Source organism: Mus musculus, chromosome 11 (genome assembly GCF_000001635.26).
Source record: "Mus musculus strain C57BL/6J chromosome 11, GRCm38.p6 C57BL/6J".
Taxonomy (NCBI): Eukaryota; Metazoa; Chordata; class Mammalia; order Rodentia; family Muridae; genus Mus; species Mus musculus.
Window position 1 is genome coordinate 49,738,144 of NC_000077.6, and position 243,793 is coordinate 49,981,936.

General features: G+C 45.9%; 3 protein-coding genes and 1 long non-coding RNA gene across 16 annotated transcripts; 3 read left to right on the forward strand and 1 right to left on the reverse strand.

The window, feature by feature from the left end:
* Positions 1–51,292: 51,292 nt before the first annotated feature.
* Gm36507 lies at positions 51,293–108,154 on the reverse strand. 2 transcript variants are annotated; one of them, XR_388617.3, is made up of 5 exons: positions 88,582–88,666; positions 85,568–87,079; positions 56,486–57,239; positions 54,695–54,838; positions 51,293–51,338 (listed from the first exon to the last, which is right to left on the reverse strand). It is a non-coding gene; the product is annotated as a predicted gene, 36507 (long non-coding RNA). The 2 variants fall into 2 exon arrangements; XR_003949545.1 differs by lacking the exons at positions 51,293–51,338; positions 54,695–54,838 and adding an exon at positions 108,072–108,154 and having other exon boundaries at positions 56,095–57,239; positions 88,582–88,785.
* On the forward strand, positions 56,012–100,477 carry Gfpt2 (glutamine fructose-6-phosphate transaminase 2). The gene is made up of 19 exons (NM_013529.3): positions 56,012–56,100; positions 66,809–66,916; positions 69,552–69,650; positions 70,891–71,016; positions 72,821–72,879; positions 73,527–73,661; positions 77,137–77,198; positions 80,437–80,516; positions 80,994–81,111; positions 85,069–85,232; positions 85,591–85,686; positions 85,798–85,895; positions 86,189–86,309; positions 88,601–88,758; positions 88,988–89,102; positions 91,597–91,724; positions 94,718–94,885; positions 97,469–97,630; positions 99,578–100,477. The coding sequence occupies exons 1-19, from the start codon at positions 56,094–56,096 to the stop codon at positions 99,620–99,622; spliced, it is 2,049 nt and encodes a 682-aa protein (NP_038557.1). The 5' UTR covers positions 56,012–56,093; the 3' UTR covers positions 99,623–100,477.
* Positions 108,155–108,584: 430 nt separating the features above from the next.
* Positions 108,585–148,278, forward strand: Mapk9 (mitogen-activated protein kinase 9). 8 transcript variants are annotated; one of them, XM_030246023.1, is made up of 13 exons: positions 108,585–108,832; positions 116,070–116,239; positions 116,594–116,834; positions 125,401–125,530; positions 128,840–128,898; positions 131,029–131,167; positions 134,591–134,756; positions 135,693–135,764; positions 140,088–140,270; positions 141,559–141,683; positions 143,076–143,139; positions 143,988–144,056; positions 144,999–148,278. In XM_030246023.1, exons 3-13 carry the CDS (start codon positions 116,791–116,793, stop codon positions 145,013–145,015), a joined length of 1,068 nt encoding a protein of 355 aa, XP_030101883.1. In that variant the 5' UTR covers positions 108,585–108,832; positions 116,070–116,239; positions 116,594–116,790; the 3' UTR covers positions 145,016–148,278. The 8 variants fall into 8 exon arrangements, with proteins under 8 accessions (XP_030101883.1, XP_017170052.1, XP_030101882.1 ...); XM_017314563.2 differs by having other exon boundaries at positions 108,588–108,832; positions 145,004–148,278; XM_030246022.1 differs by lacking the exon at positions 135,693–135,764 and adding an exon at positions 136,121–136,192 and having other exon boundaries at positions 108,588–108,832.
* Positions 148,279–163,025: 14,747 nt separating this feature from the next.
* Rasgef1c (RasGEF domain family, member 1C) lies at positions 163,026–242,080 on the forward strand. Of its 5 annotated transcripts, XM_030246405.1 has the most exons (15): positions 163,686–163,824; positions 166,732–166,850; positions 218,891–219,073; positions 219,220–219,342; positions 220,457–220,594; positions 222,255–222,455; positions 223,011–223,085; positions 229,194–229,283; positions 231,353–231,455; positions 231,901–231,980; positions 232,063–232,158; positions 233,226–233,321; positions 237,484–237,607; positions 240,265–240,337; positions 241,352–242,080. In XM_030246405.1, exons 3-15 carry the CDS (start codon positions 218,897–218,899, stop codon positions 241,374–241,376), a joined length of 1,401 nt encoding a protein of 466 aa, XP_030102265.1. In that variant the 5' UTR covers positions 163,686–163,824; positions 166,732–166,850; positions 218,891–218,896; the 3' UTR covers positions 241,377–242,080. The 5 variants fall into 5 exon arrangements, with proteins under 5 accessions (XP_030102264.1, XP_006534441.2, XP_030102265.1 ...); XM_030246404.1 differs by lacking the exons at positions 163,686–163,824; positions 166,732–166,850 and adding an exon at positions 163,026–163,362; NM_029004.1 differs by lacking the exon at positions 166,732–166,850 and having other exon boundaries at positions 163,692–163,824.
* The last annotated feature ends 1,713 nt before the right edge of the window (positions 242,081–243,793 follow it).

Below are 243,793 nucleotides of genomic sequence, written 5' to 3' on the forward strand. Positions count from 1 at the left end.
TGCTTTATTGCTTTATTTAAGAAGCTGTGGAGAAACAGAAAGTGGAAAGAGAGTGTTGGCCTGACCTTAGCCACAACCATCTTTATTCATGGCAAGAGGCCACCTTTGCCACCCATGTACGCAGATGGCCAAAAATGCCTACATAAGAAGATGGGACTTCTGCAGTGCACACAGGAATCTGGGAGCTGTGGTCTTTCAGCAGGAAACTCTCTCTCTCTCTCTCTCTCTCTCTCTCTCTTGTTTGAGACAGGATCTTTCACTGGGAAAGTAGCTTCAGCAGTCAAATATTTGTCTAGCACCAGGCACATGAGGCTGGACTCTGGAAAAACCATTCAGCCCAGAAGTGCTCATCCCAGTATATCTGGTTTTAAATTTCAGATTGAGAATTGAACTTTACCTACGTTCAACAGAAAGGCAAAAATCCTACGCAAAGCACACCAAGAACAGCCGTCTCTGTACCTATCCTCGGGCCTGTCCAGTTGATCCTTCCACATTAACCTTCATAGTGCTGAATACCATGCTTGTGCCATTACTTCTTGGTGGCTTCCTTTGGAGCCTTATTTCTTTTGTTTCCACAATTCCAAATGCATAAAATTTCAGCTCTTTTCTCTTGGTCCCTAACCCTCACAGCCATTCTCAGTTTTCCTGTCATTTGGATTAGATTGTTATTCAGGAGTAATGCCATTGTGGCGATGTAAATTACATTCGCAGCTGAACCAGTGTTGCTGTAATTACATCCCCCTCCCCCCACAGAACAGCTTTGTGTTTGCCCTGGAGGTTGCGACTGGCATCCATTTCTCCACATATTTATCACTAACTTTATCATCAAACTCTTCCCCCACTTAGATAAATTGCTTCGGATTCTGTGAAAAGACATTTAGATGCATTTGCAGCTTTAACTGATCTTTCTCCCAGCGTTTAAGATCTGCTTCAATCTTGTGATTGCCCAAGAACCAGATACCTGTCATTCAAAAGCCAGTGTTTGGAAGGGCGAGAGATATGGCTCAGCAGTAGTGGTCAAGAGGACTGGCTACGCTTCCGGAGGGCCTGGGCTCTCTTCCCAGCACCCATATGGTGACTCACTACCATCTGTTACTTCAGTTCCAGGAAATCCAATGCCCTCTTCTGGCCTCCTCAAGCACTGTCTGCATGTGATGCACCTACTTACACGCAGGCAAACACGCGTCTTTGTAAAACAATAAATAAATAGATCTTTCTTCAAAACCAATACTTGGGAGTTGATGGAAAAGAAATCAGATTAGTTCAAGGGTCATTCTTGGAAGGCACAAGAACAATCATCTTCATAACTATATCTTGGAGGATTCAAGTACATAATTGGGCTTCTGTGGAGAAGGTAAGGATGCATAGCAACCATCAGGAAGGCATCAGGCTACGTGCTGAGCAGGCGCTGCACCCTGTAGAACAGCGATTCTCAATCTGTGGAGAGTTGGATGACCTATTTACCCAGAGTGCCTATCAGCTATCCTGCATATCAAATATTTACATTACAATTCACAACAGTAGCAAAATTACAGATATGAAGTAGCAACGAAGTAGTTTTATGGTAAGTGCTCACTTCAACACGAGGAACTGCATTAAAGGGTCACACAGCATTAGGAAGGGTGAGAACCACTGATCTAGAATGTGTCTCTACTTCCCCCCCCCCCACCTTCAAAATTGACCTTGACCTTCTGAGGCTAGTTACAACCACATTACTCTTCTGCAGGTTAAACATAGCAATTAAAGTACTTAGTGTTAGATGACTCACAGAATTAAAGAATGAAAAGACACTATTGTGCAGTCGTTCTTATCTGAAGACCTATGGGTCTAAAGGAAGGGTATTTAGCAGTTGACATCTTAATCATTTGGGTGTGGTAAAAAGAGGAAGCAAATCTGCCAAGGGCGGCTGCTTGGAAGGCAACCACTGACTGCAGACTGAGTTCAGCTTCCATCCATGAGCCGTCTTCCTGCTTAGGTTTACTTCTGCTTAGATTCAGTCCTGGATCTCACAGAGCCTTCTTCATGATTCTCTTCCTCATATTATAAGCACAATACAAATTAGTTTTTAGAAACTAGAGTCACACGAGATAATTACTTTGGAAGTATGCATTCTGAAAATGTGTAATCCAGACTCTAACACGATTGTTGGTTCTGTTGAATGTCAGCATTCAAGCTGGAAGTGTTTTCGCCCCATCCTTCTGAGATGCTATTGAGCAATCCAAAACAATCTAGTGGATGATAGCTTTAAAAGAACTTTTTTCCTTCTCTCTAAGTAGGACCTTATACAATACACTCTGTTTATTTGCAGTGCTGAAGTTTTACGCTGTTATGCTATGGTATTGCTGTATCTCTATCCCTTGAGCAAAGTCCTTGTTGTAAAGGGTGAACTTTTTACTCTGGAAAACTCGTTGACTTACCTATTTCGCTTTACCTCCCCTGTTCTACTGTTCCTTAAATACCTCTATTCTTCAAACATCAGCTCTCTGGGGTTGCATTACACATTTTTAGGTTTTTAATTTTTGTCTTAATATTTTTCCTCCTTATATTTCTATCTATTCACCGAGCTTCGTATTTCTGGGATTATATTTCTATTTTCTAAAGCAATTTTTCCCTGAATTTTTTTTAAATAAAAATTTTTGTCCTTAGAACACAGATGTTCTATCTCCCTTAGGGTATGAATAATAAACACCTTTGTGTGTGTGTGTGTGTGTGTGTGTGTGTGTGTGTGTGTGTATGTGTGTGTGTATGTGTGTGAGTGTGTGTGTGTGTGTGTGTGTGAGAGAGAGAGAAAGTGTGTGTGTGTATGTGTGTGTGTGAGAGTGTGTGTGTGTGAGTGTGTGTGTGTATGTATGTGTGTGTGTGTGAGAGTGTGTGAGTGTGTGAGTGTGTGTGTGTGTGTGTGTGTGAGAGAGAGAGAAAGTGTGTGTGTGTATGTGTGTGTGTGAGAGTGTGTGTGTGTGAGTGTGTGTGTGTATGTATGTGTGTGTGTGTGAGAGTGTGTGAGTGTGTGAGTGTGTGTGTGTGTGTGTGTCTGTGCAAGCCTTTCCACTCCAAGTTACTGGTTTATTTGCTTTTATGCTTCTTAGTTTTAGTCTCTGGACTTAACATAGAAAGCTTTCCTCCAATTCACAATCTTTTATATGTTATTTGTTTTTTGTTTTTTGTTTTTGTTTTTGCTTTTTGAGACAGGGTTTCTCTGTGTAGCCCTGACTGACTTGGAACTCACTCTGTAGATGATGCTGTCCTCCAAATTACAGAGATACGCCTGCCTCTGCTTCTTGGGTGATGGGATTAAAGGTGTGCACTAACACGCCTGGCCCTCAAGATACTTCTTAACTGTTCATTCACATTTAATGAAGAAAAGTAAGGAAGTGGGAAGATTTTAAAGATCCATTCAGGACAGAAAAAATAAATATTAGATTTTACCTTCCTATTTTAGGCAACAGCATTATAGAAATTATATGTGTGGTGGTTTAAATATGCTTGGCCCATGATTAGTGGCACTACTGGGAGGTGTGGTCTTTTGGAAGAAGTGTGTCAAGTGTGTAGGTGGGCTTTGAGGACTTCTATGCTCAGGCTCCACCCAGTGAGGAAAGAGCCTCCTCCTACCTGCTTGCAGGAGAAACAGTCTTCTCCTGGCTGCCTTTGGATCTAGATGTAGAACTCTGACTCCACCAGCACCATGTCTGCCTGCACACTGCCGGGCTTCTCACCCTGGTGACAATGGACTGAACCTCTGAAACTGTAAGTCAGCCCCAATTAAATGTTTTCTTTTATAAGAGTTGCCTTGGCCACAGTGTCTCTTCTCAACAATAAAACCCTAATGAAGTCAATACAAATACCACAGAGATTATTTCAAGACACGGAAAACATGTGCTATAAATGCTACTACATTCATCTCAGCTCTCAGACCAGAACTTTCCAAACAACAAATTGTTGCTGAGATAGAAAATATTGGTCTTGTTAGGAGAGGAAATGGAGATTGGAGTCTAGATCTGCTACAATAGGTGAAAGCTTCAAGGCAAAGTAACTACTTCTTTCATGTGATAAAGTAAATGCCCCTTGTCACATGCCCTCGCTGCCATGACATTCTGCCTCACCAAACATCAGAATCAATGGGCTGGGCTGAACGTCCGAAACTGAGAGCTGGAACAAGTCCTATCTCTTTCTGACGTAAATGACTTCTGCTAGGTGTTCGTGTTAAGGCAAAGTGGACTCATCGCTATGATTAAGCCTGACCATGTGATACTTAAGCCTTCGGAGCTGGATGCGGGGAGGGATTTGGAAGAGTTTGGAGATGGAGGCTAAAGAAAGCCTTGAGTACCGGAAATTCAGCTTAATGAGCAACACCAGCAGGAGCCCCCAAAGCCACAATGCCAATAGGAGTACAGAGTTAAAACTGGGGTCTGTGTGTTTTATATGGGAGCAGAGACTCTGCCAGGGACTGAAATAAAAGCCTTCAAGCTATGTCCTGGTAAAGAACCTGTTTGCATTTTCTCCATTCTGAGGATCTGTGGAAGGCAAAAGTTTGGAGGTATGAAAGTAACTAAACTGATGCAGGAAGTATCAAAGGAGCCCAGGATGCAGGCGGTGGCTTCACTATGGCTAGATACCTTTAGCCGTGTTTACACTGAGGATTATGAGCAAAAATAGAGCCGAGAGACTTGAAAAACTTGCAGTTTGATCATACTAGTCTAAAGTTGGGGCGGGGGTGGTGGTGGTGGGGAGAAGGCATGGCTTTGGAAGAGATTAGAATTAGAAAGAAGCCAACTGCTTTGTATCAGGACAATAGAAAAAGAGATGCCTCTTAGGCATCTCAGGAATAAATCAGACCCCATCCATTGTGACCTGAAGGATATGAGACCCCCTCCAAAATACTTTCTTTTCAGAAGAACGGGACTCCAGGGTTTGCATAGGACCACCTACAAACTCCCTAGAGCCCATTTCACCACTCCCAGACACATACGGATTCCCTGGAATTCAATTCAGCTTTACCATGCCCAGTCACCCAGACACTCAGAAGCCAGGGCAGTCATGGTCCAGGGAACCTGAATACTATGATTCAAGGTGGTAGAGGACCTTCTCATTATCCATATAATATCCATTTGCAAGCACACAAAGGCAAGAATTTCAGAATTTCCAATGAAAGTCAGAAGGTGAGAATCCCTTCAGGCAACTCCTGAGAGAGCTTTGTTGAAAATTTCAAAGGTAAAACCAAAGCCTCAATGGAGGTTGAAGCAGGAGGACCACTTTGAGTTCAAGGTCAGCCTGGGATACAATGTAAGTTCCTATCTCAGATATTCAAGAAAGAGGAGGAGGGGGAAGAGGAGGAAGAGGGGAGAAAGGGAAGAACAAAATCTTTCAGAACTTCCAGAAGTCCAACTTCACCACCCAAGTCACACCAGGTAATATTCAAAAGCCACTGTAGACATTTCCACTGAAGCCTACTTGCTTGCAGCCTTAACAGTAGAGCCCCTAGCTCTAACCTTTTCTCAAAGTTCAAAAGTGGCCCCAAGTCTCTATCCCCTCTCTCCTGCTTTTCAGAGGCCAGCCCTACTGTCTCCAAAGATTCAGCTCTTCTCACCCCTCCAGGCTTGCCACTGGCGGGGGTCCCAGGCACACATGCCTCCGCTTGGCTATAATCACAGAACGCAAACTTCCCAGCTTGTAGCTCAGGCTCCCAAGTTGCAACACAGACCTCAGAACTTTGCTGTCTAATGCCATCAAGCCAAAACACGTAACTCACGGAGCCACTCCCATGCAGAGAGGATTTCGGCCTCCCACCCTTGTCTTTCAAATTAAGTCAGAGTACATTCCCAGAAGTCCACTTCTTGAACTAGAAGATATGAATATTTTTATGGTTCGCACTGCTTATTGGCAAATTATTTTTCTGCGTGCATATATGATCTCATTATCAATAGTGGAACACACTGGCTTCATGATAGTATTGCTGGCATTTACTCTTATCACTAAACTTTGGAAACTTTTGCAAGTAAGTATATTCTTTATTTTTAGAAATAAGAGTTGCTCACACAGCATACTTATACTTTGGACTAATTGAAAAGCCACGAGTAAATACACACACCAAATAACTAAAGTTTTAGTCTACCTTCATGGCTCTCTCCAACAATCAGATTTTATTTCACCCCTACATACTCCATATGGACATTCCCCCATAGCATCACCATGCCATGATGACAGTAAATGATGAAGAAATCTTTGGCACTTTGCAAGAGCCATTTCCCAATCATGACCCAGATAAGAGCCCTCTCTCTGTATCTTGTTCACACAGAATCCAAAGCAAGGACTACACATCATATTGGATGTTCCACTTTTTAATCCTCTTTCCCTTCCCCTCTCCTGCTTTGGACTTGCTGTATTAACTGAGAGCCAGTGTTTTTAGACAGCATTCCTCCTCCCCAGTTTGTCTGGCCTGTGTTAGGCATCCTTTAACTGGATTCTCCATCTCCTCTTTATCCACAAAATCAGAAGTCAACTGTAAAGCAAGCTCACTGGATTCAGGCCTAAGACTTTCAGCATAAAAGCTCTGAGATGGGCTAGGGAGGTGGTTCAGTGGGTAAAGTGCTTGCTGTGTTAAGCATGAAGACCAGAATTTGATCCCTAGCATCCACAGAAGAGCCAGGCGTGGTAGCACATATTTCTAATCTCAGCTCTGGGGGTCCAGAGGCAGGGGGGTCTTGAGATCCTGTTAGCCAGGAGTCTAGTCAAGGAACTCTAGATCCAATGAGAGACCCTGACTCAAAAAACCAGGGGGAAAGCTACTGAGAAAGATAGTCAACATCAACCCCTGAACTCTACACATGTAGACATAGGTGAACTCACCTACATATACCTGTACATACATAGACACATACACACACACACATACTTCAGAGGTGGGGCCAAGAGCTTCCTATCAGTTGTCCACATTTGGAACATGCCATATGGATGCTTCTCTGTTGGATATACTAACATTGATGTCCTGCAAGGTAAACACCACCACCAACAGCTTCAATTGGCTTGGTGCCTGGCATTCAGCAGTCAGTAAGACTCCTTTCATTGGGTTGTTGCCACAGGAGACAGTGGCAAGTGGCTTATTCATTTGTGAATTCTTTCCAGTTGAAGACTAATATGGACAGAAAGGAAAACTACTTATTGAGTACCTACTAAGGGTACAACAGTGTTTGGGGCTTTCCCCTGCTTTGTCACACAGTCAGACATCACATAATGATGTATGGTCAATGATGAACACATAAATGATGACTGTCTTATAGGATGGTGATGTAGCTGAAAATTCCCTTTCCCTAGGGAGATGACATGGCAGCCCTCATAACATGGGAACACCATCCATGTGTCTGGGGTGCTGCTGCAGCACAAAAATGTATTATGTTGCCAGTCACGTAAAAGTACAGCACATAGGGACCAATGAGATATCTCAGTGGTAAAGATACTTGCTGCCAAGTTCAACAGCCTATGTCCAATCCATGAGACCCACACAGTGGAAGGGAAGGACTGACTCCTGCAAGTTATGCTCTGATCTTTATGCATGCCATGAAATGAGTGCCCCATCACCAAGTAAATACATGTAAAAAAATTTAAAGCATGGAACATGCAACTACGCAGTTCATAATAATAATGATAATGCATCTCTCTACGTGGGGGTTAGCATCGTTCATGAGGACACCACCATCAGAACCTAATTACCTCTCAGAGGTTATCACCTCCTTAATACCATCTCCCTGGGAACTAAATTTCAAAGTAGGGGAGTAAGGCAAAGTGCCAACGTTCACTGTGCCCACAGCAGACTGGAGCTGCAGAATCTCACTCAGAACTCTCAGTGGAAGGCAGACCACACAAGGCTGGCTGTTTGTGCTGAGAAACACTGCAGCCACACGCTGACATATGCTTCACTCAATAATGCAAGTGCATGGTGGGAAACATTGAGCTGAGAATCAACACGGACAGATTCTGCTACTCATGATGCTTAATTAAGCAGAAACTCCTCATGCATGCCAAAGTTAGCATAGTGCAGAGAAAAAGTCTTCAGGGAGAGACAACAAGAAGTCCAATCAGTTGTTCTCTGGGGCTAGGAACATGGGATCCAGAAAAATATATTCATCGGTTTGAGTATTTCAAATTACCTCAGCAATAGGTAGTCAGCTCTATGGTAATAGTGACTTGTACATCTACAGATTCACTCAACTGCAGACTGAAAAACTAGGAGGGGTTAACAATAAAAATAACGATGGAGATGTACTAAATAATAGACATAAAAGCAGTACAGTACAGCAACGATTTGCGTAGCATTCACATTACATTAGGTACTACAAGGAAAGTAGAGAAATAGCATTCAGGGGAATGTGCATAGGGTATATAGGGATACCACATCATTTTATATATGGGATTTGAGCACTTGTAGATATGGTATTTGGAGGGCATTAGAAGCAATGCCCCATTGATAGCAATGGATGGTTGCCTATGAGTAGAAATCTACTCATGGGAATCCGTGGCAGCTGCTGTCGTTATCTCAGGCTGGATATTTCCAAGGCTCAGTGCCATTCCAGGTAAAGAGGGAGGCTGGCCTGTAGGGACCTCTGAAACCAACCCATGGTTGCTATACTAAGCACTGAAGAATGCCAGAGGTGACATACAGAAGAACTCCAACACTGGCAGCAGGCTCTCATGAATAGGCTGGGACTGTTGTGTGCATTCTTTCTCTGATCTCCTAGAAAGAGAGGTGTGGTCAAGCAGAGAAGTCAGGAGTTAGACTCTGGGTGAGTGTGTGCTGAGGATTCAGCACTGTCCTGTCTGACTCATAGCTGTGGTTAGATGTAGTCTGAGTGTGTCCCTGTTCCCCAGATGTTCACAGGCTGACACCTTTGCTCCCAGTGTGGTGGTGGTGAAGTGATAAAACCTTTCAGTGAGGCTTTGTACAAAGTCATAGATCATGGAGGCATCTACCTCTGAAGAACGCAAGATTGAATTTGTAAATGGAATTACTTCTCACAAAAATGGGTTGCTATATAGGAGGTTTTGTCTTTCTTATTGGTGTCCTGTTTTACAGAGTGGTCTCTCCCTGCCTCAAACACTTCCACTGTAATGTCCATCATTTGTAGACAGATAGACTCCAGCATCATCATGCTCTTTATCACCAACATGCTGACCTAAGTAAACCCCCTTTTGTGTAAAGTATTCAGCTTTGGGGCTCTGTTGCCCAAGTTCAGGACATGTTTAGTGCTGTGATAAAGACAAGACCTTCCTCCTCTCTCCAGAGACACCCCCCAGGGCCGAGCCCCATGTGGCATTTATTCATCAATGCAGCAAGAATCTTTCCAGTTCAGCCTCAGATTTCACAGGACCTCAACCCTAGAGCACATTCTGCTGGCTGCCATTATTGTCATCATGAACACTGCCCCCTCCTCCTTCCCCCTCCTCCTCCTCCTCTTCTTCCTTCTTTTCTTCTCCTCCTCCATCTCCATCTCCTCCTCCCTCTCCCCCCTCCATCTTCAATATTACCAGGACAAGGATGATGATGCTACCCCTGCTGCCCGAATATTTTGATTTCTATCCTCACTCTGTGAGTAATGTCTACATTCCATCATGACATATTAAGAAATAGAGGCTCACCCTGGGATTAGAGCCTTTTATAATTTCATGTGGCTCTGAGACCTTAGGTCCCTGTATGTACATTATTCCTTTTGTCTGTCTGGGATGTTGTCTCAGTCAGTGCTCTTTTGTTGTGATGAGACACCATGACCACAGCAACTCCTATAAAAGGAAGCCCTTAATTGGGGCTTGCTTAAAGTTTCAGAGGTTTAGTCCATTATCATCATGGTGGAGAGCCTGGTGGCATGCAGGCAAACGTGGTGCTAGAGAAGTAGTTAAGGGTTCTACATCCAGACTGGCAGGCAGCAGGAAGAAGAGAATCACTGGGCCTGACTTGGGCCCTTGAAACCTCAAAGCCCACCCACAGTGACACATTTCCTTCAATAAGGCCACACCTACCTTGTAAGCTTTGATTTTCCAAATACTACTTTTTTTTCTTCTCTCTTTTTTTTTTCCAAGGCCGGGTTTCTCTGTGTTGCCCTTGCTGTCCTGGAACTCACTCTGTAGACCTGGCTGGCCTCGAACTCAGAAGTCTACCTGCCTCTGCCTCCCAAGTGCTGGGATTAAAGTGCCACTGCCCGGCAAATACTACTTTTAATAAGTGTTCTTAAATGCTTAAACATTCCCTCTAGCCTACCACTCACCAGAGGTAGTGGGGGAAAAAGGTTATTAAGATAGGGGGGAAGAGGACCTGTTTAGAAACAATTCTTTGGAGTAAATCCATTCTATTTTGTCAGGATATATACTAGCAGTCCATTTCAGTAGTATTAGGAAAGCAAACATGAATCAACAGTGGTAACATGACCCAGCAGAAACAGTCAGGCCTCTACCAACTTGGCACAAGTCAGCAGGAATGACCATGACCAGCATGGATACCAGGAGAAGTTCTCTGCCCTGCCTCTCTCACAAAAGTGAAGATCAGCAAAGACAAAGATAAAAGACCAAGAAGCATTGGCCCATTAAGTACTATTTTTACTCCCTCCAAACATCATGTGTCCTTCCATTGATGAAGTAGAAACCTCTGTTTTCTTTGGAAAGTCAGTTGTGTTGGATGGTGTTTTGCTGGGGCAGGCACATTATATTTTGCATAGTTGAGAAATCCTGTAAAGAACAGTTCTTACACTGATTTATGTATTCTTTTTTTTTTTTTTTTAGATTTATTTATTATTATATGTAAGTACACTGTAGCTGTCTTCAGACACACCAGAAGAGGGAGTCAGATCTTGTTACAGATGGTTGTGAGCCACCATGTGGTTGCTGGGATTTGAACTCTGGACCTTCGGAAGAGCAGTCGGGTGCTCTTACCCACTGAGCCATCTCACCAGCCCCTGATTTATGTATTCTTGACTGTCTATTGAACTCATGTTTTCAGAGTTGTTTCCCACAGCCTTAAGGGCTGCCTGGAACGTCATAGTGTCACCATATTGCTGAGGATCACCAGACACATTCTCAATTCCCAGAATCGTGCAGTTTATGATAATCATGGAGTCATTGACCTTGGCAGGGAAGCATCTCCCATTAACTTCCTGGGTTTCTAACTAGAATACTGAGGCTGTGGTTTTTGTGAATGGTCATGTACTTCCTATAATTGTGTCTGCTTTGAAACCTACTAAGGAGACAGTAGAGAAAGCATAAGATATGGGGAAACCCCATATGCTTCTGAGCTGACAGTTCCTTTGGTTAGCTAGATTCCCATCATGCCCTGCTAACACTTCTGCCATTTACTTCTGATTCAGTCTCCCCTCTCAGGACATCCTGCATTTGCTGATTAGTGGCTGCTTTACCCTTGTCTCTGCCTAGGAAACTTGGGTATGAAGAAAGTCCTGTAGTTTGCTTCATGGAAGTGATTGACATATGATTTGCTTCTGAAATATACAACACAGACACCAAAACACTATTAAGAGGGTAAAAAGGCAACTCATAGAATAAGAGGAAATAGTCACCAAACATATGTCTGATAAAGGATTCATATGAATACTATAATAAAGCAAGTCCAACACAGAACCAAAGACTACCCTGGTTAAAAAATGAAAGGTGGCCTTGAGTATACATTTCTCCCCAAGACATATATAAATGGTCAAAAGGGCACAATAGACAAGCAGCATCACTAAACATTAGAGAAATGACAATGAGATCCACCATGAAATCCAACACCTTGCCTACAATAGAAAATAAAATAAGAAATGTTAACAAGGATGTGGGAAAATTGGAACCCTTATGTACTGTTGGTGGGAAGAAGAAATGCCATAGCCATTGTGGAAAAACAGAAGGGAGTTCCCAAAAACTCTCAAAATTGAAGCAACACACAAGTCTGCTTTCAGATATATACCCAGAAGAATAAAAAAACAGGATCTTGAGATATTTTTACATCCATAGTCACAGCAGCATTGTTTACAATTGCCGAAAGGGGGGATACCACCCCAAGTGTCTTTGGATGGATGGATGGATGGATGGATGGATGGATGGATGGAGAATTTAAATGTGGTACACACTGTCATCACTTCCTGCTTCCTCCTGCCTCCCAGCCCAGAGCTCACCTTCATGCCCCAAAGCCTTCTTTAAGACTTGCCCAGTACAATCTCACATTCTGTAAAGTCCCTGGCCTGTATATTCACTTTCCCTTGATGTAGCCCACTCTTGACTGTGAGTGTGATCCTGGGGATCCTTTGGTTGATGGCTTTGACAATATCAGATCTCTCTTCCTTTTCCTTTCCTATTATTTTAACCCTTCTCCTCCTCATCTTTCTTCTCCTTTTCCTCCCTTTTTCCCCCTATCTTTCCTCTTCCTCTTTCTTCTTTTTCAGTGCCAATCAAACCCAAGGTCCCACTTATGCTTTGGAAAGAATTCCTCTGGGTCCTTGCCCCTGAACAAGACCTTAATTCACTCCTTATTAAACAACATTTACTGTCTGATCCAGGTTTCAGGCCCCGTGATTTTCAAAAGGGAGGTGTGTCTGTCCGGTCAAATCTCATAGCTTCTTAGGTCCTCCTGTCCCTGAGAGATCTGGGCTCCTGCTGAAGGATGTACCCACGTCCATCCATTTTCTGTTGTCATAACAGAATGGCCTAAAGAAAGAAGAAGTTCATTCATCTCACGGTTCTGAAGGCTGGATGTTAAAAATGAGGCAGTCATATCTGGTGAGGGTCACTTGCTGCATGGTATCATAGTGGGAAGGGGAAGGGTGGGCATGGAAGAGAGAAAACAACAAGGGGTAGCCTCACCTCAGAACCTGTAAGATCATCTGTCCCTCTTACTGCCTATTACCTCAGAAGGCTCCTGCCATCTCTAAAGGCCCATACAGCGGGAAATCACCTTTCAACATGAATCAAAATCATAGACAAGCTTCACCTCTCTGAGGAGGCTGCCCCACGGAATTGGCCAACTGCATGTGTAAATTCATGGCTTCACCTATTCAAGACTTTGTCCTGACGAGGGATGCTCTGATGAGAGGTTGGCTCTGAAGCATCTCAGGGGAATGAATGCTAAATTTAGTAAGGGAAGACTAGAGTCAAAACTCACCATTGGTCACAGACAAGAATGAGGTCAATGGGTGGGCAACGAGGAAAGGCTGAATTCACAGGGCTGCTAACTGTGGTCACCATTGCTGAGGCTAAACTCATGGTACGCAAGATGCTTTTGAGATTTCCCCCTCACCCTCTGTTTTGGGAAGGAGGGGGCCTTGAGACCAGACTCCAGTTTGATAATTTACTAAAGGAGCTCCAATGACTTAATGCCAGGTTACACTCAAGGCTGAAATTTAATATGGAAAAAGGTATGGGGAGAAGCAGAAAGGTTTGTGTTAGAAGAAAGATTAAGCATATGAACCAATCCCTATTTAGACTGGTGTTACCCAGGTCACATCAGCTCTGTAGAAGTGATCCTGATGAGATGCCTTCACCCAGGGAAGCCACTCAAGTCTCAGGATCTACAAGCTCCAATGAGGGCTTCTCATAGGCACAGAATGCTGTGGGACCCCTTGGGACCCCACCAGGGAAAACAGATATATGGAGTATCTTAATGCTTGCACAGCTCGATCCTGGCAAGTCCCAAGAAAACAGCATTTAGCAGTGGCCTTCTTGACCTGGGTGTACACAAAACATCACTTATCAGAAATTAGTGTCATAGTCTCCAAAATTGGCTGTGGTACAGTCCTGGCTCTGGGCTCCCAGGGAAATGGACAAGGGTTGAGCAACCACATAGAATATCTTAACTCTCTCCTCACAGCATTCCAGCCAGTCTCCACATGAAGATTACCAGTTCATTCACAAAGTTACAGAATCTGTGCCTGAGGCAGTGAGAAGAGGGGATGTTGTAGCAATCAAAAGGAAGGAGTTACTGGCAGTCGTGGCTCATACCGTTAATCCCAGCACTTGGGAGGCAGAGGCAGGCAGATCTCTGAGTTCAAGGCCAGAAAGAGTTTCCAGAGCACCCAGAGCTACATTGAAAAACAAAACAAAACAAAACACCCTGTCTTGGAGAAAGAAAGAGAGGGGGGGAGGGAGGGAGGGAAGGAGGGAGGGAGGGAGGAAGGAAGGAAGGAAGGAAGGAAGGAAAGAAGGAAAGAAAAAAGGAGTCTAGAGCTAGAGAGATGACTCAAAAGATTAAAAATACTTGTTGCCCTTGTAGAGGACCTGGGTTCAACTCTCAGAACCCACATGGAGGCTCACAACCATTTGTAATTCCATTTTAACGGGATCCAAAGGTCTCTTCTACCTCTGCAGGTACACACATGGTACACAGATGTATGTACATGCAATCAAAGTGTTCATACACATTAAATAAATAAATGAATCTGAAAAAATTAAAGAATTATTTATTTGAGTATACTGTAGCTGTCTTCAGATACACCAGAAGAAGGCATTAGATCCCATTACAGATGGTTGCAGGCCACTATGTGATTGCTGAGGATTGAACTTGGGACCTCTGGAAGAGCAGTTAGTGCTCTAAACAGCTGAGCCATCTCTCCAACCCTGCTGAAGAGAATTTTAAAGCAAGTTCAAAGGTAGGGAAGTCTTGATCTGGGAATGGTACTGCTCTTAATGCCAGAATTGCTGTGGGAAGTTTCAGTCCATGTACAGGGTAAATTTAAAAGTAGCAGCTTCCATCCAGTCCTAAATGGGATGTCTTTATTAAACACTATCCCTCAAGGCCCAGGAATCTTTGTGAAAGAGAAAGATTGTAAGAGCCAGAGGTAGTGAAAAACTCAAAGAAAAACATGTGTGTCTTCCTGATACACATATGAACTCACAAAGAGTGACACCATGAACAAGGCATGTGCTGGTTCAAACAAGATAAAAATCCCACTGCTGAGACGGGGAGGGGGACACAGCTCTACCCTTAACCAGTAGGCTGTATGAGACTGATTGCTGTGCATGTAACAATTCTTGATTCTCTAGTGCTTTTCTGCAAGCATGGGCACCTCATGTCCTTCTACAGTCACCTTGACTCCAAGTCAATTGCCCCAATCCCCCTCCCCCACAGCCCCTCCTCAGTGTATCAGTTGGGACCTGGAGAAGTGACTGTAGCGGCCTCCTTAAGACATTGTCACACCGTGAGTCTCAGCTTGTCTGCCTGCCACCTCTAATGAGGTCTATTGGGTAACTCTGGAGCTGGGTGGAGAGTGATGAGGAGAGACACCCAGACATTTGGTCAGTGCCACATCTGTATATCCCCAGGATAACCCAGGATAATCCTAGGATAACCCCAGGCCTCATGAATCAGTTCTTGCTTGCCCAAGTATCCTTTGTGTGGGGGTGCAGTGGGGTGGGGTGGCTCTGAGGTCCTGGCTGAGGCTTTAGAAGCCCCTTCCTAAGTATCTGTTGAGGATATGACTCTGTGAGGTCCTCTTCTTAGCTTCACTACAGGGTCGCCCGCAGCAAACCTTCAGCTGTGCACTTGACCCAGGGTGGAGAGACAGAAGGTGTTGAATCTGTCCTTGCTTCCTGTTGGCAGTCGTGGCAGCCTCTGGGCCTCAGGACCCTTGTGTTTATATCAAGTGCCACATTTTACTAAAGAGCAGAGGACACAGAGGGTCACTGGGGCCCATCTCAGCCCTTAGGTATGTTTGTTTGAACTGGTCCTCACAGAACATTCTGAACTGTAGTCAACATTTTAATGTCAGAAAGGTTTTAAAGAAGGAGGGGAAACAGCACTGTGGTCCAGTGACATGTGATCCAGAGTTTGACAATTCCACTGTGGCTGGGTGGTGGCCATCCCTTCAGACAAGGATCTCCCCAGCTGCTCACAATCGCTGCAACTGCTTGCTTCTCCAGCAGGGAGCTGTGTCTGCATCTTACTAGCTTCATGGTAGGGGTTGGACCACAGCTATGACCATGCCACCAATGAGCTGGATCAGATAGAGACATCCCTAACACACACACACACACACACACACACACACACACACACACACACACATGTCTGACTGTGCGCACATGCATGGTTCCTGTCAAGGCTCTGGGCTATGTCCCAGCCTTGGCCTCAAGTATGTGTTGACTACAATTCTTTATGGAAAAAGTCACTCTCCCTTACCCACCAACCATGAACATAGCACAGGAGGTGAGGACATGGAGGCAGGGGTGGCGGAAGCCCCTAGTGGGGGTTATCCCATTAGCCCCCTTTCTCCTCCTTAATACCCAAACTGAGAACCTGAAGCCAGCATTCAAGGCCTGACTCCAGACATTGAAGGTAATTCCCCACCTTGTCTGAAGTTTATGGTCAGAGTTGGGAGTACTCAGAAAGTATAGACATGGGAGGATGAGTGATAAGAAGCCTGGAGGGGGTTGGAAAGATGGTTTAGCAGTTAAGAGCACTGGTTGTTCTTCCAAAGGACTCAGATTCAATTCTCAGCACCCACAGGCAGCTCAAAACTGTCTGTAACTCCAGTTCCAGGGGACCAGATACCTTCACACAGATATACCTGCAGGCAAAACACCAACGTACATAAATAAAAATAAAAAACTTGGAAATAGGAATTCTGGATACCCAGAGAGCCAGGATTATGTGAAGTCGGCCCATCATCTCTCTCAGCCAGAACTTTGTAGCTTGGAAGTGGAGAGAAAGCAGAAAGGTATCCATCATTGGAAACTTTCAGGGTGGGGCCATCCCTGTCACCCCACACACTGAGCCTGCAATTCCTGAATTTAAAAGGAAGAAAACAGAAGCAGACAGGTCGACACTGACTGGGTCCCAGCTGTCTAGCCCTTGCAGTTGGCTGTCTGTCAGGTGGCTCTTCTGTCCTCTATGCCTGAGATCTTTTCCCTTATCTTTTTTGGTAAGCTCCTTCAAGACACAGTGGAAAAATCCGTTCGTTTCCAAAGCTTCCTTCTCCTCTTTCTGCCGGACATTCAGAGATCTGCTGGGGCTTCCCCCTTTTCCTTCCTGGCCACACGGGATAAGCAGTAATGGAATATTCCTCCATGAGGCCCCATGATCAGGGAACAAAGACCACTCCTTGCACTCTCAACACTCAAAGCAAGGAAAGCTCCCAGAGACGCCCAGCACACTTCTGACCTGTGTTTCATGGGTGTACAAACTGCATGTTCTTCCCTAGAGGCCCATGTGCCTGTGTGGTCAAGAAAGCCAGCTCTGACGTGTGAGAATCATGTACATCAGGCCCAGGGGACGGGAGGGGTCTGTCTGACCTCAGAGGGGAGTGTGGGGACACATGAAGTCATGCTTGTTTACGTCGCCTGTCATTTCCTCCCTGCTGAGCCACACAACTTTCCTTACCCCTCGGCCAGCCTCTGATTTATTCCCTGGCGTCATACACACTTTCAGTTTTGCTGCCCGTGGGGATGGCAAGGTCAGAACTGTTTGTCTGCAATAGGGGATAATGAATGTTAGCAAAGTTTGGCTTAGGGAATGCAAGACCCTCCCAGCAGCTGTCTAGTTCAAGCCTGGTGCAAGCTGGGAGATATCCCAGCCACATCACAACATCTGTGCAACGGGGACAGATTCACAGAGAGTCCATACCTGGGAAGCTCCTTGAGGGACAGAGGAGTGAGGGGGTCACCTGCCTCTATGGAGGACCCAGCAGTGTGGTTATTATCCTGGGCCTGTGGGCACCCACTTCCTGGCCCCACTTGTTCTGCTATGTCTGTAGCTGGTTGGCAGGAGACATAACTTTCCCCTGTGCAGGACTGGGGATGACTCCTCTTTGAGGCCCCTGCCCAAGGCCTCGTGGAAGCAGTATTGAAGCTAGGGATGAAAGGGTCTTTCTAAGTTGGCTTTCCCAGACCGCACTATTTACAGGCCTTGTTCACAGGAGCCGGAGAAGTGAATCTGAAGTAAGGGATGGCAGAGGGGCCTCAGAGAAAGGAGACGGGCAGGCCGTGAGCTCAGACATGGGGTCAGCAGGTGGAGGGAAGCACTGGTAAGAATGGTGTGGGGTGGCACACAGAGGCAGGTGAATCTCCATGAGTTCCAGGACAGCCTGGTCTACAGAGTGAGTTCCAGGACAGCCAGGACTACACAGAGAAACCCTGCCTTGAACCCCTCCCCCAAAAGGGGAGGTCTGAGGGGAGATGGGCTGTCAGGAAGGAGAAGCATGGGGGCAGAGTGAAGCAAGAAGGCCCTCGAGTTCCCTGTTGAAGGTAGAAGGGAGCCCAGTTCTAATTTGTTTCTTCCAGTACTGGTCCCTGGGGCAAAATGCCCTCCAAGGCTACACTGTGGGAGGAATGGAGGATCTCACAGAGCAGGGGTCCGAGCAGTATGTAAAGCTACTCAAAAGCACGGATGTTCACAAAGGTCGGCCAAGCAACTGTGTGCTGGGATATATGAACTGCACAGTTAAATATGAACAGGAACACAGATGCACACAGACACACGTGTGTAAGCGCTGTCCCATTCGGTAGGCATGTAGCCACTGCATGTTTCCCTGGAAGTCTGTCAGGCCCTCCTCAAGAACATACTCTTCTACCTGCAATGTCAGAGACTGGATCTGTCCATTCACTGGCTCTTGTGTTTTTTTTCTTCTTGAGGAGAGGTAGTTTGCATGGAGTAAAAGTCCCAAGTCCATTTCTAGTACACTTACTCTTAGGCCCATGTAACCTCTGCCCAGATTAAACCAAGAAAATATTTGGGGGCTGGAGAGGGTGGCTCAGTGATTAAGAACACTTGTTATGCCAGGCGTAGTGGCACACGCCTTTAATCCCAGCACTCAGGAGGCAGGGGCAGGCAGATTTCTGAGTTCGAGGCCAGCCTGGTCTACAAAGTGAGTTCCAGGACAGCCAGGGCTACACAGAGAAACCCTGTCTCGGAAAAAAAAAAAAAAAAAAAAAGGACTCTTGTTCCCAAACTCCCATAGTAGCTCACAACCATCTGTAACTGCAGTTCCAAGAGATCCAGCCCCTCTTCTGGCATCCAGGGGAAACAGGCACACACAGTACACACACATACAGGCAGGCAAAACATTCATTCACATAAAATAAAAATAAATCTTTAAAACATAATAAAGTTAGCAATTCTAACAAGAATGTAGTGACCTGTCATCATGATTTTGATTTGCATTTTCCTTATGATGATTTTCCCCAAATTTTTTTATTGGAGAGTGTGTTTTGTTTTCTTTTTGATGAGTAGGCTTTTTGTGGGATATGTGTGTGTGTGTGTGTGTGTGTGTGTGTGTGTATGTGTGTGTGTGTGTGTGTGTATGTGTATCCTAGATTCTAGTCACCTGTCAGTCTATAAGAAATTTCTCCCGGTATGTGACTTACTTTGTTACATTTAAAATATTGTCTATGAGTAAGCAAAAGTACTTTTTACCCAGGCTAGCCTCAATCTCTAGATCCTCCTGCCTCATCCTCCCCAGGAACTGTAGGCACACACCACCACACCAAGCTCCTGAAAAGTATTTTGAAATGAACCGCAGATTTAAATGGGAAAGAGAAACCAGCACTACTTCTAGAAGAAGAAAAGAATGTCTTTTCAGCTCAGAGTAGAACAAGGCATCTTTCATTAATGTTTAAAGCTTGCAAAGATCCTTGAGTGAAACAGAAAGTGTGGTGTCATCCACGAAACAACTCAGAGACGACTACAATAAAATTAAACTTTGGACTCTTGCTTATGCTATTTTAAGACCCGCTTTGGTCTCTTTACTTTCCTGGGTTCTTGTTGTTTTACTATTATTTTAGAATTTAAATCAATCTGATTTAACCCATTCTAACCCAACACAACCAGATCCAACTGTTAACTCCTTGTGAAAAGTTCACATGAACCTACACATGGTACTGAGCCTGATCGCACATCATGGATATCTGTACAGACTCTTGTCCATTTCTTACATACATGGGATATAATTTGACCCAGCTTGTGTACTTGTCCCCATCACTCTCTCTCATCTCCTCCATTCTCTAAAACAAATCCTCATAAGCCTTCCTCTTATTTACATGCATCATGTCCTGTCTTCTTTTTCTAATGATCTACTAAATTTAATTAGGACATCTTGCATGAGTCTGGGTGTGGGGCTATTTACTGGAGTATGGGCAACTTACCAGTGGCCACATCATTGCAGAAAAATGACTCACTTTCCACCAGTAGCCGTCAGCTGCCAACCGCTCCTCCAGTGAGAGGTGGGACCTCTGAGGCCCACCCCCATCCATGGTGGACTATTGAGAAACTTGGCCTTGGGCAGCTGCGGTGAATTTATTCTGTCTTTACAGCACTTCACAGCCTTCTTTCCCATCCCATCTTCATACATCCCTTTCTGTCCCCTCTTCCTTGATGTTTCCTGAGCCCTGGAAGAGTTGACATAAGTGTCCTGTTTAGCACTGAGCACTCAACGGTAACTTAGTTTCAGCATTTTGGCCAATTATGAGTGTCTTCGTCAACCAATGTTCTCTGCAAAAACAAGCATCCCCAGCGAAGGTTGAGGGCAACTCGAAATTATTAGTACAATTCTAAATATTTATAAGGTAATTTGACAAACTGTCTATTTAGAAAAACAATAGTTATGGCCTCCCTAGTTGGGGACTTTTTAACTTTTTCTTTTGTTTTATGTGTATGAGTGTTTTAACGGCCTGTAGCCTGTCTGTGTGCCCTGTTTGTGCCTATGGATGCCAGGTGGTATCTTCAGCAATGAGGTCTTAACGTCTAGTTTTAATGGGCATCCAAGAGCAATGACAATAGCCTGTGTTGTTTTGGGACCTCTGGGACCTCCACGGCCAATAATCCATAAGGAAGTATCCCACACCAGCAGTTTGGATTCTTCCTAATAATATGTCTCATCTTCAACTCTCTCAATCACTAGATATAAATTCTCTGTGTGTGGTGTATACATATATTTGCATGTATGTGCAGATACATGTGCCTGTGTGTGCACACGTGGAGGCCAGAAGTCACTGTCTCCTGTATTGCTCTCTACCTTATCTTTTGAGACAGAGTCTCTCACTGAACCTTGAGCTCATCATTTTAGCTAGACTGACTGGACAACAATCCCGTGACCCACCTGTCTCTGCCTCTCCCAGCCCCAGTGATGCAATAGCAGACCTAGACTGCTGTGTTCATCTTTTACTTGGGTTATGGGAATCTGAACTCAGGTCCTCATGCTTGCATAAGATACTGTATAGTTTTATGTCAGGTTGACACAAGCTAAAGTCATCTGAGAAGAGGGTGCCTCAATTAATAGAATGCCGTGAGATTGGGCTGTAGGCAAGCCTGTAGGGCATTTTCTTAGTGATGGATGGATGAATGGATGGATGGATGGATGGATGGATGAGGGCTCAGCTCATTGTGAGTGGTGCCATCCCTGGTTGGGTGGTTCTAGTTTCTGTAAGAAAGCAGGCTGAGCAAGCTGTGGAGAACAAGCCAGTAAGCAGCACGTCTCTGTGGCCTCTGTATCAGCTCCTGCCTGCAGGTTCCTGCCCTGTTTGAGTTCCTGCCCTAGCTTCCTTCAATGCTGTACTATGGTATAGAAGTATACACTGAATATGTTGTGTTTTATAAAAAGGAAAGGAAGCCAGGGATATGTTTGGTAGAGGTGCTACGGTATGGTGAGGTGGAAGGGACACCTCTACGGGCCCCTGCTGAGAAATCCTTTGCCCCTGAGGTGCCAGACACTTGTCGGGTATAATATAGAATAAAGTTTATTTAGGGCATGGGGAGGGGAGATGAGAAGGGAGGAGGGAGAGAGAGAGAGAGAGAGAGAGAGAGAGAGAGAGCATGAACATGTGGAGAGGGGGAAGGGTAATGGGGAGAAAAGGGTCAGAGAGCCAAGAAGGTAAGAGAGCAAGAGAGCAGGGGTGTGAGGAGGAGGTAGACAGCCCCTTTTACAGTGAGTCAGGCATAACTGGCTATTGCCAGATAACTATGGGGCAGAGCCTAGAAGAAATGCTAACATTGTAAATCCTTTCTTCCTCAGTTTGCTTTTTGGTCATGGTGTTTCATCACAGGAATAGAAACCTGATCCAAGGCACATAAACACTGTACCTACTGGACAGTCTCCCCAGCCCTGTGTACATAGTCTTAATGCAAATTTTGAAATGGACCAGTCTGATGACCTCTTCAATATCTCAGTTGCCCTAGGCAGGAAATCAGCCTTATCCCATCACTAAGCATAACACATCTTTACCATGTCTAAGAAGAGACTCCAGCTACCACTATTTTCTGTGGGAAGTAGAGATTGGGGCCAACATACCCATTGCAGTTCTGTAGTGTGTTGAATGCTAGGTCTCTCCATTCCATCCCTGCCCCCCAACAGAAGTCCACCTGAAATCTCAGAATGTGGTTTTTTGGTTTGTTTGTTTGTTTGTTTGTTTGTTTCCTTTTTTGCCACTCAAATGAAAGAACTTGAAATTATCCTGAATTAGTAATGGAAGTAACTACAGAAGGTAGAAGACACAGAGGGGAGAAGGCCATATGAAGAGGGAATCAGAGACTTCGACAGTGTGTTCACAAGCAAAAGAAAGTCAGAGTTATTCTCAGCCACCAGAAACAAGGAGAGATATGAGATGATGCTCTCTCTCTCTCTCTCTCTCTCTCTCTCTCTCTCTCTCTCTCTCTCTCTCCCCGCCTCCGTAGAAGAAACTAAACTATTGATGCTGAATTTCAGAAACTTGGTCTTCAGAAGGATTAGAGAGTAGAATTTTCCTATTTAAGCCACCTAGTTTGTGGTCGTTTTCTTATGGCAGCCACATGAAACTAGGGAGATCTATACTAATAGCTGACACTATAAACTTAGGGACAGTTCCATCTAAGTTTAAGGGCTATACTTCAATGGGACAGGCAGAAAGTGCCCCTCTCCCAACATCTTTCCTCCCTACTATGGCGTTTGTCTGTTTGAGGCCTTCACAATCACCAGATGGGTTCCTGAACTTCAGTGGGATCAAGCCTTGTACTGAGGGGGTCTCTGTATGTCGGAGATGGAACAGCTCTGCTTCTTTGCTACTCTGTAGAGAGCTCTTCCATCTCCTGCAGAGTTGGAGAGCTGTGAGATATCCAAATGTTAATTCCTCCTCTGGCTGAGAGCATCTGGGATCTTCCTGTTGACTCCTTGAGGGAAGTCATAGCTGCTGGGCTGGCAAGGCCTCTCTGGCTGGATGCAAAAGACATCTGCCTCTCTCTTCCAGCAATCCAATGGTTCACGGGAAGAGCGTGCATCTCACAGTGCCAGACTGTAAATGCAAGCCGTTCCCAACATGCTGTTCTCATTAATCCCTCCAATCACTTCAATAAAGTCCTTATACACTTTGTGTATGGTGTGTATGATGTGTTTGCATGTATGTGTGTATGAGTGCCGGTATGAGCACCATACCGTGGTGCAAGTGCATCATGGCATGTGTGTGGAGTACAGAGGATAAATTCAAATCCTCATCTTCTACTTTATTTGAGACAGGGTTTCTTGTTCCACTGTGTTAGCTTGGCAAGCTGGCTTGTGAAATTCTAAGGATTCTCCTATCTCCTTCTACCTCACTGTTGGGAGTACTGTGTTTCCAGGTGTGAGGCACCTCGCCTGGTGCTGTGGGCTCTGGGGATTTGAACTTGAGTCCTCACACTTACATGGTAAGTGCTTTACCTACTGAGTCATCTCTCCAGTCCTGCTATAAACATTTAAATTCTTTTGTTCAGCTTTATTTCTTCCTTCTTCTCTTCTCTTTTCCCTTATCCCCTCCTGGAAGCCAAACCACTTTAAGCTTAAATTTTAATTTATGGGGAAATGTCATTTTTAATGACATTATGCTTTGCTATCCAAGATTGTGACTTTTTTCAATATGTTCTGGATCTTTCTGTTCAATTTCAGTTTTCTTGAAAAGGTTTGATAGCTTTCTATTTCCAGTCATGTACAAGACCCCTGGGTTTGATCCCCAACTGCTGAAAATAAATCATATTTCACCCTTAAGTTCTCTTATCAATTTTTGCAGTGTATTTCAAAAAGATGCCTGTGAATTTCTGTATGTACAGCAATTTCATTAGCAAATCAAAACAAATTGTCTGCTCGTTTCAAACAATTAACAACTGCTTTATTTATGTGGGGGTAGGGTGAGACTAGGTCTCCTGTAGCTCAGGCTGGCACTGAAGTTACTATGTATCTGAAGACAGCCTTGAACTCTAGTCCTTCCACCTCCAACTTCCAAATGCTGACATCAAAGGTGAGTGACATCGTGCCCAGCTAAAAATACTCTCTTTTATTGGCCTGTTTCTTCTGTTATTTGTTTGTTTGTTTTCTAACAGGGTCTCTCTACATAGCCAAGGATTGCCTTGAACTTGTTATCCTCTGCCTTCAGTCTCCCTGGTGCTTGGATTTCAGATGTGCAACCACCACACCTACTCTTGCACACATTCTTTAGCAAGCACATTTGGAGTTTGTGAATACAGAAAACATCCACATCTTGCCAATAATTTTAATGGAATCTAGTTAAGTCTATCAGTGATTAGCATATTAGTTTCTCGGCTCTTCACTGGTTAATACTATCAAAGAGATGTGTAGTAATAGAATCATCATATGTGGGTAAAAGACTTTGGGGACCAGTTCTACTTTTTGTAGTCCCAAAGAGACTAACTTTGAAAGATCAGAGGCAAGCCAGCAGTGGTAGCATACATCTTTAATCCCAGCGCTCAGGAGGCAGAGGTAGCTGAATCTCTGTGAGTTCAAGGCCAGCCTGCTCTACAGAGCAAGTTCCAAGACAGCTGTACACAGAGAAACTCTATCTTGGGAAAACAAGAAGGAAAAGGTAAAAAGGAAAAGGAAAAATCAGAGGTAAGAGTGTTAGGGTTTCTGCACCTTCACCAATCAAGGCCAAGGAATGGCAGAGATCACACCACACAACATATCTCATGCAAGAGATTTATTGTGGTGGGGTTGGGCACCTCTGGCAGAGGCAAGAGACAGAGAGACAGACAGACAGACAGACAGAGCAAGGGACAGAGATGAGGGAATGGGCTGTGATGGTGGGAACCTTTTAAAGGGTTCAAGTGTCTCATTTGTCCGCTGCCTTTTCTGTGTCTGCTGGCACAGAGTCACTGAAGGCCAGCTGGGGGAGCACCTGGCTCTGGAATCTGGGTGGTTCCTAATAAAGGGTTCCAGTCACAAGGCCTGCATGAATCCATGAAGACCCTACCTTGAGGCTTAATTGGCTTGCAAGAGGAGCCCTGACTCCAGGAGTATTGGGGTTTGGGGGGTGTGTACCATCACAGACATAGCCATTTGGCCCAAGGACCATGGACACAGAGTTACCAAGAGGAGATCTGAGGAGGAGTAAGGGGGGGGCATCCCCTACAGGAGGTATATACTGAGGGAGGCAGATGAGATGAGATGCAGGGCAATGCAAGCCACAGTGCCCAAGGATGGCCACAAGGAACACTAGATAGTATTAATGAGGGAGCCAAAGGCAACCCCTGCAGCTCAGCAGACACAACTGCATCTTCCTTACAGGAGCCTGTGTCTCCAGTGTCTTCTCAAGGCTGGTAGCTCTCTCCACTCCCTGCTTCCCCAGCCTGGCCTCCTATTGCTCTGCCTTGTCCAGCTGAGCTCCATGCTGTGTCTGGAAGTCATTAATGAACAGCAGGGGCCTCTGGCTGTCTGCACAGCCAGTTAAACCCTGGGGTGAGGGCATGAAAGGATTCACAGTCCTACCCCAGAGAAACAGTGAGCTGGGGTGAGGGTTGGGGTGTCCTGGAGGCTTGAGAGGGAGAACAGGAAAATGAGTAAATGTGTGGGTTTGAGGGGCTGCAGATCTTTTCACAGAAGGAAGGGAATAGTGTTGGTCTGAGCTGGCTAGTCAGCAGAGGCGAGGGATCCTGCAGGCCCCCTGCCTACAACTCTGCATCCTTGCAAAGGAGAACCTCCACCGAGGTCCATGGTGGACCTTGGGTGATGAAGATCTTTGCCTTTCTGGGACCCTCCTCCAATCTGAACAAACAACTCAGAAGTGTTGGAGCAGGTGACTGAGAATAGACCACAGGCTAGGGCAGCCAGAGAAGAGAAGGCCAGAGGGTCAAGTCACATGAGAGTGCCCACGTGGGCATGCAGAGCTGGAGCCTTGGAGGGAGAGAGGAACAAACCTCACACTCCCTTCCTCCTCCAAGAATACTATTGCTTGGACTGAGGGAGCTTTGACATGGGGTGCGAGTTGTGGCCCCTGCCACAGTAGAGACCTAGCCTGGAGGGGTCTGCCTTCACTGCCAGGGTTACTATTAATGTTAGCCCATTTTACGGACAGGAAAGTGTGGTTAAGAAGACAAGGTTATGTGTGCAAGGTCACATAGATCAGAACTGCAGCTGTTTGGACCTGTCAACTTCAAGGTCCCCAAGCCCTGGGAAGAGCCCTAAAGGGAAAGTAGTATTAAAATGTGCTCCCAAAAACCAGAGCCCCCACCAAACTCCTGGGCTGCCAAGCAAACCATTTTTACTCCAGAAGAAGTGAGGGTCCCTCCCTCCTGCCCACTTCCCCTCCCTGACAACCTCCGCCCCCCCCCTCCGTCCCCCCCCTGCTCCCAGGGTGCTGGCTGAGTTCTCTAGCACATTCTTGGCTGCCCCTTGTTCCAGGCTCCCCAGGGGCAGATCTTTCCGGTCCCTTCCTGTTCCAGCTCACCAGCACTGGCTGCAGACTCACAGTTGAAAGGGCCAGGTGCTCAAACTTGGAGCTTGGCTGAACAAGGTTTCTGTTCTTTCTCTGAGAGCTGGGGGCTGGGCTGGGAGATCTCCTCACCAGTGAGAGGAGGGGCTTAACTTAGCCAAAGCCTTCAGCAGCAGAAAAAGCCCGCGATTCTCAGAAGAGGGGCCTTCTCCATTTCAGAACTCAGTGTTCCAAGTTGGAAACTAGTTTCTGTGTTCATCGTAGAATTTTGGCAAGGACTAGGTGCGGTTTCGCAGGATGGAGGGGCTTCCAAGTGTCACCAAGAAGTGTCTCCTGGACTCTGTGAGCTTCCTCCCCAGTTTATAGATTCTGTACCAAGGATAGACACCAGGGATCAGGGCCAAGGATAGACACCAGGGATCAGGGCCCCTCCAAAGTCACTTTCTGAGAAAGATCTTTTTGAATTATCTGGTGAATGTCTTCCTTGCTGCATTTTGGGTTTCTTGCTTGCTTTGTTGTTGTTGTTTGGTTACAATAAAAATAATTTTACTTTAAAAATGCAAAAGAAAAATGTCACTGTTGGATTATTTGGAGTTTATTGAAATTGGAATTCAGAGAAACTATTCAGGAACTTTGTTTAAAAGTAACTTTCTCTCTCTCTCTCTCTCTCTCTCTCTCTCTCTCTCTCTGTGTGTGTGTGTGTGTGTGTGTGTGTGTGTGTGTGTGTGTGTGTGCACCTGTGCACCTGCTTGTCTGTATGTGCACCATTTGCTTGCCATACCTGTGGAAGCCAGAGGAAGATGGCAGATCCATTGGAACTGAAGTTACAGGCAACTGTGAGCCACTCAGTGTGGGTGCTGGGAACCCAACCAAGGCCCTTTCCCAGAGCAGCAAGTGTTCTTAACTGCTGAGCCACCTCTGCAGCCCTTCAGTCTTAATGTATAAAGAGACTGAGTTGGCTTTTCTTTGTCTCTGTGTCTGTGGTGTGTGTTGTGCTCCTGTGTATAGACACGAAAGCCAGAGGTTGCTGGTGGTGGTTCACTCTTTGCTTTATCTTTTGAGACCAGGTTCCCCACTGAACCAAGATATCACCAAGTTAGGCAGACTCATACTCCAGCCACAATGATCCTCCTATCTCTGCCCTTCCCTTACACTGTGCACAGTGCTGGGATTACAGGCAGGCAACCAAGCCCAACTGTTTATATGGGGCTAGGGATCCAAAGCCAGGTCCCCAGGCTTTACACAAGTCCTCTTTCACACCGAGGACCTCCCACCCTGGGAAATGTCTATTCTGCTTGTGATTTTTGTTGGTTACAGTCTAAAAACAGGCAGTTCATCGCCTTGAGTCTCTGATAAAGCAGCTTATCATGATGGAACACAACTGTCCACCTAGTAAACAGGAAGCAAAGAGACAGGAAGTGCTGGGATCTGAAGAGTGTGCTAGAGACCTCTCACTAGGTTCCACCACCTCCCAGTGGTACCATGCGGGAGGCAAAGGATGTCAAACCCGCACCTTTGGGGGATGGATGCTCTTTTATAGCAGAACCTTGGGCATCCCTGGCCTGATACCTTTTTCCTACCTCATTTCATCCTGCACTTCAAATGCATGCATGCACTCAGTGGTCACTGTATGTTTTCTGAGCACCTCTCACATAGCACATACATATACACAAAATCTCTATCCTTCCGGATGTGAGCGTCAATAGTGATGCCAGCTTGACAGGCTCTAGAACCACCTAGGAGACAAGCCTCCCGGGATGCCCGTGAGGAGCTGTTTAGTTTAAGTTAATGGAGGTGGCATCATTCTGTTGTCTGGAGCCCCAAATTGAAGCTCAAGGAGAAAGCAGACTGCACACTGGCATTCGCCTCGCTCTGCTTCCTAACTACATACAAGGTGGCTGGCTGCCTCCGGCTTCCAGTGCCATCCCTTCCCTGCACCTCAGACTCTGAGCCAGAAATATACTGTGTCAGCTGCTTTGTCACAGCTGCGAAACAGTAACTCGTACAATGAGTTGTCCTTTTAGTAAGAGGGGCAGACAAGAAGAGACGGTGTTTACATAGCCACAGTCTCAGGACAGCCTACAGATGCCAGGCACTGAGAGAGGATGAGAAGGCTTCTCCCCAGAGCCCTCAGAGGGAGCACAATCAAACGTCTGGCCACCAGAATTGTGGGAGGATGAATGTGTGGAGCTCTGAGTCACCTGTGTTTGTAGGGACTTGTTACTGTGGCCACAGGAAGATGAGGCACCTCTGTAAAGGGCTGGGGTGAAAGCAGAGGCAGCCCTAGGGAGCACACTGATGCAGAGTCACCAGATGAATCCTGAATCGACCGGACACACCTATCTATCACCACTGCTACTTCACATTTGCTTGCCACTTGGGGTTTCAAAGAAGTCTCTCTGTTCTCATTTTAAATAACCTTATGTTTTGAACTATACCATTACATCACTAAGTTAAATGCAAAGCTAGATTAACTTTCCACAAATAGAAGGTAACCATAAAAATAAATTCAATAAAAGCAGACTTGCTATTACCTTCTAGAAACATACCTGAATGCCTGTCAAGGGCTCCTGGGTCGGTGGCCTCCATGTTTCTCTAAAAGCTTCAGACAGGGCTAGCTAGTGTCAGAGGAGTCAAAGGCAAGTTACCATGTGAGGAAATGTCTGTCAGCACGTGACTCTGTATCCCTACATCCCCTGTCTTAGTAACTTTTCTTACTGCTGTGACAAGATACCAGACAAACACAACCTAAGAAAGGGATTATTTTTGGCTCACAGTTTGAAGGGATCTAATTCATCATGGTGGCAGGAGATTTGGTGGTGTGGTGGTTTGAATAGAGATGGTCCCCATAGACTCATGTGTTTGAATGCTTGGGCCATGGGGAGTGGCACTATTAGGAGGTATGGCCTCATTAGAGGAAGTGTGTCACTGTGAGGGCAGGCTTTGAGGTCCCCTATGCTCATGCTACACCCAGTCTACCTTCAGATCAAGATGTAGAATTCTCGGGCTGGTGAGATGGCTCAGTGGGTAAGAGCACCCGACTGCTCTTCCGAAGGTCCGAAGTTCAAATCCCAGCAACCACATGGTGGCTCACAACCATCCATAACGAGATCTGACGCCCTCTTCTGGAGTGTCTGAAGACAGCTACAGTGTACTTACATATAATAAATAAATAAATCTTTTAAAAAAAAAAAAAAAAAAAGTAGAATTCTCAGCTCCTTCTCCGGCACCATGTCTGCCTGCATGTCACCATGCTTTCTGCCATGACAGTATGGGCAAAACCTTTGAAACTGTAAGCCAGCCCCAAATTACATCTTTTCCTTTGTAAGAGTTGCCATGGTCATGTTGTCTCTTCACAGCAGTAAAACCCAAGACGTGTGCCTTGTGACACTGCATCCACTATTAGCAGGCAGAGAGAGATGTACTGGTGCTCAACTCACTTCCTTCTCCCACTCTCTGCTTATGTAATTCAGGACAGCCCATAGGTTGTGGTGCCCACATTGAGGATGGATCTTCCCTCCCCAGTTGAACCTCTAAAAACACAGGCATACCCAGGGGTGTGTCATCTAGGTGCTTCTAAACTAGTTAAGGTGACAATGACAGTAAACCATCACACCCACTAATGTCAGTTTTGTTCTCATATTACAGCCCACACTTGGACCAACATGTCACTCACAACTCATGCCCCCGCCCCCCGCCCCCAATCTCTGGCTAGCCCAATCAGAATGCCTATACATGATACCCGTGCAGGATGGAGATGAGAGTTTTCTTTTTTAGTTTGTTTGTTTCTTTGTTTTTGTTTTTTGTTTTGTTTTGTTTTTTAAATCCACGTTAACTTTTTAAAAAAGATTTATTTTATTTATATGAGTATACTGTAGCTATCTTCAGACACACCAGAAGAGGACATCAGATCCCATTACAGATACTTGTGAGTCACCATGTGGTTGCTGGGAATTGAACTCAAGACCTCTGGAAGAGCAGTCAGAGCTCTTAACCACTGAGCCATCTCTGTTTTGTGTTTTTTTTTTTTTTTTCAAGACAGGGTTTCTCTGTGTAGCCCTGTCTGTCCTGGAACTCACTCTGTAGACCAGGTTGACCTCGAACTCAGAAATCTGCCTGCCCCTGCCTCACAAGTGCTGGGATTAAAGGTGTGTGCCACCACTGCCCGGCGAGAGCTTTCTTGATAGCGTGGTATAGGGTGCAAGGAATTGGCAAAGGGCCATCTCACAGGAGGAGCTTGAGGAAGAGGAGACAGAGGACCAGGCTAGGTGCCCATGAAAGGAGTCCCTGTGAGAAATGGCTTAAATTGGTGGGAGCTTTCTTGTGATGAGCTCTAGAAGTTTTGAATGTTTTCAGGGTGGTGCAAAGAACACAAATAGTAGGTTATAATTGAGTTTTTTGTTCTACGTGATTTTAACCCAAGTGCACTTGATTTTGAGATGCACTTTTGGGGATGGGGTTGAGACAGGGTTTCTCTGTGTATCCTGGCTGTCCTTGAAATCTCTCTCTGTAGACCAGGCTAGCCTCAAACTCAGTGATCTTCCTACCTCTGCTTCCCGAGTGCTGGGAGTAAAGGCGTGCCCCAGCACACTGGACATAGCCAAACTATAAGGTGGCCTAGAGTACACCACTTCTGCATCTATCGGCTCAGCCAACCGTGGAGAAAAATACTTAAAACAAAGCAAAACAAACAAAAACTTGCCCAGAGCTGGGGTGGCTAAGGGTTTGGATTGCTCTTGAAGAGGATCCAAGTTCAATTCCCAGCACTGGTGCTGATGAGCTCACAAGTACCCAGCTCCAGAGGGATCTAACACTTTCTTCTGGCTTTGAAGCCACACCTGGAATTAGGTGAACATACCCATATGCAGACACACACACACACACACACACACACACACACACACACACACACACACATTTATAAAACTACGCATTGAACTTGTGTGGACTTTTTTTTCCTTGCCATTACTTCCTAAACAATATATATTATCAGAATTTTTATTGTATCATTTCCTTTGTTCTAGGTAACCTAAAATGACTTCATGTACAGTAAAGAAACACACCAATCATGTGCAAATGCAACATTGTTTTAATAAGAGGCTTGGGTATCCTTCAATTTTGAATCTATGCAGGGCAGTCCTGAAACCAAGGCCCCACAGGACAGATGCCCGTGCTGTGTCTCCAAGGGATACCTGTGGTTAAACTCCAGGGAACATGAACAAATCTCCTTGCATCAAAACAGCACAAAGCTGTAGGATATGCACATTTCAAGGCAGGAATTCAGAAGCACATAGCAAACATCAAGTGGCTTTAGTTTGCCTTGAGGAATGACTACGGCACCCTTTCCAATTAAAATAACAAAAGAAATTATTTCTCAATTGATCATATTTGAATGTTCCCAGGGACCTTGTTGGCTGAAGATAGCTTTAAGCAACACACAGATTTCACATATGTGGCTAGGTGGATGCGAACCATGGAACATCTAGCACGTGTCAATGCCATTGTTACTCAAATGATCACTGCTGTTAGCGTAAGATAAGTATAGGCACACAGTGAGGCATTAGAGCACAAAGTAGCTGAGATACTTGATGGGCTAGCATCTCAACCAACCAAGGGCAAGGCAAGGTTAGATGGAGTTAGGATGCAGGAAATAATTCTAAAAAAGAAAACAAAACCTGTCAGCAAAGTCACCAAAAATGGGAATCGAATCCCTTTTCTTTATAATTGCAAAATAACAAAAATTATGACTTTAATACAGACTGTAAGAACCTTTCCCATGTTATTCAGAGTGGCAGTTTAAATTTTGTAAGTTGATTTCTTTCTTTCTTTCTCTCTCTCTCTCTCTCTTTCTTTCTTTCTTTCTTTCTTTCTTTCTTTCTCCCTTTCTTCCTTTCTTTCTTCCTTTCTTTTCAAGACTGGGTTTCTCTGTGTAGCCCTGGCTGTCCTTGGAACTCACTTTGTAGACCAGGCTGGCCTCGAACTCAGAAATCCATCTGCCTCTGCCTCCCAAGTGCTGGGATTAATGGTGTGCGCCACCACTGCCCGTAAGTTGATTTCTTACATTAAACCTTCCACTAGAAGCTTCAGATAGGCGTTGACTGAGAGTGAGGCCTTCACTTTTGAAAGTGAAACCTCAGATACTGCACTGGAAGAAGTTTTTAAAAAAAGATTTATCTGTTTATGTATATGAGCGTTCTGTCTTCCTGTGTGTCTGCATGACAGAAGAGGGCATCAGATACTGTTATAGACGATCATGAGCCACCATGTGGTTGCTGGGAGTTGAACTCAGAACCTCTGGGAGAACAGCCAGTGCTCTTAACCACTGAGCCATCTCTCCAGCCCTTGAGAAAGTTTTTAGATGACCAGCATCCACTAAAAGTTTAAGCAGTGGACTAGAAATGTGCCTGGTAACAAGAGGAAGTGAACAGAGGGGATGTGAATGCAGGTAGCATCCAAGAACTCCCTGCCAACCTGCAAGATGGCTTCATCACTGCACCAGGAGCTGCAGCTAGCTCACCAATGGCAGGCAGTGCAACCTGGGGAACCCCCGAGAGCCCCAGGAAGCTCTATTCAGGTGAACCATGGAAGCTGATGTTCAGCACAGAAAAAAAAATGTCAGAGAGAGTCAGAGTGAGATTACTGATCAGACTCAATTTCCATTGTTAGAGAAGGGAGGGATGTCCCCAAGCCGCTCCAAATGTCACTTGTGGCCTTGAAGCCACTTAATCTGCAAGTCAGCTTAGACAGGAGGGAAAGTATATGCCGGTATACTTTGTTTTCTTATCCACACAATTCTTTCCTTGGAGATAAGATACTTAGGCATGCTCTGCAGGCTTGCAACTAGAGAAGGCAACATCAATAGACTAAACCACTGCTTTCAAAATTGTTACTTAGAAACTGGTGACAAAGGATTGTGATTGGGGCTCAGTTCAATAGCCATTCTTTTAGTGTGTGTGTGTGTGTGTGTGCGTGTGTGTGTGTGTGTGTGTGTGTGTGTGCCAGAAGAGGGTTGGTGCTGGGAACCAAACTTGGATTTTCTGTAAGAGCAACCAGTAATAGCCCTGGATGGCTGTCCTGGACTCACTTTGTAGGCCAGACTGGCCTCAAACTCACAGAGATCTGCCTGCCTCTGCCTTATGAGAGCTGGCATTAAAGGTGTTACCACCATGCCCAGTACATTATCTATTCTTAATTTGATTTCTGATGCCTCAAACAAGAAAGTACAGTTCTTTTTCAGATGGCATGGCTAGTTACATCAAAATTCCTAGGCATCAGCCAAGAAGTGATAGATGATCAGAACCAGGAAGGTAGAGAGGGTCTCTTCCTTTCTCTGCTTAGTCCCTTCTTCTCCCTAATTCCCGTCTGTCTCAGTACCAGTCACTGGGGAGCAGGGGGGTACATAAGGCTGAAGAGCAACTCTGGAGACTGAGTAGAAGGTTTGCAGAATAACAAAAACAATTAACTAGTCAGAGTAGCTGGACTCATTAAACATGCCAAGCGCAGAGAGAGGAGACCCTGAGACATGAACTAGGGACAGAGAGAAACAAATGACACTGAGAACTCTTGAGTTCTCAGAGTCCCCGACAACAGTTCCCTTTGGCTCAGGGAACTGGCATCCCCTGTAAGAGAGCCCTTCAGTGACGATTCCTGTGCACAGCTGTTGTGGTGGTTAGAATGAGGGAAGTGTCCTGTAGGCTCGTGTGTTTGAACACTTGGTCTCCAGCTGGTGGCACTGTTAGCGGGAGGTTATGAAATGTTTGGGGTGTGAACCTGCCAGAGGCAGGCTTTGAGACTTTATGACCTCACCCCACTCCTACTTTGCAAAGGGTGGGAACTCACCTGGACACTTGTTTGGTGTTCCAGACCCTTCTCTACCCTTCTATATTCCAGGAGTCTGACCCATGTGGACCCCATCAAGGGATTTTTTTTTAAACTTCCGTTTGGGTTTAGTCAGAGGATATTGAGCACAAAACCAGGAGAGGGAGGTGAGTAAGAGCCCTGTATCTTAGCACCAAAGGCCTCAGTTTCTATCAGACAGCCTCCATGCAGACCATCATCTCTCAGAGTTCAAACACTTGGAGCAGGAATGACTTTTGGCCCTAGAGAATGGCTTGTGCATTCCCTGTGACTTCCCATATCTACATGAAAGGTCTTTTAATGAAAATCTTGAAACCACCCCTATATCCAGGTGACATCCATATTCAGGGGGCTTTGAACGATGCAAAAAAAAAATAGCTTTACAAATTCCCCCCCCCCACACACACCATGGTCAAGTTTAATTTGGAGTGCAAGCCCTATTCTAACAGGATTGGGTTTTATTTCAGTAAATTTCTTGGGATCTCTATAAAGTCAGAGTTACACACACACACACACACACACACACACACACACAAGACAGTGTCCACGTCCAAACTTTCTCTGGAGCCATATGTAAGCAGAATAACCATATTACAGATTTGTGGGAAGAGCTTTCCTTTTACAGCTGCCATCTTGGCACAGGTAAAGTGTCCTGCTTCGCTCCTAGAAGTCCCAGCGTTTAGAAGGCTTTAGATGGGTCTGGGAAGAACATACTTGTTCTTTGTCCCTACTTCTCAGCTATATTGCTACTTGTTTAATTTTGCCCAAGAATGCAATCCTCAGTCTCTGAAGCATTCCTCCCCCTCCTTCCCCTCCCCTCCTCTCCCCTTCCTCCTCCTCTCTTTTCCTGACCGTAAAGCCTACTTCACTCTGTCCTGTCAGCTGCTCATGCTACCTCCTCAGGTCTAGTAGCTGGGACACCATGAGAGAGTGAAGAGAGAAGGGCAAAACTCTGCCTGCAAGGGTTTGGCTTGTTTAGTATTTCAGGTGTGTTCCTTGTGCTTGCTGTTGCTCCCCCTACTGCTGTCCCTGCTGCTGATTCTTAATGCTGCTCATCCTTGCTGCTGGTTCTGGTTGCTGGTGGTTCCTCCTGCTGCTTTTGCTATTGCTGGATTGCTGGATTGCTGGATTGCTGGATTGCTGGATTGCTGGATTGCTGGAATTCTAGATTGGTGGTTAGAGATATCCTGATGTCAGAGACAGGACTTGCTCTCAAGGAACCCAACATCCCTAATCAGCAGGAAGTAGTCTAAAGAGGTCTGTCTATAACTCCTTTCCCCTCTAACTTTCTTTCTCTCCTACCTAGTGTTTCAGGGTTGGAAAGGATTAGGGTGGAATAAGGGTCAGAAGGGTGGAAGGTATAAGAACCCAATAAAGTAACAAAAGAAACAAAAACCAAACCAAACTAAACAAACAAATAAAACCCAAAATACAAAAAAAAAAACGCAAAAACAAAACAAAACAAAAAACATCAACAAAGCAGACATCATCTGTGAGATAAAGACCTTTCACAGAGTGCTTCAGAAAGCATCCATGTGCACAAAGTTCTAGAGAAAAGTTTGGCAACATGTTGCAAAGATATTAAAATATATATATTCAGGTATAACATTATTCCAGAGACAATGAACAACTGGGCAAATACCTGCTTACCTGGTGCTGTTTTCAGGTAAACTTCAGGAAGAGCCAACCCCATTCAGTAGGGGATTTGTTGGTCCCATGAAGAATGAGTCCCACAAGAAAATTCCCTGTGGCTCTGAGATGCCAGGTGATGGTACTGGCTATAGAGTGAAGTAGAAGAGGGTCACAAAGATGCTACTGTGCTACATAATCAGCATCACTTTTGTGTTTTATATTTAACAGATCTACGTAGATATCACCCACTCACCCACTGAAAATGTATGAAATAGGAAGTGTTGGTTAAAGGACACAAAACCCCACTGAGACAGGACAATGAAACCATGCCGAACGAGCACACGGCCCGACAGCTACAGTCATACTTGAAATGTGCCAAGAGAATATATCTTTAAAAATCCCAAACTGGCCTGGCAGTGGTGGCACATGCCTTTAATCCCAGCACTTGAGAGGCAAAGGCAGGCGGATTTCTGAGTTCGAGGCCAGCCTGGTCTACAGAGTGAGTTCCAGGACAGCCAGGGCCACACAGAGAAACCCTTTCTCAAAAAAAACCAAAAACCAACCAAACAACCAAACACCCCAAACTGGGGGGAAAAAAAGCTACCTTGGTAATAAACCTAGAGCAGGAAGAACCAACGACTCTTTCCTCCGAGAGTACAAATTTTCCCATGCCATGATCTCAGCCTGTGGACTGAGATGCTCTGGACCCTTTTGTGAGTCTGTTGTTCAGCAATAATAACTGACAATAGACCAGCATCCAGACACACTGCTCTGTAGCCTGGCACAGCCATGTGCATGGACGGGATTATAGCAGGCAGCTGCTTTGCTGGCAGGGATGCTCACCCAGTCCTCTCTTCCACGGACACTAAATTCACAGGCAGGTCATAGTGACTGCACATGGGATGCAGGAGATGTGGTCTCATGTGACTTTATGCCTGGTTGTTTCCAGTCCTTGGTTTCCTGAAGATGACGTAGACTATGACACTATGTTCCCTAAATCCTTGTGAGTGGGAGCCCTCAAGTTCTCATTGTGTTGGACTTCTGTGTATGCTTTTCTACTGTGAGCTTTCTGCAGAGCACTTGACTCTGTCTGGCTCTTTCTCCCCCCCCCCTCCTCCCCTTCCCTTCCCCCTCCTTCCTCCTCCTCCTCTTCTCCTTCTCCTTCTCCTTCTCCTTCTCCTTCTCCTTCTCCTTCTCCTTCTCCTTCTCCTTCTCCTTCTCCTTCTCCTTCTCCTTCTCCTTCTCCTTCTCCTTCTCCTTCTTCTTCCAAGTTTCCGTGCTCACAGTCTGACAATCTGTGGCCTCAAGCAGCACTGGCTGTGAGTCTCTGCTCATCGATGGGCAGGAACACTTCAAACTAGCTTGAGCAAAAAGGAAAGGAAATGTATTTATTCCAGGGGGCTGAGCACTATCTTCATGATGCTAGTCACCTCTCATGCCCACCGCCATCTGTTTAATCTGCCTTTGGGGGCTTGAGCTGGTGCCCTCTCTAGATGGCAAGGGGGTCTTTACACAGTGAGCTCAAGTTCCCCTGCCCTGGGTTTGCTCTGGAGTCTGAGAACCAGAGTTCATGCTGGAATTGCCTGGAATAAGAGGTCAAAGGGTCTTCAGAGGGGAAGGGGGAGGGGGAAGGGGGAAGTGGGGAGAGGGAGGGAGAAGGGGGAGAGGGGAGGGGGAGGAGGGGGAAGGGGGAAGAAGGGGGAAGGGGCTGGTGGTTCCAGTACACAGAATCCTCGATATTCACCAACTGTCTGAGGATCGCAGGTGGTTGAGGTCAGGGGAAGCTGCCGAGGAGGGAGCATGATCCTCCCCATTCCTCGTTCCTCCCATTTCCTCGACAGTCAGTGCCTGGGGGAAGCAAAGGCATGTGTAGTAATGCCAAGACAAGAATGAGGCCCTGTTCAGGAAGCTTCTTCCAGCCAAGGCGAGGACTCACTTATTCCTGGAGTAGATCCTGGGATAATCTTGTACTATGGCTTGAGCTACTGCCGCAAGGCCATGATACATTGATCTCTATGTGTGCCCTTGGTTCATGGTCAAACTGGAAGGCACGTATCAAACTTACTATGCCAAGTCCAACAGGTAATAAGGAGTAGGTGGGAAGAGCCACTCAGTGTGCCTAGAAAAAGAGTCACATGTGGTTCCTCTCATAGCATGCGATCAAAAGAAAACACTTAACAGTGTAAGTGGAAAAGACATTTATTCTCTTCTGGTTCCAGGCATTGCAGGAGCTGAGAGTTACCGTGCAGACATGGCCAAGTCCAAGAACCACACCACACACAACTAGTCCCACAGATGGCACAAAAATGGCATCAAGAAACCCCGGTCACAAAGATAAGAATCTCTTCAGGGAGTTGACCTCCAAGTTCCTGAGGAGCATGCGCTTTGCCAAGGAGCACAACAAGAAAGGCCTGAAGAAGATGCAGGCCTATAACGCAAAGGCTGTGAGAGCATGCGCAGAGGCCCCCAGCAGCAAACTCAGCCGTCTGACTTTCATCGCTCACCCCAAGCTTGGGAAGCGGATTCGAAGTTACATGGCCAAGGGTCATAGGCTCTGCCAACCAAAGCCCAAGGTTCAAACCAAGGCAGAGGCTGCAGCTCCAGCTCGGGCTCCCGAAGGTGCCGGGCCCCTGTGAAGTCCGATAGAAAAGGCTCCTGCCAGCGTGAAGACAGACGGACTGCTGGGACACACCTACCTACACACTATTTGCAGATGACCAGTGTCCTGTGCTGTTTTTACAAATAAACTTGAGGCAAGATCAAAAAAAGAAAGAAAAAAAAAAGAAAAAAGAATGAAAGAAAGAAAAAGAGAGAGAGAGAGAGAGACTTATCCACACAACTGAAAATTTCAGTGTTGGCGTAGGTACAGCTGTATCCGGGTGTTTACTCTCACCCCCTGTTGACTTCCGGTCAGCTTTCTTGAGCGTATGGCCTTTGGCAGTTCCAAGCTCACATCCTCCTCCTTGAGTCACTCCTGTGAACTGCAGAGGATTCTTCCCTGGACTTCTTTGGATGGCCCAGGGACTCATGTGCGGAGTCTAACGCAGCACGTGACACGATTGGTGTGTGTTATAGAGTCGCTGTGGAATGGGGTAGAGTGGAGAATGTTGGAGGTGCTATTACCAGACCAGACCCAGCACATGGCTAATGGGCTGTAAAAGCGTTTTCCTCATCACAACTGGATAGATGTTTCCTAATTCAGTGAAGCAGGGAGGGAATGTATCTGACCAGGCAGGGGGAGGCAGAAGAAAGGCAAACAGATGTGAGAATCTGGGCCTATAGGAATTAGAACCTTAGCTTGAGTTAAGATTGCCAGCACAGTAGCCTGGGTGTTGGGACTGGGAACAGGGCAGGCCTAAACTTCCCACTCTCTGTTTTCAGAGGCTCAGCGGAAGTCTTTTGTATAAAAAATAAAAATAAAAAAATTAATTATTTGTCATGTATATGTGTGTGTGAATGTATTGTGAGTGTGTGTGCTGATGTGTGTGTATGTATGTGTGAGTGTATGTGTGTGAGTGTGTTCCATGTGTGTGTATGTGTGTGACTGTGAGTATGTGTGTGTGTGAGTGTGTGTGCGCATGTGCGTGCGAGTGCATGCACACTGGTGCCCACAGAGGTCAGAAGGAAGTATCAGATCTGAAGGCAGAGTTTTAGGCTGCCGTGAGTACTGGGATGCAAATTAGAGTCCTCTGGAAGAGCAGTACATACTCTTAACTTCTGAGCTATTTCTCTGCCCCCATAAAGAGGTTAGGCAGAAGTGGCATGGTGAGAATGTCATTTTTTGGAAGATTTCAGGGTTGGGTGGATGGGCTTCAGTGCAGATGTGGGGTGGAAGGGAAGTGAGTCAGGGGAGCCCTAGCAAGTAACCCAAACAGGCCTTTGTGGGTAAGAAAAGCAGAGACTGAACTCAGTGGTCCCAGCCCTAGGGGCCAACAGGAAAGCTATTTGCTGGACTTCAGCATATGGAATGGCAGCAGGGTACAGTTTGCTTAGGAAGGGAAATGTTTCTGCTGCAATGACAAAGACCATGATCAAAGTAACTTAGGGAGAAAAGGGTGAGGTAAGCCTCTGCTTCAGTTCCTGCTTCCAGGTTCCTGCCCTGCTTGAGTTCTGCCCTGACTTTCCTCACTGATGGAGGCCATGTAGGAGTGCTGCTTGCTAGCTTAGGGCTTGCTCCCCACGTCTTGCTCAGCCTGATTTCTTATAGCACCCAGGACTCTCTGATCAGGGGTGGCACCAGGCACAGGGAATAAGGCCCTTCCACATCAATCAACCAAGAAAACACCCCACAGACTCTTTTCAGTCAGCCGTGGTTCTAAAGCTCCGGCAAGGGCCCGCCAGAGATAGAGGTAAGCCATCAGACAGAAGTTTGAAGTGGTGAAGGGCAAGTGCTGAAGAAGCCATGGCAGGAGGCTTGATCCGATCAGGCTGGCTGGCTTTGGACCCTGGGCAACAGCTGTTAGTTTCCAGAGCCTTGATTTCTCTGTCTGTAAAGTAGGACCGAGAACATCTGGCTCCCGGCCTTCGACAGGGCAGATGGGAACCCTGCAAGCACAGATGTTTAGAGGACAGCAGAGGCAGGCTCCTGTCCCACAGGAGTGAGACAAAAAGAGGGCCCGAGACCTGTAGCTAGGGAAGGAGCAATAGCCATCAATGGAGAAGGGATGACTACCTCTGATGCTGTAAGTGAGCTAACTGGTGGGTGGGGCTGGAGCCAGGGCAGAGAGCTTCATGGCGGGGCTCCGCTTTAGGGGTCATTGCCAAGGACAGCATGGAGCCACCCTGTTGGCAGCATCCAGAGCCTTAATTATTTTCTCCCAAAACCACAGATTGAAACGAAATGGTCACTGGCCTCGGGACGGGTGTTGGCCAGATGGCTTTTCTGTCACACATCCTAGCTGAGAGAGACTTTTGGAGGTTGTCTTGGCATTGTCACATGAAGAAAATGATCCTTGTGTGTTTGTTTGAGAAGCATGTGTGACAGAGACCTTGGCTGTGGGGACCGGAAGGCCCTTCTGCACACCAACATGCCCATAGATGGGAATGGAACCTATAAATGTGTTCCCTGGCCTCCGTACAAACCATGGCACTCTCGTACTTACAGCCATATACGTGTGAATGTGTGTGCACACACCCATACACACACACTAATAATAATTATAATGATAAACCAGCAATCTAACGATAGCTAAAGCAACAACAGGAATCAGCAGCAGGGGGACCTGAAGCTTCCCAGGTCCTCTTGGGGCTCTCCCCTCTCAAAAGTCGGAGGTATGCTTGCCACTGCCATGGCTAGATGCTGTTTGTACCCCGATTTAAACAAATAAGCCATAACCATATGCTCTGTATGGCTAGGGACTCACCTCAGTGGAAGGGCTCCTGTTGTTTGTTTTGTTTTACTTTTTGCTTTTGTTTTTCAAGACAGGCTCTCATCATGTAGCCAAGGCTGTCATGGAGCTCCTGTGTAGCTCAGGCTAGCACTGTACTCCTGCCTCTGCCTCTGCCTCTGCCTCTGCCTCTGCCTCTGCCTCTGCCTCTGCCTCTGCCTCTGCCTCTGCCTCTGCCTCTGCCTCTGCCTCTGCCTCTGCCTCTGCCTCTGCCTCTGCCTCTGCCTCTGCCTCTGCCTCTGCCTCTGCCTCTGCCTCTGCCTCTGCCTCTGCCTCTGTGTGCCAGGATTGCAGGCAAGAGCTACCACACCCAGCTAGAACTCTTGTCTAACATGTGTAAGACAGATCTGATCTCTAGGACCAGAAAAAAAATAACAAAAGGATATTTTGGAGATAATGGAAGTGTTTGGGAATATTAAAGTAGTATTATGCCCACAAGAATCTTCATTTGTAAATCCACATGGTGAATTAATCATCTTAGAATTTGTTCCAGAAAAAAAAAGTGGGGGAGGGGGTGGTCAGTAAAACAAGTTGATTAAATATTGATGATGGCTGACTACGGGAGACGAGTAATGAGGGTAATTCAGGCTATTCTGGTACACATTTGAGTTTTTTTCCTAACAAAAAATAGATGCCTGCATATCTGCTATCACTGAGAAACATGTTCTAAAGATAATATTGTTGAGGAAAGGGAGTTGAGGTACACAAGCTGGGTTTCTATTTTTAAGAGGAGGTTTTTGTAGAGGGGTAAAGTTATTTCAGGACATGAGCAAAACTTGAGGAGTCAGCAGAACACGGCCACTGTGTTGATTGCTCATGTGACTCAAGGCTGAGAGTCAGAGACCTGAATCTACAGAGGAAACCAAGGGTGCCATCTCCAGGAAAACAGGTACAGAGGTGCCCCCCTGGCTTTAGCCACACCAGAAGACACCATTTCTGCATGCTTAGACACAGACAGGCCTTTCTTCCTGAACCAGCTGGGTTCACCCAACCATGTCAGTAAACACAGCCAAGAGGCTACAATAGAGACAGAGAAGGACTCTAGGCAGGCTCTGGGGGTCAGGTCATGATCTTGGGTTAGGCTACCTCTTGCTTGAGATGTCTGCTTTATTGCCCTGTCTGTATGGCTCACCCTTTTCTTCTGACTGATGGAGCAAAGGGTTCTGAGTCGCAAACCTAACTTGCTGTCCCTGCTCCAGGCTCAAAGATTTACAGCTACAGGCCACTATGGACCTGGGTAACTTGGCAGAGACATTGATATAGTTTCTATGTGATTTTCTGCTAAAGATTTGCATGTTGGAAGTTTGGGTCTCAACGAGGTAATGTAAGGAGAACCTGGCAGCTGAGGTGGTTCAGTGGGTAAAAGAGTTTTTGTTTGTGTTTTTTTTTTAACATAACTAATGATAAGAGAGAGTAATGTAAGATCTAAGAGAGGTAGAGTCTTGTGGGAAGTCATTAGGTCATTGAAAAGTCTTCAAAATAAAGATGTCATCATAGTTAGATGGACCACTCCCTGATTGCTGGCTTCTTGTATCACAAGATAACATTCATACCATTATGCTAGCATCCATTATAATGAGATCCCCCCTACAAGGCCTCCCCAGAAACCAAGGCCGTGCTGCTTGACTTTCAGCCTAACTGTAAGTTATTTAGTTACAAAATATTCTATGAGCCTGTTTTCTTTGTACATTAATCAGCCCCCACTATTTTGTTTTAGCAACAGAAAGCAGACTAATACAGGCAATTCACCTTCAGATTGAGGGCCCGCCTCTATTCCCTACCCCTATCTCCCCCCAACCCACCCTTACCTATACCATTCTAAGATGAAATGTATAGGAGAACACTGGTTCAGCTACTTGTGGAGATAGGCAGAAACCTGGATGGTAAGAGCAGCCAACATCAAGTTCCAAAGGGGATGAGAATACCTTGAGCACAAGCCCCTCTGTGGACATGGCCAGGTTCATTGCCAGAGACAATTGTCACCCTTGGGGGAGAGCTAGGATTGTCAGTTCTTCTCAGTGGTCATGACAGACTAGAAGTTCAGTGCATAGTTTTGGGATCTTATTCTGAGCTTAGTTTTTTAAAAAAAACGTAAGGAAGAGTCTGATGTGCTAATACACACCTGGTATCCCAGCACTCAAGTGATGCAGGCAGGAGGACCACAGGAGTTCAAGGTCATCCTCTGCTGCATACTGGGTTTGAAACCCTGTCTCTTAAAAAAAAGAAAAAAAAAAGGAATTCAAGGAAACAGAAGAGCAGCAATGTCACCAAGAATCTCACACTTGACTCCTTTTGGCTCCATGGGATCACTTTGGCTCTTGTGATCTCTATCTAAAGAATTCAGATAAGACAGACAGAGCTTATCTCAGCAGATAGGAGGAGCTTATTGCTGAGTGTGGTACTTACTCCAGGGTTGAGAGTAGACAACAGCCAAAGAGACCTTTATCCTTATCTACACTTCTTGCGAGACTCTTCCTGTGGAGACACAAACAAATGTCTTTTCATCCCAGATAGAGTGACACAAAGACACAGTCCACCCTATCTTCGCTTGGCTTACCAGTGAGTTCTTTGGGGGCTACTTACAGGGGTGACTTGAAAACAGCTGTATCACTGAAACGCAGCATGGCTGAGCCCTGTGAAGGCTGCGTGTCCCTGCAGCTCCCCGCACGACTTGCTGGCAGTTGTACCACAGGGTCTCCTCTCCTCAGTTGCTTGTGACTTGCATCACAGTGGGGATAGTCCTTGTGAATTTCTTTCAGAGCTTCCAGAACTTTGTAAGGTACAGAAAACTGAGTCTCATGAGACTCCTTCCTCTGTCAGGAGGAATTGTTTCCATTCAGAGGAAGGAGCGAACTGCTTAGCAGTGTATCTCGATGGCAGAACACTTGACCAGTGTGTTTGAAGACCTAAATTCAGTCCCCAGTAAAACACTAAAACACACACACACACACACACACACACACACACACACACACACACACACACAAAATGTTCTAAAGCCATCTAGATATGGGGTAGGAGGGACACTGGTTGGGAGAAGTAGCTACTTAGTATTATCCTAGGGCAGATTTTACATTATTTCTAAAATCTCTAGAAAGCAGTTTTTTCTGGGAGCTTTATGTTAGGTCTGGTAGACCAGTCTATATGTTTTGATTTCTACAGGGTGAGAGGTGGGGGTTGTATGTCTTCATTCTTCATCAGAAAGCCTCCTACTATATAGTAATCTTTAAGGTTTAGGGCTCCTGGGTCCAGGTTTAGATAGTTATCAATTAATGACATTCTAGGCAGTCTAGGATGTCACCTCACCTCTCAGGGCTGGGGACATGTGTGACCAGTCATAATTAGCCTTAAAGCTCCAGCCCTTTGGTTTTAGAAGCTGTTGTTTACCAGGGGAGGACCCAGCTCTTATGTCCCCTAATCCTGTTACTACCTAGCGAGCTACCCAACAATACCAGGGGCTCCTGGCGTCAGGTAGCTGTTACAGTGATTGTTCCTGTTTACTTAGGGCTAAGAGGTTGCTCAACTGCTCAAAGCAGAAAAGCCCTAGACAAACTCAGATAGCTCATTCACCTCAATTACTCCCTAGGCCAGTGTGGTGGCTTGAACAGGAATGGCCCCCATAGATGCTAGTGTTTGAATGCTTGGCCCATGGGGGGGGGGGTAGCATTATCAGGAGGTGTGGCCTTGTTGGAGGAACTGTGTCACTGGTGGGCTTTGAGGTCTCATATATGCTCAAGTCTGGCCAGTGTGACACAGTCTTTTCCTCGTTGCCTGTGGATCAAGATATAGAACTCTCAGCTCTTCCAGTACCATGCCTACCTGGGTGCTGCCATGCTTCCCACCATGATGATAATGGACTAAACCTCCAAAACTGTAGGACAGCCCCAGTGAAATGGTTTCCTTTATGAAAGTTGCTGTGGTCATGGTGTCTCTTCACAATGAAATCCTAGCTAAGATACAGGTTAACTGAAAAGAATATGCAAGGTTAGGAGGATGGTCATCTGGGGGTTGGGGATGTAGCTTAGTGGCAGTGTACTTCTTTCTCTACCATGCATGAGGGTTCAATCCCAGGGAGTGCAAAGAAGAGGGTCTCGATAAATGTGTTGATTTCACTTCTGTCTTCTAACACTTCAGTCTACTACTAGCCATGGCTAACCAAAAGCCAGAAAGCATGCCGGATGAGATGCTTTCACTGGGCACAGAGCAGGGTGGCTGGGTGTGGTGCTTAAAGGTAGACTGCAAGCAGGGCAAACGTGCAGTACACAGGCAAAATATGGTGAAGAGATTTAAAAGCGGGTCCTTCAGAAGATGGAAACTGAAGATGAAGGCCTGCCTTAGTCATTAGCCCCTAACCCGCCTCGAACACCCTAGAGGCTCCAGTGAGTGACCTGAACTGTTCAAGGCACCTCCTATATGCAATCATGGCACCCTCCCCAAAGGATGCATTCTGAGAAGCCTTGAGGTCCACAATGGACCTGTGAGCAAGGTTGTTATAACCTCCAAAGGGCACATACTTCTTCCTGGCAAAAGTATGTAGATCTGGTCCTTGGGGTTTGGGGGGTGTCAACAATGTCCTTTGTGCAGAGACCTTGCCCTATCTCTGAGTTGCTTCTGGGGTGTCCTGGAGGACTCTGGAAGGCAGGCCTTTCATGAACCCTTCTGGCTTTCTGATCCTAGTTCTCTGAGCATCTCACTGTGTATTTGAACCCTTTACCCAACGCTAACAGCAGTAGGAGTCTTTAGTTGGCTTTTTAAAGAGTATTGTAGTGTGTGTGTGTGTGTGTGTGTGTGTGTGTGTGTGTGTGTGTGTGTGTGTGTATCATGGTAAGAATGTGGAGATCAGAATGTCTTACAGCTGCCCTTGGCCTTGGCTTTGACTGTTCAACAAGCTTAGAGTTTCCCTCATTTTTTTTATCATCATCATCGTCATCATCAATCATTATCTTCCTCCTCTTCTTCCTCTCCTCCTCCTCTTCATTTTGTTTTGTTTTGTTTTGTTTTTGACAGGGTCCAACACTATGGAGCTCTGGCTGGCCTGGAACTTGGTATGTAAACTAGGCTGTCTTAGAATTCATAGTGAAATCCACTTATTTCTGCCACCTGAGTGCCGGGACTCCCATGGTCTTCCTATTTTAAAAGAATTGTGTAGAATCAGCAGCAACAAGCTGTTTATCTAATGCATCCTCTCTGGTTCTGATGGGTCATTGCCCCACACTTGAAGCCTTAGGGTGAACTCCTCACCACAGTCCAGGCTACTGGGATCCCTTCCTTTCTGGGATCCAAACAAAGGGAGCTCTGTTGGAGCAGGCAGACCACTGACTAACCAGCTACAACTGTGTCCCCTTGCCGCTCTTCAGAGCACCTACACTTCTGGGTTTTCCTGTGGCATCCTAGATCAGCTCAGCAAACAGATATACTCCCAGGAGCCTCTCTGATGCCTTCAGGAAAATCCTGTTTGTAGAGTAAATAAGTTAATGGGACATGAAATATTTACCTTGAAATATTAAACATGGGTCTCATTCCCCTCTCTATACCCTCTTTGCTCACTAGCCAGAATCAACATTGTATCTTTTTTTTTTTTTTTTTTTTTTTTGGTACTTAGAAGAGTCTAAAATGGGGCTTATGATCCCTGTCTCCACAGTCCCTACTACTCTCTATTGCCTCCTCTCTTCTTTATGCCTTCCTTGTTTATAGCATTTGCTTCAACTCTGGAGGCATTTAGTTCTGATAAGGTGTAGGATACCATCAATCACACAACACTTACTTTCTGTGACACTCACCCCCACCCCACCCCGCATCCCCTCCCCTCATTCCATTCCTTAGCTGAATTCCTTCCTGGCTTAGAAGCTTCAGTTAGAAGGTAAACTCGGATATACTCTTTTGAGCTCCCACTCTCTCTAAAGCTTTTCTGCCCCTTTCTCCCTCCCTCTCCTGTACATAGGTTTCTGTATATGCTTGCTCAGAGCGTCCCAGCGTGGTAAATGGGATGAGTTTCTCTCTTCCCCCTTGCTGTCACTCAGGAAAGACGCAGTGTGGAGAATATTTGTGAGATAAACTAATGACCTCTAGGTGTGAGGCTTCCTTTGCTTCTGCAGAGTTTCTGTTTGGGAATTTTGTTTGTTTAGTTGGTTTTTTTCTTTTTTGTTTTGTTTGTTTGTTGTTTGTTTGTTTGTTTGTTTCTGAGACAACTGAAACAGTTGGGGTGGAATGAGCTCAGGCAGTACCAGATAATGGAGAGAAGGGGGGAATAAAAGACCGTCACCAGCTGTCCTTGTCTGTAAAGTTACTACAACAAAACACCACAGGAGGCTTACAATCAGTAGAATCTAGTTTTTCAACGTTCTGGAGATGAGGAAGTCCAAAAATCAAGGCACTGGCAGATTCTGTGTCTGGATCATTTGGCTCTTTGTATGGATGTCTTCACATGGAGGAAGGGGAGAGGCAGCTTTTGGGATCTCTTTTTTGGCTTTCATTTTAAAGACATAGTCTTATGTGACTCTGGCTGGCCTCGAACTCTCTACATAGACCAGGTTGGCTTTGAACTCATAGAGCACTCTGTCTACCAAGTGCTGGAATTAAAGGCAGATGCTGCCATGTTCATCCTTGGGATCTCTTCTCTGTGGATAGCACTCCTTTATCATCTTCCTCCTGACCTGGCCATGAAGCTTCCTATCACCATTGGCTATACTACGGGGACGCTGACATTCAGATTAGAGAGAGCAGTGGTCCCCTGGCCTTGGCCACAGGTTGATGGGAACTACACACTTGGTGTGCACCAGGTACTCTCACATCACCTGTTTCACAGAACTGGTTAGTGCAGCATCAAATTTCCACTCTGTCTCGGCCAGGCATAGCAAGACCAGCTCTGGGAGCATTAGAAGCATATGGGGTGTCCCAGTGTTCCTGTGCCAGACCCCAGCTCTGCAGCATGACTGAAATCCCTTGAGTCAGACCATTTTGTTTAGACAACAGCAGTATGTGCCTCAAGGGTGCAAAAATTGACGGGAGGGAACCCTTGGAAATTCTGAATCCCAGGCTGGGAAGATGGCTTGGTCTCTAAAGTGCTTGTTATACAAACACGAGGACCTGAGTTCAGGCCCCCAGTATGCGCACCCTGATGTGACTGGGGTCGGGGGGAACACACTTTTAATCCCAGAGGCACTCAGGAGGCAGAGGCAGTGGATCTCTGAGTTCAAGGCCAGCCTGGTCTACAAAGTGAGTTTCAGTGCAGCCAGGGCTACACAGAGAAACCTGTCTTGAAAAAGGTTTCTTGAAAGAAGTAAGCTACAGTCTGATGCAGCAGAACACACCTGTGATCCCAGCACTGGGAAGACAGGCGGGAGACTTGCTGGCCAACAAAACTAGCTGCGTGGATGAGTTCCAGTCTCAACAGAAAAACTTGTATCTGAGTTTGCTTCTCAGTTGCTGCCATAAAACACTGACGGAAAGCAACTTGAGAGGAAATGGTTCATGTTGTCTTATAGCTCACAGTCAATCACTGAAGGAAGCCAGGGCAGGAGCTTAAGGAGGGAACTAAAGCAGAGCCCACAGAGAAATGCTGCTTACTGGCTTGTTCAGCTTGCTTTCTTATGTTGACCAGGACTACATACCCAGGGATGGAACTGCCCACAGTGGGCTGGGCTTTCCCACATCTATCAGCAATCAAGCAAATGCCCCGTAGACATGCTCACAGGCCAATCGGATGGAGGAAATTTGTAAATTTAGATCCCTTCACCTATGTTTGTCTAGATTTAAGTCAATGTGACAAAACTATGATGCCTTTTCTCAAAAAGAAAGGAAGAAAGAGAGAGAGAGAGAGAGAGAGAGAGAAAAGAAGGAAGCAAATGAAAGTTAGAAAGTACTTGAGGAAGACAATCTGTCCTCCCGTGACCTCCACATGTCTTCTTTCCCACAAACCTTTGCCTTTTTCCCCCTTTCTTTCAAGACATTTTTGTTGAGTCTGGTGGTGCATACCTTTAGTCCCATCACTGAGAGGTAGAGGCTGGTGGGTCTCCATGAGTTCAGGGCCAGCCTGGTCTACAAAGTGAGGTCTAGGACATCTAGCTAGAGCTAGTAAAACACTGTCTCTAAAAAACTTTTATTTGTACAAGTGTTTTGCCCTATGTGTAGGCATTGCCTGTAGAGGTCAGAAGAGGGTATGTTATTAGCCAGCATGTGATTGCTAGCAATCAAACCTGGATTCTCTAGAACAGTGGTTCTCAGCCTGTAGGTCTCAACCCTTTGGTGGTTGACCGACCCGTTCATAGGGGTCACCTAAGACCATTGAAAAACACAGATATTTACACTATGATTCAAAGCACTAGCAAACTTCAGTAGCAACAAAAATAATTTTATGGTTGGAGGGTCACCACAGCATATGAGGATCTGTATTAAACGGTTGCAGCATTAGGAAGGCTGAGAATCACTGCTGTAGAACAGTCAGTGCTCAGCCATTGTCTCAACCCCAAGGCTCTTATACTTCAGAAGGATTCTGGCCACCGTTTCCTGCCCAGCTCCTTATCATGAGCTTTTCCTGCCCTGTTCACCCCGTGTTAACATGTGTTGATAGAATACTTGAGAAACAGCTTAAGGGGGGAAAGACTTATTTTAGCCCACAGTTTTAGAGGTCTCAGCCCATCATAGCAGGGACAGTGTAGAAGGACAGAGAAGCCCAGATCATGGCTGCCAGGAAGCAGAGCAGAAAGGGAAGGGACCAGGAATAACCTTCAAGGGAAGCATCCAGTGACCTGTTTCCTCTTTCTAGGCCCCACATCCCAGAGGTTCCAGAATGTTCCAAATAGTACCATCATCTGTGGACAAGATATTCACTACATAAGCCTGTGAGGAAATTTCACATTCAAAACACAGCATCCCACCCTTAGCCTCCAAAAACTCATCACCATATCATGATGTGAAATGCATAGAGTGTATCCTAAAGAGTCTTAGTAACTCAAAAGTCTTTTCAGACTCATCAGTGCCTTTTCTATCGCTGTGGTAAAAACACTGTGACCAAGGAAACTTACTTATAAAAGAAAGTTGTTGAAAGAGTTCACTGTTCTAGAGGGTTAGAGTCCATGGTGGCAGAAGCAAAGACTTGGGCAGTATTGAGAAGCAGAGAGCTCACACCTCAAAATACAAGCATAAAGTAGCAGGCACACTGAGGGTGGAGGGAGGCTTCTGAAACCTCAAAACTGGCCCCAGTGACACACTTCCTCCAACAAGACTCTACCTCCTAATCTTTCCCAAACAATTCTGCCACCTGGGGACTCAGTGTTCAGTCAATAAGGGCCATTCTCATTCAAACCACCATAACAGAGTTCTAATATTTTCCTAGTGTTAGGGACTAAAGTCTTTTCTGAGACATAAGGAAAACTCTTAGTTGTGAGTCCCTACAAAATAAGAAAAGTTATGTTTATTCTGTGCCCTTATATCTTGGGTAGGTATTTCCACTACTGGAGAAGAAATAGGAAAACAACAAGAATATCAGACTAGCCTAGCAGGGTGAATATTGAATTCTATAGACCATGTAGAGTACATGCTAGTATGATATGGGCGCCAATGGACTCTGGGCGCATAATCATTTTTAATCTGGATGGTCTCTCTCTTGGGCTGGCCCCACTAGTTTCCACAGCTTACCTCTGCAGATAGATATTCTATACTTCTGGAGTCTTTCCCTTCCTGGAGTCTCTGTGGATGCTTAGGTTTCACCTTCACAGCTTTATGCACTATCTTCTCAGGGAGACCTGCAGGCATCTTGACCCTGCCACACAAATCCTGTCCTCTTGGGCTTTCTTTGAAATTGGTGTGGAAGCCTCTGTGATCTGATAACTCTGGGATTCTAAACACCTACAAAAAGAAGGCCAGCCATTAGCTTGAGTAGAGAGTTTTGGACCATGACTACCACAGCCTTTGAATGCCCAGGCAGATGTACCCAGTGAAATGAAGCCCAGGGAAACAACTTTGTGGACATCCCCGTGTGAGCTGAGTATCCCAAGGCCCATCCTGCTCAAGTGAAAGTCTTCAAATGAGCCTGCACTAAACGAGGTCTGGCCGATTCCTGAGACACTCTGTTGGCCTTCTTCTGTTGTCCCAAAGCAAAGCAATCAGCTTTTATTGATGTTAATCTTTTCAGAAATGATGTCTTGCATAGTCCCAACTTTATGCTGCTGTTCTGACTAAGCTGCAGGTTTTCTTGGTTTGTTGGTTTGCTTGCTTTCAACTTTCTGCTCTGCACTTTGCTCCTAATGTGCACTGTAAACCTGTCTGAAAGCAGCCAGCGGTAGTCGTGCCACAGCTTGAGTGGTCAAGAAATTTTACAACCGATTAGCCTTTAAACTCTACTTCCCACAAAGTCTCAGGACATGGGTGAGGGGCCTCTTATCCAGTTTCCAGTAGAATCCTCACTTCCACCTGAAGCCTCATGAGTACTGTCTTCTCTGTCCCTATTACTCTCACCACTCTGGTATTCTGAGCACCCATCAGAATATCCCATCAAGCTCTGCTTTTGGCATCCTAGGGTTTCACTGAACTTTTTTTTTTTTTTTTGACTCTTCCTGAAAACCAGTTCTAAAAGCTTCCAAACCATGTGGTAATGCCACAGGAACAGCTCCACCTCCCAGATACCAGTTTTCTATATTGATGAGACTGCCTATTGCTGTAACATATTGACTGAGTGAAGCAGCATAAGAGAAGACATTTTAATTTCAATCCACAGTGGAAAAGATGTTGTGGAGCAAAGCAGCTTACATTTTAGAAGCCAAGAAGCAGAATAGAAAAAAGACAAGGTCCCACTTCTAAAGTTTCCAGAACCCCCCCCCCCCAAACAGTATTGATAGCCAGAGACCAAGCATTAAACACATAGGTCTGTAGGGAAATCTCCTATTTAAGCCATTATACAGCCCTGCAGAAGGAGAGGTTATATGACAGGCCTCCTGTGCTATACCCAAGTTTCTATTCCTTGATGCTTCCCCCTCATATCTAGCTGAGGGCTAGGGAGATAGCCTGAGGTAGAGAACTCCATCCAAGTCTCCACACATGGGACTTGGCCTATACACCTAGGATCCTACCTGTTACCTGCCTTGAACCTTACTCACAGGTCTCCCTTGGATCTCCCTTCATACACACCCCATACCTCTTTATCTAACAAGAGGTTTTCAGCTGCAAATCTCAGTATCCCTCACCCTGAACTCCTGAGGAGTTCTGCTTAAATCCAGGAAGCCCTATGCTGGGTTGGGCTAGGTGTCTAGACAACTGGATTCAAGTGGTGTTTCTGTATTGGGAGGATTAAAAGGATATTAAGGAGAAGACATATCTCAGATTGCCCTGTTGATAGCCCAACTCACAGAGCTGAGGCTGAGAGAAACTTGGCAGTGAAGTCCCTTATGATAACATGCTAAATGGTGAAAATCCAGGGCCCCAAAAGAGTTGCTATGTCATGGACAAATTGGGCACCATGGTCAGACTCCAGCAATAGCATCCCAGGGAAGGCAGATGAGCAGAGCCTGTGCCTGGGAGATGGCAGATTCACATACCATGTCAGGAGGATAGCTGTGGAGCTTCACTGGGCTATTCAGGTAGAATGGCCATGGGCCAGAGAGGAGCAGAGAGTAAATCTCCCAACTACAGAGAGGGTTGAGACACGTGTATAGGTGAAGAAGCCAATACATGCCTCACCTTCTTGGCCAGTGGGGTCAAAGTGTCCCTGAAAAGTGGTGCTAGAATCACCCATAGACAGCATGTTAGTACTGGACATCCAGGGCCCCCAGGCCAGGTACAGCAGCCTGCTCTGAATGGGTAGACAGGGTTCTGCCTATGGGTATACAGGCTCACCCTCCTCTAAAGAGAGGTACAAGCCATGCTGAGAGAGGTTCTGATGCTCCTTTCCACTGCTTCTGTCCTCCAAAAGGGTCCATACCTGAACTCCCACAGCTAAATCCTCATCGATGGTTTGACTCTTTGGGGATTTCTTGCATACATTGGAGCAGGTCCCTGACTAGGATGAGGACATGAAAGTTACCTCCAACAAGGACCTAATGGACTAGGGCTGTCGCTCCCTACCTGAGCATTCCACCGAACCTCTCTCTGGTCAGAGTACTTGTAGGGTGAAGGTGTCAGGGCTGCACTTAGTCTCACATGACAGAAGCGACTGCAGTGGGTAGTCAAGTAAAGATAGGAATTTATTAAGTTTTCTCTCACAGAACGCCATAGGCTAGGTGATTCCTAAGTAATAAATCCTTATAGCCTTGTGGTTTTTAGAGGCTAGGAGGTCGGTAAGTGAGGGGTGGTGTCTGGCATGGATCTTCCTGTCATATTATCCTACAGGAAGATAACCTCGATCTAGAGGATGTGAGAGGCTATACTCAAAGGTCCGTGCACTCTTTTAATTAGCATTAATTTGTTGGTGGAGGTGCAGCCTTCGTAGCCCAATCGATTTTCAGAGGTCCTGCCTGGTAATAGTAGATCATTGAAAATTGTATCACACAGCACTTGCTTTGGGGACATGTTTAAACCACAGAGCTGTGATTATGAAAAAAATCCATGAACAGTCAGGGCTCTGGAAATGTGTAACTTTGTCCATCTAAGGATCCAATTTACTCTGGCTCGTTCCACTCTTAGACACCCTCTATCTCATCCCAAATGTGATCACTAACTCCCCAAACTATCCCCCATACAGCTGTACCAAGAGAATCTGTTCTTTTCTGTTTCCTCTATGTCTCCAAATGCAGGAGGTTGTTGAGCATGGTCACATAAAATCCCTGACCAATCCTAGAGCCAGGTGAGTCCAGTGGCTATGACTCTTCCAAAGGCTCCCAGGCCTACTGGTCCCAAAAGCAAAGGATGCCTCCAGGGGTCATAGCAGTCACCCCTGCCACTTTTCATATGGAGACACAAAATTACAATAAAAGTGGAGGACAGATATGCACTATGCAAGGACACGGGGATCCTGGTATTTTGGTGCCAGTAGAAGGCCTGTTTCTTGTCCCCTTCTGTGGAGTTCTGCCCAGCCCAGGGCCTTCTCTACAGAGATGTCAGATGTCCAATTTCCTATGTGACCACCAGCTTAGTGTCTGCCCCACCCATTGTTTTGTAAGAGCCAGGAGGCTGGATCTGTCTTCATTCATTAAGTTCCTATCACCAGGAGAGATGTGAAGTGCAGATTTGGGAATGAATGATGAATGGGTAAATGAATGAATGAGTGTCACCTTGCGTCGCTGAGGTGAAGGAGCAGTGCTGCTCCTGAGTCAGCTTTAGGCATCAGATGATTCAGCCCAACCTTCTCAGTCAGTACCATCGAATTTCAAACTCCTCAGTGGGCACAACACCTCCATTCCCAGGGAGCTGCAAAGCTACGGAAAAAAAAAAAAACAAAACAAAAAAAAAACGCCAAACACAAGACTTACGCTAGTTTTTCTCTTTAAAAACTATAATTGGGGAATACCATTGATTTAGATTTCAACAATTTATTTATTTATTTAAGTTAAACCATGCACACACAGATGGCTTCAAAGTGAGCAAATATTGGGCCAGGTCTTTTCTCAGGAGATGAGGGGGCTGGAGAACAGAGAGGAGAGGAGGAGACAGCCGGGAACTAGGGCGGGGGAAAGCCAGCCTCGTGACTCATCCGTCGCAGGGTCGAACCAAGGCTCCAGGTCACTGTGGGGCGGTGGAGCCCCTGGCTTGGATGCAGGCTCACGGCTTGCCAGACGGGTCTGCCAGCGCATCTCCATTATGGGGCGGTTTCCGGGGCGGCCCAGCTTTCCTTTAGACCTGGGGGATGCCTACCCCCTGCACCTCTCAGGTCCGGGCTCTGGCACATCTTGGTCAATATCTTATATCTTAATAAGGAGCTTCAATTTTCTCCCTTTTTCAGCCAAGCCCAGTTTGCTCCTGGCAGGCTTGGAAGAAGTTCACAAGCCTAGTGTGTGCTACTTTTTCTTGCTCTGAAAGAAGTTTGGAATAGTGAGTGGGGCATGTTGCAAGAATAGGAGTCCACTCTGTGTGTGTGTGTGTGTGTGTGTGTGTGTGTGTGTGTGTGTGTGAGAGAGAGAGAGAGAGAGAGACAGAGAGAGAGACAGAGAGACAGAGAGAGAGACAGAGAGACAGAGAGAGAAAGGCAGAGAGGGAGACAGAGACAGAGAGAGACAGATTGGTTGTACTCTGTGTCTACACAGTCTGTCTGGCCTTAACCTCAGGAGGATCTGAGAGGTACATTTTATTATTATCACATTTTACAAATGAAGAAACTGAGGCACGGAGCGATCTGTCCCCCTTGCTAAAGTTTCACGTCTAATATGACTGACTCAAAATTCCAACTCAAGGTGTTTACCACCGATTGGGCTTCCTCCCTCCCCTTACAGTAGAGACTGGAGCTTGGGAGCCGCCCCTCACCCCTTACCCTGAGTCTTGGGGGCCCCCCGCTGTTGTCACGACAACCAGAAACCAATAAGGAGCAAGCAGGCGGCAGGAGGCTCCGCCCCAGCCCCACCCCTCTCGGAGGGCTACTGGCTGGCTATAAGGGCAGGAGACCGAGCGGCGGGAGCCTGAGCCAGGGAGCGCGAGGCGCAGCGAGTCGTCTGAGCGTCTGGAGCGATCGGAGCCACCATGTGCGGTGAGTGCACAGCGGCCTTCTCCCTCAGAGCCTAGGCCAGAGAGCCAGGCACAGGGGACCTGCTAGGGGCGGCGATTGTGGGGCTTTCATTAGCCAGGCCTTCCTTCCCCGCGCGCGGACCCAGAGTGACGTCTCGGGGACATGGGGGCGTGGGGAGGAGGACGACTAAACTCCGTGTAAGAGGAACCAAGCCAGGACCTCACAGAGCAGGGGCAACGAGGCAGGTCCCAGAAAAGGAGCCCCGCAACACAGAGGTGTCTCCACCAGGAGGGTGCTTCCTTCACTTGGCCCACAAAGGCCGCCACGAGCAACCTCATCATTCCGGGCTCGGAGTGGTGGTCCAGAGTCCCAGTTTGCCGCGCCCACCGAGGACAGGAGACCTCACCTGTGCGGTGTCAGCAGCCCGCCCCGGGGCGTCCCAAACAGCTCCTGGTGCGCTCAGAAAGGTTTGCCCATCTTGCTTGCGACTCAAAAAGAATCTCCTGTCCCTAGAAGGGTGGGAACTGTGGAAAAGCTTTGCTGGAACGAGCTCTTGGCGACAGGATAGATAGTGACTTCCCCGGAGCCTTGGCCCAAAGCTAGGAGCGGGAGCCCTGGACCGGATAGCTGCGCAGCCCGGAGCGACGCCGAGGTGTCCAGCCGGGTTTTGAGAGCAGAAGGGAGGCGGCCGCCCTGGGCGCACATCTGCAATTCCTTACCCTCCTGGCTGGCTGGGCCGCCTCCGCTGGCTGGCTGGCCGGGGAAAGCCGGGAACTTCTGGGACAAAAGGTCACTGTGCGCTTTTTTTTTTCCTGCCTTGAGTAGGATTCAGTTACCCACTCCAGCCCCCTGCGGCTGGAGAACCTGGTGGAACTTTTGAAGCCATGAAAGGCGCCTCTCTGACTTTGCTGAAGGCTTGTGGGGTGGGGTGTGCCAGTGGGTGAGTCCAAAGCCAAGGTCTGTACAGGCCTTGTTTCATGAGCCAGGAGACCAGGAGAAAGGAACCACAGAGCAAGGATTAGGCAGGAACCATGGGGACGCAGCCTCATCCAGAGAGAGCCGGGGTCAGTTTAAAATCCTGGATCCTCAGACAGAATCTTAGGACTCCTGGGCATCCTTTGGCAACGTGTGTGAAAGGTTGCTTCAGGCGTTTCTGGACACTGAAATGAAACAAATGTATAAGTTTTGTCAGATTCAACCCGCCCCCCGCCCGCCCCCCCCCCCCGTTTGAGTTCTTGTAGATCTTTAGCCACCGGTGGCTTTAGAACCAGACTTTAGCAAGAGACCTGAAACTACTTGAGCTCCAGGGCTTTCCTTGCTGAGCCTCTCAGATGGCCCTGCATCTCCACCATCAACCACCTCAGCTTCCCACCCTGTTTCCTCCTGGCGTCTGCCTTTCTTCTGTGTCTTTCCAAGCTCTGGAGAACTGTCTCCTCCAACCCTTTGGAAGAGATGGGGTTTGGGTTATAACCAACCCGTCTCCTTTCTAGACTTTGGTATTGATTTGTGACTGAGTATGAGAAGTGCTTTGAGGTCACCAAAGAATGTCTAGGATGCAGTAGAAGTCTTGGCCCAGCTGTGCGCCTATTCAGAACCAGAATCAAAGGAGCCAGATGAGCTAGGCGAGGTTAACTCCTCAAACTTCAGGGTTTTTTTTTTTTTTGAAGCCGTCCTTGCTGATGTCTGACCCAGCCAGCTGCCTGGAATTGAGCATACTGGTCTGGGTGCTCTTGGACTTCGTGTTCTGCACTGGATACTGGCTTTCCTTTTATGGTCGTTTTCACTTGCAATTTAGTGACTTTTACAGAAAAAAAAATGATAATGATCGTGTTTTTGGCACAAGGGTACAACAAATATTGAATCAGTTTCACTCTACATTTGGGGGAAACTGAGCCCCAGGGAGGCCTGTCTGAATAGGAACCTTAAGGTCATTTCAATGTCCTGGGCCATGTCTGCTGCTTTCATTCAAAGCAGCCTCAGGTTTCAGGGATCAAGACCAAAGGCCTTATGGGATGGTAAGCTGATGAGATATGACATCCAATGATGTCTCCATCCACAGAAAGCTGGGGCCCAACAGGAACCAACCCTCAAAGAGAACAGATGTGCTTTAGTGTACCAAGAGTTAAGCTGACCCTTAAATGTTGTCTTAGCTTCCTTTCCTGTTGCTGAGAGAAAACATCCTGGCAGAAGCAACTTAAGAGAGAAAGGACTTGTCCCAAGTTACAGTCCATCATTGTGTGGGAATCCAGGTTGCAGGAATGTGAGGGACCCAGGTAGATTAAGTCCAGGCGAGAGCAGAGAACAGGAGTGAACGCATGCAGCACTTAGCAATCCGCCTTCCCTAGCGACCTGCCTTCTTCCATTCAACCTAGCACACAACCCACAAAATGGCCCCATCTATATTTAAGGTGAGCCTTTCTATCTAAACTAATACAAGTCAAAATATCTACTACAAGCATGCCCACAGGCCAACTTAAATCCACCTTCATTGAGACTCGCTTCCCAGGTGATTCTAGAAAGAGCCACTATTAAGCCAACCCTCGTAGGTACCCACGTGCAGTTTTATTGACATCAGAGTTCCCTGCATTCTGTTGACTTCCTGCCAATAGGAAGGTTACTGTGTTCTTTCTCCCTGCCCCCTTTGTGGTCTTCCTTTCCTTCCTGCTTTTATTCTTCATGAAATCGCAAATGATTGCCTGTGGAGAGGTTCTATGTTTTCTATGCTCTGAGGTTCTAAAGGGCATGTGGCTGTGCCACTCATTACTTCTAAGAAGGGACAGGTGAAGAAAATGGCCATTCTGTAAGCCAGTCACTCTCCAGCAACAAGATCATCTCAGCTGGCAAATGCTGCTACACAAAAGATACCTCAGACATAGGCTACACCCTGGCAGTACCAGGCTGAACCAGGCAGACAGACAGCTTTTTGTTCAACGCATAGGGTTTAAATATTTTTTTTAGTTATCAGATTTCAAAATTAGGAGAGTTCATATACATTTTTCTTTAATCTTAAAAAGGATTCAAAGATGAGCAACCTTGAGTCCGTATTTCTGAGGAGCATTCTGGTGGTCTTTTAGGTGATGGACACTGGCTCTTTCTTGGATGTCTCACTCATTGAAACATCACAGAGCTACCTGTTGACTCCCAGAAGTTTGGGACCGCATAGAGAGACTGAGAGCTAATGGGCAAGAGGAATGAGAGAGGCCTGCGGTAGGGCCTCCAGGTTTAAGTGTGAGCTCTGCAGAGAGAGGAGCTCACAGGCCTGCCTGGCTAGGGGCACAGCATCACGCCATTCTTGTGGTCACATGACCCCCTCCTCTTCCATGGCCAGGCTCCCCTTCTTTAAAGGACACTTGTGATGGTTCTTTGGATTCTTGGATTATCTGAAACAGTTTGAGCCCCTTGAGCCCCTTTGCTCTCATCCGTATAGACTTTCCTCACATAAAGCAAAACCTCTACAGAGTCTTTTCAAATATTTAGAATCCTGGCTGCTCAAGTCTTGCCCTTGAGGGCCCAATTCAGAGATTCATAAACGGGCTTCCTGAACCCCCATACACCCAAGCACCCTGGTCCTAGCACTCTCAGACTAGACCCATCACTGTCAGAAGGCGAGTGAAAGATCATTTGAATACCTCCAGCTTCATGGACATAGTGCCACATTCCTAGTTGGACCAAATAGACTTCCTCATTTATTTAATAGTTAGTTGCTGGGCCATATGGTAAGGCATTCACAGCATCTCTTGCCCTTCACATGGTACACACTCCGCCTGTTTATTAGGTCTCTAGGAGAAGCAGCCATGGGTTTTATTTCTCCAGATTTGTCCAGAATTGCACACATACATGTGTGCATGCACACACACAGAGTCTGCTTGTATGTTGCAGCCTTTGGGGGAGAATCGTCCACTGTATAAAGAGGAATTGCCTTTTATCTCAGCTGGAGAGCACGTCTTCTGTGTCAATTGCTTAGTGTCCATTCAGGGAGATCAGAAGACTTCTGACAAAATCAAATCATCTAGAACACATCTCTTTCTTGTGTCATTTCAGAGTTTGTAGCTTCAGAAGGAAGCAATATCTTTTGAGAATTGGAGTTGCTGAAAACATAGACAGACTCTGGGAGCTGGAGTTTCAGGCAGTTGTGAACCACCTGACCATGGGTATTGGGAATGGAACTTGGTTCTCTACTAGAGCAGTATTCACTCTTACCCACTGGAGCCATCTCTTGAGCTCCTGGTTTGTTAGCTTCCATTGTATACGTACTCTCACCATAGACAGTTTCAGGAGAGGGTCACGGGAAGTCCCTGAATGAGTAATTGGGAAAAGAGAGCACCCAGCTGGTTCCTGGAAGCCACCAGGGGCAATCACAGCACACCTACACACATTGGACTGATGTTGGCACTCATGGGAACTGAGCTTGAGACATTCGGAAGAACAGTATACACCCTTAACCACTGAGCCATTTCTCCAGCCCTGTGGTAGAGCATTTGAATTCAGCAGTTTTTCACAGAGCAGGATCCCCTCCATGCTGGCTGTCCCCTTCTCTGTGCCTTCCTACCTTGCACTCCGTGTATCCTTGTGCTGCCTTACCCAGCCCTCTCTTACCCCAGCTACTCTAGGGACTGCAGGTAGATTCTAAGTGTTCAGTGCTGGCCAGAGGAAGTCGATTCCCTGACCTGATCACTGTCATTATCTGTCACTTGGAGACTGAACTCATGAACTCTGAACCTGTCAGCATGACTTCTGTGGAGCCTGAGTCCCTGAGTGATCTCTTAAGCCTGTGCAGAGGGGAGATGAGTTCTAATAAGCAGACCTAGCTCTGCCTGGCTAGGTGTGGCATGTGGCTGTGTCAGGCTCAGTTCCGAGGCCACTTGCCTTTGGTTATCTCTGGTCGCTTCTTTATTCACGCATGCATTCATCCAACAGCTGTTTATTGTGTACCCGACGTACGCCTTATGTGGTTGGGACTCTAACAGATAAGACAATGTAGATGTGGTCCCTGCTCTTATGAAGACTATATGTAGTAGGCAGTCAAACAAAAGGGCAGGAAGCTAATATAGGAAATGATTAGTTTTGTAGCCTCTAAGGTGGGAGCTAGAGAACTCAGTAAATCTTGGGGGGACCCTGCCAGCTGATCCAGAATGAATACATGCCGCTTTTGTAAAGAGTCAGCCTGGGAGATGAGGACTGCCCCCAATCCCCCACAGGCTAAGAGGAAGCATGGCCTTACTCTCAGCCCTTAGTCCCTCTGCTTGAAAGTCACAGCTCTGGGACCCCTACACCTCTGACCTCCTTTGTCCCACTCTGTAAGGCTCATCCGTACATCTCACTGATGTATAACAGTGACAAGGCCTGGTGGGCAGAGATATGTTTGTTTATGGGCTGAATTAAACTTGGCCCAAATCACAGCCAGATCCCACATTTGGCTTAACCATCATTTTCCCAGGCAGAGAGGGTCCAGAAAAAGAAGTGAAATGGTAGTATTTCCGTTATCCTGACTTTGACAGTCACTTCTTAAGGACTGGTCATGGACGGTAGGCATGCACACATTTGCATCAATGGCATCCTTGGTGTGAGAGCACCTTGGCTATGTGACAGGCAGTGTTGTGCGGGCTTTCCGAAGGAACCGTTGTAACTACTGTGTTAAGTAGATGCTGCCACCACTGCTGTTTCACAGATATAATCAGGTTACCAAGGTTCACTGACTCGTCAAGGCCACATAGAAGCCCAGGACTGGGATGGAATCAGGGATGGGCATCTGGCCCTGGCTGTGGGCTTCAGACTTCATCTTTTGAGTTTCTCGTTGTCACAGATCCAGTAAATGACAGGGCGAGGATGGCATGACCCTAAGCCTGTTCTTTTGTGGATCTGGTGGGGAGATGTGTCTCGGTCTTTCCTAACTCTCCCGTGGCTACTGTTCTTCCATGTAACCACAGCCTGAGAGCCAGTAAGTCAGACTGGCTCAGCTCAGGAGGTAGAGAGGCAGGAAGGGGGTGGGACACTGGCAACTGAGACCTCAAGGGAAGGGCATGTGACATGGGCGACTCAAGGGAAGGCTTGGGACAACCCAAAGTAGCATCTGAGAGTTGAGCAGGGGTTTGGCCAGAAACCCCAGTTGTCTCTGTCACTGGATCTCCCCTTGAGAGACTCAGCCTTCCTTATGGGCATGACTGTTCCCACAGGAAATCAGGATTAACCAGGTCTGTGGCTTCCCAAACAGTTCAAGCTTGTCAATCCTTGGCCAGGATGTCCCCTTTATAATGATGACACAGGAGATTTTTTTTCTTTTTTATGTTTAACTTACACTTACACTTGTTTTGTTTATTTTGTGTGCATTGTATGTGTATGCATACGGACACGTTTGTGCCATGGCCCTCGTGTCGAGGTCAGTTCTCTTCTTTCACCACGTGAGCTCCAAGGACTAAACTCAGGTCATCAGGCTTGGTGGCCAGCACCTTTACAAGGGGAACCATCTTGCTGGCCTTAGAGATTGTCATACTAGATATTTTCTAGGGTTGAGACCGTAGCTCAGTGGTGGAGTGCTCGTGGCCCTGTGTGAGGGGTGGGAGAGAGGAAAGCAAGGGACAGTATAGGGACATGTGGACAGGTCATGTGTGATTCCACCCTTTTATCCAACAGGGTCTTGAGCACTTCTGAGTTGTGGTGGTATTCCAGGGATATCTAAATCCATTCTCTGAACCCATTACAGACATCGAGGGAAGACCTCTCTGCACAGTTTCCCATTACTCCCTGCATGATTTGTTCCTGTTCTAAAAACTGCTCTTTTCCTTTTACCCATCCTGGAGATTTGATTACTGAAAGCCGTGTCCTGTTCTCTGTGGAGGAGCTCTGTCTGCCCACGTCTGCTTGCTCTGTGCACCTGCAGCTGTCTTTACTCAGCTCCAGCCAAACACCAGGCTGTCTCTAGTCTGTGGGGGTCCCAGACCAGCCTGAGCTGCTAACCTTTTATGAGTACACATGCACGTCTGCGAAGGTGTCTGTTGGGTGTGTTTCTAGAACTGCAATAGCTCTTCACCACGGCACGAGCTCGCTTTTCACTTCAGGCAAACAGCAAAATGCCTCGCAGAGAGGTTGCATGAATTTAAATGCTCCCTGCCAGACTGATCTGTGTTTAAAAACTGCATTTCATCGTCGCTTTCTTTTGCCGATAGGATGGTGGATTCCAAGAGGGGAATTTTGACCTGAGAAATTCCTGGGAAAGCAGCTGTCTTATGATTTTTTTAAAAAGCAATGTGATTGACAGTTAGCAGTATCTATTCTATTTTATGTATTTCAGTTCAGTTTTGTGCGAACCCAAGTGGCCAGGAAAGTTAGCTGTGCAGGGAGAGGGGTGGCACTTTGTTAATGAAAGAAGTCACTCAATAGATATTTCATGATGAAAATGAGAAGATTTATGTTTCTTGTGCAAAGACCTCGCGAACCCTCCTTGGCAGCTCGCTTCACAGCAGTCAACTCCCAAACTGTTTCAACTGCCTGCCAAACTCCTGGCTGGGTGTCAACACAGCTGGTGGTCCCAAGGAAAAGGACATTTTAATATCTAACCAGGAGGTTCTAATATATCCCTTCTTCCAAGCTGTTGTGGATCTCAATGCCATGCAAAGGCATGTGTGCTAAGATGCATGATCAGAAGTGGAATGTAGCTGGAAGAAGAGAATTTTCAGGCAAGGATGGGAGAGCTGAACCCAGAGGCTTCTTGCCCCAAAGAATCCAGATTTCAAGGTTTTTTTTTTTGTTGTTGTTGTTGTTTTTCAGAATTAGAGAATATCAAAATTCATAATATCTTGTATTCCACCCAGTATTAGCTAAGTAGCATGTGGAAAAATAAGACCCGTGACAGGAAGAAAAAGCAATCAATCAAAACTGATACAGACAAATACTTGATGGATTGCATTTTATATGATCTAAACATTTTTACTGGTGTACATTCGTTGTACATGTTAGGTCCCCGAAGATAATTTCCTTAGACTATATCATTTATTTAGATTACATTAATTATGACCCCTGTAACACACCGTTCTGTTTAAAATATTTTCAGAGCTGGGCATGGGGACACATGCCTTTAATCTCATCACTCCAGGGGCTGAGAGGATGGCTTAGTAGGCATGAGGACCTGAGTTTGAGCCTTCAAGCTGGGTATGTCTGTGTGTGTGCCCATGACCCCAGCACTGAGAAGTGGGGACAGATGGATCCTGAGAGCTCTCTGGCTTGCCCCCCTAGCTATATGGTGAGCTTCCAGAATCCCTGTCTCAATGCAATTAAAATAGAGAGCAATAGAAGAAGATATCCAGGTCCTGTTCTAGCTTCTGCATGCTCCCCCACCACACACACACACACACACACACACACACACACCCCTGAAGCTGTGTCTTGCCTATTAGCTAAACTCTTACCAGCCCTGTGACTGTAAATGCATCGTCTGAAGTGACAACAGAAGAGGCACACATTTCTTTTTCCTTCTTCACAGTTTCCCAGATAGAAGATTCCTTTTTATCATCCATCTTAGCAATCTCCACCTATGATTTTTTTCTCCTCTTATTGGATAAGAACTATCACAGTTTCATTGAAAAGGAAGGATGTAAGAGCACCTCTCGGGACTGTCATTTGCTGTTATTACTACTCTTGTCCTTGGGGCCATTTTTAAATAAGACAGACATTAGTTACCCTCAACTGCAACACTGGAACACCAGTCATCACCTGAGCCTGTGCTGCTCTGTAGCTGCTCTGGTACTGAGATCCTCTGATCTCATTCTGATAATGCAGACAGCTTCCGGGTGGGTGGGTAGTTATAGAGCATGGATCTCTGAACAATGGGATGGTGCACATGCTGGCTGTGAGCCTATTTCCTCATGTTAGAGCAGTGCACGATTTCAAACTTATGAATTACTTATTGATCAAAAATTTCTAGTTATTACTTTTAGGTCGAAGGCTGGAAGATGGTATCTAAAACCTCAGAATTCAAATTTTCAGATAGGGAAGACTTACTGAGTGGCTTCCTCTTATATGACGATCCCAGGTAATTTCATGCTCCTCTATTGACTGGAATTGTAGCCATCCAACCCAGGGAACTTTCTCATTGTTCACTGAGAAGTTAGTATGAGCAAAGGCTCACCTAAGCATAGACTGTGGCAGTGACTGTACAATCCAAATAAGACTAAAAACCTTGGAAATGGACTTCTTGTTTGTTCTTTTTCGAGACAGGGTTTCACTGTGTAGCCCTGGCTGTCCTGGAACTCACTCTGTAGACCAGGTTGGCCTCAAACTCAGAAATCTGCCTGCCTCTGCCTCCCAAGTTCTGGGATTAAAGGTGTGAGCCACCACTGCTCGGAGGACATGTATTTTTAAAATGTGATAATTTAGTACATTAATATCTCAAGAAAGCTATTGAAATTTTCATTTTGGTGCTGAAAGAAAACTATCTTTAGAAAAATAAGCAATGTAAAAAAAAAACACACCCAAGAGCCAGATGTGTTTTTGTTTGAAGCGTGGGACAGAAAGTCTGAGCTGCTAGGGAGGGACCCAGACTACATGTAAACCCCTTATCCTCAGCCTCGAGCTCTCCCCCACCCTGAACTCAACAAGGAAAACAAAAATGGCCAAGTGTGAAAACCATCCTTGGCCACTTTAAAAAGAAAATCATCTGAGGCTGCTCAGAAAGCACACGGCACGTGTGTTTTCAAATTATGTGTGTATGTGCCTGCCTTTGCCTCTGTGTGCCTGTGCCTCTATGTGCACATGCACATGAGTGTAGTTTCCCTGGAGACCAGAAGGCGGCATCACATCCCCTTGGAGCTGGAGTTAGCAGAAGCAAATTGTTGTATGTGACGTGATGTGGCTGCTGGGATGGGTGATCCCTAAAAAAGACCTAAAGTAGGGATCTTCATCTTTCCACCATGGAGAAAAGGCACAAGTGAAACAAATATATCAAATAAAATAAAGCCAAACTGAGTCATCTTGGCTTGCCAGCCTACTTTAACAAGAGATGGGTCTATTCTGGCTCTTGTAAAAGACGACTTTTACATTTAATCTTTGCAGCAGGAGATCAGCAGAGTGCTTGCCTGGAATGCACGAAGCCCTGGCTTTTTTTGGGGGGAGGGGGGTCAACTTGACATACGATGAATCATTTGGGAAGTGGGGATACTAATTGAGATGATGTCCACATCAGATTGGGCAGAGAGATAAATCCATGCCTGGTCTTTCCAAGAAGCAGACAGACATGAATGACAGATGACATGCAAAATCATACCTTCCTGCGGGTATGAGCCTCAGCCAATGAGGAAAGAGGAGGAAGGACCTGCAACCAGGGCACTAACGATTGTTCTTTGTACTGCTGAGCACACCCTTGGTTGGTCTTCCTAGTCTCTGTTGGTGGCACCCAGCTTTGCAAAGGCTTAAATACATTGCTCAGGTTTGTTGGTTTCTCATATCTGCCAACGAATGGCAGAGAAGTCCTCTGCTGTGAAACAGTAAGGTCAAGGGTTGTGACACAGGGTTCGCGTGAGCTTTTGCCACAGAGAGAACGGCTGACAGAACACAACTCTTCTAGAGGACTTGAGGGATAGCCAGCTTTTCCTCTGCGAGCAATCTGGGGGCTGAGACTTTGTCTGGTGGTGGGTTTTGTTATTGTTGGTTTTTTGTTTTGTTTTGGTTTTTTGTTGTTTCATTTCTGGAGAGGACATTGGTTTTTCCTTAAGATGACATTTAATTTTTCTTTGGGCAGGAATCTTTGCCTACATGAATTACAGAGTTCCCAAGACAAGGAAAGAGATTTTCGAAACCCTTATCAGGGGTCTGCAGCGGCTGGAGTACCGGGGCTATGACTCTGCGGGTGAGTCTCTGAGCCACCCCACGATGGATGCTTCTCTCATATTCTTTGTAGAGGGTTCTTTTACAGCCTGGGCGCTTCCCTGACACTTTTTAACATTCTTTTATTGATGTAACTGATCATTTCCTGCTGAAGGACTATGATTCCCAGCTTCCCTTGCGGACTATGGAAGTCATTTTTGCCTCTTTAAAGTGCCACTTCCAATCTTCTGTAGGCATTTGGGCATCTGTACACTGACATAAGTTCCTCCTTGCCATGAATTAACATGGTCCTGCAGAAGGTCAGATCAGGCCTCTTTCTTTCCCATTTCATCTCTCTACAGCTGCCTTTAATCATAGAACAATAACCACGCTTGCTCATCAAAGAAGTTTCAAAACTGTAGAAAAATCGAGAAAACATTGGCTTTTTTTTTTAACTGTAGAAAAGAAAACACAAGGGTTAGAAAGAAAACTCTCTAGCAAAATCTCTATCAGGTACAGCTTCATCAACATTGACCAAAGGCACAAAGTTTCAATTGTGCAAGATGAACGAGTCCTAAAGATCCCAGGGCAGCTCAGAGTGGATAGTTAACAATACACGTTTGAAATGTGGACGCACACAGTAGTATTCATGGAGGGAAGGGGTCCGTAGGGAACTTGGGTGAAGGAGAAGTTGAGGGCTTGGATTTTTGGGTATTTCCACTGTTAGTTCCCTATCTCAAAGACCAGTAAGTTGGATACATTAAATATATATGTAGCTTTCAGCCTGCCCAACATACCTCAATAAAGTCCCCTCCAGCAGTTCCTAGTTGCTGTTGTGCCTTGATGCCATCTGGTTTGAGAATGGAGGGAGTTTTTATAAATAGATTTACTCCTAACCATCACCTTGCAATTTTGTAACATGTAGCTAGTTAGGATGTTAAAGTTTTGAGCTAGTTTTGCTGGATGGGGTGGGGGTGGGAGAGAAGGAGATGATGGCACACGCCTCCGGAAGCAGACAGGAGGATCTCCTAGTTCAAGATTTACAGAGCCAGGTCAAATAGGGCTACACACCCTGTCTTGAAAACAATATGATTGAATCCAGGGCCTTCTACACATTGCTCGGTGTCACATCCTCAGCCCTGTGGGTTTGCAGTGTTCCCTCATTATTCTTAGCGTTTTTACTTTCCAAAGCCCCTCCTAAAAGATCTTTCTAATTCACTTCCCAGTCCTCATGGGATGGGAGTGTCAGGGTTCTCTCCTCCACTGGCAAAAAACGTTTAATGAAGTATTGCAGAGCCAAGGAGCTAGCTAGGTGGCCTGTCCTTGCATTTTCTTAGCAGAAGGCAAATCCAGAAAGGGTTTACAGGCATGCAAATGGAGGGAGAAGGTAGCGAGGAGGTTACAATGCAGAGAGCACAGCAGGCTAAGTGCCTTTGAATAGTCTCTTGCCTGTAATGGCTGTTGTGGCAGCCCATCCCTGGCAGCCAAGCCCCTTGGTCCCTGCGCACAAATCTCTGTTACTTTGAAATTGATACTTTAGGGGTTTGTCTTTCAAAGTAAATATCCTGAAAACTAGATTGTTGAGATATGGTAATGGCTGATGGTGTGTGTGTGTCTTAGTATGTATGAAATCTTGGGTTAGATTTCCCCAAATGCACCTACTGCAACAAACCATACCTTGTGGCCGTAATCCTAGGAGGTATATTCAGTTACTGGTAAGGGTGACCAAGATACCAATGCTCTGGGATGCTCTAGCCCCTTCTATAAAATTGCACAACATTTGCATCTGATCTACTTGCATCTCCTCACAGATAGATACATTTTATCATCCTTAGATTATTTATTTATACCTAATGCAATGTAAATGTGATGTGAGTATTTCTTACAATGCTTTGTTTCTGAGATAACAACAAGAAAAAAATCTGCCCGTGTTCAGTACAGGTGGAATTTCTTTGTTGGAGAGTATACATGTGTTTGAGCACACCTGTGTATCTGTGATGGCACGTATGCATGTGTGCATGGAGGTCAGAGGTCCATTTAATTTTTTAAGAGAATGTTTTTCATTGACTTGGAACTGGTAGTTTGGGAAATGGCCTGTGGGTTCCCAGGACCCAACTGTCTCTACCTCTGTAACCTTGGAATTACAAGCATGCAGCAAGCACCATGCCTGGCTTTATTATTATTATTATTATTATTATTATTATTATTATTACAAGCATGCAGCAAGCACCATGCCTGGCTTTATTATTATTATTATTATTATTGTTGTTGTTGTTGTTGTTGTTATTATTATTATTATTATTATTATTATTATTAATGTGTATTCTGGAGATTGAACTCAGGTCCAACTGATCTATCGCCTTAGCCCCTATGTTATTTTTCAAGACTTTTGATAATCTGTCTCTTGGTTGGTCATGGATACGAAGCCTCAGAAAAAGATAGCAAATTGCACCTTTTGGTGACAAAAATTCAACATGAAAAATAATGTTTATGTTCTCAATTTTATAGTTCTAAAATAAGAACTGCTCTCCAGTGATGGCGGTGTGAACAGTGGTTGCTGGTTTGGGGTAGTAAAATTGAAGGGAATTGAAGGGAATTGAAAATATGGGGCTCTTTTTCAGTATTTCTGTGGGTCATGCTGGTTCAGGGATCAGAACTCAGTGTTCTCTGTAAACTAGGGGTTGCCATTGATGGGAATAACCACGAAGTCAAAGAAAGACACATCCATCTTGTGAAGAAAAGGGGGAAAGTAAAGGCTCTGGATGAAGAACTTTACAGTAAGTAGAAAATGAAGGACTTTACAGTAAGTAGAAAATGAAGGACTTTACAGTAAGTAGAAAATAGTCTGTGTCAGAGTGATGCCTGGCGCATAGACCCTTGAAAATACATTATTGCCAACAGCATTCAAGACTGAAAAAGTGGTAATGCATCTATATTTGGATGATTATAAGGAGTGTTAGGGCCAAGTTGTAAGACTGTCTCATGAAATGTAGGAGGTTTTATTTTAAGCAGTTACACGTGGACATGAAAACCTATTTTAATAGTTACGTCTTTATTTTAATCATTCTGGCATACAACATTGCTTTTCTATTTATATTAGAGATGCAGCACTTTCTTTCCTAAGTCAACTTATTTTGATTAGGAAATAAGGGTGAGGTATGTGGCCCAAGCCTGGAATCCCAGCACTTGGGAGGCTGAGACAGGAATATTGCTACCAGTTTGAGGCCAGTTTGGTTTATGTAGTGAGTTCCAGGACCACATAGCAATAATCCGGCTCAAAAGGGGGAAAAGGGTTCAGTTACTGATAAACACTATGTAAAACTTAACATTGATAGTACCCAGATGCTGTGGATCCCTGGGCTGCCATGTGTGTGACTGACATTAAAGATGGGCCATTAGTGAAGATGGTGTCTATTAAAATGGAACCACCTTGCCATAGTGGTGGCCTGCCAATGCTTTCTTTTTCCCTCTTGAGACAGGGTTTCTCTGTGTAGCTCTGGCTGTCCTAGAACTTACTATAGACCAGGCTGGCCTTGAACTCAGAGACCCACCTGTCTCTGTTTTCCCAGAGCTGGAATTAAATACGTGTGTGTGCCACTTCCACCTGGCTACCAATGCTTGTTTTTAAAGGTACAGACAGTATCTGGGGAGATGTCTTTGTTTGCCACACAAGCCTGAGAGCCAGAGTTCAATTCCCAGCACCTCTGTAAATGTCAGGCAGGCGTGACATTAATTCCCGCTGTCAAAAGGCAGAGACAGAGGATCCGCCAAGCAAACGGACTAGCCAGACTGGTCACTGTAGATGAGCTCTGAGTTTAACACAAGACCATGCCTCATGAATAAGGCAGCCAATGAACAGGAAAAACACCCAGCATCAACCTTGAGCCTCCACACACATGCATACATATGAAACTGTGCATGTATACACCACATGGACACATGCATGTAAACACACATGCACACAAACATACATGCACAGCACACACCAACACAGCAACTGCTTTTCTTTCTGTTTAGAGCAAGATAGCATGGACTTGAAGGTGGAGTTTGAGACACACTTCGGCATTGCCCACACACGTTGGGCCACCCACGGGGTTCCCAATGCTGTCAACAGTCACCCGCAGCGTTCGGACAAAGACAATGGTAAGTAGAGCCTGTTAAGGATGTTTCTACCTCTCCCTGAATGACCTGTCAGAGATGATCCTGGCCAGAGTGCCTCCCATGCCTACCTACCTCAAGCTGAACTTTTTCCCTCTGCCCAGTCCTCCTGATACAATCTAAGCATCTCCCCGGTGGGCCACATGGCGAGGCCCATTCGGTCCAACACTTGATCCCCTGGGTACTGTTGACCTAGGTATGCACAGGAAATGATGGCATTTTACCATAAGGGCTACTGGCTCTTTGGAATTCATTCCAAGAGTGGAGGATAGCAGTGCATTAGTTCATTTTCCATCACTGTAACAAAATACTTGAAGCTGAGTAGTTTACAAAGAAAGGATTATTTAGGTCGTAGTTCTAGGGGCAGAAAGTTCATGATCAGGAAGTGCATCTGTAACAACTCAGGATCCCATGGAAACTCTTATTAGTGTCTTCCGGAAGCACGTCTCCAGTAACCTCCCAGTATACTTCATCTCCTAGAGGTCCTAGCACTTGTCAATCACCACTCTGAGAATCCAGCGTCATGAACTGTGCTTTTGAAGGCTACATTCAACCCATAGCAGACACTAGGAGACAAGCAAAATACTCTAGAAGGCTAGGACCATAAAGAGCACCCAGAGCACCTTTTCCATGCAGCAGAGTTCATCTTCCTCTCCCACAAAGAGTGGTTCTGGGAGGCAGAGCCTCGAGGATCCCTCAAGCTCACTGGCCAGCCAGGCCAGCCAAGTCAGTGAACTCTAGGTTCTGTGAGGGACCCTGGCTCAAAAAACTAAGGTAGAGGGGCCTGCCAGATGCATCAGCTTGCAAAAGTTCCCACTGTGAAATTCCGATGAGCCAAGTTGAAGCCCTGGAACATACATAAGGGTGGGAGGGAGAACCAACTCCAGATGGTTGTCCCCAATTTTCACACATGTGTCATGGCATGCACACATGCACCCCCAACACACACACACACACACACACACACACACACACACACACACACATCTATAAACTTCCAGTTTGTGACTCCCCTTTAAGAACTAAAGCTTAGTGCAGGAGAGATGAGTCGGCAGCTCAGAGCAAGAGCAGCAGCCACTCCTCCAGAGGACCCAGGTTCAATCCCCAGCACCTGCATAGCTGCTCAGAACTGGCTGATTCTAGTTCCAGGGCATCTGATGTTCTCTTTTGGCTTCCAGAGGCCCCAGGCATGCATGTGGTCCACAGATAGGCACGCAGGAAAAATACCCATACACACAAAATAAAATGATTTATTTAAAAAGGAGAAAGTACTAAAGACGGTTGGGAATGTCTGGAAATATTTGTGGATAATGAGACATAAATAATTGTGGAAGCTGGAAGCCTTTTTAATATCCAGTGGCAGAGTTCTATGCACGGTCAGGTGCTGGGTGCTCATCACTGACAGGTAAGACCAAGTCACGGGAAACATCAGTCTTAAGCCCTGCAAATGGAACCCGCTTACCACCCGTCTCAGGGAAGAGTTTCCAGTTTTCTTTTTCTTTTTTTTTTTTTAAAGATTTATTTATTTATTATATGTAAGTACACTGTAGCTGTCCTCAGATACTCCAGAAGAGGGCATCAGATTGCATTAAGGATGGTTGTGAGCTACCATGTGGTTGCTGGGATTTGAACTCTGGACCTTCGGAAGAAAGCAGTCAGGTGCTCTTACCCACTGAGCCATCTCACCAGCCCCGAGTTTCCAGCTTTCATTCCTGTAGTGTCTAGCCTGAACTTCCTTGCAGTTCATTTTGAACGCTCATTCCTCTTCTCCCGCAAACTCTCCTTGCAGAATTTGTTGTCATCCACAACGGGATCATCACTAATTACAAGGATCTAAGGAAGTTTCTGGTAAGGGGCTTTCCCTCGGGCAAACCCAGTCTGATTCAGCCCCGATCATCCCCCTGACACTTTCACCTAGCCTGTTTCCCCTCAGTGACAAGCACAGGAACTGAGTGAGACGCACACTGGGCCGTGTCACAGTCCCTAGTGTGAGCCTTAGCCTCAGCTCAGCCACTGTGCGCAGACCTTGTCCGGGAGATAGCAGGGCGTTAGTGTTTATCTTGAGGGCTGCTGTGGTTTTACAGAATCAAAATAACATGTGCTAGGTTTCACAGAGTAGCTTGTGCTATGTGACACACTGACTCTGACACCATGCGGACCGTGGGGTGGGGAGGCGGATGGTGAGTGTCTGCAATATGGTGTGACTTGGGATGTGAGTGAGTCAACATATTTTATCATCATTGCTGCTGTGTTGCAATGTCCAGATTAACAGTGAAGACAGACTCCTGAGGAGGGATGGTCTCTGGGAATAAGAGGGTGACTCAGAGGTGTTTGGCTGCTGGGTTCTGGCAGACATTTCTTGTCCCTTCCCAGTTTTGCTTATTTCCCTTCAAGTTATGCCTTAAGTCATATCTTAAGGGACTAGAGGGAGTTGGCCCCACCAGCATTGCACAATGACCAAAATCTGTCACCCTGCGTATAACCCCTTATTCCAGGAAAGCAAAGGCTACGAGTTTGAGTCAGAAACAGACACGGAGACCATCGCCAAGCTGATTAAATATGTATTTGACAACAGAGAGACTGAGGACATAACGTTTTCCACATTGGTCGAAAGAGTCATTCAGCAGTTGGTGAGTTATGGGTCCCATCTGTCTAAACACACCTTTATTTTTCATAAGCACTTGTACAAATTTGCACAAGGTCCTGAGGGTGGAAGATAGTTCGTCCATAGCATGTACTTATGATGTTACATTCCTGTGGAATCTGGAGAAAGCCCAGCTTGGGGTCTGAGTATTAAACAAAACGTTTACTTCATTTTAGCCCCACTGAGATGGTGGCTGGCCTTCTAATCTATGATTTTTTTTACAACGTGGGTTGTGCGCATGTGCGAACTTATCTGTTGCGGTTCATGGTTTCCTGTCTAAAGTTGAATCGTATGCATTGTTATGTGCTAAGCAGACGAATTTGACTGATATTGCAGACTTGGAATTGTAGTCTCTCTTTCTTGTCAGTAAAACAGTCAAGGGAAGAAATGTCCACAATTGATTACAGAATGGAAATGGTAAAGGAAGGAGAGGAAGGGAGGGAGGGAGGGAGGGAGGGAGGTGGATGTTCATTTATGAGTACACAGGAATAGATTTCTGAGTTATGCAAAGAGTGCATAGAGACAGCTGTGGGACAAGAGATGTTCTTAGTTCCCAAAGAAGACTGTGGTTTTAAGAGAGAGGGGACCAGAGCACAGGGAACTGTTGAAGGGAGTGGCCCAGCACAGTCAGCAAGAGAAACTAGTGGCACATGGAACAGTTAGATTCCAGAACAGCTACTCTCAAAGATGAATAGACACAGGGGTGTGGGGGTGGAGTCATCCAGGGGAACAGGCATGGGGGCTTAGAGGCTTGTCTGAGGAGGAAAACCGCTCTTAGAGGAGGCAGAGCAGGAGGCCTGTGTGAGATGGGAGGCAGCAAAGAGGCATCCATACATCTCAGAGCCCATCCCCAACGAACCATGGCACCCAAGGCCACGGATCCTGGAAATAGTGTTCAAGGCCCAGAATCTGGGACACACTGGATCAGAGACTGCTGTGGTTTTAGATATGCCAGCCTTCAGTGAACACTTTCAGAGTGAATCTACTGCCAAAACCCTTTGATCTATGCCATCCTCTTTTGGGGGGGTGTCCATAATTTAGAGGACAAATTTCTAAATCATAGCATCTTCTACAGTGTCATACCTTGGTATGGAATACCAAGTACCAATTCCAATCTGGTTCCAAGATCCTCACTAGATACATGAGTCAAGTTTCACATAAACTGTCATAGTATTTGTATGTAATGTGTGCCCATCCCCATGTGTGTTTTAATCATTTCTAGATTGTTTATCATACCTAGTACAATGGAACCATGTAGATAGTTGTTATGCTACATTGAATACTCCAGGGACCAGTGACAAGAACAAGTCTGTGCATGTTCACTGTCTTAGTTAGGGTTTTACTGCTGTGAACAGACACCATGACCAAGGCAACTCTTATAGGGACAACATTTAATTGGGGCTGGCTTACAGGTTCAGAGGTTCAGTCCATTGTCATCAAGGTGGGAACATGGCAGCATCCAGGCAGGCATGGTGCAGGAGGAGCTGAGAGTTCTACATCTTCATCTAAAAGCTGCTACCAGAATACTGGCTTCCAGGCAGCTAGGATGAGGGTCTTAAAGCCACAGGGACACACCTACTCCAACAAGACCACACCTACTCCAACAGGACCACACCCTCTAATAGTGCCACTCCCTGGGCTGAGCATATACAAACTTTCACACTCATTCTAAATGTTCCACTCTAGACTAGATGCACAGCCCAGACCAGTAACAATGGGACAAGTTTCCAGAACTTTTTTTTCCTTGTCTTTCTGATGCTGGAAAGCAAATCCGGAATCTCACACATGCTCTGCAAGCTCTCCCTCACTGAGCCACGCCCATATCGGCATCTATAGGTATGGAGGGTCAGTAGTACATAATGTACAGTATCCTGAATTTGTAAGGTATGGTAAACAGATGAGGTATTGCCACACAGTGTTTTCATCTTTAGTGTTTGTTTTGTGTTTGCTTCATTGCCATCCTAAGGATTGAACCCAGGGCCTGGCAGCACTCTGTGACTGAGCTACAACCCTTGCACTCTATAATTTTGAATTTTAGAAATCTCTTCCCCATAATGTTACCTTTAGATTTTTTGATTTTTTTTCTTACCCAAAGCAATATGGAACTCTTTTTGACAGAGAGTAGGAAACATATTTCTGTTCTATCCTTCATTGCTATTATAAATTCAGCTAAGCAGGGATACTATCATGACACCCAAGATCTGCCTAAAGCCCCTTCTTCCTAGACAACTTAACAACCCATTGAGACCCTGTGACATTAACCCTAGAACTCACTAATTCTGTGACTTAGTCCATGAATTGGCTGTACCACCCTGGCTGCCCAGACTCTGAATTCCACCTAGTATTTCAAAGTCTGAGAATTTCACATGGAGATCCAGATTCATAACTTGTTGTACACAAGTGAGATCTTCCAAGGCCATGGCAAATTAGTTAGGTTGGTCAAGGGATAATTTTGTATGAAGAATTTCATACAATGAAAAAATGACATTTGGGGAGCTGGAGATAAGAGTGGTTAAGATTGCTTACTGATCTTACAGAGGATCCGGGTTCAGTTTCCAGCACCCATGTTGAGGCTCACAATTGCCTGTCACTGCAGTTCCAAAAAACTCTGTCGCCCTCTTAAGGCCTCCGCCCTCTTAAGGCCTCTATGGACACTGCACACACATAGTACACATAAAGTCATGTAGGCAAATACACATGCATATCTCAGAAAAGGAATTTTTTTGCAGTCCTGAATGAGGAAAGCTACAGTCTAGCTCTAACTTTGCACAAATAGCAAAGTGAGGCACAGGGGGCAAGTAGCAGTCACAGCCATAGAACTGATAAAAGAATTAACAATATGAGAAGAGGATTAACCGTTGAATTATCTAGTTCTCCTGAGTGATCTAAAGTCCGGGCACCATTCTAAGCACTTACAATGCTTTAGAATTGAACCTCAAAGTCATACAGATAGAATTGCTGTCCCCTCGATCACAGATAAGGAAAACGAGGCTTGAAGGTCATTGAAATGATTGCCCAACTAAAGGAAGGGATAGATCCAGAACTGGATCCCAGTTTGAGCTCTGCTGATTAACCCCTTTGACTGCTCAGCTGATCCCTGCACAGGTCCCTTTTAGAGGCTCAGTGCAGGGTGTCTCCACCCTGGTTCTCACTCTCTGTGGTTCCAGCTGTACCACTCCAACCTGGGGCATCTCTAACAGGAGTTCCTGGGGAGCCTGGACAAGCCACTGTGGCTTATGATGTTCACAGTGAAATTCATAAGGGCTAGACCTTGGCACTTAAGCACGATGCCATCTGTCTGGCTTCCCCTCTGACCACAATCATCTTCCATAAGCTGCCCCTGCAATCCATACCTGCCATAAAGAGAGGCTGGAATGACCTGCCTGGGCCAGTGGTCTGCAGTGGCTTGGCTAGTCAGGGTAAGGCACAGTCCTTTAAGACCTTTGTTGCTGTGTTTTCAGGAAGGCGCCTTTGCACTGGTTTTCAAGAGTATTCACTACCCGGGAGAAGCTGTCGCCACGAGGTAAGGCTCTGATGGAAGCCCAGCTCTGAGGGGCCTTGGTGCTCTGTGGCTGCTGATTTTATGCTAAAGGCACAAAGAAACCATTTGGAATATATACGTGGCCCCAAGAGACCTAGGCTGAGTGAGTGAGACTGTCCCTTGACAACTGTCACTATTATCTACCCAGAAAGTCAGATGAATTAATCATTATCCCTCCATCCCCAGGACCAGGTCTAATTTGACATTTGAAATATAATTTCATAAAATCATAGAATAGAATTATAAAATACCAGTTGGTCTCTATCAAATCTCGAAGCTCCCTTCAAAATCTCATAAGGTGATATTTCTGTTTAAAATGAATGCGCCGTGAGGAAGCAATAAAGTTTGATTATTCTAAATTGGCAGTAACGGATGGTTGGAGCACCCAGGCCAACCCTTGGGACATCTCAGGAGGTTTCTGTGTCTTAAAGGAGACGTGGTCTGAACACTAAGATCTGGGAGCCACTTACTCAGAAACCCAGTTAGCTTTAAACTCAATTATAATGCTTAAACTGTCACTAGTGGGGGTGGGGAGACAATTTGAGCTACCTCCTCCTCACTGGACCCAGGACAAGGTCTCCGATTAGTTTTAGACAAAACAAAATATTATAAAAAATAGTCAAAGCACTTCCAAAGCACCTTTTTCTTAGTCCTTCTGAACTTTGTCCCTCATCTCGAGAATGAGAAGAGGGGTGTACGTACAGCCCGAGTGGTCTTCATAAAATGTGTTCAGCATTTTCTTCTCGATAGTTAGTTAGACATCTTGGAGGAGAACAGCACCTTAGTGTGAGCTACAGAAGCCCTGTCTCTAGCTCCAGGCAGTGTAAAGTGTGATGTCTACGGATTCTGTTATCAGTGGTCAAACAAGGTCAGTGGAAAATTCCAGAAACTGACAATTCATAAGTTTAAGCTAACTTTTTGTTGTGATGTGCTGTTATAATTTTTTTTAATTTTGCTGTTAGTCTCTTAAATTGTCATAAGTGTGAATGTATATGAAGACCTTGTGTGTGTTGGCTTCACTATAGGCTTACACTGGAGGCTCTGTGTGTGTGTGTGTGTGTGTGTGTGTGTGTGTGTGTGTGTGTGTGTGCTTGCTTGTCTGTGGTGTGTGTATTTGTGCCAGTGTATGTGTGAGGGTGCATGTGTGCAGTTGTCTTCTCTTATGTGTGTGAGTGTTTTGCTTGCACGTATGTATGTGTACCATGTGTGTGCCTGCTATTCACAGAGGTCAGAAGAGGGAATTAGATCTCCTAGAACTGGAGTTATGGTTAGTCATAGGGGTTCTGGGAACTAAACTCAGGTCCTATGCATGATCAGTAAGTGCTGTCAACCACAGAGCCATCATCCCAGCCCCATCACCTTCATTTTTGAGACAAGTTGTCATTGAATCTGGAGCTCCCCCATTCAGCTAGGCTGTAGGCTGGTTGGCCAATGAATTCCGAGGAGCCACCTGTCTTGTCTTCTGGTCTTCCTGCCTTTTCTCCCCCACCCACACACCCCTGCTGGGGTCACAGACATACGCACTACCTGTTGTGTATAGCTTTTAAGATTGGTTTTGGGGAGTCCAGTCTCAGGTCTTCAAAGCACTTGGACAGTTGAGCCATCTCCCTAGCTCTCATTTGGAGGTGGTAAGACCGTACCGTGCATGGACAGAGGGCAGTGAGAAACTACTGTCCTGGAATGTTGCATGCCTGGCTTCTAAGATACAGAGATCTAAATAGTGTGGATAATAAAAGTGATCTGCTTGTTGTTTGATGTAAGTGCTATATAATCTATAAGATAAAGCAAACAAAAAAATTGCATTTTGAAAGTAAGATGTCATTAAAGCCATGACATAATACCTCCAATATGATTACCAAAAGCAATAGTAACCAGGGAAGTGCTTTGCTGAAGATTCTATCCCAAGGTACTCAGAGCCCAGTGCTGGTGAAAGAGGAGCACAAAGGAAGGAGGCTTTTGTCACTACTGTCATCCCCTGAAGACAGTTCTTCGTAAAATCACTGTTCCCTTCATGACGAAACCCACTTTTGTACAGGTCAAAGATTCTAAGTTTCCCTTAGTGGAGTACCACTCAGTCCAAAGTTAGACCCTGCCTTTTGTAGCCCACAAAATAGAGTGTATTCTTTCCTTGGTATCTCTGGAGTTCTCAAACTAGACCCTGTCCAAGATACTGAGATCCTTGGACACTTGAGTTTCTTGTGTAAAATAGCATAGAGTGGTATTTGAGCATGACTTATATATTCCATCATATCTAGATTGCTTTTGATACCTAATACAATGGAAATATCTTGTAAATAGTTGTCATATGTATTCCTTAGGGAATGACAGGCAGAACTCTGTACAAATTGAGTACAAATGCAATTTCTTACATGTGTGTGGGTGTGTGGTGCATATGTGTGCATGTGTGTGTATGTGTTATTACTAGGCATTGAACCTCACATCTTGCACACACAAGGCAAACACTGTGTAACTGAGCTAGATCCTAAGCCCTGTTTTATTTTGCTTTACCTATTTTTGTTGAGACATGATCTTGCTGAGTTGTTCAGGCTGACCCTGAACTTATTCTGTAGCCCAAATAGGAACATGCAATCCTTCTTTCTCAGCCTCCCCAGGTTATAGGCCTGAGGGTTATAGGCCTGTGCCACCAACCTTGGCTCTTAGGAGTGTTTTCTATCTGCATTTTCAATTGCTGGTTGAATCTGTAAATGTCAACTGCATACACAAAACTCAGCTAGTCTGTTTCATGGAAGCAAAAGCTGAGCTCTGCAAAAGGAGGCACAAGACAGGGTTCCTCAGGCAAATTTAGGGTAGCAAACACTCCTGATGTGGGAGTTGACACACAGTAGGTGAAAGCTATGGTATTGAAACCTAGAGTGCTTCCCCTGATGGTAAATACCCAGCCTCTGAGACCTACCCATGTGGGTTCGCTGCTTGTGGGGATTTAGAGAACCAGGAGCCCAGAGTCTTATAATAGTGGGGAAAAGCATGCTACCAGGCTAATCAGTTAGATAGTTGGATGGCAACAGGTAAGTGAGCTGACATCTGCATGCCAGCCTATTGGTCCCTGCTCCAAAACCAGAGGATGTGGTCTCAAGGTCAAGGTGTCCCTTCTGTGTGACCTAAACTTTCCCTGCTTTAGGGAAAAGACTGGATTTGGAGGGTACATCTGGCCTGGGGTCTCAAAGGTGAGGGATCTCTTGATATCTTCTTCTTCTTACAGGAGAGGCAGCCCCTTGCTCATCGGGGTACGAAGCAAATACAAACTCTCCACAGAGCAGATCCCCGTCTTATATCCGACATGTGAGTTTCCTGAGGACATCACCAGTCGGCTACAGGGTAGCTGTCCCCTTGCAGCAGACTCTGCTTGGAGGCAGACATACCACCACCACCCACAACACTCTTATCTTGAACCCAGCTGCCTCGTGGCTCCAGGTTTCAATGTCCATGCCATAGAGACTTAGCTCCATCTTTTTAAAAAGCCTCTCATCGTGAATATTCTGAGACCTGCACAGAAATAGAGAGCAGCTGGCGAGCATGGCATCCATGCCCTGATTTGAGTTCCTTTGGTTTGTTTTCATTTGCATTGCTTGCCCACTGTAGACATTTAAATGCTCTCTCAGCTCAGCTGAGCTATTTGGGAAGCTTTTGCGTGATTTGGCTGGCACAGCCGTAGCTAAAAATTGCAGATTGCTCCCACACAATATTCAGAAGAAGAAAGCGGGTTCCTTGCCACGTGTTATGCAAATAGGGCAGCCTACCCGTTCTTTTGTTTACTAGGCAATATCGAGAATGTGAAGAATATCTGCAAGACTAGGATGAAGAGACTGGACAGCTCCACCTGCCTGCACGCTGTGGGCGATAAAGCTGTGGAATTCTTCTTTGCTTCTGATGCAAGGTAGCTAAACATTTCCATTGTTTTCCTGGAATTAAAGAATAACTGTCTGAACCCTGTGTGTGTGTGTGTGTGTGTGTGTGTGTGTGTGCGTGTGTGCGCGTGCGCACACTTAGAGCATGAATGTAGAACACAGGACAATTTGCAGACATTGCTTCTCTTCTTCTACTGCGTGGGGCCTAGGGACTGACTAAACTTAGGTTGTCAGGCTTGGTGGCAAGCACCACCAAGCCATCTCACCCGCCTAAGTACATACATTTTAGAGACCTGCAGGCATAGGAAGAGAATAATTCAGGTAGGGGAAGAGAGGGGAACAGAGAAGGGGGAGTGAGCGAAAACTAGAACACTATTGTTGGAAACAGATTTGATAACCTGTGAGTGGTGTCTGGGCATTAGAACTTGCTGAAGTTTTTATTTCAAAGAAATGCTGGAAACCACTGAGCTCTTAGCTAGTGACACATGAAAGATGTTTCTGAAATTAGAAAAGGCATGAGAGCCTGAAGGAAGATGGAATGGTGTTCGAAGGCCATATAATTATACACTTTGAAAGCCAGCTGACACGCTGTGAGAACTAGTGCTGGCAGCTTTCCGGAGAATAAAGACATGGGAATCTTTTGCCCATGCAGCAGTCATTGACCCGACCCACCGTCAGCTGCTGAGGCAGGGACCCCGCCTACCTTATTCCTTCTAGAAGCTTCTCAAATGACTAAGCACTGCAGAGCCTTAGCTAACATTTGGTGAACAAGACAAAAAACAAGACTATTCACTACAGTGTCGGCAACCACATTTTAAGAAAAATCTCTCAGAATAAATTCAGTACAAATAAACCCAAATCAGAAAACTATACATGATTATAACAAGATGCAAGAATAGATTTGAAGAGAGATTCCATATTCTTTGGTAGAAAAACTTAACATTGCTGAAAAAAAATGGAATAAAGTGATTTCATTTTGAGACAGTCTCCTCATTCTGTAGCTCAAACTGGTCTCAAACTCATGGCAATCCTCCTGCCTCACCCCCTCAAATGATAACAGATATGAATTACCATGCCAGCTTTAGAATTTGATTTCAAATTAGCAGTAAAGAATTGTTTTTAAGGGAGGTGAGAGATGGCTCAGTGGTTAAGAGTATTGACTGCTCTTTCAGAGCTCTTGAGTTCAATTCTCAGCAACCACATGGTGGCTCACGACCATCTGTGATGGGATCCAAGAGTAAATGCCCTCTTCTGGCATATCCAAAGAGAGTGGCAGTATGCTCACATACATAAAATAGATAAATCCAAGAAGAAGAGAAGGAGGAGAAAGGGGAGAAGGAAGAAGAGGAAGAGGCGGAGAGGAGTTCCAGCACAGGCAGGCAGTTCTATGAGTTCAAGGCCAGCCTAGTCTGCAGAGCAAGTTCCAGGACAGTCAGGCTAACCTGTCTCTAAAAACAGAACGACAAAACAAAATCTTGATTCTCCCCCAATTAATCTATGTATATAATGCTGTGGTTGAAATCCTTCTGTTTTTATAGATTTTTTTTTGGAACTTAAAATAATGGTTCTAAGGCTGGGCTGATGGTTCAATTGCTGAAGTGTTTGCTTTGCAAGTGTAAGGACCAGAGTTTGACCTCCTAGAACTCCCATAAGAAAGGTGACCTTGGTGGCATGCTCCTAGTGCTGGAGAGACTGAGACAGACACATCCCCTAGGCTCACTACCTAACCAAACTGGCTTACTTGCAGACTCTCACATCAATTTGAGACCCTGTCTCAAAAACAAACCAAACTAAAACCAACAACAAAGCAAAAAAGCCAAGGTGGGGGCTCAGGGAGAGTGAGCCAGCCCTTTCCTGGAAGAACCTGTACTCAATGTAAATAAAGCCAGGTGTGGCTGTTTGGGTACCTGTAACCCCAGCAGTGGGAGGGTGGGGGCAGGAGGATCCTTGGGGCTTGCTGGCTACCAGCCTAGCTCCGGGTTCTGTGAGAGCCCACTCTCAAGGGGATAAGGTTCAGACCGATAGAGCAGGACACCCAGACTTTATATGTGCTCAGGAATGTGCACTTGAACACACAAATGCACATACAACTTACACACATATACAAAAGGTAGGTGGCACCTGAACTGTGGTTACCCAAGGCTGTCCTCTGGTTTCCATTCTCTCTCTCTCTCTCTCTCTCTCTCTCTCTCTCTCTCTCTCTCTCTCGTTTAGCTTATGGTTCTGGAGATGGGGAAGCCCAAGGGCATACCACTGGCATCTGGTGAAGGTGTCACAAGACATTTCATTTTTATAGCAATGCCTGTTCCGTGATAACCTCTGAATTCATGAATGGTCCCGTCATCTGATCAACCCCACCTGCAAATAATGTCACCACATGAATTTTGGGTATACTGATATACACAGAAAACAAAAACCCTCCAAAGACCTGAAGACAAATGTAGATCTCTTGGGGCAAGAGCAGCAAGTTCTATTATAGACCCAGTGCCCTGCTCCAGCCTGGGTAAAGGTACAGTGGCCAGCTCCTGTTTTACAGAGTAGGAACCCGGGGCAGAGTTCAGAGAGGTTATTTAAGTATTCTTGGGGCCTAGGACTAATACAAGATAAAGGTGAGCTGAATCCTGAACTAAGGGTCCTAATGGCTGTTAATAGATTACTATTTGTTTTTGTAGGGTAAGATCATGATTGCATTTAAACACATAAAAAAAATTTCCCTCTAGGATCTGACCAGACTCCTGTCTTCTCAGAGCCATAGAACTGAAGTATCTCTTTAAGTCTGTGTTTTTCTCCAAAGGTGTGTGTGTGTCTGTGTCTGTGTGTTTGTGTGTGTGTGTGTGTGTGTGTTTGTGTGTGTGTGTGTGTGTGTGTATGTGTGTGTGTGTGTGTGAGAGAGAGAGAGAGAGAGAGAGAGAGGGAGAAGAGGGGAGGAGAGGGGGAGGGCTGGGTTATGTCTGATAAGTTTTGCACTATTTTGGATTTTGCTTGCATTTCCCAGCTTCCTAGGTGTTGTTTATTTAACATAATGTACACTAGCACTGGTAAGTGTTCTAGTTTCATTTGGGGGCTGTGACAAATACCTTGACTAAAAGCAACTTAGGGAAGGAAAAAGTTTATTTCATTTTGTACTTCTAGGTCACCACCTATCAATGAAGAAAGTTAGGGCAGGAAGTCAAAGCAGGAGCTTCAAGCATAAACCATGAAGAAATACTGCTTGGTGGCTCACTTGCCAACTCATGATTAGCTAGCTTAGCAGTCCCAGGACTACCTGCCCAGGGTTTGGTGCTGCTCACAGTGGGGTGAGCCTCCTCTATCTACTAACATTCATAGACACACCCACAGCCAATCTGATGTGGGCAATCCCTCAGTGAGGTCTCCCTCCCTTCGCAGGTGACTCTAGGCTGTGCCAAATTGAGAGTTAAATCCCTCTGGGACAACAAGTAACTAGAAGCTAGAGTTTACCCAGGTTTGATATTTGGTTAGACTACATAGGTGGCGGGTCCTTCTATCAGAAAGTGCACACCATTCCACCATTTCTCCTTTTGTGTTTAGAGGTTTAAGTCCTACCATCCCTACTCATCGACTGAAGATTCTCTCAGCTTTCACCTCTTGGGTGCAACAGCCATTTATGATCCTTGATTAGAGCTAGTCATAATTAGGAGTTTATAAGGTGATTGTTCTATCATGTGTTCTGTATTACTTAGATTCTATTATATAAACAGAAGCTTGTCTTTATAAACCCTATAGTTTTAAAAGCCAAGTGTTGAGTGGGTGAGATGGCTCAGTGGGTACAGGCCCTTGTAGCCAAGATGATCCTCAGACCCACACGATTAAAGGAGAGAGCTGACTCCTGTAAATTACCCTTTGACCTTCACACTCCTCCTCCCCCCCACACACATGAGCACATGAATAAATATCAATCTTAAAATGTTTAAAGCAAGAGTGGAACGTGATCTTCGATTTTTTTTCCTTCTTCTTCCTCCTTCCAGTGCCATCATAGAACACACCAACCGGGTCATCTTCTTAGAAGATGATGATATCGCTGCAGTGGCTGATGGGAAACTCTCCATTCACCGAGTCAAGCGCTCAGCTACTGATGACCCCTCCCGAGCCATCCAGACCTTGCAGATGGAACTGCAGCAAATAATGAAAGGCAGGTGTCCTCCAAGAGTCCCTGTATAGTTGCCTTGGAGAATAGAATATCTCGGGGGCCAGAGATGGAAGGGTTCCTGACTCCCAAAACTTGCAGGGTCTGATGTGTAAATTGGAGATTGTCACTGTGTCTGACCCACTTTCATCTGACTTGTTCCCATAACACCAGACAAGAAGACACCTACAGACACTCTTTAAAACCTTTGGGGTGGGGGGCTTTATGGATACTATTATAACTATGGCATGGCAACATCTTGGCAAAAAGTTACAAAGTTTCACCAGGCATTTCCTGCTTCAGGAAAGCTCTGAAAATGTATCTAAATGAAAGGCGCTTACCTTGTTGATGTTTCTCTGACCAGGTAACTTCAGCGCATTTATGCAGAAGGAGATCTTCGAGCAGCCAGAATCAGTTTTTAATACCATGAGAGGTCGGGTGAATTTTGAGACCAACACAGGTAATCACCATACCCAGTAAGAAGTCCTTGTCTGTGCCCTCCTCCACTGAATGCAGTCAAATGTATTGTGTCATATGTATTCACATTAATTCCCTGCCTCGTGTCTTGCAGTGCTCCTGGGTGGCTTGAAGGACCATTTGAAAGAGATCCGACGATGCCGAAGGCTCATTGTGATTGGCTGTGGAACCAGCTACCATGCCGCTGTGGCTGTAAGTGCAGTATACCAGACCTTGGGTAGTCCTGGGAAATTACCAGCAGTCAAGACGAAAATGCTGGTCGTGATGCTGTCGTGCCCTTGAACTTGAACAGCACCTTGTTCTCCTCCCCATGAACCAGCTTGAGAAGTATACTGAGCCCTTTCTTCTAACAGGATGGCCTGCTGAAGTTCCCACACTACTGGGACAGCCAGGCACTGTGTTACAAACTACCCTTAGACGCCTAGGTGTCCTGTGTCCCTACCAGGCCTATCACTGACTTCAGTCTCCATTCTATTTGGCTTCAGACACGGCAAGTCTTAGAGGAACTGACCGAGCTGCCTGTGATGGTTGAACTTGCCAGTGACTTTCTGGACAGGAACACACCTGTGTTCAGGGATGACGTTTGCTTTTTCATAAGCCAATCAGGTAAGGGAGATGGGCAGCATGGCTGGATTTTCATTGGCTCATCTCCAAACCCTCTTCTCCGTACACCACCCTCTCTCTTCTTCCAGTGAATCCTCTGTGCATCGGCTATGTGACACACATGTTCCCATGCACTGGGTCATTTAAACCCCCAAAGCGTTGGTTACTGGCAACACTATTTGATGTTGTGTGACTTTCTCTGGGGAAGTGTGACCAAACATGTTTTCACCCCACATAGGTACCAGTGACAGACCAAAGAAAAGATTCCACCCAAGGCTAGCTTTTGAGCTCATGAGGTTCCTGAGGATACTCACAGAAGCATGGAAGACTTAAAGGAGCTACCTAGCCCTTCCCCAGCATGGCTAATGCTGCACACAGGGAGTTTCCTCCGTGCCTTAGGAGAAGCTGGCCTGGTCTAAGAGTCTCTGCCCTTTGGCTTCCCCTGCCATTCTAAGCCTCTTAGCACTTCCAAGAACACTTGCCTACATGCTCCTAAATGTTTTCTGTACTTAATTTAGAGGAGAAAAAAAAAATATCAATTCTACTGCTGGGTTGAGAGTCCTATCTTTATAGTCAGCTGGTGGTGGGCTGTGTCCAAGCCCTCTAGGCCAGCTATGTGCAGTGCCCACACTGTCCAGCAGGGGGTAGCATGGAGCGATGTGGTTCTGGTCAAGGGAGGAGTACTTTGCCATAGCTGAGTGAGCCTTTCCCAGATGTCATCTTCACACCAGGTGAAGGCGTGCTCCAGCTGAGCCATGGCCACAGAGTTGCCCCTAGAGATTTAAGAAGGATTTTGAAATGTTTCAATTTTGGTGAATTCCAGAGCTTTGTAAAAATAGGAACATCCATGTAATGAAATATCTACCCTTAGAAATTACCAGCCAAGTCAACCTTGGGTCAGCCATGTGTGCGGTTCACCTGTCTCTGCCTCTGGATCCTAGGGAAGCTGATGTCAACATCATGTCATCTGTCTCCACAGATAATTCAGAGTGTGAGACAACTGAAAATTGACCATACAATTCTAATATCGGGGTGAGGGGGATTTTAATATTGCTTCACCTTGAATTTTTAATACCATTTCCATTTGATGACAAACTGAGGAAAAACTAGTGCAGACACACTCACCATCCTACTGAATAAACTGCCTTTGGGTTGACCTTCCCCTCAGAGCCTAAATGTAGCTCCTGAATGGGTAGGGAAAGTAAAATAAAATAAAGAAGGAAAAATGGGTAGGTTTCATATGAAAACATTATAGGGGCAGTCTGCTAGCCATAATCTGTTTTTTGTTGGGTGTTGTTGTTGTTTTATTAAAGATTTATTTATTTTATATACGTGAGTACACTGTTGCAGCCTTCAGACACACACCAGAAGAGGGCATCAGATCCCATCAGAGCCACCATGTGGTTGCTGGGAATTGAACTCAGAACCTCTGGAAGAGCAGTGCGCTTAAGCGCTGAGCCATCTCTTCATCTGGGCTTTAAAGTGAGATTTAAGTAAACAAGCTACCAAAGTCAGAGATAGAGGCTGACACAGGTAATACCATTCTTCTCCTTTCCACCTGCCTCTCTAACTGATGCTTAGAGTCATCCAGAAGTCTAAAGAGAAAAAGGCAGGGGGAATCAGACCACTTGGAAGCACTTGGTGACACCAGTTTTAGGGGACAGGTCAGGAACTAAGCACAACCAAGGGCATTGGCCATCTGGTTGGAAATTCACCAGATTTCATTTCACGGCCGGCCGGCCTCATATCGCTTTGAGTTTCTTTAAAATTGACAAACAGGGAGTTGGTGCTGGCTTCTGCATAAACCTGTTGGTGTGACCTAATTACAAAAAAATATGTGAGTCCACACTGGGAGGTTGCAAGAAATATTTCCTTCAAATAGATTCTATTTGAGAAGCACCATGTGGCCAGTCTTGCTTTTAGAGGTTTAAACCTCAGCAAATTGTACCCAGCAGCTGCACAGCCTGGATGGGGATATGTTTGTGTTTCTCTGAACTCCTCAGCCTAAAGGGACTAAAGGGACTAAAGGGAAATGAGGACTGAACCCCCGTCCCCCCACGGAGTTGACATGAGGATTCAAGGAAACAGGGGCTAAGAAAGTGCTTGCTATATAAATAGTAAGGAGATTCGGTCTAAGAAACAACAGGAAAGATGCTGAACCAGGCTTTCTTCCCAAAGGCTGGACTGGACTTTGAATTTCCAAGTGGGATGAGAAGGGGTGAATGAGAATGAAGGGAGGAGGGGAGAAGAGGGTGCTTGTAACAGCGGCACTTACAGCATCGCTCGTGTTGCAGGTGAGACTGCAGACACGCTCCTGGCGCTGCGATACTGTAAGGATCGAGGTGCGCTGACCGTGGGCATCACCAACACCGTGGGTAGCTCCATCTCCCGGGAGACTGACTGTGGCGTCCACATCAACGCAGGGCCCGAGATTGGGGTGGCCAGCACCAAGGTACGAGTTGTGTTCTTCAGGGAGGACCTGGGTGGTGGCATGAAGATATGGGTACCCTTGCAATTGTACCTGGCTCTTCTCCACCTCCTCCTCCCTTCTCTTCCTCTCCTCATCTCTTCATTTTGTCATTATATCTTTTTCCTATCTTTTTTTCCTGATGTTCGGTTCTCCTATCTCTTTAAACACTTTGACACAGCTGTCTAAAGTCCCCCTCCTCCTTTGTCCTCAGGCGTACACCAGCCAGTTCATCTCTCTGGTGATGTTTGGTTTGATGATGTCTGAAGATCGAATTTCTCTACAGAACAGGAGACAAGAGATCATCCGTGGCCTCAGATCTTTACCGGGTGAGTCCCAGAATGTGGCGTTTTTTATTTTCAAATCCATTGAGCTCCTCTGGGTCATTCTCTTTCTCCTCTCTATGTAAGGATGCTGTTAATTACTCCCCTCCAGACTCAATGGTAAATCCTAGTCCACAACCCCCCTCCAAACCTGCCCAGCAAATCTTTCTAGGCCAAGATTTAAAGCCTCTGTTGTCAGCAGAGCTCCTCGACCTTTGCATCTGACCTCATCTGGCTCCCTCCTTTCCCGGTTGCCTCAGTGCCTATGTAGCAAGCCGATCTGGCTTCAGTGGCGGATGTTTACCTTAAAACAAACAAAGTTAGTTAAGCTCTTCAAAGGGAACAAACAACAGGGCTTTTTGCCAATAATAATAAAGGTCAACTTTCCAATCATTTAGAATGTCACTAACTTAACCAATTTCCAAATTGGAAGTTTTTTGGGTTTTGTTTTGTTTTGTTTTGTTTTTAACTAAGAAGTTGGCGATTTTAAAGAGGTGATTTTTGTAACTAAATGTGTCCATGTTTAGATTTGTCTAGCTCTGGACCTTTGCAAGGTGTTATCAAATTGAGTGAAAGGGCATTTAAGTGCAAATCAGGTCAAAAAGTAGAGAAACTTTCATGTTTGAGATTCCATACTTGCAACTCCCGGTTTCAAGAAACTATTGCTTCTTGACTGATGCAGAATCTAAGAACATTCTCAACTATTTGAAGACATCTAAAACCTTTTCCTTTTCCAAATATAAATCTTTGTAAGGCTTGGTTACATATTAAATAATAATGACAAAAATCACAATAGGTTAAATGTAGAAGCAGATATGGTATCAACTCTTTTACTAAGAAGTCAGATTCTAAAAAATACATAAAGATTTTGGGCTGATTAGACCACTCAATAGGTAAAGAAAGACACTTCCTGCCCAGTCTAAAGCCACAGTTTGGTCCCCCAAACCCGTGATATAAGAACTGATTCCCGTAAGTTATTCTCCAACTGGCACACGCTTGACATTACACACGTGCGTGCACTCACACATATAAATAATTACAATTTTTTTTTCTTAATTTTCTTTTTATCCCCCTTCCAACCCCCATTGTTTTAATTTGAGACAGCGTTTCTCTGTGTAACAGCCCTGGCTGTCCCGGAATTCACTTTGTAGACCAGGCTAGCCTCAAACTCACAGAGTGCTGGGATGTAGTAATTTTTTAAAGAAATAAGTCCAACAGTACTGAAAGGACCAGAATCAGCACAAACACTCCAAGACCAAGTTCTCAGCACAGAGGAGATTTATTTGTCCCAGAAGGGCAAAGATGCAGGGAATAAGAGACAAAGACAGGAGATACAAGATGAGGGAGAAGGGGAAAGGAACAAGGAAGAAGGAGAAGGGATATTTGCCCTGAGGAACAAAGGACTGCCTCTGGGTGGAAAGGAGACAGACTTGGCCTACAGGGAAAAGGCAGTTTATAAAGGGAAAAATGGGAATTCCCCAATGTTAGGATGAGTAGATTTCTTTTGATGGGGCATGTGAATCAGGGTGGCCGAAGGGGACTTTTGATTGTCGGACTTCATTCAGTACTCTGATAGCTGGGCTGTGGTGGTCAGCCTCAGGGGAAGGAATTGGCTACATAAGGGCATGGAGAGGAATGGGAAGAAGGGCAAGGATTGTCAGAGCCACACGCGTTTGCTGTGCTTCGGCCTGAAAGAGCCATTCAACAACAATCTTCTCACACTTCTATTTTTTTCAGAAATATATCATTATAAGTTTATTATTATTATTGCAATGAATGAATCATCACTTGAAAAGAAGTTTTTAATTAGTGTTCTTTTTTTTTCTTTTTGGGGTGGGGGGGAGACAGGGTTTCACTATGTAACTCTGGCTGTCCTGGAACTCACTAGGTACACCAGGCTGGCCTCGAACTCAGAGATTCACCTGTCTCTGCCTCTTGTGTGCTGGGATTAAAGGCATGTGCTGCCATGCCTGGCTGATTAGTGTTGTTTTCAAATCCAATAAATATTGAGAGCTATAACTCATTAGAACATAGGCTCTTGAGGATAACAAAAATTTGTAAGAGTGTAAGGGAGTCCTGGGACCAGGAAGTTGGATCCCAACCGGTCTGACTTGCCCTGACTTTGCCTTGGGGCCGAGCCCAGGGCAAGGAACTGAGGAGTTCATTTGGAATTTCAGTCCTATGTCTTCTTAGGGGGTGATTTCATCTCGATGGCTCTTGGTTTATTTCCTGTAACATGGAGCTGGAAATGAGAGCTCATAGCCTATCTTATAGATGTTCACAGGCATACTCACATAAACAGGAACTGCCGAGCTGACAAGTTCCTGGACAGTGTCCCAATTATGACAGACCTAAGTTAAAAGCCTGTCTAAATAATGCATGGAAGCAGTCTCGTGAGCAGCCTAAGTTTCTAAACCTTGTTATAGCCGGGGAGTTGCCTTCTGACTATTTGGAAGTCAGAATGACTCGGTTCTGTCCCTTCTCTCTTTGCATTGCTTAGAGCTGATCAAAGAAGTGCTGTCCCTGGATGAGAAGATCCATGACTTGGCCCTGGAGCTCTACACACAAAGGTCTCTCCTCGTGATGGGACGGGGATATAACTATGCCACATGTCTGGAAGGTGCCTTGGTGAGTCCCTCTCTGCCCAGCCTCCATCTCCAGTAGCTGACTGCACAGTCTCCCAGGGCAACACAGGACAGGCTTAGGAGATCCTGAAAGAAGCCAGTGGGAAAGAGGACAGGGCAAAGAGCATTGGAAGGTAGAGGTTTGTAAACCCACTAGACTCCTTCATGAGCCCGTGTTGGGTGTTGACTCTTACTCTGGGGTCACAAAAATGGGTGAAGGAGGTATCTGTCCCCAGGGAGCCCTCAGCCTAATGGGGAAAAGGGGACAAGGCATTATTGGGTGAAGCTCCTTGAAATGTCTGGCATATGACAATTTATTTGTTTAAAAAAAATCTGGTATGTGCTTTATAATCCCAACACTGGGTAGTTAGAGGCAGGAGCATCTCTGGGGCTCACTGGTCAGCCAGTTTGGTTAATTTGGGGAGTACCAGGTTCCAGTGAAAGACCATGTCTCAAAAATGGATGACTCTTGAGGAATGACACCGAGGTGCGCGCATACTCTCTCTCTCTCTCTCTCTCTCTCTCTCTCTCTCTCACTCACTCACAATGACACCTCTCTCTTGAGGAATAACACCTCTCTCTCTCTCTCTCTCTCTCTCTCTCTCTCTCTCTCTCTCTCAGAATAACACCACACACACACACACACACACACACACACACGGGCATGGGCACGCTTGGACAATTACACACAAAGATTGCATAGGGGCACTGAGCCAAATTCAGATCCATTACCACAAGCAACCTATGAGGGAAGAATTTTAGTAGCTGAAAATTCCAACATCTCTATAGATCTTCCTTGTGACCAACAAACTTCCAAAGGGGGCAGAGCTTGTATGGCCACAGCAATGAGCGATTTTTTTTTTCAATGATGACTAGTCATTTTATTCCCTGACAACATATTCCCAGTGTGAGAGAAGCTGATGGGGCTGAGGCGAGGTGTTAGAAGTGTAAGGCTGGCACGGCTGAGTCTAGCCTGGCACACTGCTCACCGTTAGTGTGCTGTTTATAGATCAGAATGCTCATGCAGGGCAAGGGGATCCCATATTCCAGCGAGACAGCACTGGGAACCATAACAGGACTACCAAGCATCCTGGCTCCTCTCCTTATCAAACCCCGTCAAGATGTGAGCAAAGACATCCAGGGAATATTGCAGGTGGTTGTAGTTGAGAGTAAACTGACCACAAGTGCCAACTTTCACCATATGCATTGTATGCATGTTAATTCTTCCCTCGTGTCACTGGCTCATTGTAAAAGCTAAGAACCAAGGCTACTGATGAACCTCAGATACAGGGATACACACAGAGATCAAGGTGTCTGGGACTGGATAGGGTGTTTCCCTGTTGTCTCTGACCATGTCACTCTTCCAGAACCTTTTGTTCAGAGACCTAGAGGCTTTTCCAGGCAGCCTTTTGTATTTTTACTGGAGGCTTCCTTACAGTGGTTTAATTGATTTGGTCATTGGCCTCTGAGGATGAACCTAGCCTTGAGCCAGAATCCACTATGCAAGGATGTGTGAGATCGAAAAGCCCAACCCTCTACACCTGCTTGGCTCTAGATAGTACAGACCTATCCCGTAGCTAACATTAGCAAGGAAAGACACCTCTCACTTTGAACATTGTAAGACTAGGAACTATGTGCTAAGAAGTAGAAGGGACAGACACTAAGCCTGTGAGTCAGTTACTTTCCTCCTTGCCAAGGCAAAATACCTGATAGAAGCACCGTGAAGAAGAGAGGGGCTTGTTTGGGCTCTCAGTATGAGGGTGCAGTCCATCTCAGTAGAGAGGGCAGAGGTGGATGCTGGTCTTCAGCTTACTTTCTGCTTTTTACTCTGTCCAGGACCCCAGCCTTTGGAACAACTTCACCCATACTTAGGGCAGGTCTTCTTTGTGAACCCAATCTAAAAACTGTCTCACACACATGCCCAGGAGGTTGTGTGTGTGTGTGTGTGTGTGTGTGTGTGTGTGTGTGTGTGTGTGTGTAATTTTAAATCCCACCAAGTTGACTATAAAGATCAGCATTGGTTCATTTTACATCAGTCAGTCCCCGCACTGTGAACTCAGCTCACTTGCAAGAGTCTGACTCCTGCCTGAGGAACAGAGGGCCAGGCGTACAGGGGCACAGAAGAGGCACAGACTGGGCAGGGTGAACTTTCAGCCTCTTGACAGTTCTGCTCTCTGGCTGTGGGGGTCAGCTGCGGCAGCCGAGCGTTGCTGATGAAAGATTCACATTCAACCGTGTCTCCAAGTTGGTCTTTGAGGGAAGAAAGGAGTGTTTAGGGCTGCTGCTGGCACAAGTCAATGGCCCCTGTGTGGTCACTTGGAGGCCAGCACTCCAGCTGTCTGTGGTCTCCAAGGAGGAGCCTCGCTCCTCACGGGGTGTGCCTGACCCAAATAACTAACTAGCTCTAGACACGTGGAGGAATATTTTCTTTAACGTTCTCATCAGTGCATTGGTGAAGACTTCGTGGCGAATGAGCGAAAGTGTATGTACCTGAACGAGGGGGAAAATATCAAATAATAGCCCACAGTATGGGGATTTACTAGATAGGTCAATCTAAGCAACTGTTTTAGATGTGACTAAGGATCTAAAATTGGGAGAATGGTTAACCAGCTAATTGAACAAGGACATATCTAAGCAGAATACAATGCCACCATTATCTATGGTAACCAGGAAGACCATGTGACTTGCAAAGGGGTTGGATGGGTGGCTGTGCACTGGACTGAAGAGAGCTGTCACCACTGTTGGGCCTGGGGGCTGCAAGGTTACTATCTGGGTTTGTTCATGCTCTGGTCAGCAGCCCATCCTCTCTCCTGGCCCGGAGCATCCCTGGCTGCTGTTGACCCATCTATATATGCCCCTGTCTGCCCTGAGACCTTCAGCTCTTACCCTCTGAGTACCCCCTCTCCCAGTTTCCTTCTGTCCCTCTGTCTCTCTGTCTTCTCTGTTGCAGCCCCCACCTCCCCAGCATGACACTGATCCCAACTTGTGTCTCCCTAGAAAATTAAGGAGATAACCTACATGCATTCAGAAGGTATCCTAGCCGGAGAGCTGAAGCACGGGCCCCTTGCTCTCGTCGACAAGCAGATGCCAGTCATCATGGTCATCATGAAGGATCCTTGCTTTGCCAAGTGCCAGAATGCCCTGCAGCAGGTCACTGCCCGCCAGGTGAGGGCTCTCCAAGAGACTGATGTCCCTGCTCTCCTGTTCCATACCACACGTGCCCATCTCAGCCAGGGCCGTCATCCCTGGCTGCTGTCTGTGGGTGTGACCACACTCTGTCCTGTCCCCTTCTGTTTACATTTATCTTTTAATGTGGAGGAGGGGCAGGTATGTGCCATGGCAGATGCGTGGAGGTCAGAGGACAACTTGCAGGAGTGAGTTCTCTCCTCTTACTTATCATGTGGGTTCTGGGGCTGGACGTCAGGTCTTCAGGCTTGTTGGCAGAGATATATCCACTAAGTCATCTCACTGGCCTATTGGGTCCTTTTGAATACCATGCAAATTTGACAGGGAACTAGTGAGCCTGAGGTCATATCCTCTAGCTCCTTAGTGAGAGCCAGTGACCAGTCTCTCTGAGCTGCCCCGACCCTAGGGCTGGAGACAGAGGAGGTGCTTCTAAGGCAGCATCCTGGGGGAGGAGTTTCCTCCAGGGTTGCTGTAATATAATTTTAATGCTAACTTTGCAGAGTTAAATCTGTCCTCAGAGAGTAAGTACACATTTCTTCCTAAGACTGACCCACATATTAGGAACTAAGGAGCATCCGTGCCTCAGACTGGTTGCAAATTTGGAGGCTCCCGAACCCCTCATGTTCAGAACTCTCTGGAACAACTCACAGAACCTAGGAGAGTGCCGTGTCTACTATTAAAGTATTACAGTGGATTCACATTAGGGCCTGCCCCAGAGGACAGAGCCATAGTGCGAAGTTCAAGATGTCCTTACAGTGAGTGCCCCTCCAGGTACATTGATGTCTGTCACCAGAGAGCTCCCTTGAGTTCCTTCAAGGTTTTCTTTTCTTTTTCTTTTTTCCCCCCCGAGACAGAGTTTCTCTATATAGCCTTGGTTGTCTTGGAACTCACTCTGTAGACCAGGCTGGCCTCGAACTCAGAAATCCGCCTGTCTCTGCCTCCCAAGTGCTGGGATTAAAGGTGTGCGCCACCACTGCCCAGCAAGACTTTCTTTGTGTTTTCATTACAAAGACACGATGACTAAATCATTGACCATGTGATAGAACTTGCTCTACAACCCTGCTTCTGTTCTTGGTGACTCAAAGCTTCAACTTTCTTTTTTTTGTTGTTGTTGGTTTTTGGTTTTTGTTTTGTTTTGTTTTTGTTTTTGTTTTTTTCTGAGACAGGGTTTCTCTGTATAGCCTTGGCCTTCCTGGAGCTCACTCTGTAGGCCAGAACTCAGGCCTTGAACTCAGAAATTCGCCTGCCTCTGCCTCCCAAGTGCTGGGATTAAAGGTGTGTGCCACCACTGCCCGGCTTAAGCTTCAACTTTCTAATCACAGTTTATCTATCGAACATAGTCAGTCCCCCATCCTGAGACTGCGTTATCTCGTTAGCAATAAACTCAAGTACAGCTCAAGGGGTCCAGTGTGAACAATGACACTTCTAATCCCTCAAAGTCCAAAGGTAGGTTAACTCTCTCCCAGGAACTAACCAGCCAGATCAATTATTCTCTGGCCTCATGGAGATAGGAGGGCAGAGACCACTTAGATTCATGAAGTCACAGTTAGACGAATTTCAGGAAGGTGCTTAAGCCAGCCACTGCCACATAGATCTCAGCGCTGTGGTTAGAGAGCTAGTATAAAGTATAAAGTTGTGTCGTTTCCTACTGAAATCCCTCTCAAAGCTTCCCATCAGACTATAGTGACCTCTCTCCCATTCTGCATAATGGAACCGCTGAGTTCCAGGTATTCTACCTGCCCTAATCCTCATTCATGCCAAGCTCAATAGCTTCATTAACCAATGTAAAGAGCTACCTGGCTCTTTATACATAGCCAAGGCTGGCTTGAACTTGCTATGTAGACCAGGCTTGCTTGGCTCTGCCCTCCCAAACTTTCCTAGTTACTTCTCAGTTGTTAAAAGCCTTGATAAAAGCAATTTAAGGATCTATTTGGGTTCATGGTTCAAGGATATAGCCCGTCAGGGTAGCAGGAGTTTGAGGAAGCAGGTAATCAGACTGATATTCTGGTCCTCAGTTTACCTTCTCCTTTCTATGCAGTCTAGGATCCAAGCCAAGGGAATGGTGCCGCCCACTTTCAGAATGTGTTGTCCCATCTCAATTGACATAAACTAGATAATCCCACACAGATGTGCTTGGAGACCTGTCTCCTAGGTGATTCTAGATCTGGTCAAGTTGACAGTCAGTGTTAACAGCATATAAACCTTATCACTTTCACTGTTTCATTGCCCCCGTGGCATTTACCCAGAATTCACCTTTGCTCATGATTCTATTTTCATGGATTGTGAAGAGTTAGGAGTAGGTCAGGTCAAGGCATTTGTGAAGCTGGTCAACAAATGGATGCAGAATGATGGTGCAAGGTGCAGTCACCTGACCAGGAGAGGGGAAGAAAGACACCAAGAAGCACACCTGTCCTTTACACGTGGCATACACATGACCTCACTGATAATGTCACCACGATAGCAGTGCTGACTCCAGAAAATTCCAGAAGCTATACTCGGTGCAGGAGAGGGTTTGCTTCTTTCAGAAACACGGTACTTTATGATCCCCTTTCTCTGCTTTAGGGTCGCCCAATCATACTGTGTTCCAAGGATGACACCGAGAGCTCCAAGTTTGCATATAAAACCATTGAACTTCCCCACACAGTGGACTGTCTCCAGGGTATCCTGAGCGTGATTCCACTCCAGCTTCTGTCCTTCCACCTGGCTGTCCTCCGAGGTTATGATGTAAGTCTAAAGTTTGCATAAGCACAGCAAAGGGTTGAAACAGAAAGCTAAAGGTTCTTTCTTACCGATGCATTGTAGTTTTTTAAGGAGTTTGTACATAGTTATGGGCTCAGGGTACCATTTCAATGCACAGATATGTCGTTGTGCTGTTTGTAATGGACAAGTTGCTTTTTTTGTTTTTTTTTTTTAAACACTTATTTGGATTAAAATGCTTATTGGAGCAATGATATCATTTAAAGTAACTTTCATTTTAAGGTTGTTTAGGTTCCCTAAGAGCTGGCAAAACAAACAAACAAACAAATAAATAATAAATAAATAAATTCTCAAGGCAGGTGTGGTGAAACACACTTAGAAGCCAGCATTCAGGGGCTGAGGCAGGCAAATTACACATGTGAGGCAGCCTGTGCTACAAAGAGAGACCCAGATACAAACAAACAAACAAACAAACAAACACTACTGTTATCAAAGTTAAGATTCTGTTTCTTCCTTGTATTGTTATACTAAATTTTTTTTCATCTTTATGAACGTGTTAGGTGCAACGTTCAATTGTTGTATAGTATTCCTTTAAAATCTTTTTATTTTTACATTTTTACTTATATGCCTGTACTTGTATCTATGCAGCTCTATGCTACACATACATAGTTTCCCCCAGAAGCCCCTGGGGGTCGGATTAGTTCAGATCCCCCTGGCACTAATGTTGTAGGTGGTTGTGAGCCAGTGCTGTGGGTGTTGGGAGTCTAGCTCAGATACTCAGGTAGAGCAAAGCACTCTTACTGAGACAGCTCTGGGGCCGCCGCCATTCCAAGCTCTTAACATGGTTTTACTGAATAGTTACTAACGAGGCTGCTGTTTCCAATTTTTCATTTGTATGAATAACATCACAGTGAACAAGTTTGAAGGCACATCATTGTCCCACATTTAAGATCTATCACTGTGGAGAAAATGATTTGACATTTGGAGACTGCTAACATCCAGATGACACCTCAGAAAAGAAATGATTTATCTCACCAACAAATGTGTAAGAAAAAATTCACTGTGCTAAAACAAACAAACAAACAAAAAAACAAGCACAAAACAAAACAAAACTATGCTACAATTTTATTTTGAGAAGCTTATAAAACTATAACAATCTGAAGAACACTATCCCAGACACACCTAAGTGTATATCATCCGAATTCGTACCTGATAACTTTTTGTTGTATTTGTTTCAGTTTTTTCTTAACATATAAATAAAACATCTTCTTGCAGATCAGTGAAAACCCACTCTCTTACCCATTTCCAATCATATTTCCTTCCCAGTCTGTACTCTAAATAACAGTCTTGTGAAATTCATGTACATTCCTCCAAAAACATGATTTTTTTTCATTAATTAATTTTTCTGGCGCTGGTGTTCAAACAAAGGTCTTAAACATGTGCTATGCAGACACTCTGTGAGTTACACCCCAATCCTAATGTTTGTTTGTTCTTTTCATTTTCTTTTTATGATGCTTTGTTCTTTGGTTTGGCTTGGTTTTTCAAGACAGGGTTTCTCTGTATACACCCTGGGCTGTCCTGGCTCTCTAGACCAGGCTGGCCTCAAACCTCACATAGACCAGGCTGGCCTCAAACCTCACAGAGGTCCATCTGCTTCTGCCTCCTGAGTGCTGGGATTAAAGGTGTGCTCCACCTCCACTCATCGAAGCTTTATTCTTAATTGTATATATGTCTGTGTGGTTTTGTGTACATGAGTACCTGAGTGCAGAAACAGCATGGTACTGGCACCTGTGAGATACTCAACAAATTGCTATGTGGTAGAGGCTGGCCTTGAACTTCTAATCCTCCGGCTGTCCAGGTTTGTATCTCTCTGTGCCTGCTTTATGGGGTGCTGGAGATGGAACCCATGGCTCTGCATGCTAAGCAAGGACCTCATGTGAGCATCATCCTTTACCCTCCTGTCTTTCTTTTTAGGTTGACTTCCCCAGAAACCTAGCCAAGTCTGTCACTGTGGAATGAGAACAGGACTTCTATCACAAGACTGTCGTCACCTGCAGTCTGATTCAAGACCTGAACCAACTGCCAAGATGCCACACGGGAAAGGAAGTGGGCCTCCGTGGGCCCCTCATGCTTCCAGTAGAGCTTGACAGCTTTGACGTGCCTTGTACCCAAAGTGCTTTGCTTACAGCAAATGCTGTTTCTCTGTGTCCTGACGTCACTGAGAAGGGATTGTTTACACATGGGGATCAGAGCAGACTTTCCACTACTGTGCAATAGAGATACCGCTCTCTTCAGAGTAACTGTGAACCTTTTTTTAACCAACACTAGCTAGTTTTAAAAGTCGAAATATTTATAATGACGATTGTATAGCTTTTAAGTTATTTTTCTAATGTGTGGCTTTCTGTAGCCATGGTAACGCCCTAGCCCATGCCTCTGGACTACCCAGAGTGCTGTCTCTGGACACACTCGTGCAGGTGTCATTCATCTCGGTTTGGGGCACTGGCATGAGCCCTTTGTCTCCTTTCTCTTTGTTCTCCCTCCACAAGCTGCTCCTGATTCCTGTCCCCTGAAATCAACGCGTCCCCTCTCCCCTCTCCCTATGTTTCCTTTGAGCCCAGTTAAAGTCTCTCCTCCTTTCAATATTCTCAGATGGACTCAAATTCCTTAGCTCTCTGACTTCTGCTTAATCAGATTATGGTTTTTTTCTTAAGCCCAGGCAGCACTTTGGTCCCGGCTCCCTGTTCATAGTAAACCAGCCTGAGATGCCCCACACAAGAGGGCGGTTTCGTGGGGCTGCCCTGCTCTATTTAAAAGCGTGCACAATCAATGTACTATGCAATTTTACAATAAAGACAGTGCAACTTTTTTTTTCCGACTTGTTTGAATTTAGTTAACCTCCTTTTCCTTACATCTGAGGGTCTGAGCAGTGTCTGGAGGGGGCATTCTCATCGTTAGTGATGCAGTTTAGATAGCAGTTGGATGTGTCTCTCCCCTCCACCTCCCCCCATGGTTCATTAGTGTGTTGAATTTAATCCTCGTTGGGAGGTATTTTCCATTGCTCTAGAGGCTGAGAAATCCAAGATCAAGACACTAGCTGTTTTGATATGTGGGAGAGTTTGCTTTTTTTGTCCCTACCAGAAAGCCTTTGTACTTTCTCACTGTGGAAGAGGCAAGTGAGCTCCTAGAGCTTCTTTTAAAAAGCACGGATTCCACCAGGTGTGGTGGCACATGCACAGATCTCTGAGTTCAAGGCCAACCTGGCCTACAAAATGCATTCTAGAACAGCTAGACCTACATAGAAAAACCCTGTCTTGAAAACCAACCCCCCCTCCCACTCCCCCCCCCCACTCCCCTCCCCCCCCACCAAAAGGCACTGGTTCCCATCCGTTCTGTAAAGGCCTGACTATTGTGTATATGCATGTTTGTATGTGTGTGGGAGCATATGCCTGTACAGTGGTTGACCCTGGGTGTCTTTCTGAATTGCTCTGCACTTGGCTGAGGTGGGATTTCCTCTCTGAGCCCACAGTTGGCTGGTTTGGCTAGTGTAGTTGGCTAGTATGTCCCATCTCTCCTTCCTTAGTGCCGGGATCGCAGGCAGATCACCACACCATCCTGGCTTCTATATGGGTGCTCTGTATCCAAAGGTTGGCTCTCCATACTTGCTCAGCAAGTGCTGGACCCACTGTGTCACCTCCACAGCCCAGATCCCACTTTCATTACCATCACATGGGGGCTAGGGATATAAACAGATTGGGGGAGAAATACAAATCCAATAGACCATGGCGAGAGGTGATTTGGGGGAACCTAATAGATCAAGAAACTATTGCTTATACTTTGATGAAGGTTTACCCAATAAGGAATTTTAAGTCAGAAAAAAAAATTAGAACTGTCCATTCTCTTGTTCTTTGTGTTGTTATTAAGTCCAGAAATCTCCCTAATATGTCTTTGTCGGTGACTTTTTTATTCTCTTTTGGCTTCTTCTGTCCTCAGATACTGCAGTGTTATATAGCCTTGAGTCTCTTTGATAGATGTTAACCTCGGTCAAGATATGCGCACCCTTTAGGTTTGGGAGAGTATTTAATTTTAGGTGTATGCACGCATGTATATGTGTGCACCTCTTGCATACTTGGTGCCTGTGATGTCCCGAAGAGGGTATCAGATCCCCTGTAACTGGAGTTAAAGACGGTTATGTGTGTGGGTACAGGGAATCAAACCCAAGTCCTCTGGAAGAGGATGCAGCACTCTTAACCACTGAGCCATCTCTGCAGCCCCAGAGTTCTAAGAAATCTTGAATTATGTTGTTACAGAGTTCTGTTTCCTCTCCTCTGGCCTCTCTGAACTAAAAATGCCTGCATCAGAGCTTGAAGCTATTTGATGGGCTGAGTCTAAGCACTCTCCCGTATCAACAATCTTGTCTTTTAGTTCAACTAGTTAGGAAATGTGTTCAATCTTCTCTCCCTAACTGTCTCTACTACCCTATCCACAACCAACCTATCCACTAGGAATGTATGCCTATGTATTAAGGAACATAGGTAGGATTTTGTAGAACACCCACCAGTTCATTGTCTGAGTTTTCCTCATGGTTAGGATGGGTTTATGGCCCTGGGGGAGAAAGAGAAATATTCTCATCACCTCCCTTCAAGGATACACACCACTAACACCACGAACCATGTCAGTGTTTTGTTTCTGTTTTGTTTCCTTTCATAATATTTCATTTTCCAAGTGTTATTCCCCTTCCCGATTTCCCCTCCACAAACCCCCCATCCCCAGCTTCCTTGCTTCTTCTTCTTCTTTTTTTTTTAAACTTAGCTGATTGTTTTTGCTTGATATTTTCTTTATTTACATTTCAAATGTTTTCCCCTTTCCAGGTCTCCCCTTCAGAAACCCCCTACATCATTGCCCCCTCCCCTGCCTCTATGATGGTGCCCCCCCCCACCAACTCCCATCCTCCCTCCCTGGCATTCCCCTACACTGGGGGAGTTATGTCATTGTTAACTGTCGGTGTTAACCTTGGTCTGAGATTAATCCACCTGAGGCAGTCAGTGCCAGATTTTGCCCTCTGCCAAGGTTCTGTGTCAGGTGCTATTTGCTGAGAGTCTAACTAAGCCTGATGGGAGCTGTTTGAGTTGGCCTCTGCACTTCTGACACACCCCCAACATTCTGGGTCTGTCTGTGTATCTTGTAAGTACTTCCTGATTCATATCACAGTAAACTCCAGATCCTCCTTGTACATTTCCTGACCTACTGGATCTCTAGTGACTTCTGGTTCCTTCAGTCAGAGAACACAAAGACTAGTCTTAGAAACACAAAGATCTGTGCTCTTTCTGTTACTGGGGTGTGATTACCTGTAGGCTACCTCACCTGAGAGCAAGGTCATGTATGAATATGCAGACTAGCTTCTGAAGGGCTGCTCTTGTCTCAAGGGTGCGATATATTTTCAGTCCCTCTAAAGCCAAAAATAATATTTTTTTTTTCTTTTGGAATTTATCTTCTGCTGAGTCTCTGTGTAGTAAGACTCAGTTTTCTGTTTGCCCGTATTAATCTTTTTTCCATATGACCTTGGACTGTCTTATCCAGGTTCAAGGCCAGTTGATCACAAGTTCTGCGTATATATCTGTTAACATGGGCATTCACTGCTAGAAAACCCTTGGTGATGTGGAGTGTCATAATGTCAATGTGTTCAGAGAGCTTGATAGACTTTCAAAAAAACCTATCTGGTCTTTAGGCTGGAAATTAAGGCTCAGCCAGAGGCTGGCACTCTGGAAGATGCCTAGAAAAAGGCCCACTGAGGGCCACAACATTCAGTTTCCAGTTATACAGTCCTGATCATCTACCTCCATTCAGCACAAGCCCCCCATGTCACCTCTACACCCTCCAGATATCAGAGAATATGTCCCTTCATTACCACCACTTCCAGCTAGTTCAGTCCACTCTCTTCAGGTGGTATCAGGTGAGCCTGGGTCTAACGAAGTTGACTGGCATGTATGTAGAAACTACAAGAAAGGCTCATCACTGAGTCTTGGAGTTTTCAAGACAGAGGGTCCTTGCTCTTGAATGCTGGAGCAACAGCACGGACAGGTAGCAGGCACCCCAAGGCAAGAGAGAGAGAGAGAGAGAAAGAGAGAGAGAGAGAGAGAGAGAGAGAGAGAGAGAGAGAGAGACCCAGAGAAGAACAAGATGTGATGAGAGTAAACCCCTGACTTCTCCAGCCCTGGCTCCTGAGCAAGCTGGTTCCCTGAGGCTGGCTCCATCCTTTTCACCACAGTGCACAGCACAAGAACTTCCCAGAGCAAGTCTTCCTGTGGGTCTGATGCAATGTGAGTGGCCCCAGGGCTATCGTGAGGTAAGAAGAGGTAAAAGGTTATTTCAGCTGTGGTGTTTAGAGGTGAGGCCTTACAGAAATGATCAGGATCAGATGTCATTAGGATTAGGGTAGGCTTCTGGAGGTTTTATGAGGAAAACCACCAGACATTCACACATATACACAGTTCACAGACTTTGTCTCAACTGCCCAGAGACTTTGCCAGCAAGAAAGCCATAACTGGATAAGATTTCTCAACCCTGTACTTCCAACCACACACCAAAACAAACCTCTTTGTGTGTGTGTGCCTGTGTGTGTGTATTTATGTGAGTTTGTGTTTGTGTATGTGTGCGTTTGTGTAGCTTGTGTGTGTGTGTGTGTGCTCGCGATCTTCAGATGCCATGCATTTTGTATTTTTGAGACAAAGTCTTTTGTTGGGACCTCAGGATCACAATTAAGGTAGATTGGCTGGCCACTGAACCACAAATTTGCCTGTCTCTGCCTCCTTAGGTCTTAGAAGCACATGTCTAACTTTTAAAATGGGGGTCTAGAGGACTAAGCTCTGGTCTGTCTTTGAATTATCACTCACTCCCCTTCCCTTTTTCCTTTTACTTGCTGTTGTTGGGGTTTCTAGTTCAGTTTTGTCTTATGGTCCTGGGGTCTGCACCAGAGCCTTTCACCTGCTATGTGCTGCTCATTCTTATCATTGTGGTAAAGAAGCTGACAGGAACAAATGAGGAGAGAGTTTCCTTTGGACGTGGGTTCAGAGACTCACTCCATCCTGGCAGGGAGGACGGATAGGGAGGAGCAGGGCAGTGCACATCACAGCTGTTAGGAAGCAGAGAGAGGGAACGCCCACACTGTGGCTTACCCTGCCTTTCCTCATTTACTCCATGGGGCCCCAACCTATTTAGTAGCATGCACACTCAGGGTGGGTGCTCTCCCCTTAGCTAGTCTCTGGCAACAGCTCCAGAGCCCCAGAGCCACATCTGGATGTGCATTTTACCAACTTCCCACTCAGGTCTCAATCTCTTGACATTCATGATAGAAATGAACCATTACTGTAGGCAAGTGCTCTACTACTGAGCTAAGTCCTTGATCCTGGCTCTCTTTATAAAGTGGCCTGCCTCTGATATTTCATGTAAACACACACACACACACACACACACAGAGAGAGAGAGAGAGAGAGAGAGAGAGAGAGAGAGAGAGAGAGAAACACAGAGAGAGACAGAGAGACAGACAATACTTGTCCCCATTGGTTTATGTCCAGTTGTTTTCCTCTACAGAACACATTGGATTCTTCAGTTAGATTCCTCAGCAGTGGTAGCAGTAGGGGAGAAGAGAAGAAATGTTTGAAAAGAGTAGAAACGGAGAACAGGGAGACAGAGCAGCATCCCCAACAGGCAAGAATTGCTGTCTTTACTACTTCCTACAGAATTAGGCCCAGAGGAGCTAATCCCTTGCCCAAGGGAGTATTGCTGATAAGTAGAATTCAATTGGAACACAGACCAAGGAAGAGCTTGCATAGAAGCAGGCCTCTGACAAATTCTTGTTATCCTAGCACCCCAAGCCCAGGACTCATGCCTCCTGATGCTTGCGTGGTATGTACAGTGGACTTTCAGCTCAATCCAAAATTGCTGTACTATTTTGCAAAATATACCCACCAGCCGAGCATGAGTTCCACCTGCTTCATGTCACCGTCAACACTTGATATTAAGTTTTAGTGCATGATTCCTACTGGTTATGTAGTGATAGCTCATTGCAGATTGATTTATATCCCCCTACAGTCTTGAAGCAATTTAAAAATCAATTCTTTCCTCTTGGCACCTGCTACCATAGATAGCCCCAACCCATGCTTCAGTTTCTCAAAATGGCCTTTGCTGTAGCTCTCAACTGGTCTTGTCGTCTTAGCCCGCCATTCTTCAAATCTTACAAGTCTTAGTGAGCTTTCTAAAATGCACGTTGAATCACATCACTTAGCTCCTTGCTTACCACCCGTAACGGCTGCCCTTTACCTTACAGCCAGATTTCCAGCCTATCATGCTGCAAAGACAGATAGGTAAGGGCCACAGGAAGAATAGGGTGAAGGAAAACTGGGGCTTTACCTGTAGGGGTATCTTCCACCCAGTTTCTCAGGACCACAGCCCTTTGTGAAGAGAACCCAACAATGGAGTTGTTGCTTTTGTTTTGGAATCCCTTTCAGTTTTAAATGATGAAGAGGTGGCACAAAAGCAACCATTTACCCATTTGTCTAAATAAGGCAGAGCAATAAACAAGGCGGCCTATGTGCCCATCAGCCCATGGTCACCAACGCCACTCTGTCCCCAAAGGCCGCATCACTCCAATCTCCTTACCTACCACTCCTGCCAGTACAGGTGGCTGTGGTTCTGTGGACACAGCACACATGCCCCTCCCCGTTCTGAGTCCCTCCTCCTTCTGAGCACTTGGCCCAAATGTGTTTCAAAGTCTCAGACCCAGCCCTTTGCTTTGTTTTCCAGCCTCGGTAAGAACTTCCTTCTGCCAAAAGTTCTTCCACTGTTCCTCCCAGCCCGGCCACTGTGACCAGGCGTCAGTGTCCATGTATGGAGCCCACGACACAACACACTGTTGGCGGGATCTTTGCACTTAGAGGCTTCGCCCAGGATTCTGTGCACTCATTCAAAGCACGGACTCCCGCCATTCCACCCCACCCTGTCATTTCACCTCAGTATGTTCACCATTATTTTGAAAAAAAAAAGAACAAAGAGCAGCGTCTGTAGAAAAAAACAGAATCTGAATGGGAAACTTACTGGGTAAACATACCCATGATGATTTGTGGTTACTTACTTTGCATTGAGTTGGCTATAACACCAGTCTTGGATGTCTAGGGATTCTAATCTGAGGGGAAGCACTCATTAGTGTTCTTCAGGGAAACTGCAACAATGGTAGCCAGGCTGTGCTGGTTTTTAATAATGCCAACTGCTGGCTCTGTTTTCTTTGGAGCTTCTAAAGCAGTGACGGGAAGAGCCGAGGTGAGGACAGGTGTGGACAGAAGCTCACAAAAAGAACCTTTCTCAAAGCAGCACACTCAGGAACTAGGAGAATTTTGAGCAGGAATAAACCATACTCCCCCTGGTGGCCAGCATGGGGGTGGCCAAAGGAGGACTCTGCTAGTTGGGCTTGGTCAACTCGATTTAGTCCTATCTGGGAAGAGAGACTTTTAACTGAGACAATGCCTCCCTAAGATTGGTCTGTAATAAAGTTTGTGGGGACATTTTCTTCACAAATGATTGATGTGGGAGGGCCTAGCACACTGGAGGCAGTTCCATCCCTGACCTAGTGAGCTGCGTTCCCCCACTTCCTCTGCTTTGGTTCCTGCCTTGAGTTTCCTACTTCCTTTAACGATGGAGTGTGACCTCAGAGTTCTAATCCAAAATAAACCCTCTCCTCCCCGAAGTGCTTTCTGGTCATTGTGCCTTGTCACACCAATATAAAAGCAGAATAGGACAGAGACACTGTGATTGTCTGGATCCCCTTCTCGACCCTACTGCTCCTCTGAGCCTCCACCACCCTAGTTCAGTGCTTGAAACCAGAGTCACAGCTCTCTTCAAATTCTGCGGAGATTCATGGGGCCTCCTAGTCTCTTGATCTTCCTATACGCAGAGTCCTTCTCCCTGGCTCCTCCTTGGCATCTTGTGACTACAGCTCTACCACCATAGACACCACTTGTCAACTACTGTCTCCATTTTTCCAATCCCTTATTGACCAGTCCTCAGCCTAACCTGTTCGTAGCTTCCCTCAGTGTGTTCAACGTCCCTGTCTCACTTGCAGCCTCTCTATCAAAACACAGAGTAGTCAGAATCCCAAATTCTGAGTTTTCCAAACATCTGATTCACCTCAGACCTTCTGGAACCTACTTGAGAGCCAGAGGTCTGCAGAAGCGTCAACAAAAGCAGCAGTGTTAAAGACCCACTGTCTAGAAGCCCTTCAGCACTGGACGGACACCCTCCTCACCCCTCTACACCAAAGCAGAAACTTGTCTCTTATAAGAGGCCTCTTTAGGCTATACCCGTCACTGACTCATCAGGGTCATGGTCACCGTCTCCCCAACCCCCACCTTCTGGACATCTGGCCGCACCCCTGTTATGATCCCATTCAGTGTGGCATCTGCCTTAGTGAAAAACAAACCCCAAGGCCCCGCGGCTTGTCCTGGTTCTTCCTCCGGGGCCGTTGTACTCCAGGTTCCCAGGCTTCAAGTCCTTGATCATGCCCAGAACTCTTGTCTAACCCGGCTGTCTTTAGTCCTTTTCCAAGTCGCCTCTCCATTTGCACCTGCTACAACCGAGGCCTGACAATGGCTCCTACACTGTAGTCGCAAAGTCACGCCTCGCCCCTCCCCGGCTCTGGCTCCCCTTGGCCCACCCTCTCCGGCGCATGCGGGTCTCCTGGCCCTGGAGGGCGGGCTCAGGAGACGGTCCTAGCTTGACCTGGATCCCTAACTCTGTGCACACTGGCGGACGCTCTTCCAGCAAGCAGACGGTCAGACGGCGAGCCGCCTAGGGGGCGCCACTCTGCACTAGGGCATCCAGAGCGCGCCACTGGCCCCGCCCACACCCAGCCTCCAGCCACGCCCGTACTGCCCAGCCTTGCCCACCCCCAGTCTCAATTGGTCCCGCCTGTCTGGATATCCTAGTTCTGATTGGCTGGCCTAAGAATCCGTCAGACTGAGCGCCGCGGCGGCGGCGGCGGCGGTGGCAGCAGCGGAGCAGAAGGGAACCGGACCGGAAGGGTCGCAGCGCCCCGCGCCCCTCACACCCACTGCGACGGCGACGGGGCGGAGCAGAGCGGGGCGGGGCGACCGGGTCCAGGTCGTGGAGCTGGGTGCCGCCAGAACGCATCGCCGCCAGCGTGCCCTCCCTCTGCCTCCGGCGCGGCGGCGCGGAGCCGAGGTGAGCCGGGCGGGCGGCTAGGCCTGGCGGGGCTGCTCGGGCCACGCAGGGCCTGGGGTGCGGGGCTCAGGGGGTGGACTGCTCGGTACTGCCCGGCTATCCACGGTTCCGCGGTCGTTCTCTCCCGCCTGGTGTGTGCAGCCCCAGGGCTGCAGGCCGGCTGTCTGGCCGGGCCCCAGCAGACCTGCCCGCAGGGATCTGTGGGCGCCTTTCCTCCAGCTGTGAGGCACGTCGCTGCACCCCGCTGCATGCCCTGGAGCCTGAGCTCTGGTCCCCGCGACCTTGGCGGTGACTGCGACCCTCACTGGCCCTCTGCTTTCCCCTCGGGAGTAATGGTAGAATGTCTAGGGTTTGGTCGGGGTTGTTAACGGGCAGTGTAACTGTCTCAAAGCGTTAGGGCAGAGAAGCCTAAGGCGCACATTTGAGAGCATCTGAGTGGGTAAATAAATGCTCCCTTGCTGATGTGAGTGTCGTAGGAACTCCCCCTCATCCGCTTAGAGTCCTCCCCCACTTCTGCCCCCCCTCCCGAGCCTTGTCATTCATCTTCAGTGCCCAGCAAAGCCAGAGTGGGCCCTGCCCACCTCCTCCGCCACTCCTTCCCCTCTTAACAGAAGCAGATCTCTGCTCTCCTATCCTAAGCTCACCTGCCTTGGGCATGCCAAAATCATTTATTTACCTCAGGACCTTTGCACTTCGATTTCTCTATGTTCAGAGTTGTCTATAAGATTTTTACCCAGCTGTCTTCTCTCACATCGCTTCCTCCTGTGGTTCAGTGTCTTGTTATAGGCGAGGCCTACCTAGCTTGACCACCCTTTTCCCTCGCTTAGTCATTCTCGCTCATCAGTTTCTTTAATTTTCCATCCAGTACCTACTCTGGATTGATGCTATCTGATTTATTGCCCCGTCCTTTTTGTATAGCATGGTGAGTACAGGTAGTTGTTTCATCTGTAAAGTCAGATCAGTGAATGAACAGTAAGACCATCCCTGCCTATTATTATCTCTGCTTTGTCCATTTTGTTGGTGACTTTAACTTGTGAAACTTGTAAGCAAACAGACGCTGATTCTCACTTTGTGAAATATTTTCATGTTTTTAATCTCTTTCTAGTAGCTGTCAGAACAATTTGTGATAAAAAAAATACGTTTTGGTAAGAGTTTTGCTCTGGCTTCCTTCCACACATTCAGGAGTTATCTACTGGATTCTGTATTATCTAGGTCATGCTTTCTGCTGGGCTCTGGGGACACAAAGGAGATAGCAACAGGGTACCGTCCCCCAGAGAGTCCAGGAGCCCCATAGAGCAGACTGGCATGCACACAGTTCTAGGACAGGATATGACACCAGCTATAGTGAAGGGTCTGTGCCCTAGAAATGGAGGGTGTGGGGTGGGGGTGCTGGAGGGCCTTGAGCAGGGACAGACAGAAAGTGAAAGGGCAAGATCAACAAGGAACTCTGCTCAGTCTGGAGCCAAGAATCAGCCCTCCAGGGCAAGTGTGGGGCTTTATGGGGTGCTGGAGACCCCAGAGCTCCAGAACTTGGTTCAGCAATTTTTGTAAAAGCCAGGATTCCAAGTTTGTATCTGGACTCTGATATGTCAGTGTTGGCAATAGCTAATTAAAACTAGCTATTTGGTGCCAAGCCAAAATGCGGACCTCATGCAGCACTGCTAACCTCCTGAGCAGGCAGTGTGGGAGGGAGAAGCATGGAGGAGCAGGAACTGTAGCCTGAGGCCAGAGGAGCTAGGCCCTGTTCCCCAGATACCAGCCAGGCACTCATTTGAGTGTGGCTGGCACACTGGGTTCCACAGAGGAAGAAACGGAGGCTCAGTGCTTCAGCAGTTTGCTTCAGCGCAGGCAGCCAGTGAGAACTCGAACCCAGATTGCCCTCAATCTAAGGTTCTCAGCTCTATTTGTGTTTGGTTTTCGATTTGTTCTGGAAGAACAATAGCCAATCTATAAATGTTTCTCTCCTCCCTTTCAGAAGAGTCCTGCATAGTTAAAAATAATTGTCGTTTTTGGGGCATAATCTCTGGAGAGCTTTGGTTTTCCTGAGGTTTTAATTTGCAGGGTCTCGGGACTTTATAATTACTTGTTAACGGATACTTTGCTGTGTCCTTTATGAATGGTCAAAGGTATACTTGGATTTGTCAGTTTCAAATGGAAAAATAAGTCTTAACCTTCTGTACAAATCAAAATGCCAAACAAAGTAATTATTAATGAGTTACTAATTTTTAAAAGCTTATAAGATAAAACAAAAATCTGATCTTAAAAGAAAACTATAAACTTGTCAGTAGGCTGCTATATTTGTCTACATACAAAGTTATCTTTCACACCTGGCTAAGAAGGTGGCAATTTTATTAAAAAATAATTATTAATGGTTTATACTTGACCTCTGTGTGAATTGATTTCAATAGCAGTCTGTTAGTTGTTTATGATGGGGACTTTCAAATTTGTTAAAAAAAAATAAACAGCCTAGTATCAGTGTCTACAGGTTTCAACTCTGACAGTCTTGTTCCATCCCTGACCTTAGATCCTTGACATCCCATTGTTCTGTCCATGAACTTTTTAGTCTATGTCCCTAAAAGACAGGGCCTCTCTTAAACTTTTAAAAGCAGTAATTCTTTCATAGCATCAAGTAACCAGTCAAAACTCAAATTCCTAGGTGTCTTGTGTATCTTACAGTTTCTGTAATCACTTGAAAGTAGAGTCAAGTTTTTGTTGTGATTATTGGTCTTTTCAGTTCTCTGTTTGTTTTTATGTTTTATTTTATGGTGTTTGTTTTGTGGGTTGTTTGTTTGTTTTTTTTTCTTTCAGATATGACTTCATACTCATTATGAGTGAATGGCCCAGGCTGGCCTCAAATCCATGGCAATCCTCCTGTTTCAGCTTCCCATGTGCTAGAATTATAGTCAAAAGGCACCACACTCAGCTAGATGTCTTCAGTGTGTTGCTTTTCCTGCTTCTCTTCTGTTTTCCTTGTAGTTCACTTGTAGAAGCAGCTGGTGGTTCTGGAGTGTCTCCATGGTTGGGTTTTACAGATGCCATCTCTGCAGTATGATATAGAGTTTCTGTCTCCTGAGACATACGAGGTGAATCTAGGTGACACCCACTGAGATTGAGGGTGGACTCAAGCCATGGTGCCTTCTCAGCTGAGCCGGACTCACAGCTAGAGGCGTCCTGAAGTTCTGTGCTCATCAATGTCTTACAGATGAGGGTAGCTGCTTGGCACTGGATAAGTAACTGTTCCACAAGGAACCTGGCTTGAGACCTGACCTTAACCTTCCATACTGCCTTCCCACACTTATCCTTTTACTAAGCTTTGCTTTAAACTGACAATGCCTGGGCTGAACAATGGGCCAGGGTTCAGAAATTAGCCAGGTACAGCCTCTACCACTGAGGAGCTTGGAGCAGAGCTTTCTACACAGAATGGAAGGAGAGCTTGGTGCTGTTTAAAGGGATAGGCCGAGTAAGGAACCTTGCATGAAAAGTAGGTCCTTGAAGAGTAGAAGGGACAGGGACATCAGCTAAGGCAGATGGAGCCGCTGAGCAGAAGTCTGCAGGTGTGTCTGGTATCCAAGAGCGGGCCAGAGGGCTTGCTGTCTGCCCTTGTGCTAAGGACGGCTCATCAAGCTCTCAGAGTCACTGATGAAAGCATTCAGACAGGAAAAGGGTGGAATCGCTGTGTATTTTCACCAGATCTCCTTTTAAAATTTCTTATTGTGGAACAGTTACAGATCTTCAAGAAGCTGCGAAATCCCGTCTATTTTTTACCCAGTTTTCTCCATCGATTGTATATTTATATAACTCCAGTACAGAATCATAACAGGAAGTTAGGCATTGCTACAGTATGTGTACAATTCAGTATCGTTTTCTCATGTGCAGATTCCTGAACCACCATTGCCACCACAGGATACGGAAACCTATTACCATCCCCACGGTCTCCCCTACTGCCCCTTTGTAGCTGCCTAACTCACCAGCTTCCACTAAGCATATTCCCTGGCTATGCAGTGGCAAATAGGATTCCATGCTTCTGCCTAACAATCCCTTAGAACAGTTGCTCTTACTACATCTTCTACCTATGGTTAGTTGAATTTAAAGACTTGAGAATCCATGAATATGGAGAGCTACCAAATCAGTGCTGCGGCTTTTTTCAGTGCTGACTAATATTCCACAGTCTAGGTATGTAGCCATGGATATTTGTGCTATTTCTAGTTTTGATCTGTCACAGAACTGTTCTGAGCATCTGTGGCTGGTCCTTATGTGGGCAGATAGCTCTCAGCTAAGGGGCTTGGTACCTGAAAACAGGGCTAGCAGGGAAAAATTTGCCAGGCATTAAGTGTTGAGGGTGAGCACCATGTTTTGCATCGAGTACATACTGTAATAAATGAACAGAACTTCAGAAAGGAGGCCCTGCAAGGCTGCTCCAAGGCTCTTAAATATCAAATGGATACGTTTGCCTAACTACAACGCAGCATCAAGTCAGGAAATTGGATAGTGATGTTGATAGTGATAGTGGTAGAGCGTTTGCCTAGCATGTGAGAGTCCTTCAGCTCAGTCCCCAGCATGGGGCAGTTAAATTGCCATAAGCTAGGGTTTTTTTCCCGTGAGAATTAACATAGGCTAATGAGAACTTTATGAGAAAAATGTCAGGAGCATGTTTTGTAACAGGGCGACTAAGACGCTTTTAGACATAGCAACAGTCCGTTTAAATTGTGCATCTGAAATGTCAGTGTGATTAAAGGGTTAATTGAGTGTGAATCACTCAGTCTTCCTCAGAGAAAAAGTGTGCAGGTGAGGGACGCCTGTGTTGCTCTGGTGTGGTGGTGACCAGCCCTCAGACAATGCTTTGTGTCCCACACTATTCAGAGATGTGGGACTGGTGTGTTAGGAGGAAGGAGGATGCTGTGGTGAGACACACCTCAACTCAGTGCTGGGCCGCACTGGGAATTTGGGCAACACCTTACTCCCCGAAACCTCAGCTTCTTCCTTTTTGTTGGATGATAGTGCACCCCTCATAGGTTACTTGAGGGAATCTGAAATGTGTCTCCCAGAACCTGAGCTGTTCTCCTCTCTCCAGTCATCTGTCTCAACCCACCCTCCCTGCCGGTGTCACAAGGCCATTTTATAACATTTCGTTTTAATTGAATTTTTTTGTTTAGTTTTTTAATGTAAATATATGAGGTTTAAAACAGAACAGAAAGTTTTAATGGGAAGAAGGAATGTTTCTCACGTCCCATTTTTCTGTTCTTGCTGGTGTGTAGTCTGGAGTGTGTGTGTGCACATGTATGCTCACCTTTGTAGGTGTTGTGCGTGTATACTCCTTGAACACAGATTGACATTTATTATGTGAATTTTATTCAAGTTACTTTATTTCCTTTTTGTATCTTAGATAGCTTTCCACGCCAGTACGCACAGACCCTGTATTGTGTTTAATGGCTTCATTGTACTTTATGTTTTGAGTTGTTTACAGTCTTGCTGGTTAGCTATTTTCCATTCTTGTACAGATATTTTTTAATATTACACACATATCCGCACTCCATATATTTCTGGGCCTGTAATTTCTGGGTTAAGATTCACATGCATGTACACTATTAGCTATTACTTGTATGATTGGCCACCTTACAGTTCTCACCAGGATTCACACGTGTCTTTGTCGGTCGTGTGAACAAACATGAGGACAGGCCTTGCCTCTGTGAAGCCTTCCCTTATGACAGTCTCTGGGCACTGTTCTACTCCCTTCTGTGCTCCCTTGACCTGCTCTGGAGTGAACCCAGGGTCTCATGCCAGGCAAGCACTCTACCACCAAGTTTCCTGCCCAACTTGTATCTCCCTACTTTTTGAGAAGAAGCTCATGGCCTAGGGAAAAGAGAGACCTATAAACACCTTTATAGCCCCAGCTGAGTGTGCTGCCAAGACTGTAGAAGTGGCTTGGATGGAGCCCTGTGTTGGACCGTGACAGTGACAGCAGTGTGGCTAATGCAGTTGCTTGAGGGGTGCTTGTACTTCCAGCTTACAAAACAAGCCGGTCCTTCTACCTAAAATGACATTCCAACTGAATAAATCCATTAGTAGCTAACTTACATGTTTTCTCAGGTTGTCTTGTGTGTGGGGGAAGGGCGGGGGGGGGGGGCTCTTTATCTTGTTCTCCTCAGCCCATGTGTAACAAGAGGAGTGTTTAGGGGCTTCTTAGTTGACTTTCTTCTTGCCTAACAAGATAACTTTATTTTCATTTTAGAATGATTTTAAATCTTGAGATGAAATTATATAATTCTTGAGCCTAGTCTATCAGCTCTAATCCCCAAGTTCAAGGCAGCTAGCCTGGTATTGTACTAGTCCAGCTATGGAATGTGAGCAGCCATAGCAAAGAGCTATGGGAATGAAGGCCAGGTCTGGCCACTTTCACGAAACAGGCCCATCTGTAGGTTACACAGCTCATACCAGTGTCTCTAATACTGGTAAAAGGCTTGTGTCTCTGGCATATGGCTCTCAATCTGTGGTTTATCACTTGAACCTGAATCCATACACTTAGAGGACTATTCCACTTATCTCTAGAAGTTCTAGAATCAATCATTCCAAAACAATGCCCCCATCTGTGGCCGAGACTTCTAGACATAAGCTGATGGCACAAGAAGGAAGTGGATGCGATGCATTAGTGACATAGTAGTCTCGCTGTGGCTGGGAAGAACGTGTGGATTCTTTTCTCCAGAGGTGGCTCTTTCCCCACCCCCAACCCCATTCCTGTTTTTAATATGAACTCACTGTCTTGTGCATGCTAGCACTCGGCTACTGAGCTGTGTCGCAGCCCCAAGATATTTTATTATAATCCAGTCCTTTAAAAGATGTGGCCTTTGTGCATCTCAAAAATCCCTTCCTTTCAGGGCTAGAGAGGTTGAGAGCACTGACTGCTGTCCCAGAGGACCCAAGTTCCATTCCCAGCTCACAGCTGTTCAGGCACACACACAAGCATTCAGACAAAGCACCCAGGTGCATAAATTAAATAAATGTTAGAAAATACTTGTTTTAATTCTTTCTTTTCATTGTTTCATGATCTTACACTACTGAAATGTCTTTTTGGAGTGGAGGGGGTTATATGCCCCTTGCTTAAATGGAGAGCGTGGCCAAGCTGATTTACCCATTTTGACCATGCCATCTGAAGTCCCAGCAGATCAGAACCACTGTGTATACAATCTGTATGTGTATGCATACAAGCTCATCAGCTCACTCTGCTTCTCTCTCTCCTCAGGGGTCTGACGAAGGCAGCAGCCCTCAGGATCCTGTATGACACTACATCATGAGTGACAGTAAAAGCGATGGTCAGTTTTACAGTGTGCAGGTGGCGGACTCAACTTTCACTGTTCTAAAACGTTACCAGCAACTGAAACCGATCGGCTCTGGAGCCCAAGGAATTGTTTGGTAAGTCTGGGCTGTTCTAATAGCACAGACGAAGCCTTTAGTAAAAAGTGAAACTACTGAGTAAGACTTTAGTAGCACTGATTAAAAAAATAATCTCTCTTGTAGAATTTGAGCTAAACTAAATCAGTCCTTGCTGTAGTTATATACAGTCATGTGTAGGATACAAACTCAATTTTTCATTTGCTCTGTTGTTGGCTTTATTGATTTATTTGTTTGTTATCTTTTCATTTGCCTTGCCATTATGATATCAGAATGATTGGTGTAACCGGAATTTGGCGTTTTATTCATTTCTTCATCATGGCCACCTTCTCCCCCCTCCTCCTTTTATTCCCAATCACTCCTGTTCATTTCCAGGCGCCATCATTGCAGTGCCTTGCCATTCAATGGCAGGATGAGGCCAGGCAGTGTCATTATCACACCATGGATTAACCAGGAAGGGATGCTGTGTGAGGGGTTGGGCTGGCCGTCTCTTCTTTGGTGTCTCTCTTCAACTATGTGTCCAGCCCAGGACGTCAGAACCATTAGTCTGACCCTGAACCTTAGGCTCTTGCATGGTAAGACAGTCAGCTGCTGCGACATCACTGGCCAGACAAAGGTAACGTTTCTCACGTGTTTTCTAGACCTCTGTTGTCAGCACCTCCCAAACTTTTTAGTCTGTAGTGTTCTGAACAAAGCTTTTTTTCCCCCCTGCTAATCAACAAGATTATTTTTTGTCTTTAAAAGAAATTGCGATTGCTGGTGATTGCCGGGTGTGGTGGTTCATGCCTTTAATCCCCATACTTGGGAGGCAAAGGCAGGTGATCTCTTTGAGTTCAAGGCCAACCTGGACTACAAAGTGCATCCAGGACAGCTAGAGCTACACAGAAAAACCCTCTCTCAAAAACCCAGAATATATAAATAAAATACTGTGATAAGATAAAAACATTTCATGTTTATAACTGGTAGGCCAAGAGAATTGAAAATGAAAGAACTCTCCCAGGCATTCTGGGAGGAGAGCTTTGGTTTCCTGTGACGACACTGAGCCTAGCGTCATCAGTGGGTTCAGCTGAGACTCCGCTGCAGACTGATCAGGGAGACCTGCCTGCTCTTTTCCTCAGTGAGGGCAGCCGGGGCCCTGGTGCTCGGGATTGCAGATTAGGAGGCTCAGAGGAGAGACTGAGGAAGGAGAAGGCGCTACATGAAAGAGTGTGTGCACAGTGGGGGCTTAACAGTGAAAATGTGCTTTAGTGCAGATAGAATGTCCTTTCTCTCAACTGCTCAGGAGCAGAGTATTTCTGAGTTTAGACTTTTCTCACATTTTTCAGTATTTGTGTTTACTGATAGGCATCTGTAATTCCAAAATCTGAAATCTGAAATTCTCCAAAATCTAGCACCATGATAGAAAATTATAGAAAGAATATTATATATTTGCTTGATTGTAACCTTTCTTATTTGGAATTAATAATTTGATAAGAGGATTGCCGAAGGGGAACAGGAATTACTTTGGGGGCGTTTACTTTAGTGAAGTGAATAGTGTATATTATATAACCATGCCATCCTCCGTGACCCTCTCTGTATATGTAATGCAGTTGAGGACAAGGAAGGCTCATTGACTTTTGTCTCCCATGGGTTCAGGGGGTAGGTCTAGGTCTAAAGCAGTTGTTGGTGTCTTGGGACTTTAATTCACTTAGTTAAAGCTTGATGACTTTGAATCACTGATATTTTTTATATGACCAGGGCTCTGACCCAATCTCTGTTCAGGATCTTCATAATGATGAATAAATCAATATTAATAAAATTCCTTAGAATCTCTCAATAAATTATATTCATCTCCATAGGACACTGATTACATTCAAGAACTGTGTAGGGCTAGAGAGGAAGCTCAATGGTAGAGCACTTGTCTAGCATGTGAAAGTACCTGAGTTTCTTGCCAGCACCAAACAGAAACATGTATACATATGTATGTTATATGTATTTAAATATACATACATGAATTTGTGCACATGTATATATATTCATGTGTACATACTTATATATATATTTATATATATACTTGAATACATATGCAGACATATACAGATATACCCATACATACCTACATATACATACATATGTACACACATGCTTCCATACACATATATATATATATATATATATATATACATATATGTGTGTATGTATGTGTATACATATATATGTATATATACTCACTTTAATTTTATAACTGTAGCTGAGAGTTTTATAGTACCCACCCACCTTAAGTTCTAACATAGGAAAGTAAAACTTCAGAAGTGATTGTACCTCTCCCCTCCCCCTTTCTACTTTTGTATTTATCCTTTGGTATCAGATAGGATAGGAGGGTGATCTGGTAATGGCACATTCCTATAAAACAAACCAAAAAAGTTTACTTTTGCTAAAATAAACTCAACAGTGGGTGAGCTGCTACTTTGACAATAGGCTCTGACCAGGTGGTGGTGGCGCACGCCTTTAATCCCAGCACTTGGGAGGCAGAGGCAGGCAGATCTCTGAGTTCAAGGCCAAGCTGATCTACAGAGTGAGTTTTTTCTCGCTCTGTAGTATAGGACAGCCAGGGCTACACAGAGAAACCCTGTCTCGAAAAAACAAAAAACAATAGGCTCTGGATTTTCTGTCTTAGATGGTTAAGATCCAGTCTTTTTTCTGTTGATGGTCCAGAGCTGCTTTTTGTCAGCGTCATACTACCAGTGAACCTTTAGGGTGTGTGATGGGCAGAATACTGTTTCCTCAGATAGAGCCACATTCTAACCCTGGAATCCTATGAATATGTGACCTTACAAGGCAAAATGAATTTTGCAGACCTGATTATATCTTAATATCCAAGCAGAAGGATTACTGTAAGCAGCAGGCCAAACTGGGTTACATAGTGAGTTCATGGCCACCTTTGATGGAATGCCATCTAAAATCCAAAGCAACAAATCAATGACCTGGAGGTGGGAGGATTGCCCTGGTGGGCCGACTGTGGAGTGCTGTGGGGCAGGGATGCAGGAAGCTTCTAGAAGTTGGGAAAAGGAAGGAAATGGATTCTTCCCAGAGCCTTCATGAGGGTCACAGCTGAGTTGACCTTACTGTTAGCCCCTTAGGACTCGTTTTGGACTTCTGAACTCCAGAAGATAGATAATAAATGTATGTTATTTTAAATCAGTAACGCGTGGCCATTCAGTAGCCACAAGAACAGCACTAGAAGTTAATGTAGAGGCAAGTGTGTTTCTACAGCTCTGAGAAGTAAAATGTGTTAGCACCAGTCAGTGGTTTCCAAACTAGTCAGTTCCATTAAATTAGACCATGGTAGACACATAAGGCCAGCTGTGCACAGGAACCACAGTGTAGGTTGGTTCTGGTCCTGATGGTCTACAGACTTACATGTAAAGAGCTGGGGCCAAGATAAAATATTCTGACCCTAGTTTTATTTTTGCTTTTGTTTGTACTGTTAGGCGTCACTCGGGGCTTCGGGTGTGCTCTGCAAGCCTCCTTGCTGAGAGGCTCCCAGGCCCTCCCTCCCTTCATGTTCCAAATTGCCTTTACAGTTTTGGACCTATTTGATTTGTTTCTGTTTTTGTTCCTTAGAAGATGGTACTAAAGCTTATTAGGAAATAGGTTTTTTAATGTTACCGTTTTAGAGTATAAATGCCAACTAAATTATATTTACTGTTTACTCAGATGTAGTGTCTGCTTTTCCTCTCTCCTTCTAAAACCCCGAGGTGTTCAGCCCAAAATGTAAACCTGTGGTTCCGTGACATGCTTACCCCTTTTCTTTAAGTTTTTAATATTGGGTTTGGCAGTTCCTAGGAGTAACAGTTACTGTAAGGTAAGGAGTACCCTAATTTAAAATATTAGTATAGGTAGATCGAACGGGCTTGCCTTTTAGCTTTCTGTAAGCATGAACATTGGTCTGGCTGTACATTTTCTTATTTTCCTCTATAAATATAAACAAACCATAAATAATGTCCAGAATAAAATGTCTTTGAGGCTGTTGATGTGAATGTCTGTGAGATAGGAGACTTGAGTTCTGAGCCCAGTACAGATCTTTGACCCAAGTTCTTTGTGACCTTGGGCAGCCCACTGTGTCTTAATGAGTGTTTACATTTTCACCTCTAAAATAATGGCTTGAAACTTTTGATTCAAGGTGATAAATCAAAGAGCTAAACAAAAGAGAATTACAATCACCAGTGAATGAAAAAGTTCTAATAAATTTCTGCAACATTAAAATAAGTTGGGGTCTTGGTCCAGATAACACTGCAGAGGAAGAGAGTGAGCAGAGGGGTTGTGTGAAACAGGAAAGGGCCTTGAACCACAGAGCTCTGGGGCATGGGAAATGTAGATATCACAATATAGAAAATGAGGATGAGATGGGGGAGGAGGCTAAAGCCAGGAACATTAAAACATCTGTGAAACAGTCCAGTTCCCACCATGTCCACTGTCCTCCATGCTCAGCGTTTGTCCTTACAGGGCTAATAAGATACTGAAGAATCAATATTACACCAAGCAAACCTAGCATAGGAAACCCATCATTGAGGCTTCCCTGTTTCTTGGTCATTTAGATTCTGAGAGAGACTGCTTGAACTGTCCTGTGGCTCGAGAATAGGAATTAGGTCCTGGGGCTCTCTGATAGGGCCTGGGTAACCTCTGCTTTGTTTTGGTGCCACTGAAAGGCCATACCCTAAAAGTAATGGGGTTAACTTGAGTGAGGCACGGCCCCCATCCAGTTATCATTCACTCCTTGAACTTATACAGTGGCGAGTCTAAACTGTTCATGCCCCATGTGCCCAGTAGAAGCAAATATAAATTCTGAAGAAGGATAGCATTGCCCTGGATTTCAGATTACTTCTAGAGCAGCTTTATAAATGCAAGGTCCAACACAATAAAAAAAATGGCTAGGTGCACAGGGAGATAAGACAAAAGGATCAGATCAACAGAAGATTCCAGCATCATTAGATCCAAAATTTTAAATAGCTGTGGTGATATGTTCAAGATGGTAAAAGACCAGATGAAAGCTTTGGTGGAATAACAAGAACTTTAAAAAAGAGAACTAAGTGGAAATTAGATGTGAAAGTGAAAGCTATGGTAATTGAATTACAAACCTAAAAAACATGTTTGCAAATATTAGTTGTAACTGAAGAGAGAGTTAGCAATGTGGAAAATACATCAGCAGAAAATAAAATACTCCTAATGAAGCCGCAGAGACCAAAGAGTAGGAATACAGAAGAGACGATGTGTTAATGTTTTATTCCATAATACATTACCATAAAATTAGTGGTCTAAAATTGCTCACATTGATTACCTGATGGTCATTCTTCATCAGAGAATGCAAATTAAAACAATGTTCTTATGGACATGGTGAAATACATTCAGCCCAAAGGGTAAAAAGTAAGTTCATGATGCAAATGTTGGTGAAAACGTTCACACACAACTCTTAGGCATGGATTCTGGGCACACTGCTGATAGACACAGACACTGATGGAACTACGTCAGAAGAGAGTCTGGTCTTATCTGCTAAAGTAGAATCGGTGCGCTCCCGCTTAGCTCTCTGCATGCATGAGAGGCATGCTGAAAGGACTGCAGCCATGCACATGCATGTCGATGGCAGTGATTCTTGTCATTACTTGAAAAGTGAAAATAACTGAGTTAGTGAGAGCAGCAAGTGACAGTCTCACAAAGGAATGTTATAGCAATGACAGTGAATTCTAGTACTCAGATTCGTGGGTGAGTTATAAATGCAGTGTTGAGTGATAGGTCATAGGCAAAAATAAGAGATAGAGTTATGTGTAACATGTTGAGTTTGTGAGAGCAAGAAAGTGACTGTCTTAAAGCCAAAAGTTAGGCCAATGTTAGTGGTGCACACCTTTAATCCAAGCACTTGGGAAGCAGAAACAAGAGAATCTCTGTGAGTTTGAGGCCAGCCTGGTCTACACAGTGAGTTCCAAGACAGCAAGGACTATGTAGAAAGATCCTGTCTCAAAACAAACAAAAAACAAAAACAAAAAAAACAGAAGCAGAAGTTATTTTCTTTCTTGAATGACAAATGGACAATGATAACAATTGGGAGGGATTGTTAAGGGGACATTTGGAGGCTCCAATAGAGCATGGCTCTTTGTGATATATCATTGAGCAGAGAAACAAAAAAACAAAAGAGTGACTCTCAGATATAAGCCTCCCTCCCCACTAAACAGCACTGAAGCTGGGAGCAGTAGAGCAATGGCCTTAGTGTGTTCTGTGAGGAAATTGATTTTCAGCTTAAAAGACAGACTATCAAAGCCGAAGGCAGAGTAAAATCATTTTGTTGTCTGGGGACATTCCTTAAGGAGTACTCCAACAATGAGACAACACAAGAGCTTGTAATACAAGAGGCCAGATGGAGGATAAGTTCTGTGAAGCAGGCTTTGAGATGTCTTCAGAAAAGGGCTGGGTCAATTCTAAGTGTAGAAGTCTGAGTGGGAGAACACGGTACTGGTGGTGGGCTTTGGAAAATGGCTCTAAGGAAAAAGATGTTTATTAGAACCTTGTGGAAGGAAGTATAGAAAGAGGTGTGGTCTGCTTAGAAACAAAGGCATGGAGTGTTCAAACACTTGATAAACTGGGAGGACGGAGAACCCATTGCCTCCATATAGCAGACATTCTAATTTTGTGTGTATGATTGGCAGCAAGGATTGTGTGATCTTTGGGAAGTGAAGTATAATTTCAGCTCTGCAACTAGTAGTATTTACGTGAGCACATGTACTTTCCGGATGGTTGTCAGTGTTTATAGACAGCTGGGGGAAACAGCACAGAGGCCTAGCTGTCAGTTTAAAATGAAGATGCTAGCAAGCATGACTGTTTAAGACAAAGGTTTGGAGGAAGAGGAGGATAAAGAGATAAAGAGAGCAGGGGAAAGCGTACTAGTCACCTTATGTTATTGGGGAAGAGCAAGGTAAAGTGCATTACAGGAAACCCTGACGTACCATCAAATAAGGCTGTGAGGGTGGGGAGGAGCCAAGTAGGTGGCTAAACCCTCAGTTTCATACTAGGCAGTGTCTGTCCCTTTGAGTTACGAGTTGTTCTGGAGCTGGGACAGGCAGGAGTAGAGGAGCTTGTCTCCATGCGTTTAGAACTAGTTCATTTGAGTAATTTTGTACATCAAAAAATGTTTTATTGATATAGGTATATGTGTTTATTTTATTGCCTTAGTTAGGTTTCTATTGCTGTGATAAGACACCAGAATCTAAAACATGAGGAGAGGAAGAAAGGGGTGCCAGGGCAGGAACCTGGAGGCAGGAACTGAAGCAGAGGCCATGAGGAGGGCTGCGTACTGACTTGCTCCTCCTGGCTTGTTCAGACTGTTTTCGTATACCATCTAGAACCACATACCCAGTGGTAGTACCACCCACGTGAGCTGGGCTTTCCACATAGTCGCTAATCAAGAAAAGGCTCTGCAGTCTAGTGAGGGCATTCACTCAATTCCTTCTAGCAAAATGACTCCAGCTTATCAAGTTGGTAAAAAACTAGCCAGTACATACATACATACATACACACACACACAAAAGAGAAACATAAATATACATACATAAATACACACAGAGAGAACAGAGAGAAACACATGCATATACATACACACATACATAGAGTGCTTCAAATACATATATATTATAAAGTAGCTAAATTCAGCTAATTTACATATACAGTTTTCTTACATGTTTTCTGCAGTGAGAACATGTAACATCTACTTTTTTAAGCAATTTTAAAGAACACAGTATAAGCTGAGTAAGGCAGTTATACACCTTTAATCTCAATACTCCAGAGTCAGGGGGCAAGCAGATAACTGTGAATCCAAGGCCAACCTGATTTACATAGCAAGTTTCAGGAGTACATAGAGAACCTTGACTCAAAGAAGAAAAAGAAAATAAAGAAAAGAAAAAAATTACACAGTGTAGTAGTAGTGTTATTAACTGAAGACACCGTGCTGTTCTGTGTAGCCCTTGAACTCAGTCATTATTCTTGTTTGTCTAAAAATTCAGACAGAATCTTTTGAGATCAGAAAGGTGAATCCAAGAAACACACATACAAGTGTACACATGCACACAGGTTTATTAATGATTTATTTTACAATAGATCTTTATACCATATATTCATATGAGTAGTGAACTTACCTTTGAGCATGTGGGCTCACCTATGACTTGTATATATACATATCCATATAAATGTAATAAATGCAGTGGTTTTCCTTAGACAGTTCCACAATGGCCAGTCTTTAAGTTAAAAACAGGTCTAATTACATTAGAGTTATTGAGCAGAAAGAATTAACAGAAAGGGATAAAGATAAACAATATTACAAATAGAATAAACTCCCAGAAGCGGTGTTTAAGGAGACGCCTGGGCTCCCAGGTTGTACGTAGCAGTCCTGAGCCCTTGTTGAGCCATCAGAAGACCTCTGCATGACGACGCAGTATTGTTAGCTGGAAACCCTAAGACATGTCATCATGCCTCTCGCTCTCCATAGCTAGTCTCTGCAGAAAAATTAACACTGACTTCCATGAAGGGATGTGAGCGCTGGAAACTGGAGCTTCAGATCTTACTCACACTACACAAGGACGCATCACTTCCTGCACGATTTTATATATAGCGAGTGCTTACATTGGGAGTTTGTATCTTGGTAGTTTACCGTGAGCTGAGACTTTGGCTTCTGTTTCCTTTCAGAGTCTTTGGCCTGGGAAAGCATAATCAGTCAAAACAGATTTATTAAATTCCTTCCATGAGCTCAACTATGGCATTTCCAGAATATACTGACATTTTAATCAGTGATAACAAGGAAGTTTTAAATTTCTTGTTGTGTTAAATGGAAAATTTCGTGCCTTGACCTGAGTTTTGTGCTTTGGATTAAATTACCTGGTTCTGAACCTGCTAATCTTAGCTAACTGAAAATTATAAGTAGGAAGAATTGCTGAATCCCTCTCCAGCTGCAGCCAAAAAGCATGGTGCCTCTGGGGAGGGACTAGCCCGTCCAGCCCGGCCACTTCACTTTCTGGATGTACATAAAGCTTGATTGGGGAAGAGCAGAAACATTTCTCCTTGCCTTGTTATTCTCTTTGAAAGACAGTACATCAAATGTATTTCTCCATTGCTATTTTCAAAAGCCATTTTAATAGGCTGTTTATTATATTTCCTAATTATAGTGCTGCTTTTGATACAGTTCTTGGGATAAATGTGGCTGTCAAGAAGTTAAGTCGTCCTTTTCAGAACCAAACGCACGCAAAGAGAGCCTACCGTGAACTCGTCCTCTTAAAGTGTGTCAATCATAAAAACGTAAGTCATGGCGCTCCTTTGTGTGCTTTGATGTTAGTGGTGTGACCAGACCGAAGATTGGCTGATGAGGAGAGAAACTATAAAATAGATTACATTTTTTTCAAAAATTAAAAAATATTCTTTATTACATCTAGTTATTGGGGGGGGGGATGCCACTGCTCACTGTGGAGGTGAGAGGACAAGCTGCCAGGTGAGCCTAATCTTGATACCAACCCTACCCCATCCTAACAGCTAACCCTAACCCTGAGAATAAATAACCTGCCAGAATCAGTCCCTAACCTTGACCCTGACCCTTACCTAACCCCTAACCTTAGCCCTATCACCTAACCCTGACCCTGACCACAATTGGTTCTCTTTAGGAGAGAGGTTCTATGTGGGACTCTGGGATCTCACTCAGGTCAGTTATCAGTTTGTGACAGTGCCTTTACCCCCTTCCCTCTTCTCAGCCCCTGAAAGAGATCAGTCTATGACATCTGTCTCCAGTTTTAGATGAGTGGAGACTACTTAAGATTGTACTAAACAGTTTATGTTCCCCTTTGTCTCAATACTTGTGCTAGACCTCTCTATATGGTGACATTGAGTATGCCACTAAGATCAGTTTATTCTTTTGTCACATTGTATTCTTTTAATTTGGGGGGAAGCTGGGGATTGAATCCAAGCTCTTATGTACACAAGGCAAGTACTCTGCCTCTGAGCCATATCCTCACCTCCACTCAGTTTGGTTTTTGAATTGGTTTTAGTTGGTTCAATGTTTGTTTTATTTTACTCTTCAATTTTGTCACTTTACAAAGATATGTTTATTATTTTTAAAAATTCAGGTAGTATAAGTTAGAAAGCAAAAATCCCTGGGCCTTCAACCACCAGTCACAAGTGTGAGCATTTCAGTAAGCATCCTTGCTTATGTATATTTACATATGTATAAATGAGACCAAGTATGCTACTATTCCTCTTTTTATACCAAGAAGAATGTTGATAAATTTCATACACTTTAATAGACACAACTGTAATATATTTTTAAGTGGCTGTATATACAGATATATAATAATTTAGTTAACAAATTGTGCTGGGTTGTGTTGTTGTTGTTGTTGTTGTTTTTTGTCAACTTGACACAAGCTAGTGTCACCTGGGGAAGGGAACCTCAATTGTGAGAATGCCTTCATCATACTGGCTTATAGGCAAGTCTGTGATTGATGTGGGAGGGCCCAGTGCTCCTAGACTGTGTTTAAAAAACAAGGTGAGCAAGCCGTAAGCTATGTTCCTCCATGGCCTCACCTTCAGTTCCTGCCTCTAGGTTCCTTGCTTGAGTTTCTGCCCTGACTTTCCTTTCTGATAGATTATAAACTATAAGCAAATAAGCCCTGTCTTCCCCAGGTTTGGCTACAGTGTTTTATAACAGCCATGGAAAGCAAACTAAGATACACATAATTTTGTTGGGTAGATTATTTCCAGTTTTGCTTTTTCTGTTAGAAGCCATGGTGTAATGAATGCCCTCTTCATACAACTTGGTCTACATATCCAGGCAGGTTATTGCTAGCCAAACAATCAGCCTAGCCCCGGTTTTCATACACGCTGACAAGCTGACGTCAGGGCGCACTGTCAGCTATGCTTGATGGGAGGCTTCTGAGGGCACATCTTCCTTCACATTCACCAGCACTGGCTGATACTGGTTTTGCTTTTCTTTCTGCCAGTCTGCTACATGACAAATAATCTTATCTTAATCTGTGAGGTTGAATTTCTTTTCATATGTTTATGGGATGTGTGTGCATGTATGTGTGTACAAATCTGTACATGTGTGAGCATGCCTGTATGTATGTGCAGGTCTGGGTGCACATGTGAAAGCTGGAGGTTGATGTCAGGCGTCTTTATGAATTACTCCCCACCTTATATACTGAGGCAAGATGTCTCAGTTGAACCTAGAGCTTGCTAATTTGGCTAGTCTAGCTATCCAGCTTGCCCTAGTGATCCCGTCTCCATCTTCTGAGCCCCGAAAATACAAGTGGGACACCATTCCCATTGACATTTGTGTGGGAGCTAGGAGTCTGAACTCAAGTCTTCACTGAGCCATATCTCGAGCCCCAACTGTTTATTCATTGAAAATTTGCTTTTCATGGTTGCGGCTCTACTTTTATCTTACACTGTTTGGTATCTTTTTAAAATCACTTGTAGGTGATTTTACATATCAAAGTTATTAACCCTTTCCATTTGGGGATTTTGCTATATAGCCCAGGCTAACCTTGAACTCTGAGGCTGTCCTTAAACTTGCAATCTCCTGCCTCAGCCTCGTAAGTCCTAAAGTTAGAGAAATGCCACCCATGCCCAGCTTCAACTGTTTCTCCCCCTTTCCCATTTGATCTCATATGTTGCTCTAGTATGCTGATTTTTTATTTAATTTTGGCTTTGTTTTAATGTAGTTAAATATCCTAGGTTTCCTATCATGTTTAAAATACTTTGTTACACCAGGAAATAGAATGTTTGCCCATATTCTTCTCTGCTTTATACTTTAGAATTTTAGACTTTATCCATTTTGTTTCCCAAGACTGAAGGTGGATACAGTTTCCTTCCCATTCTTGCTGGTTACCCCTTCTATCTGATGAGTAATTACCCTTTCTCTTGTTCATGTGAAATGACTGAGGGTGTGTGTTTGAAACACATGGTTTGTAAACACAGAGGCCACAAGGAGCAAGCAGTAAGATTGGCTGCTTAGCCCCGTAAGGGAATATAAGGCTATGAGACCTCATATTCATCACCATAAAGTATAAGCTCAGCCTTCTTATTTAAAAACTTTTCAGAAAGTTACATATAGTATTTGAATTTCCAGTTAGCACAGTGGAAACTATGCTAGCATAGCATAGATACTTAAGATATATCTCGTTCTACCTGCATGTATACTGCAGGCTAGCAGAAGGCACCAGATCTCACTATAGATGGTTATGAGCCCACCATGTGGTTGCTGGGAATTTAGCTCAGGACCTCTGGAAGAGCAGTCAGTGCTCTTAACCACTGAGCCATCTCTCCAGCCCCCAGCATAGTGCTTTTCCAACCATTATTTTTATATTTTACATATATTTAAATTCCATAGTAATGATTTAAGTTACTAGGGTCATGTGAGTGATTCTGTTAAAAGCACATCTTACTTCCAGTTGGTGGTTAAGTATTCCAATGCTGTGCACTAGGATGCTTTGGTAACAACCATAGTAATGAGAAATATTGGGTTCTGCAATCATTTTTCTACCTTTAATACATTTCAGTGTACACCAATTTTTATACTCAATCTGACATACTAAAGTATAATTAATTTTCTCTTTTCAGATAATTAGCTTGTTAAATGTGTTCACACCACAAAAAACGCTAGAAGAATTTCAAGATGTGTAAGTATCTTTTGCATCAGATTGAAAATTTAGAAACTCAGTGATTTATATTTAGAAAACATAGGCCATTTGCAAGCTCGGGACCCTAGGGTGCCACAGTGCCAAAGAACAAGGATGCCTGCGGTGTTGCTTTTAATCTAAGGCTGTGAGCCTGAGGACTCAGAGCTGTAGTATATAAGGCCTAGCATTCTGATTCCAAAACATGAAAGTCTGTTTCAGCTCTCAGAGGAGAGTCTCCTTCATTCTCTAGATTTGCTCATTCAGGATCTTGCTCTATGCTTTGTACTCAGTGCATTCAGACTCACATAATAATTACTACCCAAACACCCTCCAAAACACCCCTCACGTAAGGCTGCCAGCGCAGTATTCCTTGGCCTAGTCAAGTTGCTGACTTCAATTCCTCGTCACAGGGTAGATGGGGAAAGATCACAGTGAGGCAGTAGGAGAAAGGCTTAGGGGAGGAGCGGTTTGTTCTGCAGATACTGGGACAGAGTGGAATTGACATGGAAGGTGTAGCCAGAGTAAACGAGCAGCAGTGGAGCTTAGCTGGTGTGTGCTGCTACCCAGAGGTCTGGGTGGCTGGGTATGTGTGACAAGGGGGTATGGCTTAGAGAAGTAGCATGCATATAGGAAAGGAAGCCAGAGTGAGATTTCCCACATAGCAGTGATCTTACCTGACATATTTTAAAAGAACACTTGGTTTTGAGGGGCTGAGAATCCACTGTGAGAGGTAGGACAAAAAGGCCTAGTTAGTATGGGGAGGCAATCACTGCAGTTCATATGAGAGGTTCAAGTGGGTAATGGGAAGGGCTTGAGATTAGACACCAACACTGTCTGAGGGTGAGGCCTAGCATCTGCCGATGCTAGATGTGAGAGAGAAATTGAAAGCCACACATAAAGGCTTTTGGCTGAGATATGGAGAACTATGAGAGGACCAGACTTGGGGTGCTAAGTAGCTAGACTCACAAGTAGTTTTAGACATGAATTCAGAGACACTATTGACTGTCCAAGTGGAACAGTGAAGTGGGTAGAGAGGAAAGAACCTGGTGTTCAGGAGGGGCCTGGATTAAAGGAATGGAAGAATAATCTATAAATGGTCCTTCAAGGCACAGCAACCTGGATAGCACCAAGACAGGAACAGTGAGAGGAGAGCCAGGATCTGACTCCAGCCGCTCCAACAAAAGGAAGCAATTAGGCACAGAAAGCAGCCAAGTTCTTAGCACTGGCCTTTGGGTCTCTGCAGATGTGGAAGTCATCAGTTTGGGCAGACACTAGGCATATGCTGAGTCAGAATGTCATGACAAGCAGTGGAGGGGAGTTAGAGATGATGTGTCTAAGCACCTCTGTGGGCTTGGGGTGGGGCTATTATGCTGCTGGTGGACCGTGAGCTTGAAAGTTGTATGGTCAGCCTTAAAAGACAGATTTCACCTAGGGGATGGTAGCACATACCTTTAATCCCAGCACTCAGGAGGCAGAGGAGAGGGATCTCAGAGTCTGTGGCCAGCTTGGTCTACAGAGAGTTCCAGGACAGCCAGGGCTACCCAGAGAAACCCTGTCCTGTCTGAAAAAGCCAAAAAAAAAAAAAAAAAACACCAAAAATCACCAGAAAAAAAAAAAAGGTTTCATTTTTTATAGCAGTCCAAATACATAACCAACCTGTTCGGAAAGTTCAGAGTTCCATTTACCCGCTGTATAAACCCTCTACATTAGCAGCCCTGCCAGAATCATGTATTGTTAAAGAGCAAGAATCTACAGCAGCATGGTATAGATGTTGAAAGGATGATCTAACAAAAGATAGATAGGTGGACAGACAGACAGACACATGGGTTAATAAAAGTAGAAAAGTTTGTACGAGATTGTTTCCATGGTTAAAAAAAAGTTCTGTTTATAATTTGAAAGGCAGAAAAACAATGAGTAAGTTAGTTGTTTGTATATTCTTTGGGTAATTTTACAGACTCCTATTATATATTTGATTCTTTTCAAGCTACTTTATTAAAAGTGCTTTTACTTCCAGCATGCAGTGTTAATACCCCGTCGGTACTGCTTCATAATGATTGTGAGCTAAGACTCATGAAGGAATGTTTAAAAATATTACTAATGAGTGTGGTTGGTCTCTTTTTGAATACTCAGGTACTTGGTAATGGAACTAATGGATGCTAACTTATGTCAGGTTATTCATATGGAACTGGACCATGAGAGAATGTCCTACCTTCTCTACCAGATGCTCTGTGGCATCAAGCATCTGCATTCAGCTGGTATCATTCATAGAGTGAGTAATCACATAACTGTATTTTTAAAAGGACCATTTGGTCGTCAGTCATCTAGTTACAAAAGAACTTAATGTTTTTATGTATGAGTGTTTGTGTGGTGTATGTGCACATGTGTGAGTGCACACTTATTCATGTGTGTTTAAAGGCCACGAGGTCAGTTTTGGCCTTATTTCCTGAACCTGGAGGGAGGCTGGTGGTCTCCTGACTCCGCCTCTCCGACACCCCCAGCACTGGTTTCCAGTTCCATGTGTAAGCACCCTGGCCTTTCACATGGCCGCCGGGGGTTTGAGTTCAGTTCCTGGTGCTTGTGCTCACTCCCTGATCCATCCCCACCCTAAGAACGTCTTTTTCTTCTTTTTAAAGTTTGGTACTTTGAGAGTCCAGGTTAAGCCGTGGAGTCATACTGTGTACAAAACACTGTTCAGATCAGCTTTTCCCCTCAGCCACTGTAAACACAGAGGTAGGGGGCCACCCTACTGCAGAACAATCTTGGTTTTCTGGTTTAGCCTTCCAGTTTGTAGTAACTTTTTTTTTCTATGTAGCCCCAGCTGTCCTGGCACTCACTCTGTAGACCAGGCTGGCCTCAAACTCAGTGATCCTCCTGCCTCTGTTGCCAAAGGCCTGTGCTGGCTTCCCTTCCCTTGTGCACCCCCATAACCAGGTTTTTCAAAGTGTAGCCTTTGCTGCCACCAAGTGGTCATTCCAAGCAATAGACCTTCTGATGGTAAAGTTCACTTTTAAATAGTAACTAAGATTCCTAATGAATCATTCTATTTCTAAAAATTCCCCCAGACCTCCAAATAACTGAGGCCACTTTTTAGTTTTATTTAGGACACTGAATTTTCCATCAACAATATGATGCTTATTTTCTTCCCTCATGCAGAAGGCTTTTTAAAAGTGTATTTATTTTTATTTTATGTATGGATGTTTTGTCTGCATTTATGTCTGTGTACCACATGCATGAATGGAGGCCAGGAAAAGGCATCAGATCCCTTGGAACTAGAGTTCCAGATAGTTGTAAGCCACCGTGTGAGTGTTGGGACCTGAAACAAGGTCCTCTGGAAGAGCGGCCAGTGCCCTTAACCACCGAGCCATCTCTCCACCCTCGCCCCTCTTCCTGTAGGCATTCTTATTGTCTCTTAACTGTTGCTTTTTGTGTGGTGCTGAGATGGAGCCTCAGATGCTGCTCATAGGAGGCAATGCTTTACTACTGAGCTATGGCCGTCAGCCTTACAATACACGTTTAATGAAATGTATGCTTTATGATAACTTCCCAGATTTACAAGCTGTATTGATTTTTGAGGGGACTGTTTTCCCTTACTTGGAGCCGGAGGTGAGGGCAGGAGAATGCCCCTACTTCCTGGAAACTTCATGAGACTATGGCGTGTACTTGCCTTTTGTGGAATGTTTGGTCCTTTAGCCTACAAGCAGGTGAGACAGAGCCCAAAGTAGTGTATGTTTTGCTTAGCACAGTGTTTAGAATCCATGATGATCTGAGACAATGTTGTGTGTCCACCTTGCTCCCTGCCTAGCTCCCTGTCTTACCGGTTCCTTCTGGATCCCTTGTACACTCTTACCTCACACACTCACATCTGCGACTGCTTGGGAAAGGTATGAACGTTGTCATTGAGATGTTCCAAACAACCCTCAGGTACATCAAACTGGATGACAGGCCTCTGTGAGTGAGGAACCCAAGTGAGCCTCCGCATGGCAGTGTATGGTCCCCTTTAAATAGGGCCTCACATAGAGAAACATACCTTCACTTTTGCTGTTAATGCAATTTGTCACGCCTGTCATGGAGAACTCAGGATGAGAAGGGTCATCAGTTCAAGGTCAGCTTGCGCCATATAGCAAGACTCTTGTCTCCAAGAAACAAAATGGCTTCACAATAAATAAAACTTTTAATTATTTGAAAGTTTTAGAGTGAAACAGGACAAAAGGTAAAGTTTTGTCCCTCGCCCTTACCACTTTTACTTTATATAAATTCACAAAATTGGGGAAAATGAAAACCTCTCTCAGCCCTGCAGCCACTTGGAGACGCCCACAGTAGCAGGCTGCCGAGCTCCTTCCAGCTTTGCACAGGTGCTTCAGTGCTCACCTGCGCCAGTGCCAGCCAGCCCGCCTGCCCAGTGTCTGTCCTTCACAGTTTCAAAGTCGGACTCCTCTCAACAGAACCAAATCAGCAAATGGGTTGATTTGCATTTGTATTCATCAAGGATCACATGGTTGCATAAATAGTTATGAAGCCTGCATTCCCTCTTCTTTCTCCTATTTCTGTCTCCTTTTGAAGCAAACTTTGAATTTAGTTTTTGTTATTTAGAATTTGTTATTGTTGTTTGTTTTGGTTTTGGTTTTTGCCTTTTTTATGTGGCGACAGGGATGAAGGCAGAGCCTTGTGCATCCTAGGCCAGCACTCCATCACTGGGCTGTGTCACCAGCCTGACTTTCCGTTCTCTTAATGAATTACTCTAGTGCTCGTTTCTGTGTCTCAGGGCAGTGTGTTTAGAGCTCTTTGACCTTTTTCAGTTTGTGACATAAGATACTGATATATTCCTCGTCCACAAACCCAGCCGTCATCCCTGTGACCCTCTTCCCCTACCTTCCCACTTTAGTTACAATATGGCTCTGTTTGGTCAGGGTTGTGATTTACATCCTCATAAACATGAAAGTTTCTCATTTGGCAGGCATCAGCTGGGATGCCCCTTGCACAGACACCCAGAGCTTTATTTCTATTAGCCTAGCTGGCCAGCAGATGGCAGTAAAGTAGACAGCTGTTCCTGTCACCACACTTTTTAGGCGGGTATGGTCTGGACCAGGGGCTGTTTCCCCTTCTCTAGGGCTCATTGACAGATGAAGGCTTTCACTGCTGAGTGGTTTCCAGTGCTGCGTGTGTACTGCGTTTGTCTTCTTTGGAAGCGGTGCTGCTGTGACTGCCCACGCGGCTGTGCTGCTTGTCTGCATGCTCAGGCCTGCTAGTAGTAAGGTGCCTCCATACTCTTGGGGTCTTCATCCATGCATTCAACTGGCTGCAGATCAGGAGTATTTGGAAAACAAACATTTCATCTGTACTAAAAACAGACAAATTTTTGTGTGTGTGTAATTACTCCCTATATAATAGCATTGCTTTAGTTATTATAATCATCTAGATATGAGTTAGACAATCCCAGAGGTTGTGTGTAGGTTATATGCAAATGCCATTTCATGTTATGTGAGAGACTTAGAGGCTTTCAGGTTTTGAGCAAAGAAAAACATGGCCACCTGACATGTCTAGAGGCAGGGTCTCAGAAGCCATGTGCCTACCTACCCTCTTTCCCGTTCTTACACACTTCAGTAGCCGCTCATCTCACAAGCCCTTGTTGGTGTGATACTGTGTAGTTAACATGCTGTGATTCATTTAAATACGTGAACAATTTCTTTTCTAGGATTTGAAGCCTAGCAACATTGTAGTAAAATCAGACTGTACCCTCAAGATCCTTGACTTTGGCCTGGCGCGAACAGCCTGTACCAACTTTATGATGACTCCCTATGTGGTAACTCGATACTATCGGGCTCCAGAAGTCATCCTGGGCATGGGCTACAAAGAGAATGGTAAGTACAGTTAGGACTCCAGACTGTAAGCAGTGAGGTAGCATTCCCACCGTCACTGGCACGCCCTTCCACAAGGACCATTGGAGACAGTTTGAGCACTGTGCCTGCAGGCCACAGATAAGAACAGTTTCTTTTGTCTTCCCCAACTCTGGCTGGCCTGAAACTGCCATAGAACTCTGCCAGCCTCTGCCTCCCAAATGCTGGAATTGAAGGCATGTGTCACCATGCTGAACCTCAATGTTTGATCACAGAGTATTGTGCACTGGAGCCCCTGTGCCTCTCTCTCTCCGTGAGCAGGCCCATGTCACCCACAGCACTGAGACCTCTGTGCTCTCATTACCCTGGTTGCCAACACTGAATGGCTTCACTCGTTTTTGTAATAATATGAGTGGAATAATGTACCGTGTTTTCTTTCATGTAAAGCTGGTATTTTCTTAGATCAAAACTTCACCTGTTCTAGCTGTGTCAACTAAATAAATGCTAAACATTAGCTATTAATAAATTCATGTGATTATTTATGAAGGGACAACAAGGGAGCTTTGCTGAAGTCTTCTGAGATGAGTCTGAGTGTGAATTTTTGTACATATTTTGTCACCTGCTCTGAGAGGCACAGTGCCCCTCAGTAGCTGTCTGTGCTTAGCTCTCCCTTCCCTGTCTGAAACACAGGACTCAGTCAGGCCCCATGCTCAACTCCACACTAGAGGGCAGTTACTACAGAGCCATGCTCAAGCAGGGCCTTACCCAGAGTCCAGCCCTTACTAACAGGCTGCCACCTTTCTGATATGGCCATTTAAAAAATGCTCATTCAGATGTGGTGTCAGGAGTTGACAGAAGTTCTACCCAATGAATATTTGCTGGGGCTGCCCATGTCTGGGAGGTGGTTTAGAAACGAGATGCGAGGCTCTGGCTGTTTTTTAATCACCTGATATTTGGTAGTGGACATCTGGTCTGTCGGGTGCATCATGGCAGAAATGGTCCTCCATAAAGTCCTGTTCCCAGGAAGAGACTGTATCCTTCACAGGGAGAGACCCAGTACTTGGCCCTGGAGGCTGGGGTGGGGCTGGGGATGTGACCCTGAGAATTTTGTGTTTATTAGAACTTTCTGTGTCTGGTTTTTTGTTTGTTGCTTTTTTTTTTTTTTAAGCTGTAAAGTATTGGATTCTTTGGCACTAAAACTACAGATTGCTGCAAACTGGAGGCTGAAGGAGAGGTCAGCAACCATTCATATTGTGTGAAAAGCGCACCCTTAGCTAGGCACTGATATTTCCATGTCTGTGTGTCCAGTACACTGTTAGAATCCCTTTCTCTTCACTTTTGTTTTGTTCATGACACTTCATAATTTTATCATTTCATTTTATTTTCAGTTGATATCTGGTCAGTGGGTTGCATCATGGGAGAGCTGGTGAAAGGTTGTGTGATATTCCAAGGTACTGACCGTATCCTTCCCCAGAACCTTGACCCTGGCCATGATCTCCATGCTGGGGGCAGCATGTTGTGCCTGCGCACTGCATACTCAGGAGGAACTGTCGGGTGCAGACTGTGTTTTCTGAGGGTCTTATTTTTACATTGGTGTCACAGACCAAGTGGCTCAGTTTTATACTTTCACTCAAATACCTGTGACAGTTCTGTTAATCTAAACCAGGTATATTCGCTATTTTATCAGAAATAGCTAGATGTGTAAAATTACTATCTTTGTTAAATATATTCTGGTATTTAAGTAGAAATACTATTTTACAAATTAGTCGATTCTGTTAATTAACTGGGAAAGGAGCAGTCTAAACTTAACAGGATAGCATGCATGTGTGATTTAAGTCATATATGATCCTGTTAGTTCCTGGTGTGATATAAGAGCTGAGGCAGGCTATTCAGAGTTAAGTGAAACTTGTATCAGAAGCAATGTATTATACTTTCTCGTTTGTTACTTTGTTGACATTTTATAGACATTTCTAAAGATTCCAGGCAGACAGGTATCTGTGACACACTGGGGAAGGTAAATTTAAACACAGAAGATGACTCATACCCTGGTCAGCAAGTCACATCAGCAGGAGGTTTTGTAAAGGGAGCCGACGGCATAGGGCACTAGCTCTGTCCCCTCGTGTGTTCTTCCATTTTCCACATTCTTCACACTAACATGCGTCTTCATGCTTCCATTTGTGTTCTAACCCCTTATATTTTCACTGGTCTTTGATTTTGTTTTTGTCATGAAAGCTTACTGTGTCCTCTGTCTGGTAGCAGACCCATGCTTCAAGAGAAACCAGGCTCAGTAGTCAGGGTTTAGAATGTGTGTACTTCACAAAAAGTGCTTTAATGTTTATAATTTCATGAAGCAACTTACTCAAAACATGGGTCCCTCAGAGTCTGAGCTTAGAATGAACGTATTTTACTCTACTCATCCCTTCACATTGTCCTCATAAGTTACAAAAGATGCCAAGTTAAACATAGCATTTTAGTTTGCTCTAATAATTTATCTGACTTTTTTCTATAACTGTACCTTGGATTTACTTGTACTGTTACAAGTAAGGAAGCCTTTATTTTACAAGTAAAATCAACTAAAGGGAAAGTTGAGGTATTCTGCAGCCAGAGACTTAGAAACGCTGTGTGGACTTGTCATGAGTGGTCAAGGTGATGGGCTATAGTGTCAGTTAAGAGTACTTTGTAACATTTATTTGTTTATATTTTTATTTATTAATAATTACTTTTTCCAAAAAGTAAAAATAAATAAAAATGTATGTACTTTTGCATATACTTTAATGATTTTAAATTATAATTTAAAATACTTTATATATTAACATGTTATGATAGCAGTAGTTGATGTTTTACATATAAGGTTACTTAAAGTCCTTTACAGTCAGGCCAGGTGTGGTGGTGCACGCCTTTAATCCCAGCACTCGGGAGGCAGAGACAGGTGGATTTCTGAGTTCGAGGCCAGCCTGGTCTACAGAGTGAGGTCCAGGACAGCCAGGGCTACACAGAGAAACCCTGACTTGAAAAACAAACAAACAAACAAACAAACAAACAAACAAAAAGTCCTTTATAGTCACATGGAAATTAACATCCTTTTCTAAAGGAAGTTTTGCTTACCTTTTCAAAGATTAAATCAAAAAGTTTGGCGATTTATAGAAAGGCTCCAGAAACCAAGTTGAGGTTCTCAAGAGGTTTGCCTGTGATGTTGGTAGAAAAGTAAGTGTTGTCCTCACAGTGGCTTGTGAGAAAGAAAACACTTGAGCCAGGCTAGGAGAAGCCTAAGCTCAGATGGTGCCCACGGCAGCTGTGCATCCTAGAGAGACTCAGATCTCTCTGGGCTATGCTTCCTTTTTTTGTTTTGTTTTTTTTTTTTTTTTGTTGTTGTGTTTTGTTTTATTTTGTTTTAAATGAAACCTGTGCTCTACCCACCCAGAAGGCCCACCATGCTTTCTCAGGTAAGCCCCACCTGCACCCCATGCCACCTCCTGTCATCTATCAAAATGACCCTGTAGCACTAAGCCAGACATACTGAGTTCCTGCCCATTTCTAGGCACCTCATCCAAGTGATGGGGTAAAAGGCTCACTGCCAAGATGACTTGAGGGTAGGTTTTCTGTGACAGTAAGAAGTAGGGGACAGAGCAGAAGCTTAGAGTCACCCAGAAAGAAATGGCAAAGGCTCACTCCAGGCCAGTGGACTGATAGCACAGTTGGGCCTGGAGGCTGCGTTTGCTCTGAGGGCCTGCCCTTCAAATGACTTTGTGGATTTGGAGCATCCAATCTATGAAGTGTGGAATTCAAAGGAGAGATTTGGAGTAAGGAAAATGTGGGAACCGTTGGTCTGGTGCTAAGCATTGAAGAGATGAGCAAAGGCTCAAGGAAAAGGAGTCAGCACTCAGAACTGACACCGGGTTTAGTGGGCGCCTCAGGCAACCTTTGTGGAAACAGTTGTCAAGATGACTAAGGAGGGAGGTCTGAAGAGAGTGTGCTCTGGAGAGCACGAATGGGTAAGGATTAGAGATGCAGGTCTCAGAAAGCAGGGGCAGGGAATGTAAAGGAAAGTGCTTGCTGTTAACATGGAAGAACATCATGCTTGAGTGAGAACAGAAGGTTCCGGTAGCGATCACGTTGGGGTTAGAACAGCAAGAAAGAAGAATATGAGACAGTTGTCCTTCAGTAGGTGAGAGGGTGAGGTAGGTGGGCTTGGCTTTTAGCCAGGAGCCCAGATGGTTCCCAGTGGTAAGTAGCATAAGATATGGGGGTGGGGTATCATAGCACTGTTATGATTAGTCTTCCCAGTGAGCGCTGAGCATGAGGGAGAGGTGTTAAAGTATAGGAGAGATACGCGTGAGCCAGGTGTCCTGTTTTGGCTAAGCACCTAGATAAAATGTGTGCATCATTCTGATTTGGCAAAGCATGTGGAAGGAGAAGAGGAGGAGGAGGATTTTCTCAGAACTGAGTTTGTGTGGCTGCCCTAGGTGCTTTCCCAGTGGTGTAGATGCACATTCTGAGAACGCCTGATACATTCCAAGCTCTTGCTTATGTGATTCCGTAGCTTGCATTGTCTCATGTACCTGTTTACAGCTTCACTGTCACTTTCCACAGTCCCAGTCATCCTAAGTATAGCAGGCATCCTGAGAGCAGGCAAGGCTGGGGTCAGCTGCCCCAGGAGTGAGGAGGTTGCTCTGAGGAGGACTGACTCCAGCACCCTGACTGGGTAGTGCATGCTGGCTGTGAACCCCAAGTCACTTACTCTGAAAGGAAGAAAGAACACATTACTAGATGCTGAAGGGATGGACTGCTGCCAAGAGAAACAGAATGGCCTCTGAAACATCATTGTCTAAGGCAGTTTCAGGAGGGAGTGTGGTCTGAGATAGGCCAGAACCCAAGCCCCTCCCCTCTCCATGCTTCCCTTCCTTGGACAGCCTGTCTCACAGGCTCTGCTGCCCAGCTGTGAGAGAGGTCAGATTGATTCATTTAGAGAGAGACCTGTAAATCTCAGGTAGCTTTAGTAGGAACATTGATTTCAGTTTGCTTATGTGATATTTATTTTCTGTTTAATCATTTATCTCATAGGTTAAATCATTTGTCATAATTTTATTTTGAATTATAATAGGAAAACATAGATTATGTTGATTTAATGAACCATGATCATACTTTTTAAGATTCAGAGTATAAGAGTTTTTGTTAATGGATTTAGAAATCCAAACCTTATTTAAGTCTTATTCCAAAATGTTTCTGCGGATCCTCTAGGATGGCCTAGTTACTTACTTGTTCATAGATATGTTAGAACTTTCCTTTGCATGAGAGGACTGTATGTATTATGACTATGAAGCATTTTAGTTGTATTTTCCTCAAGAGAATCCTTAGATATTGATCAATGGAATAAAGTTATTGAACAGCTAGGAACACCATCCGCAGAGTTCATGAAGAAACTTCAGCCAACTGTAAGGAATTATGTGGAAAACAGACCAAAGTACCCTGGAATCAAGTTTGAAGAGCTCTTTCCAGATTGGATATTTCCGTCAGAATCTGAGAGAGACAAAATAAAAAGTAAGGCACTCTTTTATCTCGCACTTGTTTCTCTAGCTCTTAACTCTAAAGTCCGTGTATGTCAAGAGGTGCAGTAATGGAAACCCTGAAATAGAGGCTCTCAGAGTCTGACATTCAAAGGCACCACAGAGGGAATGCTTTAAAGGACAAAAGTCTTGACCTTGCTAAAACATTGTCACTAAATACCCAGAGCAGTCTAGAAACCCCTTAGGTTACGCAGTGAGTGGGAAAACACTTGCCTGCAAGTGTGAGGATTTGAGCTTGTCTCCCCAGCATGACTCAAAGCACAAGTGTGGCTGCCTGTGCCTGTGACCCACACTCTGGGGTGGAGAGCAGTGGTCCTGGAAGCTTGGTGACAGCCAGTCTAGGGGAACTGGGTGCTTCTAGTTCAGTGAGAGACCCTGTTATAACAGAAGGAGGGGAAGAACAATAAGGCAAGACAGCCAACTTCCCCTCTAGCCTCAGAGTACATCTTACACTCAAACATTCATGTGCATATATCATACACGTTCACGCACACACATAAGACCCATATTGTGATGTCACCAATCTGAATTCAAAACAATTTCAAATATAAAGAATACTTCAATAAGGATTCTAGACAGAAACCATTGAGTGTGGCCCAGTGGGAAAGGCCCTCACTGTCCTAATGTGTCCTTCCTAGAATGTGGTCACCTGAGAAAAAACAATAGCTTTGCTGTCCTCCACACCGGGGTGAGCAGCACCTTGGTCACAAAAACCCCAGCTTTTCTTTGTGAACTTTTCATTGCTGAGACCTTGCTGAGGCTTCTTATTACGTTAATTAGCTTCTTGATTTTTTTCTTGGCTACTAACCTCTAGATTAAAAACAAAAGCACTGTTTACAGCTAGGCAAAGCAGTGGTCCCTGTGAGGCTATACTCTGGGACTGTGGGTTACTCAGAAGGTTTTAAATTTGTTCTAATGTAACACAAAGAATAATACTCCTGATACTTCATGTCCATACTCCTGGCAACACCATCCTAAGAGAGGTGCTTGCTACCTACTGTACTGTGGCTTCATAGCTTCAGGTCATCTGGACACTGGTCTGAGGTTACCTAGAACCCCCACCTCACATGCTAAAAGCCTGGTTTGTAATAGTGGCCATTGGACTTTTAAAGGTTGTGAGCCGTGTTGATCTTGAAACTCTTAAACATTTTCTGAAGTCAGCATGTCTCTTTACTGTCCATACGCTCACATTTGATTCTTTATTGTGTGGCTTCCTCTTTTCCACGGTAGCAACATAAGTACATCATTTGTTTACATCCTAGCAAGTCAAGCCAGAGATCTGTTATCAAAAATGCTAGTGATTGATCCAGACAAGCGGATCTCTGTGGACGAAGCCTTGCGCCACCCGTATATTACTGTTTGGTATGACCCCGCTGAAGCAGAAGCGGTAAGTTCTCTGGAAAAAACGTCTGCGTAGAGGGCTCACTTTAAAATACTGGGCCCACTGTCTTTGGATCTTCCTTCTGTTGGTCCAGAATGGCTACATGAGGATAGCAAGTTGTTACTTTTAGGGCCCTGACTTCAAAAATAGAAACCTTGCTACCTGAGGCCTAGGTTGGCCCCTCTCTTGGCACTGCTGCTGGGGCTGAAGCTGCAGAGCTCAGGAGTGCACTGTGGTGGATGTTGGCCTTATGTTTATAAAGCTGATGTGTAATAATAACTTAGGAAGCATCTGCTCATGCCTGGCACTGGGCCATGAGCTTTGCTTACATCTTAGTCAGAGCCTCAAGTCAGAGAACCTAAGCAGCCTTCCCAAGTGACACATTAGCTCACATCTCCCCACCACATCTGGGCATCTCACCCTCTTAAGTTTTCTTCACAGCATCCCTTGTAGATGTCCTTTAGTTATGAGTAAAATACTAACACAGTGGGTGTTCACTTCATGCCAGCTGGGGAGCACTGTTGTAGCCTGGGTATAGATGTAACTGCCATTGTACTGTTGTGTTACATCAAAAGAATCAGGTTTATGAGCAGCCAGGCTATGGAATGTTCCATTCGCGAGCTGCTGGCTTGGGCATGGGTGTCCTGTCAGGAAGAACTGTGAACTGGAAGTATATTCTAGGAAAGTACCACACCTCCCTCAGCCCCCACGCAGTTGACCTCAGAGCTGCCTATTGTTAGTAAGTTTGTGATTCCATTTGGGCTATGTCTGCAGAACATTTTGAGGTCATGTGATGTACTGGCTAGTTTTGTGTCAACTTGACACAGGCTGCAGGTATCACAGAGAAAGGAGCTTCAGTTGAGGAAATGCCTCCATGAGATCCAACTGTAAGGCATTTTCTCAATTGTTGATCAAGGGGGAAAGGCCCCTTGTGGGTGGTGCCATCTCTGGGCTGGTAGTCTTGGGTTCTATAAGAGAGCAGGCTGAGCAAGCCAGGGGAAGCAAGCCAGTAAGGAACATCCCTCCATGGCCTCTGCATCAGCTCCTGCTTTCTGACCTGCTTGAGTTCCAGTCCTGACTTCCTTGGTGATGAACAAGCAGTATGGAATTGTAAGCTGAATAAACCCTTTCCTCCCCAACTTGCTTTTTGGTCATGATGTTTGTGCAGGAATAGAAACCCTGACTAAGACATGTGATGATTGAGATTTATTATTGATGCTTGCTTTTGGTTAACTTTCTGTAACTGTTTTTTAAACTGATAAAATATTCTTTCAAAATAAACATCTAGAACATGTTAACTAAACTAAATCCATAAGTAGACTCGAAACATTCTAAGTAGCGTTATCTTCCGAGCATGGCCCATTAGTTTTGAGCTATCGACCTGACATGTCGTTTCAGCCACCACCTCAAATTTATGATGCCCAGTTGGAAGAAAGAGAGCATGCGATTGAAGAGTGGAAAGGTAAGACCGGTCCTTTCTTAGGACGTCCCATAGTCCACAAGAACATGCTCCCATAGCCCTATAGAACATGCTTTTTACTTTTTATTCATACTAGCCTCTTAGGAAGGACCTAGAAACCCCAGGGTCTTCTCTTCCCGTGTTCAGCTCAGAACAACTGTGACACCAGCAGTGTTAGAGTAGAATATATATGACATCATACTTTGCTTCAGGTGAAGTGCAAGGACTTTTCATGATTTCCCATCATCACATACTGATAACAGGCCTGGAGGTCAGTAAGCATATCACACTTCTTGATAGCATGGGAGTTTAAAGCAAACCCAGTATACAGGCCACATATTCCTTACAAGATTCCTGTCTAAACAGATATGGGGGAGCCCAGACATGGGACATGTGATTGTCTGTGTATATTAAGACATGTAGTTATGTTTTAAAATCTAGTTTGGAGGAAATTGCCAAAAATAGGCAGGAAGGTATTACTAGAGCTTTAAGATGTGCTACACAGATCAGTGAACTAAGTTGGTTAACAAAGAAGCAAAACCTGGAGGCTTTCATCATGACTTGGAAGCAGGGTTAAGAGTAACTAAGGGCCATAGTCAGCACAGGTCACCGTTGGTCATAGACCTTCCAGACTGGCCAGAGTGGGCCAGTAGCCCACTCATGCACACAGTCATCATGGCAATGAGCATCATCTGTGCTTACAAAATGCTGCTAATGTCAGCTCCTAATAACGCCATGTGGCAGCCAAAGGAAGTTGAGGCATCCCAGGGCCAGGCTGGTGCTTGAGATCTGGAGGCAGAGTTCGGTGCCGGGGAAATGACAAGTGTCTTGACTTCTGTTTCTCTTTGAAGAGCTAATTTACAAAGAAGTGATGGACTGGGAAGAAAGAAGCAAGAATGGGGTAAAAGACCAGCCTTCAGGTTGGTGATTGCTTTAATTTTGTTGTCTAATATTTTCTTTGTCTATTCAATGCTTATAAATGTCAGTGATGTGTTAATGTCACTTGGGCCACCTTAGTGTGACACTGTCACCTTCTGGCTTGTCCTAATGCTGGTGGCAGTGACTTTGCACTCATGTCTTTTGAGGTGCCAGGCCCTAAGCTGCATTTGAAGCATTCCTGTTGTGACCTTGCGGCAGCTGTTGTCAGCTCTGTTGAGAGAGGAAGGGATTGGGTTTGAGGAGTTTTCGAAATGTGTGGCTGTCTCTGCTCAGATCCATCCAGTTTAGAAAAGGAAGGACTTTGTGCAGACCTAAGACCCTGTGTACTTTATTTTGCTCAGGCCATGCTAACACATGGGTAGGAGGAGGTAGGATAGCTTTATTTACCTTTGAAATTAAAATAATGGTTTCCTGACTCGCTAGACAAAAATAAAATCTACACCAGGCACCAAACTTTCCTTTTTGGGTGTATATTTTAGAAAGCATTTTTATCACAAAAGATTCATTTGAATCCTGATGCTTTTTTTCTGTATACGAGGTGAGATATGTCTGTTGTAAATGAAATGTCCATGACACTTGGATGCTACGCAGACCTAAACCTCTTGTGGTAATTGTAAGATAAACTCATCCATTTTCTTTTAAGGTCTACTTGAAGTATATCTTTTAAGTAATCAACATGGTCTTATGTGACCACAGGGTGTGGGGGGAGGGTATTGTAGGGAAAGTCCAAGACTGTTTTGAAACTGAACCAAAGAAGGACTCAAGGAAAAATCCTAGAAGCTCAAAGTATAGTTGAGCAGTCTTGGTTCTGTTGATCATTAGGATCAGGAAACTGCAAGGCACAAAATGGAGAGGTAGCCTGAAGCCCCATGCCTGGCGTGCAGGATGCGTGCCTCAGATTTTATTCCATTTGGTTTTCTTAGCACAGATGCAGCAGTAAGTAGCAAGGCTACTCCTTCTCAGTCGTCATCCATCAATGACATCTCATCCATGTCCACTGAGCACACCCTGGCCTCAGACACAGACAGCAGTCTCGATGCCTCAACAGGACCCCTGGAAGGCTGCCGGTGATATGTATGTTGGAGACGGCGCACTTGTCTGTGAAGGAACTCTCACTTCCATGGCCCCGAGCGCGTGGGAGCTGATGGAACCAAATCGAAAAACTCCATGTTCTGCATGTAAGAAACACGATGCCTTGCCCTGCTCAGTTCCAGTAGGATTGCCTGCTTAGACTATAAAATGAGGCAGACTATGTCTGAAGAAAAAGTACAAACCACACTGTTAGAAATTTTGTTCAAGATCATTTCAGGTGAGCAATTAGAATAGCTGAGTTTCTTTTCCAGTTGTGTGGTATCTGTGGTGACAGCTCATGTGTAACTGTGGGGACTCGTATGCATGTGACCACAAATGCTTGCTTGAACTTGCCCATGTAGCACTTTGGGAATCAGCATTTAAATGCCAAATAATCTTGCAGGTAGTTCTGCTTCTAGAATAATCTCTTAATCCTCTTTAGTAATTTGGTGTCTGTCCACAAAAAAATAGATTATGTGTATTAATTGGCCACCGTCATATATCATATCTTACCCACTTTATGGTATGATTTATTCTATCTTTTGTATTTCAGAAGGAATATAATTAAATTTATTTAATAAATAAAAATACAGCTATTCTTAAATTTGTGATGTTTTAGGCTGAGAATTACCACTGCTCTATGTAGACACTCTGTGCCCTTTAAACTGCCCACTGTGGGATACTTTATGTACAGCTTTCTGCATGACAAAGTTCCCAGTTGTATTCCATGCTGCTTAAGACATCTGTCACCTTAAATCCTGCCCACGAATTTCCTTTTTCTTGTTCCTTTGGACATGGATCTAGAATCCTCCACAGAACTTCACCTTCTTTATCACAAAGCACCCCATCTCAATAGAATGAAGCGGCAGGCTCCTGAACCCACTGCCTAATGTTGGCATAGAGCTGACAGAGTGGCTTCCCCAGAATGGTCATTGAATGGTGCCTCCTTCCCTGAACCCACCCATCCTTTGCTCCCCTCTCCTTATTTAAGGTGAAAGGTGATGGGGTCTCACAGCCGTTCCCTCTGCAGCCTTCCCTCCTGACTTTTCTTTCTCACTGACAGAAGCCACCCCGTCCAGCCAGAGCGCTTGGTCTCCTAGGAGACTGAGCTCACTCACTGTGCCTGTTGGCTGCTGTCTTTTTCCATTTTGTGGAGGCATTTCCTTTTTCTAAGGGAATTCCTCAGATGTTCTAGAAGCACTCAGAAGAACACAGAAGAAATATTCTAGAGAGTAGGGGTTCATTCTTGAATATTTTCTGATTTAAAACTGCTCACCTGAAATTGATACTTTCAGATCCTGATCTGTAAATTACTCAAGATTTGATAAGAGGCTGAGTTCTCTGTGTTGCTGCAGAAATGGAGTTGGGACGGTCATACCGTGGCTACCTGCGCTCAGAGCATTTTCTCCCTTGAGCTTATTTTGTTAACGATTCATATCTTGTGTTCAGTTACTTTGGGAGCTATGGAGTGTGTTCTAGGAGGAAACTTGATAGCTTTTATGAAAAGTACCATCTAATATGTGATTCTGTCTGCACCCGTTGCATCCTAATGGTTGGTCTGATCATTGGAACCTTTAATGGACAACATTAATCTGAAATCTGAAATAAGGATTAGCTTTGTATCATATATGGATACTTTCAGGTACAGAGTGGAAATGCTAGTGTGGGTGGGGGCTGAGACACCTGTCTATGGCTTCAGGTTATTGGGCCCTGGGAGCCTGAAGTCCCACAGTGCATCAGTCAGCATCATGCTGTGCTCTTCCTGCTGATGCACATTCTTTAAATGACTTCCCGGAAACTTAAGGAGGAAATACAGAAAGGAGCTGTATCATCTACCCTACACTGTAAGGGGAGTGTGCTATGATAGAGGCTCACCCTGGTCCCACGGGCAGGAGACAGCTGTGAGTGGATCCAGGTGCCCCCAAAGAGCGGCTTTCTCTCTCCCCTTACTCTGCATATCCATTGAGTCTGTTGTGGATGGAGTCTGTGCTGGTGTGCTCAGGGTCTTGTGCCAAGACCCTCTTCCATCCAGGCAAGTGCACCTATGACCGGCCTCAGAGCCCCAAAGAAATACCTCACCCCAGTTTCAGGGTCCTCCCTCCTGAGCCTAGATTTGCCAGGGTCCTGGGACAATGCGAATGGTTTTGAACTAACTTCTGTAGGCAAATGCTGATGTTGGATGAAGAACTGAAAAATGTGCTCAACTTTTTCATCTTTTCTATTTTATTTTTGTAATTTATATTGTACACCCTGGAAGTCACTATTTTGGACATGTATTTTTATAAACCGGGTAACTAATGATTATCTGGAATTTGCACTAGGTTAGTTTTTGTTGTTGTTGGCTTAATTTTCAGCCAAAAGTGGAATGACTGCCCCTTCCAGGTCCGGGTTTCCATTTCAAGCGCAGGTCTGGAGGGCAGACATGTCCAGCCAGGGTAGGAGAGCGGCCTCAGAACACAGGCTGCTCAGTGCCTCGAGCATTGGGCCTGCAGACAAAACCAGGCTGTGCTCTCAACTTTAGAACACAAAGACCAGACCCCCGGTGTGAGAAGGAGAAAGCCCTCCATTGGCCCTTGCTGACAGCCGGGGCCTGCATCTAAAGCAAAAAACCCAACCCTGGTTTCATCTGGGCTGAGTGGTGTGTGAGTCTGTCTGCTGACTCCTCTGATGTCCCATGCCGATAGTCAGTACAGGTGTGACCTTTCAGATCGCGTATCTCAAAAGTGGCTTTGCCTAATGTTTTATAATAAAATATGTCATGTGCTTTGATTGGTGGAAAATAATACAAACTACATTTTAAAAGAGAAAATGTACAGCATGTCCAATTCCTGTGTGTTTCAAAGTGACAGTTGACTGTATCTCTCCACATCACCATTTTGATTACAAACCTAACACGAATAGATGTTGAAGTGTCGTAATTTCAGACATTCAGAAGGGTTTTCAAACCCAAAGTAGGAACGCTGCTGTTAGTTCTAATCTCTGCATCTGTTTCCAAAACAATGGCAGTAGATTTTAACTTTTAAAAATTGTACAATGTGGTTGGAATATTGGTGACGTTGTATTCTCACGAGATGTAACCAGGAGAACCTGCCAAACTGTCTCTATGTATATGTCTAAAAGCCGTTAATGGTGCCTGTGTACTTGTGGTTTTGTGCCCAAAGTGAGCTGTTCTCATTTCACGTGCTTCCAAGCACTGAGAATGTTTGAAACGTCAAGCTACAGAGTAGCAAGCCTCCCAAGGCTCGCCTCCCTAGGCTCGCCTCCCTAGGCTCGCCTCCCTAGGCTCGCCTCCCTAGGCTCGCCTCCCTTTCTCTGTTAGGGAACACAAGAGTCAGGTAGAGTCTGCACCAGCCTTGTTGTGTTAAGGTCTAGACTGGGAAACTCATCTCCTGGGCTGCCATCTCCCTCCTCCAATGTACACAGCTCCAAAATTGTTTTATTAACTGAAATGTTCTGTGTTGATGAGGTGACAGTTTGATGGGTTTTTGTTTTTTGTAGTACGGGTTCTCATATTAGAGGTAGTGTGGGACCAGCCCCTCAACAGGCTCCTGGATTTTCAGGACTGTCTGCTCCTGAGAATTTAAGTGTAAGGTTACCTTTGACAGTAGGTAGTGGTTAAGGTTACCTGTGACAATAAGGTATTTTTGTTGTCGTCATTTCATCAGTCAGAGGCAGTAACAGTAATGGAGTGGTAGGGCAGTGAATTCCATCCCTATACGGCTAAATCTCACCATGACACGTCAGGGAGGCTGTGTTACACATTAGTTAGGAGCCGGTCCCATCCTGTGCCTCATCCATAGAACCACTCGCTCCTCCATGGCTTAAAAGCCCAGCGGCCGTTGTGACAGAGTTTCCTACTCGGTACCCTGGCTTGCTGTCTCACCCACATCCCTACCATAGAGCAGTGGAAAGGGAAGTGGAGGGAGAGGCATGCCTAGGCAGAGACTTGAGGCCTGAGAATCCAGGGAGAGCTTCTTCCAACACCAGCCGAGCGTGCCTTCAAAAGTTTGTCACTGTGAGCATCATCTGTCCCTTCAGCCACAGCCCAGTCAGCATCTGTGATGATGTGTGGTTTCTAGCTGTTGTGTTCTTTAGTATTCTCTCATCCCCGGCGAAGGTAATGTGCAGTACCGGTTTGATGTGGCCTGGATGATGTCAGTCACCTTTCTCACTGCTGTGACAAAATACCTTACCAAAATAGGGAGGTTTATTTTGGCTCTGAGTTTGGGAGTCCAGTCCATCTTCGTTAGGAAGACAGGGTGGCTGGAACTAGAGGCAGCTCTTTCCATTGTGTCCACAGTCAAGCAGCAGAGGCAGATGAACCCTGATGCTTGGCTCACTGTCTCTTTCTCCTCTCTGTTCAGTCTGGGGAACACACACACACACACATACATAGTAGGATGGTGCCATCCAATTTCAGTTAAACCTCTCTAGAAATGCCTTTGTAGACATGCCCAGATGTGTGTCTCCTAGGTAGGTCCAAATCCCATCAAGGTGGCTTTCAAGACACAGATACTGTTTGTCCCAGAGGTTCATGTGATGACATATTGGTCCCCAAAATAATCAGAATTGAGAGGACCTCTAACAGGTGGAGGTGTTTGGATCTCCAGAGGGCTCTGTCGATAGGATTAATGCCTTTCTTTAGAAACTAGATGTAGTCTCTTAAGTCTGGGTTGGGTCTCATGAGAGTAAGTTAAGTATCAGACTAGGTTAGTTGCCTGACAAGGGTAGCTTGTTAGAAAGCAAGCCATGGTCTTCTCTGCACTTGTGGTGAACGTGCACCTGTGTGTGTGGAGTTCCCCTGTCTGCACTTTTATTATATCTTACAGCAACAGGACCTTGCCAGAAGCTGAGTGAGTGCCTGCACAATGCGGTGCTCCTTAAATTTCCAGCACCGTGAGCCAAATACATTTCTTATCTTTATAAATTATTTAGTCTCGGGTATTCTGTTACAGCAGGAGAAAGCAGGCCGAAACAGGTTGTCCAGTAAGATGCTACCTTCTGACCATGTATAGCAGTTTCCATAAGGTTGCATTGACCCTTTCCCCTGTTTCTTGTATTTTCTGGATTCTGGAGGGTATGCCTGAAGCTCACACACATGTGCTTGATCTTTTGGTAATCATATATTTGAGTAAAAATGTGACCTTTGTATTAGATCACACCAAGAGGCATTTCATATCTTTGTGGCCCGCTGTCATAGACACCAAAGCTGACCACTGAGTTAGAGCAATGGCAGCCCATCCCCTCCACAGTTACATCCCCTCCTTGTGATGAGGAGCTTGTCTGTCAGGGTTTACCTTGGGGATGCCCCATCTGCCACTCTTTTCATACTGTCAACCGCAGTTGATCATCTCCCTGTGAGCAAGAGTCTCCTGGGGGCCTAAGGAAGAGTGACTTCCTCAATCCGTCTATCCAGATGACAGTCATTTGCTGACACCTGCTGTCAGCAAGCTTCTTTGCACCACCCAGGAATGCTTGGTGGCCCCCAGGTAAGATGCAGCCCGATGATGGTCGCTGTCCCTTGCTCTTTCTGTTTAGTACTTGGTGTTCAAATGGGCCCAGTGTAAAGGTTGCCTTCATGGTCTCACCAGAGGCTCTGCTTTTCTGTCTGAATATCTCATTATTCCCCTTCTGAGACTTACACTGCCACAGCTGTGGGCCCCACAAAGCTAATTCCTATGCTGTGTTGATTGATCTCATTAAGTCTTCAAGTTTTAATTTTGAGGTAACAAAAAAAAAAAAAAAAAGCTCAAGAAAAGTTCTGCTTCAAGAAAAACAGAAAGAGTAAAACAAAGAATTGCTATACACCCTTTCCAGATCCCCACATGTTCACCTCCCATGTGTGTGTTATCCTATACCACACAGATACATGAATGCACACATAAACACATGACTTTATACTACTACATAGTCATTGATTCTCCCTATTGGTTTTTTTAACCAAAGGTATACATTTAATTTTTACAGACAGAGTGACAAGAGAGACATACATGTATCTGCTGATAACCATTTGGTATTCACAGTGACCAGTATTCATGTAGCTATGCAAGTCCACATTAACTGTAGACATCTCTGAAGAACCCAGAGGCTAAGGGGCTGTTTGGGAACCTTTGCGTCCCTGCCTTCACCACAGGACTTGAAGGGAGAGGCTGCAGAAGGACACAGGATTCAATAGTAGCAGTGAAGATGAAGCCAGGAGCCCACAGGATGTGAGAACATGCTAAGACCTGCTTGCCGATGAGGGTCACAGAAGTGGAGACATTCTGGCATTCTGAGGGGCTGAGGGATGGCTCAGCAGCTAAGAGCACTTGCTGTTCTTCCAGAGGACCTGAGTTTGTTTCCTGGCGTCCACGTGGCAGCTCACAGCTGTCTCTAATTCCAGTTCTAAGGTATCTGACACCCTTTTCTAATCTCCAAAGGCACCAGACATACACATGGTGCACATACATGTGGGTAAAACATTTATACACATAAAACATGGAAAAGAAATTAATAAAGTTAATAGGAAATTAAAATTTGTGACATGATCCAGAAGAAGGAAATTCATTCAGGAAAGTAGGAAAAAAAGGAAATGCAACCATAAATGAGTTATTAAATACACCAGGCGTGGTGGCGCACACCTTTGATCCCGGGACTCGGGAGGCAGAGGGAGGGAGATCTCTGAGTTTGAGGCCAGCCTGGTCTATAAATTGAGTTTCAAGACAGCCAGGGCAGTTATACAGAGAAACCCTATCAATCAATCAATCAATCACTCAGTCAATGCAAATGGCTGAAGCAAATTATGATCAGCATGCATAAGGATCCTGGATAAATACAAATGTAGCAAAATACAAGATTACAAAAGCATCCACCCATACAGAATTCTAAATAAGGTCAACCGTGGGTATATAAATGATTAGCATATCACAGGAGACACAGATCAACAAGTTCTGTCTAAAATATGAGTATACTGCTCGTAGGATAGGCCAAACAGGTCAAAGCTGAATAAAGATCTAGGCATGCAGAGTACCAGGATTTAACTGGACTCATAGGGAATAGTGTACCCACCAGGCAGATTTATTTTCATCATGCAGCGGAAATTAAAGGAAAATCAACTACCAGTCCACAGAGGAAGTGACAATACATTCCAAAATTGGCATAAGATTTTTTGATATAATAATGTAAACATAATTGCAAATAAACTTGAAAAGGTTTTACACTTTAGGTGAGAGAGGAAATTATGAAGAAAAATATCAAATTCCCTCCCCCCCCCCCACACACACACCAAAACCACATTTCATAGAAACCTGTATGGACTGATCAATATTTACCACACATTTCAAAAAAAAAAAGTGTCCAGCATTCAACTCAGGAGATTAGCACAAATGAACAGAGCAAACTCAAGCAAAAAAGAATCGTAAAGATGAGGCTGGTAACCAGCAAGATTTTGCTGAAAGGGCCCTGATATAGCTGTCTCGTGTGAGGCTATGCCAGTGCCTGGCAAATACAGAAGTGGAGGCTCACAGTCATTTATTGGTTGGAACACAGGGCCCCTAATGGAGGAGCTAGAGAAAGTATTCAAGGAACTGAAGGGGTCTGCAACCCTATAGGTGGAGTAACAATATGAACTAACCAATACCCCCAGAGCTCGTGTCTCTAGCTGCATATGTAGCTGTGGATGGCCTACTCAGTCATCATTGGGAAGAGAGGCCCCTTGGTCTTGCAAACTTTATATGCCCCAGTACAGGGGAATGCCAGGGCCAAGAAGTGGGAGTGAGTGTGTAGGGGAGCAGGGTGGGAGGGAGGTATAGGGGACTTTCAGGATAGCATTTGAAATGTAAATGAAGAAAATATCTAATAAAAAATTGAAAAAAAAAAAAGATAGGGCTGGCGAGATGGCTCAGCAGGTCAGAGCACTGACAGCTCTTCCAAAAGTCCTGAGTTCAAATCCCAGCAACCACATGGTGGCTCACAACCATCTATAATGAGATCTGATGCCCTCTTCTGGTGTGTCTAAAGACAGCTACAGTGTACTTATAATGTACTTATAATAAATAAATCTTTGGGCTGGAGCAAGAGCGAGCAGTGTTGACCAGAGTGAGCAGAGGTCCAACAATTCCTAACAACCACATGAAGGCCCACAACAATCTGTACAGCTACAAAAATAAATAAATATAAAAAAAATACTAAAGATAGGAGCTGGGATCTAGAAACTAGAAAACAGGGAAGGCGGGCTGTGCAGAAAGTGGCTCAGTCCGGAAAGTGCTTGCTTTGAAAGCACAAGGACCAGAGTTCATCCTTCAGACCCACATAAAAAGGCTGGTGTGGTCCCAGCCACTTGTCATCCCAGTGCTGGGGTTGTGGAGACACATCAGTCCCTGGGGCTTGCTGCCAGCCAGCCTAGCCTAACTGGGAGCTCCTGTCTCCAAAGCTAAAAAGGAGGAATAACATTGAGGTAGTTCTCTGGTTTCTGCATGCACGAACACATAACCTGCATACATGTGCAAGTGTGCACATATGCACACACACACATGAGCTCACAAATAAGAAAGATGACTGTAAGGATGGGAAGTGGAATCTGGAAGCAGCTGGAGAGAGCAGTTTGGAACCTTCTGGCAATTGTGATCATCTGTGCAAAGGCATTTTTTTTGTTTTGTTTTGTTTTGTTTTTCCAGACAGGGTTTCTCTGTGTAGCCCTGGCTGTCCTGGAACTCACTCTGTAGACCAGGCTGGCCTCGAACTCAGAAATCTGCCTGCCTCTGCCTCCCAAGTGCTGGGATTAAAGGCATGCGCCATCACTGCACAGCATGCAAAGGCATTTTCTTATAAATGCAAACTTAGGAAATTGTCCCAAGAAACACAACAGCAGGGCACATCATCAAGTGCGTTAGCTATCTCAGCACTTCCTTGAGGGTAATATTGTTATCTTCACCTGCAGACATGGAGAACATGCATTCTGCTCATAGGATAGACAGGCCAAACAGGTCAAAGCTGAATAAAGATCTAGACATGCAGAGTACCGGGATTTAACCGGGCTCATAGGGAATAGTGTACCCACCAGGCAGATTTGTTTTGATCATGCAGTGGAAATTAAAGGAAAATCAACTACCAGTCCACAGAGGAAGTGACAATACATTCCAAAATTGGCATAAGATTTTTTGATATAATAATGTAAACATAATTGAAAATAAACTTGAAAAGGTTTTACACTTTAGGTGAGAGAGGAAATTATGAAGAGAAATATCAACCCCCCCCTACACACACACACCAAAACCACATTTCATAGAAACCTGCATGGACTGATCAATATTTACCACACATTTCTACTGTGATACTGAAGTCTCATGAGCCTTCCTGGAAGAGACCAAACCTGGTTATGAGATGAGACTGTCATGACAGTGCCTTCATATCCACCCACTTGTACATACATGCACAATACATATGTGTGTGTGTAAACTATGGGGCACAGGAAAATGCAGAAGAGAGAAGCCCCTTTCAGGCAGCCAGAGCCCCAAGTCTAGAAACAGGCATCAGCCCGGATGAAGGCCCAGAACACTGCTCCCCAGGAAAACGCTTCCCTCTACCCAAGTCAGAGCTGACCCTTCGCAAACGTGTAACAACACATGACTCCCCCAGCTGTGCTGGGATGTTTCCCAAGGTCCCCAGCTGTGCTGCAAGCACCCTGCCCATCCTTCATCCCCACACTCACTGTGTGCCATTGTTTCATCACATGCCCTCTGAGTATCTATCTCTTTTGTGCTGGATCTCTGGCTAGAGGCGGAACCATACACAAGACCCATCACTCCTGTCCTAACAACCAAATAATCTAGTGTTAGTGGATATGGTCAACAACAGTATCAGCTCTTGGCCCCAGCTGGGATGTCTTCTGGGTAGGTTAAGTCGGGAAAACTAATATAGGAGGCTTACACCTGATCTAGAAGATGGAATTCCCCCTTCCTCCTCCTCCCTCTCTTTCTCCTCCTCCTCTTTCTCCTCTTCCTCTTCCTCTCCTCCTCCTTCTTCTCCTTCCCTCCTCCTCCTCCTCCTCTTTCTCCTTCTTTTTCTCCTCCTTTTTTTTTTGAGACAGCATTGTGTAGCCCAGGCTGGCCTAGAACTCATGAGCCTCCTGCCTCTGCTCTCAAGTGCTAGGATTACAGTGTGTACCCCCATGCCCTCCACACAGGTCCCTTTCCAAGTCAAAGACTTAGGGAGGGAGGGTGTAGCCCAGTTGGTAGAGCATTTGAACCATCCTATGCAAGCCCCTACGTTCAATCCCAGTTACGAGAATTGTATATAGATCCACACACAACATCAGTATACCTGGTGTCAGCAGACTACAAACCACATGGCTATGAACGGATATGCTTTCTATAGAAATAGCCTTCTCTCTGAAATGTAACGTATTTATGAGAAGTTGGACAGACGTCAAGCGGATGGCTCAGTCAAGTTTTCCAAACTGAGCTCAGCCGTATACACAGAACCACCCAGATCTCCACAGGAAACTTCATACGCCCTGCAGGCTCCCTCGTATCCCATTTCCAGTCACAGACCCTCAAAGTCACCCTTCTCCCATCCTTAGCCATAGAGTTCCCTGGGCTGAGCTCCCAGCTTGATAGGTAGGTCCTCATTTCTGAGTCTCTCCACGTTATTGAACAGTTGTAAGTCCTACCCTCCTTGCTGCCACATCCGACAGCATAATTGACTTATCCTTTTTGCTGATAGGCACTTGGATCATTTCCAGGTTGAGGCTGTGGCAAATGGTGCTGTGCTAAGCATTTCTGCGTGTGTCTTGGGGCACGTTTCTCCGATGGGAACGGGACTGCTGAGTCGGGGGATATTCCGCTTTCCTGCTGTATTAGTTTTCTGCTGCTGCCATAACAAATGGCAGCGAATGTAGACCACGTTCAGAGCAACCATGATTTATCAGCTCGCACTTCTGTGGTCCAGGACCTCCAGATTGGCTTAGGCGCTGTCTTTGCTGTAGGACACAAGACAGAGGTATCAGCGGGTTGGCTTTTATAGTGAGGAGGGAATCTGGGAGGCACATGCTTCCTCCAGGCAAACTTCCTCCATTGGCAAACTCCAGGCCTGTGTACTTGTGTGATGGAGGTCTCTAGCTCCTTGCCACTAGCTAAGGGAAGTTATCTTAAGTCTTCTCTTTCTAGTCTTTACAGGTGGTCCCTGCAACTCAGAGCCAGCAGTGCAGTTCAAAGCTCTCTCTACGATTCTCTGCCACATCCATTCTGCTTTGAGGAGTTCGTATGATTGAGTTGGGCCCGTGGCGACAGTCCAGGCGAATCTCCCCGATTTCAGCCCTGGCAATTGTACATCGCTATGGTCTTCTTTGCTATATAATACAACCGGTTCACAGGCTCCGGGGATGAGAATCTGTGAAGGGTCAGTTATCAGCAGCTTCCAAAATTATCCTTCCCCGTTGTGTCCCACTAGTGCGGAATGAACACCTCTGTAACCCTTCACACCTCCGTCCTTGTCATGACCACATTAATTAGTCAAATAAGGCATCTTACCTTCTGCTTTCTCTTTCCAGTGGGTGTGCAGTAGCCCCCATGTAGCTCAGATCACAATTCCATGATGGCTCCTATGGTTTGGATCTGGAATGTTCCCTAAAGACCAGTGTGCTGAGGGCTTGGCTGGCAGCCTGTGTGCTACTGGGAGGTGGTAGTGGAGTCTCCAGGAGGTGGGGCACAATGTAAGTCAAATCATTTGGGGCATGCTTTTACAGTAGTCATTAGAACCCCAGCTCCTTCCTGTCTTTCTGCTTCCTGGATGCCAAGAGGTAGAGGCAGCTTCCTCCTCCACATGTATCTACCATGATGCTCAGCTTCACCACAGTCCAGAGCAGCAGGACCCAATGACTATGGGCTGACAGCTCTGAGATGATAAGCCAAACAAACCTTTCCTCCTTTTGAGTGACAGTCTGTAATGTCACAGCATTGGGACACCGAGTAACAATGATTTCAAGTTAATACTCTTTCATATATTTATTGGCGTGTAAACAACCTTTTGTGAAATTCCTTTTGGGGATTTATATTTAATTTTCATTATGTGTGTGTGTTGTGTGTGGATATGGGCATGTGGATGTGGGTACCCTCAAAGTGCAGAAGAGGACATCAGATCCTTTAGAGCTGGAGTTGCAAGCAGTTGTGAGTACTGCCCGGCGTGGGTGCTGGGCACAAAGCTCAGGTCCTCTGCACTGGAGGTACGTGGTCTTAGCCCCAGAGAAATTCTCTTTCAAGCCCTTTACCCATCGTTTTTTCAGAGATCTCAATGAAATATTTTTTATTTTTAATCAATTTCCTCTCTTTTTCTGTATCTTATATTCTCATTGTTATTTTAAATGCCTTGTTTGCTCACTCCAGTGTCTGGACTATTTTGAATTACACTTGTAATATATATATATTTATATATTTATATACATATATAATATATATACACAACAAATCATTATAATATATATAAACACATATACACACAAACACACACATACACACACACACACACACACACACATATATATATATATGTGTGTGTGTGTGTGTGTATCACATCTATGGTAGTCTGTCTTGTATTTTATTTTATTTTTCTTCCTCCTCTTCTTCTTCCTCTTCTTCTTCCTCCTCCTCCTCTTCTTCTTTTTCTTCCTCTTTTGTGCTGGTTGTTGAACCTATGTTAATCAGAGCTCTAACAAATGCACTGTATCCCCATTCCTATTCACTCTTCTACAGTGCACTAAACATTGAGGGTTTTTATTTGTTTGCTTAACTGCAGATTCTCTCACTGGTGGCTGCCCCCTCCCTCCCTTCCTTCTGTTTGACACACTGGGGTGGGTGGATTACCTCAGTCTAGACAAGCATTGGTGCCAGTCTGAATGAACCCGAGTGCTCCGTTTCCTGAGCCTCTAAAACCTCAACTGAAGGAAGCAGAGCTTTGCTCACGGAAGAGTTGTCCTTCACCCACACACCCTCAAAATTGGACTACTGTCTTGTTGTGGAAACAGACCTTCTTTTGGCAACCCTGTGTCCATACTCTCCAACTTGGCTGCTTTACCTCTGCAAAAATTCCAGAGTCTCTGGTGGTTTTCCTGTCTCTCTGGCAGTGGTTTCCTGCCAGAACCTAAGATGGGATTCACACGCTCTGCCAGGTTCTGAAGTGCGAAGGGTTCCCACCAGGTGAAAAGTGAGAGTTCAGGGCCAATTCGCTGCCCCTCTGTGGTCTGCATGGGTTGCCTGCTGCATTTTCATGTCCCCTGTCCAGGGTCCTGGTCTCCTAATCCCTGGGAGATGAGAAGATTTAATGCAGCTCTCAGTATCGAGAAGATACCCAGCCCTGCAGTTAATTCGCAGGTACATTAGGGAGAATCTAGCCTCAATATCCCAACCCCACACAACACACCCAAAATTACTAAAACATGAAACCTTTCCCTCCTCTTCCTCTTCCCTCTCCAATCCTCCCCCTCCCTTTCCTGATATTTTTATGTGCCCTTTAATGCTATTATGGAAATCTACAATTTGAGATTATTGGCACAAGGCTTGCTATTGGTCATAGTGTGGCTCAAGGCTAGTTTTGAATACAAGCATAAGAACATATTAACTTTCAGAGTCTTTGTATTAGTCACACTCTTTAATGCTATGGCAGAATATCTGAAGGGGAAAAAAAAAAACAACTTTAGGGGAGTAATTATTTATTCAGTATCAAGGTTTTGAGGATTCCGGGAAGTTCATGGTTACTTAGTCCTTTGCACCCGGCAGAACATTTATAGTGCAGGAGCATGCTCACCTCATGACAGACAGGAAGATGATGGACAGACCAATGGACAGATAATGGACAGACAGACAAACAGTTGGGGGAACTTTGTGGGAGCAGACTAGGACTCTACCATAGCCTTCAAGGTGCAAATATTTGGATTATTTTTAATGCCACCAATCTCTTTAACAACCACACCCTTCTTGTCCTCAACTTTAAACATGCTTCTTTCTGTGGCGAGACCACAGATTTTCTCCATCTTTCTTTTTTCTATTCTACTCTATTCTTTCTTTCTTTCTTTCTTTCTTTCTTTCTTTCTTTCTTTCTTTCTTTCTTGTTTACTTACTTATTTATTTTTAGATATGGTCTCTCTGCATATCCCTGACTGTCCTGGAATTTAATATGTAGACTAGGCTTCAAACTCAAGAGATCCTCCTGCCTCTACGTCTTGAGTGCTGGCATTAAGGGGTGCCCCATCTTGCCTAGGCAGGATGTATATTTTCAAATCTTTTTTTTACTCCTGATTCTCATTGTAAATGTGGCTAAAAGCAGCGAGTAACAACCATGCCACAGTTTGTACCTGTGCTGTGTTTACAGTTCCTCTGGAAAGCCAGACCTAGTTCCAGAGTCCTCTCAACTACTCAGGGAGCTGAGGCAGGAGGACTGTGAATTTAAGATTTTTCTGGAGCTACAAAATTAGTTCAAGACCAGCCTGGGCAACTTAGTGAAACCCTATGTCTTAGTTTAGGTTTCCATTGCTGTGAACAGACAGTATAGCCAAGACAATGCTTATAAAGGACAATGTTTAATTGGGGCTGGCTTACGGTTTCAGGGGTTCAGTCCATTATCAAGGCAGGAAGCATGGCAGTGTGCAGGCAGACACGGTGCTGGAGGAGTAGAGAGTTCATCTTCATCCAAAAGTAACCAAGTGGAGACTGTCAAAGCTCCCACAGTGACTTCCTCCAATAAGGCCATAGCTATTCCAATGAGAATACACCTCCCTGTGGGCCAAGCATCCAATCTCTTGAGTGTATGAGAGAGTTGAACCATTATACCCTATCTAAAAAATAATGTTTTAATGGGAAAAAGGATTGTGGATAGAGTTCAATGGTAAGGTACTTACTTAGTATGCACAAGGCCTTGGGTTCAGTCCTCAGCATCTCCAAAAGAAAAAGAAAAAAGAGGGAAGGAAGGAGGGAGGGAGGGAGGGAAAGGAAGAGGGAGAGGGACGGAGGGAGGGAGGGAGGGAGGGACGGAGGGAGGAAGGGAAGGAGGGAGGGAGGGAGGGAGGGAGGGAGGGAGGGAGGGAGAGAGGGAGGGAGAAAGGGAAGGAGGGAGGGAGGGAGGGAGGGAAAGTAAGAGGGAAGAAGGGAAGGAGGGAGGGAGGGAGGGAGGGAGGGAGGGAGGGAGGGAGGAAGGGAAGGAGGGAGGGAGGGAGGGAGGGAGGGAGAGAATCTGTTTTGTTACCTTTAAACTCTGTCTCCCATAAAGTCTCAGGAGGTAGAAATATACAGAGAAGTCCTTTGCCAGACTACAGCATGAGCCACCTTGGTCCAGTTCCCAGCACACTGTGCCTGTGCCTGTCTGAAGTCTCACGAGAAGTCTTCTGCTGTCTGCATTCCCAATGGGGTTCTGATCTCCCGAGTTCCCACCATCACTGCCAGTTAAGATGAGCATACAACACTTCCGAGCTCTCTAGCCTGCTTTTCCAAAGTCTTCAAATTTCCCCCACAACCACTTCCAAAGGCCTGAAGACCTCATCACCAGGGTTAGCAACAGCAAACACTCTTTCTCATTATCACACACAAGCGGATGGCAACAAAAGGGAAGGGATTACTCATGTCAGTCCACGGTTTCTGAAGGTTCAGGCCATGGTCACTTTGTCCTTGGACAGAGCATCATCGTGGCAAGAGGCTGTGATGAGGACCTTGACCTCATAGCAGACAGAGGAAGAGGACCTGACTCGGGTCCTGGAGTAACCTGCGAATGAATGCCTCAGTGGTCTATAACCTCTGGCTGGGTTCTTCCTCCTCAGATGTCACAGCCTCCAAAGTAGGACCAGCATCTGGGAACCAAGAGACTGATATAATGGGGAACGTGTCAAGTTAAACCACACTAAGGGGCAGTCAGCCAATACAAGGAGGCAGGCTTCTGCCCTGGAAAAGCATGAGGACCAGTATCTAGGATGCAGGCCTGAGCATCTCTGTGCTTCTGACTCTACTTATAACCATAGATGTGCAAATAGCCATGGCCCAACAAGGATGCAGAAACTGCTCTGACCCTGGACTCAACCTCCGACATGCACAAACTGGAAAAGGCACTGCCTGTGGCTTAGTGTGGTGGAGGAGGGAGGTGACTGGGCTTCAGGTAAGACCTACAAGAATTTGGGTGTTCCAATAGGTATTTTGAAGAAGGCAGGTTCTGTGCCCTCTGTAATCTCAGCCATCTGTATTCAGTACAGTTCCCACAGAGTCTCCAGGAAGACAGGCTTTAGTTGGCCGTGATGGTCACCATCCTAACAATGCGTCCTTTATGAGTTGCCCCTCCTTCCCTGCTCTAGCCCTGGCTCCCTGGAATCTCCTTCCACCTCGGCAACCTCCAGTCTTATCTCAGGCTCCATTGCCAGGATCCCATCTGAGATAGCATCCTTTAGTTACAGGCTAGCATCATGATGGTACTAGGAACCCATCCTACCTACATCCAGATCCATGCTTACTCTACACATACCTCTCTCACACACACACGGAGTCATGCACACCTCACATACATAATGTACATGCAGATGCACCACATACCGCATACATATCACACCCAAGTGTTCTGCATGCATGTGTAGAGTATAAACACCACCATTCATCACATACTGCATACATTTAGCACATGCAGACCCGTACTGCACATATATACACATATGGGCACTCTTGCTTCCTCCTCCTCCCAAGTCTTCACTCATACTCTGTGGGAAGGCAGAATCCTGGTGTGTAAACAATAAGAGATTCTCTCTCTCTCTCTCTCTCTCTCTCTCTCACACACACACACACACACACACACACACACACACCTCCTTGTAGCTGACTGTAGCGTGACTTTCTCCTAGTGCTCTGTCTGCCCTTGTAGTAACGTTGGAGGGCTTTCATCAGACCCAAGAACGGACAGTTTATGGGCTCTGCTGATAAAGTGCATTGGCTGGAGCCCAAAGTTCTGTCGTCTTTGTTCTTGCATTTTATTGGTGATCCTGTTCGGCCACCTTGCAGGCTGTCAGGCTTCCCTGAGTCACCTGATGCATTTATGCCAAGGCTGAGACAGAATGCCGCTGAGGACCTGCACAGGGTGTCTATGGCCACTGAAACCCAAGGGTCTCCTTCTTTTACCCCAAGGACCCAATTCCAGACTGCACTCACTAGCTGTCTTCAGGACTTTCCCAAGATTTCCTTTGGCCACACAGTCTCACCACCTTCTGGGAAAGGGTGCCTCAGCAAACCTCACAACTACTACCTACCCAACAGCCACCCCTGGGAAATTTCCCCCTCACCCCTCACCAACCCAGAATCTCCCACTCCTCTCAAGTTCTCCTGTCCTGTATCACTAAGCCCTGTGGCTTTTCCTTTCTTGTATCTGCACCATTCACTGACCCTGTCTAGGGTCTGTGCTTCTCAGCTCTCCTCTGCCTGCCCCCTCTACACTGGTTCATGCTGCTTGCTTCTCCCTCTTATGCCCTCTCAGTGACAACCTTGTGGGATGAACTTTTGTGGTCCAGACCACTGTGAATGGGAGATGCAATCCAGAAAACCAAGGCAGGGGGCTTCTTAGGAGCCAAGGTAGTTGGGGATGTACCATCTCCTCTTGCTGGGAATGCTTTGGGCAGAACTGGGGCTAATTTGTCCCTAGGGCCACAATCAAGAACACGACCTACCTCTTCCTAGTATTCAGGAGGTTACTCCAGCCCTGCTCCCTTCCACCTTGGCTCCCAGCACTCTCCCCACTGGAGAGTCAAAGACTATGATTTAACTACCCTAGGAATCAACATTGCTTCTCCCCCCCCCATGTTTTAATAACCAATAAACTCCGCTTGAGTGAATTGAGTTGGGTTCCTGCCACAATTCATCAGGAGGTTCTGCCAAAGCAGAAGACAGATGTCCTGACCTCTGCAGTGAGACACGCCTGGATGGAGCCAGGGCAGAAGGTCACCAGGTCCTGTGTTGGCTCCTTCTTTTCACTTAAAATTATGACCGCCCTGCTTTATCTTTCTAGCATCGCAGTGCCTCCAGAGCCATGAAACGCAGCTATGTCCCTCACTATAGGGAGGAGGGTGTGTGCAGTCTTCGCCATTCTTTTGACACTTAGCCTGTGCCAATAGGACTCCAGGACACAGACCACCCAAAGTTCAGTGGCCGTTGTAGGAGAGGCCAGGACTCAGCCTTGAAGCAAGTGTGACCTGGGTTTCGGGATTCCAGAGGCTGGTCCAGAGAAGAGGTATGGCCTGATGGCAGTTTAAGTGCTGGGGGCTCGGGGACCAGGCTTGGGAGAGCACCACAGGAGCAGTTTTAGCACGCGGGACTTCCCTCAAGCGAGGGGAAACGAATCACATTGAGGGTCCCGAGCGCATTCCTGGACATTGGGTCTTGATCCCGGGAGCTGGGAGCAGAGGAGAGGCTTGGACAAGGCGACGGCATGCGGAGTGGACAGGGAGGGCAGCGGGCAGCGTTGCGTTGCGCTGCGCGGACTCGGGCGGCTCCACCCGCGCTTCCCTGTGCGGCCGCGAGGGGGCTCCGCGCTGCTCAGGCCGGGCCAGGCGCACGGGCGGGCTGCGTGCGGGATCGCGGCGGGCTGCGAGCGGGCGAGCAGGCAGCGCCCGGTCCACGGTGCAGCGGCTGCAGCGGGCGCGGCGGGCGCTGCCGATGGGCCGGGCCCGGGCTGCCGGAGCGCCGGGAGCCGGTGAGTAACGCGCGGTCAGGAGACACACCTGCGCTGCGGACAAGGGCGTGCGGGGCGCGGCGAGGTCCGCCCGTGGGGCGCGGCAGCGACGTGGGCGGGGACGGCGGATCGGGCCGCGGGCGGGCACGCGCGGGGCTGACCCGGGGCAAGGTGCGCGCGGGTGACAGTGCGCGTGGCCGGAGCCGCGGCGCGCGTGGCGGAGAGGTGGATGACACTGGGCCGAATGGCGCGGGAGCCCCAATCCGCCCATACACACACACCTCCCTAAGGCGCAGGGCGAGCGCAGGGTCCCGGAGTGGAGGTACCATGCAGTGGCTGGAGGCCAGGGGACTCAGCAAAGGGCACGCCCCCAGCCGCTGGAAGGAGACCACCTCCCTATACCAGCTAGTGGCAGAAAAAAGCCATCCTGGGCCCAGAGTCCCCTCCCACATGAGTCTCAGTTTCCCTGGCTCTGAAACGGGCACAGCGAAGTTGACCTGCGATCTGTATGGGAAGGGTGACACGAACCTTGGCCTTTTGGAAACCAGAGGACCAGTGTGCCCATGAGGATCTGTAGGGTCATGGCATCTGCTGGGACTCCATGTGTGTCCCTCAGGCAGTGGCAGGAAGCAGGCTCAAGGATGAAGACAGAGAAGCCCTGGAGAGAAGTGGGTGCTCTGAACGCCGCTGTCTGCCCAGCAGCTTAGATGGTAAGGTGGTGGGGTCCCTTGCACTCCAACTGACCCCCTCCTGTGGCTGTAGGGCAGGTAAGAGAGGCCAAGAAGGGTCCTGGGAAGACCCACCTGATGCGCAGGGCTGTTTCCACTTCACAGTCAAGTAAACAGACTCAGAGGGATGAGAGGACTTGCTCCCAAGAAGTGACAAAGGTGAGGTTCCAGCTCCTACCCCAGTACTTCAGCCACTTTGTCAGGTGCCGTAAGAATGCTGTGTTCACTGAAAACCTACTGTGTGCAGCCAGCTTCCTATCCTGAACACTGTTCCCACACTGGTGTGAGGGCAAGGGAAAATCTGAAGTCGTTTTAGAAGATCATCTCTATGAGGACAATAAAATGGGGTAATGGGCTGGAGAGACGCAGGTATTGGGACAGAGCCTGGGCCTGGCCAGAGAAGGTACCTGTCCCTGGCTAGAGACCTCTGTGCTGTAAGTCAAAGTTGGAGCCTGGAGCCGGTGGAAAAGGGTTGAACAGGTGCAACATACGGACGATGCGTGGTAAGGGCTTTGAACCGGATACGTCAGCAGAACTTAGGCTTGGATGTTCGTCTGGGCGCAGTAGTCCTCGGAGGTTTGGAGTTTGACTTGTAGAAGGAAAGGTTTAATGGCAGTTGAAGAGCTGTGCAGGAGGCAGAGATGAAGCAGGGTTAGAGTGGCCAGGCAAAGAGAACGCAGACAGGCCTAAGAGATCAGAGGTGTGGAGATATTTGAGAGGGCTGTGCCCATCCACCCCTGGCGGCATAGCCACGTAAAGGCCTTCATCCTGACAAAACCAGAGCCACAAAGAGGCTTATAGCAAGTTGAGGGGCTCAGGTGGAAAGGGAGCCTGGTTTTAATTCAAGTGCTTTCCCACTCTGGTCCAGCAGGGAGCGCGTGAGTGCGGGCTGGGTTGCAGAAGTCCAGTCTGGGTGCTTGGGCTAGGCTCAACTTGTGGAATCTTCTGACTTGTCATCAGGTGTCTCAGAGGGCTGGTCCACCACTCACATTTGTCCTTAACCAAACCTGGAATAGGCCGTTTTCCAAAGAGGCTTTTATTCCTTTAAATGGCAGTTGAGAAGCCTAGAAACCACCATCTAGGTTAGGTGTGCCCATGACTGTCCTGGTGCCGCTGAATCTAGACTTTGTCAGGGAGTCCCAGCCAAATCGCTTTTAAAAACAAACTAAAAATTTATATTTCTGTCTCTCACAGTGAGAACCTGATTCCCAAATCATCAGTTATATTTAATTGTTTGCTAAACACTAGAAGACACACAGATGGTTTCAGAAAGAAACTACGTAAACTACTACCCACCCATAACTGCTACCTAAGGTTTCGGATGCCGTTGGGTGCACACCCAGAGCTTGGTGGGTCGTTTTTCAGTCTGATACAGTTTTGGTTTCATGAGTTTCTAGTTGCATTCAGCCTGGTTTTGCACATCCTTGGTCTTGCAATTTTATTTTTGAATCTGTAAAATATTTTTATGGCTCAAAGGTCACAACTACACAAAAGCTATATTTAGAAGCTATTTAGAAGTACAGCCCATAGACAACTTGTCTGTTTCTTTTTACCAAAGAAGCAATTTATACATTATATTAGTATCTGTTGCATCCCCCTTTGTACTGTGACAAAAATTTTACCTAAAAACTGGCTCTCCCGGTCTATAGAGACCTTTCCAGTTCTTTTTTCACTACCACATATTACTCTACTGTGTGACTGCACTCTAGCTTATTTTATTTGTGTGCTGTGGGTGAACCTCTGATTTTTATTCCAGGCTTTTGACTTTTTTCCCTCCGTCTTTTTAAATTTTTTATTTTTATGTGTGTGTGTGTATGTGTGAGTGTGTGTGTGTGTACTTGTGTGGAGGCCCAAAGATGTGCTGGATTCCTTGAAGTTAGAGTTACAGACACTTGTGAGCTTGTGTTCATCTTTAATTAATTAAAATATTTGCTTATTTTATTCATCTTTAGCCAAAGGGAAGAAAAAGTGTATTCGGGATCCTGGTATGGGGACAGCGGTTGAACAAAAAGCCTTCCCTCGCGTGTTTCTGAGTCTGGCAGGACGCACTGATGCCACTTGATATTTCAAAGGTCTCCTAGCTATTCCGGAGTGTTCATGATATGTGGCGTTGGATCATGTTAGTGTGTTCACAGTGTGCAGGAACGTAAGTGTGTGTGGGTGTGTGGGCCAAAGAGTAACCTTGGGTGTTATTCCGTAGGCACCCTCTGTCTTACTGCTCCTAAGACAAACCTAGAGCTTGCCAGTTAATCTGGGATGTCTGGCATTCGAGCCCCAAGGATCTGCCTTGTCAGTGCCTCCGTGGTACTGAGATGAAAGGTATGTGCCACCCTGCTTTGCTACACGCACACACACATACACTCACACACACATACACATACATACATACATGCATACACTCACACACACACTCACACATACACACACATACATACATACATATACACACACATACATACACATGCACTCACACACAATACACTCACACACATACACACACATACATATATATACATACACACATACACACACATACATACACACTTTAAGAGAGTGAGTTCCAAGACTCCGCTCCTTGCGCTTGTAATACGAACACCTCACCAGCTTGGTTTTCTCCTCAGCCACATTTCTATATTAGCTTCTGGAAAGTGGACATCTTTATGCCGTTAATCATAGGAATCATGGAGGTTTTCTGTCTCAAGGCCGCTTCCACCGGGGAAGCTGTCCTTGAACAGGCTCTTTACATTTCTTTTTTTTTTTCCATTTTTTATTAGGTATTTAGCTCATTTACATTTCCAATGCTATACCAAAAGTCCCCCATACCCACCCACCCCCACTCCCCTACACACCCACTCCCCTTTTTGGCCCTGGCGTTCCCCTGTACTGGGGCATACAAAGTTTACGTGTCCAATGGGCCTCTCTTTCCAGTGATGGCCGATTAGGCCATCGTTTGATACATATGCAGCTAGAGTCAAGAGCTCCGGGGTACTGGTTAGTTCATAATGTTGTTCCACCTATAGGGTTGCAGATCCCTTTAGCTCCTTGGGTTCTTTCTCTAGCTCCTCCATTGGGAGCCCTGTGATCCATCCATTAGCTGACTGTGAGCATCCACTTCTGTGTTTGCTAGGCCCCGGCATAGTCTCAGAAGAGATAGCTACATCTGGGTCCTTTCAATAAAATCTTGCTAGGGTATGCAATGGTGTCAGCGTTTGGATGCTGATTATGGGGTGGATCCCTGGATATGGCAGTCTCTACATGGTCCATCCTTTCATCTCAGCTCCAAACTTTGTCTCTGTAACTCCTTCCATGGGTGTTTTGTTCCCAATTCTAAGGAGGGGCATAGTGTCCACACTTCAGTCTTCATTCTTCTTGAGTTTCATGTGTTTAGCAAATTGTACCTTATATCTTGGGAATCCTAGGTTTGGGGCTAATATCCACTTATCAGTGAGTACATATTGTGTGAGTTCCTTTGTGAATGTGTTACCTCACTCAGGATGATGCCCTCCAGGTCCATCCATTTGGCTAGGAATTTCATAAATTCATTCTTTTTAATAGCTGAGTAGTACTCCATTGTGTAGATGTACCACATTTTCTGTATCCATTCCTCTGTTGAGGGGCATCTGGGTTCTTTCCAGCTTCTGGCTATTATAAATAAGGCTGCTATGAACATAGTGGAGCATGTGTCCTTCTTACCAGTTGGGGCATCTTCTGGATAAATGCCGAGGAGAGGTATTGCTGGATCCTCCGGTAGTACTATGTCCAATTTTCTGAGGAACCGCCAGACTGATTTCCAGAGTGGTTGTACAAGCCTGCAATCCCACCAACAATGGAGGAGTGTTCCTCTTTCTCCACATCCACGCCAGCATCTGCTGTCACCTGAATTTTTGATCTTAGCCATTCTGACTGGTGTGAGGTGGAATCTCAGGGTTGTTTTGATTTGCATTTCCCTGATGATTAAGGATGTCGAACATTTTTTCAGGTGCTTCTCTGCCATTCGGTATTCCTCAGGTGAGAATTCATTGTTCAGTTCTGAGCCCCATTTTTTAATGGGGTTATTTGATTTTCTGAAGTCCACCTTCTTGAGTTCTTTATATATGTTGGATATTAGTCCCCTATCTGATTTAGGATAGGTAAAGATCCTTTCCCAATCTGTCGGTGGTCTCTTTGTCTTATTGACGGTGTCTTTTGCCTTGCAGAAACTTTGGAGTTTCATTAGGTCCCATTTGTCAATTTTCGATCTTACAGCACAAGCCATTGCTGTTCTGTTCAGGAATTTTTCCCCTGTGCCCATATCTTCAAGGCTTTTCCCCACTTTCTCCTCTATAAGTTTCAGTGTCTCTGGTTTTATGTGAAGTTCTTTGATCCATTTAGATTTGACCCTAGTACAAGGAGATAAGTATGGATCGATTCGCATTCTTCTACATGATAACAACCAGTTGTGCCAGCACCAATTGTTGAAAATTCTGTCTTTCTTCCACTGGATGGTTTTAGCTCCCTTGTCGAAGATCAAGTGACCATAGGTGTGTGGGTTCATTTCTGGGTCTTCAATTCTATTCCATTGGTCTACTTGTCTGTTTCTATACCAGTACCATGCAGTTTTTATCACAATTGCTCTGTAGTAAAGCTTTAGGTCAGGCATGGTGATTCCACCAGAGGTTCTTTTATCCTTGAGAAGACTTTTTGCTATCCTAGGTTTTTTGTTATTCCAGATGAATTTGCAAATTGCTCCTTCTAATTCGTTGAAGAATTGAGTTGGAATTTTGATGGGGATTGCATTGAATCTGTAGATTGCTTTTGGCAAGATAGCCATTTTTACAATGTTGATCCTGCCAATCCATGAGCATGGGAGATCTTTCCATCTTCTGAGATCTTCTTTAATTTCTTTCTTCAGAGATTTGAAGTTTTTATCATACAGATCTTTCACCTCCTTAGTTAGCGTTACGCCAAGATATTTTATACTATTTGTGACTATTGAGAAGGGTGTTGTTTCCCTAATTTCTTTCTCAGCCTGTTTATTCTTTGTATAGAGAAAGGCCATTGACTTGTTTGAGTTTATTTTATATCCAGCTACTTCACCGAAGCTGCTTATCAGGTTTAGGAGTTCTCTGGTAGAATTTTTAGGGTCACTTATATATACTATCATATCATCTGCAAAAAGTGATATTTTGACTTCCTCTTTTCCAATTTGTACCCCCTTGATCTCCTTTTGTTGTCGAATTGCTCTGGCTAATACTTCAAGTACTATGTTGAAAAGGTAGGGAGAAAGTGGGCAGCCTTGTCTAGTCCCTGATTTTAGTGGGATTGCTTCCAGCTTCTCTCCATTTACTTTGATGTTGGCTACTGGTTTGCTGTAGATTGCTTTTATCATGTTTAGGTATGGACCTTGAATTCCTGATCTTTCCAAAACTGTTATCATGAATGGGTGTTGAATCTTGTCAAATGCTTTTTCTGCATCTAACGAGATGATCATGTGGTTTTTGTCTTTGAGTTTGTTTATATAATGGATTACATTGATGGATTTTCGTATATTAAACCATCCCTGCATTCCTGGAATAAAACCTACTTGGTCAGGATGGATGATTGCTTTAATATGTTCTTGGATTCGGTTAGCAAGAATTTTATTGAGGATTTTTGCATCGATATTCATAAGAGAAATTGGTCTGAAGTTCTCTATCTTTGTTGAATCTTTCTGTGGTTTAGGTATCAGAGTAATAGTGGCTTCATAAAATGAGTTGGGTAGAGTACCTTCTACTTCTATTTTGTGAAATAGTTTGTGCAGAATTGGAATTAGATCTTCTTTGAAGGTCTGATAGAACTCTGCACTAAACCCGTCTGGTCCTGGACTTTTTTTGGCTGGGAGACTATTAATAACTGCTTCTATTTCTTTAGGTGATATGGGACTGTTTAGATGGTCAACTTGATCCTGACTCAACTTTGGTACCTGGTATCTGTCCAGAAATTTGTCCATTTCGTCCAGGTTTTCCAGTTTTGTTGAGTATAACCTTTTGTAGAAGGATCTGATGGTGTTTTGGATTTCTTCAGGATCTATTGTTATGTCTCCCTTTTCATTTCTGATTTTGTTAATTAGGATTTTGTCCCTGTGCCCTTTAGTAAGTCTAGCTAAGGGTTTATCTATCTTGTTGATTTTCTCAAAGAACCAACTCCTCGTTTGGTTAATTCTTTGAATAGTTCTTCTTGTTTCCACTTGGTTGATTTCACCCCTGAGTTTGATTATTTCCTGCCGTCTACTCCTCTTGGGTGAATTTGCTTCCTTTTTTTCTAGAGCTTTTAGATGTGTTGTCAAGCTGCTAGTATGTGCTCTCTCCCGTTTCTTCTTGGAGGCACTCAGAGCTATGAGTTTCCCTCTTAGAAATGCTTTCATTGTGTCCCAAAGGTTTGGGTACGTTGTGGCTTCATTTTCATTAAACTCTAAAAAGTCTTTAATTTCTTTCTTTATTCCTTCCTTGACCAAGGTATCATTGAGAAGAGTGTTGTTCAGTTTCCACGTGAATGTTGGCTTTCCATTATTTATGTTGTTATTGAAGATCAGTCTTAGGCCATGGTGGTCTGATAGGATACATGGGACAATTTCAATATTTTTGTATCTGTTGAGGCCTGTTTTGTGACCAATTATATGGTCAATTTTGGAGAAGGTCCCGTGAGGTGCTGAGAAGAAGGTATATCCTTTTGTTTTAGGATAAAATGTTCTGTAGATATCTGTCAGGTCCATTTGTTTCATAACTTCTGTTAGTTTCACTGTGTCCCTGTTTAGTTTCTGTTTCCACGATCTGTCCCTTGATGAAAGTGGTGTGTTGAAGTCTCCCACTATTATTGTGTGAGGTGCAATGTGTGCTTTGAGCTTTACTAAAATGTCTTTAATGAATGTGGCTGCCCTTGCATTTGGAGCATAGATATTCAGAATTGAGAGTTCCTCTTGGAGGATTTTACCTTTGATGAGTATGAAGTGTCCCTCCTTGTCCTTTTTGATAACTTTGGGTTGGAAGTCGATTTTATCCGATATTAGAATGGCTACTCCAGCTTGTTTCTTCAGACCATTTGCTTGGAAAATTGTTTTCCAGCCTTTCACTTTGAGGTAGTGTCTGTCTTTTTCCCTGAGATGGGTTTCCTGTAAGCAGCAGAATGTTGGGTCCTGTTTGTGTAGCCAGTCTGTTAGTCTATGTCTTTTTATTGGGGAATTGAGTCCATTAATATTAAGAGATATTAAGGAAAAGTAATTGTTGCTTCCTTTTATTTTTGTTGTTAGAGTTGGCATTCTGTTCTTGTGGCTGTCTTCTTTTTGGTTTGTTGAGGGATTACTTTCTTGTTTGTTCTAGGGCGTGATTTCCGTCCTTGTATTGCTTCTTTTCTGTTATTATCCTTTGAAGGACTGGATTCGTGGAAAGATATTGTGTGAATTTGGTTTTGTCGTGGAATACTTTGGTTTCTCCATCTATGGTAATTGAGAGTTTGGCCGGGTATAGTAGCCTGGGCTGGCATTTGTGTTCTCTTAGTGTCTGTATAACATCTGTCCAGGCTCTTCTGGCTTTCATAGTCTCTGGTGAAAAGTCTGGTGTAATTCTGATAGGCCTTCCTTTATATGTTACTTGACCTTTCTCCCTTACTGCTTTTAATATTCTATCTTTATTTAGTGCATTTGTTGTTCTGATTATTATGTGTCGGGAGGAATTTCTTTTCTGGTCCAGTCTATTTGGAGTTCTGTAGGCTTCTTGTATGATCATGGGCATCTCTTTCTTTATGTTTGGGAAGTTTTCTTCAATTATTTTGTTGAAGATATTAGCTGGCCCTTTAAGTTGAAAATCTTCATTCTCATCAATTCCTATTATCCGTAGGTTTGGTCTTCTCATTGTGTCCTGGGTTTCCTGGATGTTTTGAGTTAGGATCCTTTTGCATTTTGTATTTTCTTTGACTGTTGTGTCGATGTTCTCTATGGAATCTTCTGCACCTGAGATTCTCTCTTCCATTTCTTGTATTCTGTTGCTGATGCTCGCATCTATGGTTCCAGATCTCTTTCCTAGGGTTTCTATCTCCAGCGTTGCCTCGCTTTGGGTTTTCTTTACTGTGTCTACTTCCCTTTTTAGTTCTAGTATGGTTTTGTTCATTTCCATTACTTGTTTGGATGTGTTTTCCTGTTTTTCTTTAAGGACTTCTATGTGTTTGGCTGTGTTTTCCTGCTTTTCTTTAAGGGCCTGTAACTCTTTAGCAGTGCTCTCCTGTAATTCTTTAAGTGACTTATGAAAGTCCTTCTTGATGTCCTCTATCATCATCATGAAAAATGTTTTTAAGTCTGGGTCTAGATTTTCGGTTGTGTTGGGGTGCCCAGGACTAGGTGGGGTGGGAGTGCTGCGTTCTGATGATGGTGAGTGGTCTTGATTTCTGTTAGTGGGATTCTTACGTTTGCCTTTTGCCATCTGGTAATCTCTGAAGCTAGCTGTTATAGTTGTCTCTGTTAAGAGCTTGTACTTCAGGTGACTCTGTTAGCCTCTATAAGCAGACCTGGGAGGGTAGCACTCTCCTTGGTTTCAGTGGGTAGAGTATTCTCTGCAGGAAAGCTCTCTTCTTGCAGGGAAGGTACCCAGATATCTGGTGTTCGAACCGGACTCCTGGCAGAAGTTGTGTTCCACTCACTAGAGGTCTTAGGATCCCGTGGGGAATCCTGTGTGGGCCCTTGCGGGTGTCAGGCGACTCTGCTGGCCAGGAAGCCCTGGGCTCGAGTCCAGAGTTTTCTTCTCTGAGATCTTTCCCTGCTAAATCATCATTGCCCTAATAACTCTCTTTACATTTCTTTATCCAGGAGAATTCCACCTGGCTCGGTGTTGTTATAAATATTTCTCCCTTCCATTGTATCTCCTAGCTGGTTGTTACCTCTGCCCATGGTATGTTTTCCTACTGTTGTCAGTTTGTTTGTTTGGATTGTAATTGCACTGTAGATAGCTTGGGTATCTACACCTCGACAATCTCACTTTGCTTTACTAATTTTCGGGTATTTATTACTTCCATCTAGTTGACTAGCTAAACACGTTCAGTTGGGGCTAGAGAGACAGCTCAGTGGTTGAGAATGCCTCTGCTCTTCCAGAGGACACAGGTTCAGTTCCCAGCACCTGCAGCAGGTGGCTCAGAACCCCTGTAATTATCCTAGCTCTAGGGGATTCAGTGCCCTCTTCCTACCTGTGTGGTTGCCTGCACTCAGGTGCACATGCACACAGAGACATGAACAACAAACAAATCCCTCGGATTCAGTATTAAATCTTGGATGCAATGTGTGTCTTTACCTTGTCCTAAGGCTAGGAAAGATGCAAACTTTAGGGGAGATGGGGAAGGAGAAATGAAGAAAATGCATTCGTTCATTTTCTGCTTCTTTATAGAATACCAAACACTGGGTGAACTGTAAACAATAGCTGTTTATTTGGTTCGTGGTCTGAAGGCTAGGGAGTCCGCAATGAGGGGACTGCGTCTGTAAGGGCCATTGTGACTGATAATCCCACAGCAGAAGGAGGAAAGATCACACACACACACACACACACACACACACACACGAGAGAGAGAGAGAGAGAGAGAGAGAGAGAGAGAGAGAGAGAGAGAGAGAGCCAAGTTGACTTTTCTAATGACCCACTCTAGAGATACCTAACCCATCCTATAAGAATGACAGCCCAGGCTGGAGAGATGGCTCAGCGGTTAGGAGCACTGACTTCTCTTCCAAAGGTCCTGAATTCAAATCCCAGCCACCATATGGTGGCTCAAGACCATCCTTATTGAGATCTGACACCTTCTTCTGGTGTGTCTGAAGATGGCTACAATGTACTTTTAAAAAAAAGAATGACAGCTCATTTGTAAGAGCTGAACACCCGTAGTTTTGTTTTTGTTTTTTAAATTGGGTCGCCTACCTTATTTTTGTCTTAATGATAGTGTCTCACTAGGTAGCCCTGGATGGCCTGGGACTCAATCTGTCACCAAAGTGACCTCGAACTCACCGAGATTCACCTGCTTCTGCCTCCCTCATGCTGGGAGTAAAGACACATTGCCACCACCCTCACCCCCAGGTCCTACACATTCAGTACTGAGGGTAAAGTTTCTGACATTGTGACACTGACACAAACCATCATTCACACCTATTTTATTGGAAATGCTTTTATTGAATCATGTGTATTCTTATAGCAGTATGTTATTGCTCCTTGGCACTGTTGGGACAGTGAGCCACATTAGGGGATTCCCTAATGCCAGATTTGGGACAAAGGTGAAGTAAATATGCTTGAATCTTAGTTGTCGGCCACCCCTGTATTCCTGAAACCAATCCCACTCGGCCATGATGTATTCTGATTTAACGTGGGGTTAGCTATTGCTGTGTATCGCTGTGTCCGCAGCAATTGAATTACAGTAGCATATGCTTGTGATAGCTCAGAGCTGGTGCTGGCCAGAGTGGAGCCCCGTGACCTACTCACCTCTCATTAGGTCCCTCCTCCTGCACTGGAGAGCGAATCAACACACAACCTCTGGAAGACACCTTCAGCCTTCAGTGAACCACTCACAGTTTCCAGTAGTCATGTCCAGGTCCTTGTCACATGGGAGCCTACACCATGGCCACTTACTCTACTAAGACAGTGAAGAAAGATCACAGGGCAACATCCAGACAGAGCAAAACAGCGACATCACGTAACCATGGACACAACTTTCTATCACCTTTGATGTGATTCACCAGTTAAGGGAAAGCAAAAATTCCCACCCACTCTCCAGGGCATGGCTTGCAAGAGAGGGATGATGGTTGGGTGCTATAGAGATGGGCCACTGTGGAACTCAATGTCAGATTGCTAGTGTCTGATTTTGCTAGAGGGTCTGGTGTCATCCCTTGCTTGGGCCATGCTTAGCTTGTGACAGTTTCTTTAAGAAGAGTGCATAACCAGTCTTTCTTGGTTTTGTCCTCTCTGTATCCCTGATTCTTGAAGGACTGATTGGCTAGTTGTAAAATACTTGAATTTCTTTCCGAATCTCATTAAGATGGAAACTTGGAGACATCACCAGCCTCAGTACTTGAGAAACTTCATAAAGAATGGTGTACTCTGTCTACATTTACCTTTAAAAAACAACACTGTGGGATATTTGCCATGTCTCACTGCCCAGTATTTATTTTTACTGATCGAATTAAGGGTGTTACTGGAATACGTGTGCCACTTGAAAGCCAACATTCAAGAGACTCAAGTCAGTACAAAGGAATCGGGCAGTTTAGGAAGCAGTTCCTAAAGATAACGGAGAGCTGCTTCCTCAAAGCTCCATCCAGACTCCTCTGGTCTCAAGGATAGAGCAGTAGTTCTTAACCTTCCTAATGTTGCAACCCTTTAATGCAGTTCCTCGTGGTATGGTGACCCCCAACTGTAAAATTGTTTTGTTGCTACTTCATAACTGTAAATCTGCTAGTTATGAATCATGCTGTAAAAAACTGCTCTGCAGGATATCTGACATACAACTCCAGGATGGTCAGGACCCACAGGTTGAGAACCGCTGCTTTATAGGGAGGAAAAGGCGGAAGGGTGCAGGGATCTTTGTCCTCCTGGCTTTTATTTTGTTGGTTGGTTTCTGTTTGTTATTGTTCTGTTCTGTTCTGTTCTGTTTTGTTTTGTTTTTGAGGCAGGGTTTCTCTGTGTAGCCCTGGCTGTCCTGGCACTTGCTTTGTAGACCAGGCTGGCCTTGAACTCACAGAGATCCGCCTGCCTCTGCCTCCCGAGTGCTGGGATTAAAGATGTGCTCCACCACCACCACCGTCCGGCCTTTGTCATCCTTTTTGTCCTTCATCCTCTTGGGAACATTAGCTCCAGCCATACCTTGTGTTTGTTGACTCTGCTGAGGGCTGCTGCACAGGGCATCGGTATTCTAAGTTCTGTAAATCTGACACAGGAATCTCAGCATTTTAACCATGTGTAAACGGCGGCTTCTTCTCAGGATTTAGGATGCCAAGCAGCAGCAAGGGCATGTAAGCCCAAAAGAATTAAGACGGGGGTGGGGAGAACGAAGGAAGTAACTGTGCTAGTGACCCGCAGACACCTTACTGTTCATTCTGGGTCCCCCAGATAAAGCCACCACTGCTCTGAGCAGCCCCCTGGACTCTTGTCAGTGTCTCTTCAGTTGTCTTAGGGCCAGCACTCCCCTGCACAGAGCGAGCTGCTTTTGAGTATTCATTCACAAGGCTGTGCGTTTGCAAACATGAACACTCCCGAGTGTTAAAGGTGAACTCCTCCAGATTTTGCAATTAGGCTGAGACTCTAGGAGAGGCACTGTAGTTCCAGAGAGATTAAGGAGTGTTGATGTGTTGACAGGACATCAGATGTTGGACTGGCCGTGGAGAGAGTGACCTTGTCCTTCCATTATAGATTTGAAGGGAGCCCCAGACGTGTCAGCCTCCAGCCAACAGCATCTGGCTGTATGTTTGCTGCTGGTACTGGGTCTTAGGAAGCCTAAATGATGATCAGGAGCCTTTACACTTCAATGTTGCTTTGCAATATGGAGTGCTTCTTGAGTGTCTATTCCCTGCTATGCTCCATGCAGGGTGCCAGGGCCTTGTTATTTTATGAGAATGGACATGTGTTGCAGGGCAAACACATGGTAGAGAAATCCCCTTGGGGAAAGGTTAATAAAATTGGTCAACTCCTTGCAAGACTAGCCACAAGAGAGACATGCATGCATACATACATACATACATACATACATACATACATACATACGGACAGGCATACGGCATACGGACAGGCAGACAGACAGGCAGACAGACAGACAGACAGAGCAAGCAGGGGTGAGAGAGAGCAGGTGACCAATATCAAGAACAAAAATGGGAGACATCATTTCAAATTACATACATAGAGAGAGACAGAGAGAGAGAGAGAGAGAGAGAGAGAGAGAGAGAGAGAGAGAGAGAGAGAGAGAGAACAAGGTGTTTTTAGAAGCATACCAAGCCTTTAATACTTTAGGTAGAATGGACAAATGCTTTTAAAAGTTACAGCTTATAAAAAAATAACACAAAAAGAGAAAACCCGCACAACGCTGCTTTTTCATTAAAGAAATTGAACTTATAATTAAAATTCTCCCTAGATGGAAAATGTCAGGCCCAGGAGCCTTCTACAGTGAATTCTATCAAATATTTAAGAAAGAAACTCCATCACTCCTTCATTTTGTCAGTAAAAATCAGTATGTCTGGCAATTCAAATACTGACAAGGATGTGGGTGATGGAGACCCTTAGCATCTTTGGGCAGGGGTGGGCATTTCAGGAACCAGTTTGTGAAACCACTTAGTGAAATTGGTCCTGGCTGCATATACCTGCAAGGCAGTAGTCCCGCTCCCGGGATGTCTGTCCACAGGAGAACTGTGCGTGTGAGTTCCCATACCTGGCTGGCCACAGCAACAACTGGAAACAAAGTACTTATACATGCATTGTGTTAGATTAAAAAGTAATGCACAGAGGATGACACCATATCTGTAAGATGTAAAAGTCAGCTCTATAAGGTAGTGTTTAGAGATGCCTACTTCTGAGAGAAAATGCAGACTAGATAAATGAGTTTTTAAAGTTTCACCTAGCAAAATATACTGATGGCTTGACCTTGTCACACCTCCGTCACGACAGCATGTCATTTGCCAGAAGTATAAATATAATTCTCGTTCATAAAAAAGTGCTTTAATATAAGGAGCTGGGAAGATGGCTCAGTGGGTAAGAGTGCTTGTTGTTCAAGTATGAAGACTGAGGTTTGAATCTCCAGCACTGAGGTGAAGCAAACACAGTCAGGCAGAGTTGTCATGCCTGTAACCACAGTGTTTCAGGATGGAGACGGATGGATGGATCCTGGGGAGCTCACTACCCAGACAGCCTAGCGGGAAAGGAGAGCAGCAGTGTTAGTGGGCTTTATGGTCAGTGCAAACCCCTGTTCCAAGGAAATAGGGCAAAAACCATAGAGGAGGGCACTCAGTATTTGCTTCTGGCCTCCACACATGCACACGAGTACAACACACACACTAATTAATCAACCAATTTCATTTAATTTAAAAAGTTTTAGTATCCTATATTTTAGATCTGGGCTAGGGCATAGATGACTCCTGGCTAGTCTTATCTCAACTTGATACAAGCTAGAGTCTTTCTACCCCAACTTGCTTTCTGGTCATGGTGTTTCTTCGAAGCAGTAGAAACCCCAGCTAAGACAATGCCTGATAATGATTATGCTTGAATGGCCAGAAAGCCCCTAGGTTTCTAATTTGCTACTGTGATTCATGAGTTAGGTTAGACATTCACGTAGAATATTGTGTGACATGATCCTTTCAACAAGCAAGGCTCAACTGTCCCTCGTCCAAGATACCTGAAACCAGAAGTTTATATGATTAGAGGGATTTTTTTGGTGGGGTGGCATTATTTACATATACATAATGAGCCATAGTAAGAATAGCATCCAAATTGAAACAGGAAATTCTGGTACCACTCGAACACATAGCTAGAAGGTCATTTTATACCGTATTTTTAAATGTGCCTTCATTTTGACTGCACCCGTTGAATGACATCAGGTGTGGAATTTTCCACTTGTTGTTTGGTCGGTGCTCTAAAAGCTTCAGATTTGAGCCAGGTGGTGGTGGTGCACGCCTTTAATCCCAGCACTTGGGAGGCAGAGGCAGGCAGATTTCTGAGTTCGAGGCCAGCCTGGTCTACAGCGTGAGCTCCAGGACAGCCAGGACTACACAGAGAAACCCTGTCTCAAAAAACAAACAAACAAACAAACAAAGCTTCAGATTTTGGAGCAGACCACACTCTGGACTTCTAATTCATAATAAAACATTGAAGTGAGTCCCCACCTCTTCCCATCTCTGTGGACTGTTCTCACTTTGGATGCCACTGACTAGTGAAGCCACGTGGCCACAGGGCCTCTGTGCAGTAAGCTTTGAGTGTAGACCCAAGGTGTTCCCAGGTGGGTGTGTCGGGGCGGGGCAAGGGGGAGGAGTTGCAGTGGTGGATTACCTTAATGGAAGCTGATATGGGGGTATGATGCCCCAGCTGTCCTCAAAACTCAACCCAAATATGTGTGTCTGGGGAAGGAAGGAGTGATAAGTTCTAGCATGGAAGACCCCAGTCTCGGTACCCACTCTGCTTCAAACATGGGGCCACTCTACCATCAATATCCTGAATGGCTGAGGTGAGGTGGTATGTCAAATATGCATGGGGCTCCAGGTTGTCTTTCTTTTTGACCTCTAAAATATTTATTATTAGATTGGCTTATTAGTATTCATTTATGGGCTGCAACATTGTACTACTATGCACATACACAGTATGCAATGATAATATGCACAAGTTTCTCCTTTCCATCTCCTCAAATGTGACCATTTCTTTGTTCTGGGACCCTTCAAATCCTTCCTCTCTGGCTTGTGAGGCAGGCTAACCTAATTGTTGTAGACTGAGTGACTCCAGTGTGTTATAGACCATTGGACGTCCTTTCTTACTACCTCACCGTATCTTCATGTTCATTATCTGAACCCTTCTTTACCCAGTCATTCCCATGGTTCCCTGCCAACCTCCAGCAAACTCCATGCACAAGAGGTTGAAAATCAAGATGTGGGGCCTGAGGTGCTGAGCCACAGCAGACTGAGATCATGCCTGCAAACGCAGGTCTCGTGGCACACTCAGTTTCCAGGACCTGACCACTCTGCTTTCAGACTTGGGACCATGAGTTGGCTCTGGGTCCTCAGAGGTCAGTCATATTCTGTAGCCCCCTAGAGGGATTTGCTATCTACTGGTGACAAATTCCCATCAAACGGTTTAACTTCCCAGCACCTCAGTGTCTGGTAACAGCATCCATCAGTCATTTGGGAAGTGGCCATGTCTGGACCACACCAGGACTTTCCCCATCTTAGTGCTTCTGGCCATGGGGCTGCTTTGACAAGCCCTTTAAGGATAAAAAATGGCACGTACAGAGGTCTTGCGAGCCTGTGCAAGGCAGATTGCGGGAAACGCTTAAAGAGGCTGAGATGACAGAGTGTGTGACAGCTGCTCAGGGGACACGAATTGCAGGTCCCCAGTGGCCTGTGGTTTGCAAACAGATGTTTGGGCATGAGCACAGCCAAATTGTATAGCACTCTGGGTGATGGAAGGGGCGCCAAGTGCTTCGGGTTACCGTTCTGAAACGTTCTCGGGGAAAATGTACTTCTATTTTGCAAACAGCAAGCCTAAGAAGGAGGAACAAATTAGGTTATTGTGCCGTAACCAATTCCATGTACAGAGCCGTTGGCAGAGGCACATTTTACATAATGAACATGATCAGCAGGGCTGCCACTCACCTTAATGAGGAGAGAGAGCAACAGGGAGCGTCGTGTCCCCTCCTGCCACATCTGTCCCCCAGCTCAGACAGGGACCACGACCAAGCAGGTCTGCCTGCCAAATCCCAAGGTCATACAGCATCCAAGCTTGCCAGGACTTCCAGGAAGAAAGTCATAGGCCCTCTTCATCTCCCCCACAACCTTTTTCTTACAGAAAATCTCAAAAACAAGGAGAGAAGAGACTGAATATGTCACACTGTCCCCATTCCCCAGCTCCCACAGACATAAGCTCCCAGCTCACCTGTGTGTGTGTGTGTGTGTGTGTGTGTGTGTGTGTGTGTGTGTGTGAGACCAGAGTTTGTAATCAATGTCCTTTATCACTCCCCAACTTGTTTCTTGAGACAGTGTCTCTTGCTGAACCAGGAGCTTACCAATCAGCAAGTCAGACTGGCCATGGAGTCCTAGTCCTCTTATTTCTGCTTCCCCATTTCTGGGGTTGCAGGCAGACGTCACGGCTGTGGGTGCTGGAGCTCTGAACTCAGGACTTTGTGTTTGTGTGATAAGCACTTTACCGATGGAGCCATCTCTCCAGCTTCCCCACTCACGTTCTCTGATCTCTATTTCTCCTCAGCTTCTTAAAGCAAACCCGAGGCCCTATCTCAAGCCCTCTTAGGCCTCCAGCATGTATCGCTGAGCACAAGGCACTGAATTTTCATAACCATAATATTTTTGATGTATTTCTTGAAACTGGTAGTGATGTATTAATAAATATTGTATTTCTGTAGCCAAATACCTAAGATCAGACAGTACAGCATATAATGACTAAAGGTCTATTTGGCTCACGGCTATGGAGGCCGGGATGTCTAGGAGTGTGGGGTTGGCACCAGCTGATGTCCTGCTAGGATCTTCCCTCATAGCATTGCAGAGGGCTTCTCATGGGAAGGCAGAGCAACTATGTCAACTTGGCTCTCTCCTCCTCTTCCTTTAAAGCCACTAATACCATCATGGGGGTCCAACCTTCACAGACTCATCTAACCATCATGACCTCTCAGAGACCCCACTTTGAAATGCCATCCACATGTGGCTATAGGGATTCATTTCTAAAATATGACCCTTGAGGAGACACATTCAAATAATGGCAATCATGTCCTAGGTACTTCAAAAATGTAGATTGAAATCTTTCTGGTGTGTGTGTGCACGTGCACATGTACGTGTACGTGTGCATGTGTGTGTGTGTGTGTGTGTGTGTGTGTGTGTGTGTGTATGACTATATTCCTGTGTGTAAATTGACTACTCACATGCCATGGCAATGCATAAAGAGGTCAATGAACAACCTCAGGTGTTTGCCTTGCTTTCTATCTTGTTTGGGTGAGGGTGGAGTCTCTCTCTCTCTCTCTCTCTCTCTCTCTCTCTCTCTCTCTCTCTCTCTCTCTCTCTCTCTCTCTCTCTCATTTTTTGCTGAGTACAGCAGGCTAGCTGTCCCTCAAGCTTCCAGAGATTCTCCAGTCTCCACGTCCCATCGCAAACTAAGAACCCTGTGATTACAGTTGTGTGCTACCTGGCCCAGGTCCTGGAGATTCTGAGTCAGCTCTCGCTTTCACAGCAAGCGTTTTACCCACCGAGCCATCCCCCGCAGCCCCCTGATGACCTTTTGCAGTTGATTTATTCAAATTGGAAGGATTCCTTCCGGACCCACATATGCCCTTTGCTTTTGATAATTCTTAAGTCTCCTTTGGTTCTTTCTGCTTAGGTTCACTGATTTGTTAAGGAAAATAAGGGCATTTGCAGAGAATCCCATGTCTCTGGATTTGTTTGTTCGTATTGCTGGAATGTCATTTCATTCATTTGTCTATCCCCATGTAGTTAGACCTACAGCAGTCTTGTCCAGTAGAAATAGCAATGGATCTTATGGGAGATTTGGACTTCTCTACTGGATGAGTTTAAAAGGGAACGTGGGGTCTGGGGAAACGACCCAGTGAATAAGGCACTTCTCAAGCAAGCATGAGACCCCAAGCTATGATCCTTAGCACCCACAGAAATGCTGGTGGGAGTAAATGGATAATTTATTTATGGAATTTTCCACTTACTTTTAGACCATGGTTGACCACGGGAAAGAAAAACTGCAGAAAGTAAAATCATATATAAAGGGGGACTACTGTGTTCATATTCTCATATGCATCAAGAGTTTCTGCCTCTTCACTAACAAGAATATTTCCATGTATAGATATACCACAATTTCCTTATGGGAGGCAGCATTCTAAGATGGTCCTTCAGAGTTTCTTCTTGGGCTGAAGAGATGGCTCAGCATTTAAGAGTTCCCGTGCCCTTATAGAGGGCTAGAATTCAGTTCCTAGCATCCCTGCTGGGTAGCTCACGGGCACCTGTAAATCCATATTCTGGGGATTCAATGCAGAACTGTTCTGGCCTCTGCAGATACACACACACACACACACACACACACACACACACACACACCACGCATACAAATTAAAAAATGTTTTGAAAATAGACCAAAACAATTACTGCTTCAAGAAGCTTGGGATTTAACAACAGCAAAATCCTTGTCTCACAAACACATGACCATGGATTTGATCACCAGCACTGGGGAGAAAGAAAGGAAAGAAGTTCCTGTTTCATGGTCCCTTGAGTGACAGATGCCTCTGAATGTGTGGCCATCGTCATATCTGCCAGTGTCGAGGTCAGTAGTCAGTTAGTTGACTTTGAGTTAACATAAAGGGAAAAAAGATGGCATCAGGCAAATCCTTGAAAAAAAGAACAGATCTGAATCCCCCCGAACATTCTCTTTTCTGTCTTTTCTCTTGTCAAAACACAAACTATTGTGGCACATGGATGGTGAGTGGCTTCTTAGAACTGAGGACCTCGGATGTTACAAATGTGAGGGCACGGATTCCGCCATTAGCTAGTGAGCTGAGAAGAGAACCCCACTGCAGGTGAGACAGCAGACCTTGCTGATGCCAGTGTCTTGGCCCATTTTCTATTGCTACAACAGAATACTCAACACTGGAAAACTTTATAAATAGAAGAGATTTGGGTCAACTCACCATTTTAGGGGCTTCGGGTTCAAGGTGAGGTGGCATGATCTGCTGAGCTGACAGTGAGGGTCCTGAGCTGTGTCACCTCACAGCAGAAAACAGGAGAGACAGTGATCATGACTATGAGGAAGAGGCAGAACCCCAGGGAGAAATTTACTTTAGAACAACTTGCTGTTGTGACTAAGTTAGTCCCAAGAGAGAGGCAGCCATCCCACCTAACAGCCTATCAGCCCTTAAAGGGCCCACCACCTCTCACTGCTGTTACTCTGGGGACCAAGCTTCAAAATGAGTTTTGGAAGTAACAAGCCAGCCTCCTAATTTCAGCCTGTTGAGTCCATGAGCAGAGGATCCAGCTAGAACGTGCCAGAGTCCTAGCCTAGAGGAAGTAAGAAATAATAAATTTACTTTGTTTGAAAGCGTTAAATTAGTGTTCATTAATCACACAGCAATAAGAAACTAACCTTTGTAGCCATTGTATCTGCTGATGAAGAATTGGGCAGAGAAGACTATAAAGATGTAATGGACAGTCTGTGTGTATGTATGATTTTATTTTTCTTGGATAAATGCCTATGAGTAAAATGGTTTGGTTATATGCTAAGTTCACGTGTGTGTGTGTGTGTGTGTGTGTGTGTGTGTGTGTGTAGGTGTGCATGTGTACATGTGTGTGTGAGAGAGAGTGTGTGCGCATGTATGCATATTTATGTGCCTGTGTATGCAGGCAGTGCTTGTACCTATGCATATAGAGGCCAGAGTTAGATATCAGGTGTTATCCTCAAACACTCTCCTCCTTACTTTTTGAGACAGGATCTCTCCCTGAACTTCAAGCTCACCAGCCACCAGATTGGCTGGCCAGTAAGGTCTTCTCCGCTGGCATTCACCTTTTCCCTTCTCCCGATGCTGAGATGTGAGGTGCCTGACACCATGCCTGACTGCTTCACGAGAGCTAGGGATCTGAACTCAGGTCCTCACGCTTCTCCAAAGGAATTTACCACTGACCCATCACCCAACCCCTTGCTTTGAACTGTTATAGAACGTACCAAATGTTTCCCAAAGCAATCAAATCATGTTATGCTCCCTCCAGCAGCATAAGAATTGCAGCTATGCCATTCTCTTACCACATTTTACATTATCATTTAAAATTTAGCTGTTCTTATAGGTCTATAGTGGTGTCTTAATGTGACTTCAATTGTCATTTCCCTAATGGCCAGTAATATTTGCAAATCCTCTTTGGTGAACTGTGAATTTATCTTTTCCATGTTCTTAGAGTTTTCTTAATGCTTTCTAATAGCTCAGATATATATTCTGGATTTGTGATCTTTACCAGATACCTAATTCATGGTTTTCTCTCCCCCATTATGGACTGAATCAGTAGAAGCTTTTAACTTTAAGGGTCCATACTCTATCAGAGGATTTCTGAGCATACCGTGATATTTAAGAAATTTGTACCTGTGGTTACAAACATTTTCTCCCTGTATCTCTCTAGGAACTTTATTGTTATTGGTTTTGCTGTTATTGCTAATATTCTGGACATTCAATCAGTTCTTTATATATTTAAAAATTTTAAGATCTATTTTTATTATTTAAAAATATGTATTTGTGTGCATGAGCATGTATGCGTGCGTGCATGCGTGCGTGTGTGTGTGTGTGTGTGTGTGCAGGTGACTGTGGAGACCAGATGTGTCCAGTCCTCTGAGCTGGGGTTATAGGCAGTTGTGAGCCACCCAACATGGATAATGGGAACCAAATGTGGGTCCTCTGCGAGAGCAGCGTGAGCGCTTAACTGCTGAGCCATCTCTGCAGTGCCGGCAGTGTTGCTGTCAGGTGGATGTATGTTTATGATGCTGATTTTCTGTGTATAAACTTGTCCCTTAGTCACTATGAAGTGGTCTTCTCTGCGTTACTATTCTCTGATGCAAAATATGACCTGAATATAAAAAAATAGACATAGTAATTATCATATAAACAAAACTATCTTTCTTTTCATAGTCTTTTGCTTTTAATGTATGTGTATTTTAAATTTTAAACCAGGGTATAGCAATAAGGTATAATTTTTTTACTTTTTAATTATATTCTAAAATTCTCCCTTATAATTAGATGTTTGGACTCTTTACATTTAGGTGTAATTGCTGATATTGCTATGTCAGCCATCTTGTCACTTTTCCTTTTAAAGATTTATTTTATCTTTTAAAGTGTGTGTGTGTGTGTGTGTGTGTGTGTGTGTGTGTGTGTGTGTGGTGTACCCACAGTGCCAAAAGCAGGCATTAGACCCTCAGGAGCTGTGGTTGCAGGCAGCTGTGAGGAGAACATGTTTTTAATGCCCTGAGCCGTCTCCCCAACCTCCTCCAAACTGTTTTTATTAGTTTCATTACTCATTTGTTCCTTTATCTTGTTTTACTAACATCTTTTGGATTAGTTAGGTATTTGTGTAATGTCTTTATTGTCTTACCTTAACCCTTTATCATGCTGTTTCAGTGCTTAAGGGTCAGAACACACAAGCCCCACCCAAACACAAGCCTTCTTAAAGATGCGAAACACATTTATTTACTTATTTACTTTTATAATTTTATTTGGGGGAACTTCATATATGAACCCTGTTGTGTATATCTCTCCCACCCTCCCACCCAAAAAGCCCCATTTTCTCAAATTTCCACCCACAGGTTTGTGATCTACTCTTTAATATTATTAAAATAACTTGTTTATTGAGTTTCCAAGAGTCAGGTGTTCACACAGTGTATCTAGGTCCTTCCATTATGGACTTAGAAAGCTGGTGCTGGGGCTGAGTCCCATCTGAGAGTCTCCTCCCCAGCTCATTTGACTTATGATATAATTCATTTTTATTTTGTGTTATGTTTCTGCAGCTGCAGAATTCACAACAGCTTGCTTCTTCGCTATGAGAAAGCCTTAGTCTAGACTCTCCTTCAAATCTTATCAGGTTAGGTTTGCTGAGGACATTTTCTTCTCCCTCTTGATTAACTCAGTCAACTGATGAAGGGCCTTAATTCAATTTGCGAAACTCCCTTCATCTTTGCCAGAGAACATAACCTAATCACAGGAGTGACATCCATCATATTGACAGGTCCTGCCAACACTCAAGGGGAGAAGATAATACAAGGGGATAATACAAGTACACCAGGGTGGGAATTTAGGGCCATCTTTAGAATTCTCCCCACTGCAACATCATTAACTCAGCACAACTCACCTTCCAATGCTGCTGCACCACTTGCTAAGGTGTGTGAGCATTGTGCCTGCGCTTCCAAGGCTCCCAGCCTGTGCACAGGTGTCCATTTCCTACAACTGCCCTAATAAAATGTCGTCAACCAGGACACCATAGAGCAATAGAAATATGTTCTCTCACAGTTACAGAAGCATGAAGGCCAAAAGCAAGGTGACTAGAGGGACTGGAGAGACGGCTAAGTGGGTGAGAGCACTCATTGTTCTTGTAGAGGACCCCTCATTCAGTTCACAGCATCCAACTTTACAACCACCTGTCATTCCAACTCCAGAGAAGCTGGACACTCTGGTGTCTTCATCTGGCCTATGTGGGAACTTGTATTCGCATGCATATGCGTGTATCTATACATATAATTTAACAATAAATAAAATATATCTTAAAAGGTGACAGAGTTCTGGTGCCTCCGGAACCTTTTCTTGCCCTCCCCTTAGCTTCCACTGACTTCCCCAGAATTCTTTGTGTTTTTTGAGGTGAAGCCACAGCACTCCAGGCTCTCATTACTGTCACAGGATGCCCCATTTCTCTGAAGGGTCTCTAGTTCGGCCTCATCCTGAGGATTCATGTGAGCTATGACCCTATTTCCAAAGAAGACCCTGTTTTGAGGTAGTGGGGGCTGGGTCTCTGGCTTATCTTCTGTGTAGGAGACACAATTCAGCCTTCACAGTGTTGTTATCACCACCTGCCCTAGTCCAGGCAGCTGTTAACCCCACACTACATTGTGATTATTTACTTCAAATGGTGAATTATAGCTTAGAGGACACAGGTGGGGTGTCTCATCTAGCACACTTGAGACCCAGACGTATTTCCAATTTCCAATTGTTTTCAGATTTTGAAACATTTACACTTCCATAGTGGGATATCTTGTGGATAGGATCTAAGGCCAACACAAGGCTCACTGATATCTCATATAGAACTTGAACACGCATTCTGGAGGTGATGCTAGCCAATATTACCGGATATTATAATGTGTGCGCATTCCAGAGTGGAGCATCTCCACCTGAGGCTTCATGTTGACACGCAAAGAATTCAGATTTTGAACCAGTTCGGATTTCTGGATTAGGGATCTTTGACATATTTATTTTAGTTCTGATTCCTTGTGAGTCCCAGATGGGCGTGGCCAGCAGATGGGCGTGGCCCAGCAGCTGCTTCCTGTTGCCTATCTTGCTTGTCTATGGTGTTAGCCATGTAGCACTCACCTCCATCTTCCTCCTGTGTTCAGAAAATGCCCCTGCCTGGGCACAACGGGTTTAAAATCTGAAAGTTGGTGTGTACAACAATGGTTTCCAATGTAGCAGCTTTTACTCATGTCTCCTCTTGCTTGGAACTCAGACCTTAGTATAAAGGGACATCAGCATAAGGGTTTGCAGACAGCTGGAAACTTCTGTTTTCTAGTGTGTGAGAGCTGCCAGCTGCTTATGGTCATGTCATCAGGAGAATTTACCTAGCTGACTCATTCATGTGTGCATCCCAGGCTGTAGATTACATTTCAGTAAAAACATCATACAAACAACTGAGTCTGACATTGGAGCCAGAGGTACTATAGGTGCATTGGTTTGTCGTGCATAACCCACAGGCAGTAGCCCAGAGGTCAGTCTGGGATAGAGACTTAGTTCCTTAAATTTGTAGGAAGAGACCCAGGACTGAGGACTGTAGCATCTCCCATCCATCTGCACCCTGTAAATGTAACATAGTGCCAGGCTGACAGTGTAAACTGTAACGGTGTATGCACGGGCAGCCAGATTCTGCAAACTCTAAAGCAGGGTGTGCATTTCAGTCTGACTCTGAAAACTGCAAAGCACCGTGCAGTTGCCGGTTAGTGCTCTGACTACCTGAGCCCTGGAGCGCAGAGCAAAGGACAGCTGTGATTGGGGCACTGGATTCAGAAAAAAGGGCGCCCGGGGTAGCTGTGATTGTGAGGTAGCTGAGGGGCCACCTTTCATGCCAACTCCTGCTTTGACAAATGGCTTGGAATCCATCATCCCTGCTCTTTGTCATACTCAAATGCGCCCTAAATGCTCCGACTCGTTATTACCTCTGCAGAGTAATAAGTGGCTGGAGGGAGAGCAAAGCACATCTGCTGCCTTTTAGAGTAATTGGCTGCCTGGCTTCCCCCCAGAGCTGTGTGAAGTCTCAGCTTCAGCAGGCTGCCTCCTCCTGGTGACAGCCCAGAGAGCCCAGGCTGCGGTGCACACACAGAGAGCAATGGCCCCACCTCCATCACCCCTGCATCTCTCCATCTTCCTCTCCCCCCTCCTTCTCTCTCTCTTCCTCTCTCTCCCTCTTTCTTTCTCTCTCTCTTTCTCTCCCCCTCTCTTCCTCTCTCTCCCCCCAAACTGAGAGCGCCTTTCTATTTTCAGTTTGTATAAAATCATACAAGCTCATTGTTGGAGGGAAAAGCAGAAATGCAGTGGGGGTAACCCAGAAAACAAAGCTCTCACCTCCCACACCCAGGTAATTGAAGGCGCCTCTGGTCTTTCCCCTGGGCTGCATGGAGGTGCAGGTTTTTCTGTGAGGATTCTATCCTAAGCGTAGCTTGGCAAGCTTGGCTTTTCTCAGTGATCTGTTCAGCCCCAGGCGCCTGTGTTCCTTCCACAGATGTGGGCTGTTCACTTGCCTACCCAACACCCATAGCTGGACTGACCATTTCTCACTGCTCAGCACCATGGTCTGGTTTTTTGTAGTTGACAGCTGCTGTATTGGCCGCCGCCTTTCTGAATTAGATCCTCAGGATAATCAGTGGGTCCAGGCTCAATGGTGTCGGTTCCAGCTGGCTTCTGCTTTCATGCTATTCTACAGAGTGGCTCTGGAGGAGGGGGTCCTCAAAGTCTGAGGTTATCAGGCTTGGGGTTCTCTGTGCCCTCAGCTCCTCTTCCCTGACTGCATCCCTGGTCCACTTAAGAGCTTTTTCCTTTCGGACCCACTAAGCACTGTCCCTACCTCTTTGGGACTCCCTCCTGTGGCTCACATCTCTCCCAGCCCACTCCAGCTCTGGATAGTCTCCCCTAACTGAACTGTGAACATGGCATAGACCCCGAAAAGGTTTATGTATTGAAGGCTCAGACCCCAGCTGTTGAAACCAGTCGTTGAGAAGTGACTAAATGATCAGGAGGCTAATTTTATCGATGTGTTCTGAAGGGTGGGGCCTGGCAGGGGATATCGTTAAAGGATAAATCGTGCTCTGACCCTAGGGCTCAGGTATCATCAGTGATTCCTACCTCCACCCAAACAGTAGCAGGGACCCAGGGTGTTATCTTCTGATCTTTTTTCAGCTTGCAGCTCTTTCTTGCTACCCCCTTAAGTCCAGTTCGTTCCAGACCGAGACTCTCCCTCTGACCACCGCCCATTCTTCACACCAAGGCTACTCTGTGGCTTTGATCAAAGCCACTTCCATGCCTCCCCTTGCCTCCTGGTGAGGGTCCTCTTTCACCTTGTCCCATGCTCTTCTCAGCTTGCACTTCTCTTTGTGCCACACTCACCTGCCTTCTCCTTCCTCTCCCAGAAGCCCATGTGCCCACCTTTCCCTGCTCCCAAGATGTTCATCCTATGGTCCTTCCTGCTGTTAAGTTCTCAACCGGAAGTCACTTCTGTACGTAAGCCTGTGAGGTGGGATTATTAGGCCCATATTACAAATGATGATGTAAAAGAAAGTGGCCTCCCTAGCGTCCCACAACCAGCAAGGACCCCACATTTTCCCTATGATGAAGCCACTGCATTTCTTCTGTGCTATGACTATGGTGGGTTCCCTTAAAAACTCATGTTGAGGGGCTAAGAGATGGCTCAGTCGATAAAGTGTTTGCTTCATTAACATGAAAACCTGAGTTTGGGTTACCAACATTCACATTAAAATGAATGAATTAATTTTTTAAAAAGCAAATCAGCCAGATGAGTCAGCAGGTGAAGGTGCTTGCCACCAAGCCTGACGACCTGCCTGTTTGATCCCCTGGACTCTCGTGGTGGAAGGAGAGAACCAACTTTCACAAGTTGCCCTCTGAGCCCCACACATTTAACATGGCGCACACACACACACACACACACACGTGCCACGTACTGAACTCAGTCAGTCAGTCCCTCAACCCGCAGGAGAATCAGGGTCCTGGTACTCAGGTGGGCAAGGAGTTGGTGAAATTTGACAAACAGACGCAAACACAAGGGAGTGTTGATCTGAGTGTAATTTCTCAAAGCAAGCATCAGACTTATATTACAGAAGAAAACAAAGAAGTTAGGTAATACATCAGTCAAGGTACATTGACGTTATCTGACACAAAACAGAGAAATGTGGCTGGGCAGTGGTGGCGCACGCCTTTAATCCCAGCACTTGGGAGGCAGAGGCAGGCGGATTTCTGAGTTCGAGGCCAGCCTGGTCTACAGAGTGAGTTCCAGGACAGCCAGGGCTACACAGAGAAACCCTATCTCAAAAAACAAACAAACAAACCCACAAAGAAATGCATACATAAAGACTAGCAGGAACCAGGCAGTAGTTACAACTGAAATAAAAGGCAGCTTTTCTAAAGTCAGCTTAGGGAACCAGGTGAGGATTTCACACCCTAGTCACAATTTATGCTATTCCTCTTAGCCTTGTGAAAGCTTACACCAGGGGGTTCTGCTCTTGATAACCCTTTCATAAATAATGCAGTGCTGTAGTTCCTCCTAAGCCACAACCCTCCTTCTTCCTAGGCCATTGTAAATTATTGCATATGGGAATAACTTGTCTGCTCTTTTAAGTGTCTGTAGGGAATCTCCATTTGTCAGAAGAACTCACCAACTTTCTTCTAATATGTAATGTAGTCTGCTATAGCTGACTGTAATGAGGATTCTAAGTTTACTGTTTTGAACTAGCCCTGAGATTACTAGCTCCTATCCAGCAAACTGCAATACCTGATTTCTAATTATCAACACTGGAGTATTTCATCTGAATGAGTAGCATTGCCTATGATATAACACCGACTATTGCAAGGACAAATCTGAAGCATTCCTGCTATGGGATGCCAAGGCTCCAGGAGAAATGTTTCCGTGAAACTTTTTGCCTCAGGATTGTATCCAAGCTTTTGGGCTTCACACACACACACACACACACACACACACACACACACACTGACATTGCAGTTTGATTCCTGATGCAACAGTCTGGGAAGATGGTAGGACCTTTGAGAAGTGTTTGGGTTACAAGGTTCCATCCTCATGGAGAGAATAAAGGGACTCTAGCAGCACAGAATAAACTTTCTCATCGACTCCAAGGTCACAAGAACAGGTCTAAAGGAAGGCAGCACATGATAATCTGTCTTTCATGCATGACCCTGCCCTCTCCTCTTTCCCACCATGGGGCGGAGCAGACCCATGTTCCTGACTTCGCCTTCAGAAGCACGAGCCAGCATAAACTTTTCTTTATAAATTACTTAGTCACGGGTATGCTGTTATAGAAACAGAAAACAGGCTAAGACAACTTCCCACAGTCCACACCTGACTCCATGTAGACCCCATTGGATGGGAACAGTACTTTCCAAATGACCATTAGGATTTTGTTAAAAGTGTAGAAACCTGACTCAAACAAGCTTAAGCACATGAGGAAAACCGCTTTTCATAAGTTCACGTCTGTGAATGACGTCTAGAGTGGACTTCAGGAATGGTTGCATCGAAGACAGGCTGGTCTCAGCCTGTCTGATTCTTGGCTTTTCCCAACGAGGTACAATAGCTTCACTCTCACTTCCTGTTCTTCCCTTTGACCTCAACAAGAGCAGAGAGTCTCTGCTCTCACAGTCCGAGTTAAATACCCCAAGCCTGGACCTCATGTCCATCTCAAACTCACATACCCAGGCAACTTGTTTCCATTGGCATTGGGACTTTGTGTCCTCCTGTGTTAAACCAGAGAGGAAGGACAAGTAGTTCTGTTGTCCAGAGGAAGAAAGAGCAGATGCTGGGCAGGCGGAAGCCATAGAGGCTGTGACCCTGGGCAGCTGCAGCAGGGCCAAGGCTTGGCATGGAACCCAGAGGCAAGCTAGGTTCTTCCTGTGACACATGGGGCTCACCCCACACAGCCTCACTCTGTGCCCATGTTCCCTGCAGCCTGGTTGGGAGGTTCGAGCAGTGGCATGTTCTGAGGGCCTCCATTGCTGGAGCTTAGGGGAGGCTAAAAGAAGAGACAATTAGCAGCCTGTTTCCTTGGGGAAGCTGCCGAGAACAGCAGGGCACTCAGTGAGTTCAGCTTGAATAATAAGTGACAGAGACAAGGCTGGGAGGGGCACGGAGCAGGCAGAGAGGACACGGAGGGCTCTGAATGCATCTTCTCCTAGAAGATGTTACTGGAAGTAACTGTAATGAGCTGTGCCTCTTTATCCATGCCAGGATCTCAACCTGCCACCCCAACCCCACACATTCTATTAAAATTACCATTTCCTGGGGTTCCTTTGCCCTCCAACTCCTCCTTTAAGAGCCCGGTAGGCTTTAAGAGGTGAGGCAAGAGTCAGAGGCCAGACCTTGGGCTATGTAGAAGCCAGGACAGGTAGATAGGATTGTCCCCTGTCCAGTAGCAAGAGCTGGCATCTCTAGGGTTGTGGTGTTTCTAAATTCTATCATTGCTGAATCTATTTTGGAAACACACACAAACCCACACACACACACACACACACACACACACACACACACGAATGAACGAAAGCCAGGACCCTCTATTACTAGTGCAGCTCAGCTGAGCCCACACAACAGCCAGGCCCCTCCCTCCCCAGCTTTCCTGTCCTGGCAGAGCAGGCTGGGTGTGATAGATGGCTCCTGAGCTGACCAGAGGCCCCGTGCTGAGCCCAGAGCTACAGAGATGTGGCCGGAAGTCATTACTCTGATGACAGGATTGATGGGCCTGGGTGAGGCCCCCGTCTTTGCAAGATTAAAGTGGGCACTTAGCATGGCTGAATCAAGTGCCCTCCGGGGGACTGTCTATCTGCCAAAAAAAAAAAAATGCCTGTAAAGAGTGGGGAGCGCTGCTTTGGCTTTTGCCTCTGACTCTAGGGCCCACCTGCTGCACTGAGACCCAGGCTAAGGGCATCCTCTGAAGAGACTGTAATCCACCAAGGTCTAAAATCTATCCCAACAGCTGTGTGTCTTCCAGCCCTTTGTTGTGAGCACTGCTGCCTCTCTGGGTCAGGCTAACAACCAGATACAATAATGCCACATCAGTCACTGTCTTCAGCCATTAGTAGGTGTTTATTATAATGCATTTTAAAAAGCATGTAGTTAGCACATTTTACCCTTGAGCCCACAGATATCATGGTGAGGCTAAACACTCATTTTAAAATGTAATTAACAGGGCTCGAGGTGCAGGGAGTGCTCAGCCCCAGGGGGTGTTCCTGAACTGGCTCCTTCAGCCCACAGGCCCTGAAATGGGGTCCCCTGAACGTACCTGAGCCCAAAGCCAGTCTCTCAGCAGGACTCAAGTCACAGCACATGTGAGGGACCCAAATCTAAGGCTTTTCAGATCAAAGAGCTGTTCAGGAATTGGGGACCTAGCCCCTGCCATACCCAGTCAGAAAAAGAGATCTCACCTCCAGGAAACCCCCAAACCCATTTTCCAAAGATGCACAAAACCCATTACTAGTCTAGGTCCATAGCAGGTGCTTAGACCGACCCATCACCCCATGTTCCTGCTGCATGCCTCAGTTTCCCTTTCTGTGGAATGCAGATGGCAACACAACTGCCTTGCAGCAAGAGACCATTTTTTACGTATTCTCACCACAATATGATATCTGCTTAAGCCTATAGATATGGCAGCTACCCTCATTTGATAATTACATGTATTGAAACTTCACACGAACACATACAATTATCTTGAATGAATCAAATATTTGGATCAATTATAAATTATACATAAAGAAGAAAATAAGATCATCAAAATGTAAAACAGCATAAAAATGTTATGTTGGAGACTGTCTAAAGGAATGGTAGACCACCTGACATTCCAGTACTATGAGATGATCTTGTTACAGAGGTATTATTCCCCGGATCACCTGTAGGTTTTACACAACCCTCATAAACAGACTTGGAGGAGTTCTTTGGAAATTTTGACAAGATGACCCTAAAATTCATATGGAAATTCAAGAGTCAACTCCTGAATGAAAAACAAAATTGGGTAACCACATTTCCTAACTTCCAAACTTACTCGAAAGCACACAAAATGGGTGGGAAAGACTGCGTGCACTGCGGTGGAACTCCAGCCCCTTTGCTTGCAAGCCAATCCCCTTAAAAGTTGGGTGCTGGGTGGTGGTGCACACACCTTTAATCCCAGTACTCAGAAGGCAGAGGCAGGCGGATCTGTAAGTAAGAGGCCAGCCTGGTCTACAGAGCAAGTTCCAGGAGAGCCAGGGCTACACAGAGAAACCCTGTTTTGAAAAACCAACCAACAAACAAAAAAGCTGAATGTGGTAATGAACACTTTTAATCTCAGGGCTGAGAGGCATAAACAGGCAGATCCCTAGAGGTTCCTGTCTGGTTGATGAGCCAGTGAGAAACCGTCTCAAAAAGCATGGTGTGTGTGGGACTTGAAGGGTCACTCCCAAAGGTAACCACTGGCCTCCATACACATGTGTGCTCACACGAACACACACACACACTGAAAACCATAATAATCAAGATACAGTGGTTTTGCCATGAGGATAGGCATGCCTAGGACTGTCCCTGAGCAATCAGAGAGAAACCCAAGACAATACCAAAAGACACTAAGTTGTACATTTCTTATGGTGGGTGGAATGGTGAGTCAGCTTCATTTCAACACATCTTACCATGTTTTAAAATCCTTAGCAGCAAACTGAAGGGAAAGAGGTTGGTGGTCATGTCTTTGTGCACACACTGGGTGTTGGCTGTGGATAATGGCTCTCTGTCCCAGAGGCCATAACCTAGGAAAGAAACTGAGCCTAGAATTCTGTATGGAGCTTCTGGGGGTGGGGCTGTACACACACACACACACACACACACACACACACAGACAGACAGACACACACACACACACACAGAGACAGACACACACACACACACACACACACACACACACACACACACACACACACACACGTCCTCTCAGCTTCTAACAAGGGCCCTTTCTCTGAGTGCTTGTCTTTTCTTGGGGAAGGCAGAGGAGACACTATGTTTCTTTGTTTTATCACACCACCAATGACTTCATCTTTCTTGTCCTTCCCAGAAAAGACGGTGACGAATTTGTTAAAGTTCAGCCACGAGGGCCTACTCTTCCAGCAAAAATGAGAAATATTCAAAGCAGCTCCTTGCTTTCCAGAGTTATTTTCAGCTATTCCGGGTCTTATTTGGTGTTTCGGTGTTGTGCAAGCCCACGCCATATGGCCCGAGCTCCATGCTGGCCGTTTGGTACTCTGATTCCCACCGTCTCTAGGGATACCACAAAAAACCTGCCTCCACTAAGACCTGCTCTGAATATTTCAGAGGGTGAGCTTCTCCGTCTCCACCCCAGCTGCCAAAGCTGCTTCACAATTCCCCAACTTTCTAAGCCCACCCTGTGTACCTGGGCTCCCTCCACTTGTGACCTCAAGCCACAGGTCACCGTTATGAGAAAAACAAACAAACAAACAAACAAAAAACAGCACCAACAAAACCCCCACAAGTTTTAACCCATTCCCTTAAATTTCCAGAACTAGGGGAGAAATAGAAATTATTTTTGAGTCTTAATTCTTCATTACTTAAGTTTTTTGAACCCTTGGCGGCTATCTCTAGCTGAAAGAAAACGGTTCCAGGGAGTGATGTTCATGTGGCCACTTCTGCCTGAACAGCTGAAGTCACTGAGAGAGTCTCATCTCTGCTGTGTCCTCAAGTACCAGAACACTTGCTTCGGTGTCCCTCCCTGACCCAGACTTTGGATAGCCTCAGAAGATGTCATAAGATGAAGATTAGCACTGCGGCTGCAGCAGTGGGGACCAGGGGATAGGGGCAGTGTGGTGGTGGCTTCCCCAGGCTACAGACAGAATACTCAGCAATTGCCAACCAGACATTACCAGGCATAAATGTGTGCATGATTTGGCCAATCCCCCTAGCTTTCCAAGGAAAGCAGATACACTGTCATGAAAGGCACCAGTAGGTAAATAAACCAGTTAAATCAATAGGAAAAAGGATAACATGAAAGCCAGTGTGTTAGCCTTAGGTGCACTCATTTGGGGTTACCATCAAGTATATCCTTGGCAAGTACCTAACAGAACTGGCTTGTGGGATACAAGAGTAAGGAAGCAGGCTAGGGTACTAGCCAGGGAGTAGTAGGACTGGTCAAAAGGCAAAGGTAGCCAAAGGACTGTGCACAGCTCAGGAAAGAAGCCACAGCCTCCGGAATGAAAGATGAGGCAGGCTTCCTAAGAGGAAAGAACATAAATTGAACCTGAAGGGCCTCTTCCAGGCCAACTGACAGGGGAAGACATTCCAGGAAAACAGTGTGGACTGTGCCGAGATGTGGAGAGAGGAAGGAGCTGGAAGTGAACACTGCGGACAAGTGGGAGAGCTGGAAGTGGAGAGGGTACCACTCTGGGTACCTGGGTGCATGACGGAAATGTTGCGTGGGCCCCACCTTGGGATGCAACCCTAAGCAGGGAGTCTAGAGAAAAAGAGGGCAGGAACCTGGTTCTATGCCGGCCAAGAGGCCCTGACAGATGGCTAGGTCATGGCTCTGTGGGACAGTGTGAATAAAGTCAGTATGCAGACTCCATCTGGAAGTTATAGCTGCTGTGGATTCAGTGACAGGTCTGCCAGGGGACCCCTGCACCTCTGTTCCCCAACATATACCCCAGGGCCTTGGCCACTTAGCGGACAACAGCACAGGATAGCACTCAGCCGGAGCTTGGAGTCTGAGCTCAGCAGAGGCCAAGGCCCCAGGAAGAGCAACGAACAGCAGCTCAGGCCTAGAGATGCTTGTCAGGGGTGGCTCCTGAGAGACAAGAACAGACTGAAGTGACCGGCCAGTCAGCTGGTGGGCATGTGGGGTCCTGAATTCCTCAGTCGGGCTTGAGATATCCAGTAGCTGCTTGCCCCTTAGTATCTGATCACAGAAATTGTCCCCATGTTTCTCCTTGGCCCACCACTGGCTAACACGAATAGAGCAGGGCCCCACTAATAGAATAGTGACCCACTAAGGCTCCTGACCCCACTCTAATTTTGTCTAATCTGAGACCCGAGAAGTAGATGTGGCTTTTCTGAAGCTAATCAATGAAAAAAACACTCCTCCCCAGCCCCCACGGGCTCACCCTCTGCCCCTATCCATGAAGCAGTCAGTCCCTTGAGACCTCACCCAGAGTTTGTCTCATAAGCTCACTCTTAGAAATGATTCCCACAGCCTGCAGAGGAAAACTAAAGTGTTTATTTTTGCCTGATTCTCCCGGTTCTGGAAAGAGCCGGAGAGGTGTTCGTCAGGAGGTGTGGGTGACTCACACAGACACTTGGAACTGGCTATTTTTGCCCGAGATTCTGGAGGAGGGGGGTGGGTGGGCAGCATCTCTTTAAGGTGCCTGTCACTGGAATGCAGATGCTCAGGGTGGCTCAGCCGACCTGCAGCGAGAGGCCAAGCCCTAAGCTCCAGCATTGACAGCGGCTACCCAAAAAAGCGATGCCCTATGGTGGGATGGACATCCCAAGAGAGGCAAACACTGCAGACAACATCCTGAGGCAGGCTCTGCTTGTCAGAGGCAGGGTCTCTGGTCCACTCCTGACTTTCGTTGGGGTCTCAGAGTAGTAAGGAGGAAAGACTGTGGTCTCTGTTGAGATTCCCTTCCCACTAGTCCCCCTGCTCTGGCCAAGTCATGCCCTGCACCCCCAGTGTGAGCAGGTCAAGTTTGCCTTCTGCCGTTAGCTCCCTTACTCTTCCATACTCCATCCCCGGTCTTCTTTTCCCTTTTTGGTGTTCATGGGGCGGGGGAAGCAGGGAGTTGGGGACTGAGCATCCCAGGCTCTTGTGGCTCAGAAACCTCACCTCTGAAAATGGTTCCAAGCATCTTTTGTTCCACTAGGGCCTTGCTTCCCAGGAGGATCCTATGCTGAAACTGGGGAATGCTTTTCGGTCTGTGCTGGCTAATTTTATGCCACTTTGACACAGGCTAGAGTCTTCTGAGAGGAGGGAACCTCAGGTCGGGGCGGAGGGGGGGGGGACTGAGAAAATGCCTCTGTAAGATTGGGTGGGGCAAGCCTGAAGGGCATTTCCTTAATTAGTAATTGATTCGAGATGGCCCAGCCCATTGTAGGTGGGACTATCCTTTGGCTAGTAGTCCTGGATTCTATAAGAAAGCGGGCTGAGCAAGCCATAGGGAGCAAGCCAGTAAGCAGCACCCTTCCATGGTTTCTGCACCAGTTCCTGCCTCCAGGTTCCTGCCCTGACTTCCCTCAATGGTGGACTATGGTGTGGAAGTATAAACCAAATAAAATCTTTCTGCCCCAAGTTGCTTTTGGTCATGCTTCATCATAGCAATAGTAGCCCTAACTAGGACAGGGTCTATTATGGGGAGCAATGGCCTATTCCCCACATCCTAGAACATGGAACCGTAGCCTTCATCCATCTCCCTACCCAGTGGAACAACTCAGCAGTATCCTCCTATTCAGGTCCTTGTAGGACAAGGATGCTTCAGATAGGATGAGCCAGCTTCCCAGATAACGAAGCCCATAAGAAGGCAGAGTGGGTAGCAAGGGGCTGGTAAGATAGCTCAGCTGGTGACATATGCTACATGAGCCTGATGAGTGCTGAGTTCCCCGGCACCCACGTAGCCAGATGAGATGGCCGTGTCTAGAATCGCAGCACTGGGAAGAATTCCTGGGTCTTGCTGGCTGCCAACCTAGCAAAACCAATGGGCTTCAGGCTCAGTGAGCGAACTTGTCTCAAAATTAAGGTGGAGAACAATTGAGGAAGATGCTGATCTCTGGCTTCCATGTGCACATGCACACACACACACACATACACACACACACATAGACACACAGAGAGGGGGGGAACATGGACACATACATGAAAGAAAGAAAAGGAAAGGAGGAGAGGGAAGGGAGGAAGGGAGGGAGGGAGGGAGGGAGGGAGGGAGGGAGGAGCAGGGAGCCCAGTTTGAGGGACAGATCCACAGGGAAGTCACTATACTATGCCCCAGACCCTGAGGACTGGGATAGGAGAGGGATTGGCCTGACAAGCTTGTGAAGTCCTTTGGCTGCAGCACAGAGAGTGTCCAGGCATCAAGAGAAGGAGGCCAGGCAGGCATGGCAGTGGAGACCTGGGGGCCCAGTACAGTACAGAGGGTGAAGAAAACTCCAATGGAGGACTGGCTTTGAGCAGAAGGTGTTCACAGAAGGTGACCTGTGTGAAGAAGCAGAGGTGACTGATGTCAGAGGGTCACAGCAGGAACTAGGTGGCCATACCTAGGCAGAGTGGGCAGGACTAGAAGATGGCATGTCTCAGCTGGGGTGAGGGCAGTTCAGAGAGAGAGAACGCTTGTCCCTGGCACATCATAGGTCTCAGTGGCAAGGAGGATTTGAACACAGTCTGATATTTATTCCCCACAATAAATAAGGGGCTTGTTTTCCCCTCACCAACCATGCTGCCTCCCCACCATCCCAGCTGCCACCCAGCTGGTCAGCCCTGCAGAGGCAGCCAGGTCACTGCTGTCACCCTTGGCCTCCAGCCAGGCACATACTGAGCTTTCTCCTCAGTGCCCTGACACCCAGCCTCTTCCATCTGCCACTCCTCCAGTCCCCTCCAATGGTGTTGTCCATTCATTCATTCAATCATTCATTCATCCATTCATGTATCTGGCAAGCACTGACAGAGTCTGCTCAGCGTTCCAGGAGGGCAACCATGAACAAAAACAGGCTAATTAGCAGCTGTTTGGGTACAGAGGATATCCAGTCTGAGGGGGGGTGGGGCAGGAGCCGAGCACATGTCAAAGGTGCCACGGCTTCAATATAGCTGAACCCTCCAGAACTCATGTTGCAATTTAATCCTTATTATGAGCTGACTTCTGTGGACCAGGGTAGAGAGGAACTGGACAGCGAGTACCATGAAGATCATCTGTTAAGGGGAAGCCTCTTAGAGAGGAGAAGGAAGCAGCCAGGGGAAGATCTGGAAGGGTGTTTCCAAGGAGAGAACCGCAAGCTCTGGGATGGGAATGAGTCCGGAGCTCGGAGCAGAGATTGTTTATTTCATTCCTAAAGATGGCGATGGCAGGACTTCCGTCCTCATGCACACAAATGACAGCAAGGGGAGACTTATAATGTTAGACTGATGGGCTCAGTGCCTAAGGGCTTGGTCCTTCTGAGCCAGCAGAAAGGCCAGGGCAGACTGAAAGGTGTACTGGTAGTACTGAGCTGGGTCTGTGTGCTCAGGGCCAAACCAATGCTACATGTGCTTAGCATCTTCATCCAATTGTGCATGGGGGGTGGGGGTGGGAGAAATTGAGTCTTGAAGAGGAATGCCATCTAACCCTTACTGTTCATTTCTACCCACCTCTTACTCCACCCCTACCAGCGCTCTTGCTTGCGCTCTCTCTCTCTCTCCCTCTCTCTCTCTCTCTCTCTCTGTAGGACCCCTGCTCAGAGGACCCTTGTATTAGGGCTCACACAGAGGAGCAGAGCCAACAGAAGGAATATGTATTTAACAGAGGCAATGATGGAGGTTTAAGGAGTGAATGAGAAAGGGGTGGGGAGGGGAAGTAGGTATGTTAAGGGAAACTAGCTGGTCAGTGGTGGCGCAAACCTTTGATCCCAGCACTTGGGAGGCAGAGGTGACAGATTTCTGAGTTTGAGGCCAGCTTGGTCTACAGAGTGAGTTCCAGGACAGCCAGGGCTACACAGAGAAACCCTGTCTGGAAAAACCAAAAAGGGGGAGGAGCTATAAGGAGGTATGTAAAAGCTTTATGGAAACCCTTTAATTAGTAAGAGAGTTTCAAAAAAATAACCTTTAAAAAGAAGTTTGACTAGAATTACCCTGCAAGAGCAGAGAGCCCTATCCTCAGGAGGCATAGGTTTTTAAATACAAATTGGTTTTTTGCTCAGTTCTTGGATACAGTGTGTCACGGAAGGATGTGTTGTCATCAGGAGCTGGAGGCAGCCATTCACATCCTATCTGAAGTCAGGAATCAGGAACCAGGAAAGGCTATGGTCTGCTTCCTTTTTTCCCTGACTTTTAGGGTGGGTCTTCCAACCTCAACTAATGCAGTATAGGTGGTCCCTCACAGGCATGCCTAGGGACTAATGTAATCCATCCTACTCCTGATGGACGTGTCCAGGGACCTGGCTTCTGTGTGATTCTAGAGTCTGTCAAATCAACACTCAATATCAACCATTGCACACACCAGGAGGTGAGCGGTTCGCTGCACTGGGCAATCTCACCATGATGTGCTTCTCTGCAACCTTGAAGCAAAATAAGCTTTATTTATTTATTTATTTATTTATTTATTTATTTATTGCTTTATAAATTGACTACCTCTGGTCTTTTGTTGTAGTGACAAAAAGTGGAGCTGCCTGGGAAATGGCTCAAGTAATTAGAATTAATAGCAAGTGCCTTTACTCATTGAGCCATTTTGATGACACCCAACAATTATATTAACTATGAACAGCATAGACCAATGAGGTAACTCATTGGGTAAAGGCAGCTGCCCTCCAAACCTGATGACCTAAGTTCAATTCCTGGGGTCTACATGGTAGAAGGAAAAGCTAACTCCCTCAGGCTGTCCTCTGACTTCTACATACACACTGTAGCATGCACGCACGTGCACACACACACACTAAAATATTTTTAAAAGTTAAAATACAGTGTGGTTACTATGTCCCTGCCACAAAAAGCACTCCTGAATAAACATAGCTGTGTACAGAAATGATATGCTAAAACCTGTGAAACTCTAGTGAAAGAGTCAAAGATGCATGTAATTAGAGAGGCATACCATGTCCATAGATTGGAAGACAGCATAGTAAATATATACTGTCTATTGTTTATATATACTATACACTATAGTACATATATGTGTGCATATAACTATATACATAATAAATATATACTATGCCAAATATAAAACTCTCCCCCAAATAAACTGACAGGTTTGAATATCCCACAGGAGTTTTTGGCAGTGGTTGCTTTTTTTGCTTTGTTGTTTCTATTTTCATCATTACAGATATAGACAATGCCATTTAAAAATGAATATGCGAATACAAGAGTTAAAAAAACAGTGCTACTAAAATATGAGCAGAATAAACAAACCTATTTATATGATCATTTTATCTGCGAAAAACCCCCACTCCTCCATGAGGTGAGGGGAGCTGCTTATCATTAACAGCAAGCTGCTTAGCTCTGAGCAGCTCTGGACAATACAGAGGGGTTCTGAGTCTCTCACTGGGGTCTTCTGTGTGTGTCTATGAATGGCTTACGGTCTGTGACTCCTTCCATCCACCTGAGGTCCTTGGGATTGGCGTCCAGAGCTTGAGCCTGGAATGCAGTGTGCTGAGCACAAATATCCTCTCCTGGAGCTTCCTGTTGGCCCACACACATCTGCACCCTCATGCTTTAGGAAATCAGCGGTGGATGCTAATCCCATGCTGTAAGAAGAGGGGGGCTGGCAGGTAGAGGTCAGTGGACATCATCTTGATTTCCAGGAAGAGGAACTAATGACTTCCTCTAGTGTTTATGCCTCTTGACAGACCAGCGCTAGGCACCAGACACCTTCTCAATCCTTCCAGTTCAGAGAGGGAAATGAGACCAAGAGTAGAGAAGCAATATGTCCAAGCCACATAGCAAGTGGTGGTCAAATAAAAACACAATAGTTAACCACCCACCGGCTCATGTTTCATTTCAGATATGCACCCTACAGGAGTCCAGTACTTTCTAGGCCCTGGAATCGTGGCTGTATATGTGAGAGACCTTGTCCCTGGGCTCACAGCCTTGTGGGGAGACAGAGAAGGAACCAATAAACTAAAACAAGAGCCTCAGTAGATGCCAGAGGCTGTAGAAACATAACCCAGCTGAAGTAATGCTGGGGCCTGCAGGATAGATGTGCGTGGTAAGAACTGTGAGGTTGTCTCCAGGAGACAGCATCCTCCTGAACTCTGAAGGATATGGAGCCAACCACATAAGGTGAGAGGCGAGGCTCCCACAGAGAGACTGACAGTTATCTCTTGCTATCATCCCAGCCCACATTGCTTCCATTGTTTTAAGAGTCTGCTCACCTGTCTAGCCAGGGTTCACCTCCACAAAGCTGCAGTGGAACCTAGGCAGAGAAAAAGCCCCCTCCTACCTGTCCCCAACCTTTACCTCTGTAATGTCCTCTTCCTCAAGCCCCTGGACTTTTTTCTAGCCCGCATGCTGTGGAAGAACTTTGTCTTCTCATTTTTGTTAATGGTATATATTTGAGTGTGATATGATGTGCTAATGTATGTACATAAATATAGTAGAATAATTAGATAAATTTGCATAGCCAACATCTTACATAGATACTTTTTTTTTCCTTATGGGAAGAGCACTAAAACCTTCTGCCGTGATGAACTGACAGTGTACAGAAAGCCACTGTTAACTGCAGTGGAGAGACCTTCCCTTTGCTCCTGACATTGCCCCCAGATGAGGGAAATGCAAAGACCCATGGGAGAATCTCTCTTTCCTCTGCTCTGTTGCCACCCAGCCCCCCAGATCTCCAAATGTGGGCTGGCTATGGGAGCGGGGACAAAATGGGGAAAGAGGCATGCTGGTAGGGAAGTTGTCACTATTTTAAGAAATGCTCTTCTTTCCCACCTCTCTTCAAAACCCACGACCTTCCCAGGCTGCACCAGTTTGCCAGTGGGTGCCCCTTTCTCTTAGTTTTCTGTTATTTGTCTTATTGAGATGGTTCCTGAATAGCACCACATTGTGTTGTGCTGCAAATAAAGACACTATAAATACACGTGTGAGTGCGTGCAGGGCAAGGGAGACAGTCTGAAGCACTTGTAGGAAGCATTTATGAATCTGTACTGTGGAGCTGCCTGAGTTTATGGGTGGGTTCCTGAGCTATGTCTGAATACTGGACAGAGATGCTTAGGAATTTAGGAAGTCTACATTTCCTCCCACAAGGCTTCAACTTTGTCGCTCATCTTGTATGTTTTTAGCTTTAAAACCATTTTATTGTTTTAAGATTTCGTTTTATATTTTAATCACATGTATATGTATGTATTTGCACATGGGTATGTTCTGTTTTTAACTATTTATTTTTATGTATGCAAGTACACTGTTGCTCTCTTCAGACACGTCAGAAGAGGGCATGGGATCCCATTACAGATGGTTGTGAGCCACCATATGGTTGCTGGGAATTGAACTCAGGACCTCTGGGAGAGCAGCCAGTGCTCTTAACCGCTGAGCCATCTCTCCAGCCCACGTGGGTATGTTCTTAGGAGTGCAGATGCTCCCAGAGGCCAGAGGAGGCCACTAGAGCTAGAATTAGAGGTAGTTGTGAGCTGCCTAGTGTGAGTGCTGGGAACCAAACCCCAGTCCCCTTTGCAGGAGCAATACACACTCCGAGTAGCTCCGCCATCGCCCCAGCTGTGAAGACATTACAAGCTTTCCAGCACCATATCACTGGTGACAGGTGTACTTAGCATGGCTTTCCTGCAACCAAAGAGCCACTTCCCAGGGGCAGAGCTGGCATGGATGAAGGGGTGATGCTGGAGTTGTATAGAATAGTAATGTGGGTGGGGGCAGCATGTGTGTTTTCTTCTACTAAAGGAGCCAGGTGGGTGAGCCTAGGTGCCCAAGAAGTGGTTTTCTGCGTCTCCAACACTAATTCATCCTCTGTAGGGAATCCACCCCTGACCTCAGATGGAAGAAGGTCATGAGATGCAGCCAGAGCATGCCCAGGGGCCTAATAGCAGATGGCACCCAGTCAGAAAGCCCCAGAGGCTAACAGGGAAGATGCTGTGACGTGGAATCTACCCAGAGTCTGTGCTTCCTCTTTCTAGTCTCTTGATGGTCGGTGCCTTTTCAGAAGCAGAAAATGGTCAGCATATTACCTCTTTATTTCCTGGATCACATCTTTGGTGTTGAACCCGAAAAGCCCACACTCACCCAGGACGTTCTACATTCTCTTCCGGTTTTCTAAGTCTGTATTTTACATTAAGTCTTACATTAAGACCAAGTCCACTTGATATTTGTGAAGAATGTGATGTCTCTGTCTATATTCACTGATTTAACTGTTATATGTTTTATTTGAGGGGGGTCACTCGCATGCTATAACATGCCACAGCATGTATGTAGAGGTCAGAGGGCAACCTCCAGGATTCAGTTCTTTCCTCCCATCATGTGAATCCCGGGGACAGAACTCAGAATTTTGGATGTGGTCGCAAGTGTCTTTACTCACGAGCCGCCTCACCAGCCGTAGGTCAGTTTTTTTTGTATGAGGATAACCAGATGTCCTGGCATCACCATTACAGAGGTGATACTTTCTCTATCGGATCATTCTTGTGCCTTTGCCAAAGCCAGCTGGCTGTGTGCATGGGTCTGTTTCTAGGCTGTCTGGTCCACTGTGCCTGTCCTTCCACCAATGCTGATTGCTGCTGACTTAGAGTAAGGCTTGCAATCAGGAGGTTTAATCGCCATCAGGCTGTGTTATAACCCTGAGGAAAGAAGCCCTGGAGAGCTCAGCTGAGGTTGTCAACAGTGTTTGTCTCTTGTTCACTGGATGCTGCAGAGTCTCTTCCTTTCCACTCTGCTGAGGATGTCCATGTCACTCACAGAAGTTTTTACTTTCCACCTTGCGTTCTAGAGACAGGTCACTGTAAACTTAGGAGCAGAGCGAACAGGGCAGCACTCTCCTCTGACTATTTCATCGACATGTCTAGGGTCTGGTCCACAACTCAACCCTGCTAGGCTCCCAGCTGTGCACCCCCAAGACTCTCTGGTGACCTTGCTGACAACCTCTCTGGCTATTAGGAAAGAAGCAGAGGTGAGACCCCATCCTTGAGACTAATCCACACACATCTCTTTCTGCATCCTCTGTCCAGAGGAGGCAGGCCACCCTTTGTCTTCAAAGTACAGCCAAGTGCTATGTAACATTTTGGCCGATCATGGGTTGTATATATGACAGAATTTATTATTCTGTGATGTCAGAGTACAATACATTGTTTGCATATTCATGGTGGTCTGTTGGTAGACTTATCATGCTTCTACTTCATGCAGAAAACATAGAAATGACTATGTATGAGTAAGCCTTGACTCATTCATTACTTTCCACTGTTTGTGACATAATACCTGACAGAAGCAACTGAAGGGACCTATTCTGGCTCACTCTCTCAGAGCCTGGGGTCTGCCATGATTGAGAAGGTGTGGCAGAATGGCTCCCATCTGAGCAGAGTGGGTGTAGGGGCTCATGATGGCACTATCTGAGATCAACAGGCTTGGGTGTCTACACCAACAACCTTTGCTGCCTTTAACACATGGGCTTGCTCTTGTGCAGGCTCCACGCCATTGATTTGGCCCCTGCCACCAGACAATTCATGTTCCTAAAATCTCCAGCATCCTGGGGGTTCCTTAAAACTCAGGCTTTACTTTAAAGCCTTGTGGACAGTCCGCTTGGAGCTCCAGGCAGGGGATCCGATGCTGCTACACATGGCCTGATTTCACAGGCTTTTTTTTTTTTTTCCTGGAACTTTGATTCACAATTCTGGCACTCAGCATTGCCTGTAAAATTGGCACCATGTGAATTATACCAAGCTTTGCTGCCAGCTCAGGGCCCTGCCTTGATCACAACTGCAGTAGCTTGCAGATGCTCGCACACGCAAACCATGGAAAATACTTCTTTTGTTTAAGCCAGGAATCCTAAAGGTTCCATTTCCCAAGACACTCTCTTCTCAAAGGAAAGACTTTCAAATGTGTTTTCATATTTTTTGCACCCTGAGGGTCTCACCAGCAAACCAGCTCTCCTGTTGTCAGTGTACAAACTGTACACTATCTCTTTGACAATTACAGGCCCTTGGCTTACACCCACCTTGTCTGCAGCTTTAAATACACTCAGACTCTTTCTTTTCCAAGCTGCACATTTCCCGAATCTTTTTGCTGTACTTTCCCCAATTTATCTCTGCATATCTAGCTAAAAGCAGCAAGTAATAACCGTGCCACAGCCTGGATATGAGACCATTTTAAAATATTTTCAATCAGTTTTGAAATTTCTTGGAAAACCATTACTTTTGAAATCAGCTTCACCCAAATTATCTGTACACTGACAGAATGTACCAGATTCTTTGCCAGAGTATAACAGAAATGGGCTACGTTTCTATTCCTGATGGAGTCCTTGTTCCTGTCGGAACCCTCAGGAGCATCGTCTTCACTGCCTGCATTTCTGTCAGTGTTTCTATCCAAATCCCTACCCAAATGGTCCATTGAGCTCTCTAGTGCTTCTCCCCCCTCACATCTCTAAGTTCTTCCACACTCCCCCCAACCTCCACGCCATTTGCAAAGACCTGTGGACCTCATGGCCTGTTCATCACAGCAACGGCTTGACTTCCTGGCTCCGATTTTCTGTATTAGCCACTTTTCTGGTTGCTATGACAAAATGCCTCACAGAAACAACACAAGGAAAGAGAGATTCATCTCGACTCACGGCACCAGCGTGCTCTAGTTTAGCATGGCAAGAAAGGCTGGCAGCATAGCTCCTGGCCACAGCAACAGGAGTTGTGACCTCACGTGGGTGACCAGACCAGGAAGCAGTGGTGGCCACAACCTTCCTAGTGATCTATTGCACTCCCTCAGCTAAGCGTCACACCCCAGAGGTTAGACAATCTCCCAAAATAACAGCACTATTGAGGAGCCAAGTTTCAAACACATAAACCTGGGTGGGACATTTCCAATTTAAAACACAGCTTCTGTTAATTAGGATAATGAACTTGATAATGGTTGTGCTTGCTGTCTTAGGTTTGGGTGGTGGTCTTGTTGCTATTGTTTTCTTTTTTAAGATTTATTTATTTATTTATTTTTATGTATATGAGTATTTATGTAGTTGTACAGACAGTTTTGAGCCTTTGTGTGGCTGCTGGAAATTGAATTTAGGACCTCTGCTTGCTCTGGTCAGCCCCGTTCGCTCAGTCCCTGCTTGTTCCGGCCCAAGAATTTACTTATTATTATAAATAAGTACACTGTAGCTGTCTTCAGACACACCAGAAGAGGGCATCTGATCTCATTACGGATAGTCGTGAGCCACCATGTGGTTGCTGGGATTTGAACTCAAGACCTTTGGAAGAGCAGTCAGTGATCTTAACCGCTGAGCCATCTCTCCAGCCCCTTCTGTTTTATTTTGTTTTGTTTTGTTTTGTTTTGTTTTTCGAGACAGGGTTTCTCTGTGTAGCCCTGGCTGTCCTGTAACACACTCTGTAGACCAGGCTGGCCTCGAACTCAGAAATCCGCCTGCCTTTGCCTCCCAAGTTCTGGGATTAAAGACGTGCGCCGCCACCACCACCTGGCGCTATTGTTTTCTTTGTGATAAAATACCCACAGGGTCAACATAAGGGAGAAAAGACTTGTTCTAGACCACAGTTCACAGTGGTACAGTCCATCCTGGTAGGCAAATCAAGGCAGCAGGAGCTTGAATGAGCCAATGACTTTGTATCCACAGTCAGAAGGCAGCAATGAATGAGTGCTGCTCTCCACTCCCCTGTCTCCATTTATAAGGTCCAGCATTCCATTCAAGGCTTGCTTGACACCCACAGTGGGAAAGTCTTGCTACCTCAATTAGTACAATCAAGATAACTCCCCACAGGCATACTTAAAGGCCCATCTCCTCGGTGGTTAATTGTTGATCAACAGTACTAGCCATCACCATTGACAATAAGCATGCCATGTCACAGGGGCACAACTTGATAGCTACGTGTTTATCATTTCTCTTGATTGAATCATTTTCTCTTGTCTTTGGTTTACTCTCATATTTTTGTGTTCCTTAAAGTCCTAGGAACAATGGCATATGTACACACACACACACACACACTTGGTACATAATAGGCTGCACCATCTGGTCTAGATTTGTACAAGTATGCACCAGTGCTCACACAATGATGAAATCACCTAGTGACGCATTTCTCAGCCATTAATAAATTCATTTCCTATATCCCCATCAATTAAGCAATATATCACTATATATTGCTTAGTGATAGATATATAGGAAAAAATCAGAAACAAAAGCAGGAAACTCTTAGCACAAAAGTCAAGATGCTTATCCAGCAAAAGTTAGAGTGAATAGTGGGGCCAGGACAGAAGGGCAGGACAAACTTTTTACTATCAGTAATGCTCATTTCATTAGCTTGGGACGTCACAGATGTTTGTTTTATTATAATAATACTTGTTTTCATTTAAATTATGTACATGCTTATAGACTCTTCTTTTTAAATTGTTTTATTGATGAGGGGGAAATATCAAAAGGACACTTCTCCATGGTCTCCAAACAAGGCTTGGGAGTTCCTACATTTGTATAACCTGGGCCACCGGCTCAGTGGGAAAGGATGCTATACTTCTATTAACCAAGATCCATTCACCCCCACCCTTCCTCTAGTTTCTATGACTTGGAGGCCAGCCAGTCCAAAGGAGTGATTTCTGGAAGCAAAGAAGCACGGTGGGGTGGGGTTTGGGGTGGGGGCTGGGGCCTAAAAAGCACTCAGCTCTTGCAGAGGATCTGAGGGGTCTTTTGTGAACCACATGATAGCTAAAACTCCAGTTCTGGGAGATCTGACACACTCTCTGACTTCCATGGGCACCAGGCACATGGTGCATATACATAATGCAGGTAAATTAAAATTAAACATATAAATAATATAAATTAATAAAACATAAATTAATAATATATAAATTAATAATATAAATAAAAATAACAACAACAACATATAAATTAAGAACAACAACAATAGCAGCACAGCGATTAGAGCCAGGTGTGGTGATACATGCCTTTAACCCCAGCACTCATGAAGCAGAGGTCAGAGGACCTCTGTGAGTTAAGTCCAACCTGGTCTACATTTCGAGTTTAAGAATAGCCAGAGCTGCATAGTAGGACACTCTGTCTCAACCTAAGATTAAAAAAGCGTTGTCTTGACTTGAAGTATATGTTCACTTCTTATTGTTCCTTTTGGAATTTTTTTCTCATTATTTCTTCCCCCACCCCCCTTTTTTTATTGGGTATTTATTTCATTTACATTTCCAATGATATCCCAAAAGTCCCACACACACTCCCCCACCCACTCCCACTTCTTGGCCCTGTCGTTCCCCTGTACTGAGGCATATAGAGTTTGCACGACTAATGGGCCTCTTTCCACTGATGGCCGACTAGGCCATTTTCTGATTCATATGCAGCTAGAGACACGAGCTCTGGGGGGTACTGGTTAGTTCATATTGTTGTTCCATCTATAGGATTGCAGATCCCTTTAGCTCCTTGGGTACTTTCTCTAGCTCCTCCATTGGGGGCCCTGTGGTCCATCCAATAGCTGACTGTGAGCATCCACTTCTGTGTTTGCTAGGCCCCGGCATAGTCTCACAAGGACATACATTAAATTACCAATGTTAAATCCTAAAAAAAAAAAAAGCGTTGTCATTGGGAGGTAGAAACATCTGCCCTTTGCTATAGTTTGGGGGATCCGTTAAGTGGGACAGCTCTTCAAAGTAAGGTTTAGGAAATAATTGTCAACATGACTGAGGATGGATAACGGAGCGGGGAGAAGCCGACTCATCCCTCTTTGGAGAACTCTATTTTCAGCTACCAATCTACTGTGAGGCTTTTTCTCTCCACTTGCAACAACAGATTGCCTGCAAGTGCCCCGAGCTCTCCAAACCCACTGCTTCTAGAAGTGTGGAAGCAGCAGGGTCTGTCAGCGGGAGCAGGGGGCCATCTGGAGCCCCAGATAAGACAGCTTAGCATCCCTCTCCCAGCCAGTGCTGTCCCCAGTCTCCCAGCCAGTGCTGTCCCCAGTCTCCCAGCCAGTGCTGTCACCAGTCTCCCAGCCAGTGCTGTCACCAGCCCCCTGTGGATAAAGTCAGGTGAATTCTCAACCTGGGGAAGCCTTAGGCCTACGAGAGGCCACAGCATCCTCCAGGCTACAGAGAACAGACAGGAGTCCTTCTGGTGAAATGAGACATGCCTCAATCCCAATTTTTGCCAAGGCAGAAGATGGGGACCCTAGAGGCTAGCTAGACAAGACTGGAAAAGCTAGAAATGATATGGCATGGTCAAAGTCTGCATAGAGTGGCTTCCTCTAGCCACCCACATTGCTCCTGTGCAAGGGGAGGACAGGGCTGGACACTGGAGTCTCTCTCCATCAGCTGAATCCAGCAGGCCGTGCTCAGGGGTATCCTTAATCCTGGAAGGCTGGGCTGTCCTGAGGATCCCTCATGTTAGGGCAGGCCTTCCTCGGCCTCCAGACTCTGTGCCCTGCTGAATATTTAAGCCACATCTGTCCTCAACTCAATGTTTATCAAGTCCCACTTCACAGGGTCAAGGACAAGAGCTTGGTCTCGAGTTGGGAGCCAGGGATGCAGGGAAGGCCACAAGTGTCCCACGGGTGACCTTGTCTGCTCAGTTACCACCTAGGGCCTACGTTTGTTACTGTGAAGTGAGAGACCATCTAATGAAAGAACCTTGCCCTTTAAGGTTTATGTGAATGTGTAAACGTAAACTTTTTAAACCTTATTTTTAATGATGGTTTTTAAACATTTTAACCCCTCTTTTAGCCAACCACTCACCAGAGGTAGTGGGAAAGAGAGGATACGGGGATGGGGTGGGGGAGGAGTGTTTAGAAAGGGTTTTTGGAGCAACTCCCATCTGTGTTGTCTGGAAATCGGCAGTTCAGTTCACAGGTCAGCAGCAGCAACTCGATCCACTCCCAAACACTTTAGGGATACACCAGCAGCCCAGTTTTGTAGAGTCAGGATAGCAAACAGGAGTCAGCAGTGGTGACACTACCCAGTAGAGACAGCCAGACCTCAACCTCGGCTCGAGTCAGCAGGAGGGACCAGGACAGAAGTTCTCAGCTGTGCCTCTCTCAGGTGAAGTGAAGATCAGTGAAGACAGAAGAGCCACAAACGTTGTACCGCTAGCTCTATAAGCAAGCCAAGTTCAGCCTCAGCCACTGTCTGTCAAGTCCTATTTATACCGTCCAAATGTCATGTGTCCTCCACAGATCTTGCCTCAGCATGTGTGTCTGCTTTAGTTGACATCACTTTGTCAATCAGCCTGAGTCCTCAGAAGTGGCAAGAAACTGCAGCACACCACCAGCTGTTTCTTGATGTGTTTTTCTCTATGCAGTCCTAACAAGTGCAGTTCAAGTATGCAGTGTAAGGAGGACCAATACATGCGTGTTGTTAGCAAGGAATCTTTTATCACATGCCCTTTCACGTGCTTGTTTTAGCAGAACATCCTTTTACCTGTGTCTGCTTTAGCTAAACTTTCCTTCACGAGTCTGCCTTGGTCTTTTACCTGTGCCCACTTCAGCTAAACGTTCCTTCCCATGTTTGTCTCAGCAAAACACCATCCAACCGACTTTCCAAAGAACCCTTAGGTTTCCACGTCATCAGTGAGAAACAGACTTTGTTTCTTACTGAAACCTCTGGCGGTCAGAACCTGTCTGGAGTAGGTAGAGCAAGTTCTTTATCTAGACCCGTGGAAAGAGCCCTGTGTGCGTGGCTTCAAGCCCTAAGGGCACCGGTTGTTCCTTGTTCCTGAAGAAGCAGCCCAGCAGATTAGCCACTTTACCGGTGCCCTGAGCTGGCTGAGACCCTAGATACCAACTCCAGGCACCTGCCCAAACAACAGACTTGCTCTAGGCCCTGAGAGAAACCTGGGACTCACACCTCTTCCAAGAGCTCCCAAAAGTCCTGAAGAAAAGGAAGTACAACGGAACAGAACCAGTGCTGCAGCTGTTGAGAGGGTGGTCATAATGTCACGCTCAATTATATGCCAAGAAATTGAATAAGCTAGGTAAATGAATGGAAATTTCTAGAAACACAAAAGTTATGGCATCCAAATTACAAAGAAATGAAGATGTGAGGAAGCCCTGAGACTAGTTTAGAGATCCATTAGTAATCAGAAGCCACCAACAGAGAAAAGTGCAAGACTTCGCTGTTAAGTGTGTGAAGAGTTAATATAAATCCCTTCAAACTTTTACCAATAACTGAAGTGGGGGAGGTGTCCTAGCTCACACTATCTGACAAGCATTTGGTCTGATCCACGGACCCTACCGAGAGACCAGACCTGCTCTCAGGTTCAGACTCCGTCTTAGAGAAGCTGACCTAAGGTTGAACTTGAGTTAAGTAACAAGCCTGCCCCAGTACTAAGTTTCCAGGTTACTCTCAGACAAGCCTGCACCTGATAACCACCAACCAGGAGGAAAGCAGAAGTTAAGTTAAGCTCCCAGCACAGCCAATTATTTTAAAGGGCAACAAAATTCCATAATGGCCCTCCAACCAGATGTGTGCCAGGCTAGAACATCCCCCGCCCCTTGCTTGTTTGCTTGCCTCTATAAATGCTTGCTTAAAACTGGGCTCGGGGCTTCGCCCTCCCGTCATCCTGCTGTGTCAGCGTCAGCTGTGACCTGGAGCTCAAATTTGAATAAAAGAGACCCTAGTGTGATTGCATCTTTGGTGAATCAACTCCTTGGTGGTCTTTGGGGATTTGTGGATGCTTAACAGTCACAACACCCACACTAAAGGAAAATTATAGGGTAATACTTCTTCAGAAACATCGACGCAAAAGTCCTCAGCAGCAGCAGCAACAACAAAAAACTATCAAATCACATTTCGCAGCACATTAAACAGGATTCTACAATGGAGCTAAGTGGGACCCATGGGTGGAATGCAAGGATAGTTCTACTGAAACGTGGTGCAATGCACACTCACAGGAAAGCACACATGCACAGTCATCTCAGTGCAGAACAAGAATTGGCAAAGTTGAACACTGTTCACGACCAAAACACCCAACACACCAGGAAGCAGTGACCTCAACACGGTGAAATCCACATGACGATAGGTGACCGACAGCTTTTCTGCTAGGGCGAAAACAAGGGCACTTGCCGGGACAAGGCCCAGAATGGACTTGGCAGTGTAAGGCTTCATTGCTGTAGCTGATTGATAGTTCTAATCTCAGGTGCTTGTTCCTGGACACCGGCCCCAGTGTTCTAGGTTCCTGAATGAAAGACACACAGGCAGCCTTATATCGTATAGATCTCATCTATTTTGTGGACTGTGATGGTTAATGCTGATTGCCTTTATGAGGAATTAATTATCTTGATTAGGTTAGCCTCCAGCCATGCCCGTGAGGTTACTTTGACTGGGTTAAGGTGGGGACGATTACCCCAGAAGGAATCAGCACAGGGCGTACCTAAGCTCGGGTTCTGGGTTGCATAAAAAAGGAGAGCCTTTATTACTCTGCTTTGTCACTATGGGTGCAATGTGACTGGATGCCTCTAGCTCCAGCCACCATGACTTCTCTGCCCATGACCAAATGAACCCTTTCTCCCATAAGCTGTGTTTCTCAGGGTATTTAATCACAGCGATGATCCAAGTAACGTATACCTGGTCTCACTCTAGTTAGGGTCTTGATGCTCCTCCAGAAGCCCGTGCATCAAAACTTGGTGAAAAGTGGTGAACCTTTAAGAGGCAGAACGTAGTGAGAGCTTTTCGGATCACTGAGGCCATGCCCTCGAAGAGGACTATGGTGGCTGAGTTCTTGCCCTTCATCTCTTTCACTTACCAGCTAAGGCCAGTGAGGTGGTGTTTCTTTTGCTTTGCTTTGCTTTGCTTTGCTTTGCTTTGCTTTGTTTTGTTTTTTCCTACTAAGTGCCCTATCATGGTGCCGCCTCCACTGGCCCGAAGCAATGAGACCAGCCGGTCACTGACCAAAAAGAAGCTTGAGAACAGTAAGCCGAAATAAACTGTTTATCTTGATGCATTGACTATCTTAGGAATTTGTTACAGCACTAGTGAAGCCTGCTGACGCATGCCACCAAAAAGGCCAAGAGAGAAATTCAGACAGTTCGAGGGAGGGAAGGAGGGAGGAAGGGAGGGGAGGAGAGAAAGAGAGCAGGAGGGAGAGTGCAGGGACCCCTGGAGACCAAAAGAGAGCATGGAATTCCTTCCAGCCGGAGTTACAGGAGAAGCACACGCTCTGTCTCTCTCTATCTCCCCAGGCCAGCTTTTGTCTTTTTTCTAACTGGCCTCTGCCCCTAACTCAGCGTCCTCAGTACTTCTCCATGCTGAAAGACATAGCGGGATTGTCTCCTCCTTTTAAGTAGAATACGATTTCTTCACACATATCTAGTCTTGTTTATGTAGTCATCCACTGACGGACATTTAGGCTGCTTCGCCGCCGACTTTAAGAAATTACTCCTAGACACACAAACAGTGAATAAGATGGTCTTAAAAGTTAAATTAACAAAATATTTTAGGCAAAAGATGAAACAAACCCTGGCCTGCTTCTGAGATGTAGTGCTAATGACAAGCACCCAGAACGGGGCAGCGTGGGGGCTACGCTGTTTTATGTGTAATAAAGAAACGGGAAAATAAATGCTCATACTGCATTTGTGTGAAGAAGCTATTGGGTGACAGATAAGAGACTGATCCAACAGTCATTCATACTTACAGGAAAGGACATGGGTGCCTGGCCTGGGGCCTCCGTGTGCTTCCTGGAAAGATGTGTGTCTCCACACATGAACGCTTGCTTGATGTGCTCATCTGTGCTCACCCTCATCCACCACTTTGTCACTTAGGACCTGAGGCACCTGGCCCCAGACATCCAAGCACACTCTTTCACAATCACCCCACCTTCCCCTTGTTGGTCCCATGACAGGCTTGCTTTTCCACAGTCTCATTCCTTCCCTCAGTCCTCAAGTCAGTGACCTCCCCATGCTCCTACTTGGCAGCCCGTCCCCTCTCAGGTCACCTCTGTAGGACATCCCTTCAGCTCATAGCATAAGCTTAGGGATCTAGCCACCCACCCCTAAGGACCCGGCATCAAGTGCCTAGGGCTGAGCCAAGCCTAGGGATGTTCTGAGAGGTTCCTTGATTGACTTGTGAATTGTCCCTCTGTGATTCTCCCACCACCTGGCAGACCACTGTCCTTCCCCACAGAGGGTTTCAGTGTCACCTCCACGCTGTCACTGGCCAATCTGGGAGAAAATTGGACTGGAATCCAGGATGGGCTGCATAGTGAAGAGGTGGGAGGCATTACACAGGAGAGGGGAACTTTGGAAAGCACATATTTTGGCATGTGAAGTTAGAACCAGGTGCTGAGCCCCAGGCATGAGACAGAGCTAGCACCTGCTGTCTCCAGAGATGGCCACCCTCTCCACTGAAAGCCTTCAGGATCCCCCTCCACACCCCCCCATCTTCATCTGCACCGGCTTCCCCACACAGATGAGCAAGAGGTGGTCTGTGAAATTTGTGTTTTCAGAACTGAAAATTGAGTGTTGGAGATTGCTAGGGAGGTAAAATTAAGCTGTGACTGTCACCAAGGTCAGGGCTGTCCAGGTTGCCATCCACACGGACTGACTAAGCACTCGCTAATTCTGTAACCCCATCCCAGCACCTCCCACACCACAGACTGTGGACAGCCCTCTGGAGAAGTCCCCCTCATCTCTGAGTGGGCTCCGGCCTCCTGTCTTTCTGTCTCTAGGTAAGGGTCACTGGAGGACAGAAAAGGCAGGCAAAGCCAGAGTCTTTCAGGGGGTGAGCCCATAAGATTCTGTGTTTGAGAAAATGGGGTGACCTGACTGTCTAGGCTGGAATTCGTTCAACATCCACAGACCTACAGGCATGTGTGGAAGAAATGGCATGAAGCACGGGCTCTCTGTTAAAATGCGCATACGCCCTCTGCTGGCCAGGCCATGGAAGAGCTCAGCATTGGTCTAGAGAAGGCCTACATAGGGAGAACACTGAAATGCCCACAGAGGGTCCTTAGCTACACCACCAACTGACAGAAGCCCCAAGGCCTACAATAGGGCTCACAGTGGCTCATCACCCACTGATGCCCACTAGGGGTCAGATGTGAATTTGGAGCTACTCTGTAGGCTAATGCACGAGGACCATAATAAGTTAAAGGCCTGCCTAGACTACAGAGAACATACAAAGCCAACTTGGGTAACTTAGCAAGACCCTGCTTCAAAATGAAATAGCAAAGCGAGCTGGGATGTTGGCTCAGCCATAGAGGCCACAGGTATTGTGCACAGGCAGTCAACCCCTCCAAAAGGAGTATGCCTGCTTTCCTAGCTCCTCACAATGCTGAGATGAACCAACAATGTCGAGTTTACATTCTCCAGTCTAGTCAATGGGACCTCAGGGGAACAATAGCTTCCAAGTGTCAAGGAAGCTCTGGGATTGTTCCTGAACCCCTAATCTGGATCAGGTTCAATCCTGAGTTTTTTGTGGCCAGTAGCTGGGGCAAGATGGTGGCTATTAAGGACTTGGACAAACAACTTTTCCTGCCCTTGGTAGCTCACCTCTAGAGTGCAGGCAGCGAGCGGAAAACTCTGAAGCAGGGGGATTACTGTGAGTTGCAGGCCAGCCTGAATTATAAAGATAGAGAGAAGTGGAGGGGTAACCAACTATTAAGGGTGTGTTTTCCGGGGAGAGATGGTTCCGGAGAAACAGTAAAGAAGAGATTATTCCTGGGAGAAGAACTGGGGAGGCTATAAGAAAATGGAGAATGGGTGTTGGGCTGTGAAGTGGGGGACACTGGCAGCCTCTCACGATGTGATCACTGAACAAAAGTGTGGACAGTCAGAGGCATAGTTCTCCAGCCTAGAACCCAGAGAATCAGTGGGCTCCCACTTAGTTACCCCCAACTGTTTCTTGCCATTGCAGGCAGGCATGCCCCGGACACTGACTGCCTCCGACATGGTCACCCCAGGCAGCCTCAGCCCGCCTCCCACAGAATCCACAGAAGGAGAGCAGGCCGGGCAGCCCCTCCTGGACGGAGCTCCATCCTCAGCCTCTTTGGACACCCTGATCCAACACCTCGTGCCCACAGCCGATTACTATCCCGAGGTGGGTGAGCCGCCGCCTGGCATGGGGAAGGGGCAGGAGAGCACGGCACAGGTGACAGGGCTGGGAATGGCCTCCTGCCTGGGAGTCGGGTCAGGCTGATGACACATCCTCTGTGCGCTGATGAGTTTGTGTGGTATCCTCACCAGAAAGCCTACATCTTCACCTTCCTGCTGAGCTCTCGTCTCTTCATCGAGCCCCGAGAGCTCCTGGCTCGGGTGTGTCACCTGTGCATAGAGCAGCAACAGCTGGACAAGCCGGTGCTGGACAAGGTGAGGACCTGGGCAGGGCGCGGCTCTGACCTCACAGCGTCAGCTTTTGAGGGAGGCAGTGGTTACTCCATCCTCTGGAAAAGGCACCTATTAAGCTTCTAACTTAACTGAGGCCCAGAACCTGCAAGAATAGGCCACCCTTACCCCTGTGCCTTTTTCCAAAGTCCTGTGAGATCTATTAAAGCTAGACCTGAGTCTCCAGAACCTACTCTTTAGGGCCCTTACCACCGGTAGCCTGGGATAGCCCCATGCCTCTGCACAATTTCTTTTCAGTTGCATTCCTTTTCTGTATGAGGATGGCTTCTCTATGCTATGCCTCCGCAGACCCTTTCTCCTCGCCCTGCCTGATCCTGTAACTTACAATTTTCTATGCCTGCGTCAGTCAGGCTTTCGGGTACAGAAACCCAGCTTCAACTGGCCCAAGCGAAAGGCCATGGCTGACTCACGAGCCCGCCCAGCAGTAGGTACTTCTCTTTGAGGAGCCCAAATGACCCAACAGGACATGGGTTTTCCTACTCTGACGCTCCCCGCCTGGTTTTATCTGGGACCACAGGCCCCCCCTTGTGCCAGCTGATTCTCCTGCACAGTGGTAGGTGGCCTCCTTGTCAGGGTGACCATCTAACTTCTCAGTTACGCGGGAAGACCTTTCAAGGTAAAAGGTTGGGATTTCATTGATCAAGCTTAGGTCACATGCTCGTCCGCGTGCAGTCACGTGATGCCTTAGAATCCCGAGATCTGATTGGCCAGGATTCGTATAGTTCCATCCCTGAGTCAATCAGCAGGGCTTGTCTCTCTGGGGAGAGAGGAGGAGCCCCATGCGAAAACTAAGATACCCTGACCCTAGGAAAGGGAGAGGCCAGGGATGCTGTCGGTGGTAGAAATGAGATGGACCTGGTCTCAAAATGTATGTCTGTCTCACCTCCATCCTGTGTGTGAGCAGAGCCAAGGCGACTCCCCTCCCACCCACTGCTCTGTTGTTCTCTCCTTGCTGCAGGGCACAGGTAGCCTGAGGCTTACCACAACTACTGCAAGGGCCGGTGATGGGCAGAGCCCGCTCAGTGAGAGGCTCGCTACAGCCCCACCAAGTGGCCCCTGCTTCTGCTTTCCCTTGCAGGCCCGAGTCCGGAAGTTTGGTGCCAAATTGCTCCAGTTGTTAGCCGAGTGGACTGAGACCTTCCCACGGGACTTTGAAGAGGAGTCCACCATTGGACACCTGACAGACGTGGTGGGCCGCATCTCCCCGTGTGACGAGGTGGGCCAGGCAGGGTAGAAGTCGCTTCCCCTTCCTGTACCTTCCTTCCCACCCAGGACCTGAGCCTGTTTCCGGCTTCCTCTGGGCCCTTCTCTCCCCACACAGCATAGTATAAATACCTCAATGGGCCCTCTGGCGCCCGTGGAGGAGACAGGCTGCATAGCTAAGTGGGAATCCAGGGCCCTGTATCTCTACCTTTCCCTTCTGTCCTGGCAATGGTCTTAGGAGGTGAAGAAGACCTACTCAAGGGCTCAGACGGACTGGTGGCCAGACAGTGGCTCTGTAACCCGCTAAGCCACCTGCACAGGCCTCCCTCCCACAGGCCTGCTCCCGTGTAGAGCTAGGCTGGCAGTCAGTGTTCATGGCCAAGGCCCTGTAATTTGGGGCAGGAGGAGGGTTCCACAGATGAACCACAAGTGCAGCAGAGAGAACAAGTTCCCCAAATGCCTGCCACTCCTCGGCCAGCTCTCAAGCCAGCTCCTTGATGCATAAGAAGGAGAGATGTCTCTAGGAGTGATAGTTGCCACAGGCTAAGACCCTCAGGGTTAAAGGCCAAAACTCTTGGGATACTCTTGGGATACGTGGACATCTCAATAAATCCAGCTAAGCTAATGGCATCTCTCTTTAGAAATCGTGTCTCTGGGACTGACATGGCTCAGCAGTTAAGACCAGAAGGACCAGAGTTCAGTTCCCAGCATCCACACTAGCATCACAGCTTACCTGTAGCTCAAGCTCCAGGGCCCTGGTGCCTGCCAGGGCCCTGCACTGAAGTGTGCACCGGCACGCACACAAACACATATGCATCTAATTTGTTTTTGTTTTTAATTAAAAGAAATATCTTTTTTAAAAGACAGAAATATGGTCTCTGAAGGAGAGCTGGCGGGTTTCCCATTGTGAGTGGGGGGTGCCCCTAGGAGCCTCTTGTCCCTGCCCCCAGCTCAGGGGGCAGTCCAAAGCAGGCTGGCCCTCCAAGCTCCATGCTGAGAGAGTTTGTCCTTGCACCGTTCACTGAGTGCACCCTGCATGCCCAGAGATGGGCTGGGTTCTTATAACAAAGATGGCGCTTCCTGCCCCACACAGCATCACAGCATCATTCTAGCTGGGGTCCTGTGAGGAAGGTGGCATTGCCAGAAACTGAGGCAGGAGAGTGGGCTCCTCCCCAGGATGGTTCCCACTTGAGCCAGTAAGAGGCCAGTCTTCCAGGGCTGGGTCTGCCCTGTGCCTTCCCATCCTCCTCTTCCTTCCTTCGCTGGTTTGCCCGACCTTCTCTGCCCCTGAGCCCAGAAATAGCTGGTACATTTTAGCCAGAGATGTTCTGCCTGAAGCATTTTCTCAGCCCCCACCTGTAACCCACAGCCTTCTCCCCAGCTGGCCTTCACTTCAGCCCCAACCACCACTTGACTAATGATCCCAGGGTATTTGCTGGTACCTGGCTTTATCCACAGAGGCAACACACACACCCCATACACCACACACAGACACACACACCACACACCACACAGACACATCATACACATACCACACACACCACACATACACACACCACACACAGTCAACACACACACACACACACTTTGGAGCCCAGGAGCCTGCAGCTGGGGTTGAGTTTGGGATGTGGGTCTTCAGGCCTGAGTGCCCTCTCCCCTCACCCCAACCCTAGACCTACGGGAGCAGGGTACACCAGCTCCTGCAGACTCTGCACCAGAAATTGGCGTCACTTGGCCAGGGACCAGAAAGCCTGGTGGGAGCCGACAAGCCCATCTCCTACAGGACCAAGCCTCCAGCCTCCATCCACAGGGAGCTCCTGGGTGTCTGCAGTGACCCCTACACGCTGGCCCAGCAACTGACCCACGTGGAGCTGGTGAGTGGGACCCAGGGAAAGAGCCACTAGAATAGCAAACACTGCCCCTAACCTGTCTTTCCTGATCTCAGCATAGCCCAGCATAGCTCATCCAAGTCCAATGTATGCCTGCAGAAGACTCTAGAGCGGTCCCTCAGGATTCTTATGCCTGGGACAGGAGGACTGCAGGTGGCAACTAAGGGTCTAGGCTGAGGACAGAGGAATGGGGTTCAGACTCTCATTCTGATGCCATTCACTGTGTGATCTTCTCAGACCTAAGGAACTTGCCATTTAGGACACACACACACACACACACACACACACACACACACACACACAGGGCTGGAAGTAGGGGGAGGTTGCTCTCCCAGTTTTCCAGAGCAGCAGCTGAGACCTCCTTCGTGCTGGTAAAGGGAATGAGCTGACCTCACCCCAAACACAAGGGGTCCAGAGGGAAGACAGCACCTCCCTGCCACACTCACACCCCTGACTGTGCCCTTGATGCCTCCCAGCGTGTGCCTCCTCCCCAACGTGTGCCTCTCCTTCTTTTCTGACTCTTCTCCCCTCCCCATGCAGGAGCGACTAAGGCACATTGGGCCCGAGGAGTTTGTCCAGGCTTTTGTGAACAAGGACCCCCTGGCAGGCACAAAGGTAAAAGGTTCTTGGGAGAGCTGAGAATACAGTGGCCTCTACCCAGTGGTGGCCACGAGGTGGGAGATCTCACGGACATCAGCTGGGGAAGCCTTGATGCTGCCCGGAGCAGAATGGAGAGCATCCAGCCTTTCCAGCTCAGATGTCCAGCACAAGAGTCCCAGAAAGCCCAGGGGACTGGCTAGACATACCCACCAGATCACTCACCCAACCAGGGTGGAGGGAGAGTCGGGAAGCCCACTGTCACCTTGAGTCAGGCTTCAATGCAGGGTAGAGAGAAGATACAAGGTGCACCTAGCATGGTCAGACCTGAGGGTCCTCCTTGTGCATTTCGGCAGGCGCTGGTGCCCTCTAGCGGCTATGATGGGAAGTGCTGACTGGTGCTCATTGCTTGAAAAGATTGGGAGGGTAGAGCCACACTAGCATTGAAAGCTAGTTTATTTTTCCTCCTAGGGCCCCAGCCACAGAAGGAGGGCATCTAACCAATTGGCTAGATCCAGTCAGAACTGGAAGCATCTGTCATTTATTGCCCCGCCTGAGAGAGAGAGAGAGAGAGAGAGAGAGAGAGAGAGAGAGAGAGAGAAAGAGAGAGAGAGAGAAGAGAGAGAGAGAGAGAGAGAGAGAGAGAGAGAGAGAGAGAGAGCGCAAATTAAATGCTGTAATGGGAATTGCTCTTTTTAAGCCGCCCATACTTTTGGTAAAGATCACAGGACTTTACTAGGCAGATGAACAATTGCGTCCACTATGCAGATGTGCGTCTTCAGGCTAGGAGCTGGAGCTCAAGGGCAGAACCATTTCCTCCCACTCAGGAACCCCCTAGGTCCATTCTAGTGCCAATCCCTGAAGGGAAGGGAGGGGGATCGAATCTCACAGGTATGTAGTTGAGAATTTGAAATACTTGACATTCTTATGAGATACCTGTCCATATTCTTGTTAGGTGCAAGTGCTAATTTTTAAATATTCATTGTAACACGAGATCCAAAAATATATCAGTGACCTTTCCATACACCGTGATGTCCACTGGACTGTAACACACCTTGAATATGTGATCTTATAGCACCATACATCATTTTAAAAAAACACAGAGACGCTGAGTAGAGCAGATCTCCCCACTGTTGGGTTGAAAATCTGAGGAAAACCCTGAGGCTGTCAAGCTCACAGAGGTGGGTGAGGGCTTTGTAAATTCCCAATTTTCTCTTGAAAGCTTGAACTTCTTCATTGGCAACAAATGCTGTGAATTGTTTTCTTGGAAGTGACGGGCTTCTTATTCATTTTCAAGGCAAGATCAGCCAAATGCTGAAGTCTGAACAATGGGAGTTTCTCTGTCATTCTTCAAGTCAAAATAGTATTCAGTGAAAACCAGTGGTCAGTTCAGGTGCTCGCTCTTAAGACAGCAGGTTTTAGGGTTTTTTTTTTTGTTTGTTTGTTTTGTTTTGTTTTTGTTTTGTTTTGGCATGTCAATTCTGTAACTGACAGTACTGACTAGGACTTTGGGGGAGGGGGAGGCTAGGGGTTAACCCAGAGCCTCTTGCATGCTAGGCAACTGAGCCACCACGTGGTGCTGGGAGCTTCTAGCAAGTGCTCTTAACCACTGAGCAACCCCACCAGCCCCTGAAATAATATTTATTTTTACTTCTGTGGCAGCATAAAATAGAAATTCCACTGGTATAAGAGGACAGGAATAGTCTATAGATCCCCCTCCATACCCCAAGTCTCTGAAGTGCTAAGACTGTTACTTAATGCAGGAAACCCCTGCTTGATTTTACTTATAGCATCAGCTTGCACCCCAGGACCATGTTATGCAGAAGTGTTGAGAAATGACACCCTTCTTTTCCTAGTTTTAAAAGGACCACTTTTAGCAGGCCGTGCTAGAGTGCTTGCTATTAGAGGATTTCTTCAAGTATCAGAAAGGTGCCTTGCTTCTTAATGTGTCAAGAGGTCTCACATCGGATTCTTTCTCTGGTTCTATTGCCCCGCATAGATTAAAGGCAGTAGAGATAGTCTCAGATGTGCCGATATGCATCGACATCACATTAACGAAAAGGATCCAACACGTGTGTCCTCTTGGACTTTGGCCAAGAGCCAGCCCAGATATGAATTCTCCTACCCTTCTCCATGTGTCTTCTGTCTCTGTGTGGCTTACGGTTTCTGTCCTGCCTGCAATCTGTCCGTCTGTCAGATGTGTCTGAATCTGTGCCTTCCTGAATGCTGTCTTTGTGAATCTGTCCCTAACAAAGGGCTTGGCTCTCCTCTATTAGACAGCTTTACAGGAGGAAGGCACGATGACTGCCTCACAGAAATACTTTAACGGTTTTACATGGAGTAAAGCTACCCGTTCCAACCTTCCCAGATAACAAGAGGTCCTGCAGACAGTCTATCTTTGTGCTCTTTCCAGAACTGGTGGCAGATAGTTATTGTACAAGGTCTCTTTTGTCCTGTTTGCTATTTTCAACAAATGGTTATCATAGCATACATTCAAGGGCACCACGCATTGCTCTGGGCCAGGGGCATGGAAGAAAAACACAATTCAAGATTAAAGCTTAGGCTGCAAAAACTGCTTCTGTGGGAAATCTCAGACAAAGATGGTTGTTACATTGCTCTCCCAGAGGTAGGTGGAACGGACAGGCTGAGCACACAGCAGGACACCAATCAGCCTTAGGACACCAATCAGCCTTAAGTGAGCTCAAGGTGTGTTACTGCCTTGGTTGTAAGGTCTAGCAAAAGCTCCCAACTCTTGGATGTAAGAGATATTGTCATAATAATGCATTGTCACAGAACTCACATGTTGCTCTCCTCTACACTACTGACGGTTTTTTACTAGCTTTGAAAGATCAATGTTGAATCTATCTTACGATTCTGAAATACGCAAACCAGGACAAACCTCTGTGTCTCCGTATCCCTGAGTCCTGGGTGCTGCTTTGTTTTGAGATTCTGCCACCATTACTCATGAGTGAGGCTGCATGGCTACTCCTCTGCCTGACACTATTTACAGCCCCTCTTACTCTTTCCTCTGTTGTGTGTCTTACTGTTGTGTGTGACTGGAATTGCCTATTGCTGGAGCATGGATCTGCTTTTGCCAGAGAAACCTCTGAGACTGAGTGTTCTCAGAGGAGTAACTTTCATTAACCCAGTCAAGTTTTTCTTCTTGGATTGTTTCTTTGTTTAATCTCACTGTTATTTAGTAACCATATGGCTGTTTAGGTTTTCTATCCTCTGCCCCAAAGCAATTCTGAGGATGGAACTTAGGAGGTTCCATAGCCTAAGCAGGACCTCTACCCTGGAGCTACACTCCCAAGTCTCCCATTTGCGTTTTGTTATTTTGTGACAGGCTCACTAACTAGTTCAGCTAGGCCTTGAACTTAGGCTCCCTCTGCCTCGGCCTCCTGGGTAGCTGAACTCTGTCTGCTTTTCTCTTTTCTCTTAAGTTACTTTGTAACTTTTTATATTGTCTCAATAACTTAACCTTTTCCCTTAAATTTTCCTGTTTACAGATACAGAGTTACTCACCGACAACTATCCTTTTAGATTTCTGCATCCATGTCGGAGTCCCATTACTAGTCTTTGTGATTTATTTCTGTCTCTTCATCAATATAACAATCACATCACTGGGATTCCAAGTGAATGCGACCAAGCTTGGTGTGTGCCTGTGCATGAGCATGCGTGCTTGTGCATGTGTCTGTGCTTGAGTGTATGTATGCATGTGTGTGTGTGTGAGTGTGTGTGTGCTTGAGAGTGTGTGTGTGCTTGAGTGTATGTGTCCTTGAGTGTGAGTTTGAGTGTATTGTGTGCTTGAGTGTGTGTGTGTGAGTGTGTGTGTGCTTGAGAGTGTGTGTGTGCTTGAGTGTATGTATCCTTGAGTGTGAGTTTGAGTGTATTGTGTGCTTGAGTGTGTGTGTGTGAGTGTGTGTGTGCTTGAGTGTGTGTGTCCTTGAGTGTGTGTTTGAGTGTATTGTGTGCTTGAGTGTGTGTGTGTGTGTGTGTGTGTGTGTGTGTGTGAGAGAGAGAGAAAGAGAGAGATTCTGGGCATCAGACTCAGGTCTTCATGTTTGTCTGGAAAGCACTTTACCTAATGAGTCACCTCCTCAGTCCTAACTCCATATTTTGAAGACATGTTACTTAGCACAAACGTGATATTTTCCTAATGAATTGAACCTCTTATCACTGTGTGGTTACCCTTTACTTATTTCTATAGTGCTTTTCCCTCAGAATATTTTTTTTGCCTTAAAACCTTTCCAACTGTCACAGGTCCTCCCTTATCTTCAATGGGGCTCTGTCCTGATAAGCCCACCATAATGCTGAAAAGTCTTAGTTGAACCCTCAAAGTTGGAATCCTCCGAATAGCTGAGTGATATTTGCCAAATGAGCAATTTCCTACTTCTCTTTTATTTACATCCTGGACTTAGATTTGACTGTAGTTGCTGATCTGCAAGGGTCGGTCCTCACCTACCCCTGTGGTATTTGGCATCATCTTCCTTGACTTCCTGTTTCTTTTTCTCTCCTTTCTTTACCTTTTTTCCATCTATCTCTTCTACTCATTGAATTTATCCTGGTAGTTTTAACATTCACATTTCTTTACCTTAAATTTAATCATTTAAACAATGGTCCATGAATTTACAATACATAGAATGTTCAGCATAGATTGAATTTTTCCCCAAATATTTATTACTCAGGAAAAGATTCAAATGGAAATCTATACATATAGATACACATACAAACATACATACATACATACATAGAGTTGATTTTGTTATTCCCATTAATTATGTTCTAGAACACCAACACGAATGTCAAATTAGCAAATCCTAAGCCATTGCTCCTGGGGGGGAATGCAGCATCAGGTTCTGTTCTCAATATTTTCTACAAGCAATCAACACCTAGCCGTGGTTCTGTGCACATGTGTAAAAGACACCAGTCTAATGTGCATTACTGACTACACTGAACTTAGTAATGCACAGTAATACACACACACACACACACACACACACACACACACACACACACACACTGGCTGAACATTCTATGTATTGTAAATACATGGACCATTGTTTAAATGATTAAACTTAAGGTAAAGAAATGTGTATGTTAAAACTACCAGGATAATCTTGTCAATGAGTAGAAGAAGTAAATGGAAAAAAGGTAAAGAAAGGAGAGAAATGGCCAGGCCAACTCATGCCTGGGTCTGAGATGGAGCTCAGGAGTAGAATGCTTGCCTAGCATGAATTTAATCCCCAGAGCCACATAAAGAAAATATTTATCTGTGTATGTATCTAATCTGTCTACCTACTCGTCTGTCTCTGGATCTATCTGTCCATGCACTTGTCTATCTATCCATCTCTCTCTATTTGGCTATCCGTGTCTGTAGAAGTCATAGATAAATGAGAGCTATCTAGTACACGTTTTCTCTGTAGGAGACACCATAGCCTTTGTGTGCTTTAGAAATAAAATATATCACTCCAGTATTATTCTTGGAATCCTTTCAAAACATGGAAACCGTTCTCCAAAGAAAACAAAAAAAGGAAAGCGAAGAGATACTAAACAGAGGCAGGGGGAAGGATCCTTGCACACAATATGAGCAGAAACAAGACACAGCAGCTGTATTTAGTTCAGTCTTAGCTGGAAATGCTCATGCAAATGGCTCCGATATTTTGGCTTGCTGTGCCTGCACACCATTGAACGGAAAAGCAATACAAGCTATTGGAAGAGGGGGGGAAAGTAGTACACAAATTTGTAAATACAGAATCTATGGGTAATATTGGTTCTGTGTATATACTCATAATATTAAAGTACAGCTTCATTAATTGATATACTTGTACATCATCTGGTGGTGTGGATGGACCCAAGGACCTCCCCCACATCATGAGTGTGCAGTCTACTGCAGGGCTCTATACCCAACTCTCCTCTTTGCCTTCTCCTGCCACTGTGATTCTGCGGATAAGCCCAGGACCTCCAGACTCCAGGAAGACGACCAGGAGGTTTCACATCAGATCATTGTGTTTCTGGTTGACTTCGAGATTTTTCCATTGTCCGGGTTCTTTATAGTGACTATGACCTGTTTCTGTGCTCTAAAAAGTTATCAGCAAGGAGACTCAGCCTGCATGTCTTTCCTAGCCCCGCTTCAGTGACAAGACGAACAACGTTGAGGCCTACGTGAAGTGGTTCAACAGACTATGCTACCTGGTAGCAACGGAAATCTGCATGGTGAGTAAAGCCAGCTTGGCCCTGCCTGCCAGCCAGAGGCTACCTGGGGATGTATCTAATCCCAACCTTCCCAAGCCCAGGGGCTTGGCTGGACCATTGGACCAGACCAGGTTCACCTCTTCCCTCAAGTGATTGTCCCCTGTAGATGATTTGCTGAGGACTGAGGGCTGGCTGCTGTGTGCCTCAATCTGGGCCTGTCTGCCTCAGGCAGCTGGGGTGTGTAGCTTACTTGGGGCTTGGAGATAAAAAGGGTCTAACCTTTAAGAATTGAGAAATTGCATGTTAAAAGTCCAGGCCAATATCCAGAGATCCATCCCATGATCAGCTTCCAAACGCTGACACCATTGCATACACTAGCAAGATTTTGCTGAAAGGACCCAGATATAGCTGTCTCTTGTGAGACTATGCCAGGGCCTAGCAAACACAGAAGTGGATGTTCACACTATTGACATATATTGAATGGACCACAGGGCCCCCAATGGAGGAACTAGAGAAAGTAACCAAGGAACTAAAGGGAACTGCAACCCTATAGGTGGAACAACAATATGAACTAAGCAATACCCCGGAGCTCTTGTCTCTAGCTGCATATGTGTCAAAAGATGGCCTAGTGGGCCATCACTGCAAAGAGAGGCCCATTGGACTTGCAAACTTTATATGCCCCAGTACAGGGGAATGCCAGGGCCAAAAAGGGGGAGTGGGTGGGTAGGGGAGTTGGGGGGGGGGCTGGGGACTTTTTGTATAGCATTGGAAATGTAAATGAGCTAAATACCTAATAAAAATGGAAAAAAAAAAAAGTCCAGGCCAACGATGAGATTGGAAATAAATCTATTCCTAAATCTTTTCTTTATTTAATACCAGGCCCCAATTACTTTCTAAAATTTGTGTTTTCAGTGTAATCTAAAGCCATGCTGTTGTTTGCGTAGTTAGTGAATGATACTTGCAGGGGCAGCAGGTGATCGCTACAGGCTCCACTGTGTCTATTGACCTTGTTTTGCCTGTGTTTGTTTATTCGGTGTTCTGAAGGATACACACAATTTTCCCCAAACCATCAATCACTGGTGCGCACATTTCATCTGTTATTTTCTGAATATAAAAAGATGATGGGCCAAGATTTTTAAAAAGCTGAATTCCAAAACAAGTCCAGACTAGTGGCTGCTTCTGTCACAGGAAGCTCTGTCACCCTAGTGTTAGACACATTGTCACTGAGGTGAGGTGCCTGGCCAAACCCTGCCTGTCATCTACCCTTCCATTAAACCAAGGACACTGTCCTCCGGACATACATCTTCATCCTCGGGCCATGCTTCTCAGCCTTCCTAATGCTGACCCATTAATACAGCTCCTGTTGTGGTAATCCCCCAACCATAAAATTATTTTTTTTGCTATCTCATAATTATAATTTTGCTATTGTGATGAATCATGATATAAATATCTGAGATGCAGGATATGATATTTTACCCCAGTGGGTCACGACCCACAGGTTGAGAACCACTGTCCGGTTGCACACTGTGACAGACTGGCTAGTTAGGCTCACAGGATGCAGGTGCTGAGCCAGAGCCTGGGGTCAAGGGTCAATGCTCATTAGGGGTCAGCAGCTGAGAAGAGAACAGGGCAGTCAGGTTTGTGCTAAGGGAGAAACTGACCTGTGGTGTTCATAACAGACTGACACGGTCGGCTTTTCTCTAAACATCACCTGGCTCCGTCACCGTCATCGGTTAGTGTTGCTATTTGAAGGACAGGATTAAGCCTCAGGTGGGAGGCTCTCTGCAGCAGAGAGGACTCCTTGGGGGAGGGGCTGTGGTGGTGCACCTACAGTGTCACTTCCTGGTGGCTAGAGAGACAATGGTGTGGCTACACAAGAAAGATGCGCCAGAATTGTACTGGCCTGAGCCTGTTCCCACATTCCCATCACTGTATGCTGCATCTGCTACAAAGGGTCGCAAGACCCTGGACCTTGGGCTTCTCAGCTGTGGAATGGGTTCTGAGAAGAACAGGAGAGCCAGGCTGGTTGATTGGGGTGTTTGAAGAGGGAGGAACACATGCCCACTGAAGCTCGGTTGTCCTTTCCGCAGCCAGCCAAGAAGAAGCAGAGAGCGCAGGTGATCGAGTTCTTCATCGATGTGGCCCGAGAGTGCTTCAACATCGGCAACTTCAACTCCCTCATGGCCATTATCTGTGAGTGAACTTGCCCAGGCCTCGAATACCCTGTGTGAGGACCGCCAGACAGGTGAAAGTGGACACGGCTGGCAGGAGGGGGTGCACGTCTAGGGTCTTCTCTGCAGTGAGTGGCTGTGGGCTAGGTGGCCAGCTCCAGAGGCTGATGATGGAGGTGTTCCATCTGAAGCAAGGTCAACCTCCAAGGGGTGCATTTGAAGAGTCTGGCAGTGTGCACCCACAGACAGAGGATGGGACCAAAATAAGTATTGATGCTATCTATGGTGGGCCCGTGTAGGTGGCTCAGTCAGAGTTACATGCACCCAAGTCCACCTCAGTACAGTGTACACCAGTACCCTGCCCTCTCAGCTACCCTTCAGCCACCTTCAGGGCACACCAAGGCCACTCTTCCTATGGGGCTGCCCAGGCTGAAGGAGCCCGCCCAGCTCTATTTACCTTCTTCCAGCTGGCATGAACATGAGCCCTGTCTCCAGGCTGAAGAAGACTTGGGCCAAAGTGAAAACAGCCAAATTCTTCATTCTGGAGGTAAACGGGGTTGCTGGCCCAAGGGTTGTGGCCATCTGATCCCTGAATATGGCTACTCCAATGTCTCCCTGTCTCCTTCCAGCACCAGATGGACCCAACAGGGAACTTCTGCAACTATAGGACAGCCCTGCGTGGGGCAGCCCACCGCTCACTCACTGCTCACAGCAGCAGGGAGAAGGTAGGAAAGAGCCTTCGCAGCTTAGAAGTTTCAGCCTTTATAGCTCTGCCCATATTATTTCAGGTGGGCCATATCAATATACTCTTCAGCTTTCTGTCACTGTAATCAAATACCTGACACAACCAAGTTATAACGCGAAAAGGTTCGATTTTTGCCTGCAAGCCCCAGAGGTTTCGGTACTTGATTGGTTGACTTTGTTGCTGTGGGCCTTTTATGGCTAAGACACATGATAAAATGAAATTGCTCACTTGATGGTAGGGGAGCCAAAAAGAGGAGAAAAAAAAAACACCCTCAGAATTCAAAGGCATGTCCCCAGTGACTAAAGATCTCTTGCTCACTAAACTCCATCTCCTGATGTTTCCCCGGCCTCCCACGAATACCTCCCTGGCTTCCAAGTCATAGTCATAGGGACCTTTGGAAAACACATGATCCAAACTGTAGCAATCAGGAATCTGATGGACCAAATCACCTGGCCCAGTCCCTGCCCTAGTAAGCCTGCTGCAGCTAGGAGCCAGGACAGTAGAAAGCCAGACAGCAAGGGCAGGAAATTCTCTCCACTGAGCATCTAGAACAGGTAGGCTCCATGATTCCCAGCCTTCCACTTAACTCTGATGGGCTTCAGCATCCCCATCTGCCAAATTGGAGAATTTGCTGAGCCCCATGAGAATTCTTCACCCTTCTGTTGCACTGTGGGGCCGTAGCAGAGCCAGGTATCAAGCCCCATGCTGCACAGCTTTGAATACCCTGGCCTTGTTATACTGCATCGGCTGCTTTGCTGAGCCCAGGACACAAGTGGTGCTATGTTTTAGCCTCAGGGGTACTGGCTCCCAGCTTACGAGTCAGACTCTAGGGTGGACTGTATAGAAGCCTGGCTGACACCTCTGAGAAGTGACTTGGAGAAGTCACTTGCAACAGAGGATTTCTGCAGGGGTTTTCTCCCATCCTCACTGATGCTGGGTGACCATGGGGCAGGGTGGCACTTCATGTGCCTGTACTCTGAGCCCCCCTCTAGCTCTGTGCTCCTCGGGGCTGTTCCTTTACAATGATCCGCACCTTCTCCCTTCTAGATCGTCATCCCCTTCTTCAGTCTGCTCATCAAGGACATTTACTTCCTCAATGAGGGCTGTGCCAACCGCCTTCCCAATGGGCATGTCAACTTTGAGGTGAGTCCACGGGCTTTCAATGATGCCAGTAAGTGAGACAGCTGCTAAATGTTTCCAGCATAAACAAGGGAGGCAGCTAAAGAGATGCCGCAGCATGAAGTGAGGCAAGCAGGAGGACCCAAGTCCTGCCCCTAGAACCATGGGAAGAAACGCTGGGTTTGTTGGAACCCGTTTATAATCCCAGTCCTGGGAGGAGGAGAGACGTGGATTTCTGAGTGTCTATGGACAGTCAGCCTAGCTTAATTCATTAGTTCTAGGCCAGTGAGAGACTCTTGTCTTTTGTTTGCTTGCTTGCTTGCTTGCTTTGTTTTGATTTTCCAGACAGTGTTTCTCTGTGTAGCCCTGGCTGTCCTGGAACTCAGAGATCCACCTGCCTCTACCTCCCAAGTGCTTGGATTAAAGGTGTGTGCCTCCATGCCCAGCTGAAAGACCCCATCTTTTGTTGTTGTTGTTTTGTTTTGTTTGTTTGTTTGTTTGTTTGTTTGTTTGTTTTTCGAGACAGGGTTTCTCTGTGTAGCCCTGGCAGTCCTGGAACTCACTCTGTAGACCAGGCTGGCCTTGAACTCAGAAATCCACCTGTCTCTGCCTCCTGAGTGTTGGGATTAAAGGCGTGCGCCACCACGTCCGGCTGAGAGACCCCATCTTAAAAAGCATAATAGACAGTACCTGAAGTTGACCTCTGGCCTCTACTTCCCCAAGTGCACCTGTAGTCACACACACACACACACACACAGACAAAAGTTGCCAGCATGGGACTGCTAGCCCCTGGATAGCTAGATTCGTGGGGGCTGCAGGAGAGGCAGGGTGCAGCAGTTTACAGCCATTTCAGACTGGGGTCATCCAGGTCCCCTAGCATCAGCCAGAGGGAGAGGCCAAGGCTCAGGCCAACAAACACTCCATACCGGGCACTGTTCTCAGCACAGGGAGCTGAGCCATTTTGGTCCTTGAAGAGAAAGCCAACCCTGAAGATCTATAATGGCAGCTGGTGAGGTGCTTCAAAGACCACACAAAAGTACATGAGAAAACCAGGGCAGGTCCCAAAAAGGAGTGTCCCCAAGCTGCAGGGTGGAGGTGTGAAGCAGAAACCACAGAGGGCAGAAGCAAAGAGTTTCCCTCAGCTCCCCAGCCTTATTAGATGTCCTTCAGGAAGTTCCTATGCCCTCCTAAGCAGAGAGACCCCCATTTGCTGGGGTTCCCACAGCAGACCAGGCATTGGTCACTCACTCAGAGAACCCGAGTTCCTGGACACTTCAGAAGAGCCCACCCACATACTGATGTGGTGGGTGGGCTCTGCAGACAGAGTCCAGCAAACAGCAAGACATGAAGTTCAGTGGGACCTTTCAAACCTCCTGGGGCCCACTTAGCCTTCTACTCTAACAAACATAAATCCTGGACCTAGTATTTGCTCTAAAGCAGTGGTTCTCAACCTGTGTCACAGCCCCTTTGGGAATTGAACAATCCTTTCTCAGGAGTCTCCTTTAGACCACCAGAAAACTGGTATTTGCATTATGATTCCTAACAGGAGCAAAATTACAGTTACGAAATAGCAATGAAAATAATTTGACGTTTGGGGCCCCACAGCATGAGGAACTGTATTAAAGGGTCGCAGTGTTGGGAAGGCTGAGACCACTGCTCTGTAGGAAGCCCATTCCCCTACTTCTGTCAGTGGGGCCACAGCTGTGGCTACACAGAGGTCCTGGAGGCTGTCAAGAACTCTGTGAGTGTCCCCAGCTGATGAGGACCACAACTCAAGTCTGGGCTCTTTGGCCTATACCTGGTATCTGCACAGATTCCAGGTGACACACAGGCCTGGTTGTCCCAAAGTTGGCAGATCCAGAGGACTGTCTAGGCCAGCATGTGGTCCCAGGGTCTTACCTAGGGGCCACATAGATGAGCCCAGGGACCTGCGATGGGTTTTTTTCTGTTGGTGACCCTGACACATAAATGAGAGTGAAGACTCCATCATTTCTTCTTGTTGTTCCAACTGGTCCTTAGAGTCAGAGCTGTGGGAGACTGTGAGCCACTCATGTGTCCTTAGAGTCAGAGCTGTGGGAGACTGTGAGCCACTCATGTGACCACATGCGGAGGGAGCATGTGGTAGGGACTAGACCTGCCTACTAGGACTGATTGAGGGGATGAAACAGGGCAAGCTCTCCAGCCCAGACATGGCTTTGGACGTTGTCCTACCTTCTTTACTGTATCTGTGATAAAATACGCTGACAGAAACAAAGGAGAAAGGGTTTTGTTTGGCTTACGGTTCCAAAGGGTTGAGAGTCCATCACGGAGGGCAGAGCAGGAAGCTGGCTGACACACACACACAGCGTATCTGCACTCAAGAAGCGCCATCCAAACAGCAAGTGGGACCAGGCTGTCAACCCTCCAAGGTCACCCCCAGTGACATACTTCCTCAGCAAATCTCCACCTCCCAGAGGTTTCATAACCTTCCAGCAGTGTCACCAGTTGGAGAAGCCTGCTGAGGGCATTTCACAGTCAAACGTAGCTGGCTGCTATGTGTTTAAAGTCCTTTTGAAAGTTAGCAGACTTTTAAATTTTAAACACATATGTCGTCAGCCCTCTGTTTCCATGGGTTCTGCATCGGTGGATGGAAAATATTTCTTATTTACATCTGTACTGAAGACACACAGACTGGTTTGCTTGTCACTGTTCCCAGAACAATGAACACAGACTCCATTTGCATAGCATTACGTCATACTAGGTGTTAGGAGGAACCTGGAGATGGTTTAAAGCATGCAAGAGAAGCTATCTCTGTGACATGGAAATAAATACACATTTTAAAAAGGGACAAGAGGCTCTGTGGTTTGGGGAGGGATAAAGGGAGCCTAGAACCAATCGCTTGTGCATATTAAAAGATGATTCTAAGCTGTACAGCAGTGGTGCATACCTTTAATCCCAGCACTCAGAAGGCAGGCAGATTTCTGTGAATTTGAGGCCAGCCTGGTCTACAGAGCGAGTTCCAGGACAGCCAGGACTATGCAGAGAAACCCTGTCTCAAAATAACAGCAACAACAAAAAATGATTCTATTTGAAAATACACTTAAAAGAATTTACTTAGGGCTGTTGAGATGGCTCAGTGGATGAAGGTGCTTGCTGCCAAGCCTGTGGGCCTGAGTTCCATCCCTAAGATATACAGGGTAAAAGATAGAACTGATTCCTGCAAGCTGTCCTCTGACCTCCGCCTGTGCGCCAGTGCATGCATATGCCTACACATATGTGTACAATAGAATGTCACAGATCTTTAGAAAGAATTTAGAAAGAATTTACTTGGGCTTCATAGATGAAGCAGCAGTTGAGAACACTGCTCTTCCACAGTCCCCCAGTTCAGTCCCCAACATCATGTTCAGGAGGCTCACAGCTGCCTCCAACTCCAGCTCCAAGGGTCAGAGCACCCTCTGCTGGCCTCTGTGGGCATCTGCACTCATGTTCATATACCCACATGTATACACATAATTAAAAATAATGCAAATCTTTTTAAACTACTTTTTTTTTCGAGACAGGGTTTCTCTGTGTAGCCCTGGCTGTCTTGGAACTCACTTTGTAGACCAGGCTGGCCTTGAACTCAGAAATCTGCCTGCCTCTGCCTCCCAAGTGCTGGGATTAAGGGTGTGTGCCACCACACCAGGCAATTTTATCTAAATAGATTTACTGAACTGCATTTACATCACCCTATAAGTCAACCAGCTTGTGTCACTTTTTCTCAAAGAAAAACACAAAAATAAATTCAAATAAAGCTATTTGCATTCTTGCTACATTTAGGCAAAGGCTAGGGGCAGCCAGGTATGGGGGTACACACCTTTCATTCAAGCATTTTGGAGTCAGAGGCAGGAGGATCTCTATGAGTTCGAAGCTAACGTGATGTACACAGGTACTTCCAGGCCAGCCCTGGCTACGTGGTGAGACACTGTCTCAAAAAGCTGTGAGCCAATGGCTGCCACCCCTTGGTGGGGATGCTGGGAGCCTAAGGTGACAGGTGTCCCAGATTCTAAAAGGGATACTTGGCAAGTTTCTCACAGAACACTCAGCATCCTTCCTAGGTTCTGCTGCCACCTATGGTCCCATGTTCCTTCTCAGATCTGCAAGAAGGGTGATGACCCAAGGGATCTTGCTCACTTTGCTCCTTTTTGTGTCTCTGTAAACCTGACAGAAATTTCTGGAACTGGCCAAGCAGGTTGGAGAATTCATTACTTGGAAACAAGTGGAATGTCCTTTCGAGCAAGATCCGAGCATCACCCATTACCTGTACACTGCCCCCATCTTCAGCGAAGACGGTAAGGTGGGCCCATGGCCTCAACACCCAGGCAATAGGACTGTCCCATGGTCTCTTAGTCACTATGCAGGGACACCAGGGCTGGAGTACATCTCACACATACTTGCTGGGCCCAGCGTGGAATAGAGAAGGTATATATTCCCTTGTCTGAGAAGCACCCAGTTGCACACTCCTAAGGAGTACTAGACCAACTCAACAGCTTGCAGGCTAGCTAGCACCTCAAGGAGACCTGAGTTCAATTCTTCCATGAACATGGTTTGATTATTGTTGGCCATTCTAAACATGAACAGCCTATCTATCTGCCATGAGCGTGCTGTGTTACAAGAATAAGGGAGGACGGTTGTCTTTCCACAGTGTCAGAGTCCTAAGCTATATGGGAGAGAAGTAGAGTAGGGCATAGCTCCGCTTCAGCACCAACGTCCTCTGGTTTCCTCATTAATCAAAACTTAGCGGGGGTGAGCACTAGGGTTCACACGAGGAGACCTGAGTGCCGGCTTGGGTACAGGTTTTCCACAGATGGTGCATGTGTGGTGGGTGTGATCCACACCGGCACGAGACATTGATTTCTGGAAACTGTGGAACCCACGGCCTCATGCACCACTGGGCAAGTGTCGTAACACTGAGCTATATCCCCAGGCCTCTTCTTTATTTTTGAACTTGAAGCAGGGTCTCACTAAGTTGCCCAGGATGACTTTGAACTCATTTTGTAGCCCAAGCAAACCTGACCTTGTGGTCCTTCTCCACCAGCCCCCAAAGCAGCTGAAATTACAGCTTGGAACACCAGGTCTAGCTTGTTAAGCACACTGCCTTAGCTGCAACAGTTTCACTTTGCAGGGCTTTATTGGGCCATAGCCATGACATAACCCAGGAAGCGTCTGTGTAGACAAAGAGGTCTTGGTTTGGGGTTTGCTTGCTTCGCTCTTTGTGGTTACCTAGATAATTGTTTTCTTTTGTTTGTTGAAGTAGAACCTCACTATGTAGCTCAGGTTAGCCTAGAACTTACATAGCCTGGACTAACTCCAAACTCACACTCGGGTCCCCCAGTGTTGGGATTATAGTCAGAGTGCCCAATGGACCAAGAGCTTCTTATAAAACTAAGAACCATTAACATTATATAACCAAGAAATTGCACTCCTGGGCATTGATTTATTTTAGATAAATGATATCCATGCTCACTGAGATACAAACAAACAGTCAGTATCCTTTGTAACCACCTCAAACTGAAAACAACCCCAGTGTCTGTCAGTGGGTGAATGGTTAAATGAACTGTGATATGCCCCTACATGCCACCCACGGATGAGTCTCCAGTCTATTCATATATATACATATACATATACATATACATATACATATACATATACATATATATGACTATATAATTTTCTTCAAATTACTAAAGAAAGAAATGGAGGCCAGGCAGTGGTGGTGCATGCCTTTAATCCCAGCACTCGGTAGGCAAAGGCAGGCAGATTTCTTAGTTCGAGGCCAGCCTGGTCTACAGAGTGAGTTCTAGGACAGCCAGGGCTACACAGAAAAACCCTGTCTTGAAAAACAAAAAACAAACAAACAAACAAACAAGAAGGAATGGGGAACAGATTAGTGATTGTCAGAAGTTAAGAAAAGGGAGAGCAGCTGGGATGTAGCGTGATGGTAAAATGTTGCCCTGGGTTCAATCCCCAACATCACAGAAAGAAAAGGGGGGGGGAGTATAAGGGTGAGGAGGGTAAAGGAAAACCATGGGGCAATGAAGGAAGTGGCTGTGACTCTAAACAGGCACTTTTGCCATGGATGCTCTGGTCCTTATGGAAATGTCCTGTGCCTAAACTCCACCCATGTCATTGTCCTAATTATGGACTGTACCAGGGTACTTCAATTCATGGTGGAATTGCATCCCTGTAAACCCATCCTACGTTGGAAATACCATCAGTCAAAAACACATCTCTAGTACCCTAGCCTACAGATTGTCACAGCTTGGTCCAGCCTGCTGCTAATGTGCTTAGGATGTTCACGGTCCAGTAGAGCACAGTCATCTAACACAAAGGCAGCTTTTGCTTTTTGAGCTTTGTTTTGTTTTGTTTGAGACAGGGTCTCACTATGTACCCCCAAATGCCATGCAACTTTCTCTGTAGACCAGGCTGGCCTTGAACTCACAGAAATCTGACTGCCCCTGTTATCCGAGTGCTGGGATTAAAGATGAGCCACCATGCCTGGTCTAACATAACACATTATATCACTACATATGGAATAGCCCATGTTGTTTTTTAAATATGATACACTGTATATATTGGAGTCCCATGGCTGATAGGAAGTGGCTGCAGCCCACAGAGAGGAGTGCACTTCTTATGCTAACCAAGGGAAAACTCCAAATTCAAATTTCAGACTGTGTTATCTTCTAAATGTGTCACCTTACAGCATCATGAGGAGAAAACCTGAACATTAAACCATCGTGAGTGAAGGACGTGTTTTGCACATGGGCACTGCTGGGGGAAACTGGGTACAGGAGCCATGGAATCTCTGCGTGTTATTTTTTAAAATGGCCTGTGGACCGTGACCTCCAAATGAGACGTTTAATTCACAAACGAAAGGTCAAGTTCTGGGTAAAGAAGGAGTTGTGGTCACCCACCGTCAGTGCATAATTTCATTTTCGTTTTGGTTCAGGTTTGTATTTGGCTTCCTATGAAAGCGAGAGCCCAGAGAGCCAGACAGAAAAGGAGAGGTGGAAATCTCTAAGGTGGGTCTGTGCTCCAGGAAGGGGCATGCAAGATGGCTGGAGGGAGACAACTGGGCTACTTGAGACCGGGAGGAGCTGAGGGGCTTGGAAGGTATTGGCTTGTTAAGCTCCTCCCTGTGAGGAGGGAAGAGGCAGGCCAGGGACCAGAGGGATCAGGGCAGAACCCAAGTATTGGAAGGAGACTGAGCCAATGACCCCTAGTGCCTGGTTGCATCTCTGTGGGATGGTCAGGATGCATATCCCAGGGCCCGGACTGACTGACTGGCTGACTGACTGACTGGCTGACTGACTGACTGACTGACTTTGTTTGGTTGGTTGTTTGGTTGGTTGGTTTTGGTTTTTCAAGACAGGGTTTCCCTATGTGGCCCTGGCCATTGTGGAACTCACTCTGTAGACCAGGTTGGCCAAGATTCAACTGCCTTTGCCTTCTGAGTGCTGGGATTAAAAGGCATGTATCACCATTGCCTGGCTCTAGTCTGTATTTTTATGCCAAAAATAACAGATATGCACATGCATACACACACACACACACAGACACACACAGGCATACTACACACACATGCACACACACAGGCACACTACACATACACACACACACACATACATGGACATGCATGCACACACACTGCACACACATGCACACACACTGCACACACATGCACACACACACACGCACACACACAGGCATACTACACACACGCACACACACAGGCATACTACACACACACACACACACACACACACACGCACACACACACGCACATACACGGACATGCACGCGCACACACTGCACACACATGCACACACACACTGCACACACTACCTCCTGTTTGTTCAGCATGCTAACACAGCCGGATGGAAGCCCAAAGCAAGCAGTGAGCTTAGAGAGCTAAGCTGAAAGCATTTGCCACCTCTCTCTGGCCACCTCTATCGTGCTGAGAAGGTGGCCTCTGGTGAAGCATCTTGGCCATAGGAAGGGTCTTACCTTACTCTCCTATGTGTTTAAATCTGCAGATCTTCTATTCTGGGGAAGACATGAGAAGCCCTGACACAGAGGAAGAGAAAACAACGGAGCTGACACAGGCAGTCCCAACCCTGTCACAGACAGCCCAACGGGCAGAGGTTGACGCAAAGCCTCATTACTTTGCAAACCAGATGCTGTGGCCTGGTACCTGCCACAAAGGCCATGTGGGCACAGGAAACCTTTCTCGGGACCTCAGCCCCAGCTGACTTGGCAGGGCCTCCAAGAGCATGGGTGACATGCCTTGGGCAAACATTGCCTTTATGACCAAGTGGGTCACATAGTCAATCTGTCCATTCTGGACAGGGACACAGCACTACCTGGATGGCTGGGTGACTGCAATCACATGATCTTGTTGAGTGCCATGTGCTGTGGAGAGTGACACCACTGTCTGTCACCAGGTGGCTTGAGAGCCTCTGTAACTGCAGCAGGCATCGTGGCACAACATGAGATGTCCCTGCACCAGCCCTGAGCCCACGCTAGCCCCTGGCATTCTGCTGAGGGTCCCCAATCCTGTCCTTCCCAGAGGACTTGTTTCTGCAGTCACCATCTCCTTCTGCATCCTGCTGGTATCAGGATAGCCCTCTGGCGACAGCCGTGAAACAAGTCACTGAAACAAACCAGAGTCATGGAGTCGGCAATGTGTATATTACAACCTGCTGCCTAGCTCCCTTGTAAACTTTAGAGTTGGAGTAAACACATGTTTGTACGCCCGTCCTGCACATGAGTGTCCATATGTCTGATCCTTAGGCCCAAGATGAACTTCAACAGAGCAGGGTGCGGGGTTCCCGGATCATCCCTGGGAATGTAGTAATATACTTTTGGAACAGGGCGTGAAGCTGGAAGATGGCGCTCTCTCTCTCGGTGAAGTACCAACATGAGGACTTGAGGTTGGGTCCTCAGCAACTGTGTAAAAGCCAGGTGTTGGTGGAGCACATCTGTAGACCTGGTGTTGGGTGGGCAGAAATGCACAGCTCCCTGGAGCTCGCTAGCCAGCCAGTGACCAGTTGTTGAGCTCAAATGAGACCCTGTCTCTGTCCCTGCCTCCTGGCCACACAGACAACTTCAGGGGCCTGTGGGGAATCCTTAGAATTCTGAAAGGGTTCTGGCAGCATCCGGCCAAGATGGTCTTCTCTGCCTCCTGTAACTCCTCCCCCTCAGGTCCCCTGGGGTTTGGGGCATGCATCAGCCCTTGGGCCTTCATTGTACCCATTGACTTGTCTGCATCTAGCCTTCTGTGAACTCTGCCCAAGTGTCACTGTTTATAGTGTACATTGACACATTCCAAAGATGTGACTTTGACAGGGTGTCAGTCACTGTTTAACCATTTGACAAAATACTTGAAGAAGCTAACTTAATGAGGAGGTCTGGTTGGGTCACAGAAGGCCAGGGACACGGCACCTGAATTGACTCAGCTCTGGGAAGTGTCTTGCTGTGACATACAGGGCAGATTGCAATGTTGGAGGATTACGAGAGTAAAGGATTACGAACTCTACACAGTGCCCGAGAGCTCCTCCCCATAATCACCAAGAGGCCTCACAGAGAGAGTCATACCCTTGACTGCCACAGAGACCGAATTAGGATGTTCCTCTTAAAGCTCTTGAACCTGCTGGGGGGTGGGGTGGCACACACCTTTAACCCAGGCACTCAGAAGGCAAAAGCAGGCAGATCTCTGTGAGTTCGAGGCCAGCCTGATCTACAGAGCAAGTTCCAGGACAGCCAGGGCTACACAGAGAAACCCCGTCTTGAAAAACAACAAAACAAAACAAAAAGGTAGCTTTACACTCTGCAGTGCCAACATCCAGGTACCAAGCCTCTAACCCACGGAGCTCTGGGTGGTAACACAGTAGCCAAACCACAGTGGAGAGATGCCACCAAAATTACAAATGTTTGCTGCCTGTGGCTGCCACCCCTAGTGACTCATCTGGCCACTAGGCTCACAGACTTTTGCTGCAGAGCTGTTTGAGAGAGAAAAGATTGGAACCAGACCAGCATTCCTAAATAAGAATCTAAACTCGGTTGTCACAGGGCTCAACCTCCACAGCTGCGATAAGGGTGCTTTAGGCCCTGATAAGAAGAAATTCCCATGACCCCCAATGGTGGCTGTGGCTAGCCATACCCCACCAGCATGGCTCAGGAGTCCTGCTCAAAGCTCCACCAGCATATGTTCCTACAGCAAGGTACATGCCACCAAGTAAATGACAAGGCTCAACACTCCAACACAAGAAAATGAAGCCTTGGAGAGAGAGTGGGCTGGCAGTAAGAGAGGGGCTGGGGGTGGGGCAAGGGAGACAACAGGGCACCAGGAGAAGCCTCAGTAAAGAGTAGGCTGGCAGGTGAGGCGCTCCTGTAACTGCAGAAGGCCTCTGCGGAGTAGAGATAAGGGAGAAAGCTGGGAGACAGGAAGTAGAGGCTTTTGTGACAAGCTTTGCAAC

Coding starts and splice junctions, on each gene's coding strand:
- Gfpt2 (NM_013529.3), top strand. Junction 71,017..72,820: donor GCGTTCGGACAAAGACAATG/GTAAGTAGAGCC, acceptor CTCTCCTTGCAG/AATTTGTTGTCATCCACAAC. Junction 86,310..88,600: donor CTTTTTCATAAGCCAATCAG/GTAAGGGAGATG, acceptor CTCGTGTTGCAG/GTGAGACTGCAGACACGCTC.
- Mapk9 (NM_001163671.1), top strand. CDS start 116,118: ATGAGTGACAGTAAAAGCGATGGTCAGTTTTACAGTGTGCAGGTGGCG. Junction 135,765..140,087: donor CCTGTTCCCAGGAAGAGACT/GTATCCTTCACA, acceptor GAGAATCCTTAG/ATATTGATCAATGGAATAAA. Junction 143,140..143,987: donor TGCGATTGAAGAGTGGAAAG/GTAAGACCGGTC, acceptor TTCTCTTTGAAG/AGCTAATTTACAAAGAAGTG.
- Rasgef1c (NM_001347462.1), top strand. Junction 229,284..231,352: donor TAGCAACGGAAATCTGCATG/GTGAGTAAAGCC, acceptor TCCTTTCCGCAG/CCAGCCAAGAAGAAGCAGAG. Junction 232,159..233,225: donor CTCACAGCAGCAGGGAGAAG/GTAGGAAAGAGC, acceptor TCTCCCTTCTAG/ATCGTCATCCCCTTCTTCAG.